Source organism: Astatotilapia calliptera, chromosome 10 (genome assembly GCF_964374335.1).
Source record: "Astatotilapia calliptera chromosome 10, fAstCal68.1, whole genome shotgun sequence".
Classification (NCBI taxonomy): domain Eukaryota; kingdom Metazoa; phylum Chordata; class Actinopteri; order Cichliformes; family Cichlidae; genus Astatotilapia; species Astatotilapia calliptera.
In genome coordinates, this window is record NC_137431.1 from 1,609,646 (window position 1) to 1,898,003 (window position 288,358).

Genomic DNA, 288,358 nt, shown 5'->3' on the forward strand with positions numbered 1-288,358 from the left:
CCTCCTGCCTGCCTATGGCTCACCACCCCCTCGCTGTCTCTAGCTCTCCAGTTTGTGCCCCTCCTTTCAGCACGCTGAACACCCAGGGATGCTGAAATATCACTGACTTCATCCAACACCCGCCCACCCGCAAGCCCACTCTGCATTTGGTTATCCACTTAGTTCCTTTCACATTCTGTCTCATTACATTATGCTGACAATGTGGATTTCTTTTCATTCTTTCTTTCTTTTTCTAATTCAGACTCACATTAAGGTCCTTCGTTTTTGTCAGCAGCGGTCACGGGATCGTGTCAGACCACAGTGGAGTGAGCAGGCGGACCAAATGGTACAAAGATGCCTTGCAAAGAAAAGTCACCCCGTTAAAACATGGAAAAGCCGAACGAGCTCCAAACCCTATCGTCAGATCGCAAGAGAAGGATTTAGTGACATAATGCCCTGTTTAGGACGACAGCTGTGCTACAATATGCCGTTTATAGACAGAATGTGATGTCAAACTTAAACCTGGAGAAGATGTGTCCTTCCTGCCAGGAAGTAGGAGACATCCTGTGTTCGATAGTTAACTGTTTTAATTTAATACTTTTAATAATTGAGATGATTTTTCTTTTTTTTGGACATAAATTATTATTCAGTGCAGAGTATTTTACATCTCACAGATAAGCATGTTGATGATGTTTGGCAATATTAGATTACAAAAATATAAATGTTACTATGCGGAGCGTAAATAATACGCAGGTTCGGTGTTGGATATATGAAGTTTTAAACTAGATAAATATTAGCATACATATTAATACAGCTACATTTAAGCAAAATGCAACTGGACTCATTTGCAGACCTTGTGCCTGCTTACACACACACATAAAGGCAAATGTAGAAACAAAAGACACACAGCAACCACCCAAACTTTTTCATTTTCCAACTTGTTGCATTCAGAAGCCTCGGTGGTCTGACTGCACCAGCATATTCATTTCGAGGACTGACCAGTTCAACACCGTCTCCTTAACCCTGCCGTACACGTTTCTAAAGGCCTTTGTTGTGCTTTGGTATGCCAGGATCAAACGGGCTTATCAGCAGCTTCAGACTCCTCATAATTCACTCAGAGGAGAGATATGGGCCTCGACTGGTCGAGGCGGAGCGTCTAGCTGAAGTATCAACACTTGCTCGGCTGGCCCCTGGTGTTAATGATTTACAATTACCTAAATAAAATGGCTCAAACAATTACCACGTGATGATGTATTGTTTCTCAGATGGAACAAAACACATCTCCGTGCCCCGAGCGGAACCTAAATCATGTGTGGGTATTTTAACAGAGCATAATTTGGCAGAAGCGTCTGCTTTTCCTGCCCACACAGTGCCAACGGAGCAGACAGCCTAATGGCTGACGCCAGGTGGCCACCGTGACGAAACACACATCCTCTGCTCTTCCGCCTGCCTTTTCCTCAAGCCTTTCAAACCTCAGGACGGACTTCAAGTCAGTGCAACGTTTTAAAAGGATCTGAACTTTTATATTGATCGGTGAATTTCATTGCGCGCTCTCTACTTATATGCAAGTAAAAAGTAAACTTTGTTTTTATTACACTGTTAAAGGATCTTCAGAGCAATTTGGCACTGATCGGTCTTTTGTGTACCACTGTGCCAAGGCTGCTCTCGCAAATGTGCCTACTGTGGTAAGAGGGCAGAGAGGACTCGTAGTAAACCTGCATGAATGGCTCGTCACGTTTTTCACAGTTTGTCCTACCTTCATGTCCCAGGAATTCTGCCAAGGAAACTGCGTCATTCAGGTGTGGCATACGTACAAAGCGGACGTGAGCGCCGTGTTAAGATTAGGAAACACAATAAGGCAGAGCATGCCTGAGAGTAGAATGGGCGTAAAATCGCCGAAATGTACCACACAGCCCAGCACACACTGTTCGAAACTGCACACCCCCTTTGATGCGAGTATCACTGAGTCAACCTTTGGAATGCCGGAAATCTGACGGCACGGACTCTCCTCCGCACGGGGTCTGATCCGAGGGCTGCTTAAGCTCAGCTTTACGCGTACGTGCAGGTGTCTGTCATGACATGATGCCATCTAAGGAATATTACAGGAATGCCTCACAGTGCCTTCCGAGCATACCATTCATGCTGTCCTTTTTCATTTCAAATTAGGCAACGCTGGAAAAGAACCAGAAAAACCGCCAGTAGCTGATTTTGAAGAAAGTGCTGTAGGGTGAGGCGACACGTTCACTTACTGGGACGGTAACGGAGACAGGTAACGATCCTGGATGGGTTTATCAGAACCACCTTTACTGGTGGCGCTACAGAGGAGGTCAACAGTCCTGGATGTTAGCAGGATTACCTCCTCACTATGGCACTGCTGTCAGGGCCTGTGTGCAGGCTGCTGTGTGCATTACAGGCAGAAAGCCCGCCTGCTGTGAAAGACTGTTCTGTCAGAGGCTTTTGTTCAAATCTAAAGATCGGTTTAACATGTTACACACTAGCTACTGCTGGCAATTTAAAAAGGAGCTTCTGTTGATGTGTCAGGAGCCAAAAACATGTGACACCACAGCCCCGGTGCCTAGATTTTGACATTAAAATCACGATATTACTCTCTAAAACCTAAACTCTCATCTTTTGTGCCATTCTGCTCAGAGCTAATTTTAGTCTTGCCCTCATTCTCTGTATGTGGCCTCTTTACGCATGCGATGTGGTTATATGAATCGTGCCCGTTCTGCAATCAACCACACACAGCAAACTAAACCGGACACACACATGCCAGACTCCACCACTCCAATGTGCTGTGTGCCCACATTCATGTAGATCTCTCAGCGATATTCCACTAAAATAGCTTTCCGTGGCCTGTCTGCCAGTCTCACCTCCAGATGCTTTCCTCTTGGGTTCCTTCGTAGTTTCAACACTGAGCCCCGCAGTATTTATCACTATAACTCCCCTTTATCTCTGAACAAGGACCATGGAGCTTAACTTTAGGCGGTCTAGTTAATAAATTTGACAGGAAGTTCTCAATTATTTGCTTATGCCAGTGTTTGACTGTAGTCTATCTTGTAATACAATCAGTATCTTGGGGGAAATTACATTTCTTCAAGGAAATTAAACATTTATCGTCTGACTACTTTTTGCATGTTCCACCAAATATTTGGTCTGTGGGAGCCCATTGTTAGGAAAAACACTTCTGATTACAAAATCCCAAATTTTTGGTTGGATTTTATTTTTTTGGGAGGGTACAAATAATCTTGCATAAAGCCTCCACATTTGCAATAAAAACCTATTTGTTTATAATAAAAATGCTAATATTTCAAATTAGCCATCTCTAAATTGCTTTTTTGTTTGTTTTCATCCTGATGAATCACAAAGTCAGAATAACATTTAAATATAGTTTATCTTGATTTTAATTTCAAAGAAGGAACAAAAAAGCCCCATTTTGATTGCAGTTATCAGCAGGTACTATACAGTTATAGGGGAATGCCTGCCATTATAATAAGAAGTCTTTAAAGGGCAACTGTTAGTTAAATTAGTATTGCACTGGTGTTTTTGGCTTCTATGACTCTGACTTTCATCAGCGACGGCGCTAACCTGACGCAAACACTGTGCTTGAACCCACACTAGTGACTGGTGGCCCTTTGCTTTGCTGCAGGTGCGCAGATGCATAGATAGCTGACTTTTCAACGTTCACTTTGCAGTCTGTACTTTCTTTTGGAAAACAAACTTCCCCACCCTCTTTTGTGCGTCAGTGTGTCGGTTTTGCTGTCACCTTTTCACACAGCTTAGTCACAATATGAAAAATTGGCGTCAATGACAGGGCTACTGCCTGGTTATAGGGGAACACCTGCCATTTAAACGAGAATCAGAAAAACGACACAGTTTTCTCGTGTTGCAGCCGTTTATTGTTCACATAAAACACATTCAGACTGGAGTAGAGCCCCCGCCCCCCTCGAGCTTCTCAGTAAACCACAGGTGTATGCATTCAGCAAAAAAAGAAAAATGAAGACGCTGACAGCTTTAACCTTCAGTTTTTAAATTAATGGCCTTCCATATTGACAAAGTCCAAACACGAGAGCACAACCCAGTCAGTTGATATGCTAAGTGATTTTGAACAAACACAATCCCGACCTCAAGTCACCACGCAGACCCACAACAGAGCGCCGTGACTTTCTACCAGTGTCTCTTCTGTTCTTTTGTAAACATAAACAAAGCTAAACAATAGAGAGAACACACACACAGAAATCCTATTTTGTTACCCGGTGCAGCTGGTTTTGATCACTGGGTAAAGCAAAACAAACTATCAGATGGATTTGAGGCAGCGCTCAGAGTAACGCTACCCTGCGAGGGGCATTTCCTCAACCCCGCAAACCGCTCCGGCAAATAAAAGAAGGCTGACCTTGTGGCTCCTAAAGTGAAAGACATGCTGGGAATTTCGTCTGTAATCATTGTCACTTTTCCTGTACTATGCAGGAGGTCACGCATAGTTGAAGCGTTCAAAGACGCACTGTCTTGCAAGAGGGAGCACATTTATGCTAACTGCTTTCACTTTGTCTGAGCAAAAGTGACCGACTGATATAAAGTGTATATTTTTAGCCCTTTATCAGAGAAATAGGTTGAAAATCCACTTTTACCATCCACTGTTTAATTTGCGATATGTGATCCTAATAGTTTTGCTGTCACAGCAGATGCATGTGGGTGGATTAACTTTCAGTCTTCCCTTTCTTGCTGTAAGTGCACCGTTTGACACTGGAGCGACTTTTTCCTGTCTTCACCTCATATTTAACACTGGGAAAGTAATTATGAGCCAATACAGGATACAGAACATACATTAAAGAGGCAGATGTTTTCCTCTACCCTGTAGTGCTAATTATTCTATTAGACTGTTGTGGTGTGGGTTTCCCAGTTGTACAGCTACTGGTTGTAGAACTTCTCTTGACTAAACTAAAAGCAAATGGCGCTTTCCTTACGCTGTTCAAATCACCCAAAACTCAGCAGCAGTGTCTCTTTCTGCTAATAAAAATGAACTTTTCCTGAGCCCTTTAGGCAGGAACTGTTTTTTTTAAACCAAACTACACCTGTCAACCACATTACCACAAAGGAGGAAGTGTGCATCTACCTGTGACGGTGTGACAGAGTGCAAACTCTGGTATTGTTCCTCTCAGCTGGCTGAAGGCACCTGTTGGTTGGCCAGTGTAAAAAGGAGAAAGAAAATAGTTCCCACATAATACTTCTCACAAAGTTTGGGTTTTTCTTTACCTATTCATGTGGTTCTGTCATATCCCAGAAAAGGAAGACGTCTCTACAGCTGATATCTCCCAAACCAGGTTGTTCACACCAAAGTATTTTTCATAGATAGCCAGGGTGAAAACACAACAGATGAACTGTCTCTTTAAGAGTGAATCTGTGCGGTCCTCAGTAAATCTGATCATTATGGATTTATTGAGCTTTAGTTTTGATACCTGGCTGACACTGAAACAGGTGAAGATAAACACACCATATATTCATGCATTTTACTGTATATTTACTGTGACAGATCAGACAGGGCTGAATAAACCGCTACGTACTGTTAGCCTTTGCTTCCAAAAATGTTGTCGACATTAAATTTATTTTTTTTAACCGCTTCCCCGACACACACACACACACACACACACACACACACACACACACACACACACACACACACACACACACACACACAAAATCCTTTCAAGGACAACATGATGATGACTCACGATGAAGACATGGAACAGTGTGACACTTCTCACCAAAAGGACAAAAGCAGAAGTGTAGTAGGCTTCTAAATACAATGTGAGGAAATAGCAACAAGTTCTCATTCCGCTTCTTTCTACAGGTACCGCAGACATCACAGGGTAGCATGCAAGCTTCTCTCAATATAGCGTCGACAGCATGGCCATAAACGGCCTCAGGCACAGATGCTCGTGTGCTACCTCTGTGTGAGCTAAAACACCACAGGGTTTCCTGTCTGTGTACTCACAACAGGAAGGTACACTTACCTGTACTGCTTTGATATCTCTGTATCAGTGTAGACAAATTCTAGAAGACATCCTGAAGCTCTAAGCCAAAGGCGGCACAACATGTTTCCTCATCAGTACGATACCAAGAAATTCAAATATATATTAGCATTTGGTGCATTTTGTAATGGTTTTGGATTGGATGAAAGCGCGGCAATACAGCATGAATAAACAGGCATTTTTCAGGATGAATGAATGAGGAGAGAAGAAAAAAAGGTTGCCTTTTTCTTGCTGCCACCTACTGGTAAGAAAAAAGGGGGATTGTATACAAACCCTGATGTGAAATACCTGAAGAAGTCGCAAAGAGCAGAACATGAGCGTCTTATACTTGGGAGCCTTTACAACAGCAGATATTTTGACTCAGACGAGCAATGATGACTCATGTAAAAAACAAGTGTGTCAGTCCGACAGAATGATACTGAATCGTCTGGATGGAAGTCATCATCATCATCATCATCATCATCATTATTATTATTATTCACACCCCTGCCCAAAAACCTGTGCAGGCTAAATACGCGGTGCTGAGCAAGTTTATTAAACCACAGCCCAATGGATGCTTCATGCCCCAGCTGTCCTCAATTAGGAATAATTAATAAAATGACTTTTAAAAAATATTTCTGTATTGGTTAATCCAGGAGTTTGTGCAAACTCATTAATCTAAATGATATTTTTATCTGTTAGCTGTGAACGTTCAAATTTACTGTTATACACAAAAGCTGGTTTTAAATTGGAAAGCATTATTATATATATATATATATATATATATATATATATATATATATATATATATATATATATTTCCTGTGTCAGTCTATTTAAGTGCTTTCTGTGTAACATTCACATGCATCTCCGTACTCTGATGGATGCATTGGAGGGCAGCTTGGGGTCAGTTGGCAGAGTGGAGCTGGGAGCACACAGGGATCGACCCATAGACCGTCGGTGACCTGCTCTACCCCCTGAGCTATGTCACCAGCTGAGCTACACCACCTGGTGGTCAACCACCACTAGTTTTAGTGGTTGAATTTTATGTTTGGTCAATTTCTGATTTCTCAGAGAAGTCCAGTGTCACTGGACTGCATGACTCGTTTACATGATCAGATTATGATGAATATGACTGTCTGTACTGCAAGTTTGGAAAGCAGCAAAAGGAAGATCTGTTAAGTCGAGGACTGCAAATTCTTACAATCTGCTGTTGTGAGTAGGCTAAAATAAAAGAGGAGCTTACATTATACATCTGACCTTTGTTTGATGAATATATAAAGTTAGTGTTAGATTATGACTTGGGTTCGGCATGGAGCACTACTGTGTCACATGACACAATTTCTGATTTTTGTTCTGACCCAAGTCTAAAACTATCATCTATATTTTTGGAAAAAACACAGGAAATGAAATACATTCTCTCATAAACATGTACTATAAATACGTTTTTATGCAAATCTTTAAATACAATTCAAATGTAATTTGCACAGACTGGGAAATAAATCATCCACCTATATTTATTCGTTCATTTATTTATTTTTCTTATTAGTGTGTGTTTGTTTGTTTATGTTGGCACATCTGACCACTTTCCCTCTTTCAGTTACTGGATTTATTTTCCTGATCTGCCGTTACTGGAACTCTTTCCTGATGTTTTCGTCCAGCCTGAGCAGAGTAGTGCCGCCGGCCGACGCTAGAGGCTCTTTTTGTTGCTGCTGTTCGATTCCTGTGTTGTTTTGGTTGGTGAGCCCATGCTTTCTGCTGTAGCCGGTTGTAACGGTGATGGCTCTCACATGAGGTGACGGATCGGGCCTGTGTTTTGTCATTTAACGCCAAGTAAGGTGTCGCGGCCATGGCCGCGGTTTTTGACATCGATTTGGATCAACCGGATGAGAATGTCTCTGACGAAGAATTTGAGGATGGGGTGAGTTGATGCTAACGCTAAGGCTAATGTCCCTGCTGTTAGCCAGTTAGCTAGAACTAAGCAGCTCCGAGGCCTAAGTTGCTAACACCGGTGCCCATGTATCCATTATCGGACACGTCATCTTTCACTCTTTTCCCGCGTATTAATGTGCTTTCACATACAACGTTAGCTACAATGAAATTAAACATTACAGTTACATTTTCTGGATTTTACTTAAAGTTTTGGACGATGGGTGGCTTAAGTTAAGGTGGCCAGCCCTCAAGTACAAGTAAGGTTATTCTTCAGTTGAAAGTGTACAAGCAGAGAAGATATCAACGCCAGAGGGTAAAGAAATCAAAAATAAGGTAAAATGTCAGGTTAGAAATAAAGCATAACGAAAGCTAAACAATAGCAATTGACGGTGTAGTAGCTAGGGCGTAAGGGGTTGTCCGATTATGGAGCTATGAGCGGCAACGCTATTAATCGGTATTTTCGGAGGGATGCTCTTATTGCCGTGTAACTAGCTACATTAGCTGCACATGAATGCTATATCTGCGGTTTGTTAGCTACTTTAATTTAATCAGTAGTGTATCCCTTTCTGACCGTTTTTTAGAAAATAATAATAATACAAATAAATTATACTCCAGCCGACCAACAACAGGCTGAAATGCTACCGGTGCTAGCATCACTGCAGGTAAGAGGATCACACTTTTGCTAGCCTTCCCACCGCGGCGTAACGTTAACGCGAGGCTACGAGTCTGCTGTCGTCGCTGCGTTCCTGGTTATCAGTTTCGTTTAAAACTGATAGTGTTAGACATACAGCACGTCCCTGCTTAACTATATTGGTTAGCCGTGAGGCTGTCCTAACTTTGAGTGAACTAGGCTAATAAAAATATATCGCTAGAAAATGAAAAGGTCTGTAATGTACCTCCGATTGATTCAGACTCCCTAGTAAAGAACAGTTCTCCCTCGCATTCCTGTGTGCCTAAATGTTGTGTCCCGGTGTCCCCTTTTGTTTCCAGGGGCAGCTCAGTGAGTACATGGAGCAGTGCAGTAGCTTTGATTTGTGAGTATAAGCGATGTTGTGATTCACTGTGTTTCGAAAAAGGGAACAAACCATTTTTCTTAATTGGATGCGTGGGAGTCAACATTTCAGGATCTGGGAAAAACCTAAATCCCGTCATAGCTGTTTTTAAATTGGTAAAAGAACTAACCAATTTTAAGCGAACTTGATTGTACTTCTGAGCCATAAGAAATTTGCAACTAAACTTAATGGAAAACTAACATACGTTATGTAGTGCCAGACCATAACAACCCTCTGTAGCAGGGTTGTTTTGTTTTCTAATGCTGGGTTGCCCATTAAAGTGAACTGAAACCTGGTAGCTTTGAGAGCCGTTCATGCATCCAGGTGGAGACCTGTGGTGCTGTGTGAAGCACCATTTAGCAGGTAAAACAATCATTGTAATCTGTGATAATCCTGTTTGGCTTCTTTGTTCTCACTTGGAAATATCTGAGGGATCTTTGTGTGGAAGTGCTTTAGCAGTGGGCACTGATCTCACTCAGCCAGTCCCCCCACCCCAAACAAAATACATAAAAATAAATAAATAAAATAAAACTAGCATCAGAAAAAGTCCAGCCATTACCCAATGTTGTCACGGTGCTCAAGTGTTTGTGGCACTCATCCTAAAATGCTAACAGTGTTGTGCAAAATATTCTGAACCTGTGTTTCATCTTTACTTTCTTATCTTCTTTATTTATTTTTTTGCTTTGTTTTGCCAGTAACATGGATGACTGTGAGAAGTTTGAAATTTCAGAGAACAGCGTGAACAAAGGAACAGAGCAGATCAGGCCCGAATGCTTTGAGCTGCTGAAAGTTTTGGGAAAAGGTGGCTATGGGAAGGTGAGGACTCAAGACTCTCAAATCGACATTTCTCTCTGACACGTTTTCCCTCCTCCTTTTATTGACCCCTCTTGACTTGAAAGTTAGGGTTTGAAAAGGCTTAACTTACATCTTCATATTCATATGCATTTGATGCAGCGTTAATTTAAAAACAAAAAAACCCCTTTGTTTTTAAAATCGTGTAAAATGCAACTTATATTTCTTAGCCTGGGACCTGGTGTCAGTATGTGTGGGAGGCATTGCAGATGTCTTGAAATTCCAGTGGGTGGAATGGGAAATTTGGCAATAGTTTACAGTGTCATTGTTGTTTATCAACAGCCCTCCAATTCCCACAAATATCTAGCAATATTTTTCCTGTGGTAGGAAGAAAGAAATCCTGTTTCACCTTTACCGTAAGCTCTTGAAGCAAAGAAGTAGAAGCCTTTCTTTGCATAGACATAAAGCATCAAAGTAATCCGTCTGCAGCTGCTTGTATCAAATCTTAGGACAAATGGAGATTTTAAAGATGAGTGCACATTGTAGGTTCTGCCTTATTTTTGTGGATGTAGAGCTCTGGAACTTCCCTGATGTTTCGTTGCTAAACTTGACAATGACAGAGCACATTAGTTATTTTGGAAACATTTTTCACTTAGCAAGCAGATGCATGACTTGCTCTGTCTGAAGTGGTTTTGACGGAGATGACAACAAAGTCATTTTCCGTAACTTGGGACTTACTTAGAATTATGAGATAACACAATCGTATTAAGAAAAAAGAAGAAGAAAAATGTAGCACATTGGCAGCTGTTTTGATATCGTCGTCATGTTGCATAATTTGGCAAAAGTTTCTCTGTATTTTTAACTGAGGGTCAGAACTCAAGCCTTTCCTTATACGAAGTAAGAACAGATGATTTTAGTCTTATTTTTTAAGAGTAAAGACAATGATTTTCAAATTCATACCTGAGCGATTGAATTTGTGTCTCGAATGTATAATTTTTCCAATTCAAAATATCTGGACCCCACAGCCAAAGGATAGGTGACGGTACATTCATCGTAGTTTTTGAAAAGGTGGTATTAAAAAGTCTTAAATAAGCTACAAAAGTCACATGCTTAAGCAATAATGTTAGCTATAAAATCATCTTATATCTCTCTGGAAGCTGTCAGCCGAAGTTCAAGATATTCAAACTAACATATAGATACAGTCAGTAAGACCCAGAGGCAAGCATTGGCATTACGTTCACCTGCTCTCACTGCGCAGAGTGAGAGCAGCGTTTCATTATGGGCGTTATGACCTTAGCTCCATGCCAGAGTGCGAGGGAGTGCTGCACATATTTGATGTTACATTAAAAAAATCTGTGTTGTATCACTGCTGCTTGTCTTTCAGGAAATGCATTTCTTTCTTTGTGCGCTTTAGTCTTAGATAAAATTTGATGAACCTTGTAGCACTCCTCCTTAAATGTCTTTATACAAATGTAAATTATTTTTGCAGGTGTTCCAGGTTCGGAAGGTATCGGGTGCCACCTCTGGGAAGATATTTGCTATGAAGGTTTTAAAGAAGGTGAGTAAATCTGCTTGCATGTACTCGAGTCGGGTTCATTCGTAGAAACTGGCCCGTGTCTGAATACACAATCAGTCTGGTGTTGCAGAGTTGATGTCCGAGTTCTCCGTATCAATAGCTACGAGCCGGAGCAGGTGATCTGAATATGATATCCTCTTACGCTGAGCTACGAAGCCAGAAGGACAAACCGACCTAAAATAATGGCACCAGGCGTTTTTCTCATGACACCTCAGAGCTGCTGCTTCTGTTCAGCTTGCCTCCTCTCTGCTGTCGACACAGAGCTCATGTCTGGCTCTCCTTGAAAAACCAGCTCATATTCCCCAAAGCCTGAGGTTTCGCTTAATGACTGTTTATTAGCTTAATGAGACTTAGCTGTAGCTACCATCTTGGCGTCCCGGTTCCCGCTCTGCCTCTGCAGCTGATGTTTTAAAGGTTTCGTGCCAGCTAATGGGGTAAGATTTATTGCCCAAATAGTTTCACACCCCTGCACTGTGCTTTTCTGTCCAGGCCATGATTGTGCGTAACGCAAAGGACACCGCCCACACCAAAGCCGAGAGGAACATATTGGAGGAGGTTAAACATCCGTTCATTGTTGACCTGATCTATGCCTTCCAGACGGGGGGAAAGTTGTACCTCATCCTTGAGTATCTGAGCGGTGAGAAGGAATTCCCAGTCATTCTATCAGTGCAGCTCCTCATTCCCAGTGTGAATACATTTGAACGATGAGTTTTCGTATGTGGTAACTAGGCGGGGAGCTGTTCATGCAGCTGGAAAGAGAGGGAATCTTCATGGAGGACACAGCATGGTGAGTTGGTCTGTTGCTGGTAAAACCTCGATCGTCTTCTTTTTTTGGTTGAGTTCAGTTTACTGCGCTCACAGTAAGCGCAGCTGCAAGCTTTCATTATCACGAACAAAGCCAGTGTCCAATGAAAACAGGGACAAATGTAAATATCATCCCTAAGAATCCTTACGTACCACGTGTGACAAACAAATACATCTGACATGTTGTGCACACACCGTACGCAAACATGAGTAGGTGGAAGTTGGCACTTATTAATATCCACTTTCACCAAAAACAGAGATGACCGTCTGAGTGACACCACTGAGAGGAACGTTATCTACATTCATACAATTTGTTGTTTTTGACCAGACGTGTGAAGTTGTGTGTTTTGTTTGTTGCACACACTAACTCCTGTGACTGTGATGTTTCACATTAGTCCTTCCTACCAGCTTGCTGAACAGATTGATTTGCTGCTTTATACAGTAGTTGCATCTTTACATTAACTTGCATGTTTGCATATTACATGATCAGCACCATGCATTTAGGATGTTAACCCACAGAAGAGGCATCTTAACACCCAGTGATGTGACTTTGATTCACATTCAGTCAAAAACAGGTTCTCCAAAATATTTCTAGGAATACAACAAAGAGACAAACAGTAGCTGCTTGTGTTCTGATTGGAGCAGACGGACATATTTAAACTGGAGCCCCAAAAAGCATCACGAGGAAAAACAATCACATCGAGGAAATTGGCACACGGGGGAGTTTAAAGTTTGAGGAACTGACTTACGTGAAGGGAGGCACGTAGGTGACTCTGTCTCTCAGACACTGAGCTGGAACAGTAGGACTGTTCAGCTGGAGCAGGGACTGAATGCTTGCAGTATGAGTCCTTTTGTCTTATAAACACAGTCTGTAGATGGAGACTCCATGAACCAAAGTGCTGAACAAATAAGGGTTAGTAGTGTTCCTAGAATAATGAGAGACACTGAGTGCAGAAAGGCACAGGAGTGTAAACATTACATCATAACGTGGGCAAGAAATGTGCGTAAACATAGAAGAGTAATGAGGAAAAATGGATAGAAATGTCAATGCATTCGACTAAATATGGGACCTGCGTTGTGTTTTTCTGTTGACAGTTTCTACCTGGCCGAGATCTCAATGGCGCTGGGTCACCTGCACCAAAAAGGCATCATCTACAGGGACTTAAAACCTGAGAACATCATGCTCAATAACAACGGTACTGAAACACTAGGAGCTGCTTACTAAACGTCCGACCTAGATACATGTCCTTCACCAACTGAGATTTTCTTGCAAATATCTTCTGCTTGTTTTGCATTCAACTATTAAAACACAACCTTGAACCTTCTAACGTGTCCTCTGTACGCATCCACCTTCTAGGACACGTGAAGCTGACGGATTTCGGCCTATGCAAAGAGTCCATCCATGATGGAACAGTCACCCACACCTTCTGCGGCACTATCGAGTACATGTATGGCAAACAGTCTGATGATTTGCATACACATCAGCACATTCATGCCTCTGGTTTGACACGCCTTCTCCTCTGCCTCTTCTTCTTCAGGGCTCCAGAGATCCTGATGAGGAGTGGACATAATCGTGCTGTGGACTGGTGGAGTCTGGGAGCGCTCATGTACGACATGCTGACAGGAGCAGTAAGTACAAACCAGTCAACATCTTAATAACTAACTAATACAAGTAACCGGAACCGTTACTCACAGCGTCCTTATCGTGCTGCTCAGCTAATGTTTCCAATCTGCTGCTGTCCCTCAGCCTCCGTTCACCGGTGAAAACCGAAAGAAGACCATAGACAAAATCTTAAAATGTAAACTCAGCCTTCCACCTTACCTCACGCAAGAAGCCAGGGACCTTCTGAAAAAGGTGAGCTGTTAAAGCCTTGCTCCTCCCCACGCGCTTCACACGCCTGTCTCGTTAAAAAGCACTGATCTGCTGTCAAAAATACGAATATTTATGTTTTTTCTAGTTGCTGAAGAGAAATGCCTCGTTGCGACTCGGGGGCGGTCCAGGAGATGCAGCTGAAGTCCAGGTAGGCATCGCTTTTCAGATGGAGCTTGAAAAATATGTTTTTAAAAAACCACGCAGACACAAAACGGCTGTCATGTTTCCTAGGCCCATACGTTCTTCCGCCTTATAAATTGGGACGAACTCCTTGCTCGCAAAGTAGAGCCTCCATTTAAACCATTTCTGGTGAGTTTGTCTTCCACACAGAGATGTCCTGTGTAATGTGGCCATGAAGGTCATTAACTAACCTGATTACTATTGTATTTTTACAGCAATCAGCTGATGATGTCAGCCAGTTTGATTCCAAGTTCACCAGTCAGACTCCAGTGGACAGCCCCGATGACTCCATGCTCAGTGAAAGTGCCAATCAAGTCTTCCTGGTGTGTAACTGGTGCCTCACTCACCGGCCACTTCATTAGTTACACCTTGCAAGTGTTAGTGAACCTTCTGAACTGACTGGTAACTCAACAAGGTGCCGGCCCACATTGACAGGATAGCATCACACAGCTGCTGCGTCCGTGATGCGACTCTCGTTTCGACACGTCCCAAAGTGCTCTGTTGGGTCGAGTCTGGCCAGCCTTCTCCGGCATTAGCAGAGAATGGCTGCTTACTGGATTATTTTCTGTTTTGGACCACTCTCTGTAAACTCTGGAGATGATGGTGTGGGAAAATCCCAGCAGATCAGCAGTTTCTCAGATATACTCGGACCAGCCCATCTGGCACCGGCAACCACATTCAGAGTCGCTTAAATCACCTTTCTGCCCCATTCTGAACCTCACACGTCATCTTGACCATGTGTATGAGTTTAGCGTGAATGAGCGAGTTGCTGCTCTGCCATTGGCTGATTAGTTATGTGCACTAATTAGCAGTTGGGACAGGTATATCTGACAGAGTGGTGGGTGAGCGTATAATAATGTTGCAGGGTAAGATCTATGAAAGACGACTCATAACCTGCGTGTCAGTGTTTTGTAGAGTTTCGTTCGGTCATCGTTTGTGGTCAGATGATGTGAGGTAGGAAAACGCTAAATATCTGGTGCAAAGCTGATGTTGCTAAACTTACGCAGAGTTTTTAATAGAAAACGGTGCACTGACTGTTTGTGTTGTCTGAAAACATGCAAACAGCAGCTAGTTCTGGACATACTGGGTTTTTTTCGTGTTTTGTTTTTGTTCCCTTTTCGACAAGTGGGTCTTACGAGAACCAGTTAATGCGTCCCATCTGGTTTAATCCTGTTGGTTTTCCTGGAAGCTTCACTCACTTTTCCACCGCATTGCATGATATGGTTTACTCAGCATTTCATTGCTCATCATCAGCTGTGGGTTGTTTTTGGAAAGATGGTCTTTGAAGTGGGCTGAGATCTTTCTGTTTTTGTCCTCCACCCCTTCCCCAGGGTTTCACATATGTAGCCCCATCTGTGCTTGAAAACGTCAAAGAGAAGTTCTCCTTTGAGCCAAAGGTCCGCTCGCCGCGAAAGTTCCCGGGAAGCCCGAGAACACCTGTGAGGTAACGGCATGTTGTTTTTCTCTGCAGATCTGTCCGATTTCACTGGTCATTTAAAAAATTTCCCAAAACAAGTCTTCATCCTGATGACTCACTCGCTGACCTTGTGAATAGCTTAAATTTTCTTGGCTAACAGTAAGGCATATAAAGTCATTAAAGCTTAAATGAATTGAATAAAAACATGGATAGGGAAGGTGAGGGGTGTTTTGGGGGTAATCCCCTGGAGGGTCTTAAGGACATTTATTGTCTTTTGAATTTTTAGTTTTAAACCATTTTCACTGTGTTGAGTGGATTAAAGCCAAATTTGTCAAAGAATCTTTTTTTAACTTTTTTTTTTAAATTGTGGTGTAAATTCATTAAATTAGCCTAAAATGGCTAAGCTACAGCGATGCATCCACCTTTATGCCTTTGGACAAAAATTGTCCCATTGAAACCCATTATAAACGCTATTTTTCACGCCAGAAAAATTAAGGTTTAAGGGATCGTCAGGTTTCCACCTTAGGTTTCGTTTTTAACTAGAGACCTTAGAGTTGTAATTTTTTTATTTGTCCACCGAGTGGCGCCCTTGCTTCACATTTGACCTCTGCTCGAAAACAGCGGGCTGCAGAACTGAACTGCGGGAAAGGAAGTCTGATTTCCGGCTTGCATCACCGGCTATGCCCGCTGATCGGGCGAGACCAATCCACCCTCTCACCGACGTGAGAGGGTGGATTTTTTTTTTCAATCAACAGGAAATGACGTATTTGTTGTCACGTGGTATGAATGTGTCTGCTGGAGAAAGGAGTCCCACGCAACATGCCCCGGTTCTTCGTCGCAACTTACCCCGGGAAGAGGCACTAATTTCGGCCTAGAGGACCAGCATTGACCGCCTGGAGACTATTTTCGGTTCCGGAAATTTTTTTTTAAAGTAGATCGAAATTAATTTTGGTGCCGATCTTTGGACCATCTAAAGGCCTAATTATATTAACTATCAAATATTACTTCAAATGTTTTTTTTGGAAAATATTTAGTTTTTTAGGTTTTTTTTTAGTTTTTTTGTAATACAACTGGGATTTAAAGGGTTAAAACAACGAAAATATAATTAAAACTTTATATGAATATTTCAGGGAGAAGTAGTTTTAAAAGACTGACCAATTTAAAGTGAAAAAAAAAATTTAATATTTAATATTTTTATTGCACTTTTGGGGAATTTGCATTTTTCATGGATTTTTTAATGTGCTCCTGCAAAAAAAATAATGGCAGGTCAAAATTCATTTTGGTGCCAATCTTTTGTCCATCTGAAGGCCTAATTATAATAACAATCAAATATTACTTCAAATGGTTTTTTTGAAAATATTTAGTTTTTTTGTTTTTTGGGGCTAAAAAAACAGGGTGCTCATGTAATGAAACTGGTATTTAAAGGGTTAAAACAACGAAAATATAATTAAAACTTTATATAAATATTTCAGGGAGAAATAGTTTTAAAAGACTGACCAATTTAAAGTGAAAAAAAATATGAATATATAAAGTTTTTATAGCACTTTTTGGGGAATGGACATTTATTGTCGTTAAGCACAAAGGTGGATGCATTTTTAAGACGCCTCCAGGTGTTAAATAAAAAAACAACCTCAGATGAACAACAACACAAAATAATTTGAAGCCAGAATGCAGAATCAGTGGATCACAAGACCATTTCCAAATAATTTCAAGTGAATCGTTCTACTGTGGGAACGATTATTCCCAAGCAGGAAATGTTCAGCACAACTGTCATTGTACCCAGGAAAGCCACGTCAGTCCGTGCACTCCCTAAGAGCCACATCTCAGACTCGACAGGGAAAGTTCATAATAGTACAATTAGAAAAAGGCAAAGGTTGCAAGGACAAGGCTCTTTTCTCTAAAGAAGAACACGGCAGCACGGCTTAGATTGCAAAGTCGTATCTGTACACGCCACAAAACCTCTGGAACAATGTTCCAAAATGAAGATGTCTGGCAATAACGCCATAAACCACCGGCCGAGCGTGGTGGTAGAGGGATAATGATCTGGGCTCGTTTTGCAGCAAATGTGGAACTCCTGTGTACCAAAGTATCCTTGAGCCAAATATGCAGCTTTCTATCTGACAGCTAAAGCTTGGCCTAAATGGATCCTTTCATAGGACACATCAGGGAACCTACATCCAAGTGTCTCAAAAAGAAAACACTAAATGTGGTTTAATGACCCGGTCAAAGTCCAGACCTCTGACTGAAGAGAGCTGGAAGTCTTACTGAACCGAAGCAACGTTGTTGTTGTGTTGTTTATTCTCAGGTTGTATTTAAATAAACAAGTTTTCTTCGTAAGTCCTGGTGTGTGATGGTGTGCTTTGGTGTACTTTTTCACGACTGTAGCCGTGTGGTGCACATAACAGCCTTTGAGCCTAATCAAAGTATGTCATATCTTCTTCCTCAGTCCGGTGAAGTTTGCAGGGGGGGGCAACTGGCACCGGGGACCTTTGATGACTGGCAGCCCATCTCTGCTTTCACCCAGCAGCTCGATGGACCAGCCCATGGAGGTTTCAGCAGTGGAGCAAATGGACACGAGCGGCAGCGGCTTCACCGAGGCTTCTGCGCCGCTTCCCATCAGGCACCCTTCAGGCATCAGTGTAGGGCCCTACAAGAAGCAGGCGTACCCCATGAACTCCAAGCGGCCCGAACACCTACGAATGAACCTATGACGCTCGGCTCGCCTATGAACGCCGGCCCTCTTTGAGTGTCCCTTCCTTTTCCTTTTGTCCTTTCAAAGAGACTTGTAGGATTTCTTTTTTACTTTGACTGACGCTGTCAACGCCGATCACCAGCTCTTCCAGCAGCGCCTTCCCCTCCTTAACCGCCTGAAACCTCCTGACTTAGCCTGGGCCTTTTTTTTTTTTTGTAACTCGCCACAGCTAATCAGCAGTTTATAAATTAGCAGAGCGGTGTGAGAGGTGCTCTTTGACAAACTCTGTTCGAACGTGTGCTGAAAAACGCCAGCTGACGAGTGGGCTCAGGTGATTGAGATGTACTCAACTGGCATTACTGTAGGATTTACTGGTGCTCTTTTATCTTCGAGTCTAGGGTAACGTTACTTGTAGTGTTTACGGCGAGTCTACTCCATCACAGTGAGAAAAGGATCTCTAATAAGGAGCGTTTGTTTCTTCCTCATCGTGACATTTTATCTGAACAGTCACTCTGTGAAATTTCGGATCGCGCTGTCAGTCAGTGGATTTATTGGATCATAGTTTCACAGGGTTAGGTCCTTTATATTTAAAGGACAGAGTCAGATCGCCTTCGTCACTAGAGCTGAGAGCAGGTGAAGAGCGCGCCTGAAGGAAAGCAGCTATAAAAAGACAAGTGAAATTTCAGCCAAGTGCATCACTTCCACCACAGTCGATACCAAATGCTGGCACTGCTTTGTGTGACTGGAAGGCTTCCTGCGGGACGCCGATCCAGAAACACTGATCGTTTTCTTTGTGTTGAATGTAAACAGACTCCAAAAGCCTTTGTGTGTCACTTAAATCTCCTGCTCTTATTTTTTAACTCATGCAGTCTCATTGCCACTGGCATGGTTGGAAACCAACAAGCATGTTGACCCAAAATACTCTGAGCCAGATTGGTATCACTGCCTTTTTTACTGACATGGGCTGCATTCATGTCTAAGGTACTGTGAGTGTGCTTTTTGTGCATTGTAACATGGCTTTAAGCGTAAGGGCGTATTAACACACACCTGTGTGAATAGACCATCTATTAAGAGTGCGATGTTTGGGATGTTTGTGCGACGTAAAGCTGCTAGATGAGCCTTTGGAGTCAAGCCATTGAACCCTGTCATCCTAAAAATGACCAAAGGTCGGATTCAGATTCCCATAATGCTAATGAAAGCTAAACGAGTGACTTCTGTTGTTGTTTTTGAAATTGTTCCCTGCAATCCACAAATGCTGACTGTAACGTTTGGCCAAAACGAGCTGAAGCTTTGGGGATTTTTCTGGTAATCATAAAAATGAAAACACAGGAAGTTTGCGCCTTTTTCTACAAATGAACTGTGTAGGAACTTCTTTTGGTTCATGTTTTAGGTTTTACTGACTGAGCCGATGTATTTGGATCATTCCTGTAAAGCAGCTGTGTTTAACAGCCGTCACTCCACTCGCTTACTTTGTTTATATTTATTTCAAGTGCCATTGTGGTTCCACTTCGTTGTCTACACTATGCAAACTATGTATTTATTATGTAGTATTATTCACATAGGGCAGCAGAATGTGTAAAAAGTTGATTTGACTTCTGTTGCAATTATAATCGTGTACAGTGTAATTTTATTTCCATAGAAAGTCTTACAAGAACCTCAGATGCAGCTTTTTTTAATGTTTCAAAGGCCCGACGTCTTACAGTATTTATTTCGAGGCATAGTTTCACTTTGAAACCTTTTTTTTCTTCATTTTAGACTTTCCTTGCCAAAAACTTGAAGTGTAGTTTTTCTTTTGCAGTGGAAAGATAGATGATGTTATGATGCAAAAACCAATGGGAATGGCACTGTGCCTTTGCTGACAGAGTACATCATGTATGTACAGTTTGCTGTATATTGTAGTTGTGTGAGTGCGTGTGCGCGTGTAAGGCTGGGATTGATTACCACCGCTGACGTCATGCCTTTCTAGGATGTGTACATCTTTGATCGTGGTCTGAGTGGGAGGTTTGGTGTGACTGTCGTGTCTGAGACACGGTGATGTAAAAGTGGTGCATTTTGCTTCTGTTCAGGTATGTTTAAGGAGCATTTTACACACAGATGTTTGAACCATACTTTATCAAGCTTACTTGATAACATGTCTCGAGTTGAAAAGGATATTTTAGTCACTGGTGACATGTGTTGTGTCGATCCTTCACCTGAACTGTATCATGTACATAATGAAGTTGAAATAAAACATAAATGAACAGAGCCTGTCTGAGTCCTGCTGGTGCAACAGAACATTTCAGCGTATCTCAGTGATAACGTCCAAGTTTTTTCCCATAAACTGGAAGCTGTTCACCAGGGAACTGGTCCCAGTTTGCTCCACAAATCAAGCCAAGAACTCTTAACTTAAATGTAGATCTTTAATCAGAGTTCATGGGTCAGAGCGGATAAAAATAACAGTGAAATGATTTTTGTACATAAAATAGATGTTTCTCCCAGTCTTTGGTTTTTACAAAAACGGGGCAACGTCAGCCCTGTAAAAAAATAATTTGTGTAAATCAGTATCACAATCTGCAGTCCCCCAAAAAAGCTGAAAGCAAGAAGTTTACTGTGTGCACATTAATGAGCAATTATACCTATGAGTTGTTCCAGAAGGTCAGTTCTGCAGCCTGATTTCAAACTGAACGATACAACTGAAGCAGATGCTTTTATTTGGCGCATTCGTTTGGATGAATCGGAATAGTTGCGATCAGAAATTAGGTAACACTAGACAAGACGGGGGATCAGGTGCTGTGTGTAATTCTCTTATGCTCCTATATTCACAAAACATTAAAAAAAAAACGTGGAAGTAATGAAATTTTCATTCTCGAGGAAAGTTTCAAAGACTAAAGGTGAGGAAAAGCAACACAAAGCAAAACTACTTAAATCAAAAAAATACTCGAGGGTGAGAAAATAATTTCTGTGAGAAGAAGAAATTCTTTGCTGGAGATTTAACAAGAGAAGCCAGAAACGTGCCTATGGTTGTGTACCTTCACTGGCCCCGGCCAGCAAGGAGCCCAGCCTTTAACTGACTAATGAAACAGTGTGTACGACGTTATCTGTCAGTGGGCTTGACAGCCATGAAAAGTCACATATTACATACAAAATAATACCAATATCCCACACCTGAACCATTAATAAATCTGCAGGTGTGGAGACGTGGCTCCATCTCTCCACTTGTAGACCTTCTCTGTGATGACTGTGCGGCAGAGGGGGCAGCTCTTCTCCCGGTTGAACCACATAGCGATGCATTCGTCACAGAATATGTGCTGCACAGCGGAGAAGTGAAAGCACATCAACACATTTTACACTCAAAAGTGCCTGAAAAGGGCTACTGAACTTCTTCAAGTTTGTTTTAGCTCCTTCGTCACTCTTTACACCAGCTTTGTCCTGATTGGCCGCCCCTTGCAGACATTTTTCAACAGCAGGTGGGGCGCACTTCTATGCTCAAGACTCCATAAATAGGCGGTTGTAGCTTTTGTAAAGTAAATAAAGCCGATATAAAGGTACCCTAAATTTGCATTCCTCTAACGCAGGGGTGGGCAACTCCAGGCCTCGAGGGCCGGTGTCCTGCAGGTTTTAGACGTGTCCTTGATCCAGCACAGCTGATTTAAATGGCTAAACGACCTCCTCAACATGTCCTGAAGTTCTCCAGAGGCCTGGTAATGAACTAATCATGTGATTCAGGTGTGTTGACCCAGGGTGAGATCTAAACCCTGCAGGACACAGAGTTCCCCACCCCTGGTTTATATACAGTCTATGTCACAGAGCTGTGTGCCTGATATAAAATCTGACAGGGAACATTTGTACACACTCTGACCTCACCATTTAAAAGTGTTTTACAGAAGCATCGAACACTGAGGCAGCAAATACAGGACTGTACTCAAGTCCTGAGCCACCCCTCATTACTTGATTTTCTATGAACAAGTAAACTTTTTATAGATTCAGCTAAAGAAATGGGAACAAATGTTTTGAGACAGGCTGGCAGCAACAAAGTCCCAACAGAAACCATTTCAGCTGGTTCACTGTCGGGGTGTCTGTCATGTGAAGACTTAACACTGATTCACTGGGCCTTGAGTTGGGTGCCTTCTTATGCTTGAATGACTTAGAGTTCAGCCTTAAATTGCTTAATAAACAAAAGAAATTTAAAAAAAGCATTCCTCTGAAAATGATCAGGTACAAGAACAGGACTGAAGATGAGTAAAAAGCAGCCAGTGTTCAAAGAAAAGTCTGGCTCCTTTGGAGCAAATCATAAAGAAATGAGGGGGGACTCAACACTTTTGTGGCAGCGTACAGCAGGCCCTGGAAGTGTGCACGTGTCGTTTTACCTGACAGAGAAGTGCACGTGGCTCCCTGTACTCTCCCTGACAGATGGGGCAGACATCTCCAGCCTCGTTACACTGACTCCTCGTGGCTGCTGTGCCTGTGCACTGAGAAATAACATGGAAACACACTTCAATACGGACACTTCAGCACAATCTGCATTTACCTTTAATTCACAATTTAAAGATAAAGCTGTTTAACACTGACCTCGACTCGTAGGAACAGCCTCCCAGTTTTCATTAAAGACGTCCACTGACCATACAATCCTAAAAGCTAAAAGGGAGAGAAAACAACAGTTTTCGATGTAATTGTCAACAGGAAACAGAACCCTTTTAGCATTTATACTACAAAAATATATAAGCTGTAGGATCACACCTTTAGTATGAGGTAGAGCAAAGCCAACAGGACCCCGAGTGTAAGTCCAGGGGTGCCTTCTGTCTCCTGGTAGGTGACTAGGTAGCGGAACCACAGTGGAACAGGCGCTATAGTCTGGTGGACTTGACCCAGCTCCTCAGTCAACATGAGCCACCGGCCCTGGAGAAATAAACTTAAGCTACTGAACCAGCCCTGCCAACAGGGCTTTGGTTTTCTTCATTAAGTCAACAATGTCGAGAATAAATCCACAAATCAAACCTGAGTTCGATAGGACACCAGTGAAGAGGGCAGCAGCAGAATAAGGCACTTGATTCCCATGCAGAGGAACTTTATTACAAAGTTGGTGACGCCGACTGCCCAGAGTGTCTCCCAGAAACCCAGCCGCTCAATGGTTGGACTGAGCAGGATGAGGCTACGAGGAAGGGTGACAGTCGGGTTAAACGGCATAATGCTCTTCAACAAATCTGATCACACTCCACTTTTAGGTCGGACACTATATTTCTAGTGATAAGTGAGGTGACACAATGGATCGTGCCTTACCAATGATAAAGTGTCTCTGTGAGAAAGGTGTAGTAAAGCAGTAAGGTGCAGGAGATCAGGAAGAGCAGCAGCCATATGCACTGCAGCTTTGAGTGACGATCCTGCACACAGACAACGTGTCGTATCAGGGACTTAATTAATATTCATAAACGCATCACAAATCAACAGTTTTTCAGCTGCTGACTCACCTGAAGAAAGACTTGAGTTTGAATGTTTTTATTCACATACAGAAAGGTCGTGAAGAGGCCGATCCCAACTGCTAAACCTGGTAAAGGAAGAGAGACACGATGACATGCGTTCTTGTGCTCACAGCTGTGGTGACACTGTTTTCTTCACTCCTGCTTACCCAGAGCATGTTGGATCACCAGCTTAGCGCACAGTATGACCAGGAAAGGAAGACTCTTTTGGAGCCAGCGGAAGAGACAGCGTAGCTCAGAAAGAGAGGCGCTGGGTTCTCCAGAGTCCAGATCAGGGTCGGGCGGGTCAAGCTCGGGCTCTGAACTGGAAGGGGGCGCCCGATTATGTGCGTGTGAATGCGTGTGGCTGTGGGAGTTGATCCTGCATCTCCTGGATGACGCACCTCCACTGGACTCTCCGGGACCACCGGTCATGGGTACTCGTACCTCACTGCTCTCAGGGCTGGAGGCAGCAGCACCACTGACAGGTGCCCTGGTGAAAAGCTCTGGCTGCAGAGTTAGGGATAAACCATTTCCCGCGTGACCTCCCCGCTCAGTTGAATTAGGCTGCATTACAGTAGGAGACTCCCTCAGTTTCAGTACTCTTCTGGAATCAGTCCTAAGACACAAGAGCCTCGGTCAGAGTGTGTCCCGCTGCAGCTACGATCACGGCCATGTTTACGTGTCAACTGACAGAGAGAACCGACGTAAAGACGTTAATAAAGTGTTAAGAAGTAATGAAGGGTTTAGCACTGTTTATGCTAAAACAGCCGAGACTCCTCTCTGACAGTACTGTGGTACTTTGGGGCACGAATGCGACTGGAGATCTGCTTTTTTAGGTTGGCTAAAGTTCACAAAAGTGAATTACTCTGACATTATTTCCATATAACTCATTTCATTATACCAACGTAACTACCTTTAGGTAACCCCCCCAGACATTTTCAAGTAATAGTAATAAAAAAAGGTCCAAAGCAGCTTAGTGACCGCTAACAGGTAAACTGAGCGTTTCCTACACACAGCTAGCCGTTAGCATTAGCAGCTAGCATGTTTCTTCTTAGGCCCCGTTTAAGCTTCAGCTCACCTGTCATTCTGGACCCGGAGTTTCATGGTAGGCTCTGGGTCTCCATCTAGAACAAAAGCCGACCCGCCAAACGAAACAAAAACAAAAAAAAACAAAAATAAGATGTTAGCTTTTAGGCTAAGCCATAAGCTGCTTGTACAGACATGACGTTGTTTTACGACTGCACACGTCACGACGTTTTTTTCTAGTTCAGGCGGTTTTTTTTGTTTTTGTTTTGGTAAAATGACGCAACACCTCCACCTACTGGGATGTCCCAGAACTGCAGTCACATGACAGGCATAAACCCTTTAGAGAAAACACACATGTGTCGTTATGTAGGCGGCTCAGTTTCCAGAGCAGGTTTTAGTTGCTCACAGAAATTGAGATGGTGAATAAAACGTTTGCAGCTGAACCAGAGGATTTAGCCCCTGATGTGTCTTTGAGACTGCAGCTCCAGTGTTGCTGCTGATTCTGCTGCTGTAGCCTTGGTATCTCTTCATAATCGGATGTCTTTAAAGCACTTTGCATTTTGTTGTTAGAGCCTGAGTGGTTGCAGTACTCTTTTCCTGATCTCAGCTGCATCACTGATCTGATCACGGATTTTTATCACAGTCACAAGTAAAAAGTCGACCAATATAGAGGTTTATCATTTCATCTTGGCTCATGATCTGGATTTCAGATCACAACGTGGAAGAGTGGATCCAGCAGATTCCAAGCACAGCATCCGAGGTCTCTCTCCGGAAGAATTCAATCCTAGGAACAGCTAAGATACAAAGATACAAACGTACACCTATCTGGAATAACCCTGACATATTACAAAACAATAATATGATTAGTTTCCCTGAATGGAGTTGTAAAGGAATTAAATACTTAGAACATATATTAGAGGGAACAGAATTTATTCCATTTGACAGACTAGTTACACAATATGGGATCAACAAGAAAAGATTTTTAGAATATCAACAAATTAAATCCATAGTAAAAAAGAAATTTAACCTCAGTCAAGTTGAATTACAAACACCACTAAGTGCGGCACATTTTCTTACTCTTAAATCCCCCAAATTATTATCTAAAATATACAGAACACTTTCTAAATTAGATGAATCAATATCCCTTCCTATTGCAAAATGGGAAGCGGATTTATCAGTTAACTTAGACCAAAACTTCTGGTCTCAGATTTGCTTAAAAACCTTTCATCTAATTAGAAATCCCAGTCTGCAATTAATACAATACAAAATACTACATAGAGTGCACTATACAGGTCATCGGATGTTCAAGATGGGCTTTACGTCTACCAACAACTGCTCACACTGTCAAGGCAATTCACCGGACAATTATATCCACGCTCTTTGGTTCTGTCCACCAGTTCAGAAGTTTTGGCGTGAGATATGTGAAGACTTATCAAAGTGTCTGAAATGTAACATTCCAACTTCCCCCTTAGTGTGTTTGTTGGGCAGCTTAGATAATGTCACTTCAGAAAAGAATATCGCCCATATGGTTTTCACTGCCCTATGCATAGCCAAGAAAACAGTCCTCATGAACTGGAAAAATAAAAATAATCTTAATTCTAACCAATATAGAAATTATCTATTAGATTACATTAGTCTTGATACAGCCTCTGCCACCACATCAGATCAATTGCTCTGGGCTCCTTTGATCAGCTGCATCACCTAGTGGGGGTGGGGGGTTGTGTGTTGCCGGGGTTGTGGGCGGGTGGGTGCATGGGGGCCCATTCCTGGCGCAGGGTGCCGCCGGTGCATCGAGCCACCTGGGGGGCTCTTCAACTGGTGGGGGAGATTGTCACACCTTGCAGGAGCTTTCCTCTCTTCAGGAACTCTCTGCAGGAGGGGGAGATACAGGAGAGGTGGAGGAAGATCTCAGCCTGGGCGTCTATTGTCTTGTGTAGTCTGGAAGATGAGTGGATGGTGGGGTGGGTGCAGTTTTCTCTGTGGTGGGGTTGGGTGGACTGTCCCGGGCTCTGTTGGGCCGGGGGGGGCGCTGCTGCACTGGGCCCCGGTCTGGATGGGCCTGGGCCCCCTTTCCCTGGCGGGTCGCGGAGTATGGGGGTGCCTACTGGGGTCAGCGGGGGAGCTGGCCCCAGGGAGGGGTCACTTGCCCCTCCCTTACTTCCCTCCCCATCTCCAGCTGCCTCCCTCTTCCCGCTCCACCACAACCACCCACACATGCAGGGCCTTGGAGTAGGGGTATGTCACCAGGGTGCAGAGGAGGCTACCCCCCCCCCCCCCCCCTCCGTCCCCTTCTGGCTGCCTCTGCCTCAATTTTATCCCACAACTTAGACATTCACATTACTCACACTCTCATTACACATACATATAGGATCTTGGGGGTGGGCACGATACACGGAATCCAAAGTACCATCAGGGTGTACACCTCACCCCTGGCGTCGTTGCCCACCTCTCAATTTTAAATACACGTAGACATTGAGGGCTAGCAGGAGGGACCATGCGCTTACCTGCTGCTCTCTGGTAGGTAGCTCCATGCCCTCCTGGGTTTTAAATGCACCTTAGAACACACATGCATCAACACTACAATGAGCGGGTGGAGGGAGGTTTGGAGTCTTCTCTCACCCCCATTCTCTGCGGCCTGCTGGAGCGGGGGGGCTAGGAGGAGGAGTTGGCCGTCCGACTGCGGTCTGGGGTGTGGGGCCTCCCTGCTGCTGCGGAGTCGGGGCGGTCTGCCTCTCCCCACCGCAGGGAAAAGGGAAACACCACCTGGGTCTGGGTGCAGTTCCCCCTCCAGGGGCAAGGGTACCTAGACCCGGTTTGTAGAGTACGCTTGGGGAGTGTGATCGTGTGTACAGCGTCTCTTTATGTCTGTCTCCACGTTGGTTGAGTGTGGAGTGAGTGCATATGAGAGCATGAGGGTGGGAATGGATGTTTGTATCTGTGTGTGCCTGTATGTCTGTGTCTATATGTCAGGTTGGGTATCAGACGCCACCTCTCTGGGGACATCTCAGGCCCTCCAAGGTTTGGAGGCCTATCTCCACCCACCACCACTTCCCCTGCCAGTGGCGGACTCCCTCAGACATCGGTGCGTTGGTGGTTCTTTGTGTCCGGGGATGGGCGTCCAGGTACACACCGGCTCACTCCTTGGCGGCCGCTTATCGGGGCCTGGAGCCTGGGGCTCGCTCGGGCCACTTCGGAGGTGGGGTGCCCTCGGCCTCTCGGCCTGGGGCTCGGTCACTCAGGCACGGCTGGCTGCCGGCGGAGCTCACGGGCGCGTCATTGCAACTCCCCCTGGCTTCTGCTCCGCGGCTGCTGAGTGAGCCCTCATCTGGGACTCTCCTCAGCCCTTACTGGAACAGTGGCGCGGCTGCCCCTCTGTTGGTCTTCCTTGGTCTCTTGTGTTCTGGGGGCCTCTGGATGTCTGGAGTTTTGATCTCCTCCACACCTGCTTCATACCCTGGAGGACGGGGCTGTGGCCCCCCCACACTCCCTAGCAGATCGTTACATGGAGAAACCTTTGGAATGCAAGCATGCTGATCCACACAGGTGTGCACACAGGTATGCACAGACGCGGACTACAGCTTTCTTGGCTGCTGCCTCAAAGCACATTATGCGCTGTCTATCTTGCGTGCTGCACAATATCGTTTAATATTTAGTATCTACTGATATCTACTGCTAGCTAGTTTATTGTGATGGTGCCGTTTTTTTTATTATGTTGCTCTTTGTTGTTGGTGACCCAGGTGTTTTTTTTTTCTTTCTTCCCCCCCTTCTCACCGTCTCTTCTCCCCTTTGGTTTTCTTTCTCTCCCTCTCTTTCTTTCATTCTTTCTCCCTGTCCTATCCCCCAGTCATGTTTGTCCCGTTTGTAGCAACTGAAAATAAAATAAATTCATAATTATAATAAAGGTCAATCAAGTGGACCAATATGGCAAGGCCATGATGATCCACTTGGTAAAATAAATCCGCTTGGCATCTTTCTTGGCCTTAAGACAACAATTCTGATGCTAAAGATCCAAACGGGACACAAAAAAAAAAAAAAAAAAAAGGAACAGCTAAGATAATGTGCAGAACACTCCCAGAAAACTCCCAGGCATCTGGTAGTGTCCCCAAACTTGAAAAACACACATACCCCTCAGGGAGTGAGAGAGAGATTTTTATAGATATGCAGTAGAATGAAAAGCAATTTTCCAGGATTATGGAGCAAATGCAAAAATGTGAGATGAGTGCAACACAAAGAGATTACACCGAACAATAAATAGACTGAACATAAACTGTGAATTGTATTTTATTCCCCCAAGAATGTCCCATTCAGTTAGGTCCATATGTTTAGATACAATTTGTCTCTGTATGTCATTACAGTGGATTTTAAACAGTAAATATGTGACTAAAATGCAGGCATTAAACTTTAATTCAGTGAGTTTAACACTGAAACTGTTTCAGAACCACTGTCATTTTTATACAGTATTTCATTTTCAGGGGCTGAAAGGTAATGGAACTACTGACTGACGAGCCGTTTCATGAGAAGATAAAAAAATCTGGAGTCTGGAGTTGGACCTAGCTGTTCACTGCGGCTCTAAGTAAGAGAGATGACAAAACCAACAATCTGGTACATCCTTAAAAAGAATGAATGCACTGGCTATCTCAGGAACATCAAAACACCCGAAAGACCGTGTAGGAAAAAAGACACCTTCATGAAGTACAGAAGGTTTGTGATCCACAGTCAAGAACAGCAAGGCCTGAGATTAGACTGTCAGCAAACAGCAACGTTGTAGAACCAGTTCTACAGCTGCCAGTAAGACCAGGTCACTAGCGTTGAGTGATGATGGGATTGCTGATAGAAACAGCAGGATGAATTCTGAAGTGTACACTGCTCGGATAAATGCTGATTAGCCCTTTAAACCCTAACCCAGGGGTGTCAAACTCCAGGCCTCGAGGGCCGGTGTCCTGCAGGTTTTAGATCTCACCCTGGGTCAACACACCTGAATCAAATGATTAGTTCATTACCAGGCCTCTGGAGAACTTCAGGACATGTTGAGGTCATTTAGCCATTTAAATCAGCTGTGTTGGATCAAGGACACATCTAAAACCTGCAGGACTGGCTCTTAAATCTTAACTCACGCATCAGTGCAGCCACAACATCAGGCTTCCTTTGCCACCTCTACCTTCATCTAATAGTCAAAATAAAATCACTTTGATCTATTCTCCTGTCCTTCTGTCTGCACCTGTTTGTAGTTCCTGTAACATATGAAGATGAACCCAGGTGCAGTGTAGAACTCATAAAGACACAGGGGGAAAATGTGTGCATGTAAATCAGTTTAATGGAGGCCAGCCTCTTCGTCTCGTTCTGCCCAGAGGTTCTCATCAACAAAAACAAGGATCTGACATGTAACTGCTCACTTGCAGTTATACGATATCTGTATGTAGCATATCCTGATACATAAGGCAAAGACAGTGTCTTTCAGATATTGGAAAGTACATTAATGAAAAAGGGGGATTTAGAAAGGAAGCACGTGAACTCAACAGTCGCATGCATGAACCAATGCATGTCTGCATTTTTAACAGCTTTTCTGTAAGCTGGTTCATCAGAGCTCTACAGGGCCGTGCTGCGGCTGCACCAACAGCATGAAGACCTACAGCATGATAATACAGGATAGCTTCTGTATAGCTCAGTTTGTAGAGTGGTCGCCCCGTGATCGGAAGGTTGGGGGTTTGAATCCACCGAGCCGCTACCCTGAGGTACCCTTGAGCAAGGTACTGTCTCTACACACACACTGCTCCCTGGGTGCTGGATTGGTAGCTGCCCACTGCTTCACTGAGTGAATGGCTTAAATGCAGAGGACAAAATATGCCATATAAGGGCTTTGGAAATAAATAAATAATAAACATGAACATGTGCTGAAACAGATTTTGATACTGTTAATAATCGTGTGTGTTTTTTATTTTTGGCTTAAATAAGTGTAATAGAACAGACACAAAGTTTCAAACTTCATCCATCCATCCATTCGCTTCCGCTTCTCCTTTTCAGGGTCGCGGGGGGCGCTGGAGCCTATCCCAGCTGTCATAGGGCGAAAGGCGGGGTACACCCTGGACAGGTCGCCAGTCTGTCGCAGGGCCAACACACAGGGACAGACAACCATTCACACTCACATTCACACCTATGGGCAATTTGGATTATCCAATTAACCTATCCCCACAAGCTGCATGTCTTTGGACGGTGGGAGGAAGCTGGAGTACCCGGAGAGAACCCACGCAAACACGGGGAGAACATGCAAACTCCACACAGAAAGACCCCGGCCTGATGGTGGAATTGAACTCAGGACCTTCTTGCTGTGCGGCAACAGTGCTAACCACCGTGCCACCGTGCTGCCCAGTTTCAAGCTTTCAAAGTTTTATTTTCATATGGACAATACAGAAACACTTTCCCTGTACAATGAAATTCTGTATATGTACACAAAAGTCCACATTTTTCACTCCCGTTTCAAAATCCTCTGCATTTACACTTTGTGTAATCTGGGTTTTATTTTGCCAAGTTTTTGAACCTTTGGATCTCTAATTTGATATTCTAATGATGACTTTAATTCCTCGTGTCTCATCTGTTTGTCTGATGATATTCTTGTTTCTCTGTTACTTTGAAAGGTGGCTTTCTCTCATGTCCAGTGTCGGTTTTACTTCCTTCTCTGTGGTCACAGGTGATCGTCTTCACCTGTGTGGGGCTCAGAAGGACACAAAGAAAAAATGTGTATGTAAATGAGTTTAGGCACAATGACCAATGGTTCTCATTAAGCCCTCGGTGTATAAATTGTCCTGTCTCACGCTTTGTTATTGTCAGATTGTTTGTTATGATCCCCATTTGTATTTGTTACACTTCTGGACTTTGTTCCTGTTCAAAGGTTATCATCAACCTACATAAAGTGGCTCGCCTTTTTTATCCGGTTTTATCCCCATGCTCTGAGTTTGGAGAATAACTATCCAACACTCATAAACTGTGATGCTGAATACAAACACCAAAAAATTGCTTTCCAGTGCTTAGATAGTAATTTAGGCACAACATCTTGCACACACCTCGATTAACAGTCTTCCACCTTTAACATTGTTTAAAAAAAATAGATAAAATCACGTTTAAATATACAAATAAATGATGCTGTATACCTGTGCAAAAACTGCAAAACAATTGATATAGATGGAACTTTTGTAAGTGTCAGGGACCAAGCAGTAAGGCATAAAGGACACAGGTGTTTAATTCAAAAAAGGGGTTTGAATGACCCAAAAGTATGAAAAGATATTTAACAAACACAGAAAAACAGGCAGACCAATAAAAGAGGTCAACTCAATAAACTAAACTCAAGATAACAATTACCAAATCCTCAAACAAACACAAGACAAACTGACACAGGGGGGAACTTAAATACTGGTTTAGCTAAACCGAAGGATGCACCAGGGGGTGTGTCACATGACCAACTAATACAAAACAATTAAACAAACTTGAAACACCCCCCAGGCAATGAAGCATGTGGTATCATCCAATTAGGCTGTTAGTGGTACTTCAGCTCTCACAACCTTTTGCCAGACAGGAGGAGAAGCCACACCCTGTAACTCAAACAAAGATGTATGAATATATCATAAAACAGAACTTTGATCTTGCAGTGTTAAGATGTGTGCATAAACACTGGAAGGTGTGATGGAAAAATAAATAAATAAACAATATTCAAAGATTCAAGGAGCTTCATTCACATGTTAGCATGAGGTGGAACGAAATTAAGTACACACGAGTGAAAAGAAGATTTTTTTTGAAGTAATAAACAAATAGTTGTTTTTTTTGTTTTGTTTTGTTTTTTTTAACAAAAAGACAATTGGACAATAAGTAGGATATATTTAAAGTAAAGTGAATCCAATAATGATGAGGTGTGGAGCTTACCATGTGTGGCTTTGCCATCACAGCAAGCTAAGATAAAGATTTAGTTTTTCGAAATTTGGGAAATTCTTTTGCAACAGCAATTTATTTATTTATTTACAGTTTTTGTCTGAAGTGCTTTTTTTTAACAAAGCAAAGGATTTTCATTGCATTTCTAAACATACCAGTTTTCTTGAAAATAAAATATTCTAAATTAGCTCTCCAAACAACGAACCTTTTTATTGAGCCATAGCACGAACCACTGCTGTGCGATGATGTGCTTTAACTCTGGAAAGCTCAAAACTTGTAAAATAAAGTTAAACTAAAAGTTACCTTCCAATTTCCACACAGTAAAAACAAAAAAGCAAAACAAAAAACGTCACAGTTATCACAGCATTTCTAAATATGAAGAACTGGAGCGAGAAGTATCGTCAGGAAATTCAAAGAGAGCCACACAGGACAGAACAAGCCTGGCAGAGGTAGGAAGATTTCAAAGACTGGAAAAAAACTAGTGTCAAGATACTGATGACTTAGCCATGCTGGGACTTGTAGCCTCGAAGAAGACAGTCACTGGAACCAGGACAGGATTGGTCTGTGAGGTTGCAGAAAAGACAAACACTTATGTAGAAGAGACAACTTCAAGCTGAAGTATGCTAAAGGCAACCCGGAGAAAGAGTATGCATACTGGAAGTGTGCCCTTTGGCCTTAGAGGCGCTGTCTATATTATATAGTACAACCCACAGTGAAACTCAGTGGTGGGAGTATTATGCTGGGTGGGTGCTTCTGTGTCTCTGGAATTGGGAAACTCATCGAGGTGGAAAGAATCTGTGATTATGGAAGAAAAGCTCAAGCAGTCGGCAGCAAATCTTGGCCTGATTTGTCTTTCAACACGACAACAATCCAAAACTTACACACATGCAAACATCGATCTTGGTGAAGAGCTACCTCCAGAAGACTAATGGGAATGTTACTCACGTGCACACCTGACCTCCTAACCTGACCTGAATCCCACTGAAAGTCTGTGGGGAGAACCGGAGACCAACGTCCATGTCAGGAGACATTCTGTAAATGCTAAGGTGTTCAAGGCATTTGCATGAAAAATGTAATGGTGTAGACGCACAAAGCAGCATAATATAGAAATAGAGAGCTCTACTGAAAGCCACAGCTGAACAGTGACATGTGTCTGTACAGAGCATAGACAGTGGCGAACCTTTGTCTCTTTTCAGCATATGATTACATTAAACTAACTTATTTAGCAGCTAAAGCTGGAAAGAGCAATAACTTCTGACAACAAAAAATCAGCATTATTGTGATTTCATTAATCAATCCACTTCTGATTGTGTTTCATGGTAATTAATTTCAGCTAAATATAACCGTGGGCAGCAAAGTTCAATTCCACCATCAGGTCTTTCTGTGTGGAGTTTGCATGTTCTCCCCGTGTTTGCGTGGGTTCCCCCGGGTACTGCGGCTTCCTCCCACCGTCCAAAGACATGCAGCTTGTGGGGATAGGTTAATTGATTAATCCAAATTGCCCATAGGTGTGAATGTGAGTGTGAATGGTTGTCTGTCCCTGTGTGTTGGCCCTGTGACAGACTGGCGACCTGTCCAGGATGTACCCCGCCTCTCGCCCTATGACAGCTGGGATAGGCTCCAGTGACCTCCGCGACCCTGAAAAGGATAAGCGAATGGATGGATGATATAAAGGTGGTCTATAAGTTGCTTACCTGCAATTCAAATGTGTGATATTTGACATAATGTGTTTTAAACAGAGCAACCAAATGCATACATCTGAAACCTGAACACTGAAATATTCATCAGGAAAGACCTGTTGTGGCAACCAAGACATCCACACTCGATCCCGGGGAAATAAAGGCCTTGAAAAGAAATCATTTAACCAATTTTATTTGATTTTAAAGCACCGAAGCACAAAGTCAGTCATCTCGTGGTGCTTTGTGTTGTAAGATAAACCTGCCCTGCAATAACACAGAGAACACCCCAACAGTCAGGTGACCTGCATTGTGCAAGCACTTGGTGACAGTGGGAAGGAAAAACTCCTTTTCAGCAGGAAGAAATCTCCAGCAGAACCAGTCTCAGGGAGGGGCAGCAGCACCCGCGACCAGTTGGGGTGAGGGAAGGACGACACGACAAAAAACACACTGTGGAATTAAACACAGCGTGGTGTGTAGGCACAGAGGAAGTGTAAAAAAGGTGCTGTAGGATCTACCTTACAATATAAAGCACCGGGAGGCGACTGTTGTTGTGATTTGGCGCTTTATAAATCAAATTGAATTGAATCGAAAGTGACTGAAACCCGCCCACTGAATGAACAATGGCCTATGAGGTCAGTTGTCATGACCTTTGACCCTGCATCCAGATGAACAGAATTAACTTTTTGGGAAGATCTGGTGTTGTAACCTTCAGGTAGGCACATTCACATTTGGACAATAATAAAAACAATCTATACTAAATATTCAAGTTACACTTGTGTAGTGAATACTGACTAGTCTTGATTAGTGGCTTTAACTTGACCCTTCAAATAGCAAATGACAACTGAAACCAGGCCTGACAAACAGGAAAGGTAAGTAAGTACAATTTTATTTATACAGCACATTTCTAGATAAAAAGATCACAAAGTGCTTCAGAAAGTATAAAACAAAAACAGTCAAAAGTTAACAAAATGCAATTCTAAAAAGATGTGTTTTAGTTGTTTTTTCAAAGTGACCATTGAGTCCACAGTGAGTCCACAGTGAGTCCACAGTGAGTCCACAGTGGCAAAAGCTGCGTCTCCCTTGGTTTTCAGTCTTGTGTGCTGAATAACAAGTAGGCCCTGATCACATGACCTCAGGGACCTCCTACATAGGGCTGTAAAGGTTCAATGGTGTAGGCTGGTGCTTGTCCTTGAAGAGCTTTAAAGGTCAGAACCAGCATCTTAAAATGGACTCTGACTTCAACGGGGAGCCAGTGCAGCTGTATAAGCAACGGTGTTACATGAGAGTACTTAGACGTTTTAGTCAGAAGCCTTGCTGCAGCATTTTTAACAATCTGCAGGCGCTCCAGGGAGTTTTTGTTTAGACATGTAAACAGTGAATTACAGTAGTTCAATCGTGATGAAATGAATGCATGAATAACAAACTCCAGTTCAGTATGAGAAGCTGCAGGGCTCAATTTAGAGATGTTTCTTCAATGATAGAAGCAGGACCTTTGGTGATGTCCATGAGGTACCTACAAGTATTGACCTCAAAGGATTCTCAAGTATTAAAAAAGAAGTGTTTTATTTCTGATTTCATTTGTCTGCTTTGAGCTCAGTTGGGTTTGTTGCATGATTCAGGTTATATTTCGTCACCAAACTGTGTTTCAATTTCAGTCACATTCTGTCTTTTAGTAAAGTCACAATTAGTAAATGTGATACTGTTGTGGTAGCCAGCAGAATCCCTCCTTCAGCAAAATGTTGACAATTGTATCATTGTCCAAATATTTAGAGATTTCACCGTGCTAAAACAGATACTGTTAACCATGGTGTGTGTGTGTGTGTGTGTGTGTGTGTGTGTGTGTGTGCGTGCGTGTGTGTGTGTGTGTGTGTGTGTGTGTGTGTGTGTGTGTGTGTGTGTGTGTGTGTGTGTGTGTGCGTGTGCGTGCAGAAATGCTGGTTTGCAGTCAGCAGAGCCATCCTAAATATCATTACTTGTAGCCGTGCACGACTCATTTTGACTGTGCTGTTGCTAATAGTTTTGTTGTGTTGTGGCTTATGCAACAACTCTTTGTTGAAATTAAGGAATATGAGCTTAATCGCAAACAGTTGTGTAAAAATAATTTTGCCCTGGAAGGACATCAGAGACCTGATCTGAGCCCATTCTGCTGCGGGTTGAGTAACCACGGTGTGGTTGGGATAACTGTGTGCCAGGTTTTATCAGCCTAACATCAGTGGCTATTCTCTCTGGTGCTCTGATGCTGGCTTGGAGCTGATCTCAGCCATTAAATTATAAAGCCTAGTTAAAAGTACTCCCAGGAAAGAACAGGAAAGAGGCAGAATGAAAGCAGAGAGGCAGAGCTTTTAGTGTCTGAAATGACTCAATTCCAAAAACACTGTATAGTAACCTTCTTATCAGAGCAGCTTTTATCATCCCACATCTGTCAAACTCCCCAATGTACATCTGGCTTTTGAGGGGAAATAATAGGTTGCTAAAGCAATTCCCTTCCTACAGTGAGAGAACTTTAATATATATGCTGTTAATCTTGTTCTTCTGCCTGGTGCTTCGGGGCCACTGGGCAGCCATTAGTTTATTCACAGCTGTGGCTGCTTCTGTTCACCTGCAGCTTAAGGCAACAGATATGATCTACAGTTTGATGAATTAGGAAAACCAAAGCCAACGAGGAAAGTGCTGCTGAAGTTCTCATAGTGGATTTTACTGCACTTACATCCCTTCGGTTCCTTAGCCTGAGATTTCACTTCAGATATCAGGATTAAAGGCCAGGACCGTAAAAGTACAACACATGTACCTATTTCGATTGAGCAGTGATTCAAGGAGTGATCAGACACCTAAACAGCAGGAGGAACGCGTTCTGCTTTTACTAGCATCAGCAAAGTCCTTGCATAAAGATCTACCATTAAATTTAGCAGCTGTCCTCTTCAAGGTTGGCTCCTCGTGAAGTGTTTATGTGTGTTTAGTTATTTAGCTAGTTAGTATATTGTATATTGCAAAGCCGGGAGAAGCTTTGTTGTAATCCTTGTTTGCTGTGACACAGAGGGTCATTTTGCTTCTTTATGCCCTAAATAAATAAAAAAATATAGCAAATATTAAAATGGGTCAGAGAATAAAATTGCCTTTGGTGTAGCTGCTAGTAATTCAGAGTAATCTGAAAGGGGACATTAAGGACCAAGAAGATGCTGTGAGGGACTCCTGCTGGGTGAGGGCCTGATCGCTAATAATGTTTATAGATATTCGTGTTATGAAAATGCGTAAGGAATAGGACACCTCCAGGTTCTGTTTGTTGTCTGAGTGCTATTGGCCCATTAGCATTTTGTTAGCTTCTTAACATGCCCCTGCATTCAAACAGTGATTGATAGACAGAATAAACTATCTGTTCTTCCTATTTCCTTAGCCCGAGGAAGTCATGCGTCTTCAGTAATGCGTGGTAAGCTTTTATATTTCTGTGCTAATGTGACCATAAACCTGAAGAGGAAGTAGTCTATGTAAAGATGAAGGTTACACTTGCACTCTATGAATATTTGTTCAAATAACCTTGATTCACCTCTTTTTTAATGGGTATTGGATAGTAAGTCTTACATTATAAAGCTGTTTGTTAATAACAACACTACATACTGAGCTGACGGAGATTCCTGCACCTGAGCCCTGCACAGATAGCGCTGCTTTTCCTGTTAAAGAGCTTTTGTCTCCTCTAAAGTCTGCCTTGACGCTGTACAAGCATGAAGTCAGCCATTGTGGTAAAAGGAGGTTAATGTAGTGCGGCTGTGAGAGCTGTTCCCCAGCTCTGTCGTGCTCTCTGTAATTGTGTTATTGCACTATGAAATTGTCAGAGGACTTGTACTGCTCCAGTCAAGACATCTGAGCCAAGTCTATGGAGGGAGGTTAACTTGACATATAAATTGCTATCTGCCAAGATGAATGGGGCTCGCCAGAGAGCAGATGAGGAGAGCAGTGACCTGACATTGCTTCTGACAGACTCCGTATATCCCCAGTCATCTTTCTCCCCTCCTTTCTCTGTACACGGTGCTGCTGCTGCTTCCTCTGATGTCTTACTGCAGCTGCCAGAGATTCTGTGGTAGTGCAGTCCTCCCATGCATGCTATTTATGCATGTGTGCATGCACAGCAGCATACCTGCACGCCTTGAAGTGACTGTGACTTTTATATTACGAAATAAAAGGTTTTTCGCACAAGTCACATGCAAAACATTAAAATTAATGGAATGTGGTCAAACTAAATGTACTTTATTCAGTTTATACCAAGCATAATTTCCTTAATGATTAATTATTTTCAACAAATAAACCTTTAATTTGACATGTTTCTCTTTTTCATAATTATTGCTTCATTTTATGAGGGCAAAGGATCATTTTGTAGAGTGAAAAGCACCAAATATATTTACTGTGAGATATCTTGATGAGATCTGTTCCCTTTAGCAAAGATGAGCTTAGTTATGACTCTGGTCGAGTTGTGTTATACTTGTTGCCTGCATGCATCAATAATACTGAACATTACTCCACTGCAATACTGAAAACATCGTGGAGTAATGGGCTGATTAATGGCTTGATGGTTAAATGCTGAGGTTGAGACTCACACTCCTGAATTTGTGGCATTTGGGAAACAAAAATGTTGATTTTATTGTCTGTAAAGAAAAAAAGATCAATAAATAAATAACAGAGGTGTGGACTCGAGTCACATGACTTGGACTCGAGTCAGACTCGAGTCATTAATTTTATGACTTTAGACTTGACTTGAAAAAATGTTCTAAGACTTGTGACTTGACTTGGACTTTTACACCAATGACTTGGGACTTGAATTGGACTTGAACCGGTTTACTTGAAAAGACTTGATATTTTACCCCAAATATAAAATTTAACATGCATATTATATAGAGATTGAAAATGTGACGTCATTCACGGGTAGAACCGCAAAGGATTCTGGGAACTCGTGGCAATCGGTACTAGCGCACGCAGGCTTTCAATTAAAATCAGTTATACAGCGATAAAAAGAAACACAAAAATGTCAAGAAGCTGTTGTATTATTAACTGCAATAGCCGGTCGCATGACAGCCACGGGAAGCCGACGGGTAAAGAGATCGGTTGTTATCGGATTACGTCGTTGAAGAGAAATTGTTCGAGCCGTGTTTCCGAAGTAACAAAGAGGCGACGGGTGGCCTGGATTGCAGCCATTCAAAGATCAAATATAACGTCCTAGAACCCTCCAGCTCACAGGTTAGTCTGCTCCAAGCGAAGGTCAGTCTGCTGTTGTAGTTAATGCGTCATTTTCATAACATAATTGGTGATATAGGTTACAAGCAAGTCTGGCGCTGAACAGAAATTGTCGCGCTATGCTCCTTTATTTATTGTGCATAAATAGTGAATTGTCCTGACACAATATTGCGTTTCGCCTCTGTTATTATGGTACATTGACAAAAACATATACTTTTATTCACAGGATAAAACAGTTGTTTTGTATCACTAATTGCCCAGTACGATTACAGCATACAGTATTATTGTCACTGCTACATTTCTGTGATGCGTACCAGAAATTATTTCCACTACTAATTAATTACCGTTGAGCTCAAAGGTCCTATTAATAAACGGTTAAGGAATGTGTATTTATGACGACAATTTGTGAGACTGGTAAACTTATGATACGTACGATGGTCTTTCGTTCTACACGGTGCATTTCAAGGTCCTGCACCCATCCGTCGGTAAACTGTACCTGGGCTTGTTGCAGTGACCTGAAGTTACTAAACTTCATGAGTGTATGCACTCACTCCAAGAACCGTATGATTATAAATATGCATATAAATATGCTACGATGAGATAGCTGACTTCATCTAACTAGCAAATGTTGTCCAGGCTACGTTGGTGATACAGTTTTTTTTAATATGTATGATATTTTTGTCATGCGATTTTAAAGCTGGTCCTACAACCGCATCCAAGAATAACATGCAGCTTATCTCAGAACTGTCGGTGAAAATTATTCTTGGAGCTAGGTTTAATTGAGCTGCATTTTAAAGAGGTGCAATTTCACAATTTGTGTATATTTTCTAAGTTCACTATTTTGTCATGTGTTGAGAAAAACACAGATTTTAAAATTACATGGTCTAATATTTACATTTAGCATAACTGCAACATTATTTTTTCGTTTTGTTTTTTTTAAAGACTCGAAAGGACTTGAAATTCAAAGTTTCAGACTTGTGACTTGACTCGGACTTTTACACCAGTGACTTGAGACTCGACTCTGACTTGCCTGACATTACTTGAGACTTGACTTGAGACTTGAGGATAAAGACTTGAGGCTTACTTGAGACTTGCAAAACAATGACTTGGTCCCACCTCTGATAAATAATATATAAATAACAATTTGACAGTAAACATATGGCAACTTCCATCCAACTGGGATATTATTATCAGGTTTTTAAGACTAAATGACAGCGGGATGCTATTATTATTATTATTATTATTATTATTATTATTATTATCATTGAGAAAGCTCTGCTAAAATCCTGTCATGTTGTTGTGGCCACCCGTTTGTTTTTTGATGTCTTTATCCTGAACTCTTCCACAGCATTTTTAATTTCTCTTTGATATTTGGGCATATTGGGGCCCGATGATTGTAAAAACAAAGAATTACCTTTTTTTTTTTTACCTGATTTTTGTTTCTAAGAAAAATGAGAGCCATATATGAGGATATTTGTTTAAAATGTTGATAGAACAGTAGCAGCAGAACATCCTCGTAAGTGGATATCAGGCACTTGTAGACCAAAATTGAGTATTTTGGTCTAAATAACCCAAAATGTGACGTCCACATATGTGGACGCAGGTCCTAGGAGGTTAAACTATCCTAAAGATAAAAATGTGGAGCTTAGAGGTGAATAGAGTTTACCCTTACCTTTAGATGTCCTGCCAACAAGTTTTTTCAAAAAGGTCTCAAAGACTTTAGAGTCAGACCTGTTACAGATCGTCAACTTTTCTTTATTATCAGGTGTGTTTCCAGAATCACTAAAAACTGCTGTAATCAAACCTATACTGAAAAAGGACAATCTTGACAAGACACAAATGAACAACTACAGGCCGATCTCAAATCTCCCGTTTTTAAGTAAGATCATTGAAAAAGCAGTTTCTCAACAGCTCAGTTACTTCTTAAAACAGAATAATTGCTACGATGCCTTCCAGTCAGGTTTTAGACAGAACCACAGCACTGAAACCGCTCTGACCAAAGTGTTTAATGACATATGTCTGAATACAGACAGTGGAAAAATGTCAGTCCTAGTTTTACTGGATCTCAGTGCAGCATTTGATACAGTTGACCACAACATATTACTCAAACGACTGGAGAACTGGACAGGTCTTTCAGGAACTGTACTAAACTGGTTCAAAACATACGTAGAAAACAGGAAATACTTTGTATCAATAGGTAACTTCACATCTGAGCAGACAAGTATCACATGTGGAGTTCCCCAAGGTTCCATCTTGGGACCCCTTCTGTTTAACATCTACATGCTCCCACTGGCACAGATTATAAAGAACAACAAAATAAACTACCACAGCTATGCAGATGACACACAAATATATATCACAATGTCACCAGGAGACCGAGGCCCTGTACAGGCTCTTGGTAAATGCATTGAGGAAATCAATGACTGGTTGTGCCACAATTTTCTCCAGCTAAACAAAAACAAAACTGAGGTAATAGTCTTTGGCGCCAAAGAAAAACGATTACAGGTCACCAGAGAACTTCAATCTATACATCTAAAAACCACAAACCAGGCGAGAAATGTGGGTGTAGTGATGGATGCAGACCTAAACTTAGAAAAACACATTAAGACAATAACAAAGTCAGCTTACTATCACCTCAAGAATATATCAAGGATAAAAGATCTGATGTCTCAACAGGACCTGGAAAAACTAGTCCATGCATTCATCTTTAGTAGGCTTGATTACTGTAACAGCATCTTTACAGGTCTACCTAAAAAATCAGTCAGACAACTACAGCTCATTCAGAACTCTGCTGCTCGAGTCCTCACTAAGACCAAAAAAGTGGACCACATCAGTCCAGCTCTGAGGTCCTTACACTGGCTGCCTGTCCGTCAGAGGATAGACTTTAAAGTTCTGATGCTTGTCTATAAAGCTCTGAATGGTTTAGGACCAAAATACATCAGTGACCTCCTGACCCAGTATGAACCTTCCAGATCCCTCAGGTCATCTGGATCCGGTCTTTTATCAGTTCCCAGAGTCAGAACCAGACACGGAGAAGCTGCATTCAGCTTTTATGCTCCTTATATCTGGAACAAACTCCCAGAAAGCCTCAGATCAGCTGAAACACTCAGTTTATTTAAATCCAGGTTGAAGACTCACCTGTTCTCAGCTGCATTTGAATAAAGCACCAAATCCACACTTAAGCTTAAATTTCAAAACTTACATTTAACTACTGATTTTATCTATTTCTGATTTTATCTGTTTTGATTTTATATACTGTTGTTTGTTTGTTTGTTTGTTTGTTTGTTAATTAGTTAGTTAGTTTATTTGCTTGTTTTATTCAATTTTAAATCATGCTTTTTATTTGTTCTTGTTTCTAATGTCTCTGTAAAGCACTTTGAATCACCTTGTTGTTGAATTGTGCTATACAAATAAACTTGCCTTGCCTTGCCTTAAACTACTGATAATTTCTTTGTAGTTGCTACATGTATCCACACACCTTACATAAACTACATTTTAATAAAACGCGACTGACCAAATTGTATTTACTACTTATTCTAGTAGGAGCTTGGAAAGAAAGGCGTCTGGACTTCTTTAAGTTGCTTGACGACGATTCATCTCATCCGAGAAGTTTCTTCAGTTCGAGGGTCTGAGTACTGAGTGGTGCATTCCTTTACCCAGAGATCTCCTAAAGAGTTGTAATCATTTACATCCTTCCATGTGGACATAAAAGTGAATATTATATTAAATGCAGAGCATTCAAAGACACTGGAGGACAGACCTACCCTCCTACCTTACAACAGCTTCTGTTTCGTTACTGTTTTCTTTCATGTCCAGCAGGTGGCGCTGTATGATAAGTGATGAAAGGAAGCCTGGGCCCAGCGCTGATGTATGACTGTTTTTGCAACACAATGCAAGACGAGGCAAAGACACACAGTAGATACTAAGAGAGCATGTGTGTTTATGAATCCCATACGTGTCTAACTGCTTATTGAAGCTCAACATTAACTACAGTAATGCCGTTTGGTCAATATGAGCATGTGTCTGATGCGAGGACAGCAGATTCTTATTATGATGAGCTGTCCTGAACAAGCATCACAACACTTGGAGTGATTTACTGGTCTGCGGAGTACCTGGAGTGAGTCCTGTGCTCCCAGTACACCTCCAGCCCACGCTGGCAGCCACTAAGGTTAAAGAGTCATTCCACATTGACCTCTGCGTCACTGCTTCTTCAGAACATCCACCTGTCCTCCACCTCCTCCTCTTTAGGTCTGGTAGGCACTGGCACAGCTTTGTCCCTGTGCCCGTGGCACAGCTGCACACTTTCTGTTCTGTACCTCTTTCATCTTAATAGATGAGCTTCTGCCCAGCGACTACAGGAAAATAAATAAATAAATAAAACACCCTTATCGGCCGCGACACGGCTCCTCAATTGTCAATCTGATCGATGTGTGCAGCTCGGATCTAGGCCACTGCATTAGTTGCAGAGGCTCCTGGCCGCTCGCCGCGGATGCACATCACTGCTCACATCTTGTTGCTGTTGTGTTGTAATTGTTTTGTTATTGCGGCTCACACTGGCTATAGCACGCTGTCCATTTAAATGTTCGAATAGCACCAGACAGCCTAATGCTCACGACCTGGTACATTTCTTCAATGTCATCGTGGAACATCCACCTACAAAGTATTTATCTGTACTTACTGAAATGGTTTATTAAGCTTTCGTAAACACCCTGTCTAACATCTCTCTTCGGCCTAACATTTATCAGCTATTTATAAGCTGTCAGAGTTAAGAAAGTGACCTGAAGCAGGCATCACAATGAGCTCAACGCAGACTAAAGCTGCTGCAGTCCTTTAAGAGGCACCATGATGTTTTCTATCAATGGCATGTACAGTCTCAGCAGAGGTCCTCCTCCTCCTCCTTTCTCTGTTTTCTCGGGGGCAAAAGCCTGAGTCGCCACGCCAGTCCCAATAAATCCTCAGCTGAGAGTGGCAGCAGCAGCAGCAGCAGCAGCAGGCCTGCATTCTTCAGGAGCTAGCACTTCCCCTAATCTGCCCTGGAGTGTTGGAGCAACAGTTGGCCTGCCTGGCAGGGATAGAGGGAAAGGGATAGAAGAGGAGAGGAGGGGGCTCCCTGGTGACAAGAGCGTGATGTGTTTGTGAAAACACTGGGAATGTTGGAATTGGATATGTTCAGACTCTCCCCTAAGTGGGCCTGGAGAGATGCAGAGGCTTATTTTTGGCAGATGTGTTCATTTGCTGTCCTAAACTAAAGCACTAAAGCACTTCTGGATGGATGCAAACTGCATTTCGTTGCCCTGTACCTGTGCATGTGCAATGACAATAAAGTTGAATTCTATTCTATTCTATTCTAAACACAGAGACAAACAGAGCGCTTTAGCCTACCTGCCACACTTTCCTTTTTTTTCATGATGCGTGACACTTTGACCCCACTCTGGTGTGTGTTTGTGTTGGAGAAAGCAGAAGAAGGAAAGAGATGACGGGGAGAGGCATTGGACTACAAAATGCCTTGCAGATGTGTGCAGCAAGCCAGGAGACTTTGTTGGCAACGGGCAGATCGTAACTCTGTGCCGTGAACGAGTTTGAAAGGTTTCGTATAAAACACGCAATTCGTGAAACGTATTTGCACGTCTTTAAGCGCATCCTTGCTGAGAAGGCGATCAACAGACTGATTGTGCGACAGACCTGGTCGATGCAAGGTTTGGATAGCTGACACAGCCCGTGCAGCCTTTATAGAGGAGAACAGGCCCCCGTGAATGAATTCCTCTCTGCTGGTCTCTAGTTTCAATTGATTGCTTTAATTTGGCCTATAATGAGTGGGAGGCCTCCCGCCTGCAATTAATGCATGAGTATATGTGTGTGAGTGTGTGAGTGTGTATACTTGTAGGTTGTGTTTAATTACTGCAGTGGATGGATGCTGTGTGGCCCAGCAGGATCCTGCAGGAATGGAAAGATCCACAACTGTGTTGGCATCCACTGACACCTCAGCCCACATTGCATCGGTGCCAGGTCTTAATGCCTTCCAGTCTGACGGAGGAAGCCAGGTTTTTTCATTAGCGCCACGAATCCCTGTGTTTGACCTTGTCAACTGAGCTCTGAAAAATCCGGGGACAAAGATTTTTCAGAGGAACTCGGGGATAAGGTGTGTGGTCACGAAAATTCTACACGACCGACTGAAAACAAGCAATTTTGGTTTAGCAGGCGACGATCGATAGATAAAGAGCTTTTCCACAGGACTCGTTCACCCGTTCATTTATGGGTGAATGAAGTGCGTTAAATCTTGAAACTCAGGATTCAGTATCTTACCCGAAGATACTTTGGTGATTCGAGCAGCCAGGGATCAAACTATCAATACTTCGATTAGTAGACAACCTGCTGTGCCTCTCGAGTCACGGGCATCCCAAGATCTGTAGCATGTTTATCAAAGTAAAAGGAAAAGAGAAAAAGTACAGAGTATTTCGAGGTAGTACTCTACTACTTTAAGTGTTCGCTGTTCCCTTTGAACATTAATCCTGCAGCAAGCGTTTTAGGTATGTGAAAATATAGTGGAGTAAAGGTGTGCTTGCCTGTGTTTGTCGTAATGCAAGCTTTTCCTTCCTATGGTTTGGTGGAGTGCATGTGAGTGCATGTGAGTGCATGTGTTTCAGAAACTGTCGTCCGGGATCTAGAAAGAAACTAAGAGCGCCACCTCCTGCACTAAGTTGTAAAAACGGCGTGGGTCTGTTTATGTGGACTTTTATTTTATTCCAGCTGCAGAGTCTGTGCTCTACATTTGCTCGTCTCTGTTTTACACCCGAGCGTCTCGTTCAGAGACATGCGAACAGACGCGTGCAGAGCAGAGCAGAGGAATTTGAGGTGAAGACAAGTGTTCTTCAGAGTAAGACCTCTCAACGCCAAGTTTTATCATCCGTGTTTTTGAAATACAAACCAGGAGGAAGCAGCATGTGGATCAACCTCAGCGTGTCATAGCCAATCACTGCATTTCACAGCTCTAGCAAGGGCTAATATTTGTGGCTGGGTTTGTTCTGTTGGCTCTATACTATACACAGCTTCTAAATGAAAAGGAAGAGAAAGGACGATGAAATGGATCCCATACAACCCATTTAATACTTGCACTCTGCTACATTTGAACTGGAAATGTGCTGTAGGTCACAGTTTTTAATCTGAAAGCGCCGTTGAGTTTATTTTTATATTCGGATGGTTGTGTCATTGTCCCAATAATTAAGAACCTCTCTTTATGACACAACAGTGGGCACATGATAACATTATAGAGATTAAAGCAAAAACAAATAAACACCCTTGTCACCCTCCCTCTGCCTCTCATTTGTCTCCCCATCTCTGTGTTTATGTTTTAATACAATCATGCTTGCTCATCAGCAGTGGAGGCCAGACATCTCTTCTCTCTGGGCAACAGCAGTGGCGGCAGCTCCCCTGGGGCACAGCGGGGGCGGCGGTGGGCTTGGTTTGTTGTGTGCCGCCGCTGTCAGTCTGTAGTGAATGCAAATGAGACTGCTCCCTCTGATAAACTCTCTGTGTACTCCCAGACGCTAACTCGAACTCTCGCTATCGCCCTCTCCCTCTGCATTTCTTGTCCCGTCTATCTCAAGGTCCTCGGGCTGCGCACGGCGTCCTCCACCTTTGTTTAAATCACGATAACAAGATGCACTTAGCACTCAACTGTCACACACGCACATCCAGTTCACGGTGGCTTTGTTACACTGCAGGCATGCTGATTGCTAAAAGATCATTTTGAAAGTTTCTGGTTTTTGTTGCAGGTGACTCTTTAAAGCAGGGATCCCAGTATGCAGTGCACCTTTTGTTCTTATCACTATTGATTATAAGATACAAGGGGTGCTTCTGGTTCAAGGGCTGGAGGGTCCGCTTATAGATAACAGGAGTAAGACCATTACCACCACACCACGCCTCTTTACCTTCAAATGAGTCTTTGATTGGATCTGAATTTGAATTTAAATGCTCCGATTAGCTGAGAGAGAGAGTCTCAAGCACCAATATCCTGTGGTTGTATGTGGAAAATACATTCAGTTTATTTATGCTTCATTAATAACAGAGTGTAATTATTTGTCAAAATCTCCAGTAGGACTAACCTCAACCTCAGCTTAATTATGTTTGATTTGTTTCATGCTAATTTGAAGTATGAAGCGAACTTCTTAATGGTGTTTCGTGTTTGATTGTGCTCAAGCTCCTGATGGATGCCATTTGTTTTTTCCCCAAGTCATTAAGCAAATAATCTTCTGTTGATTGCCCCACGCTAATTACACTCGCCAATGCTGGAGGCTTCCGCGCAGTATTGAACAAAACAGCTGCACAGGTACGTCTGAAGAGGCTTTAGCTCAGCTGTCTGCCTCTCCATATTTTTGGCATTGTTCATAAAGGTGACTTATTGTTTCCAGCAAAAGCGGGAATCATACAGCATCTTTTATTCACGGCTCCTCAGCACTGGTGACACGACTGACCTTGCATCCTAATGTATAAGCTGATCCCAGCAGACCAGCGTGTCTGGAAAGACTTCAAAAAGAAACAGACGCAACAGTATTATCAACTATTTATGTGCCGCACAGACCCCCAAATACAACGTGAGACAAGAAAACAGCGGTGGAGATGAAAAAACGTTGTTTTCCCTCAGCTGCTGGTTATTGAAAGCATACATCATAAAATGTGAAAAAGTACAGAAGCAGCGTTTTCACTGAGGCTACGCACATTTCTCTGAATATGTTAAATGTGGATGAATTACATGTACAGTATGTCTGTGTGTCACTCTAAACGTCTGTCAGCTCTTAACTCTGAAAGCCGAGTGATTTGAACCCTTCAGTAAAGGAAAAGATCCGCTGTGCTTCCCAAGAAGTTGAGTCAGCTTTAAAATCTGATCCCATCCTTGTACCGAGTGTGTTCCTCCACACTGTTCTCACAGGCCTGCAAAATGCTAGTATTAAGAGTGACCTCCAGTCATACCTGCAGCTGCTTCTGGAGACCTTTCGCATTTGCAAAATGAAACGGAGACGGAATAAAAAGAACGGTTGTGAAGCAGCATTCAGGTCAGTGAAGTTGTAAACTCAGTGCTAGAAATAACTAGACTGCTGTAGAGCTGAGGACTGCATGATAACAGTGGTGTCAAAATACAGGTTTGTCAAAGCACACACAGCAGCTACTTTACTAGGTACACCTGCCCAGCTGCTTGTTAACACACATCGCACAGCATCGTCTCAGTACGTGGTCAAGACAACCTCCTGAAGATCAACCCGAGCATCAGAAGGGGGAACGGCGACTTAAAGGACTTTGAACGTGGCATGGTTGTCAGTGCCTGACAGGCTGATCTGAGTATTTCAGCAACTGCTGAATTTCCCCACACAACCATCTCTGGGGTTCACAGAGATCTGAGTGGGTAAAATGCCTCGTTGATGCCAGACAGCAGAGCAGCACGTCCTCAGTGCTTTGACTTGGTCCACGTTTTGCTGACCTGTATCCATCGTTTGATAGCTGCTCACTCACCGTGCTGTCGTCTCTCCATCGCTCCACTCATTTGCACAGATTGAATAGTTAATTTGTTATCACGCTAGGTTTCACGTGGTTTTCCAGTGTACTGAAAATAATGAGTTCTTTGTGCTCAAGTTACACACCTCAGAGTGAAATCCTTCAAAGAGAGAATCGGTGACATCGAGGGAAATAATTTGGCTCGCGGTGAAATCATTTTCAGTCAGAATCAGCTGTGACGTGTCTCCTGTGTCGTCATAGCGACATCACAGCGCCTTTACATCGGGTCTATGGGATTAGCCTGAAATATTCAAACACATTAACACCCAGTGTAAAACACTCAGCATCTTTTTGTAGGGATGGGTATCGTTTAGGTTTTATCCGATACCGGTGCCAAATCGGTACTTTTGAAACGGTGCCGGTGCTCAAACGGTGCTCAAACCGGTGCTTAAAGAATGGAGAACACAAAATTGGTCCTAAAACCTCTCATATTCAGCTGGTTTTTTGTAAAAATATAACAATGTTAGCCTTTTCTGCAGCTATGGGGCATATATGGTATCACTCTTGGCTGGAAGCAGTGCTTAAACAATGGAAAAAACACAAACTTTGTCCAAAAACCTCTCATGTTTAACTGTTTTCCACTTTTTCTTTGGTCATTTTAGCCTTTTTGTCCAGGGTGAAGGGAGTATCTGCCATCAAACAAGAAGACAGCCGCATGTAGCTAGAGATGGACCGATCCGATATTACGTATCGGTATCGGTCCGATACTGACCTAAATTACTGGATCGGATATCGGAGAAAAATAAAAAATGTAATCCGATCCATTAAATATCACGAAAGCACCTCACAAAACTTGCAACGCGCCGTAACTCACCTCAGAACGTTAGCACGTCGGAGCAGTATGCATCACGTGATAGAGCGGCTGTGGCATGGGGACCTGTCTGTGGTCTGGATAGCATGTGGAGCTTCGCTAGCAACCCGGCATTTCATCTCCGACAAAGTTATCCCCGAGAGAAGTAAAGCAAGTGTGTAAGTCCATCTCTGAATGTTTGTAAAGCATTCCTGCGTTAAGCTTAACAAGCGACTGCCTCTTCTTGCTGCTACTTCAATCATGAAACTGCTTAACGATCAGCTGATCGGCTTTTCTGTCGCGAGTCCGTGTCTCTAGTTTGCTTTTGGCCCACTTTGCACCAGAAAGAGGAAACCAGCGGCTGAACAACAGCAGCACGTTTAAGCTTGATAAGCTGTTGTTAGAATGTATTTAATATTACTTTCTACTCGAGGATCTTTTTCTACGTAGCTGACGCTGGTAACTGTGCAGGGGCGGATCTAGCAAAGTTTAGCCAGGGGGGCCGATAGGGCATGAACAGGGAAAAGGGGCACAAAGACATACTTTTCTTTCTTATTCTCATTTAAAATGTCGAACTTTTAATAAATAATTATCCAAATCTTACACCCAAAGTTTTAATCTGATGTAAAAGGAATAGAAGTCAATTACTGTATATAGTAACTATTAAGTCTAATATATATACCCTAGTAAGCTATAGTACTTTTTCCTTTGGGAAGGTACCATCTGTGCAGTCTGCAATTTTGTTGAAGAAAGATGTTGAATCTATTTAATATTTCTTGAAAAATAATTGATTTCTGTGCATTTTTTTTCCACACTGCATCAAATTAAGGTTGATTACGTCGATTAAGCATCATGAGGTGGCGCGTGAGGGGTGGTTCCCTATTTTGTATTTATTTATTTTTGTTGTTGCTGGGAGTTGGAACCCTATTAGTTAGGTTGCTTAATATTTACGCTAAGTACTCTTTAAAATACCAGAATAGGGAGGATGGTGTAGGTTTAAGTTTATTAGATTGATCAGTATTGCTGAACTATGAAAAAAAATTTTTTGCATACAGGTATAACAGAATAGCTTTAGTGTAGTTGTTGTTTTAAACTTGAGTATGAACTTATACAAAATGCAGCAAGATATTTAAAAAACAGTTTTGTTGATTAAAAAACACTATATCGGATTCATATCGGTATCGGCAGATATCCAAATTTATGATATCGGTATCGGTATCGGACATAAAAAAGTGGTATCGTGCCATCTCTACATGTAGCTATGATGATGTTTGCTAGTTCACCTTACATGCATTAATGTAATAACGTGGTTAGCCTACTCAACGTAAATTACACACGAACAACATTAAGCTACTCACGCAGAGAAGAACGGCTGCTGCTGCATCATCATCCTCATCATTTCTGCTACACTGGCAGGGCTAGGGGCCAGGACTCTCCTCTTCGGGGTTTTTGGGGGATATTGCTAACTCCGGGTCAGATAACAGGCAACCCACGCACAGTAGATGCGCTCGGTGTGAGGTCTCGCAGCAAGCTATCAAATACGGCGCATTTCTGGGCTTTTAAAAAAACGCTATGCGTCGCCAGGTGTTTCATCAGATTTGATGTGTTACCTCCTTTGACAGTATCACAGTATCAGCTTAAAGCACTTGTTGCTGCTGAGTTTGCATCTTTTGCTGTGAAGTACAGCCAGACTTTTGACCGCTTCGCCTTGGACATTTTTAATCTGTAGCTCTGCTCTAACAGAACGTACGTACCTGGCCCCGCCTACTATCCTGGGAAACGTAAAATTATTGGCTAGAATCTAAAGTGTATCACAGCTCAGGAAAAAAAGCACCGAAATAAAGCACCGAAATGTGCGCTGCTTTTCGGTCTGGTTACTACCGTTTATGTCAGAACCGGTGCCATCATGGCACCGGACACCGGTACCCATCCCTATCTTTTTGTGTGTCTGTGGTTATTTCAGCACACTTACTGGCAGCCAATTATCTTCTTTCATACAGTTCACACTAAAGGCAGACATATCAAACATTATACATGCGCCACACTTCATACATATGTCCACTGCTCTGTGGCTATAGCGTTACTTCTGTAAGAATGCTTGTTATTGCCCTTGGCCTCAGCTGTGGCGGTAGATATCAGAGATAACAGCTTTCTCTCTCCTCCACAGTCCTCGGGGACAAACACAGACTGATGAGCCTGGCCCTGGAGAACAGTGGCTACCAGGATAGTTAACATTCCTGTTAGTGTAGCTTACCTCTGTTTCAGATAAGCACTACTTAGTGTATTTATATTGTAAGATGAATCACATGCACTGGAATGGATTTGGAATGCATCCCAAAGACTGAGGATAATGCCTCCATGCAGATTAACTTGTTGTGCAAAAGGATGCAGGCATCTACAGCACTCCTGCACTGCTTTATAAATAGTCCGAGGTTGTGCATATGTTTGCAAATGAGCCCGCACAGCAAAAATTGAGCAAATTAAGTGTGTGTGTGTGGTATGTGTGTGTTCCAGTGAACTTGTGCCTGCACGTTTGTCTGTGCACCTGTGTGTGTGTATATGTATGCATGTGTGTGGATGATTCTTCTTGCCCGGCTGGGTTTGTTTAACTGAATGTTGTTTCCTCTGAGACCTGGCCCATCCAGCGCCTCCAGCTATGGGCTTTAACCCAAGTTGCTGTGAGCTGTGTGACCCACCACATCAAATGCAGCACACACACACGTATCTCTGAACACACATCCTCAGCTTTAATTTATGCAATCAGCGCTCTCGATTTACATACATTACCATGGATCATACATGTTGAGGCTTCTTGCAAGGTCACTGCTGCAAAGCTCACCTGTGTGAACGGATGATACCATGTATGATAGCTGCAACAGTATATCACCAGTTTATCTCAGGAGCTGCAATGAGATTTGACACTGCACTGCGCTATATGCTACTATCCCTGCGCTGTCCCCGCTGCCTGCTGTAAACGCTGAAGACACGTGACATGCATAGACCTCATTATCATATAATTGCAGGGCACAGCAGCGAGGATGTCTCTTTTTGCACAAGAGCCCTTAATAGGCCTCAATAGGCCCTCTGTTTCCTCTGTGGACGTATGTAATGACATATGTGCTGGTGAGTGCTCGTGAGAGTGGGCTGGACCCAGTGATGTCTCTCTCATCTACCTCTCTCCTTTCCTTATCCCTCCCTCTCTCTGAAGTGGTTAATATGCATGTCCGTGGACATGTTCCTTTGGCTTCTGGCTTCCACTCTCAGCACGGCTCCCTGCAGGATTGGACATAGTGATAGCAGCAGGTCCAGCCCCACTTTCCTCTTTGTATCAGGCCACTGGAAAAGCTATGGATAATTCACCTCTCCTCACTCCCCTGTCTCTAACTGAGATGGATGCAGATGAGCCTTTCTGTACCTCTCGGTGTGTATGTGCATGCTCGTGCAGGAGGCGGTGCGCCTTAAGCAAGAAATGGATTGGTCTGTGTCTTTAGACTGGGCCCTGGTGAGGCAGGCGGAGAGTATAATCTGATTTAAAGCATGTCAAGGATTGTGAATAATTTCCTCATTACCCCCACCCCTCCCGTCATTTTCAGGGCATATTTAATTTAACAAGAAGAGGGCGGTTTGCACTCATGTGGTTTTGTGTGTGTGTGTGTGTGTATTTGTGCGTGTGCCACATCTGCTGAAGATTCTCTCATATCGTCCTGCTCAAGGAGGAAAGAATCACTCGCTCTTTCTCTCTCCGTCTCTCACTTTGCCTCCCTCTCCGACCCCCTGAGAGCTACAGCTGTCACAGTGTCACTTTTCCCATCCATAATTGAGGACTGTGCACTGCACAAAGCCCATGAAACCATGTCAACCACTTCCAGTTGCTCCTGTTAAATAATCAGGCAGAACCAAAAGTGCCAGGGGGAAATATGCACATGCAGCTGCCTGTATCGCTGACTTGTGTAATCAGTTCTCAACTTACTCCTCCTCCCCCCCCCCAAAACCAAGATTGTTCGCTCACCTCTGAGGCAAATCCTGTTCTAGACTCGTCCAATACAAGAGCCTGAACACCAGCATTCATTGGTTCTCAGGGTTGAAGGTGGGCGTGGCTTACTATGAGCACTGTTTTATGTAATGTGTTTCCTCGATTTACCCTCTACATGTCTACACTTTCTTTTCCTTTGCATCCAACTCACCCGTGCGTCACACCCAAGCAGCTCCCCTGCTTACATAACTGTCTGCTGCCTTACCTGCCTTTGTTGTCACCCTGCTGTGGTAAACTATTGTTTTTTCCAGCCATTTCCAACTATTTGTATCTGGTTAAACTCTGGATTTGGATCCTCCTCCTTCTGTTTTGTTCTACACCACATGACCATGACGGAGTCTAGGTTGAGCTTGACAACAGCCTAAGAGACACTAAGAGAAATGTTTTGTGTAAGAAACATGTGAAAAACTGAGGCTACATGCTGTTAGTTAAATGCGCTCAGCGACAGATCATCAGAATTCCTGTATCAAAGCAGAAATTCTCGCATTTTGTGTCTACACTGCCTTGTGTGTCTGCACCGTCTTGTGTCTGCACCGTCTTGTGTCTGCACTGCCTTGTGTGTCTGCGCTGCCTTGTGTGTCTGCACTGCCCTGTGTGTCTGCACTGCCTTGTGCTGCACTGCCTTGTGTGTCTGCGCTGCCTTGTGTGTCTGCGCTGCCTTGTGTGTCTGCGCTGCCTTGGGCTGCACCGCCTTGTGTGTCTGCACTGCCGTGTGTCTGCACCGCCTTGTGTGTCTGCACCGCCTTGTGTGTCTGCACTGCCTTGTGCTGCACTGCATTGTGTTTCTGCACTGCCTTGTGTGTCTGCACCGCCTTGTGTGTCTGCGCTGCCTTGTGTGTCTGCGCTGCCTTGGGCTGCACCGCCTTGTGTGTCTGCACTGCCTTGTGCTGCACTGCCTTGTGCTGCACTGCCTTGTGTGTCTGCACCGCCTTGTGTGTCTGCACTGCCTTGTGCTGCACTGCATTGTGTGTCTGCACTGCCTTGTGCTGCACTGCCTTGTGCTGCACTGCATTGTGTGTCTGCACTGCCTTGTGCTGCACTGCCTTGTGCTGCACTGCCTTGTGTGTCTGCACTGCCTTGTGTGTCTGCACTGCATTGTGTGTCTGCACTGCCTTGTGTGTCTGCACCGCCTTGTGTGTCTGTACTGCCTTGTGCTGCACTACATTGTGTGTCTGCACTGTCTTGTGTGTCTGCACCGCCTTGTGTGTCTGCACTGCCTTGTGTGTCTGCACTGCCTTGTGCTGCACTGCCTTGTGTGTCTGCACTGCCTTGTGTGTCTGCACCGCCTTGTGTGTCTGCACTGCCTTGTGCTGCACTGCATTGTGTGTCTGCACTGCCTTGTGCTGCACCGCTTTGTGTGTCTGCGCTGCCTTGTGTGTCTGCACCGCCTTGTGTGTCTGCACTGCATTGCGTGTCTGGGTTGCCTTGTGTGTCTGCACCGCCTTGTGTGTCTGCACTGCATTGTGTGTCTGGGTTGCCTTGTGTGTCTGCACTGCCTTGTGTGTCTGTACTGCCTTGTGCTGCACTACATTGTGTGTCTGCACTGTCTTGTGTGTCTGCACCGCCTTGTGTGTCTGCACTGCATTGTGTGTCTCCACTGCCTTGTGCTGCACCGCTTTGTGTGTCTGCGCTGCCTTGTGTGTCTGCACCGCCTTGTGTGTCTGGGTTGCCTTGTGCTGCACTGCCTTGTGTGTCTGCACCATCTTGTGTCTGCACCGCCTTGTGCTGCACTGTCTTGTGTGTCTGCACTGCCTTGTGTGTCTGCACCGCCTTGTGCTGTACTGCCTTGTGCTGCACTGTCTTGTATGTCTGCACCGCCTTGTGTGTCTGCACTGCCTTGTGTCTGCACTGCCTTGTGTGTCTGCACTGCATTGTGTGTCTGCACCATCTTGTGTCTGCGCTGCCTTGTGTCTGCACTGCCTTGTATGTCTGCACCGCCTTGTGTGTCTGCACTGCCTTGTGTCTGCACTGCCTTGTGTCTGCACTGTCTTGTGTGTCTGCACTGCATTGTTCAATTCAATTCAATTCAATTTTATCTATATAGCGCCAAATCACAACATAAGTCGCCTCAAGGCGCTTCATAGATACAGAGAAAAACCCAACAATCATATGACCCCCTGTGAGCAAGCACTTTAGCGACAGTGGGAAGGAAAAACTCCCTTTTAACAGGAAGAAACCTCAGACAGAACCAGGCTCAGGGAGGGGCGGGGCCATCTGCTGCGACCGGTTGGGGTGAGAGAAGGAAGACAGGATAAATACATGCTGTGGAAGAGAGACAGAGGTTAATAACAGATATGATTCAATGCAGAGAGGTCTGTTAATACATAGTGAGTGAGAAAGGTGACTGGAAAGGAAAAACTCAATGCATCATGGGAGTCCCCCGGCAGCCTACGTCTATTGCAGCATAACTAAGGGAGGATTCAGGGTCACATGGTCCAGCCCTAACTATATGCTTTAGCAAAAAGGAAAGTTTGAAGCCTAATCTTGAAAGTAGAGATAGTGTCTGTCTCCTGAATCCAAACTGGAAGCTGGTTCCACAGAAGAGGGGCCTGAAAACTGAAGGCTGTGCCTCCCATTCTACTTTTAAATACTCTAGGAACAACAAGTAGGCCTGCAGAGCGAGAGCGAAGTGCTCTAATAGGGTGATATGGTACTACAAGGTCATTAAGATAAGATGGGGCCTGATTATTTAAGACCTTGTATGTGAGGAGCAGGATTTTGAATTCAATTCTGGATTTAACAGGAAGCCAAAACAGGAGAAATATGCTCTCTCTTTCTAGTCCCTGTCAGGACTCTTGCTGCAGCATTTTGGATTAGCTGAAGGCTTTTCAGTGAGTTTTTTGGACTTCCTGATAATAATGAATTACAGTCGTCCAGCCTGGAAGTAATAAATGCATGAACTAGTTTTTCAGCGTCACTCTGAGACAGGATATTTCTAATATTAGAGATGCTGCGCAAATGGAAGAACGCAGTCTTACATATTTGTTTAATATGTGCATTGAAGGACATGTCCTGGTCAAAAATGACTCCAAGGTTCCTCACAGCATTACTGGAGGCCAAGGTAATGCCATCCAGAGGAAGAATCTGGTTAGAGACCATATTTCTAAGCTTTTCAGGGCCGAGTACAATAACCTCAGTTTGATCTGAATTAAGAAGCAGAAAGTTAGCGGCCATCCAGGTCTTTATGTCTTTAAGACATTCCTGCAGTTTAACTAATTGGTGTGTGTTATCTGGCTTCATGGACAGATAGAGCTGGGTGTCATCAGCATAGCAGTGTAAATGTATGCTATGTCTTCTAATGATACTGCCTAAGGGAAGCATGTACAGTGGGGCAAAAAAGTATTTAGTCAGCCACCGATTGTGCAAGTTCCCCCACCTAAAATGATGACAGAGGTCAGTAATTTGCACCAGAGGTACACTTCAACTGTGAGAGACAGAATGTGAAAAAAAAATCCATGAATCCACATGGTAGGATTTGTAAAGAATTTATTCGTAAATCAGGGTGGAAAATAAGTATTTGGTCAATAACAAAAATACAACTCAATACTTTGTAACATAACCTTTGTTGGCAATAACAGAGGTCAAACGTTTACTATAGGTCTTTACCAGGTTTGCACACACAGTAGCTGGTATTTTGGCCCATTCCTCCATGCAGATCTTCTCGAGAGCAGTGATGTTTTGGGGCTGTCGCCGAGCAACACGGACTTTCAACTCCCGCCACAGATTTTCTATGGGGTTGAGGTCTGGAGACTGGCTAGGCCACTCCAGGACTTTCAAATGCTTCTTACGGAGCCACTCCTTTGTTGCCCGGGCGGTGTGTTTTGGATCATTGTCATGTTGGAAGACCCAGCCTCGTTTCATCTTCAAAGTTCTCACTGATGGAAGGAGGTTTTGGCTCAAAATCTCACGATACATGGCCCCATTCATTCTGTCCTTAACACGGCTCAGTCGTCCTGTCCCCTTGGCAGAAAAACAGCCCCGTAGTATGATGTTTCCACCCCCATGCTTCACAGTAGGTATGGTGTTCTTGGGATGCAACTCAGTATTCTTCTTCCTCCAAACACGACGAGTTGAGTTTATACCAAAAAGTTCTACTTTGGTTTCATCTGACCACATGACATTCTCCCAATCCTCTGCTGTATCATCCATGTGCTCTCTGGCAAACTTCAGACGGGCCTGGACATGCACTGGCTTCAGCAGCGGAACACGTCTGGCACTGCGGGATTTGATTCCCTGCCGTTGTAGTGTGTTACTGATGGTGACCTTTGTTACTTTTGACCCCACGGGATGAGATCTTGCGTGGAGCCCCAGATCGAGGGAGATTATCAGTGGTCTTGTATGTCTTCCATTTTCTGATGATTGCTCCCACAGTTGATTTTTTCACACCAAGCTGCTTGCCTATTGTAGATTCACTCTTCCCAGTCTGGTGCAGGTCTACAATACTTTTCCTGGTGTCCTTCCAAAGCTCTTTGGTCTTGGCCATGGCGGAGTTTGGAGTCTGACTGTTTGAGGCTGTGGACAGGTGTCTTTTATACAGATGATGAGTTCAAACAGGTGCCATTCATACAGGTAACGAGTGGGGGACAGAAAAGCTTCTTACAGAAGACGTTACAGGTCTGTGAGAGCCAGAGATTTTCCTTGTTTGAGGTGACCAAATACTTATTTTCCACCCTGATTTACGAATAAATTCTTTACAAATCCTACCATGTGGATTCATGGATTTTTTTTTCACATTCTGTCTCTCACAGTTGAAGTGTACCTCTGGTGCAAATTACTGACCTCTGTCATCATTTTAAGTGGGGGAACTTGCACAATCGGTGGCTGACTAAATACTTTTTTGCCCCACTGTATAATGTAAACAGAATTGGTCCTAGCACTGAACCCTGTGGAACTCCATAATTAACCTCAGTGTGTAAAGAGGACTCTCCATTTACATGCACAAACTGGAGTCTATTAGATAGATATGATACAAACCACTGCAGTGCAGTACCTGTAATACCTACAGCATGTTCTAATCGCTCTAATAGGATATTATGGTCGACAGTATCGAATGCTGCACTGAGGTCTAGCAGGACAAGCACAGAGATGAGTCCACTGTCAGAGGCCATAAGAAGATCATTTGTAACCTTCACTAAAGCTGTTTCTGTGCTGTGATGAGCTCTGAAACCTGACTGAAACTCTTCAAATAAGCCATTCCTCTGCAGATGATCTGTTAGCTGTTTGACAACTACTCTTTCAAGGATTTTTGATATGAAAGGAAGGTTGGAGATTGGCCTATAATTAGCTAAGACTGCTGGGTCTAGAGATGCTTTTTGAGTAAAGGTTTAACTACAGCCAGCTTGAAGGCCTGTGGTACATAGCTGATTATTAGAGATAGTTGATCATATTTAAGATCAAAGAATTAATTAATGGCAGGACTTCTTTGAGCAGTTTTGTAGGAATGGGGTCTAAAAGACACGTTGATGGTTTGGAGGAAGTAATTATTGAAGTTAACTCAGAAAGATCAATTAGAGAAAAAGAGTCTAACTTAACATCAATGGTACTAAGAGTAGCTGTAGATAATATTACATCTGTGGGATGATTACTGGTAATTTTTCCTCTAATGATAAAAATGTTATTTGTGAAGAAGTTCATGAAGTCATTACTAGTTAACGTTAAAGGGATTGTTGGCTCAACAGAGCTCTGACTTTTTGTCAGCCTGGCTACAGAGCTGAAGAGAAACCTGGGGTTGTTCTTATTTACTTCAATCAGTGATGAATAGTAAGATGTTCTGGCTTTGCGGAGGGCTTTCTTATAAAGCAGCAAACTATTTCTCCAGGCTAAATGATGATCCTCTAAATTTGTGACACGCCATTTCCTCTCCAGATTACGAGTCATCTGCTTTAGGCTACGTGTTTGAGAATTATACCACGGAGTCAGGTACTTCTGATTTGAGACCTTAGTTTTCACTGGAGCTACAGTATCCAGAGTCGTACGTAGTGAGGAGGTGAAATTATTAACAAGATAATCGACCTCTGTTGGGGTAGCGTTCAGATAGCTGCTCTGCTCTGTGTTGGTACAGGGCATTGAAGATGATAACAGTGGGTGGATTATATTCTTAAACTTAGTTACAGCGCTTTCAGAAAGACATCTACTTTGATAAAGTCTACTCTCCACCGCTGTGTAATCAATTATTGTAAATGTAAATGTTATCAGGAAATGATCAGACAGGAGAGGGTTTTCAGGAAACACTGTTAAATGTTCAGTTTCTATGCCATATGTTAACACAAGATCTAGAGTGTGATTAAAGTGGTGGGTGGGTTCTTTTACATTTTGAGAGAAGCCAATTGAGTCTAATAACAGACTAAATGCCATGTTGAGGCTGTCATTTTTAGCATCTACATGGATGTTAAAATCACCCACAATAATTATTTTATCTGAGCTCAGAACTAAATTAGATATAAAGTCTGAGAAATCAGACAGAAACTCTGTGTAAGGCCCAGGTGGACGATAGATGATAACAAGTAAGACTGGTTTCTGAGTTTCACAGCTGGGGTGGACGAGGCTAAGCATCAGGCTTTCAAATGAATTAAAAGTCTGTCTTGGTCTTTCATTAATTAATAGGCTGGTGTGAAAAATTGCTGCCACACCTCCCCCTCGGCCTGTGCTTCGAGGTTTCTGGTAGTTAGAATGACTCGGGGGTGTTGATTAATTTAAACTAACACAATCATCCTGCTGCAACCAGGTTTCTGTAAGGCAGAGTAAATCGATTTGTTGATCAATTATTAAGTCATGTACTAACAGAGACTTGGAGGAGAGAGACCTAATATTTAATAATCCACATTTCACTGTTTTACTCTTTGGTTCAGATGTGGATACTGTATTGTTCTTTCTTTGTAATTGTTTATGTTTAAGTTGTTTGTTGCTGGTTTTTAGTTTGTTTTTTGTCTTTTTGGAAGCTGACACAGTCTCTATGGAGATGGGTTTTTGGGGGGGTAGCAGGAGGAGAGAAGCTGCAGAGAGGCGTGTAAGACTGCAGCTCTGCTTCCTGGTCCCAACTCTGGATAGTCATATTTTGGGGGGGTTTAATAAATTTGTCCATATTTCTAGAAATGAGAGCTGCTCCATCCAAAGTGGGATGGATGCCGTCTCTCCTAACAAGACCAGGTTTCCTCCAGAAGGTTTGCCAATTATCTATGAAGCCCACATCGTTTCTGGGACACCACTCAGACAGCCAGCAATTTAAGGAGAACATGCGGCTAAACATGTCGCTCCTGGTCTGATTGGGGAGGGGACCAGAGAAAACTACAGAGTCCGACATTGTTTTGGCAAAGTTGCACACCGATTCAATATTGATTTTAGTGACCTCCGATTGGCGTAACCGGGTGTCATTACTGCCGACGTGAATTATGATTTTACTGAATTTACATTTACCCTTAGCCAGCAGTCTTAAATTTCCTTCAATGTCGCCTGCTCTGGCCCCTGGAAGACAATTGACTATGGTTGCTGGTGTCTCTAGCTTCACATGTCTGAGAACAGAATCACCAATTACCAGAGTTTGACCCCCGGCGGGTGTGTCGCCGAGTGGGGAAAAACGGTTAGACACATGAACGGGTTGGTGGTGTACCTGGGGCTTCTGTTTAGGACTATGCTTCCTCCTCACCGTGACCCAGCCGCCCTCTTTCCCCAGCTTCTTGGGATCTGCCGGTGAACAGCTAGCAGGGCCTACGCTATCTTCGGCTGCACCAGTTACAGGGGCTTGGCTAGCTACGGGTGAATGAAGGGTGCGAAGCTGAGTCTCCAATTCAGTAATCCTGGCCTCCAGAGCTGCAAATATGCTACATTTGTTACAGATATCATTACTGCTAAAGGAGGCCGAGGAGTAACTAAACATCTGACACAATGAGCAAGAAAGTGCAGGAGGGAGAGGTGAAGTAGCCATGGTGCTAACGAGTCGGCTACGAGCTAAGCTAAGCTAGCGAAACAGTACAGAGACAGTGAGTGAATACTTTGGCTATAAATTAGGTAGTGAGTACACAGAAAGTGTGCTTCGGATGAAGCACGTGAAGATTATACTATGAAAGAAGAATGTATTTAAAAGTTGTTAATTTAAATTGCTAAGCAAATAAGCTACTCAGAAGCACCACTGTGTTTGAGCAGGAACAGGAAGTGATACTCTACCACAGAGCGAGCGAACACCAAGTGACAGCGCCACCAAGAGCAGTGTGTCTGCACTGCCTTGTGCTGCAGTGTCTTTTGTGTCTGCACTGCCTTGTGTGTCTGCACTGCATTGTGTGTCTGCACTGCCTTGTGTCTGCACTGCCTTGTGTGTCTGCACTGCCTTTTTGTTTTTTGCTCTTTGTCTTGGATGGTCTTGGAGGAACGCTGTGCTCTACCACTGCACGTGGCTGACATGAAAACAAAGCCACCTGGATGGCCCTTAAAAATGCATCCCTTTAGAGCCCTGGGGACCAAAAATGGTCTCGCCCCAAAAGTGCAATAAAAAGATTATATATTCATATTTTTTTCCACTTTAAATTGGTCAGTCTTTTAAAACTACTTCTCCCTGAAATATTCATATAAAGTTTTAATTATATTTTCGTTGTTTTAACCCTTTAAATCCCAGTTTTATTACATGAGCGCTCTGTTTTTTAGCCCCAAAAAACAAAAAACTAAATATTTTCCAAAAAAAACATTTGAAGTAATATTTGTTTGTTATTATAATTAGGCCTTTAGATGGACTAAAGATTGGCACCAACAGTCATTTCGATCGCCTTTTTTTTTTTTTTTCAGGACCAGAAAATGGTCTCCAGGCGGCAAATGCTCCTCCTCTAGGCCGAAATAAGTGCATGTTGCCGGGGTAAGTCGCGACGATCACCGGGGCACGATCACCGGGGACTGCTTTTTCCAGCCCACACGTCCGATACCACGTGACAACAAATACGTCATTTCCTGTTGACTAAAAAAAAAATGCACCCTCTCATGGTCCTAGGGACCAAAAAATGGTCCCGCCCGATCAGCGGGCGAAGCCGCTGCTGCACGCCGGAAATGAGGCTTCATTTCCCGCAGGTCTGTCCAAGCAGCCCGCTGTTTTCCAGCAGGGATCAAATGTGGAGCAAAGGCGCCACCCGGTGGACAAATAAAAAAATTACAACTCTAAGGCTCATAGACCAAAACGAAACGGAAACATAAGTAATCACCAAGACATTAACGGTAATAATTCTGCAGTGAAAAATAGCGTTTATAATGGAAGTCAATGGGGACCAAAAATGGTCCCCAGGGCTCGGAGAGGATGTGTATTGTTAGCTTAGCCACTGAAGCTAATTTAAGGAAGTCAGACTTGAATTTTGAAATGAAATTATGCCAAGTTTTTTTTTTAGAGGATTTGGCTATATTCCATTCAACACAGTGCAAATGGCTTGTACCTGAAAACCTAAAGGGACCATTTATGGTCCCAGGGCCACACAGGGGTTTTAACTTGAAAATGTCTAAAAAAAAAATGCTGCTGGTTAAGTCAGTTTATTGCAAACTATTTAAGACTTTCTTGGGCCAAACAACCAATACTGTCCTCCATTAAGCCATATAACCAGCACTGCTAAATATGAGCAAGGGATGGAATCTGTGTTCAACATCAAATGTCTTCACTGTGACAGCACGAACAGAAATGAAAGTGGGAGTAGATTAGATAGAATTTTCCTTCAGACTAGAGCACCAACACAGGCGTTTGTCATGTTTCAAATGAACCCTGTGATAATTAGATCACTTTCATTAGTGGCACACATGGACAAGGCCTTTTTCCATTTCTTTTTTGTCTCTGTGTCTTCTCTCCCTGTCTGCATCCCTTTTGATTTCTGTGTTCCTATTTTCTCCACCGCCCCTCTTCTCTCACCTGACCCCTCCTCTCTTTCTGTTCTCTGATGGCAGGTTTTTCACCAGCATCTCCCCGTGTCAGGAATCAAAGCAGGCGCGAAGATCTCAGGAAGGTATACGGCATGCTGTGAAACAGGCGCCAAGCTTCCACTTCCCTAACCACCACCCATTCCTGGATTCTAGTTTAATTGAGCATCACCACCTTTACTGTGGAACTCCAGTGACTCACACAGCTCATAGGATACAGCATCCATTAACACCCACCCCGATGATTATTAGACACACACTTTACTCTCATAGTGAGGTATGTTATTAAAGTGCATGTGGAGACAGGAGTGTGTGTGTGTGTGTGTGGTAGTGATGGGAGGGGGTTGGCTAAGATACAGTGCAGTGTAGTTTGACATGAAAGCAAAATCCCCAACCACTTCAAAACTACAGAGAACAGCTTACATTTAGAAAATAGGCAGTGCTACAGGACAGGAATTAAAACGATACCATAGCCCGCATGCAGAAATTACCCTGTGTGTCTGCATTGTGTGATCAAAAGAGTCATCTGGAACTGTACACCTTCTACAGCAATATAGTAAGCCTTTGTAATGAAAGAGCTGTAATTACGGTGTAGTGAAGAGTCGTGGTAACCTCCCACTCTCCAGGCTTTGACAGCTGGGCAACACGGATTTCTTTATATAACATAGCGCTCTGATTCAAGCTCCTTATAGGCTGTGAGATATAGTGTGCACGGCCCAATCAAGAATTACAATCGGTGGGCTGAACACTGGAAAAGCATGGCGTGGGAATGCCATTCATTGTGCCTGAGAAAACCAGTAGTCAGCCACAGGAATATTGACTATAATTGATATAATTTTCAAAAAAGTCTAAAAAAAAAAAAAGATTAGCATGCATGACCGGTGTCTTTGGCTGCTGCTTTACCCCTGCTGAAGTATTTGTCTTTTTCAAACAGGTTTAATTTAAACCATAAACTCTATATAAAACTTAAAGGAAGCCACCATGATGCCTGTGACTGGTTAGTGAAGTCCTGCTATGAAGCACCAAGCTGAGTTTTTCCACATTTTTTTGATATCTTAGTGTTTTGAAATTAGATATAACAAGGAAGCAGTGGCTCTAACTGGGAAACCAAGAAACACTGTAGGGACACATAGTGAGGCCACTCGACATTATACCCTGCTTTAGCCTTTTTTGATCAGTGAAGACTATAATTTACAAAATGATCCTCATGTTGAATACAAGAGACTTCAAACAGGAGCTTGAGACTTGAGGTCTTAGATCAAGAGAGCCAAAGGCTGTTTTCCTGTAGACTTCCATGTTCTGATTTACCTTATTTTTATTCTGTAGTTTGCAAACATTTATTATCCCGGATTTGTTTGTTTTGCACTTTTACAGATTACGTAATATAACATCTTAGTTTAAATCAACGCTGACAAGTTTAAGTTAACCTTTTATTTATTCCAACTGTTTACTTGGTTTAAACACACCTGATTTACCTTTGTTCCAGGAACAAAAAGAAGAAGGACCAGGTCAGTGTAGCTGAGTGCTCTTGACATTCATTTTTGTTGGTTTATGTTCAGTTATGTTTATTTGTACCAAGTTAGCTTTGGAGTTATTGAGGGGTTTTTGTTTTTACATTTTGTAAATATGTTTGGTCACAATGATGGCAAATAAATCACTTGCTACACTGGACAGCATCTGTCTCCTGCCTTTCTTCAGCCACTTTGGTCAAGCTATCTCACAACCAGAATAACTTGCAACCCCAATGACCTCTCTGCACTGAATCATATCTGTTATTAACCTCTGTCTCTCTTCCACAGCTTGTCTTTATCCTGTCTTCCTTCTCTCCCCCCAACCAATCACAGCAGATGGCCCCGCCCCTCCCTGAGCTCATTTTGAGATGAGATGAGATATTCAACATCTTTCCACTGAGAAACATTATTCTGACATTATTCCTCAACGTGTAGACACAGTTTTTGGCAGATTGGTGAATCTGAGAAAGATGCTCTTTTTATGCCCATACATGTTACTGACCTGTTCCCAGTTAGCTGTTTCTTTTTAATATCACTATACACCCATGCAGGCAAGATAGGCTCTTTCCAGTACAACAATAAAAAAAGAACAATAAATAGTATTTTAGTGACTTCACGTATAAGTTAGAAAATGCTCAATAAACTTAAAATGATTAATCATCAAATTAACGTTAGTATTTGTATGAACTAGGAAAAAAGAATGAATCTAAAGTGAAAATTAAACCTGCTTTGGGTCAGTGGCAGATTTTGTCTCACAAAATAAATCGAATACTACCTGTTATGCTTCACAAGCTCAGTATTTGTCAGTAACATGGCTGCCTTTGTTTATCAGACTCACCTGGAAGTTTCTGTCACAGCCCCACGAGGGGGGGACTTTTTCAGAGGAATTGAAGGCGGTGCTTTCATGCACCTTTTCTGTGAGTCATTATTCATGCACCACAGCAGCTCCTCAAAACTGAATCAGCAGACTGTTTGCTGTATGAAGCTTCTTCTCTCAACCACAGGCTGCAGTGCAGAACATCTATCTGAGCTTTCCTGATGCTTTAATAACAACTTTGACCTCACTGCTTCTTTTGACATTACTAAAAGGTGCTGCTGTCCTTGTGCAGTGAATTCCTCTATGATCTACTTCAGCATGTAACCTGAATGATGATGGGTTCCTGGGTCACACTGCCTCGCTGCCTCGCTAGTGCTTTTTCGTTGTTTGTGTTGACACATGCGGGACTGGAAAAGGTCAACGTCTTCTCCCGTAGAGAGAAACAAGCGAACCTCTGGATCATAACTCCTGCATATCTATGAGCTATAGAGAGCGGCAGCGAGTCGCTTCTGTGGATTTATTGACTAGCTTACGAGTCTAAATGGGGTGTCGTAATTGTGTGGAGATGAAGGAATCCAAGCCAGCTGTAATATGTTAATGCGGTGGGAGAGAGGCAGAAGAAAAGACTGTTGAGTCGTATTTGTGTTTTCCTGCAGCACTGTATGAAAGCAGTGAGCTTCAGAGTTTTGACTCTGTGCGTGTACTAACGAGAACCTTCCACAGCTTTGATTGCCTCTGAGCACAGCTTTGTCTGTGTGACTGATTAGCAGACTCCACAAGCACTACGTCGTTGGACTGACTGCGTTTGAGGTTTTTTAAAGAATCTTAATTCTTTCATTTTTTGCATTTCTGGAGTCACGTTTGTTCGACTCTGCAGGACAGAGGGAGCTTTCTATTAAGCTGATGAATCTGTACAGAACAGGGCCCCTTTAAAGCAGCAGGCTCCACTGAGTCAGGCTCTCTTTGTGAATGCCGCCCTACCTTCCCCGCTCAGACCTCAGAATTTTTGTTCTTTCAGCAATGGCTCGAAAGCAGCAGCTGTCTTCAAGCCTGCCAGTCTTCATTACCGGCTGAAATGGAGTAAATTGATTGGAAAGATTTTGTTATTTTTCTCCGAGTGAAAGAGCTTACTCCCTTGGAACTGATCTCAGTCTGTTCATACGTGTTTGAATGAAGTATATATTGTGTAATTGTGCATGCACATGTGCAGAGAGTGGATAAAACAATAAGACCAATTGAGAATAAAGGCCAATGCAATAAAGCAGCTCTGAAATAAAACCAGTTGGTACACCGTTTAGCTTTAGGCATAGAGAAAGCAATAGTAAAAAAGCCACGTGTTTGTTGGTGAAAGAATATAAAAACCTCCATGGGGGTTCATATCAGCAGAAAATACGTGAATCTGGACTTTTTGTGCAGACACCAACCAGTATGGCCTTGTTTGAATAACCCTGGTAGCCCTGTGAGGACATATTTGTGGAGATGCTTGTGCTCCTCCAAAGACATTTTTTTAGCTTGATAAAGGAGGAACATATGCACACAGAGTCTGTGCAAACCTGCCAGTCCTCTTACAATACAAAACCTGTTGCTACAGTAAAAATCTGAAAAATGCATAAAGTCCACGAGAACACCATGCTTTGTTGGTCCTCTATAGACGCACATTACAGGTTAAAGCCCTGGAAATGTCAGCATCACATTGGCCCGTCTCTGTGTGGAGTCTGGTGTGCTCTGCACTGCAGGGTGGATTGAATGTAGCATTGATTAAGAGAAGCAGACTGCGTGGTGCGTCACATGCTGCGCTCGGAGACAAATATGTGCACAGAGCATGAACAAATATTCTCCTTCACCGAACATTGCTTCACAACCAAGCCATTGCCGTGTTCAGCGTGTGGGACTGCATGGAGCCGATGCTGTGGTGCTTCCGTCTGCGTCGTGTTGCAGATCGCTGTAGATCAGGAGGCTGCGGAGCTCATACGTAAGCGTTATTTAGAGGTCAAACTGCACATCAGGAGTGGTGCCGCGGGCCTTGCATGGCACGATTATAATCTGACTCAAGTGTTTATTCAGACCGTGGGGATAATATGTGAATATCACATAACAACGTCCAGCGCTTGCTTTTTTACAGCTTATTCTGTGCTCGTGCAGCACCCCTGGGTGAACATTTCTCATCCTAACAAGGCAGTTTATGGGGGATTATTTTGCCTCACACGGGGATGCTTTCTAGCCGCGATGTGTGTCAGGATTGTTCTTAATGACTTCCTTGTGTTTTCAATGGCCCGCCAGTCAGTGTGTCCTTGACTTTGTCAGCTGCTTAGTTGCCTGGAGCACATAAAGAGAATGGGATCGCTGGTGTGTGTGCCTGTGCGTGTGTGAGTCTGTCATGTGAGGTCTTAACAACAAATACAGAGGGCAGCCTATAGGAAGTGTGTATGCATGCATAGTGTACACACAGGTCTGTTTTTGTGTGCAGCAAGCCTGTCCTCCACCACAGCACGGGTCCCGGCTCTGTTCTTCAGACATCTTGTGCATCTCTGGTGAGTAATCAGGTAATTGATCATAGAGACAGGTAATTATTCCTGTGCCAAGCTCACTGGCAAATGAAAAGTCTGACAAAAAAAAGCATCCGTCTCTCCCAGCGCCGCCTGCAGGAAGAGGACAAGGGAAGAGTAAAAATGGGAGTCTGGGAGGATAGATGGCCAAACGAAAAGGCTTTAAATCACAAGGAAGGGCTTTTTCCCCTTTCTTTTTTAAGGCCTTTTAGTTTTGGTGTATTAGAGAGGTGTGTGTTCCAGATGTTCCTGACCCACAACCCAAGATACAGTGTCAAACATGGAGATTAAAGAGGTGAATTCCAATGTGACTCAGAAGGGATTCCTTTTAGGTCAGTTGAAAATACATTTTCTTTCCAACAAGTTCCCGTGGTCACGCTTTACAAGTTTGAATGGAAGCCTGAAATCGCAATGGCAGCAATCCATTCACCACTGCGATTGGAACATTTATGTATTGTAAGTTCCTCGGGCCGGCACGCTGTGGGTTATAAAAGGTGAGCTGCTGTTGGCATGACAAAGTGCTTAGAGGCAGAATTTGATGTCCTCGCTCCCTACATCTGTGATCTAGATCGCTTGCTTCATTGGTGTCATTTAGGTTTGTTCTGGAGCAGTGAGTAAACCAATCTTCTTACATACACCCCTGTCTGCAGTTTGTCTTGATTTATGAACAGGGAATAACCCAACCGAACTTGAGGCTCATTTGTCAGCTGTCATTAAGATGTACTGGTAAGGTGTTTTCCTGTTACAAATACCCCCTCCTCAGTCACTTTGCTGCTGCCGCTGCCCGTGGGCCGTGCTGTGGAGGAAGAAGAACAGAAGAGTCTTGCTGGCTCTCCAGCTGCGTGTTGCTCACAAAGAAGAGAAGGCTATTATGTCCAGTTTTTCTGCCTACACCAGAAGATCTTGCTCCCTGCACGGCAATCACTCATTCTTATTTTTCATCTCTGCGAGTGAGCATGCAGTGGGTTCCCTGCGCCAAATCCTTGCTTCACTCCTTGCTTCCACCCCTCTAGTGCTCACAGACGTGGTTGCGCTCTTGTGGGCTGAAACTCCCACCGGAGGCAGACACCGATTTGGCTCCAGGATGAATCTCGATGTATGCGGATTTAAAACGCCAAGTCTAGCATGAAACTCTAGGGCCATGGGAGACTAATCAGTTGTTGAAAAGTAAATCAATCAATCAATCAATAAAGGCACATGTCTGACGTCTGACCTGCTACTAAGAGCTTAGCTGCAAAACAGAAAAGTCCCTGAATTCTTTTGTTATGAATCTCTTTGGTTGAAGGTTGGAGAGAAGTGGAGGAAGAAACATTGCCACCAGTGAAGGGAAGGAAGCACGAATGAGGCTGACTGAGCCGGCGAGCCTGAGAGAGACACATTTGCTGGTCTGTCATTAAATATGCATTTCCTTTAGTGAAAGTCCATCTAAACACACTCCCTGAAGTGACATTTAGCTGCAATCCTCCAAGCTGCTAGACACTAGACACATGCAGACGGAGAAGAAGAGATGGGAGTGCAGGTTTCACAGGAATAAGCAGCAGAGGCTTTGAAAAAGCCGTCCAGAGGGGAAAACCGGAGCACACAATCCCAATAACGCAGCTTCAGTTCGATGTGTTAATGTTAAATATTCAAAAAGTAAAAAGTGACTGAAAACCCGAAATATGAATGAGAGCATTGTTAACCATACACAGTCGGCTTTTCCATGAAAGCAAAACTGAAAGTACTGTTTCAGTAAGTGAAGCACAGGTGACTGCTAAGACTGTGCACACCCACAAAGCTAGCTGTCATTAAAGCACGAGTCTAATTATAGTGTTCAAATTAAACCCGTGCTCAAACGTCAGTGTATCAGAGGCTCTTAGTGGGTTCATTTACCCTCTGAGGTCCAGTCAGAATATGTAATTTAGTTTTTTAATAAAGTGCTTTCCCACGTCTTGGCAAACAGCCGTTCTTTGATGTATTTTGACAGCAGTATTTCTGAGGCCATAGAAACTCAAACCTCTTTCAGGAGTCATCATTTTCAAGAGCCACGTACACGAAGCACACCATAGAAAATGCAGAGAGAGAAAAATCTCCTCCAGCATCACTCTCAGAAGCCTGAGGGAAGAAACTAGAAGAGATGCTGTTTTGAGAAACAAGCACGACTCTGTTATCCTTGTTCTGCTGCTCTCTATGCACGAAACAGCAACAGGTTGAAATCAGCTTTTTGGGGAATTACAAAATACAAATGTTTGTTTTCTTTTGTTCATAAAATAAATATATTTCATTTTGGGGAACATTGATTTGCCAGGAAGTGCTAGATTGGCCAGCTAGACCCAGAAGGGTTCATAAAGAAAAGACGATTAACCATACTACATACCACATGATTAACCCCGACCAGTCCTTACTGACTGCGCCCTGTTTGGCAAATAATCTTCACTTTCAGGTCCTCGTGAGGAGAGCGGTGGAAGAAGACTGTAAACCCTAAGAAGACTGAGGAATCAATCCCAGTCACTGACACATCTAATCTCTGTCTTATCTCATGTGAAGAGTGTCAGTGCTGCTGCTTAAGGCTAAAGCTAGCACAAAGAGAGCAGACGGGTTTTTGTCAGAGCAATGAGACTCAGCATTAAGTAGTGGAAAAGCACCGGGTGCCATTCAGTGCCAATAACAACAAATTACTAACACAGCAGTTAGAGGACTTTGCTGGATTTCACACTGGAGAACAGCACAGATGATTCACTATTCATTTCTTAAACTCATAGTAGCAAAAGGGAATGTCCTCCTAATATTTCAACCGAGTCTCTTCTTATTTCAGCATTAATGAGAAGTGCACAACTATGAAAACCAGGTTTGGACACATTGCTTCATCGAACCAGTAAACGTAAAATGTTGCTTTTCTTTAACTAACTTTAATAAACAGCTGCAGGGTATCTTCACAGGTTTCAGTGAGATCATACATAGGCTCCCTCTCTCAGCTGATTGGTGGAGGTTTGCGCCCTTCTTGTTTTTAATCATTGACGCGTGCTCAAAGTGAACCCACGGAGTTTTTCTCTTACCAGAATCATCATATTTTTTTTCTTAACTGCTTATACAGTTTAAACTGTGGGGCAACTGGAGGCTTTCCCAGCTGTCACAGGGCAAGAGGCGGGGTTCACCCGGCAGCTAGCCTATCAGAGGGCTAACAGAAAGAGAGAAGGACACAGTGATTAACATTACATCTACAGCCAATTTAACCCACGCAGACACAGGGAGACAAACTGCCAAGCTTTCCTCATCACAGCAATGCCAGCGTCTACTGAACTATGAATTAAATGCAAAAATAATGAGATTATTATTATTAGGAATCATTTGAAATAAAAGAATCTTTCCCACTGCACTATATTTGGGTACAGGTTTGTCTGTTTTGGGTGATATATTACAGCTGTTTGTATGTTGTTTCTGTTGTACAGAAATCGTACATAGATAATAAAACAATAATAGATTTTTCTGCTTTTCTGGCTGTTTGACTTCAATTGAACTGACAAAATCTTACTTTAATACTTTCATATCTGTGCAGAGCGTTACAAGCTGTGTAGCTGGCCAACCTGGTGAAACTTTGACCGACTAAATGTTTGTTATTAACGGTTTAGTGTCATTTCCAAATGATTGTTCTTAACCTACAAAACTGCAAGTGCAAGTTGATTTTGTGCTGCATTGATTTTGAGTGTAACCCATTTAAAAGTGATTACATGCAAAATAATTGAATAATGTCCACTTGACCTAAAAAAGAAAGAAAGAAAGAAAGAAAGAAAGAAAGAAAGAAAGAAAGAAAGAAAGAAAGAAAGAAAGAAAGAAAGAAAGAAAGAAAGAAAGAAAGAAAGAAAGAAAAGCCTTCGTAGAGCTCCAGGAACACATGTTGTAAAATATTTAAAGCTCTCGGCTCCCACTTCTGATTCTGCTTACAGCCACACACTCCTGCAGTGTTCCTCACTTTTCCCTGTCTTAATTTAATGCCTGGATATATGGGAATGGTCTGTGCACTTGTCTGCTCTGTTTAGTGCATGATGTGTTGTATATGTTTGATCTAATTATCTTTTTTCTGAAGAATTTGGCGAAATACAGCAACTTATAATAAATCTGCCAGTATCTCAAAAAGGGGTCACAGAGGTTTTTAAATGTGGTCTCATGGTCGGGTCCTGTCTGACTCTCAGAGGGAGCTCAGGCAGTGGCCGTCCACTGAGCTGCTTGCTTCCCTTCTGTGACTGACGGCTGAGAGAAACTCTTTTCTTTTACAAATGCACAGAGCACCCATCTTTTGTCTGATCCCACAAGCTTTTCAAATATATGTAATAACAGTGTAATTAGATGATACTTAAAGCAGGTCTTTGGTGCTTTAATGTGGCACATTGTCTCCCAAAACATATCTACCTGTAATTGTGCAGTTACAACAATATTTAGATGTGTTTGTTTACTATGTACCAGCGTGAAGGATCCTGAAATTTCAGATTAGCTGAACTGACTGTAACTTACTACAAGAACAAATTACAAACATGAATCAAAACTAAAAGCAAGAACCGTGCACAGAAATCAGCTCTGAAAGAAAATGAAACCAAGGCAGAAAACAAAACTCAAAGATTAATACACAAAGCCCCAACAACCGCACAACCATGACACAATGCAACCATGTTTTCTTTGTTTAATTTGTTTTGTTTTCTGCGCTGGCTGACATTAAAACTAATTTCAGCAGAGGACACTCTTGTCTTTCGAGCCAAATAAATACCTAACAGGGGATGGTCTGAGTGACACGCTGCATGGATGCTCTTTTATCTAAAACATAAGATGAAGAAGCTCTTTTGTTTCTTGCAGTGCTTTGATAAAAACATACAGGATATGACTTACAATCAAAGTTCCTGGGGAAACCCTTCTGTGCATCGTCCTCTTTTCTGTCATTCCACAAAGGAAGGTAAAGGTCCTGTGATGTATTTGAACTCACACCTCCTATTCATGTGTCACTGGAGCCAGCTCACCAGGTCACACGGCACCTTGGATCCAAGAAAAAAGGCCAAAGTGAAGGTGTGTACCTTGTGCACATGCGCAGTGGTTATTAGCTGTCTTTAGAACATCAATACAGAGTCCCTGCGGCTGTTTCTAATTAATAAGGACACAAAGTGAATACAGCAACCTTATCATCTGCCATCTATTACATGGAAACTGCAGTAAATATGCTGCTGTTGACTGCTCCACCTTTGAGGGAAGTTAACTTGCAAAGTTGGAGCAACAGAGCAGTTTTGCGTGGCAGTGGTTCAGTCAAAGCTGCAGTCATGATAATGAATTGAACTCAACCAGCTGCGCCCTTCCCAAGTTTTGTAAGTGGTATCATGAAAGCATTCAAACATGTAAGGGCAAATCTGATTTGCAAAGCAAATACCCTTAGTCAAACAGCCACTGTCAGTTGTTCGTAAGTAGAGTGTATTAAAAAGCATTTATGTCACTTACAATTATGTATACAGACTTTTTTTTTTTACAGCTACACGCTGCAGATAAACTGACAGAAAGCTAAGTTATGCATGCATGATTTGACATGCAAACCCTTAGAGAGTGTCCTTACTGTAAACATGATGGAATTTTCACAACTGACGTATCCGTGCATTGAAACAATACGTTAAACTATGTTGCCAGTAAAACAGAAACATGAAAAAATGATTCCAAGCTGAGATTCAGAGCTTCTGCTGAGAAACTTCCTCTGAGTGCAGGACGTGGTGCAAGCTGATCACACACATTATGCCGAGCATGTTGCCCCTCAGAACAAGACAGTCTACACAGTAAATGTAAGACGCAGATGCAAACATGCATAATGTATGAGCGCGCAAGTGTTCACTTGCAATGTGAGTGCACCATGTTGAAAGTATTTATGACATATTGCGACGTGAATAATGTTCCTAGACACACATATGTGTGCACATATTTGCATCCACATACACATACATCTTCGCACACACACACACAAACGCACGTGCGCGCGCACACACACACACATAGCTGTCTCTTGGCAGCTAACTACTCACTTAGGTTTCACTGAGCAAGCAAAAACACATATAGTATTATTAGCGTATTAAAAGGGGGCTCACAATAAGCTGTTGGTTTTTTGTTACTATTGTTATGCTGTTGTTAACAACTACAACAGGTTTAGTGTTCTCCATCTATCGATTACTGAACAGCAGAGACTGTTTACAGAGACCATGGGTTCTGCTTTTGGTAAACTCATTGATCAGTAACTAGTATGTTCAAATAAACCAGGCTCCCGAACATCTATGAAATGTTGCCGACTGTATCATGCTGGATAGGTTGTGTACTGTTGCATGTTACACAGGAGATGCACGCATGAGTGGAATTGTTTGAAACGTACTTGTGTGAATGCCACAGTTGTCTGTAAAAAGTCCTAAATATTTGTTTTTAAAAATAACAGTAATTGTAGCTATAATTTTGTGCATGACAAAACCTTGGTTGTGTCATTTCCTGTCAAATCTGGAGTGGAACTTTCAGAATTATTGTATTGATAATTTTTTCCTTTATTTATGACCATATGGATTCCAAAGCTTCTCAGCTGTTTTTAAACATCATGTTTGCTGATATATTGTTGCCTTTCTTAAACGTCCTTTCAGTGAAACTGCTGGTGGAAGGTTTCTTTGTATCCCAATTTTTAATTGTTAAGTCTGTAAATCTGTTACATTATAACAAATTAGACATCAAAAATGACAACTTTGAAAGTATTCATAAATTTGTTACTAGTGTAAATGACAAGCGTTCTTACATGTTTATACTGGATTTGATCCCGTTTGTTTTATAATCTACTTGTGAGGTGACTTGATCATGTCAGACGTTGACGTTTATGAGCTGGAAAATGAATTGAGACTTGGAACGTGCACATCAAGTGATTCGAACAAGTACAGGTTGCTTTTTTTTTTTTTTTTGTAGAAATGGAGGACGGTGATACTCATCGATCACAGCACCACTTTAATTTAACCATTTCTGCCAGTGTTGCATTTTTCCAGCACAATCAACTAACGTAATGAGCTCAGTGCGGGAAGGTGAGGGGTGGTGAGGGTGGGGGTGTCGATGTGCTTTTGGTGTTGGGGCTGATAGGGTGATCGGATCCTATCACGAGGACTCAAAGCCTGCTGGGTGGTAAACGGGCCTCTATATCAACCAGCTGACTAGAAGGGGGAAACACACGGGCTCTGGAGCCTCCTCCATCCCACACACAGCCTCCAATTAAACAATTATGGAATGAGGCTGCTCTAATTGGAAACATGGCCGGTCCTGCCGCACAAGAGCCTCCACTGCGTCAACGGTCCTTCAGACACCCTACTCCACGCCTCTCGGCATGCCCTTGAGTTGAACTCTCCGCTCTGTCTTGCTGTCACCCTCGTGTTCCTGTTCTCTCTTTCTGTCTGCTTCTGTTTTCAGTTTTAATTGCAGTAGTCCATATGGACGCTGGGAAAACTGCAGTGTCTGCAAGCCTGTATGGACTGCATTTCCTGTGGCTGCTGTGTCCTTTATTTAACACATAACCTTCCATAATCTGAGACTAGGAGTTCAGGATTGCACTGCAGCCGGATCTGGGTGCAATCATTTGCATGTGTCCTTCTGAAGGTTTTTGTTGCTTGTTTATAGGAGTGGCTTTTGTAAACTGGAATAATCACGACACGTAGCGTGAATGCTTCTTCCCTGGATGCGGCCCGTCCCTCAGTGTCACTGTGGAGAAGAATGACAAAGTGCTGTGTCACAGAAGAATGCTGGGCATGTTGTAGCCAGTCGCACAGGTCAGCCTCCTGACAGCGGGCCAGTTTTATGGCTTTGCTGACTGCTGCTTTTAATGGTGTAATTGTGACAATGATCTCATTCTCTCCCTCTCTCCGCCTGATCTCGAGGAGCTCTGTGTTTCCCAGTGGCTGGCAGTCAGGGGGGAGAGGTGGGGGTTCACATTTCATTAGCTTTCAATTCATATTGAATTTATTAATCCCATGCTGGTTCTGCAGGCTCGAAGGCTGCTTAAAGGGGGGGTATCTTCGATATAGACACCTTTTCCTCCATCTGCTTGCAATGTGTGCACAAAACTGTATGAAAGGGGGGGGGGGGGGGGGGGGGTAAAGGAGCCAAGGAAGGCGGGAATGGAGAGGCAGAATAACAACGACAGCCTCACAACAAGGACTCGTGAAAAGACTGCAGCGGCAAAAAGTGTGTCAGATCATTTACCAGCAGGGATGCACGACTTCGCCTTTTTAAAGGCAGCGGCCCTGCAGAAAGGCTCTTGTCTAGTCAGCACTGCAACAAAGGCACAGCCACGGCTTTATTTGTGTGCCTGGAATGTTCCTGTGTGCTCAGGGGCAGCACCCGAACAACTAACCCTCGGCTCCATCAAGGGAGGGAGCGCGGCGCTAACCTCAGCTAGACCTCACCCCAGATAGAGAAGCCAAGCATTGTTGCAGCAACCGAGCTGACAAGCACTTCACACTATTTAGCTCCAGAAGTGACTCAACAAAGGGCAGCTCTCTGCCTAACTGTCTCTGAGTAACGCTGTTTGACGTCGCGCTGTTTCTGAAGAGACTCTGTGTTGTATCACACGGTCCTGTTACAAAGCACAGTATAGAGCTGGAAGTGAGCAGGTGTCAGCTGACAAAAAACAAGTTTATCCATCTCTTGTGCAAACAGTCTAAAAGCATACATTCTCAGCTAAAACACTTGTAGTTCACGATCAGCTATTCATGATCCCCTCACTCAGCGAGCCTTTACACACTACTGCCCGGATAGAGGCTTTGAGGGCACGGAGCCAACTGCTCTGCGTCCTCAGCACTCTGCAGCCCTTTCAAGCTAATAACAAGAAGGCTGTCTCGTGTTATCATTAAAAAAGCAAAAAACCCTTTTAAATTGGCTTTGCTTTATGTTCTTCTGTTAGTGGGAGGGGCTGCTGGGAAGTTCCCATTCAAGCTCAGGCCAAGTTTAAGTCGAGCTGTGTAGCAGCAGGATAGTGGAGTAAAGCAGTTTGATAGCATGAAACGCAATTTGTTTGTCTGTCATTCCAGAGCTTGTTGATTTGGGTGAAAATCTTCCTTGAACACCTCTCAGTCAGCTGGTGCGCTACATGCTGTACTTTCTCGTTCCACACGTACCTGATCTGCAGGCCTCGAGCTCTCTCCGCCAACCCTTAGTCTCACGTATTTCGTTTCATTCTTTCACTTTCCTTATGGGATCTTTCACCCCACTGAAAAGGTGCACGCTTATTCCGCATCATGACTGCATCTTTGCAAAGATCTAAAAGAGCAAACGCACAGTGAACCCCTTTATAAAGACTGCACACTGCACACTCTGTTCACCATTGACAGAAACTTGTTCAACAAAACTGATTTTAATAATGAATTCTAAATACGTCTGGACACAAACCAAACAAGGGCCAATTAAATGCTGCAGTGCATGATGAGTCCTCCACCTCACAGGTCAGGTTTTGCGTCTTTATTTTCATTGCCTGCATCATTATGTTTTATGTTGCGGTTCGTGTTAGATTTATCCCCCTCTGTCTGTGATTCAGCCTCATCAGCACACAGTTGTAGTGTTTTAGTTTACATGCATTTACTTGTCTGTTTCCTCCTTATATGGCTAATTCTTTCAGATGAATGAAGTAACACATGCAAATGTTTTAAGCCACTTCGATTTTATGTTCTCCCTCAGTGTGGATTATGAAGAGGGTGATTACCGTCTCAGAATATTACATTTCACACACAACCTCGGCACGCCTGACGTTTTTCTTCTTCTGTGTCAATAACTTTGCAGTCGATGCCATATGTCATCATTTGAGTGAATGAACAGAGTAAGCGGCTATTCTCACTATTTTCGAAAGTGTTTCTCAATCTAGTGGCTAATTATGAGCACTCGGGGAAGGAGCCAAGGAAGGAAGGAAGCAGGGGGAGCAAAGACAACATATATCTCCATGTGCATTAACATGGCGGCTGGGAGGGGGGTGGCTTTATTTGAACGTGGCACAGTTGTTGACCCTCTTCATAACTAACCTCTGCAGAGGCTAAGAGTGGGATATTACCACTTAGCCTCCGTAAACACAAGTTACACTGTTGAACTCTGGAGCTCGGAGTCGTGCTCTTAACTGCCGGGTGCCTCGGCCGTGTCTGCTCGTGAAGGGGAAAACCTCTTCCTGCCTGGGTGGTCACTTTCATTGATTTACAGAAAGCTTTTCAAATATTTCACATGACTGTTATGATCTTTCAGTAGCAGCATTGTTTGTCTTGTTTCTTGTCTCACGCCTAAGGCCACAGGACATACTCGAGAACAAGAGCAAACACACACACACACAAAGCAGAAAGCATACCAAAGGCTTGTGTTACATTTCTGCACTCAGTTTTCTCATCTTCAGTGTTTCATGATTTATCGTTTCAGCATGTTTAATGATAATCAAGGCTATTTTTCCATCCAGTACTGTAATGTTTTTGCTGTCTTATCTGACCGCAGGCCCTCATTAAATCCAGCCAATGTTTTTCTTCTGGCTAAATTTAACAGATTTTATGTTCACTTTTTCACGCAGGATTTAGAGACACATGGGAACTTTGACAAATGCTCCTACAGCAGACTGGCAGGGACCACAGAGCATGTCAAATCAAATGTCAAAGAAGCAGTCGGCCAAATTCAAACTATCCTAAACTCTCCTTTCCCCAATATGCTTTTGCGCTGCTGGGATAGAATATATGTGACAGAAAGTCTCTGTGGGGCTCAGATAAGAGGGAGCTGGAGATAAGTGAGAGAAAACTATCGGCAGATATGATCGCAATCTGTTACCCACATTACTTTCTCTGGTATGACAACTGTGCTCATCGACTTCACTATTAGATGTTTTTTTTCATTTCTGTTAAACAGTCTTATACAGATGGTATCATGCCACAATTGTTTTTCGTATCAAGGACTGATGATAAAGCGTGGGAAGCTCTGGAAGTGAGATTAACATCCATTCCTATGGGGAGATTTAAGGTTTAAAAAGCTACGCAGTCCTTTAGGATCAGATGAAAGACAAAGCTGATTTTGCAGAGCTTTGGGGAGTGCACAGAGCGAGCTAAAACTCTTGTTATATATATTGCATCTGTAATGCATTTAAGGGCTTGAACAATTAACATAGCTTTGTTAAATGCTGGATTTTTAAAAATGACAAACAGCTCTCTGTCTAAACAGTGAACAAGTATAATTTTGGTTCAGGCACAAATCAAACAGACGTGAGCAAAGTGTGAAAGATGGAAACAGAAGAAATGATCAAAGAGAATGTCACTTGCTTCGAGTGTGTACAGTTTTCATGTTCTGCAGGTGATCTTAGTGAAAATTTCTCCTCATAAGGTCTTGGAACAAATCGATTTCCTCACATGTTCTCTTCAGGCTACCGCACTGTGACTCCATCAGTGTTTCAGCAGCAGCCAGCTGCTTCTGGTCTCAGGATCATCACCGCCTTTCTGTTTCCCTGTTCTCACTGTAAGTCTTGTGAACAGCAGATGTCACTTATACTTATCCTGGGCACACAGGAAATGAACTGCTGCAGGCAGTTTTCAGGTCTGAATTATGTAAGCGCATTATTGCAGGCTTATACAAAAGTCCACAAATGCTGTAATAATGTCATAAACATAGGAATTTTGGAAAAACAGAGACATGTTCTTATGTTGGGATCAAAGGAAACAATACGTGGTATGATGAGATATATGATTATTCCAAAATGTGCAAATAGGAACTGAAATTCCTTGTGGATGAATCCCTGTATAACAGAAACAAAAGGGGCTGGCTACCCAACCATCGGCCATTCATTTCTTTAAAGAAATTATGACTAAAGACAGCTTACACTGTAATCTAATTAGGAACAGCCAACTGCAAAAAACGCAGTATTAGTATTCCATGAACCTACACTGCTCAGCAGGAGTAGACGACTTAAGGGTTAAAAAGGAAACAAACATTACTCTGGCTGAGTTTCATTTTTTAAGGTGACCAGTAATATGGGTTTGAATACATTTATTAAAAATTGATTGTTTAAAAAAATTATGTAGAGATGCAGATGACAACTACCATATACATAGTGATGCAGAAACAAAGGCTCTCTAAAAACAGATAACCTTAAGCTTGATGCACACTACAATACACAGAAGACAGGGACAAATGAGTTAACTGGGTTTATTTTGCATACTGTTTGCAGCACTAATAGAAATCCTTTTAATTTGGCCCAGCACCAACTTGGATCCTGGCTGGATGAGATCAGAGGTGCAGGATTTAGAAGTCTATATCTAGATGTCAATCTATTACTCTGTACTTCAGACAATTTAAAGTGGAAGTTCTTTAAAGCTTTTCTTACAGAGAAGAATTTGAAAAGAACATACAGTAATTACCCTGCTCTGTGTACTGTAGTTGGTGGTACTCAAATGCAACTCTTACTCTTATTTGGAAGGTAAATATTTAACAGCCACACTGCGGTTCAGTATTTTGGCACTGGTGCGTATCTCAGATATCACCCCCTGAACCCTACCAGGGCTCCCTGTCAGATGGTGTGATGAGTAGAGATGTGGCCTTTTTATAGTGAGCGATGTATTTGCTTGGATCTTACGGGTTCTCTTATTTCAAATCTGATGAAACACCCTACAGTGTAACTTTACTCTCTCTTTGATTGGGAATTTGTATAAACAAACAGCATCCTTAACGACACACTTTAGGGAGACTGTGTGGAACATCCTCTGCTATATTGCAACGGCATCAACAACGATTTCTATTTCATTTATTCATGAATTGAACTTTTGCTTCTTACATCTCTTTCACGTGTTGCATTCCTGCAGTGCAGCGCCTTATAAATATGAGATTTGACTGCTTTCATTTCGTCGCTTGAGCTACACAATTTTTAACTACTGCTTTGAATAAAGTAAAAAAAAGAATTCGCATCAATTCTTTTTGGTCGTGCATTTCAATTGCAAGTGCAACATCACATGCGCTAGGTGGTGCACTGTGTAAGTGAGCAAGTTTATAGGGTTTGATCATTAGTAACAAAATCTGTTGCTCAGTAGCGCCACTTGCGCTGGCCCAGCGGCAATACCTATCAGTCTTGTGTTATTACAGCCCTCATGACCACGACAGTGTCAAATCCACGGCACTAAAAGCGAAAGTCGTTGTCGGGACTTTCAAAGTAAGACGTCCATGAGCGGTAAAAAAATTTTTGCAGGCTCTCTTTTGACATGTTGCATGTAAAAAACAAACAAATGCATTATTTTAGTGAATAAATAGAAATCCCACATGCAATAATTATAGTGTTCAATATCTTTTTCATAACCACGTGTTTATGATATTACTGCAATTGTGAAGAGGAATAATTGCATGCTTTTATTTTTCCGGAAGTGCACCTTACTGTCTGACGCGTGTCTGCACGTGGACGGCTAACTTGCCAAAGATTTGACCACGAATGAGCCAATAGGCTGTGGAAGGCAGAGTTGTCCCTGTGGCCGCCATTAAAGAAAGGAATCCATGAATTCAAATGGAAACCAACAGGAACCGAGGCTGAAATAATGATCGAAATAATCGTTAAAATATAGGCCGGTGCCAGAATTCGAGAGGCTGCTACAGGATGTGTTTCGATTTTAGGCTAAATTTTGCGATGGAGGAGTGAGACAGGACGTTTTTATTTTTTTAAGCGGAGACCGTTTTAGGGCTAAGGGGGAGGGGGAGAGTTGCTTCTTTGCTCTCCTTTTCTTTTTGTTTTATGAACATTTTTCGCTTCCTTGAACGCGGTTTTACTGTGTGCTTTTGACATGTCGACTTAAAGACCACGCTGTCCTTTTTATCCGCTTTTATCCCCGGTGGGAGGAAACTGTAATCGGAAGGTTGTTGAATTAACTATCCTCCAGCCAAATGTTAGAAAAAATATTTCTCGCTGATTAAGCCTGTACATCTTAGAAAACACCGATCCGCAAATTCTTTTTATTTAATTTCCCGGGAAGTGAAATGATGGAGAGTTGGATTTCGCAGTGAAGAAGGATGAGTTCTTGTTTTGTACCAAACGGGGCCAGCTTGGAGGATTGCCATTCCAATCTATTCTGTCTGGTAAGAGATTTAAAACTAAAGGAAAGCAGCCATTTTTAACTAGCTGAACGGGGGCTAAGCTAACGCTAGCCACAGAGGCATCAGTTGATAGCAGCTTAGCTAGGCTTACGGCCCTGTCGAAGCTGACATCGTTTTAGGACAACAAGGTGTCCCACTTTGCTAATATTACCGCGTACGCTTGTTATTTTAGTAAGTTTGGCCCCAGGTGTGACCGCTTGCCTATTATAATCTTCTTTCCATTACATTTCCGTTTCCCAGTTCACAAACAACACACTTGAGGTTAACGCCAGTGGCTTGCAAAGCTTCATTTACTTTATGTCATAAGACCCATACACACATACAGAGCAGCATATAGTCTTGTTAGCACGGAAATAAATGTTGTGCATTTTACTGCCAGAGGCAGGACCGTGCTGCCCTGAGTGGAGTTGTAGCACTTTCTCTCCTTTCGCCTCAGCACCTTGTTTATTATTAACTTGCTGCCTCGTTCTCATTGCATTTCCACTGTGTTTTATCGAGTGTTGACCCGTAAACCAAACATTTCATGGACTTCAGTTTGTGGCGTTTAGTCAGAGTCTGACGCTGTGGTGCCTTTGAATACTATTTTCTTTCCCGTGTGTGTGTTTGTGTGGCACTGACAACTCCTGGATGAAAGAATGTCGCTGCCCAACTTGCAGAGCCTGTCGATAGAAACACGCCCCTTAATAAGTCTTGTCTCGAAAGCTCTTTCCTTTTAACAGGCATGTTACTGATATTACCGCCGCAGTTGTCTGTTTGCAACCACTTATCTATTATGTCATCATCTTGTTTATTGGTGGGTTTAATCTCCTTGGACCTCATTTTCTAGTATTCACACCAACTAGGGCACAGGCCCCAGGCTGATTATATAATCTGTGGCATTCATCCCTGGGCACTACATCACACGGGGAAGCTACACACCTCAGCTACACCTAACGTTCTACACCTACCACCACCATCAGCATCTTGCCAGTTGTGGCTAGTTGGCATCACCCTAAATAGTTGTGGTTATGCTTCTAGCAGCTCAAAGCTCCCCAGTATTCTTTTAAATCCCGTGCACTAAGAGCCAGTCGTGTGGTCTACAGTCTTAGCCACAGCAGCAAATGTAAAGGTGCTGCTTGAGCAGAGCGTCTCTGGGATAATCAGGAACACGGTCTGAATGTGTTTGTTGTTGCAGTTAATTGGCTTGTCAGCAGGCTTAACTCCAGTTTCACTTGTAGGTTAGCCGAGGAGCACAATGTGCTCGTCTCCAACCGCAGGAAATTGTTAATGTGATTGTCAAGTGCTGAAATGCACCCTTTAGAAAAAGGAGACTTCTTTTATAGATTAAATGACATAGAAACCACTCTGTGGTGCAGTGGCAAGGCTGCAAAGTGCATAGATTGTGACTCAGTTTGTTAATGTTATTATTAGTTATTATATTATTATTATTATTACATGAAAACCTCAAACAAGAAGTGAGACTACAAGTGCATCACAAGTAATTCTGACACAGAATCTAGCATAATAACAGTTGAGTGAAATATTACACTGTTCTTACCACAAATTGACACAGCTGTCCGCCCCCTAAAGGTAACGTTTTGCTGCAGAAAATCCCCACTCTCTCAGTACTGCTCTGTTGGGTCGATTGTGTGTGCTGAACTCATAATTACAATGTTTACGACAGCACTTGAAGGCAGCGTTGGCTACAGTATACAGGCGAGATAGAGGCTGGTAGTTGTGGTGCTGTGCCTGTCTGGCTGACATTTTCCTGCACACTGAGACTAAGCATAACACCACTGCTGTTATGACTCACTTACTGAACAGACTCCACTTTGTGGTTTTATGGTGAAAGAATGCGAAGACTTTGTGGTAGTCTCTCCCCCCCGTTCATTTTTCCGTGGATACTCTCCTCTGGAGTATGATACTACTTGTTGCATGCTTTTTCTTTCTTTTTTCTTCTTGGCATTTTTAAAGTGGGCTTACTTGGAATAACTCGGAGTGTAAGGTAAATTTATCTGTTCCTCCACTATGAAACACAATTGCAGCTGCCTTGTTGTGAAATTTATAGTTGGACCTGCGATACATTTATGAGCTGGAGAAGGCTGTAAACTCTAAAGAACCACTTGGCAGAGATCTTCCTTTCAGCGATGTGCATCAGTTGAAACTGATTGAATTTTTGCATTCTCCTGAACTCGAAATGCAAACTCACACTTGGTAGTTTCAGGTTTGTTTCCTGACAGTTAACGGTGGGAGAGGGGCAACAGGCAGGAAGAGGGACTTGCTATAAAAGGAGCATATGTGGTATGATTAGTGAAGCTTCACCTGGTGCTTGTCTCTTATCTTGAAAGGCATCTGCTTGAACACAGTGTTCCCATACCAAGAACCAGAACTCTTAAGTTGCTGGAGGGAAGGTGAGCAGCTGGCAAAAGCAGGGGTCATAACCTCCCCTGAGCAGGCATCACCTCAGGCAAACTTCCTGCCTGTATCCACTGGCTTTTTGGCCTTAGCTTCCCTCGTAATGCAGCAGTGTGATTTTTCTGGTTTGGCATATGAAAGACAAAACTTCTCGTGACCCACATCGCTTACGCTGCCGGGACATCTGTATAAGCTGCTGCTCACATACCTGAGCATTTACTAAGACACAGACGGGTGCCTGAAATGTTCAAGGCACACTCGTGCACACAGCCGGGACAGCATGAATGTTGGAAGGAAATACAGATATCCTTGGCATCCCCTGTTCTTTTTTTTGCGCACACACACAAGCTGCAACTAATTTATTTTGAAAGCACAGACAGAACAATTGCAGAAGGCACATTTATCCTTGATAGAGCAGTCTGCCTGTTGGATATTGTTGATGGGAGGCAAAGTACTGATGTGTCCGGCCTTCAGTCTCTTGCCTCTTAAAGCTCAGGACAATCTAAGGACAAAGGGAAATATGTGGTTTGATTTAGTACACTGTCACGTGTTTTGTGTCAGGTTAAAGACTGTTATGACAGCTAAAACAAAGCAGGGAAACAAACTGTAAGCAGGCTGACTGAAGGTGTCTACATTTGAACTACATGAGTTGCAAATGTAATTTAACACCAGTGTAATTCCTAACTGATGTAGCCAACTGTGCGTCTGTGCACCCTGAGAGATTACTTGTTTAAGAAACAGGTTGTATAAAAGCCTTTCACATGTTGTTTAAAGGTTGCGCGCAACTCAAACGACAGAACGTCGCTGGCAGGCAGTGCTGCCGAGAACTTTATCACATGCACACAGAGACGATTTGATCATCTATAAATGCAAAGATGGACTTTTAGCATTTGATGTTGTGGTGTTTGAAGAATTATAATTTACATCAACACATTTTCATTCGTCTTCATTGAGTCCATCCGTTATGAATCAGCAGTAGAAATATTTGGCTTACTTCCCGTCTAAACAAAGCAGATTCTGCTTGACATCTTGCAGGAGGAGACGGGTTTTTATTACTAAGTGGCTTGAGACATTTTCTCATCCAATTCTTCCCAGTAAGCTTAGCGGGTACAGATGTGTCGATAAAATAGAGCTGCTTTTTGTGGTCTTTGCTTGGCAATCCTATTGTCAGTGGAATAGACCAGAGGAACTCGTCGGTACAGTATTTACCCGAGTAGCTCGGTCGATGTTACGTTAGGGTTCAAGTCAAAATTTTTCGTTGATTTCTTTTGTGTAAGAAAATGTGTCCACGGACAGATATGAAGCCATAGCAGAAATGTTAACCATTTGCTAAGGGTTCACTTAACGCGTTGCATAAGTTGTCCTACACTGTGCACAAGCTTCATAAAACTCAGTCTCCTGTATTCAAGCAGCCACCGTAGTTTTTGACTGACAGCATTTCACTGTTGAACCAATTCACCATATTTTCACCTTCTAGATAAGGATGAGGCTGTGATAACATTGACAGCCCTGTTAAGTTGTTGCATTGTGTAACAGGGATCATTTATTGCAAAGTAAATAAAAGAATAGAGGAGGCTGTAGCAGTTTGATAAAGTTTCCGTTAATCATAAAGTCACATATCAAGGTTTGGAAGTGTCAGATTTAAAAAACAAAAACATGCACAAAGGCAGGCAGTTACTTTTTCACTGAAACGATTTGTGTGTGTGGTGTTTTTAAGTTTTATTATTCTAAGTTGTAATTTGATTGCATACTGCACATTAACTGCAGTACAAGAAAGTGTGTAACAAACAGCTGATGGCTGCAACTGCAGAGTAAGATGAAAATGTTCTGTTTCATTCATTCAAGCAGAAGCGTTACTCAGTGTTTTAGCAGTAAATCTCAGAGCCACACTGGATGTGGAGAGTTAACCAACTGTTTAATCTTCTCAGCTGATCAGTTTTTATGCATTTAAGTGCAACACGGTATAGTTAAGCCTCTTTTTTTAAGGAACTTGTCAGAAATACATTTTCACTTAATTGACTAAATATTAATGATCTTTATTGTTTTATTATAGATTACAACCGCTTAATTGCCTGTGAATGTAATACTTATGTGAAAGAACAGAGTAGGAAGTGATCAGATAGAAGAGCCCTGTAGCCACTATGTAAATTCAGGGAAGGCTTTTTATTGCTTGCTTGCTTAAGATAACTCAGCAATAGCAAAATGTCAAGGTAATGCTTATTCCAGTTGTATTTTCAGTGTTTCTCCATAGACGGCTCGACAGTTATTTAAAAAAATATCACAGGAAATATTTCAGATGGTGCAAGTATCTGGAAAAGATAATTATACAAACTGTATTGGCATTAATTCAGTATAGAAACTTGTCTGAGTAACGGCTGATGTACTGCGACCGACTTGCAGACTGTGTGCAGCACATAATCACTTCTAAATGTGTGAAACCAATATGGATGAGTGTGAGAGGCCTGTAATAAAATCTGTAGTGCACTCAAGACCAAAACCTTTTATATGGTGAAATGCACAATGCCATGGGGGACAGGCCATGGTCAGTAAGCTGATGAGGGCTGTTCACTTGCTAATTGCCTATCTGTACTGCCTATGATCTGGTTTCACAGTTAACCGTTGTCTTCGCCCTCCCTTTGCATTGTGTGCACAGATGTTTCCGAGCGAGGTGCAGGTGTAAAGAAGCGCTTCTCGCACTCCAGCAGGAAGGAGCAGCCTAACTGCTGCAGCTCTGTTACACACAGTTGTACACAGACTCATTTCTGCTGCTTAAATCTTGGAGTTTGTCCTCAGCATGTGCAGCTGCTTTGAATTCCCCAGGAGTCTGGTTGTGCATCAGAGACCATGGTGTTTTGATCATACACATGACTATAAAGCAACCTTGGGCTTTTTTGTGTTTGACTCTCGGTTTAGTGGTCGAGCTTGTCTGTATTTGAACAAGCAGCCAGGCTGTTTGTTGCATGTTGTATCATATAGCGAGCCTTTACAGGATTCATGCTTAAACTGATGTTTTTTTTTCTGCTTGTGGGTGGAAATATTCATGGTGTCTTGATCTCCTAACTTCTTGTTGTGATCCAACTCGGCTCCAGCTGACACAACACAATGCCTCCCTGTCCCAGCTAACACCATAACGCTAACGCCACTGCTTGACCACAACCGCTGGTAATCACTTGCTCTGGCTCAGCGCCTTTGCACTTGAATTAGGACGTCCCTTGAACTGTAATGGCTTAATTGGTTGAATATACAGACAGACAGCTTGCCAACTCGGCCAGAACGAAATGAAACTAAATGGTGGGAAGATGAACAGTCTGTGTTGTCGAAGATTACTTAAAATGATGTGCCCCTAAGGCATTGTGTGTATGTGTATTTTTTTATGGTAGTTAGCACGTGTGCATGTGTTTAGGTAGACATGGGTAGTCAGTCAGCGCTTGGGTGATAAGCTGCAGTGCCAGCCAGCAGCAGAGCGTAATGTTCCTGTTTTAACACTTAATAACCCCACCAGTGATTTACTGCCTATGAGGCTTTTTCCTGTGTGTTTTGTTCTCTTTATAAAAGCCAGACAGTGTTTATAGAAACCCCCCCCCCCCCACACACACACACACACAGTACTCTCCAATAATGAGGATTAAGCTGGTGAGACCACATTTACCAGCATTAGTTTTTTCCTGTGAGTGTTTCCAACATGTCTTTCATGATCGCAGCTGAAACATTAAGTACAAGATCTTTTACAGAAACAGTCGAATGTCCCACTTTGTTTGCGGCTGTTTCTCGTTTGCGTCTGTAGCGAAATGTTTTCTCCCTCACAGTCTCGACAGCATGGGGTGTTGTCAGGATAGTTAGGGGGTGAAAACCCCCATAAAAGAGGATTAATACTTACTCTTAACACTCTGCTCACCACATGTTTCCTCAGAGGTGCTGAGTGGGTCCCAAAGCAGCGACTCTGCACACTAACAGTTTCTCCCCCCCCCCCCTCTCTCTCTCTCTCCTGTCTTGCAGGCTGACTTGACAGGGATCAAATGGAAGAGGTTTGTGTGGCAGGGTCCCACCTCTGCACCAATCCTCTTCCCGGTGACGGAGGAGGACCCCATCCTATGCAGCTTCAGTCGCTGCCTGAAGGCTGATATACTAAGCGTGTGGAGGAGATGCCAGCAGCAGGGTCGGAGGGAGCTTTGGCTCTTCTGGTGGGGTGACGACCCAAACTTTGCTGATCTCATCCACAATGAGCTTGCAGGTGGGAACTCTTTTGCATACACAGAAGTGCCATTAATTAGAATAAATAAGCAATGCATGTTACATTTACTGTTTAGGTGCATTGCATTTCTGCAGCTTCCTCTCTCTATGAAGGTCGGAGTCAGTTATAGGATAATAGCCAGATTAGTACCAGAGTTCAGAGGAGCAGGGCTGTTTGATAAAGAGATGCCCCTCACAGTTTAAGAGCAGTTCATTTACACTACTGCAGAAAGATGAACAGATAGTGTGGCAAGTTGTTTGGTTTTTTTCTTTTAGATGATGATTGAGTACAAGTGGAATGTTCTTTTATTTTGTCAGAGAAATGACTCAAGTCAAAAAGCCATTGTAGGAATATGAAATTCTACTTCTGCTGCCTCTGTCAGACTGAACCAAGGTTGCATAGCTAAATGAGTAATGGCTGTAAAAGATAGCAGAAAGTGTCGAGGACTCGCAGCTTGTGTAACAGAAGCACTTGAACATGCATCCCCCTATCAAGAAACGTTATTGGTTGTACAATGAAAAATGATACAGATGTCACCGCATGATTGTCAGGTAGGCACAGGGGAGGTACGCTGAAAGTGCGAGCCTCAAGCAAGTGTCGCTATCTGTGTAATCCAACACCTCCGTAGTGCCCCCACCCTTTGCCCTTCTCTGACTGATAACCCAGCCAGCCAGCCAGACTGGTAGTGCCAACATCTGCAGGGCTAACTCCCTCTCCCTGGAGACACTGGGCATCATGCTGTGTTATTATTACTTGTGTGTTTAAAACAGGGTTAACATGTCTGAGTGGTCCTAGGCTGCGGCTAAGGAATCAGCAGCTTGCCTTTTGGCTCGAACAAGCAAGTTGGAAGTCACATGTCACCGTTTTGCACAGGGTTAACAAAAAAGGAAGAAGGTATAAGAAGCAGAGCAGGGGCAGCCATGCAGAAATGAGGCACATGCACCCCCACCCCTGACCCTGCTCTGCTTCTTATTTAACTTTTTTTTAGTAATAGTACAATTACTGGTGGAAGATGGGAAAAGGCCATCTTTATGCATGCTCTCTGCCATGTAGATTGCAGTTTGGAGTCTGAGCTAAATACAGCCTGCCTGTGACCCCCCCCCCCCCCCCTCCTTATTATGGGACATTGTGCCTGAAGTAGCCTCAAAATGGGAGCTGAAGGCTGCAATGGGCAGCACATTTAACTCTTAACAGGTCCTGGTAGTAACCCAAAGTGTTTGGCTCAGGTCTTCTGATGTAGGCTGCTGGGGTCACTGCTGTGTTCTGGCTTTGGGCAGATTAAACATATTTAGTGTTTCAGGAGATGGATATTAGGTAATCAGATATTGTCTAGAAAACCTGGACTGGTATTTTTCCTTCCAGGTATTTTAACACCAAAAGGATGAATCATGTTTTTGCAGTAGTCTCGGCAGCTCGTCTTTGAGGTGTGGTGTTATTTGAATTTTTAATTAACCTCCATTGTGCCTTTTCCTCTTGGGACTAATCTTGACACGGACAGTCAGAGGCTTTTTGCACCGTCCTTGTCTTTGGGTCTTTTCGTGGGGCTGTGACAGCTCTGTACCATTAATGCCAGTGCTGAGCGTGTGAGCGCTCGCAGCAGTATTCTCCTGAACAACAACTGTTGCCACTCAGACAAAAGCACCTCATTGCCACTGGTATAAGTGGAAACCAGAGGCTAATTCCGTTTGAAGTCGGAAATCGGAATCTCCGAGTTTTCGGTCAGAATTTACAACAGGAACACCCGATCAAGTCGTACTTCCTAACGGGAAAGTCAGAGAAGCCGCATGAACCCTGACTTAAGAGTCCAAGATGGCAGCAGTGCATGTAAACATTAGTGAAATTGTAAAATCTGTAGCATTACTGCCGTTTATGTCTGACTGGTTAATTAAGACACACAGAGCACTAACCAGCCTCTCTCCATCAACGTGCTGCAGGAGTGTTGTACTGCCAGCATGAATGGCTTCACCCTTCTGAGGAGCAATGTCAGTTTTCCTCGCTTTCCCGACTTTTACTATGGGAATGCACTTAAACTGAGAATGATGTCACTTCGAGGCAAATGGATTGCTTCAAATGAAACACTTTGTCAGAAGTTTTCTTTGGGGTTGCAAATTCAACAAGTCAACCCCAAATTTCTAAAGCCACATCTTTCCAAACTGTTGCAGCATCTTGTTGCAGCGTTTTATAACCCACCTGTATATCTCTGCGTTCCTGTACTGACGTATCATAAAGAACCGACGGGATTGTACGCTCCCGTCTTCAGCCCAGCGCACGGTTACATAAATTGCTGCGCAGGAAAACTTCTCAGTTCCCAGATTAGAGGTTTTATTCATTTCAGCTCGCAACAGAAAGTCAATTGAATGTTAATAAAGTAGAAAGTGATCATCCTGAACACCAGGACACCAGCTCGAGCTGAGTGTGGGTCTCTGGGCGGGTGTCCCAGAGGAAGCAGGGTGCTGAATGAACACTTGCTTGTGTTTATGGACTCTTCGGGGTACCCTCCCTGTTGAGGTGTGAATTGACAGATAACTCCAACCTGTGCATCCAACCGGAATGTCACAACTGTTGTCGCCTTTTAAGCGCCTCAAACTCTCTGTTGTCGTTCTCTTTTCTTTGGTTCCTGGCATCTTGGGAATTTGAAAAAGCTTTATTTTCTTTTTGTTTTTTTTCCCAGCCTCTATTTTTTTTTTGTCTTTAGTGCAATGTTGGCGGTAAACATGAAAATCCGCTCTTGTCCTTTCATTTCAGCAGCTGAAATGGCGCTTGCTCATTCCCCCACACCCTCCTTTCCACCCTCATTAGATTAGCAGCCTGTGAAAGTCTTTTAATTTTGAGCAAGTGCCATTTCTGTATACCAGTGTGCCAGTAATCCCTTCTCTCCAGGGAGATGAGGGGAGAAGGAGCGAGCCAGAGAGATGGGAGTAGTGAAGGGCGGAAAACTTAAGGGATCTTTTAACGTCAGACTCTTAATCACCATTGAAGGAATGTAAGGGGAACAAACCACCAAGCCCCTTTTCCACACTGTTGGACAACCCGCGTTGCTTGCACTTACACAACGAGAAAACTAATTCTAATCTTCCCCTGGCCATGCACAGAAATTATTCCCAACAAGTGAATGCCATTGCTGAATTAAACCCCCCCCCCCCCGCCCCAACTGGGTTAGTATAGGCATGTATTCTTATGCAAATGCAGTGCTCTCTTCATCGTCGTCTCCCCCTCAAAAGCTGGTGGAGTCTCCTGACCAGGGGCAACCAGAGCGAAAGATAAATGCCTGCCTTTTCCTCCTCTCAAAGACCCACTGATCTTTCTTCTTTTTCCTGTTTTGCATAGAAATTAGGGAGTGGATGTCTGTCTGTGAGGGTAATTGCTCCATTGCACATTTGTCCTCAGTCTCCACTAGCTCGCTCAGGTCCTTTTTCTCTGCAAACTAAGTCCCGCCGAGGCTTCTGCTGCCAGCAGCCTGACACCACGTTTCTCTGGGGTGATTCCAAGTTCAGTGTTCCCCCAGCTGAACGTGACCGTAGAGTTGGTGGAGCTGCACTCACATATCAGATTTTTACATTTTTACATTTCCATGTTACGTTTAAGCTGAAAAAAATAGACAAAAATTCTGAAGATTTTTTTTTTAAAGAATAACTGAATAGTTCAGTTTAACTTCAGTGTTGCTGTATTATAATAGCTAATGTCTGCCTCTGAGTCGACAGATTTCAAATTGAAATGATCTGTTTCTGCTGTCCAGAACGGATTATCAGCGGCCCCTCTCTGCTTCGGTCATTGGTGGCCCCACATCTATTCATTACTGGGTGCTGGGTTAGATCCTTGAAGAGAGGAGAGACGATGGGGGCGGGGAGGTTGCGTTTACAATGCCCACCTCCTCCGTCAGTTTGATGATGAACACACTGAGACGTGTTCAGCGATGGAGGGAAGAAAAGTGCAATTTAGCAGCACTCTGTGGGCTTGTTTTTGCACTGATCATCTAACAGTTGTTTAGCTTTTTTTGCTGTTACGCTGTAATGTGTTTGTAGCTTTGCCAAACTTTTGGAGAATTTTCTTTTGTTGTTGTCGTCTGATGACTTTTGTCTGTGTTTGAATCAAGGATGAAATCAAAACAAGCCTGCTTTGCACCTCAGGGCAGAATCTCCAGTTCCAAAGGGCATATTTCAGTAGTCAGTGAGGGTCTGTTAGCTGAAAGTTTCACTTTCTCACAGGTCGGCCTAACCCCCCCCCCCCCCTGTGAAGATCTCTCGACTGCGTATTTATTGAACTGCCCTCAGATCTGTGACAGGTGCTCTGTTTGAAGCACGTCCTGCAGAATACAGATGCATGTTGACAATATTCACAAAATTCAAATATTAAGTGTTTGAATTACTGTATTTCCCAGACTACAAAGCGCACCTGAATATTAGCCGCACAAGCTAAAATCAGGGGAAAATCCTGTTTTGTACATACATTAGCCGCACCTGACCAAAAGCCGCAGGTGGTTCAATGTTGACTTATCATATGTAAGAGTAGAGCTGGGCGATATGAGATTTTTTCATATCACGATATGTTTTTTTCATTTCAGGCGATAACGATATCTATCACGATATCAGCCAAATAACTATATTTGTAAGATTTAAATGTGCCGTTGCTCACAAGTAAAATGTGAAATAATCAGCAGCTTGTTTTTATTTAAATATTTATTTCCCATAATAAGTTCAACAGGGTAGATGTACTTAAGGAACATGAGACTTTTTCAGATAAATAAAGGCAAATATTGCAAACTACACAAAAGGCAGCCGCTAAAGCGTTTAAGTTTCAAAATAGAACAAACGAAACAGACTAAATTGTCAATTCCACTTAGAAACAAAATATTAATTCTAAAAATAAATCTTAGTTTGTTTTACAGAAGAACAGACAAAACTGACTAACTTTTGTCAATATCAAATAAACTGAGAACTAAAAGGAAATTCTCAATCTCTCCTTGTTGTATAGCTGAGCTTTTAAAACAGTTTTAACAGTTACTTTAGTCTGACAAAAGCCGAATGACGAATCAGCGCTTCCAGTCAGAGACTGAGGCTACGTCCACACGTACACGGGTATTTTTGAAAACGGAGATTTTCCGTTTCCGTTTTAAAAAATAATCCCGTCCACACATAAAGGCAGAAATGAAGGAAAACGCTGCTATGAACATGCCAAAGCAGCAGGTGGCGCTAGATTCCTAACCGTGCAGAAATGTTGGCCAATCAGAAGTCTAGAAGCCTCGGTGGGAAAAAGTAAACAAAGCTGGGGCATAGAAGCAGAACCGAGTCGTATGTGTGGAGGGACAGTAACTGTGTGTATATGTAAGCATTTAAACACTGCAGAGAGTAGAATTAACAGTATTGTAGAAATTCATTTCACCGAAACAATAACGTGGCGCACAGTGTGACGCATGCACCAGTTTATTGTATTTCCAGACTTGCTTTCGGCACAATTTACAGTGCAGCTACTCTGTTTTTTGTCAGACTTGAAATAGCCGAAATACCTTCACACTACGGACCTTCTTTGGCTCTTCCGTTCGACAATCTCTCCGGCGTTGGAACCATCATCTGTTTTCTCTTCGGTCACGCTCGGTTGATTTTTCTAGTCGGCACACTCATTTCCTCCATTACCCGCTGGCTGCTTCCCAAACAAACACACGTGCGGCTTGGCACTTGTGCTGTATGTAACAAGTCACGCGACGTGACGCTGCGGCTGTGATTGGTTCGGCTCTGCGCTGCTTAATTTGGATTGGCTGACCTTTTTTTTTTTATTTTATTTTAAGAGGACAAGAGCGGCGAGGTCTATCGCGATAGCTTAATTTCTCTATCGAGTAAAAGTTATATCGCGATACATATCGTTATCGTTCTATCGCCCAGCTCTATGTAAGAGAATATGCACAAAGCGAATTGTCAGGAAAGAGATGGCTGTTTGGAGACACACCCCTTTTATTAATATTTTGAAAAACAAGTTATGGGTACATATTTGCATAACTTTTTAGGTATATGTACAAGTAGCGGTAATTACAAGTACGAAACATGTGCTGTGCTTCATAAATGAGTAACAAATGTAGTACATAACAATAACCTACAGCACACCAGAAAAATAGATTCAGACTACCTTTCAGGCTCAGGTGCAGTGACACAGCTTTAACAAGAAGAAAAGTCAGTCATTCACCATCTTTCTCTTCTTCCTGCGCACTGAAACCACCAAAGTCCTCTTCTCCAGTGTCAGATATGAACAGGCTCAGGATGGCTTCGTCATCCACTCTCAGCTTCTCTTCTTCGTCACTTTCAAAACCAAACAAATCCTCGTTGTCAGAGTCGAACACCCTCAGAAGGGCCGTGGCGGTGTCCTCCTCTCCATCATGCAACAGTCCAGCCCTTCAAAATCCGTTGGTGATCGTGGATGTTTTCACACTTTTCCACGCTGTCAGAATCCACCGGTGGAGTTGAGCATAACTTGCTTTTCACAAGTTTATCGCCGCTCGTCATCCACGCCTCCCGCTGAACGCTACTTTGAAGTTTGTTTTTCGAGCTGCTTGTACGGCACTATGTTGCCTGGCGGATGGACATGTGACCAACATACCACTCTTGAACCCTGATACTGTGTGTCTGATCACATGCCCTTCCGCCAGGCAACGTAGTGCCGTACAACAGCGGCACAAACAAAACAAATCGTCTTACGATATGACAAAAATCACGGACAATCCAGAGAAAAGCCGCACCTGACTAAAAGCCGCAGGGTTCAAAGCTCGTGCACAACGTAGCGGCTTATAGCCCGACAATTACGGTACACTCCCTCATTATTTAAGTACCATTGATTCTTTAAACTCCCCATTGCGAGTTTAAAGGTTGCCTCTGCTGTTAATTTTTTGTAAGCCATTAATTAGGGTCATTTTTTTTTTACATTTTTTACAAAGGTAAATGTGGGATGTTTCATACATGACATATCACCATAAGACTTTGTAATCTAAAGTGATTTTCTTTGAGATTAAATTACAAATGAGTCCAAACAGATGCTGTTGGTTACTGACTTGTGATTGGTTTAAAGCAGGGCTTACCCTTTTGAAATTGCTCTGTGAGCTGATTTATTCTGTGTGTAGCATGCTGATGCGTTGCATGTGGTAGCCTATAAGTGACTTTTTGCAATCTGAATTAGACAGATGTGTCTATAAAAGCAACGCTTTTATTAGATTGAGTAAATTTCCGTTACATTAAGCTCAGTCCCTCATAATTTTTTCCTTGCGGTTGCCTGGTTTGAAAGACGTGGTTGAGACTTGCGTCGGTCTAGGATCATATGCGTACATAGCAGTCATAGTCCTGGCACAAAAATGACGAGCCATCCGTTATGTGAACGTCTGACTCTGTGGACTAAGATTCTCACTTGGATAGTGACAGAGGTGATGACACGCAACACGACTTGTGATGCAGATTCAGTCCCACGATGATGTAAGGCCAATTGTAAATGCTGTAGCCCAGTGGATGCCCCAGGCAAGGATTCAGAAAGGAGAAACGCCACTCACTCTTTTAGAATTTCCAAAAATTATTGAGGCGGACAGCCCGTGAAAGTCAGACTGAATTTTGAAATCTCCAAGCTTTAGCTGTAAACATGAACAAAGAGTCCACGAAGCTTTGAAGTGGAGCGTGGTTCTACAATTTAGAAAGGAAACATTGTTTCTTTTTCCTTTTTTTGGGTTGTGTGATTGAAAGTTAATGTCCTACAGATACTTTAAAAGTTGCATTTTGTATCTAATGATGCTATAAAGGATGTTTAATGGAAATACTTCTTGATTGCTACCAAACACTTCTGCCCACACATGCGGTAGATTTGTTGAGCTATACGCTGGGGATGTATAGTGGAGATTATTAGTTACACTTGGTTAACCCTAATTTGGGCTTTTTGGTCCCCTCTTCCTTTAAAGGTGGTTCTACACTCGAGTGTGTAATGCAGAGATTGATGAATAGATAAACCCAGAGCAGGTCTTATGGAGAAAAAAGTGGAAGAGGCCGACGGCTTTTTGTGCTTGGGGATCAATTTTCCAGGGCTAATCTCCTGCCTGTGAACCACCCTCCGCTTTCCTCTTTTCCTCCTGCTCCATCTCCCTCGGCCGCTCTCTCTGATGGATCTCCTTTGGCTGGCACGGCACAGGGACTCGGCCATGCATGCAGCTCTGGCCCATGGGTGCACTCTTCCCTCTCTTCTCTCTCAATCCCTCTTTTCCCTCTCTGTTCAAGAAATATTCATTAATTAGTAATGGAGACTTTACAGAGCACTGCTGGTTCTCTCTTTCCTTGCAGATAAGGATGAATAGAGGGAGAAAGTGGAAAGAGAGGAGAGAACCTTTTGGCCAGACTTGGTTAGAATACCCCTGAGCACAGTTGATCACAAGCCATTAATCTTGCTGTTTAATGACTGATTGCTGCCCTAATTGCTTATATACACAGTTGAACATATGTGTGGGTGGGAGAGGGGCCTGTAACATATATAAATACCTTTGAGATTGTCTAATGTGCAGCACATTTTGGTGCTTTTTGGTTTACCGCTACTTCACCGGTTACTCTCGTTGCATCATAGTAAGGAGAAAAATGGGCCAGGCCTCACTCTTTTTAAAAAAATTTTTTCACCCTGCAGTTATAATTGGTAGGTTAAATAGAAGCGCGCTCTCTGTAGGGACAGAGGATGAACTTAAAACTTTTCACTATGTTTAAATTGTATCAGTCACATGAGACTGATCTCAGTCAAGTCAGGTGCAGTTTAACAGCAAAGAATGTGAAATGTTCATATTTAACCTTTAAAGCTGGCCGAACGTTTGCTTCAACTCACAATGCCCTTCTCTGTTTTTGTAAACACAGAGGACACGCCTCATCATCTGTGATGGCCGAGTTTCTGCTTGTCATTAATTTATGTTTCCTCTGCAACAGTTAAAGCTCTTTCCAAAAGCCTTGACAGTCTCTGGCAGGTTACACTGAGCTGAACTAACATTTTTAGTGCTTTTTATATCTGAGCGACTCGATATAAATGGATTGCTAGCATAGCAACATTAAGACAAAAAAACAAAACAGACTTGTAATCTCCTACGTCAGCCTAAGAGCGATGGAGAATCTTCAAGTGTGTAGATGTTAATGGGCCTCGGACAGTTTGGCTCGTGGGGCAGAAAACTTTGCACCGAGCGGTTCGGCCCTTGTGTTCCAGCTTTTTTCAGTCAGCTTGTGTTTCTTTTCTATAGAAGTAGATGTGAGTTTGCCTGATACTGATGAGCTGCTGTGCTTCTGCCTAAGAGCTTTTATAAAGGTCAACTCATCTGGGTCTGCTGCACAGGAGGCAGAGACATGAAAGTGTCCTAACCATCAGCTGAGCCCATAAATCTTTGTTTAAATGAGGCCACTCATCTTTCACCCCCATGTGCTGACCACCGCCCACCACGCACCACATGTGCGCTCGTTGATCTGCCAGAAAGCTGGAATTTTGGACAAGTGCACATTTATCATGGTTTGGGAAATATTTCGAATATTTTTATTTATTTTCAGAGTCATTTCCAGTCAAAGATGCCAAACATTTTTCAGATGGGAGGATTTGATACTTTGTGTCCTCTAAAGTGAAGCTGATGTGTTTGAGACTATTGGGCTGACGTGAAAACGAGCAAATCGGTTAAATAAATGTAAAGGAATATTTTTATAAATAGTGATTTGTCAGTTAAGTGAGAAAATATTATTGCTTGTTCCATCTGGTGTTTGCTGGAACAGTTCAGTGTGTTCTGCAGCTCGTCACCTTGACTGTGACCTTTGCACGCTGTGAAGTGGATGGATGTTAAGTTACTTCAAGTGTTGGAAGTTTAGTTTCCTTCCTTCCTTTTTTTGTTTTTAAATGTGATTGTGTCTTTTGGTTTAGAGAGGCGGACTGGTAGATTTTGAGCAGAAAGTTATTGTGTCTGTCTGTCTGAAGTGTATTGCAGCGGGCATTGCATGATGAGCACGAGGTCGTTAAAAACACTTGAAGCAAACCAGATGTCTGTTTAAGAGCTACTTGGCGCTGGAGGGAAGGGACAGGCGACGGGGAGGAGGACGAACGGGGCAAATGTGGGTCTTGGCAGAGAAAAGCAAATGGGATAACCATGGCGGTCTTTACAGAGGAGGCCTGAAATGGGACTGGAGGTTTAAGCACTTACTTTGATGTTTTCACGATTTTTCGTCTTTTGAACATTATCGGTCTCAATGATCTGTCTCTCGAATCCTTGATTTCGGCCTAAATCCTATTTTGTTTTTCCCCCTCAAGTCCTTTCTTTTAATCTGCCATCAGTGCCTCAGTTAGTCGGCTTTCTTTTCTTGCTGACTTTTTGCCCTCTCGCCTGTAATACCTCTTTAGGATGGCCTAAAGACCAGATGCTAAATCGCTGAAAGCAGGCTTGTGTTAAGAAAAGGTCCTTCTTGTCTGTTTATGTCCACATTTTCTAGAAAGTTAATGGCTTTATGTTGTTGTTAAAATATTTTTAATCCACTGTTAGCGTTAATTTTTAATGGGGAAATTGTTTTCCTGCCCATTTCCTGCCTTTGCCGTACTTTTCAGTGTTCCTGATCTTATCCCCGAAGATATGTGTGCACCTGATGAATTAGTTTGTTTCTCTGAAAATCGTTGGGAACATAACCCCTTTACTTGGCAGCTAGCCTGAGGGTGTTTTTCTTTTGCTCGGCTGTAATGATTTAAAGGCTAGCCGGAGCTGAAGTTGACTGGATTTGATAGTGTTGGTAATATTTTCCTTCTGAATTGGGCGTCTTTTACATGGCAGGCAGATGTTGCATCCTTGCTTTTCTGGAGTTGAGTAAGCTACAAGCTCTCAGCATCTTAAACCTGCCAAGATGGCATAGAGCCTGTCTCATTCAAAAAAGGAAGCCAGTGTAATTTCCCATGTGAATAACCTTGCAATCATTTTAATTTAAAATGTCGTTACCTGAACTCGCATTAGAACAGCAAGCCAAGAGTTGGCTTAATAATTCAATAAAATTTTGATTAACTTGCTTCTGGGCTGACTCGTACCGCTCTGGCACACGGCGAGCTGACGTGAAGGTGGGTAGGTCACACTCGGTGTTTGTTTCGACTGCGCTCACGCAGAGACGGCACACTCGGGGAGATGTTTGCTGCAGACTTGACTGAAAGGAGCTTAAGTGCTATAAGATGTGAGCAGTGGCTGTTAATGAGATTAGGTCGGCATTCAGGCCAACACTGAATGTGAATCACAAAGCAGCTCTGATATGGGCCCGATCGTGCATTTCTTCATCCAGCGCGGCTAGATGGAGTGTAATGGGTGTCTTGTTTTATTTCAGTTGGACATGCAGACCAATTAAATACAGTCCTGTGCTTTTACGAGTAGTACAGCATCAGGTGGACACTGTAGCTAGGACATTAGGGCATTGTACTTTCCCAATACAGTGGGCAAAAATGATGTCTCACCACTGGACAACGAAGCTCTCTGATTCTCTTATCAGATTTCATTTGTAGCAGCTGTGTAAGTTCCTTCATAGAGAATAACAAGGGCAGCGCTTTTCAAATTCTTTTGCTGCCTCCAGGTCTCCACAAAGCTCTAATAGGTGAAAAAACCCCACACCTGACTTTTTGTACCCGAAGCTGTGGCATTACGCTGACACGTTGCTGTTGTATCGTAATCAGCCTACGGTGATGTCATTATCTCTTAAGGAATTTCCTCTCGTTTGTTTTCATTCCTGAGACGTCTCTTTCTTAAAAAGCTTTCTGCGATAAACATTACGCCCCATCAGCAGAGTGTTTACAGCTGCGCACGTGTATCGCGTGGAATCGGCGATTACTTTTCAGGAAGAGTTTGTGAGGAGGAGACTTATTGGCAGGTGAAAGCAGCGCAGGCATCATCTTATTATTATAGGTGGTTTGAAGTAATAATTCATGTCACTGAGATGTGTAGTAAATTTGTCAGGTCTGAAAGCAAATGGTGCTCGAAGTAAAAAGTGGAAGGGAAAGAATCAGTGCATGAAAGGACGAGGAGTCGAGAGGAGGAGGGGGATTCAGGTGCCAAATCATCATAAGGCTGATTCAGCGTTTGCATGCAGGAGCGTTTCTGCCATGCAAAGGAATGTTTTAATTTTAATAACAGTAAGAAAGTAGATGGGCGTATAAATATACTGGACCGATAGTGTTCACGTGTGCAACATTCTGAGCAAGACGATATTTAGTAAAGTCACTTTGCAGCATGCGTGTAACATTTAAGTTTTACTCTTTGCCTGAGACCAACTTGGGTTCCTACCTGCTGCTGTTTATGGGCGCACTGAGCGAGTGAAAAGGGAGTTGTTGGAGTCTGGAGATCCCTGCTCACCAAGAAACGGCATCACACACAAACTGTTTTATTTAAGGGGGAACTGGTGGACGTAATGGTCACAGACAGTGAATAGCAACGTGAATACAGCAAACATCTGCAGTGAAGTCTCGGTTTTTCCCCAGTGACCTGAAAGCAAAACCGGAGTACTGTTGAACTGTGAATTGTGCTCTTCCACTCCTGAACCCTGGTACGAAACACAAAACATCTGAAACCTCCACCACCTGAAAGCAGGCAGCGGCAGCAGGTTTCCACTTAACCGCTCCCTCTCTCAGTGATCGCACTCTTGTTTGCATGTACACGGCCTGTTTGCCATCTTTCTGACTGTTTTGCATTCCAGGAAATGTTTAATTTCTGTAGCAGAAGTGTCTCTGCGTCCAGACTGTGACAAATATCATGTTACAAGACTGTAACCCGGTCTCCTCTAGTGGTTAAATGTGAATTCACACCGCTGGTGTGATTGGTTGCCACACGTCAGTTTATTTGACAGTTTGTGATGCTGCAGGGTGTTTCATAATGACATCTATAGAATGAAAGGGCCATTTAGTCAGCGTGGATTTTGTTGTGAAGTCGTGGACGCGGCGTGCTCGTGCTCAGTTTGTCAGAAGTTTATACATATTCAGCAGTGATGCGTTATTAAAAAATAAACACTTTCACAGCATTTATGTGTCGCCCACTGTGAAGTCAGATGAGGTCATTCTGGGTGATGAAACGTTTTTAGTGTAAACCTCGGTGTTGGGTGTGATGTGACGATATGTTTAGTTATGACAGTTGGCGTTGCCATATGTAATGTTGTAAACACTGATAAATATCCTTATTAGTGACAGAGCCATCTGATCAAGTGTGAGGCTGCTTCTCCTCAGCACAGCAGCGACACGCTCTGTGCTCTCGTGATTGACATGATTGATTATTTGCCCTGCAGAGTTCTTACTGTTTTCTCTATAAAAATGGTACAAAAGCACTCAAATCTTCACCTTTCTGATAGCTCTTTTCTGTTTTCTTTACCAGCCGAGGACAATGGGCTTTGGGAGAATGGCCCTTCCTACGAGTGTCGCACTCTGCTATTCAAAGCCATCCACAACTTGTTGGAGCGCTGCCTCATGAATCGCAGCTTTGTTCGCATCGGCAAGTGGTTTGTCAAACCCTACGAGAAAGATGAGAAGCCCATCAACAAGAGGTAAGCTGGCACTGCTTGTTCTTGGCCTTATCCTCCTCTTTTTATTTTATAACATTGCTGTTTTGAGTGAGGCTGTGTGTTTGGGTGCAGCTGAGTGGGATGAGCCCTGACGTTAGTGGTTGTGTTCCCACTGTTCACTTGGCATGAATACATGCATTCGTGTGCTGGCTGTGGGGAGGAGCAGGTATCGGATAGTATGGATCGTACCAGGGATTTCCTGTTGTGTTTTTGCTGCAGATCCTCTCAGTAAACATTGTGTTTGGGCTGTCTTTCATGTTTGGCCCTTTTGCTGGAGCCCGAGCAAACAAAGGATCTGGCTTCATATGTGTTTGTTGATGTTTTGAAGCCTGGACTGACCTCAGTCCTGATGGGTGCATTTTTGCTGGGGAGGGGAGGAGGTACCCTTGTGCCAGCACCGTCTGTTTCCTTTCTCTCCTCTCACTCTGTGTGTGTGTGTGTGTGTGTGTGTGTGTGTGTGTGTGTAGCTGAGGTGTCCTCCACCTCCTCGTTGCTATCTACTGAGCTGGGTTTCTTGCCGTCTGTGTCAGAGTTCATTGATAACAGACAGAGACACGGCTAGTGAGGACAAAATGACCATAGCAGTTCTTCCCCACCAGCTACCCTCCTCACTTTGTCTTCACACTGAACACACAGCCACTGGCTGAAAGCTCCATTGGAGGTCTTTGTAGATAATGCTTTTAAAAACTGCATTTGTAATGTTAGGTGCTGACTAAGATTAAACCATTTGGAGTTGGCATGGTGCTTTTGGTCAGATTTTCCAGACAGCTGATCACGGGGCAGTCCAGCTATTTGATCTTGTGTAGGCACAGCCACGTTTGTTTGTGTTTGCGAGACATTTGCAGCGTCCAGGTTAGAAATTGTGTAAACTGTATCTGCTGCCAGCTTGTTGTTATCACTGCCTCACTGTCGCGTACGAATACGTCTACTGTTTCACTCTCCTACATCTGTAGACAGTTACTCTTGTGTGGTAGCTTCATTTAAACACTGTTATAATAATAGACAAGATGGTACTGAAGATCAAGTAGCTTCTCTCTTGAGCTGTACACATGCCCTGTTTTTAGCTCTATCGCCTCTTTACCCAGTACGCTGATTGCAGAGGGCCCCGGTCAAGGGGAAAAAAACACAATGGTCTTTTCCTCTGCTCTGGAATTCACAGGCCACCCTGTCTGTGCGTCTGGCTTTGCCTCCCTCTCTTTCTCTCCCCTTCCCTCCATCCCCCTCTGCTGTCACGGAGCAGACTGGGCAGGTTATAAATAGTGGTGCAACTACCCTGAATCTCAGTTGTCGTCAAAGATTTTCTTTTCCTCCTCTCCTTTGGTGTGATTTGCAGTGCCCCAGCCGTGCTGGGATTTCAAAAAACACAGCGCCACAAAAGGGTGACAGCAAAGTAACCGGGCTAGTGTCACTGCCGTGTCCCGAACCGCTTTTAATGTAATGCTGTACTGTTAGTTATTCATAAATGGCTCTAGTAATGTTGAACACAGAGCAGAGTCTGACTGTCTTATCCTTCTTTGCCTCTTGTCTCCATGGCAATATTGAAGCTTGCCCTATCAGTACTGTGATAGAGAACTGAGTGTTTACCCCTCGGGAGACCTGATCGTGGTGTGCAGCATGACTCGTTATGACTTATGTCAGTGCGCATATCCAACATCCTTGTCGATGACTGGTTGAGTCCACTGGGAGTGAGTGGAGTCGGAGGGAATTCCCACTCTCATTGTCTTGTGAAAACTCTACTTAACTGTACAATGTTTAACTCCCGGATGCCCCCCACCCCAACTATTGTAACACCATGTAGTTGGATTACTTGACACAGTCGATGTTTGCCAACATAAGCACCTTGCTCTCCTTTCAGTGATTTAATTTAGTGTGACTTTTTCTTCTAAAAGACTAATCGACAAGCAAAAGCTAAAATATGAGAATCAGGACGTGGTAAGAAAACTGCAGGTGTGCATGGTCTTTGTAGCTGATTACTATAATCAGAGACGCTGTGTCCAGGAGATACTCATTGTCTTATCTTTCATTTGGAGAGATGAATTAGGAGAACAGTAGTTTTAGAGATCTCCTCATTGAAGCGGTGTAACATAAAGTAGATTTGAGGTTTCTAGACTGAGTCCACGACATCAGTGTCCTGCAGTTATAGTGCCAGGTTTGTTCTTACTGTATCAGTCATAAAACCTTCACAGTGGCCTGCTTGTGTCGTCGTAGCATGCTGGCACCCCCAGTTTAGTGAGTGACTCTGTGATCAACATGTAGACTGAGCGCTTCTTGAATGGCTGTTGGTCTTTTTTAAAAAAGAAAAATCACTCCAGGTTGATTATGGGGGCTGTCCTATCCTGTTTGCCCCTCCTCACAATTCAAACTGACTTTAGTGAGATTGGAAGGTGAGAATTTGAATTCCATCACAACATGACAAAACCAAGTGTTTAGACTATTACTACATATATCGTTATTATATTACCTCAGTCAATGAGGTTATATGATCACCTCGCTCGCTTATGTCTTTCCTGATCTGTCACCTATGCAGAAGCATGCAAGAGCACATTTTTATATTCATTATTCCAGGAATAATGAATATAAAAACTGACTTAAACAGTCATGGAATTAAAAGAAAATCAATGAGAATATATTGTAAATTCTCACTGTGTGCATTTCTACATTTACTCGTAACTGTTTTCAGATGTGATCTGACTGCAGTTGAATCCTCGCTTAAATCCAAACAGGCTTGATTGATTTTGCCCCTTCGTGAGTGCTGATGCGTTATTCCAGCAGTATGTTGTTCTGGATACAAGTGTCTGCTGCAGAGAGCCCAGTCTGGTATAGCTGGACCACAGAGCAGTGCAAAGGTTTACATATACTATTGCTGGATGTTCACCTGTTAACTTCTCACTGCTTTTTGTTTGCTTTGTTGTTCCCTGGTTGGCACTGAGCCACGGTGTATTTACACACTGTATTAATCTGTGTTCAACAGGGCCAAAGTACTTCCATGGAATTGTTATCATGTTGCCTCTTTTCAGTATTTTTTCCCAGTTTTGGAGGAAAATGCACGTGTGTGCTTTGTATCACTTTTATGCCTCTCATTAGTTTTGCTTCTGTGTTTTATGCACCTGTAGTTCAAACAATGCTTTATAGCAGAAAATGTTTGTTTACTTTGACGTTAAATCCATAAGATGCAGACCGACTGGTTGTTTATTGCTGTTGTATGATGGGCTGGTAGATCAGTTGTGTGTAGGCTCTTTGAGAAGTGGTTCTCATCTGGGGAAATATGAAATTGTGATAGGCACATTATTTTCTGTACATACATAGGACGATAAGTATAAGTCACAGTGGATATTTAATGCAATATACAGTGTAGTGTACATGAGTGTACTGCTGGGGCATACTTTTGAATTGGTCAGCAGTCCAAACTTCCAACATTGGAAAAAGATGTTCAAAAGCTGGAACTAATAAATACTGAAACAGCTTGCTGGGTGTATAGCTAAAAATCAGATCTGCAGATGGGAAACGCCGGTCATCCCTCTGATCAGCAGGCGGCTCCTGTGCAGCATCCAAAGTCTCCAGTTGGTGGAGGCTGGGGCCAGCTGACACTGTTCATAACCTCAACCCCAGACCTCAGCACGCCCGTGTTGAAAAGCTTACATCATCCCTGCCCCTCCTCCTCCTCTTCGCTTCTCATTATAGCATGATGTATGTGGCAAACAGTTTTTCTCAATCTAAAAATAATAATAATTAAAATAAAAAACTGCAAAAAGTTGCTCCTCTAGTTATCTTTTATTAGATGACAGACTCGTTTCCATTTGATAAATAAATGGCTGCACGCTGATCAGTTAAATCCCTTTTGTTTAAAACGTGAGCTGCAGCAGCATGAGTCGATCCAGCTGACGGTAATTCTCTTTGTTTGGTGAAAAGGCGGCTCCAAGTTGTGTAGCTTCTGTGAACCTTCTACTGCGAGGTACACTGGCTCCAAGAAAGACAGAGAGGGGGGGAGGGAGGCGGGGAGCGAAGGAACAAGCAAGGGAGAGCTCCTCTTGGTTGTCATGGCAGCAGGGAAATGCACCCTGGGATCGAGTGTTTCCAAGGTGAAGCGGGATGCTCGTGCTCCATTGGTCAGCTTAAGGCAGACTAACTCGTCGACTTGCTCCTAATTGGCTGTGCCACTGAAATTCAGAGCAACATTAAATCCAGCCTGCTTTGAGGTTTCAATTTGATCAGGACAAAAGGGATATTATTTCTTTATCTGCATGGCGTGTGCCGTGTACCTGAAGCGGCATTTACAGCATCGACAATGTACTCCAGCTGCGCTGCAATCAGTGTTAGATTACCACTCCACTGTATTTAAAATGTGTGTATTTTTGTTGTGCATGCAGTTGTTGTTATTGTTGAAAGCATCGTTAACAAGTCAAGCTGTTATGAAATGAGGCCAGTCTGCAGCAGCTCGTATTACAAGAGACACACACACTAACAAACATGTCTCCCACACATGCAACTGTCTGCACTTTTCTGCATGACTGTGGCTTATGTGGATGAGCACATTCTTCCGCTATTGTTTTGGCCCGATGTTGGGAGGTGAATGCGCGAGTCCTGGTTCGCTGTGGCAGGCGGAAGCAGAGAGCAGCACTCTGTTAAGTAGGACAGTGCAGGATAAAGGGCCACTGCCTCCAGTCTGGGGCTAAAGTGCTAAATTTATCCCCTCCCTGCTCCCAGCACAACACAAACACACAAACATGTTCGTCAACAATCAGTATGCGAGCCAGTCCACATCGAGGGCAGTCTCGGTGTTGGCACGCAAGTGGCTGGACATAGAACCCGCAGTCAGCGAGGAAAACGCACGTAGTGCAGTCGCACAGATATAGACATGCAGGAGAGTTCAGCACCTCTGCTCGGTACCCTGCCCCCAGCACTCGACTGCCTACCCCCTGATCTTGCCCACACTTCATCAGTCTCTCTCTGCAGCAACAGGAACTCCAGGGAGACTGGGCTGAGGGACCATGTGACCCGGTGCTCTGGATATATCATGTTGCTGGAGAGATCCTGTCCAGAAGATAAATATGGCTCTTAAAGGAAAATACCGATAGCTTTCATTGGTATGGTTTGTTTGCTTAATTGCTGCCCAGTGATACAATATTAATGATTCATTTCCCTTGGCGTTACATTAGTGTTACATTTTTAAAGTCCTTGCACCCTCATCTTAGTAAGACTCTATAATCCGTAGCTGTCACCTAAGCTTAACTACATACCGACATCAAACCTGTCAGCTGTGTTGCAGAACTCGTTACCTCATTACTGTAAATTGGTTACAATTTTGAATATCGGAGCAGTTTCCGCTGTTTAGTGCCAACCAGAACTGATCAGTCTCTGTTTGTACTGTACCACTGAGAAAACACATTTTAGAAGTCAGCAGTGGAATTCAAGTGCAGCAGCATGACCAGAGTTCCTTGGTCATAGTGAACGATGCGTTCTTAGGTTTCCCCCCACTACCTCGAAGTCACCCTCTCATTTCCTCAGCAGCCGGTGACCCGCATTCCTTCCATTCCTCTCATCTTCCTATGTGACCAGGGGCTATGGTGCAGTACAAGCAAAGGTCTCAAAGAAGTCGTCATAGTTAATCCGTCAGGCGTCACGTCCCCTCATCTGCTCTGCTCTTTTCTGTGATTTGTGTGCTACTGTCTTTAATCCCAACGTTCTGGCAGATGGTCACATTTAAAGATAATATCTTATGGTCGGGGGCATTTCACCTCATCACTGCAGACTCCTGTGCGGCTGCGTCACAGCCTGACCTAACCCTAAAATGTCCAGAAAAGATGGAGGCAGATTTATGGATTGCCAGATGTGTAATCCCTTCCATAGATTACATTGCCAATTACACACACATGTTGTCAAAATAATGACAAACCAGATGTTTGGTTTTAGGTAAATGCCATCTTATCTGGGCTATTATGATAAAAAAAAAAAAGAAGTAATCTGTAGCAGTACTCGCCAAGCACGCTGCTCCAAGCATCACGGAGTTGCCACAGCTCTTGTGTGGGTTTATTTTACCCCCAGTATCTTTTTATTTCTTTATGTAATCCCGAGCTGACTCCGTGATTTTGAAACTGGGGCTCTTTCAGGGCCATAGCGTCTGTTGCAAGAGTCCTTGTTCTTCCTTTTGCTTGAAGGTTTTAATTAATGGCTAAAACCTTTTCACCACATGTGCAGCTTGAGCTTTTAACCTGCTAGTAAAGTCTTGGGCCTCATACTTGCAGGCTTCTGATATTTGTTCTGTTAATGAAAGAGATTCTGCCTTTCTGTTAACCTTTCTTTGTTTCATGAAACCTGTAAATTTGGTCATGGCATTCATTTACATTTGCATATAGTGTCTTATAGATGGTAAAAGTGTTACATGCTTTTCAAAAAGCATATCAGCTTATTAGAAAGAAAAGGGACAAAGCGGGCCTTGTCATTGTGGGTTCACTGCAGAAGCCCAGCTTTAATCCGGGATAATGCTGACTAATTGCCCTTAGCTCCGAGTAATGAATCTTTATTATTACAACTGCACAACTCGCTTACTTGTGTCATAATGATCTAATGACCCAGCACACTTTTAAACAGGCTTAAAATTATTTTGTCATTACATACTAGCATAGTAAATGTCCCCCCCCCCCCCCCCCCCCCGACAGGTATACGCTGTTTTATCCTTTTGTCTCATCCTTTAGTTTATGAGTGTAGCATGCTTTGAACAGACAGAATATTTCAACAGATTGGTATCACACAGCAGTGACACGAGCTCCTCTTTGACATGAACATGTGCACCGTCACAGTTGTGCTACAGTTGCAAAGGGGATGATGTAAATGTGGTAATGTGCGTAATGTCTGGCTCACATTGAGAAAATGGCTTTTAGCTGATTGTGTGTGTGTGCGCGCGTTTGTGTGTGTGTGTTACATGCTAAATGGGGAGGCAGCTAGAACCCGACTTGCTGTCAGGGTTATGTCAGTATTATCTTTAGTCAGCTGCGGCAGTATCCGTGTGCGGTTGTGATACACTTGCAGAGGATCGGATTTCTCCTCTTTTTATGGACTTGTCGTTCTATCTCCATCCATTTTTCCTTCCCTTCCAAGTTTAATCTGACGCGTATAAAGAGACTCAGCCCCCGTCTCCGTTCGTGGCAGAGGGAAATCAATTCAGCGTAATAGAGCTCTGCATGTGTGAAAGTGCTGGCCTTAAGATTTTTAGTTTGGTGTTTTCCCCAGCTCTGAGCCTCCTGTGTACACCAGCTAGAGCTGGTGTGTGTCTCTGGGCCTTGTGTGTTTTTGTGTTTATGTTACTTGGCAGTAGACAGCAGTGTTGTTTTTCCCAGTGGTCAGGTGGCTAGACAGTAGGGAAGATTATATCACCCTGGAAATGTCCTCAAATTCACTGCTGTTTACCGCTTTAATCCTTTTTCTTCTTGGCCTTGCCCTGCTGAGCAAAATGACACAAATGAAAATCTTCTGTTTCATTTCTCAAGCCAAAGGCAACCGTGGCATTTTACATTAAAGTCAGATTTGCACCGCCTTTCTGTGTATGTCCTAGTAACAGGCATGCAAACTAAACAGTAACACTGTTAAGGAAAACAGACTGTTTTGTTCTTTGTAAGAGAAACGCCTTTCACAACTAACCACACTTTCTTAGCATGAACATGGATAAACAGTTGTGACTGAGCGGTGACATAAAAGACTCCGTGTGTGATTGCTGCCAGCTCCAGAATCATTGTTTATTAATGTTGTGCCAGAATCTGTGCCTATGCCAGCATGTCTTGTCACTGCTGCAGCACATGACCAGTCAAAACATGTTTACATGCCCCAGATTGTAATAACAAGCCGCTACAATGGCAGATAACCATGTATTGGACAGCCCAGAGGTGACTGATGTTTACAGTAAAGCAAAATGACCAGAAGTGAAAGGGCCTTTGTTTTCCCCTGAGGAAGGCGCACTGGTTGTTGTGCTGAGGAAGTGTACAGCAGCTAAACGGAAGCCCACGTCTTAGAGCGGAGCAGCCGGACGAGCTCGACAAACATCTGTGGAATGTCACAGCTCGACTGTAACCTTCCTTTTTCTCTCTTCTGTCTTTTCACAACTTCCTCCCCTCAAACTCTTCTTGTCACTTCATGCTCCGTGGCTTACAATCGACTTCTGATTCTGCACAGGTCAAGTTTCATATTACCTTTCTAACTCTGTGCGTCGGTGTGTCATTCCTATGCTCAAACAATACAACAGTTCCCAGAAGACTTTTTGGCATTCTCTAAACCTTGTTTTACACTCTCCCAATTAAAACTGGATTAATAACAATAATAAAATGCTTTATTACCGTAATTGTCGGGCTATAAGCCGCTACTTTTTGCACAAGCTTTGAACCCTGCGGCTTTTAGTCAGGTGCGGCTTTTCTATGGATTGTCCATGATTTTTGTGATATCGTAAGACGATTTGTTTTGTTTGTTCCGCTGTTGTACGGCACTACGTTGCCTGGCGGAAGGATCGGGGTTCAAGAGTGGTATGTTAGTCACATGTCCGTCCGCCAGGCAACGTAGTGCCGTACGAAGTAGCGCGAAAAACAAACTTCAAAGTAGCGCTACGCATTCAGCGGGAGGCGTGGATGATGAGCGGCGATAAACTTGCGAAAAGCAAGTTATGCTCAACTCCACCGGTGGATTCTGACAGCGTGGAAAAGTGTGAAAACATCCACGATCACCAACGGATTTTGAAGGGCTGGACTGCTGCATGATGAAGAGGAGGACACCGCCACGGCCCTTCTGAGGGTGTTCGACTCTGACACTGACAACGAGGATTTCTTTGGTTTTGAAAGTGACAACGAAGGAGAGAAGCGGAGAGTGGATGACGAAGCCATCCTGATCCTGTTCGTTTCCGACATTGGAGAAGAGGACTTTGGTGGTTTCAGTGCGCAGGAAGAAGAGAAAGATGGTGAATGACTGACTTTTCTTCTTGTTAAAGCCGTGTCACTACACCTGAGCCTAAAAGGTAGTCCGAATCTATTTTTCTGGTGTGCTGTAGGTTACTGTTATGTACTACATGTGCAAATATGTACCCATAACTTGTTTTTCAAAATATTAATAAAAGGGGTGTGTCTCCAAACAGCCATCTCTTTCCTGACAATTCGCTTTGTGCATATTCTCTTACATATGATAAGTCAACATTGAAACACCTGCGGCTTTTAGTCAGGTGCGGCTAATGTATGTACAAAACAGGATTTTCCCCTGATTTTAGCTTGTGCGGCTAATATTCAGGTGCGCTTTGTAGTCCGGGAAATACGGTATATGGTTTTATCCAACAAAAGGATGTCTTATAAACAGAAACAAATGTGAAAAGCAAGAAAGAAAGTTATAACAGTGATACCACCAAAGTGCAGTTCACATGAACTTAATGTAGCTCAGGCAGTGAATGGTTTCATTGATTTCTGGGAACCTTGGATAAAGATGATGGCAATGACAAAGGTAAACAGGTGTACTTGGACTCTGGGTGTTGTGCAAATAGAAAAGTGGCAAAAGGCAAGGCTAATTGTGTTGTATGTGAGACACTAAGGAAGGAACAAAGGACTTGTATCAATTACCCAGGCAGAGAGATCGAGCTGGAAAGGATGTGCAGCAGGCTGGGGTGATTAAGGATGTGCTAACGAGGGAAGGGAATGTGCTCAGATGGTGGAAGGAGCTTTTTGAAGAGTTGATGAATGTAGAAAATGAAAGGAGCACAGTGAATCAGGAAGTGCAGATAATTGGTAAGGAGAAGAGGGGGTAGCTGGGAAGAGGAGAAAGGTAGCTGACCCAGACGAAAGTAGCAAGGTTTATGTGCAGAGCTGTAGTAAAAACAGGGGATTAAGCTGTTGATCCACACCAGGAAATTATGCTGAGACGAGAGGTGATGATCATTGAGCAGCAGTATGGCTTCATGCTGAGAGAGAGCACTACAGATGTGATGTTTGCTTTGAGAGGTCAGAACGAGTTTCACTCTGTTTTTGTGGATGTACAGTGCCAAGAGAGCAACCGTGGGACTGCCTGAGGAAGTGAGACGTGGTAGAGACGTATGCCAGGCTGGTGCAGAATATATACGAGGACAGTGGTGAGGTGTGTGGTAGGAGTGACAGATGGGTTCAAGGTGGGGGTGGGATTCCACCGGGGATCAACTCTGAGCCCCTTCTTGTTTGCACTTGTAGTGGTGGACAGGCTGACAGATGAGGTCAGGCAGAGTGAGCGTAGGGAGCACTCACTACCGGAGAGGCGGAGGTATGTTCTCCAGAGAAGGAGCAAGACAAAATAACATGGAGTCGAGGTAGTGAAGGTTGATAGGTTTAATTACCTGGGGTCAACCATCCGAAGCAACAGGCAGTAGACACGAGAGGGGAAGAAGAGTGTGGAGGCCGGGTGGAGTCAGGGGTGACAACAAGACGGTAGTGAGACCTGCTTTGGAGACTGTGGCACTAACAAGAAAACCAGAGGCTGGACTTGAGGTGGCAGAATTGAAAATGCTTCAGCCTGTGTGTGTTGATGCATGTGAAGGCGACAGAGGAATACAAGAAACTGAGTTGTTTGTTAGTGAGACGGTCATTATCATATCATCTGTTTGTGCTACTTATCAAACTATCCCTGCTGAAGGTGCTCTCCGTGCTCCGGTCCACCTGTGCCGCCGCACAGGTCGCTGGTCTTCAGCACCTCATTTTCATGCCAGTCCAGCCGAAGGCAAGTGTGCCCACCTGCCGCCTTTGGTATGTGGCCACGCTTCAAACCCTCACCGGATTGTCTTATTGTTTCCTTACCAAGCTGAGGGCCATTTGCATTTGAGAGGTGAAGCAGGCCTTGCCTCTGTGGACAATCAGAATGGCATGTGAGCAAGCGTCTGCTGTGTGTGACAGTGAAGAGAGTAAAAGGAGGAGAGCAGATCAGAGAGCAGCCTAAGCCATTTGCCAGTTAATAGATGAAGAGCAGAAGAGAGGGAAGTGGGAGGAAAGGTGGAGACGGATAGAAAAGATGATTAAAAGATCTCGAGGTTGCTTTTTCAGGCTACGTCAGCCTGTTTTCTTTTATAGTCGTTCTAAACATGACAGACATAAAAATGTGAAGCGGGATCCCACAAATCTAGTTAATGAACATAATACTCTGACAAGCATCACGCTGTTTTAAAGGCTGTTTAACTCAGCACTTTAGATGCACTGCAACCTGTTTCATCACATCATTCTTGAAATGATGCTTGAATTCCTTTAATAATTTGACAGACCAGAGGAGATACTTAGTTCTTTCTGTGTCCATTAGCTCGAGCTTTGTCTGCTGTTGACAGCTGGTGGTTTAATTGCAGCCACGCAGTCTTTTGTGGTACTCAACGCTGGCCTTGACTTTTGGCCTCTTTTTCCTCTCCAAGTGCAAGCAGTGTCTCGCTGCGGTGGAGATGACATTCTGAAATCCCAGAGAAGCTGAGTCTTGAGGCAGGTTCAGCACAAAGTAACAGACACAATGCGTGCCCCAAGGGATCCCTCTGGGGATTCCTGGTGAACCTTAGGCAAAGTATAAAGCTTCTGAATGAAGTCATAATTTCATTTGGAATCGAGTTGGGATGGGACTTCTACAGGGATGTCAGTGTTGCTTTTAAAGGAGCATCGTTTGCACATGATTTTTACATTTTTGTGATTTATTTTTTCGTGTGTATTCCGTACAGACTTGAGAGCATTACGTTTCAGCATGAAGGTCAGTAATGATTAGAGATGGGGGTGACTTGACAGAGCATTCTATCAATGCAAATATTCAGAATACTATAAACAAGAGGGTTCATCTCACGCACGACCATCCTGGGATAAGGTCAGCCGAGCAAACTTGCATCAAATTGGTTCAACTGAGAAATCATCCAACCCTGGACACACTTAGGTTAACAAAGTTGCCTCCTAATTCAAAGCAAGCTAATGGCCTGCCATGTCTGGCAGGTTGGTTGCCCAGAGCTTGTTGCACGTTAACAGCAATTTCTAATTGAAAGGCAATAGGAAGCAACCTTTGTGCAAACAGTTGCAGTCTGAGTTGGACCAAGTGCGAGTTTGTCAAAGTTGTGTAAATAATTGCTCCCTGATATATAAATGCAGACAGAATGCCAACATGTTGCCATCAGTCTGAATTCATCTTTGTCACATGTTGTGTGGGCTCAACTAGGGCTGTGCGATATGACCAGAATCTCATGTCCCGATATAAGACAGCTGCGCGTCATGTAGCTGGAGTCGAGTGTTTTAACCGATGCATGAAACGATAAATTTTAGACATAAGTTGTAACGGCGCCGTTTTCTTTGTATTTATTACACGGCGTGCTGCGGGGAAAAGCCTGTTCTAACGTTTGAGTCTAAGCTTTATTTTTTAGCACCTGGCGGCTCTTTTTTACTTCTCATCTGTAAATGATCTGCTCTTTCACGTGATTCAGTTTATTTTGAAAAGTCTCAACAGGATCTTGAGCTTTATTGTGAAAGGTTTATGTGGAAAATAAATGCTGTTACCGTCGTTGTTGCTAACGACAACGCATAAAAACAGGCGCTTGTCTGTCAGCAGTGTGGGTATATTAAATATAAGAGAAAGAGAACTTTAATAAATGAATATAACCACTACAGTGACCATCAGAACGATTAAAAAATATTGCTGTAAACAGTTTATTTTGCGACACCACGAAACAAACGACAGCGTAAAATGAAACGATTTTTATATCGTCATCCGATATATAGGGCTGCTTTGGGTATTTGGGTTGCTGCCCCAAACGTAATAATTAAACGCAACAGATGAGACTTTCAGTGATTTATCGGAGTTTATTGCCGTCTTATCAGAAACAGATTGCATGTAATTGCAAACTTGACCACATTTAATTTCAGACTGATAGCAGCGTTTATAGCAGGTTTTAGGGACGCTGTCATTTTGCAGCCACAAAACAACATAATTTCCTGTTTTTAAAAAAGGTTTTAAATAGCAATGCAAAATGCCATAATATAATCTATCTTATTGTGATGATATCATACCATGGGGTGTCTGCTCTGGTGATTCCCACCTATAGTAGCCATGTACCAAACTCATTTACTCAGAAGTCCCAGTACTGCTCGACTCATCTTAGCTAGCGGAACAACCCGCCACTCTTACCAGCAGCTGTTGGCCGCTGTATGTGTCTGTCTTGCACACTGTGTGCGCACATGGTTTTACATCCTCCAGCTTGCTGTGGGTGTTTGGAGAAGGATTAAAGTTGGATCAATGCAGTGTGTTTGCGAATGTCACGCGTGGGGACAGGATGGTGAACACTAGCAGAGAGACTTGACAGTTTGTGCTACATTTAGTCACAGTGCAAGTTTTACCAAATCCTGCTCCTCGTGTGTGTGTGTGTGTGTGTGTGTGTGTGTGTCAGCAGTGAGGAAATGTATCTCATGCTGTTGATGTTGCGGTGCTTTTTAGGCCAAGTGCTGATCAAGCACCTGTTGACATTTAAAAGCATCTCTGTGCAAATTGCTGTGCAACTTGTAAAAATCACATTTAATTTGCCGGCCTACAGGATTCTGAAACACTGAAGTTACAGAAGGCAACAAAAAAAAAAAAGATTTTAAGCTGCAACTACATATTTAAACAGTTTAAAACAAGACGACAGAAGGATAACGTGACATTTGGGTGTTTAAAGCGAGATTCTCACACTGGGAAGTAATATGATAATTTAGTATGACTGTTTAAATGTCAGCAGCTGGCATGTCGAGTAATCTTTTTAACCTGTCAGCTGACACACTGACACACCAATCTGTACAATCACATTTGTAAAGAAATTGATTTGTGTGTGTGTGTGAGAGAGTATTTGGTTGTACTTCTGCCTGCTGAGCCACAGATGGCAGCCCTTTACCTCAAGCTTACAAGTGCCCCACAAACACAGATGTGTGTGAATGTGTGGTGTCAGGTTTTCTTTGCATGTGAGAAGAGAATGGCGTGCTGTATTTCTGTCGATGTCTGCAGAATGTGCCGGCACATTTTTACCTCACTCCCTCCCTTCCTCTTTTTTTCTCTCTCCTTGTCACTCTCGAAGCTGTTCACCTCTTTCCTTCCATGTACATAAATACACTACTGTATTAGTAAGTTGGCCTGGTTGGCCAGCAACAAAGACACTGCATTCAGTGCACGACAAGAGCAGTCTATCCAATTCTTAGAAAGCCAAGAATAGATCCTGAGGGGGGGCGGGGACACCACTACCCCTGCAAGCCCGTACTAGTCAAAATTTGCCGCCACCTTAACAATTTGGCTCCACGCCGTGAAAGCGGGAGGGGTGCTGGTGGTTTGGCGACCCCTCTTGGCTCCATAACTGGAGGGTGTTTTTCACAGCGCACACACCCCGTAAGATACGCACTGCAGTCAAAGAATCCTGTTGTATATGGCTGCCTGGTTACCTGAGCTGCTGCGACACACCTCCCAGACAAAGGTGTCTTTGCTGTCTCCTATCATGTGGCCTAATTGCCCAGATGTCTCCTTGCATCAGTTAGTTAAGAAATGTCTCCTTGCCAACTTAATGGCAATAAATGTGATTTGTTATTATTTACATGTAGGTACAGACACGATCTGCGGTGGTTCTTCAGCTTTAGTCATTCAGAGTTTTACTGTAAAATAATTGTAAAACACACGTGAATCAACAGTGCACGAGAACCACGTTTAGATACGATTAGAAAAACGTGGAGTTGTTTAAGCCGTCATGTTGTGATTGCACAGAGGGTGCTGGTTCAGGCTGTTCCATTGCAAATGAATGCCACAGGTACAGCACAGCTGCACTATGATGTGTGACTGTTGCACATGTGACTTTGTTGTTTGGGGGTTAAAATAAAGGGGGGGGGGGGGGTACCCAAAAGCAACACTGAGAGGAAGTGTCAAAAGTCATAAGATAAGATAAGATAACCTTTATTAGTCCCACACGTGGGAAATTTGTTTTGTCACAGCAGGAAGTGGACAGTGCAAAAGTTATGAGGCAAAAATTAGAATACAATAAGAATAAATACAGTACACAGCTGTACAGAATAGAATAAAATACTATATACAGTAGAATAAAATAAAATAAATATACAATAAGATAAAAATAGAATACGAATGCTATATACAACTGAGTAAAAATACAACGATGACAGAAAGGATTATTGCACTTAGTATTATTGCATATGTATGGATGTGTGTGCTTGATCAGTTAAAGTCTTTATTATGGAGTCTGACAGCAGTGGGGAGGAAAGACCTGCGAAATCTCTCCGTCCCACACCGTGGGTGCCGCAGTCTCCCACTGAAGGAGCTGCTCAGTGCTGTCACAGTCTGCTGCATGGGGTGGGAGACGTTGTTGTCCATCAGGGATGACAGCTTAGCCGCCGTTCTCCTGTCACTCACCACCTCCACTGGGTCCAGAGGGCATCCTAGAACAGAGCTGGCCCTTCGGATCAGCCTGTTCAGTCTCTTCCTGTCCCCAGCAGAGATGCTGCCGCCCCAGCAGACCACACCATAAAAGATAGCAGAAGCCACAACAGAGTCATAGAAGGTCTTCAGGAGTGGGCCCTCCACTCCAAACGACCTGAGTCTCCACAGCAGGTACAGCCTGCTCTGCCCTTTCCTGTAGAGGGCGTCTGAGTTATGAGTCCAGTCCAGTCTGTTGTTCAGATGAACACCAAGGTACCTGTAGCTGTCCACAGCCTCAATGTCCATACCTTGGATGTTCAGTGGTTGCAGTGGAGAATGCTTGTGCCTGCGGAAGTCTACCACCAGCTCCTTGGTTTTACTGGCGTTGATCTGGAGGTAGTTCAGCTGGCACCAGTCCACAAAGTCTTGAGTCAGTCCTCTGTACTCCTTGTCGTCCCCATCAGTGATGAGGCCGACTATTGCAGAGTCATCAGAGAACTTCTGCAGGAAGCACTGGGTGGAATTGTGGGAGAAGTCTGCAGTGTAGATGGTGAAGAGGAACGGAGCCAGAACCGTTCCCTGTGGGGCCCCCGTACTGCAGACGACCCTGTCCGACACACAGCCCTGAGCCCTCACATACTGTGGTCGGTCGGTGAGGTAGTCCAGGATCCAGGTAGTGAGGTGATGGTCCACTCCAGAGTTCTCCAGCTTGTCCTTTAGAACCGAGGGAAGAATGGTGTTGAAGGCACTGGAGAAATCAAAGAACATGATTCTCACAGTGCTTCCAGCGGTCTCCAGGTGAGCGAGGGAACGATGTAGGAGGTGAATGACGGCATCATCCGCTCCAATGCCAGGCTGGTAGGCAAACTGAAGTGGGTCCAGTGATGAGCTTATTAGGTGCCGAAGCTGAGCCAGGACCAACCGCTCCAGGGTCTTCATCAGGTGGGATGTCAGAGCCACCGGCCTGTAGCTGTTGAGGTCCTTGGGGCGTGAAGTCTTTGGCACTGGTACAACACAGGAGGTTTTCCAGAGCTGTGGGACTCTTCCCAACCTCAGGCTCAGGTTGAAGAGGTGCTCCATATTTCCTGGATTACAGTTGCTTATTGATTTAATGATAATAACGACTGATATGATCTCTCATGTCTGTCGTTGTAACCACAGGAGCGATCTCTTGCAGTTGACTTGAAACAGTTTGTCTTCTTGCTTTTTTTTTTTTTTTTTTTTTAATCACTCAGTAAAGCTGGGCTTACACTCTGCGATTTTTGTCCCATTTTAGCCGTGCGACCATTTTGGTGACCGGCCCGATTCTGGCCTTCATCGTGCGTCGTGTAGTATACGCCGGGTAACGAGAAGCGATTAACACCTCACGACCAGCTCCCGATCATCAATCGCTTGGTCGTGAGGATTTCAAACCGTTGTGAGGGTGTCACCGCAGCTGCTCACACTGAGCACGTGCAAAGACATAAACGTCGGTGAAAAAGACGGAGCAGCAGTGCAGCGTGTGATCTGGACACAAGCGATGGAGGCACACCTTGTAGAACTTTGGCTCATCCGAGCCTTTTCGATGTGGCCTCACAAAATTATCACGACCACAACAACCGTGAAAATAGTTGGATTTACTCAAGCTGCTCAATCACAGCTGCCTGATCATGTTTTTCATTAGCAATTTAGCAAAGTTGATGTGGTGGTGTGTCTGTGTGAGTGAAAGACAGAGGGAGAGCCACAGATTTTCTGTTATAACCTCATATATCCATTTTTATGGGCGCACAGTGTGAGCACTCGGGTCGCATCAGAGCATCGGGCCGTATAGTGTGAGACCTGCATCGTGACCTATGAACTTCTAACCCTGCGAGTCAATCATGCAGTTTGAGCAGGAGCTGGATAACGCGACTGAAAAAATCGCACAGTGTCTGCCCAGCTTAAGTGAGCTGCATATGCAGGTCAGATCTGCAGTGTAGAATCGAGGCTGAGGTTACAGATTGCATTAGTGACAAGAAAGAAATTGGACTTTGATTAACTTTATTCTAGCCAAACCTGATCCATCAGACGTGCCAAGTTCGGCCCAGGCACTGACCTTTGCAAGTACGACACCTCTTAGTACAAACAATTATGTGTGGCTCATTAAAGGCAAAGAAGCAATCGTGCTCTAAAAACCTCATAACAATGGAGAATGCCCGCTTGATGTGTGGAATTTGATTGCCATCTGCAATAACGCTCACTTGCTCAGGCTGCTCACACCTTAGGAGAACTTTATCAAGGCAATTTGTTTTTCTTTCACAAGACTGGAAGGTCTTTTCTCCCCATGTCGATCTGCCTCGCTCTGCTCCTTTCCTTTAATCCTCTGCACAGGAGGTGTGTCAGTGCCGGAGAGACGGGTAGAGAAGACTGATATTAGCTTAACCAAATCCTCAGAGGAGGCAACCCTCTCTGATCCACTTCCAAATTCACTTCGTCCTTACCCATTTGGTCATTTGCCACACACGCTGCCTCTTGCGCTAACTGTGTGTGTGCGTGCATGTACACGTCAGAGAGAGGAAAGCCTGCCGACAATGCTGTGCATCCCCCCCAGTCCCTTCTCCCTCAGTCTGCCCCGTCCTTGCTTTACTTCTTTAAGTTGTTGCTGCTGAGGTCAGACTGGCACAGGCAGGCTTTGTTGTGAGCACAAGAGCGTGTGTGAGGGAGGGAGGGAGGGAGGGAAAAGGTACTGTTTTGCTGTTAAGCATTTTGGCCACAATGCCAGAAGTAGTCGTGGCTCGCCTTTCTGTTTTACTCTGGATGAGATGTACAGACGCACACTTGAACTCCAAACCACCTGTAAGCATTGCTGTGCAGACTGACTTGCATCCCGGTCTCTGCACATGCTATTGAAGTCTTTAAATACCCACTCGTGTGTCATCGATTGAAAGGATTAGGATTGAACTCTGGAAACCTTTATCATCCACTCTGTTATCGGAATAAAAAAAAAGTGGCGCAGGCTATCGGAGCAATTTAATAGAGGCATAGGAGGCATCTTTGAATCAGATAAGTAGCTTTTACTCCCTCGGGTCTCTCTGGAATCGTTTTTTTTCTTTCTATCCAAAGTCTCTGTCATGTTGAAGCAGGATGTAGGTGAGACGTGAGATTCCATTATATCTGACACACACGAAAGGGAAAAACCACACACAGGTTTCTATAATCATTTTTTCTCTCTCTACCTTTCCTCTCCCTGCCATCTCCTCTGTTTCTGTCTTTGTGAATACGAACTTGAACTAGACTATGTGATCTGCTCATCCTTTTTTCTTTACTTTTTCTTTATTCTACTCCAAAGTCTGCTGGAGTTATTCACTGGAAGTCTTTTCAAAGGTGCATTTGAAAGTAGTGTAATCCCAAATGACTCATCTCACTCTCTTTCTCACAGTGAGCACTTGTCCTGCGCCTTCACCTTCTTCTTACATGGCGAGAGCAACGTGTGCACCAGCGTGGAGATCAACCAGCACCAGCCTGTCTACCATCTCACAGAGGAGCACCTTACTCTGGCTCAGCAGGCATCCAGCCCCTTCCAAGGTGGGTCACTGCTGTGTGTTACCCAGCCTTCAGTGACGTGCAAACATGTGACATAACATCAAGTCACGTCGTCATGTTGTTGAATTTGGTTTATAATGGTTTCAGCTGCGTGGTGATGGGCATGTCGCTCCTACTTGTTATCATAGTGCAGGCATAGATATGTGAATTAGTTCAGCAGTCTTTTTACATTTTTCCTGAGCAGATTAAACTAGTGCAATATGAACAATTTATATCTTCACAACTATTGAAATGAATATTTAAACTGTCTTCTCGTTAAATTAGATAAAGACTTAGTTAACTGTCCAAGCATTTGTCCAGAGGTATTACTAAAGTGTCTGTAGAGTAACAAGACTTTGGTGTCACCTCATAATTTCAACCTGACCTTATGAATGAAGATCTGCTGCACACGAAGATTCCCCAAAGTCTGGTGACTGGCAAAAAATCAACACAAACAGGAAGTTCCTAATAATGTGTCAGGTTGATTTGATCTGCCAGACCTCACCCTCACATATTGTATTTTTTCAAATGGCAGTAAAATAATTTTTATGAGGGTTGTTGCTTGTTGTTTGCACAGAGATGCTTTTTTTGTATCTTTAATTTTGTGCATAAAACTACGTTGTAATCCAATAAAAATCTACCAAATAGTACAGAATGATCCCAAACAAATGAAGCACAATAAATATCACGGTTGCCCTGTATCGGCTGCAGGACTTTATTACTTAAGACTTAAAAAACAAAACTGGATTCTCTGGATTTTGCTCTTCAAACAAAAGGCTTATTTTTACACTGAATCAACACATTATTGCAAATTTTCTGCTGCTTGTCATTGTAAGTTTTTCTGAAATAGATTACACAAGTCATTACAACAACGTGTCTGCTGCTGAGGACACAAACCACAAAGTTTAGAATTAAAGTTGATGAATTATTCAGTGTGAGAAAAATGTCAGAGCTGTAAATAAAATCACAAGTTTCTGCCTGTTTAAAAGTCCAGAGCCGTTCAACCCCACAGCCTCTTGAACCGTTGTTACGGTCAAATTTATTTTCTTCTTTGGATTCAAAGTAACAGGTCACTCATGCAGAGTGGCAACTTTTATCTTACAGTTACTTTAGACTGTTGAACACGCATAAATGGATTTTAATAAAATACTAATACTGCTTGTTTACATTATTGTATTTTGCACAACTTTGTTGCTTGTGAAGCTCGCACACAAGAATTTCACTCACATGTGCTGTACCAATGTACCTGCACATGTGATGTGACAATAAAAGTGATTTGATTTGATGGTTAACAAAAGTGTAGAGATATATTTTTTCTGAATGAAATGGATCAGCAGTCTGTGTGTTCGGTGCTGTTTGTAAGATAAATCGTATGTGATCTTCTGTCGCGCTGTCTTTCGCTGCTCTTTGGCTCGCAGACAGCTCAATGAAAAGTCACACCCCATCCAAATGTTCGTGTAGCGACTTTAATATGCATAGTTTCATACTCGTGTAGGAAGAAAACAGATTGCTTTATGAATACGGTCATTAGATGTAAAACTGCTATCACACACCCATCCTGTTGATTCTTCTATTAGTAGAGAGGTATGAGTGTCGTGTCATTATCTAGTACTCGGCTCTTTCATTTGCATACTTTGCTGACTTGCCTCGAGTGTTCTCTCAGCAGCGTTGGACCGCACGAATGCGCTCGGCTGTGATGTAACGTGTCCCCCTGCACAGAGATGATGCAGAAATTAAAATCATGCATAGCTAAAATGAATGTTTTGTGGAAATTTGACAAACCAGCCCTCACGAGGCTTATCTTTATTTAATCTTTGTGCACCAATAAAAAATAAAAAAAATAAACCCAGTTGGATGAGACGTTTTCCCAGAGGAAAAGTTTGCCGCCTTTACCTTTCTCATTTATGGCTGGATAGATGTGATGCAGCTGTCCTCTTTTTCTCTGTACGCCCCCTCCAGAGTAATAATAGTGATCACTTCCTCCATTCGCCACAGTAATTCCTGTACAGACGGCCCCTTTAGTGTCTCTAGAGACCTCATGAAGGGAGGTGATAATACCTCTCAGTTAAAGACGAGTACTTTAGATAAAAATAAAAAGACTATCAGAATTTAGCATGCAGATACGTATGGTGATGTTTATGGGGTTTTCCAGTTATTTAGAAGGATTATATTGCTCACCAGCTAAGAGTAACTTGCGACTGTTTTGTTAGTCTTTAAATACTTAAATGGCAATATCTCGCCGAGTTTCCATCCTGGTCAGGTAATTGAGGGCTCAAGGTTTTCAGAGATGCACACTGACACCTCTTCTCTTTTCACTGAGTGATAATGCTGCTGAGTACGCTCATACAAGTGATCCACAGGAGCAGTTTATTAGAATGATGCATTCGTTTTTGTAGCATTGGAAACACCCTCATGCAGCCCAGCTATGTGAAACTGATGCGTACACCTGTCTCTACTGTGAGAGCGTGTGTGTCTGTGTGCAGGTGTGCGTTTTCACCGCCGCAGTGTGTATCCTCCTGGCTAACCAAGCATAGCACCGAGAAAGGCCTGACTTCCATCCCCCTTTATCCATCTATCCGCCCCCCCCCCCCCCCCCGCCCCCCCACTCACCTCTGCCAGCTTGGTTTACTGCGCGGCAGAGCGCTCTGGCGGGCAGACCTCTCCAGGATGTGACCTCATAAAAGGGCGCAGAGTGAATGTAATGAACTCTCAGCCCATTACACTGATCTGAGCACATTTGACATGTCTTCAGGGAACCAGAGATGGACTCACAGCCAGAGAGAGGGGCAGGAGGGGTAGCTCGAGAGAGGGGAGGATGAGGTGCGGTGGCGATCAGGGGGAGGGGGGTAAACCATTTCCATAATTGTGCTGAATTTGATCTCTCCTCCACAATTGGCCCGAGGTCTTACGAGCGCGTGTGCGCACAGCAAGAAGTGCAGAAAAGGAGCAGGGCTGAATTTAATCAAGGTTAATGTGATCGTCCATAGCTGGATGTTGTCGTGCATCTCAACGTAAATAACCTTTTGTTCTTCTCTCTGTTGGGTTGTTTTCGCTGAGGTAGTGCGTTCTGTAGGCTGAAGCGAAACAGTACGCCGAGGGGCGTTCGGGGCTCGCGTCTAGATGACGTGTTTTTATAGCTTCTTTCTTTTTTTTAAATGCTCTGAGGTTCATTTGACAGTAAAAAACCAAAATAACATTATTCCTCCAAGTCACCTGACTTTGTCTGGTGAAGCTCAACATTGCTTCCAATCTGCTGCAGTGCTACTTATCTCCCACTGCCACCTGCCAGCGCCGTCCTTGAAATATCCCGAAGTGTCGGATCTGTTTGTCACTTTTTTCCCTTTGTGTCCAAACAGTGTCGTTTAAAGTTGTAATCCTTAAGATTTCAGCCCTGGTCAGTTTGATAACGGGCATGGTTGGCTTGTAAAAGCAAGTGCGGTTAAATGCTGCAGAATTCTTTGAGCCCCGACTTTGTCAGAAGCACAACAGAAGAGCAGCAAGTGAATCTGTTTAAAGTTGTACCAAAAACAAACTTGGATTGCCAGTCAAAAGTGAGGATAATCAGGGTGTGACTTCAAGTTTCACTGAAACAGGAAGCAGCTGTTCATCTTGTCCAGAAGTTAGGTGTACAGCCTGCTGCCCTCTGTGGTTGCTCCTGAGCCTTTTCCGTTTCTCCACGCGGTATTTAAAAGGATCCGCTTGCAACCAAACCTGCCACAGCATGTGATTGTTCTTGTTTCCTGTTGCTCCTTCATGATAAGTCCACAGTTGGAAGCTTTTGATGCAAAGAGCTGAAGTTAATGATTCATTGTAACTGCTTTTTAACCTCCTCGATCATTTTTTGCCCCTCGTGTGTTTACTCAGGTGGGTCACTTCGATCCTGCTATTAAAAGCTAACATATAGGTTTTTAAAAATTGCTTAATAGAAATGTGTTAAATGGCTGCTTCCAATAACCTACTGAACATAAATGGGACTTTATCTGCACATGCTCAAAGCTCCAGGCTCTTTCCTGGAAAGACTATTTGTGCACACAGGCTTTCTTTTTCTACCCTCTCCTTTTTTTCCATTGTCTCCTGCCATTTTCCTATCATGAAAGCTGTTCTGCAGTCCAGCCGCTCAATCAATACCTGGGGACAGAGGCCATCGAGTCTAGTAATGACATACTAGGAAGGCAGAGCAGAGAGGGACATTAACAAATGCTCACTCACACACCCACCAAGCCAGTCTGTTCGTAGAACCATTATACCCCCCTTTCCACATTTCAATGCATAATAGACAAAGAGAAAGGAGAATGGATGCATAGCAAGATGGTGTGTGTGTGTGTGTGTGTGCATGTTTCCAGTTGGTTTCTGTGCTCATACGTATGCATTATGCATGTTAGTTTATGGTGCTATCTGCATTTGGCTGATGGATGTTGGTCTGTTCTGTAAGCTGACTGATGGGCTCTCTCTGCCACTCTCATATGTCTGTGAGGTCAAGTGTGTTTGCCAAGGACTGGCCCCTTTTATAAGCCTCTGTTTATGGGCTCTGAGAGGCTGCTGCTTCTCAATAATTGGCGTCTGGAAAGGTCAGAGCGCTCCTGATTCGTCCAGAGATGGCAGAATGACAATGAAAGGAAAACACATGTACAAAGAAAGACGAGATGAATGATGTGAAGAATTTAGCGACAATAAGAACAGACAGGAAAGGAATCGCAAGTGGTATGGATTTAGAGAAAAAAGGGACCAGGATGTAATGGGAAAACACGAACTAGTTTTTAAGTGTAGTTGTGGAAGATGTGATGCAGAATGGAAGATTCCCAAAGTTATGCTGACTCTTTCCTTCTTGCTGCTTTTCCTTCCTCCCCCTTTTTAGTGATCCTGAGTCCATTTGGTCTAAATGGAACACTGACTGGCCAGTCCTTTAAGATGTCAGACCCACCTACCCAGAAGCTGATTGAGGAGTGGAACCAGTTCTATCCCATCAGTCCCAGTGCCAAGGAGAACGTGTCAGAGGACAAAGTAGAGGACATGGACTGGGAGGATGAATCTCTGGCCTCTGTTGAGGTCCTCGTTGGTCAGTATTTATTTTGAATCCACAATCTTAAGAATACCTTTTTCACGTGTAGAGTTTCTAGTTTAGTTTGACTGATTTGTGATCCTGAACTTTTTGCATGTTTTGGTTCAGGTGGTGTGCGTATGGTGTACCCAGCCTGCCTGGTGCTGGTACCCCAGTCAGACATCCCTGTTGTGACCCCTGTGGGGTCCTCCCACTGCACTGCCGTCTACTCGGGTGGCCACCAAGTGCCTGCTTCCCAGCGAGAGCCCGCCATGTCTTTGGTGACACTCACCCCTCCCACATCACCCGAAGAGGCGCAGACAGGTAAAGACATAAGACTCCTGCTGAGTCCTAAGTTGAGGATTTCTCTTAACATGACTGGAAGAATTTGTCATCTTTTGTCAAATGGTCTGTTAACCTTCCTCTTTCCTTCCCCAGTGGACTCTCACTCGGCTCAGAAGTGGGTTAAGATGCCTTCATCATCTGATGCGTTTAGCGTGGACAGAACAAGTCACCACGGAGGAAAGATTCCACGCCGGCTAGCCAGTCAGATGGTGGAGCGTGTCTGGCAAGAGTGCAATATCAACAGAGCCCAGAACAAGTACGTGTGACATTGTGCAGAGTGCTTAAACATGAAAACTGCCACTAGGTATGCCGTAATGGATGCATCACCTATCGGTTACATTGGCTTTGCTCTCAATCAGACTTGTTTGTCTTCACCGTATGATTATGGGAAAATATTTGACAGTAAATTCAATTTAATTTTATTTACACAGCACCAAAGGCACTTTATAATGTAAGGTAGAGCCTACAATAATACATACAGAGAAAAACCCAACAATCATATGACCCCCTATAAGCAGCACTTGGCGACAGTGGGAAGGAAAAACTCCCTTTTAACAGGAAGAAACCTCCGGCAGAACCAGGCTCAGGGAGGGGCGGGGTCATCTGCTGTGATTGGTTGGGGTGAGAGAAGGAAGACAGGATAAAGACATGCTGTGGAAGAGAGACAGAGATTAATAACAAGTGTGATTCAGTGCAGAGAGGTCTGTTAACACAGTGAGTGAAGAAGAAACACCCAGTGCATCATGGGAATCCCTCAGCAGCCTACACCTATTGCAGCATAACTAAGGATTCAGGGTCACCTGATCCAACTATATGCTTTAGCAAAATCAATCTAGACCCGTGCATTAACTGGTACAAACATGGTCACTGATCATTCCTGGTTAAAAACATATTATTTCAATATATGTGATGAACAGGAAGAAACCTCTGGCAGGATAAGAGGAGCAGTTACCTCTGTACAGAAATACTGAGTGTGTATTACAGCGAGTTGTGTTTATATACGTATATAAAATGTAGATAAAACTGAAGATCTGATTATTGCTTATTTGATATTAATTAGAAATATCATAAATAACCACATTACTTGCACAGACATAGATGAATTATTCTGCTACATTTCTGTCTGCTTTTTATTATTGATTAAACTCTGAGTTCTGAAGAAAACCGGACAGATATAAATGTCGGTAGTCAAGTAATAGCTTAAAGTTTTAGGCCTTGGGTTGTTTTTATTATTCTACAGCAGTGACTCTGACACGTTGGGTGCACCTTGGGATCTGTTGCCTCTTGACCAAGCACAAAACGTTGCCTATCGTTAGCTGTCAGCCAAACCATTACCGCTCCAAGGAGGGTGATAAAATCAGCCGTGGCTCAAAGCTTTTACCAATCGCTGCTGTATGTGAAAGAAAAATGGCATCAAAAGTGGATGGGGCTGTTCACATAAATGCTGCTTGAAAGAATTGGGGAAATTGAAAAGTCTCAATAGAATTTCATTTCGACTTTTTATTTATTTATTTGAACTCCCTAGGCGAAAGTTTCCAGCTGCAACCAACGGTACCTGCGAGGAGGAGCCAAGTGAGAAAGTGGGAACCTGGGATTTTGTGGAGTCTTCACAGAGGTCGTACTGCAGCTGTTCGAGGTCAGTCGATGTGCAGTTCACACAGGTATTGCTCATATGTGTGCGCTCAAAGACATTTCAAAGAGGTTACATGGAGTCCACAGGGCTTTGAACACCGGCGCAGAGGGCCGTACTCAGCAAAATATCTGCAAGTTACATCTGCGTCTGGACTTTGACAAGCATATTATTCTTCACATTTTTCAATTTATCACTATTTTGTGTAAGCGACAGCCGTGGCGGGGCTGAAACCTCTGCTGGCTTGTGTGTTTCTGTAAGTCGGACGTTTTTATTCCCGCACTGACTGGAGTGATTTCAGGCGGAAAGAATAGTTTGACCTCTGATGTAGCTGTTGAGGGTGGTAAATGGAATGTGTGTTGTTAATGTGAACAAATAAGCTCAGATCATGTGTTTGCCCTGGTGTTTTATCAGTCTGAATCAGCCCAGCTGTCCTTATAAAGTCCTCACTGAACAACCTCCTCTGTATTTATTTAGGATAAAATAACACACCCATCATATGCATTAATATCATTTTGCATGCAGTAGTCTAACACCTTGTAAATGCTATTCTTTGTTTGCTTATGCCTGCAGACGGTTAATATTTGTCCTCTCTGGTTAATATATAGACATTCTTGTCTATCACATTTTATTTAATGACAGTTTTTAGATCATCGTAAACAGCATGCTGCTATGTCTGCGTCCCATGATCATCATCTTCTCTGCCTCCTGATAAACTGCAGATACAGGCAGCTGTTTAATCCGCTGAAACGCAAGCCTGACCACTCCAGTCTGCACATCTAACCAGTATACTCTATGCCTGGATGCTTGACTGGTTTTGTCAGAAGTCCAAACCAACTGAAAGAAAGTCCTGCTTTGTGGTTGATAATGAAGCGCTATCTAAAGTGGATCTGTGTGCGTGTTTGGGGAATCCTCTGCACCGGGCTCGTGCACCTTGGACTGCAGATGAGCAGAGTGAATTGGGCCAGTCAGCTGGAGCATGTTAATTTGTTGGAAAGCACCCAACTCTTTGGCAGCACATAAATGGGAAGCTGTGCGTTGCCAGTTTTACTGTCCATTAGCTTTGTTTTGTAGATGGAAGCCATACGTGTCTGTTTATGTTGACAGCTGAATGCGAGGTCACACACAAAGCCTGCTTATTAAAGAGGGACACTGATGTGTAAGTGTTGCTTGCAGCGTGAGTGCTGAGCCGTCAAAACGGAGGGTAAAAGATGACCTCAGACTATTTTTCTTTGAAACGTGTCTGATGGGATGTAGGAGCCAGGTGATACCAAGGTGAGGTACGGGAGAGGGGCTTTGGTGAGGTGGGTGTTCTAGCAGGTCATGGCCCTGGTGAATCCTGCATATATTTTGTGTCTTTTCTTCTGACAGCACTCTGTGAATGTGCTTCATTAATTTCTGTTTGGCTGTCTGAGGAAAATACAATATTGATGTTTTAGAAGATGATTTTTTTTCATGCCATCAGTTTGACTGTGAATAATTAAAAAATGTATGACTATGCATTAGCCTTTGTGGTTTAGCTGTTACAGCTTTACTCTGGAGCTGATCCGTGAAGTGTTCTCTGCTAATTGTGTTGGGATAAATTTGGGGGGCGGTGCTGCCTTGTTGCTCGTGAGCATAATTGGGCTAATTGATGTTTTATAAGAGCAACGGATGCGATGGCTTAAAAGGAAGTTTCACACGAGCTGCACAACTTCTCGTAAAAGACTCTCTGTATGTGCGAGTGTTTTGCTCCTTGTCATCAGTACGTCACGGTCTCACTGCATTTCCCTGTTTTTGCTCTCCTGCAGATACAAATTAGTTAAGCAGCGAACAGCCAATAACACGGGCCAGCCTCAGTCAGCTGGCCAGCCATCCCAACCTCCGACCAAGCACAAAACTGGAGGAGAGAAGCCAGAGAAGGGTGACAAGCAGCAGAAAAGACCCCAGACACCCTTCCATCATCGCAGCCTGGCCAGCGACGAAGCCTCCATAGACACAGAAGCAACAGCTGGACAAAGGTTGGCCCTGAGGAGTCAGGATGGAGCAAGATTTCCTAGTATTCGCTCTGCAGATGTATCTGCCATCCAAAAAGCCCCCCAGCTCCACAGTGGGGGCGTTAGCACTGGGCCATCAGAACAGGCCAACTCCCCTCAGCCCCCACCACTTAGTCCCCACCCCTGTGAACGCAGTGAGGAGTCAGGGGAGGGCATGAAGAACCCTTCGACCCCCAATAGCCAACACTTTTACCAGCCGCAGCCGGAAGCTTGCCTGGTCGGGGTGAAGGGTAGCAGCGAGGAGCAAGGAGGGCCAGAGGCTCTGAATCAGCACTTCCAATCCCATCAACCCAACCCCCACCCCGGAACCTCAGCCTACTCCGAGCCTCCTGAGCCTACCGTGTATGTGGGTGCAGCGATCAACCTGGAGGACGACAGCTCCCACGCACCATGGAGGTTATTCAACTTACCCCGAAGGAAAGAAGCCGAGCTGCCCACGCCGCTGCTGCCTGGAGACAAGTTGAGAGAGGAGGCAGCCGCATCACAAGACAACCTGGTGTCGGTCACAGAGTGAGTGGCAATTACACTTCAGTCCCCGTTCAGTGGCCTCTGTTTGGGAAAGCCAGCTATCCCAGCTTTCCTACTTTGTATACGGTGCCAGTGAGCCGCTTTGAAGCACTTTCAACAGCCCAGAAAAAAATAGTTTAAAAAAATAATAACACATCTGCCTCCTCTTTCCTCACCCTTGCTGCCCCTCCTATTCCTCCTGTTCAGTGTAACACTTAGCTACACACAGCTTTGTGACCTTTTGACTTCATACATCACCAATATGCAGGGCTAGCACTACTCAGTGATTCCTTCACACAAGCACAAGAGAGCAATGAGGGAGAGAGTAATGATGGAGTTGGATAAAGAGAAAACACTGCTATTGTAATAGAGGTGGAGCTGATAAAAGTACTATCTGCTGGTTATCAGTTTAGCAGGTTCTAGAGAGCATTTGACTGAGCTGCAGCTGCTAGTGAGGTATCACAGATAGTGGCAGCATGAAGGGTCCAGGGTGAAGACCAGGGTGGCCAGAGAGGGAATTATCAGGGAAGTTATGCAGTCCTGAGTGGGGCCGGCCACTTGGATGGCCTATCCTAGCTGTAATCCCCCCAGCTACAGCTCTGAATATTGGCTAAGCTGTGACCCAGGTCACTGCACACCCATCACCTTGCATCAAAGCTGGACAGGCGTGATAGGAGGACAGAAAAACACAGTTGTTGCTGGCAGGGAAGGCCAAGGATAACGCCTTCTTCTCCGTGTCGTCCCGGGCTGTTACATATGATGAACACGTAGGCCAGAGTCCGAGCTACAGAAGAGTTTTTGATGAGTGATGCAACAGGTGATAGTTCTGTGTGTCAGAGCCACCGTGTTCTCATAAAGCCAGCAGAAATGTAATTGTCTGACAGCAAACAGGAGGCTTCTTCTGCATGACGGCTGTCGGAACCAGTTGCAGTCACTGCCATTTCTGTAACTCCAGTAAAAAACACTGGTACATGATGTCACACCAAAACAGAGCAGATGGGGCAGTGTTCTTCTCTCACCCTGTTCACACACAATCGCAATCATCAGTTAGACTGCTACTTTATGAAGATCTTTACATTAAACACTAGGAGTCACTGCGTTTTTTATCCCCTATCCAGGGTGATGTCTACGTCTAAATGGCCACTCAAGGTTTCCGAAGAACGCGTGCAGATGTATCGAGCCAGGAGGAACCAGCATCTTGCTGCTGCTGTAACAGATGGAGATCACGAGCCTGAGGTCGACCCCTACGCCTTTGAGGAAGGAGATGTCAAGTTCACATTTTCCAACAAGAAGGATAAGTCAGGCGGGGAGCGGGAGCCAGGAAAGAAACACAAGGTAAGGCCAGCCAAGTGGAGGAGCGAGGAATGCTCCTCAGCTGTTAGCAGGATATTCATACGGCTTTACTGCGCGCTGTAATGGATGCATTATGCCGACCTTGCTGTAAAAATGGCCCCTTTTGCTTATTGTTCTTCTGACAAGAACATCAGACAGTAAGCTGTAAGCTCTGCCTGCTCTCTATTACATTTTCTCCTATATGTCCATTACTTTATTTAGATGCATTCAGAATAGATTTTGCAACATTTTCAGAACTGAAAAAGTGTCACTTTCTGTGAATGCAAAATTACCTTTTGCACAAGTCACCCACAAGGTACGCTGCAAACCAGCTCTGCCATGTGCCATTTATTGGATGGTCTTCATTCTCTGATTTAGATCAAATTGCTTATTTGTGTAACAGTAATCTTTACAGTTATAATTGTAACTGTTGCAATCTAGATCTAAAATAGAACCGCTAACTGTGACCAGCACAGTATCCACAACATCCTGTTATTATCATTTACTCACTTTCTTGTCTCCATATTTGTGTCTTGAGCTCTGTTTGCACAGGACAGGGACACTGACAGCACGTTGTACTAATAGTTTGTAAGGTGAAAATGCAGAGGGGAATGATCATGTCCTGAACATCGTTATGATTTTGGTGTTTTTCTTTTTTTGTCGTTGTTGTCTTCACTACATTTCCCATCAGTCTCTTTTCCTTTGTGAGATTTATGGCTGCTGTGCTGGTGAAAAAATGAAAGTTTACACTTACAAAGTCAGGTGGGCACAGACTGGAGATCTATTCACAGATAAAGCGTAAATGATTATGGGAGATGAGATGGGTAGTAGGGCTGCACGATTTAGCATAAAATGAGAATCACGATTTTTTGGCTTAGAATTGAGATCACGATTCTCTCACGATTCTCTTTTCCAGTATAAATATTTATTGCACTTATTAACTGCACATCAACTTCATAACAGTTGAGACTGAACATAAAAACAATAAATAAACATAAAAATAACAAATGTCTCACGTTTTGTTGTTGTCCTGCTTGAAATTCCGTCTCCACCGTTGCTCGACGCTGCGTGTATAGAGCAGGTAGTGCAACAATAGAAAAATAGTTGCGGGACGGCACTGTGTAGCGTTTGTCTAGGGTGTTGATCATTTTCCTAAATCCCTCGTTTTGCACAGTGTTGATGGAGCCATATCTTTGGTCAGGTGATAAGTGATAGCCTCCGTAATTTCTTTGTGCCTGCGGGAGGTCGACGGGTATAGGGAAGCGCTGTATAAGGTTCCCGTTATTGATGTTTGGGTGGTTGACCGGGACGGATTTTCTCCTGTCACTTTCTCGTCATCCCTGACGTGCTCTCCGTTGTTGTTTCCCTGCTAATTTTAGCATCACACGGCACAGCTTCTGTATCACGTGGTATAAGGCTCCGCCCTTGTCATTTGTTGAGCAGGAAGAGTGAGCGCTTGTTTTCATGCAGAGTACGTCCCGGATCAAAATGCGGTACAGTCGTCGTCGTCTTTTTTTTTTTTTTTTTTAATCGTTGTCATTTAGAAATGAGATCGCACATAAGTATGAATCGAGATCGCGATTTTCTAACGATTAATCGTGCAGCCCTAATGGGTAGCGTGCACTCTTTTCACAGGCCCAGCTTATTTAGCACAATATTATGTCTGCAGCTTGTAGTTGTTTAGCGCCAAATTTCAGACTTTGCTTATCTCCGTGAAAGTGTCGCAAAACACACAAATGTTGCTGGTAGTTTGTAAATCCCATGAAGTCTCCCAGTCGCACTGATCCCATGTAAAAAGGACTTGTTCCAAAAAAGAAAATTCCTTGTTGGTTTTAATATAAATTCATTTTATTCTAAACAACTTGTAACTGCAGCTTTAATATAAATGAGGAGTAAAAACTGCATGAAGTGACATTAAATATAAATAGTCGAGGCATGTTTGAGGATTAAATGTGCTTAGCTGCTTTCCTCTGATCATCATAATGATTATAAACCTGAGTCAGCAGATATTCCTGTCAAAGGCAGATTATCACGTGAGACTTTTATCGTGATTTATCTGTGGATTTGTCACCTTGAAGTCCAGCTAGTTTTAATGCTGGTTTACCTGCTTAGAAAACAGCTGTGCGAGGCGGTTTGGCTGCTTTTAGTTGCTCTTGTAGCCGCAGTCCATCGGCTATATTACAGAAAGCTGCAGTAACAGTTTGAAGAAGGCGTGTTGGTGCGAAGCCTTTTTGAGCATCACCGCTTTATTCCAAGCCGTCTTTCACTTAGTTGCCTGGGGTGAAAAAGGGACAAGAGGGCTGATTTTAAGATCCGGGAGCAGGCGAGTTAGAAAATAGGCCATCCGCATCCTCAGCAACGCTGCACTAAAAATAACAGGGCAACCACTTTCTGCATGCATCCGCTTTCACTGCCAAAGTCTAAATGAGCAGGAAACCATTCCTGAATCACTATTGTTGTTTGCGCCCAAAGGAACACCAAATAGTTAGCCTCTCCAATTTCCTTTGAGTTGTTGTGTTTTTCCTATTTGATCTGCCCTCTTCCTCCTTCCCCTCCTCGCTGTGTTCTCCTGCTCTGCTTCCGCCTCTGCGGCTTTTAGCTTCGGTTCCAGAGAAGGGCCACCTGTTGGCTGGTACGATTTTGAAAGGGAGATTCGATGTTTGTGTCCCCGTCCCCAGCGGGACGTCACAGTGCCACAAACCCGACTCACTGAAGCGTTGAGCCTTAAAAAGCGCACTCAACTATTTTCCTTCTCTTCTGTCTGGTTACGACCCCGCTGCACGCCCCCGATGTGTGCAGAAATGTGAGGGTGAAGGCAGCTCTCGGTGGAGTGAAGTCTCTTAAGAGCACTGTGTGCAGTGGAGCTCTCCCTCTGTCTGTCTGCTTTACTTTGTGTGTGCACATCCACCACATGCTCTGCGTGTGAGCGTGCACTGGTTATTTCTTAAACTAATAATTTTGTTGTCTTTCGGTTTGTTTTTGTTGTTGTTTTTTCCCCTTGAGTCATTCATCGTTGTAGCTGCAATGAATTTCACCTCCTACCTCAAATCAAATCACTTTTATTGTCACATCACATGTGCAGGTACATTGGTACAGCACATGTTAGTGAAATTCTTGTGTGCGAGCTTCACAAGCAACAGAGTTGTGCAAAATACAATAATGTAAACAAGCAAAATACAAGAATGGCTACATCTGAAACTAATAAATATATGTACAATATATAATAGTATATGCATTTCTGGATGTGTATACTAAATATTTTTCTGTGTGTGTGTGTGTGTGTGTGTGTACACATATTTTACAAATTAAATAGAGTAAACAATAAATAAAATACATAAAAATATAAAGAGTTGAGACATGTGCAAAACAGTGGCATTACTGTACAGTATGGAGTGCCACATATTTAATCTAAACCTTCAGAATCTGCCTGTGAAGGTTAACTTTACTGTGTCAAATTAAATCTTAATGTGAGATTAAGTCATTATTTTAATAACGCTTATTTGTCGAGTCAGACATATTTACTGCTCATCAGACTATTAAATCACTTACTGGCGACTCGTCTTGTGAGACGGAGAAGAAAGCTGGGCTGCTTTCGAGTCTTTTGCCAGATGCTAACACACCTTCCCACCCAAGGCTACGCTATTGATAAGGGGTTAAGGTGTCTTTGCCGCCTATAGATTGCAGCCTTGGTGGGGATGTTGTGCGCTGCCCTGGATTGGGCCTCTAAGGGAGACAGATTAAAGCCTGCGTTACTCAGAGAAAACCCTGGAGCGTAATGAAATCAATGGCCGGGACATAACATTGCTGTTCCCCTCTCAAACTGCTCAGCACACAGTGTACACACAACACGCCACAAGAGCACGCTGGCACAGAAGGCCAGGCCTCCCAGATATCGATGTCTGTGTAGGAGCCTAACAGGCCATTCCTTGGATCGTGATTTCACTCTGGGCTGCACTGGAAATCTTATTTGCCTCAGCAGACACGAGAATCTACTGCTCCCCGTTTGTCTGCCTCTCTCACTGTACTTTTGTTATTGATAGGTTGAATTATTTTGCACATTGATTGGATAAGGTAGCATGTGGCTTTTGAAATGGTTCTCTTTGTGTTTTTGTAGTTCATCAACTTTATTTGTACATTTTCTGAATCACAGTTTTGGGCTTAAAAGATTTGACACGCCTATAACCATGCAGTTGTGTGAGAATTTCATTGATATCGGTGCAATTTAATTTGAGAATATTGTTTAATGAAGCTATGAAACAGCGTGTCAGTAACAGTTCAGTGTTTGTGTTGTTCTAAGCAGCCAATCTCTTTTCTCTCTCACAGGGTGAGGATGGAGGGACCGGCCCATCAGATGGTAAGCAGCCTGTTTCCAGCATCACCCCAACACACTCAGTTGTACTGTTGCTCTCAGAAGACCGACATAGTAACTCCAGCGTTTTTCATTTTAGTATTCAGATGGATTTTGGCGAGCCACCACAGTGACTGAAACCTGTTAGCTACATTTCCAATATGTCAATAGAAATTAATTTACCAAATAAGTAACATTCATTCTCAATTACTTTTAATTTAAATCTCATATAACAGATTTGTCATGCTGAAAGCATTTCACTAATTGAATTTTTGGAGAATTCTAACGAAACGATCACAGCTCAGAGCAACGTTGCTGCCTTCAGTGGATTCTCAAACAGCCGCCGTCTACTTGTGGAAAGAGAGAAGTATTTACAGCAGTGTTTGTGTGCGCAGACCCTCAGCGTGCAGCGCCTCACAACCGCGTGACTTCCACCAGCCTCATCCACGAGACGGACCTGGTGGTGTCCATCAACGACCTGGACAACCTCTTCAACTCAGATGAGGATGAGCTGGCGGTCAGTAGAGATCTTGAGTGTGGTTTTGTGTGTGTTTCACTTTTGTGCCAGAGCAGTGGTACCTCTGGTATTTACAAGCCATTTGTGTGTGACTAATACCAGGAATGAATTAATAGCTATATTTACTGACTCAAAAATACCGACTTAATCAGGTGTTTTATTCTTTTTCGTCCCTCTCCCTCCTACAGCCGGGTTCCAGGCGACCGGTGAATGGAACGGACGGGATATTTGGCAACAAGGAAAACAAATCATCCATCTTGGATCCTGTACCCTGTATGTATCGCTCAGTCTCCCACCACTGTCTCTCTTGTGCCATGCCTCCCTAGGCTCCAAACACAGATGTAGAATCAGATTGGTCGCACCTGTGAGGCCCCTGAAAATTAAGAATTATACACTGAGGTTTTGCCAGAAGCCACCTGAGACATAAACACAGTATTCCCCACGCCTGGTATTCAGCTGAGGTTAAAGGTTTCATATCCTTTAATCCACTAAATGAAGTTCATGTTTTACAGCTCAAACACAGTTGTTGCTCAGACTGGATTTGGCCACCTAGTGGTGAAAAGTGTGACTGTTCGCTACCAGACAGCTTAGAAACCTGCTGCTGCTGGAAGTTATTGGTTTGTTAGTCTGAGGTCAGCTGCAGCTGAGATTTTCTAAGCAACAAAAACAAAATATGTTTCTGTTGCTTAGTGTTGGTTGGAGCACTGGGACACTAGAGCCTTTTAAAGATGCTGTATATTTCACTGTGAGGAAAATTGGTCTCAGATCAACCGTTGTCTTTAGTTTTATGTACAGCCCAGGGCCGTGGCCTTTACTTTAAATTGTGTGTGGTCTCCCAGATGCATCTCACAATAGCAAAAGTAGTTAGTTGTTGGATATTCCCTCAGCATACTGTGGCCATCTATTTATTTAACCAGGATTCTGCTGCAGACTTATCTTTATGTAAATGCGAGACATGTAAAAAGGAGCTGCTGGTTTCACTATCATCTACCTTTGCAACAGCTGAGTTTCAACAGCCCAGCTGAATTCTGAAAATAGTCTTGCATTGAATACCTAATGCAAATGCAAACTTTTCCTCACATGAGGGTGATAGTCCTGTTAGAGGAATGTAAGGAATTAGACATTCATTGGTTTGGTAGTCACATAGCTATAGCTGCCTGTAGCACCACCATGGCTGTCATATTTGATTACAGAAACATAAAACATGCATCAGCAGGCAGAACGCTTAGTAACACTTAAAGCTAAAATTGAAACATTTTTTGTGAAGCTATTTCCGTAGTTACTATCTTACTAAATGGTTTGTGAAGTGCGGTTTAAACATAGGATACAGACCTATAATTACTTGTATCCCCAGTGTAAGCTGTGTGATAACAGCAGTAGTCTTGCAATAGACGTTTGCCTTAAACCTCCTGCATTTGTTCCTCTTCAGACACGTTATAGCCTCAGTCTGACCTTCATCGTTACCCTCTGGTTCTTCTATTCTAGGTTCAGATCATCTAATCCAGATGTTTCCCACGCCTCCCTCCCTGGAGCAGCACATCATGGGATACTCACCTATGAACATGTGCAGCAAGGAGTACTGCACCATGGATCCCAGCACGGGCATGACAACAGTGGAAGGCCCTTCAACTCTAGGAGGGCACTTCAAGATTGAGGTGGAGGAGAGCTTCTGTAGCCCTAAGCCATCTGAGATCAAGGTGGGTGTGAGACTTACAGCTGACTGACTCTGTAGGGAGGATTTACTGCCAGAAACTGTAGATGTCAAAGCTGGTGATTATTGGTGGATTTGGTTTTTAAAACAGATTCGGAATCAAGGGCCCATACCACAATGCAATCTGCTGGATACCAAGAGCAAGAACAGCAATCTTTTGTTGTGATGCACAGAATTTAGAATTTCTTGTCTGTCGTGCTTCAGAGGTCTCTTCTTGTAGGGTGATCTAAACGTGCAAAAACATCTACTAGAAAATAAGGAAAAATGATCTTTTTTAACAAAAATGTAACTGGCCCAGTATCAAAGTAATCTAGTGATGCAAATATTGCCAACGGGATCTGGCCAGCACCAGTATGTCCTGCCTGTGCATGCATCTGATTTCATTTTCTGCAGCACGTCCAAACAGAACATGCAAACTGTCAATACAATAACTGTGTATCAGGTAATATCTGAATGTGAAAAGAAGCTGCCGCAGGATTTGTTTGGGATGCTTGTCATTCATCTTTTGGGTGTTTGTTTGTGGCTACCCCGCCCCCAAAGGACCAGACACAGTGATGCCTTATTTTCTGTCCATTTTGCAGGACTATTCTTTTGTGTACAAGCCAGAGCTGTGTCAGCTATTTGTAGGCTGCTCCATGTTTGCCCCGCTGAAGACATTGCCCAGTCAGTGTCTCCCACCTATCAAAGTACCAGAGGACTGCATCTACCGACCCAGCTGGACCATGGGCAGGGACATGCTCAACCCCGTGCCTGTGATGACCTACCTTAACAAGGACAGGTATGCTGCTCTGTTTCTGTGATATTATTTGGATGTTTACCTTCAGGTGTGACTCTGTAGGTCTTTTTTTCTCTCTGTCTTTTGACAGTCAGTTGAACTAATTCAGATATGTCAGCCTGTTTGAAAGAATTGTTCTGATTCAGGGCTCTAGTTGAGTGTGGTGTGCGAGGAAGTGTGTACCCTGCTCTCTGTCTGTCCACACAGCCTCTGGTCTATCCCTGGACACCACCTTAGCAGTCAGCTCAATTTCCCATGCATGGCTGCCTCAGGCGGAGCAGGGATCCGAGTGTAAAATGCCTTCTTGGTTGAAGGCGAGGATTATAACCGCAGTGGTGAGATGGGCCCCCACAGCGGCTCCATGCCACCTAGCTGCTCATAGCAGCGTGCCGGCTATAGTAGATCTGTCAGTGCTGCTGTTGGCTACACACATGCAGCTCTGCTATTTTCCACACAAACATGGAAACTTATTTCTGACCGTTTGGTTTTTCTGCCTTTCTTCGGTCGACCCTCACATTAGCTTTGTGTTTGCTGATTGCTATCTAGGCTCTGTTGCTCCTCTTGTACAATGATGCACTTCTTATTTCAGTATTAACCAGTGTTACTTTACTTTGTGTGTTTGACTAATACATGCATATTGATAAACTGCATAACAAACCATGTAATTTTCTATAAATAATAAAAACCCTTTAAAGCAAATGACTGAACTGGACCAAACGCTAGTTGTTAAAGATACGAGACGCGTTGCTTTTTACTTACAGGAAGTGCTCTTTCTCAGCTGGAAAGGTTGACTGATTTTTTTTTTAAATTGTTTTTTCCACAAGAAGTCATTTTTTTAAAAGCAGAACTAATTGCATCTGCGGGGTTATACTGTCGCCTGATGATGCAGATCATTTAAGAACATTTCTCTCTCGAGTACACTGGAGCATGACTGCAGATGTAGAGCATAACAAGCAAAGAAGGTGGTCAGTGTTTTTGGTTTAAATATTTGAATAACTGTAACATTAGTAAGGTTTTGGTTTAAGTTATTGGAACGCTAAGTTGAGCCTGAGTGGGTAGACAGAGGTGTCTATAAGCACTTTGTATATTGTTGCTATGGTGCTGCCTTGCCATCTGCATCCCATGGCGACTGTGTCCCGGCTGGAGAGTGTTGTGCTGGGACTTCCTTCTAATGGGTCTGCGCCAGGAGCTGTTCCCCCGACATGCAGCTAGGGACACGATGTGCTCACCCACCCCCACCCTTCTCTGGCTCTCTCACACACTCTGTCTCCCTCTGCTTCCTCACAGTTGCTTGCAAACCCAAAAATGTCCTCACCTCAGAGGGACGCTTGCTGAAATGTTTATTGAATGTCTTCTCCCTCTGCTGCCTTTTTTTGTTTCGCAGTCTCTCCCTTCTGCATTCGTGTTCCCTCATGTGTAAACATGTGTCTGAACCCACTCTGCGTTCCTTATTGTACTGCCTTATTACTCAAATTGTCTTCGCAAATTCAGCAAGACAGGTGGATGGCAGTATGCTGTTATCTCAAGCGGTGTACTGAATGTTACTGATCTGGCACCCAAGAAGAACCATGTTTTGCATACAACTGTGTGGTGTCTCCCATATCTTTGCACCGCAGTTAGACCCTCTGTCCAGGGGACTCGTGTACGTGAGACGGATCTAATTTGTGTTCTTTAATTTCTCTGCGTTTCTCAGTAACATCCCCAGTGTGGGCAGCACCATGGACCAAGAGTACACCCCTCAAACCCAGACGCCTTTCATGATCAACAGCGCTCCACCAAGTAACAGTGGTGGCACCGGCATCCTGCCCTCACCCGCCACCCCCCGCTTCTCCGCCCCTACCCCACGTACGCCTCGCACCCCCCGCACGCCACGTGGCCCCTCCAGCGTCCAGGGTTCAATCAAGTACGAGAATTCTGACCTCTGCTCCCCAGCGGCGTCAACCCCCTCCACCTGCCGACCGCTGAATTCGGTGGAGCCGGCCACGGTACCCTCCATCCCCGAGGCCCACAGCCTCTACGTCACCCTCATCCTCTCCGAGACGGTCATGAACCTCTTCAAGGACTGCAACTTTGACAGCTGCTGCATCTGCGAGTGCAACATGAACATCAAAGGAGCGGATGCGGGCGTGTACCTGAGCGACCCGGTCAGCGAGGCCCAGAAACTTTGCAACTGTGGCTTCAGCGCCGTGGTCAACAGGCGCTATGGGAACGGCTCGGGCCTCTTCCTGGAGGACGAGCTGGACATCATCGGCCGCGGCACGGACATCAGCAGAGAGGCAGAGAAGCGCTTCGAGGAGCTGCGGCTTTCCTCGCTGGAGAGAAATGGAGCCGGGAGAAGCGACCATATCTCGGACGAGCTGATTCTGCTCCTGCAGGATCAGTGCACAAACCCCTTTTCACCCATTTCAGTTCTGGAGCATGACGCAGTGACTCGGGGGCCAGGCGGGGCTCCTATACCCCCATGTGTACGGGTAGAGGAGAGGGACTACCGCAGCGACTGCTACATGGCCATGGAGCACGGCAGGCAGTTCATGGACAACATGTCGGGTGGCAAGGTGGACGAGGCGCTGGTCAAGAGCACCTGTCTGCACAACTGGGCCAAACAAAATGGTGAGGACGTAACGCCTTCAAGAACCTGCTTTTTTAATAGTTTTTGTTTTGAGAAACAAAATAATTGTTCTTTAAACACCATGTTTAAAGTCCATGGTTTGTTTCCCCCCCCGTAATGTTGGTGTTGTGATGAATCTCTGTCTCCTGTGTTCACCTGTCCTCCAGCAGTGGACGTGAGTGCGCTGTGCTCTCAGGATGTGCTGCGGGTGCTGATGTCCCTGCAGCCCGTACTCCAGGATGCAATCCAGAAGAAAAGGACGGTGCGATCATGGGGCGTTCAGGGTCCCCTCACCTGGCAGCAGTTCCACAAGATGGCTGGACGGGGCTCTTACGGTAAATCCCGTGTTAAACTCTGAGACCTCGCTGCTATTCACGCGACGCTATTAGCGATTGACTGTTTTCGTTTCCTGATACAGAAGATGAAGAGGTGTCAGACTGAGTAAAATCCCTGAATCTTGCTTGTCTGAGTGCAAAAGTGCTAACTGAAAAGAATTGCCGGTCAGATCCTTAGTTTGTAGCATAAGGATGATTAAGAAACGTTGTGGATGACGTTTGAATCTCGAGGGAGCAAAGCTCTGGAGACTGTCACATCAGTAGTGGGTGAAGCCCCTCTGCTGTGGTTCTGCTGGGAGGAGCTGTCACGTTGCTGGGTGACCTCACAGTGAAAGTTTGAATGTGACAGCTTACCAGTTAACTATTTTCACTCTTTGGTTTATTTCTTGTTGCTTTCGGCTTCTTTCCACCCACGCTTGGTTTTACCTTCACTCTTCTCCTGTTTCCCATCACCTCCACAGGCACAGACGAGTCCCCGGAGCCTCTACCCATCCCCACCTTCTTAGTGGGTTATGAGTATGACTTTGTGGTACTGTCTCCATTTGGTCTGCCCTACTGGGAGAAGCTGTTGCTGGATCCCTTCGGCTCCCAGCGGGACATCGGCTATCTGGTTGTTTGTCCTGACAACGAGGCTCTGCTCAGTGGTGCCAAGACCTTCTTCAGAGACCTCACCGCTGTTTATGAGGTAAGGATTAAATGTCCATACGATGCCCCTTTAGTTTGTCACCACACAACAACTACTCTCAGCACTTTCTTTAGCTAAATCAAACTAATGAAAGTAAATCTATGTATCATACTCTGTTTTTCACACGCCGCCATTATCCATTTTCCTCCAGTCATGTCGTCTGGGACAGCACCGGCCCATTTCCAAAGGCTACGCTGATGGCATCGTCCTTGTTGGTGGCAACGGAGCCAAGACCCCCGTGGATCAGCCAGTCAGTGATTGGTTCCTCAAGGCTGCCAGCAGCAACAGTGACACCTTCGCTAAGCTCAAACTCTATGCACAAGTGTGCCGCCACAACCTCGGTACGTTACGCTGACATTTCCTACCACGTGCTTGATTCTGTGTGGCTGCTGGTTGTTCTGGTGGATAATATGGTTCATTCAGCTCTTTGGTGCTGAATTTCCACCTTTTAACACCTCTTGATGTAGTTATTAATATATTGCTATGTGATAAAAAGGCTGGCTGGAGAACCTTGACTGCTTGAAAGCGAGCAGAGCTTCCAAAGAAGCGTGATCAGAGTAGGAGGATGTTGAAAAGTAGTAAATGGAGTATCATTTTTTATTTTCAGTCTGCTTTATCTTATTGATAAAAGTCCAACGATGTGCGCTCTTCTTTCCTGTGTTGTTTCTCGATGCAGCTCCATACCTCGCATCACAGGCATTAGACAGCTCTCTCCTTACGCAGCCCAGCCCCACACCCTCATCCAACCAGTCATCATCCACACAACTATCTAACTCCACCTCCAGCACAGCCAGCCAGCAGGCTTCAGTGAACGCCGCTGGCTCCACTGTTCCCAGCAGCAGCGGGCCCTCCAACAGCTCTGCGCCCTCCAACAACCTCGTGACATCGTCAGGCCAGACCGGCAGCACGATACCTGCCAAGCCCGGCTCCTTTCCCCCCTTTGGGAGCATGGGCGGCCAGGGCCAGGGAGGCGGCCCCCAGAGTGGACAGCTGGGACAGCAGGCTGGTACCCAGAATACCGGTGCCTCGGGGGACAACTCCAGCAGCCAAGCCCAGGGGCCCACAGAGCCCCCCGAGAGGTATTGTCAGAACACAAAAGCCCTCATACATCCAACAGAAAAGTATTAATACTAAACACTTTCATGCACAAAAATAAAGTTTAGCATTTATGATCTAAAGCGAATAAGTTGGCTGAGCGTAAAATGAGTCCTTGTATTTTCTGTAGCACTTTGGAGCGAGAGAAGGTGGGAGTGCCCACGGATGGGGAGTCCCACGCTGTCACGTACCCACCTGCCATCGTTGTTTACATTGTGGACCCCTTTAGCTACGAGGAGGCGGACAGGGGCGCGGGGCCAGTGCCCGCACAATCCAGCGTGTGGACGCTGGGTCTGCTACGCTGCTACCTTGAGATGCTTCAGTCGCTGCCTCCACACATCCGCAATTCTGTTTCTGTACAAGTAAGTAGATTTCAAAGGAGAGGTCCTGCATGTTGTTTTGATTTCATTCTCATCGTGGGAACTGCAGTGTTGTTCCACAACCATAACATGTGTGCTACTTCCCACTTTTCATGTTGCATGTAAAGAAGCATTGGTAAAGAGTTTAGAGTTTGGTTACCTGTCATTTTAAAAACTTTGTGTCCCTTTCGTTCTCTTCTGTTAAACCTCAGATTATCCCATGCCAGTACCTGCTTCAGCCAGTGCGAGGTGAAGACCGTCATATCTACGCCCAGCACCTCAAATCGCTCGCATTCTCAGTGTTCACTCAGTGCAGACGGCCACTGCCCGCCTCCACCAACGTCAAATCACTGACCGGCTTCGGCCCGGGCTTGGCCATAGACACTGCACTGAAGAGCCCGGAGGTAAATGCAGCAAAAGCCAGGTTGTAGGCGTTGTCAAACTCACAGTGCTCTCTTTTGGTCCTGTGAGTTAGTGTTATTGTCCGGGTATCCTCCTTTCTCTGATCGATCGAGAGCAAAGAGAGGGTGGCACTCCGACCCCAGCAGCAGTGTTTCAGGCCAAACATGAACCTGACCTGATGTGGTCCAGCCTCGAGCCCCAGCTGTGTTGAGTGTGCAACCAGAAAGAAATAGTTTTCAGACTTAACCATCCCCAGAGGGTTTTTTTTTTTGAAACTGGAACCGGACCAAAGGAACTTGTAACCCTCTGCTCCTCCAGAGTTTTCTTTCCATTATGTGCTTGGCTAGCTCCCTGAGACCTTCATAATGGGATCTTGACTCCCAGTTTAGACAAAGGGGTGCTTTAGATCAGGACCTAATTCAGCTGACTTCCTTCCTCACAGCAATGCTACCTTTTCCTTTTATACACTGGAAAGCCTTGAAGTACCTTGGAGAAACAACTGGGATATGGGTGGGACAATGGGACAGACACATTAGCATATTTATCCATAAATAATATGGGAAGTCAGCCAAGACAGAAGAGATCTAGTATTTATCCTTTGGTGCAGAAGAGGTGAAACATAAATCCTGAATCTTTTTTTCCATCTGCAGAGGCCAGAGTGTCTGCGTCTGTACACGCCGCCGTTCATCCTCGCACCTGTGAAGGACAAGCAGACAGAGCTGGGGGAGACGTTTGGAGAGGCCTCGCAGAAGTACAACGTGCTATTTGTAGGTTACTGTTTGTCCCACGACCAACGGTGGCTTCTGGCTACCTGCACTGACCTGTATGGGGAACTGCTGGAGACCTGCATCATCAACATAGATGTACCCCACAGGTAGGACTGCATCAGCGTTACAAACCTGCCATCTTCACAGTTTGGACCGTGGCATGTTTTTATGAAACAAAACCTGGCTGTTTAATATTACTCTACACAAGTGTTTAACCTCGATGTCACTCAGGGTGTCTGCTTCATATCTAATCTGCACGACGCTTAGCACTCAAATTTAGACAACAGGCAAGAGGTTCATCTTAGAGCTGGGCGATATATCGAGTTTTTAAAACATATCGATATATTTTTATACGAGATATAAGATGTGACAATATCCTTTATATCGATATAGTCTATGTTACGTTATAACTATAGTTGTGGAGCCGCAAGTTTGCCTCTCTTTCGTCCACTTTTGTCTCTACGCAACGTTACTCCGCCTCGCCTTCACTGAAGACAACTCCCCCTCCTCCCCCATTGCTTCACGTGCAGGCAGCGACAAGACGGACACGGCAAATCTCCGTTAACGAGTTACTGCACATCGACCCGTGCGTGGGGCTGGACGGCGTCAACGTGTTAACGAGCTAAACATGCTAACCCTAAAATCCTTGCATTTTCTCAAAAGTTGACAGCGCACCTTATGTATGAATTCTGGTTGTGTTTGATGGCCGTGAACCGATTTTATGTGGAACACGGCGCTCAGCAATCTGTCAAAAATGTTTTATTACGACTTTGGTAAGCTACGGAGCTGCACCGCTTGATGGATTGTCGGAGCATTACGGCTACCGAGGAGCCTTCGCGGAGTGATACGTACTGTGCTTCAACGTAATATTACCCTACTGTGTATAAGGACCATAAATGGCACCTGTTCAGAGACGTGGTTACGAAGAGGATTTCAAACTCAATGCTGTCAGTCACAGAGTAGAAGTTGGGAACAGAGCAGCTGTGAAATCTGTCTTTGTTACTATGCTCAGCGTCTTTTAGTTTACATTTTGACTGCACAATTGTGAGCTTTTTGTTATGCACAAAAACAACATTGTTTTCTTTTATTTATGGAGCATTATTATTTAATAAATGCTCATAATTTATTTTTGAGTAAATTTTATGTACATCTGCTCTATGTTAATAAAAGTGCCTGTGTGACATCTGGGACACAGCTTTGACTAAGAACTCTCTTTTTGTTCTTACTTTATGGCTTTTAAAAAAAAATATCGAGATATATATCTTATATCGCCGTCCAGGTAAAAAATATCGAGATATGAATTTTGGGTCATATCGCCCAGCCCTAGTTCAGCTTATCCTGCATTGAACCCCTGCTGAGTGGCTAACGCGAGGTTTTGACGTGTTTGTGCTGTGTGTGTTCTGCAGGGCACGGAGGAAAAAGGGGTCAGTTCGGCGTCTTGGCTTACAGAAACTGTGGGATTGGTGTTTGGGACTCGTGCAGATGACATCCCTTCCCTGGAGGGTGGTGATTGGCCGACTAGGCAGGATCGGGCACGGAGAGTTGAAAGGTAAGGAGGACAGTCGTGCTGATTCATTCATTCATTTATTTATTTATTTTTAAAGTTTGCCGAGGCCAAAAACCAGATTGTCGAGCACTGAAGTGTTTTCGTACCAGTGTACGATTCACTCAGTCTCCCCTTTGTCTCGCCTCTGTGTCCCAGACTGGAGCATTCTGTTGAACAGGAGAAACCTGCAGTCGCTGAGTCGACGTCTGAAGGACATGTGCCGAATGTGTGGCATCTCTGCCTCGGACACCCCCAGCATCCTCAGCGTGTGCTTGGTTGCCATGGAGCCACAGGGATCCTTTATCATCATGCCAGGTACAACGTGTGCGCTTGACAAAGATTCTAAATAAACGTACTGATTTAATGTACACGTCGTATCTGAGTGACAGTACTTCACCCAGAGAGGCAACGCTGGTGTGTGTGTGTGTGTGTGTGTGTGTGTGTGTGTGTGTGTGTGTGTGTGTGTGTGTGTGTGTGTGTGGCATGATGGATGGTAGGAGCGTATCACAATGCCCCCCCCTTCCCTTCCCCGTCCAGGGCGGATTGATGGCAGGGAAGATCGTGTACCTTTCGCTCATAAAGCACTACCTCTCAGATACTCATTGATCTCAATGCAGTGTGATGGAGAGCCAGATCAATGGGTTTATTTTGGGAAACGAGTAGGGGGGGATTGTCAGTGCATCATGCTGGGATTCTGTTGAGCTATGCCAAGCTGAGGACATCTCCTTTCTAAAAACCCCTTCAAGCTGAAAGAGATTAGCGAGGCTGTGTTAGCCTCAGATGACTATGACTAAGGGGGTTGGCACTAAATGTAACAGCTGTTCTGACATTCAGAATCTACTTTCCTCCGTGGTGTGTATATATGTGAGGACGCTTTAAAATACGCTTTGAAAACCTAATACTGTGATTTTTAGCTGCAAAAATTAACACACATGAATATTTAATCAGTTAATTCTTTCAATTTTGAATGCCGTAGCTGTGTTAATCAGTTAAAGCTCTAACTCGGCTTTTCTGTTAACATAGTCACGATGGTGCGGTGAAATTAAATCACTTTTAACGATTGGGATGGGATGAATTTGCTCAGCGAGCACCAGTTTAATCACTTTACTTGTACTAGACAAAAGGATTGTGAATGGATTCTTGTTCATATTGTGTGTCTTCACTGACCCTTTCTCTCTCCTCTGTGCGTCCTCTCAGACTCGGTGTCGACGGGCTCGGTGTTTGGCCGCAGCACCACCTTAAACATGCAGACATCGCAGCTTAGCACGCCGCAGGACACTTCCTGCACCCACATCCTGGTCTTCCCCACCTCTGCCATCGTCCAGGTCGCCTGCTGCAATTACACCAACATCGACACCAACATCGACATTCTCAATCCCACCACTGGTCAGTCGTTCTCCTTTATCTGTCTTTCACTCAGCAGCTGTTTCTTGTTTGTTTGTCTCACAGCAACCCCCCCGTTCAGTGCAGTTTGTTTCCAAATCCTCCCTGTTTACTTTTCTAGTCTGTTAAGAATGAATAGTAGTCATGGTTGCATACATGCTTTCTGCATCTATGGCACCCTCAGGGGTCTTCAGCTCATTTCTTTTGCGAAAAATACATTTGTTGGCAGAAAAAGAAGCTATATTTACAGTCACAATTTGCATTACAGTAAGTGGCACACTCACCCTCCAATCGCAGATCCTATTGAGCTGTTCTCTTCTCCACAGATGGCTCTGATGCTATCGGGATCTTGGCCCTGCTCGACCAGGAGAACGATTTAGTGGATCCAGACATCATCAACATCTCACCTACCACCTCCCCGGTGCACTCCCCTGGCTCTCATTACCACCACGGAGGTGATGGCAGCAAGGTACAACATGTACATAACGCACACACACGCTGTGCAACATGACGCTTAGAAAGCAAAAAGTTTATCTCGAGTTTCCACCTCGTTGCAGGGTCAGAGTACCGATCGTATGGAGTCCCACGAAGAAGTTCCTAACCTCCTGCAGCAGCCTCTGGCACTCGGCTACTTCGTCTCCACGGCCAAAGCCGGCCCACTACCCGACTGGTTCTGGTCAGCCTGTCCGCAGGCTCAGAACCAGTGCCCACTCTTTCTCAAGGTACTACTTAAGGATACTCCTGCATCTTTACTGGGGCTGTTCAATATGATGATATACATCTGATGACGATATGAAAACATTGTTTCATGTCACGCTATCGTTTGTTTCGTGGTGTCGCAAAATAAACTATTTATGGCAATATTGTATTTTTATTTATTTTATTTTGAAGCAGCCATATTAATTTTTTTAAGTTCTCTCTTTCTCTTATATTTAAAATAACCACACTACGGACGGACAAGTCACTGTTTTTATGTGTTGTCATTAGCAACAACGACGGTAAACCCAGCGTCTGCTTGTTTATTTTCCACATAAACCTTTCACAATAAAGCTCAAGATGCTGTTGAGATTTTTCAAAATAAACTAAAATGATGACAAACAGAAGGACCAGTCAAAACAAATCCAGCACCTTATTCCTAAAGGAGGGGCTGCCTCTGTAGCACGGACATGGGTTGGTTATGAAAAGTCTGACACGAACCAGAAAACTGTAATTATGCAGGAAGCCGGCCCCCACCTCAGACTCCACACGACAAACGTCTTCTACCACCTACGCAGCGATCACGTGAAAGAGTGTGGAGAGAGTTTACAGACGAGAAGCAAAAAAGAGCCGTCAGGTGCTCCAAATAAGCCTCAGACTCAAACGTTAGAGCACGCTTTTCCCTGCAGCACGCCACCTAATAAATACAAAGAATACAGCGACCTTACAACTTATGTCTAAAATTTATCGTTTCATGCATCTGTCAAAACACTCGACTCCAGGTGCACGACACTCAGCTGGAAACTCTTCACGCAAGTAGAGCTGCCCGAGATTCACAGAATTTTCAGAAAGTGTAACATTTTTGTGATTTGTATTGTTGTCGGGCTGATAGATGTCTTATATCGGGATATGAGATGTTGGTCATATCGCACAGCCCTACTAGTGAATTTAAGGAGCCGTCCTGAACATTATCACCCAAAGCCCGACACCAGTGTCCTGTGTGGGTTGCAACCCTGACCTTTTTTCTTACCTGTCGGGTGTTCTACTAAAATGCACTGACACTTTTTTACGACAGAGCTCTGCGTGGCCGTTATAAACAGTGCTGGTTGTTAATCCCGGGCTCAGCTGATAGCTCTGACCGCTCTGGCATAGACTTGGTTCACCACCCCAATAAACCACAGCTATGTCGGAAATGCAGTAAATTTGTAAGGCTGGTGAAGAATGTTGCTGCTTGAGCAAGTGTGATTGAAGCCTTGTGCGTAATTGCACACAATCAAAGTGTGTTGTACTTAGAATAAGGTCGTTTTGTTTTGTTTGCCTTTTTATCCATTGCTTCTGGAATTGGCTGCAGACTCACTGCTGCTACCCTTCTGCTGTGAAAAGAGCTGTCATTATTTAAATGACATGTAATGAAAGGTTGATAACTTCATTATAATGCCTCTGACGCCACCTCTTCCCCCCGTGCTTCCTCTCAGGCCTCTTTGCACCTCCATGTGGCTTCAGTGCAATCAGATGAACTGCTGCACAGCAAACACTCCCACCCCCTCGACTCCAATCAGACCTCAGATGTACTCAGGTAAACAACACCAGCACACACTCTGCATCAGGTCGAGTGCACAAATTACTATTACCACCCTGCTGACTGTTTCCAGGGTGAGTTTTCTATTTGTAGCCGATTTCAGACTGACGCTGGTTTGTGCACAATGCTGGTAAAAGTTGCCGCATGTTTTAATGTTCATCGATTGAACGTTGAAGCGTAACCGTTTTGTATGCCTGTGTTCCTCGGCAGATTTGTGCTGGAGCAGTACAACGCCCTCTCCTGGCTGACATGTGACCCGGCTACGCAAGACCGACGATCGTGTCTACCAATTCACTTTGTGGTGCTCAACCAGATGTACAACTTCATCATGAACATGTTGTAAACATCAGGCTGTTACAGGAAGAAGGCGGCGGGGGGTCATAATGAGTGAAAACCAGTGTACGGAGCTGGATCCTGCACCAAGATGGGATCAGATGGTTTTCCAAGCCTAGCCAGTCCTTCTCCACCACGCCGCCCCCCCCCCCCCCCCCCCTCCCCTCCCCCGTGAGACTGGATATTCTGTCCCTGTGATTTAAAGACATGCACGTAGAGACAAGGGAATAAAAAAGAGGGGAAACTAGAAGCTGAATTGCATTCAATGAACGTGAAAGAATGACAGATTGGTTGTCATGATATGTAGCATGGCAGCACAGTCACTGGCCAGTCTGTATCGATGAGACAAGTTTATCTGTAAAATTATTGGAAGAAAAGGGACATATTTGATCAAGGAAAAAACCCAAGAATGGATCTTTGGTTTTAAGACATGAAATTCCTTTTTATTCCTTTGGATGTAATTGTATCCAAACAAAATGCCTGCATTTATCTTATTTATTGTAAGTTTTTAAATGTATAATTTGTCTTATTTCTTAACCTCTTTTATATATAAAAAATGGAGAAGGTTTATATCACCTTCCTGCTTTAAAGCAATTGGTCTAAGATATATGTAATCGTCTTAATAAAAACACCAGAGGAAAAAATCCCATAAAAATGAAAGTCCCAGTAGGTTGCTTTTAGAGTATTATTTTTTGTAATGGAGACAGAATATTTGTATTGTCACAATGTACAGAAGAATTAGAGTGGAGAACTATGTTTCATGCCTTTGAGCGTGAAGACCTTACAGCAAAGCTGTAGCTACAGAGGACTTGTACAGCAATGAACTTCACTGTGTTCAAATAAAGAGGTACATTGTTGTATATAGTATTTTATACCACACATTTAGACACAAAAACCAAACGGCAATATATATAAAATAATTCTATATGAATGCCATGCCAGCAGTCGGTGGTGTGGCTTCTGTTTTAGGAATAAAGTGCGTCAACTTATTTTCCTGTGCTTGTGTTTATTGCCTGGGGGAGGGGGCTGTGATGTGCAATTGGACAAGGACACCAATAGTGCAGCGGAGTGACAACTATTGGCATCTCTTGGAAGTAGCTGACCTCAGGTTTAATCTTATTTCTTTTTTTAATCCGTTTATTTTTCTTCGAGAAGAAAATGAAAGCAAGACCGTGAGAGAGACATGCAGTGTCCTTTTCAGCACATCCCTTTATTGTAGCGCGCCTCTCCGTACTCCCATTGGCTGAGGTCTGCCTCCTGGCACCACTTCTGATTGGTTATGGACACATTTAGACCAGTCCCATTTCAGTGTGAAAGTAAATGTGTGGTGTAAATGAACCTGTTATGGATGGCTGCCCGTTGGACATGCAAAGACAAACATGTTCTGTCTGGATGTTTCCTCCATCTACTGATGTTGCTCTTTATCTTTCATATTAGCCAGCGTCTGTTGGCTTGGAAAATTTGACCATTAAAATGTATTTGGTCTTATTTTGAGTGTAGATAAATACATTCAATATTTAATAAACCTATGAAAGTTTATTTTTCCATGTTTTCTTTTTTGGAAAATCATGGTTGTTTGCAGTAACCATCTGCGTCTAATATACAATATCTCTGCAAGCTTGTTACCACACTATTCACATGTGGGAAAAGGCATTGGAATAACCACGCAGAGCCATTTGAGTGGGATATTTTGCTTGTAAATGGCTGAGTTGCCCCTGGGTGGCATGTAGTAGCAGCTGGCAGTTCATTCTTTTGATAATTTTCTGCATTTCTTCTCGCTGTCAGCGACAGGGGGATAAACGGGTCCTGCTCTCCGTTTTCCTTCCTCACCAACTGCTGTCTGTATATTCTTCAAAATGTGGAATTTATACTGACACCAGAAACTGTTTGGGTAAGTACAAATCAAGATTAAATGGAGTTAGAAATGGGCAGGAATCTAAAAGCCCTAATATCTCATCATAAGCGGTATTTGCAAAACATTAGTGTAATCAAAATACTACATATTATTATTTTTTAACATTTCCACCAGTCTGGCATAAGCTAGAATAAACAGTTTCCATTGTTGTCTGTCCGTTATAACATAGTCAAACTATAAAAAATCAAAGCGTGTGTAATCTAGCTGTAACTATGAAAGAATCCCCATCATATACACGCGCCTATGATCAGAGAGCTCGCAGCACGCGCAGGCTGGAGTAGTCTTTGTTCGGTCATTGCTGCTTCACGGCACCGACGACATTGGTGCTTTTGCTTTCACAGTACCCACGGTGTTCCCTGTGGGTAACGATGAGATTTAGGGTATCTATAATGGAGTGAAAGTGCCAAACAACGGCAAAGACGTTTCCATAAACGTGCCGGTGTTGTGCCAAAAAGTGATTTCCAATGTTTCCGTGTATTTTTTATGTGTAATATCTTTACGTATGTTGGTAAATAGACTTCGGTGAACAGCGTTTACAAAGGGGTTATATATAGAATTAAAAGATTATCTGTTTTTTCAAGTATCTTTATAACTGTGTTATTGTACTCACATTATAACCAATCCGGTCCTTTTCCCCCACTTACAATATTTTTACTGAACTATTGTAATATTTGCTGCCATTTCTGCTGTCTTACTCTTACAAAAGACATTTTTAATGTTAATGAGATTTTTTTTAACTGCATAAATAAAGGTTCTATAAAAGTCGCTGCCAAAAACTGATTGCGGCTTCTACCTTGTTACACGAATGTTGTTTGTGGCTCAATATGACTTTGTGTCATCCATGAGGGATGCATTTGACATATGTTTCACATATTATAGGCCATCAAGTTACTTATAGCAGTTTAAATACGAGCAATCAGTTTTTGGCAAATACCGGAAATCAGTTTTTGGCAGACAATCACTTTTTGGCACAACACCGGCACAATCCAGGACAAGTTCCTCTGGGGGCTCTCCCCGATCGTGCGACCGCGGGGGCTGACGGTACAGTCTGACGTCTGAAGGCCTCCGCGGCGATAACTGTTTGAAACAGTACGTGTCATCTTAATGAGCCAGGTAAGGGCGTTCTTGTGAATTCGTGTATTTATGTTACACTTACTTTATAGCTTAGACGGACCCGTCAACTCAAGGTTGTCTTGTGACAAACTAGCCTAGCTTTTAGCTTGCTAGCAGTATGCTAAAAGTCTTTCCAGAAGCGAACTGAATGAGTGTTAGCTACTGCTAGCTCATATGTAGCCGTAAAAAACCCAGCTAAGTAGCCGAATTGCTGGTGCTTTAAAAGGCATATATTAAAGATTTCTGAAGGTGAGTCCAGATGATATTTTCACAACAATCCAGTAAACACTAGTTCATGTATTACTCCCAGCAGTTGTTAGCATTTGCTTCAGTTAGTGGTTATAGACGGCTGTTATCTTGTTTCTTTAGTGGCGTGTAACAGCGTTTCTGTTTGTAGTGACTAAACCTATGAACAAGTTATCAAACAAAATCATTACCATCAGCGTACAAGTTACTCTCGCGTTAAAAATGTATATCGAGGAATGAATGGTCACATTATGACAACCGTTAGCTCTGCAACTTAAAGTGTATGTACTGTTGAAAGCAGACTAGCAGACTGTAGAAAAAAATGCATCCAGTTTTCCTCTTTAAACCGTCAGTTTTGTCTGTTTCCCCCAAGGTGTATGCACGGAGCGATGGGAGACAGTGCAGGGCTGCAGTTTGTCAGCTCCTATGCTTTTGAAGCCATGCAGAAGGTGGATGTAGTGCGCCTGGCTGCGTTAAGTGATCCGGAGCTGAGGCTGCTGCTGCCCTGCTTGGTGAGGATGGCGTTATGTGCCCCCGCTGATCAGAGCGAGTCCTGGGCACAGGACAAGAAGCTTATCCTCCGCCTGCTCTCTGGGGTTGAAGCCGTCAACTCCATTGTAGCACTTTTGTCTGTTGACTTTCATGCCTTGGAGCAGGACGCACGGAAGGAGCAGCAGCTTAGGTATGACTTATTTTCACATGGTAACACTATATACTGGCACAGTAGTGGGTTACAGAGTGGGAAAAGCTGCTTATCGGGTCATACATATACAGCTATATTTGTTACTGTGTTTTAAAAAACAAAAAAGCCTACTTGGAGTTCATTTTAGCAGTATACATAATGTACCGTCTCCTCTGCTAGGCACAAGGCAGGTGGCTCTAATGCAGAAAGCATCCTGGTGTCACAGCTGCAGCACGGCCTAACTCTGGAGTTTGAACACAGTGATCCCCTCAGGAGACTCCGTCTGACCCTCAGTGAGCTCCTGGCTATCATGAACAAGGTACAGTCAAAGCTCCCCTTATAATTCGGTAGATCTCTGGACACTGACGATGATAACTGAGCATCCACGTTGTAGAAATGTGGAACAAACATGTCACGTATACCTGGGACAGCTGTGTATATGTAAAGAAATGGAAGTATGAATCATTAATGAGTGTCACCTGTGGACTACAGAAACAAGATTGTGCTGCTTTCTTTAACTTTTCATTAAATTTGAAGTTTCTATCAGAATTACGACTAAATCTCTGCCAGCTGCTCTCGCTTGGAATGAAATTAACTGCGTGCTGCTGTTGTCCTTTAGTAGATCCATCTTCATCTAATAGGGTGAGTTGGGTGATGCGTCCCTGTGGCCTGTTTCACATTCCCGTGTTGTTTCTCAGGTGGCAGACTCAAATGGAGAGTTTTTCTTAAAGTCTTCTGAACTCTTTGAAAGTCCTGTGTACTTGGAAGAGGTTGCGGATGTCCTCTGCATTTTACAAGCAGGTAAAAAAGATTATACATTATAATAGCATTGCATTTAATGCAGCAACATTCAAAAACTAGAAAATGCATTTTCTGAAGAAACTGCAGTGTGAATGCTGATAGTTGAATGTTTTGAGCTGAAATGAAACAATTGCTGAATGTTAAGTTAAAAAAGTTGAATGAGCTGAATTAGGGATGGGTATCGTTTAGGTTTTATCCGATACCAGTACCAAACCGGTACTTTTGAAACTGTGCCGGTGCTCAACCGGTGCTTAAAGAATGGAGAACACAAAATCGGTCCAAAAACCTCTCATGTTCAGCTGTTTTTTTTGTAAAAAGATAACAATGTTAGCCTTTTCTGCAGCTATGGGGCATATATGGTATCACTCTTGGCTGGAAGCAGGGCTTAATCAATGGAAAAAACACAAACTTTGTCCAAAACCTCTCATGTTCAGCTGTTTTCCACTTTTTCTTTGGTCATTTTAGCCTTTTTGGCCAGGGTGAAGGGAGCATCTGCCATCAAACAAGAAGACAGCCGCATGTAGCTATGATGGTGTTTGCTAGTTCACCTTACCTGCATTAATGTAATAATGTGGTTAGCCTACTCAACGTAAATTACACACGAACAACATGAAGCTACTCACGCAGAGAAGAACGGCTGCTGCTGCATCATCATCCTCATCATTTCTGCTACACTGGCAGGGCTAGGGGCCAGGACTCTCCTCTTCGGGGTTTTGGGGGATGTTGCTAACTCCGGGTCTGATAACAGGCAACCCACCCGCAGTAGATGTGCTCGGTGTGAGGTCTCGCAGCAAGCTATCAAATACGGCGCATTTCTCGGCTTTAACAAACCGCTATGCGTCGCCAGGTGTTTCATCGGATTTGAGGTGTTACCTCCTTTGACAGTATCACAGTATCAGCTTAAAGCACTTGTTGCTGCTGAGTTTGCATCTTTTGCTGTGAAGTACAGCCAGACTTTGACCGCTTCGCCTTGGACATTTTAATCTGTAGCTCTGCTCTAAAAGAACGTACGTACCTGGACCCGCCTACTACGCTCACAAAGGTAAAATGATTGGCTAGAATCCAAAGTGTATGACACGTGCCATGATGGCACTGGATACTGGTACCCATCCCTACAGCTGAAACATATTGAATAATTCACCTGAAAGATAAAGTGGAGAACTGTTGAAAGCTGAAGTTCACACAGAAGAAGTTTCAAAGTTTGAAAGTAGATGATGTTAAAATGTACATTAGAAAAAGCTGAATTAATTTTTTTTAGAAAAACAAAACATCTGAATGAATATTGAAGGTTCATATTCTTTTAATCACTGAATGACTGAAATGTGGGAGATTCAGCTACAGACAGGTAAAGGGTGTCAGTTCTAATAACCCCTATCAGCTGGGGCTGGTAGGTGTGGAGCTTGCTACAGGGGTGCTACTCTACCCTGCGGAGAATGAATATGATTATCTGAAATTCATCATACAGACTCAGGGTCAGCCACCAGATCGTGTTCTAGACTCTGGCATTTACACTGATGACTATTTCATTGAAGACGACTACAAGCAACAGCGCTGGACAGATAAGACTGACCAACAATTTCAGTACGAGACAGGATATCCATCCCTGGAGACTCGATACATAAAACTTAAACGTCTTGATGACCTCGAACAAATAACGAAGGTTAGACGAGGACCAGAAGATGGCCAAAGCTTATTTGTCAGCTTAATTAAAGAGATGTTGGCCTTGGATGCACACCAGCGCATAACACCCTTGGAGGTTCTCCGGCATCCCTTTTTCAACCCTGGCCTCTCTAACAGGTTCCCATGTATTGACACTGAGAGACCACACAGAATCTCCAGAAGGGAGAAACAAAAGTGTGGATCATTGGGTCAAGCTACATCAGATGAGGCAAGAGTGACGCAAAAGAGAGGAGAACATTTCGGACTTAATGCCAACGTCCAGTGGTTTGGCAAAGGAGGGATGCGCTGGAGCGGAGTCCTTCCTCGTTTTTATGAGGAGCTATCCACACAGAGACCACCTGACATATTGGTAATCCATGCTTGGGGCAATGATTTGGGACTCATGTCTGCTTATTAACTTCTGTCATTGAGAAGGAATTGATGCAACTGCACACAGAGTTCCCTCAATGACAATTGTATATTCATCCATCAACGAGCGTCAGTTGGGAGATATGGAAATCCAGGCAAAATCAATAAGGACAGGCAGATCGTGAACGCCAGCATTAGAAAGGCTGCTGGAGTGATTATTGAGCATCCATGCTTGAGGTTTTTCAACAACTCCATTTTTTTACCCGACGGAGTTCATTTAAACAAGAAATGCACTGAAAAGCATCCGCTCGGCGTCTTCAGTCACCTCACAGAAAACCATATGTTGTTTATTTTAGGCAACGTGAGCCACACTCTCATTTTTCTTTTCTTTTGCCTCTCACCCCCCAACCAGCCATGACAGATGGCTGCCCCTCCCTGAGCCTGGTTCTGTCAGAGGTCTCTTCCTGTTTAAAGGAAGTTTTTCCTTTCCACCGTTGCCTGGTGCTTGCTCTCATAGGGGATCATTTGATTGTTGAGCTTGAATTGAATTGGATTGAACAACATTTTAAACATTCAGGTGAGAGGTTCACATTGTAGGGAGCACTACAAAATCTACAAATAAAAAAATTGTCACGAGCGGCAAATGAAAATAAAGAAAACAATTTTTGAAAAACATCTCTTGCTGCTCTGTTGGCATGGCAAAGTGTTGAAAACATGCCGAAGCTCAAACACTAATTGTTTACTGCACTTTGTCATGCAGCTGATTTCTGCTTGAAGAGCAGTCTGCAGCCAGCCACTCCCATCTCCTCACAGCCTTGTCTTTTTCTTGTAAAAGGCAGTGACTTGCTTTTTGATAAATACAAAATAACTGAAAAATCGAAATAATCCAAATAATAAATAATCCACTGCTCCTGAGAGTTCAGAAATAACGCAGCATATTTAAAATAACAAATATTTCTGTAAACATGTCTGAAAACAATCCGTTTCTTTGACCCTGCCGTCTGAAGTGTGTTTGGATTTTCTCCGTCTTAGAGCTGCCTTCGCTCCTGCCGATCGTGGATGTGGCCGAGGCTTTGCTTCATGTCCGCAATGGTGACTGGTTTCTGTGTCTGCTGGTTGCCAATGTTCCTGACAGCTTCAATGAAGGTAATTCATCTGTTGCACAACGCTGCACATTCTGTCAGCAGATAATGGAAAATAGAGTGGCTGATTAATTGACAGGAATAGTTGGATATAGTCAGTGTGGAGGAAACAGGACTTTATCTGAGATTACCTCCAAGGTTTCTCGCTTTATTAGAATTACACACTGATATCTACAACTATATGTGTTGTTCTTAATGCTGTTCACGGCAGTGGACCGAGAGTGCAGGCATTTGTCTTTGACTGATGATGAACATTATTATTATGTCATCCTGACTCCCCGAGAGCCCTTTGAGAGGCTCTCTGGAATAAAACACTCACTGTCTCCTTATCGCACAGAGTGTCAGATCCATGTCAGGCGCAGATTTGTGCTGCGTAGCGGTGATCATCACAGATTCCTTTTGGCTTTGCTGCTGCAGTTACTCTTTCATTGACATGAAAGTGCAATGGATTCATCCTTGGATGAAGTGTTTGTAAGGTTTGCCATGTTAAACACCAGCTGGCAGCCAGACTTCACCCTGCCGCCTCATCAATGGTGTATGAATGATCCAGGAGCAGCACAGATGGAAACTAATTCAATTTCAAAGCGTTGCCATAATGCCAGCTACCAAATTTACTTTTAAACAATATACAGTGGGAAAGTGAAGGACAAATATGCCAGAGAATTGATGTAATCATGGCTGTTGTGTATTGAAGGACATAACTGGGATCTGGAAGTATTCAGATTATACAGTGTTGAAAGTCTGCATACGTTTCTCCTCATTTGCTGTAAGGATATAGTAAGCAGAAGGTCCACAGTGTTTAAGCGTGCCTCTCTGTTGTTGCAGTGTGCAGAGGTCTGATTAAGAATGGAGAGCGTCAGGATGAGGAGAGCGTAGGTGGGCGGCGCAGGACTGAAGCGCTCCGGCAGCTATGTCAGATGAATCCCTCACAGGCTCTCAATATCCGGGCTATGGTGGTAGGTATACCGTTAGTATAATGGCGGGACTGAACTCACGCCAAACTCCCACTTTATTTACAGCATCCCAAAAGTCATTTATTTCAGATGAGAGATGAGTTCTCCCATCTAGTAGCTGCTCTTTTTCTACTCTGGATGCACATTTTCTGCAACATTCATTCTGCTGCCCTGTTTTATCCCATTAATTATGCATGTATTAAATCAAATTAATACTCGCACCAGCACATTTGGAGCATCTGCTCCTTTTTTATGAAGCACTCTCCTGATTAAATGTTTGGATAGCACGACGGTTGTGTTTGCAGAAACATAGCCGCATTAAATATTGATTGTGATCTCAATATAATTATTTGCCGTTAAAACATATCTTCCATAATTTTGCAGTTTCTCTTGGTAACAAATTTAACGCGGCACCCCAGCAAAGCTCATCTGTTTCTCTGCCTCGCTAAACGTAGCCTGCTGGTAATGTAACAGTCATGCACAGATTTCAAGAATGAAAATCAGTTTGACAGACAAATGTTGTGCTTACACCACTTTGTTAAATGATGAATAATTTGTAAGCTGTAGACGTTTGTTTGCTTTTAGCTCCTAAACGTCACTCTTTAGTTATTATAGACTTGACTAACGACTGGCTCTGCTGTGCAGGGAACTATTTTCTCTGCTTAAATCAACTCACCTGATAGAGGGCAGTAAAAGTGATAGGATTTTGCTCTTTAGTCATTTATGTTGTGGTACTCTTAGTGACGCTGTCCCCGAGGGGGAGAAATGAGTCTTATTTCTATCGCTCATAGAGGTTAGAATGTCGGCTATTGAACGAGGCAGAAGAAATTCATTGCCTTGCTGAATGATTCATTAGCAGAACTCGTACTTGGCTGGACTTTGTGGTCTCAAACAACAAGGTCTGGGAATTGATGGGATCCAGTGCTGAAAACAATGTCTGGTGAAGGGCAGTAGAGCTCGCAACCAGCAAGGTCAAGCAACGCGTGATGTTAGAAAATAATGTCGAGAAACATTAATAGTAGGATGACGAGGAACAGTGAATTTAAACAACAATGATATTTCGTTTGCACAGAAAAAGAAGACGACACTAATACAGCAATGCAGGCTTGTATTAGAACGACACCCATATTGCTAGTTCCCCTTTTTTAATTTCCTTTATTTTCAAACCTTGTTTTGGCTCATAATCACTCACTTAGCAAGACAGCTTCTTTGCTCATGTTTCCCCTCAGTAAGAAAAGGAGCTATACAGGGGTCTCGAACTCCAGTCCTCGAGGGCCGCTGTCCTGCAACTTCTCCATGTGTCTCTGCTGCAGCACACCTGAATACAACTAATAGGTCATTAGCAAGACTATAGAACTTGACTGCATGCTGAGGTGGCGACCCCTAACCCTGCTCAAGTAAATGTGTTTGGAACAATGTAATTCCAACAATGCTTTTATTGCACCGTGTTCATTCAGTCATGAGCTGCTGTAACATGAATCAAATGGCTGAATTGCCACCTCAGCATGCAGTCAAGTTCTATAGAGTCTTGCTAATGACCTGCTAGTTGTATTCAGGTGTGTTGCAGCAGGGACACATGGAAAAGTTGCAGGACAGCGGCCCTCGAGGTCTGGAGTTCGAGACCCCTGAGCTATACCTTGGAGACGCGTGTCTTTGCAAAGACCGGGAGCACATCAGCCCATAGTGATAATCAAACAAACATAGACGTAGTCATTATGAAAGAACATGATTAATATTTGATAGAACAGGTGACGCTCTGTAATTGACTGTGGGTGCTCTGTGTGTTCCAGGTGGAGGAGTGTCACCTGCCTGGTTTGGGTGTGGCTCTCACTCTGGATTATAAACCAGATGCAGCAGATGAGGCAGTCAGTCCTCTTGTGTCTTATGTCAGCGGACTGCTGCTTGGCACCAATAGCAAAGTCCGTACGTGGTTCAGTATGTTCATTCGCAATGGACAACAGGTAAGGCCCCGGTTGACTCTCGTATTTCCTGACAACACATAAACAGTCACTCCTTTAGGTGCAAGAGGTGGACCACCCACAATGTCCTCAACATGCTGGATTGTTCCTGTGATGTTTTTAAAGAACAGACAGTAATACAAACACTCGCTGACATTCAAAATGAGATCCTGGTGGGAGTATCTTTCTTGTATTACTCGGTGTTCAGCGCTCGAGTTGGATTGCCCCAAATTTAAGCTAACATTCAAAATATCACAGCAGATATAAAGGAGATCACGAGTCTGGCTATCTGCTGGCATTTCTTGCAGTTTATGGAGCGCAGACACGCTTTAGTCAGCTTTTCACTGTAAATGTCATCATTTGTTTAAATTTCCCTTTCATAAAATGTTGGGGGGTTTTTAGGCGATAAAGCTCTGAGGAGGAACGGAGCTTCTGCTCGCCATTGGAGAAATGTCCTAAAATGTTCCTCAAGTTGCTGCTCATGCAACGAGTCAGTTAATGATCATAATTATCAGATTTGTAAATGAACTTGGGCAAACTGTTACCAAGGCCCAGCGGTGGAAGCATGAAAGTTAAATGGTGTCCTCTCCTCACTCGATCCTGCCAGCGTAAGAGGGAAAGCAGCTCAGTGCTGTGGCAAATGCGCAGACAGCTGCTGCTCGAGCTCGTTGCCATCCTGCCGCGTTCACGGAGCACCCATGTGCCCAATAATGGCGGCATGGAGGAGGAAGGAGGCTCGGGGTACTCTGGCCTCAGAGAGGAGCACGTGGTGAAGGCCAGCGCCCTGCTCCGGCTGTACTGCGCCCTCATGGGTATTGCAGGTCTCAGGTGAGTCAAAGATCATGATAGCTTTTGTTACATTTGATTTTATAATCAATATTTTATGTACTAGTTGTAACAATGTAACAATGTATTTTAATGGCTGTGTTTCCTTCCAGACCTACAGATGAGGAAGCAGAGCAACTACTGCAGCTGATGACCAGCCGGCCTCCTGCCACTCCTGCTGGCGTTCGGTTCGTCTCCTTGTCTTTCTGCAAACTGCTGGCCTTTCCTACTCTAGTCAGGTACATAACGTTTATTGACTCTTACTTTTAGACGTCTTTGTTTTATTCTGCCAACACAAACAGGCCAGGGATCACAAGCTCTTTTTAGCTGCCGGTGGTCTTGAATTTTGATTTGCCCGCTGCTTACCAAAAAGCCCTGTCGGTGTTTTTTGGCATTAATAGTATTCTTTTCATATGTCGACTGAGCATTATCCTCTGTGTGCCTGTGCAGCACTCCAGAGCAAGAACAACTGATGGTCATGTGGCTCAGCTGGATGATCAAAGAGGAGGAATACTTTGAAAGGTAACAATAAAAAGGCTTCATGGAGAACGCAAAAGATTAGAGAGTAAAATCCATCACAGGAAGCTGTCACATGTCTGAGTTTATTGTGACACACACGTTATTGTACTGATTTTATATGTCGTAAGCTTTAAATGTTCATCACATCAGCTGTGATAGGATGATGTCTTTACAGAATTAGTCTATAATGCAACATAAACCCATGTGTGAAAGCATTTGTGGCACTTAGATCCTGATCCTGTCTCCTATACTGTGAAACATTATACACAGCTGCTGTTGGTGGTGACCTCCTTTCATATGAAGAATCAGCAGATTTGTTTTTAAAAAAATGTAATTTAATTTTTTAAAATTAATTTCAGGAAGTAGAGCCAGTACCATTCACCGAGTTTGGTGTCGGTATAAGACAAAGGTGCTGAGGTCAGCTTCCTCGCCAGTTTTGATTGGTTGTAACTGGTGCTGACATTGACTGGTATATATCTGACATGCATAGATAGCTGTATGGTGTCTTTTCTACTCCTGCCATCCATCTCAGGTATTATTTTTAAACAACCACAGCATACTTGTCCTAGAAATATGAATTGCTAACCAGCTACGGCTAAAACCAAAGCTGCTGTAGGCTTATCACAGATTTCTGTTTGGGCCCGTTCAGTGTCTTTTTCATAAGATCCAGGATAGTAGACATGGACATCAGAGGGGACTTTAAAGTCAAGAACCTCTTTTTGAATATTGGACATTATTAGTCAGTTACATTAGTTATGTGCATCTCCAAGTTTGGCCCGTTGTTGTTGCTCCAGTGCTGATGATGCAAGTGACAAGGATCAGTGGATTCACGCTAATCGGTGTGCCGGATTTGAACATTTCTTTACATTAGGCTCTGATAGATTTCAGTGTCAGATGAAGAGGGATGAATAAGGAAGGGCAGATAATCTAAGGATGCCTACACACACTCGGTTTCCTTGCCCCTTGACCAAGTGACCGAGGAAACAAAAAACGTTCCCACAATGAACAAGAAGTTGAAAGTATTAAATCGTCTTTATGTGTTGAACTCGTTCCTTGGAGATTTGTTTTTCCTGTATGAAGTCTCTGACCTGTTTCAGCACCTTCAGCATTGAATATGAATCCGTGTTTTTGTGACTCGAGTCCATAAACCATAAATCTGACAGGTTTGTCTGACTAACCTAAAGGCTGTGAGAGGAAGGTTCGGGTGTGTGTGGGTTGATGTAACGGTCATAATCACTTTTATTTAAATTCTGTCCTGCAACATGAAGGCTTAACGACAAACCTAAATGTCTTCTCTCACTTGCCTCTCCTGCATATGTGTTTGTCTTCCTCCTTACAGCGCCGCAGGCGTATCTGCTTCTTTTGGAGAGATGCTATTACTGGTTGCCATGTATTTCCATAGCAACCAGCTCAGCTCCATTATTGAGTTGGTGTGCTCTACTTTGGGGATGAAGGTAAGGTGGTAGGTGGGAGGGAGGCAGTGATCAATACATCAGTCTGGCTGACCAGCCACTGGCCCCTCTCGTCTGCTGCAGCAGTGGTGCATATAAAGACTATATCACTAATGAAACATTTGCAGCATACACGTATCTAGCTAGCTGCTCTACACCCTGCAGCCAGTTTTCAGTGTTATTACTTATTAAGTGCACTATTGTTTCTTGTCTGTGTGCTAAGTAGTTTCCCCGTCTCACTGTATTTCCCACTAAGATGTGTAATGTAATTGGATTTAGAGCCTGTTTGTTTCCACCCCTAGGGCAATCCTCTCAATTCAGTGTTGTGCTTGCCATGTAGAATTTTTCTTATGAAATATGAAAAGAGGGAATTACAAAATAGCAGCGCTGCTGCCTACAGGCTGTTTTCACTCACAGCGAGCCTGCCACTCTGGATGTTTTTCATAGTTTTTGTGTAATTCCTGCAGATTGCCATCAAGCCCAGCTCACTGAGCAAGATGAAGACCATCTTCACACAGGAGATCTTCACTGAACAGGTGTGTATGTATATTACAAGTCCATCATTGTGTATTGTTACTGGGCAACCACCGTTTTTGTCAGTGATTTGATTTAGATCTCTGACTCAACACCTCCATCCTTTCAGGTTTCACTGTTTACTATCAGACCAATTGGGGGGGGATTTGCTGCTGAAACCTTTTTCATAGGAAGCACAGAAAGTTTTGACTTTGATATCTTTAGGTTATTACTGCTTGACGTTGGCAAACTGTCACGGTGCATGACAGAGTTTTCACACCAGTATAGACTATTAGCATCACACACATCTGTCTGTGTCATGGGGTAAGCTTCTTAAACAGTGTTATAAGAGAGATCGGACACCTCATGAGTCTTGAACCAGTAAATCCCATAATGGCAACGATGGTTGGATAGTTTTAACCCTATTTTGTAGCAAACCTTTTAAACTGTTTTTTCAGATTCAATTTGATATTAAAGTTAGGAGCTACTTTTGGCTGCTCCCTTATTTCCCAAGGATCGGCATATTTGATTTGGCACACATTTGATGCCCTTTGCCCTTTCTGATGCTGCCCGCCCATTTATCTGGCATTGGGACTAGGAGTGCACTTGGCTGGGGTTTATCTCCTAACAGAATTAAATTTACCATCATTCACATATATGGTGAATGTGTTACCACTGCACCACGGAGCAACTATATTATTTCGATAATGATTCAAAACGTAAACACTTGGCCAGAGATGATGGTTGGGCCCATGCTGCTGGTATAGAAGTAAATTTTCCTGTCCAGGAGCTACAAAAGAAATGTGGCACAAATGTTTATAGTCTTTACATTTCTGAACTGTTAACAACAGTTGTGTGACTTTGGCTGTGCAGGTGGTTACAGCTCATGCAGTTAGGGTTGCAGTGACCAACAACCTAAGTGCCAACATCACAGGATTTCTTCCCATTCACTGCATCTACCAGCTGCTTCGGAGCCGAGCCTTCACCAAGCACAAAGTGTCTATTAAGGTAATGCACACGTTATGGCTGATTGTGACTATTGCGTAACTTTGTACTACTGCACAGCTGTTTGAAACTGTGTTGTTGCCCTTGTGTGCACCTTCTAGGACTGGATCTATCGCCAACTCTGTGAGACGACAACACCCATCCACACCCAACTTATTCCCCTAATTGATGCTTATATCAACTCCATCCTTACTCCAGCTTCCAAGGCAAACCCAGAGGCCACCAACCAGCCAATCACAGAGCAGGAAATCCTCATTGTCTTCCTGAGCTCTGCAGGAGTAAGTCGCTTCCGAAGCTAAATCCGCACCCTTACAAAACACCAGTGCAGTGCATTTGATGGGTTATTGTTAATTTAGTTTGAAACATAATTACACTTTCATAATGCATAATTTTGCTCACATATCCATGTCCACGTTTGCTGGTGATCTCTTTAGCAAGCGGATGGTAGTCGAGCAGGACGGCAGCGCTACTCTATCACCACCCAACTGCTTATCCTGTACTACATCCTGTCTTATGAGGAGAACCTGTTGGCTAGCACCAAACAGCTGGGTATGTATGAGGCTGTTTCCCAACAAAAACACTGCGATGTGTTTGGCTTCCCTTTGTGCTCTTGGCTCACCTCCCTCCTGCTTCTCATTTTCTCTTTCTGGGCCTGTCTGAATTGCATCCTTTGTCATTTTCCTCACTGAAGAATGCATTGTGTGGATGATGAAGGGAATTTGTCAGCAAGTGAGAAGAAAAAGGAACCTTTTGTCCTCTGTTAAGTTGTAGGAGATGCTCTGGATGTGCAGTCATTCATCCTTTTCTCTCTTGGCACTGAATGTTGGCTGCTTCATAGAGAATAAATGGTTGGCTGACAAAGAGCCAAGTACAATGGCTGCGGGAGCAAAGCTAACTAGGACAGCTGTAGGTTAGATTGAGCATTAGCAGTTAGCCTAGTCAGTGTTTATTCTCTCCCGTGACGAGCTCTCCTCTTGCCCTTCATTAGGCCAGATTTATGTGAGAGTTTATGCCCATCTCTTTAATTGCTGTGTTTACCCAAGTGCTCTCTCAGCCTTCAAGGAAGGAGTAATGAAGCCCATCAGCAGTGGTAATGAACCCACGTCAATGAAAAATCACCTCAGCTTCTCGAACGCATCGGCACAGCGGCTCTGGTGTCCTCACACAATCAAATGAAACATTTATCCTCCATCTCGTCCTTATTTTGCTTCACATTTTCACTCTGTTTAGTATTTAATTCAGTATAGTTTCTGTGATCCACTCACTTGTCCTGTTTTCCTCTTTTTCTGTTTTTTTTAAGCCCTGATGCAGAAGAAGCCAAAATCCTACTCTGCAGCCCTGATGGACCAGATCCCCATTAAGTACTTAGTTACCCAGGCCCAAGGGCTGCAGCAGGAACTCGGGGGTGAGAGTCACTTTTGGCTTTTTCTTACTAAACACATGGAGAAAAACCCCCAAAAGGTAAAAATTATTTGATTATTGTAGACTGAACGCAGTTTCTTCACTGATCCCAGGTCTGCATTCGGCCCTACTGAGACTGCTTGCAACCAACTACCCACATTTATGCCTTGTGGAGGACTGGGTGTGTGCGGAGGAGGTGACCGGTACCCTGCCCCTGTTGAGGAAGATGATGCTTCCCAGCAACACCTGTAGATACACCCAGAGACAGCTTCACCAGGGTGAGCACAGGAAATTTAAGATGTAGCTGCTGAATTTAAGTTAAAAATATTAAGAGAGAAACATTTTAAAGTAATAAAAACCCAGACAGATGATTGATGGCTTTACTAGCACCACTGACGCTAATCTAGACGCCACAGTTGGGCGAGTGAAATGCCAGATTATCTGTTTTAGGTTGGAATAAAATCATTTATCAATCTGTAATCTTTGTGGTTAATCTTTTATGCTGTGTTGATCCTACAACTGCTGAAGGATCAACAGTTTCAATAGATGTAGGTGATGTGTAGCTACATCCAGATGCTGTGTGCCGCTGCACGACAAACGCAGAGAGCTGGCGTCTCGTTTATTTGGCTCTGTCATGTGGTGTTCTTGTGTTTCTCTGATCTTCATTGTAGTAGTTTAAAAGAAAGTTGTTTGAACTGAGTGATGGTTACATACTTGTGTTGCGGAGCCTGTCTCTTAACCTGAACAGCTTACTCCATTTGTATGGCGTTATTTTTGTGCCACTATTCTGAGCGCACGTAAAAAAAGTTTGCATGTGCAAGTGTTGTATTTTGAGGAGAAATTTATTTTGAGCAAAGAAAAGCTGAACTTGAGTGAACAAAATTCACTGCTGCGTGCAAAAACTGTATTTCAGTGTTTGCTATTATCCACACACACAACAGCAGCCCCTCTTGCTCAGTTTTTGCATTTGCGCTCACTCGCAATGTGTTGCTCGCGCGCTCAACTCTTTCTCCACACCGTTATATTTGTGCCACAAAACCAGCCAATCACAGACTTGGATGCAAAAAAATCTGATTGGCTGTTTTGGTCTCCAATCAGCTCGAAATGACAAAATGCAATATCCCAGAATCCATTTCGTCCAAACTCAAACGAGGCAGTGGCGGAGGAACACAGAGTGGCGGAGTTCGGAGATGCCTGTTACCCACCAGCTGACCGCATAGCTGGACTGGCCATTGGGCATCCCGGACATTTGCCTGGTGGGCCGATGGTGATTTTTTATGTTTGTTTGTTTTTGGGCTGGACCAATTACAACACATCCGTATTGAAGGGAAAAGGAACGCGATTAGTCCCGGACTTCAGCTAGAATCAAAAAGGCAAAGCTGGAGTTATTCTGTCTTTACGCTGCACAGCTGCCTCTTCTCTCATCCTCCCTCTCCCGTTTCTACTTCAATCATGAAACTGATCAATGATCAGCTGATCGTCTCTCTTGTTTGTTTATCTCTCACTTTGCGCCAGAAACAGGAAACCAGCGGATGTTACGCTAAACAACAGCAGCACGTTTAAGCTGATCAGCTGTTGTTAGAATTTATTTAATATTAATTTCTAGTATCAGCTGATGTTTGCTGGAGCCACAGCTGTAAAGCTGCTGGTCATGATATGGTTTGGAAACATGAAGGTGATACAAATCATACATGTATACCAACAAGACAGTACATCACTGTCACAACAGCGTTTGTTTTAGTTCAAAGGATTTTTTTTTTCTTCGTTTTTCCTGTAACACCTGGTGGTGTAGTCGGTGATTTTCTGTCAGTTCAGCCTTTTATATTATGTTTAACCCGAGTGACCACCCGGTCAGCTGGTGGGTAACAGGCATCTCCGAAGACGTCAGAGCACTTATGCAAATATGTGATGTCCTGATGAATCGAGCAGGTATTTGAAGTTTACACAGAAACATTCTCGCATGAAAATATCTTTAAAGTTTATTTTGTGACCCAGAAAGAGTAATATTTCAAACTCCGCCCCTCTGTGGTCCTCCGCCACTGCCTCGTTTGAGTTTTGGATGAAATGCATTCTGGGATATTGCATTTCGTCATTTCGAGCTGATTGGAGACCAAAACAGCCAATCAGATTTCTTTGCATCCAAGTCTGTGATTGGCTGGTTTTGTGGCACAAATATAACGGTGTGGAGAAAGAGTTGAGCGCGCACGGGCAGAAATGTTGAGAGCACGAGCAACACATTGCGAGCGAGCGCAAATGCAAAAACTGAGTGAGAGGGGCTGCTGGGGTGTGTGTGTGTGTGTGTGTGTGTGTGTGTGTGTGTGTGTGTGTGTGTGTGTGTGTGGATAATAGCAAACACTGAAATACAGTTTTTGCAGGAATGAATTTTCTTCGCTCAAAACAAATTTCAAACACTTGCACCTGCAAACTTTTTTTACGCGCGCTCAGAATAGTGGCACAAAAATACCGCCATACATTTGTAGGATTTAATCTGTGATTTACATTTTTCCTCTCTGACTCTTGAAATGCATCCATGCTGCTAAAGGAATCTGTTGATTAACCTCAACGGACAATCACAAAATAATTCTCAAGTGTATTTATGATACTGTGCTGTGCACTTGTTGTACACTGATGGAGATGCAGCCAAAGCTTCTCTATGAATCAGAGATTAAAGCTTATGTTTTCCTCCCAGCCTTCCAGAAGTTGCCATCAGGTAGTCCCAGGCTGATGCGTATCCTGGAACATTTAACACTGCTTTCACCTGGAGACCTGATCCCTTACGCGGAGGCCCTCACAGCCAGCATGGCTCTGCTGCTGGAGCCTGCTGTGCCTCGTCGTATACTACAGACCGTCAACAAGCTCTGGATGGGTCTGAACACCGTGATGCCCCGCAGGTACGTGCTCCGGACATGCAATCAGGAATTTGTGCCTTAAGGCATTAATGGAATCACTTGAGTAACTAAAATTGGTCTAAAGAATTTTCTTGTCCTCACTAATTAGAATTTGACATCACTGAAGTCAATGAACTCCCCTGCTGCTGGTTAAATAATAATTATACATGTTTCCAGTAAAAGGCTTACAGGGGTGTTTGACTTGTTGCTTCCTCCTCTAGGCCTCACTCTGCTGCTCAAAGGAGCACAGCTACCAAAAGGAGCCTGTTACAAGACGAGCTCAGGCAGGAAGACTGAGGGGGAGATGTAAGGGGTTGTCGGGGGAGCATGCTAGTGGGCCGTCGTTATTACCGTGTTGTTTGGAAAATACGGCGCACTTAAAATCAATCCTTTGATTTTTCTGAAAGTCGACAGAGCCCCTTATAATCCCGTGTGCCTTATGTATGAACTCTGGTCGTGTTTACTGACCTCAAAACGATTTTATGTGCACGGCGCTCGAAAATCTGTCAAATGTTTTAGTACGACTTTGCTGAGCTACGAAGCCGCACCGCTTGATGGATTGTGGGAGCGTTACGGCTATCGTAGGCGGAGCCTCGCGCACTGTGCTTCAACATAATGTTTCCGTATTGTGTGTGTATAACCTCTTTTTAAGTTTTGTGGATATTATACATGGTTATGCTGAGGATACGTCGGCCAGTTTCCACTGGAAATGCCTTTTGGTTAAACTGTCAGTGAGGAGTTTGTATTTGCACTGTTACATTTTTCTATAACTTTAATGCACATAAAAAACAGCTGCTTGTTTAAGTGGAAATACATTGATGGTTTTTTTTTTTGCACTAATAAAGTTGAGGAGTTGTAAAGTATTTTGTCTCGTGTCAATTATATCGTCAGTTATATCGTTATCGCAAATTTTCAAATGATATCGTGATAAATATTTTTGGTCACATCACCCTGCTCTAGTCTGAATATTAATCTTGGGCGTAATACTGTCAGTTTTACTTTGAGCAGTTTTAATGTTGTCCCTTAACAAGGCAGTGTTTCTTAGTCTTAGTTAGGTCAGAGTTCTTTAAAAGCCGGGTACAGTCGGTGCTTCAGTTAACAAAACTGTGTGGTGGGAATGAAATTGTGTGTCTGTGTCACAGGCTGTGGGTGATGACGGTAAACGCCCTCCAACCTTCAGCGAAGCTGCTCAGGCAGCAGAGGTACACCCAGAATGACCTGATGGTCGATCCTCTCATCGTGCTGCGCTGTGATCAGAGAGTATACAGGTGACTACAAAAAGCCACGCATGGACTCAGACATACAGTCTCAGACGTGTTGCAGTAGGTGGGCTTTCATGTGGTCCACATTTTCACTGAACGTAACTAAAGAATTTCTTCTTATACAAAAGATGAACCCTTTATGACCAGGCAGCGCGGGCACGCTCCGTTTTCCGTAACTATTTTTAAAGCCCGGTAGCACTGGAACCACGTGAGCTAGCGCAATCATTTTTTTTTGCATATGAAACCGGAGGAGTTGTACTTACATCTTATGCCATCAGCTCGTCCTCAGTCACGGTTTCCTTCCACATACAGCTTTGCAACACCTGCATAAAAAGCACTTGCAGCAACAACAACATAATATTCCAGAAACAGGCTCGTCCGATCCGATCAGCTGTTCATAACACTTCCTACGTTGGAATAGACGTCAGCGTGAACTGTTGCATGCCCGCCATGACCTGCCCGGAACTGGAAGTGACGTCATTTTCACAGAAAATTTATTTTTTGTCCTGTAGGGCATTTACAAAGATATGCAGGTATTTTTAAAATAGATTTTGAGTTTATGCCTTTCTGTATCGTGTCTGGGAGGCTTAAACTCAAACTGCTGGAAACAATCTGTTTTGATGCTTTTTTTTTTTTGCAAATTTGCATCATAATATTTATTTTCATTTTTCCTGCAGTATATAAAAATTAGTGTATCTCAAAAATAAAACTATGAAGACACTCAAAATAATTTTCCTGTGGTTGGAAACTATTTTGTGCAACTGTTTTGTATTTACAGTTTTGAGGGGTGAACCTCTGAAATTACTCTAACTGGAAATATATGGAAAAAAACAAAAACGATTTTCAATTTTTTTTTGTCATTTATTGCACTTTTTTATGTAGTTACTAAGGACTTAATGCATACATGTTATTAAAATTGAGGCTATAATGGTTGTATTGATGTATAGAAACTGCATGTAAGAATATAAAGATGAGCTCTGGCAGACGTGTTATGATGCGTCTTAGTTGTCAGGTAACAATATTTGTTTTTGGCCAGGTGTCCTCCTTTGATGGACATTGTCCTTCACATGCTGAATGGCTACCTGCTGGCCTCGAAAGCCTACCTACAATGTCACCTGAAGGAGACGGCCGACTTTGATCGACAGAGCCAGACTGTGTCGAGCCTCGGTGTGCCGGGACAAGCAGATACGCCGGAGGTCACCAGGGAGGAGCTAAAGAACGCTCTTTTATCTGCGCAGGTCATTTGAGTTTTATAAGAGTGCTATGCATGTGACAGCATATTCATTCCTAACCCTGTTTCCTGTATCACGTTGTTTCTTCATCCCCCCCAAAATATTACACTGCAAAATTTTCAAATCTTATTTTTATGTGAGATTTCTATCTTACTGGTGTTTCAGTAAAACAAAAAATGCAAAAAGACACTAAAGTGTAACGGCGGGCCTTTTATGCAAAGTCATTATAAATCCTTGTTTTTGTCCAACTGCAGGACAGCGCAGCAGTGCAGATTCTTCTGGAGGTGTGCCTGCCAACCTCTGAAGAGCAGCAGCTGGGGGCCACCACAGACAGCCTGTTGAGGAGCATTCGGGGCCCCGTGCCAGGGAAATTGAAACAGGGAAGCCTGGGGCCTGCAGCCAAGGGGGGCGGGGAGGCTGCGGAGCCAGAGGGAGGTTTGCTCAGTGATTTGAGGGAGGTGCAGTGTCTCATCTGTTGTCTGCTGCATCAAATGTTCATCGCCGACCCCAACATTGCCAAGTTGGTCCACTTTCAGGTAATATAATGCTGGCAGGTTTATTGTGCCATTTTGTGCATCCTTCCACATTTTCCTATTGAAAGCATTACAGTCATTGATAATTGATTACACCGTAGAGCAGAAAATACCTTCAATGCATTTTTCAAGAAGATCCGAATCATATTGACCCCATTAGTCATCAGATTGTGCCGTGGCGTAAGTAATAAGTGAGTGCAGCTCCCAGAAGCAGCAGACAGCCATATGGTGGACTTCATCAAACCGCTTCCTGTCACAGTAATCCATCCACGCTGCTGAGCAGGAGCTGCTGAGCAGGAGCTGCTGAGCAGGAGCTGCTGCAGTGTGCATCGGCGCACACGCATGTTTACGCTGGCACTCATTTACATAGACGACTGTTTGAATAAATGAACTGCTTATTTGCGATTTCTTGCTTATGTTGCTAGATTAATTCCAAGTTTCCCGTTTCCTCTTGTCTCCCTGTCTGCCAGGGTTACCCTCAAGCTCTGCTGCCTCTAACTGTGGCAGGCATTCCCTCCATCCATATCTGTCTGGACTTCATCCCAGAGCTGCTGGCCCAGCCCCAGCTGGAAAAGCAGGTGAGGCCTCCCAACCTCCCCTCCCCTCTCTTTCCTGGCTTTCACTCCTAGACTTGCCCTGGGTTTGTGCCAGAGCCTCTCTTACACTGTTGTGCTTTTATTTATTTATTTTCTCCAACCAGCTCTGCTCGCTGCTCTGCTGAGTGTTTGCATATTTGCTACATAAATAAATGTATTAAATGTCTCACTGTTGTTATCGTGTGTCCCTGCAGATCTTTGCAATCCAGTTGCTATCATATCTGTGCACCCAGTACGCCCTACCCAAGTCCCTGAGTGTGGCCAGGTTGGCCATCAGTGTCATGGGTACACTTCTTACAGGTCGGTAAACACTCTTTACGTCTCACACGCTCATGCATGTGGTGATATACTTCCTCTTTTAGTGTGCGTCTTTTCTCTGTCAAACATTCAGTCTGCTGCCTGCACTGTGCAGTTCATCTTACATGAATCAGCTGTTGGCACACAGATGTTTTTATCCCTGTGTTTAGCTGCCATCCTCTGGTGTTTAGCTGTTAGTGCAACATTATTTCTCTACACTGTATTAACTGTTTATCAGCCTTGTGTTTTGTGTTAATTGTGTATTCGTGTGTGTGTTTTGCTTCCTAGTGCTGACTCGTGCCAAGCGGTTCCTCTTCTTCATGCCCACCCTGCCATGCCTGGTGGCTTTCTGCCAGGCGTTCCCTCCACTCTACGATGACGTGGCAGCTCTCTTAGTACAAGTGGGTCAGGTTTGTTCTTCGGACGTGGCCACCAAAGCCCGGGACATCGATCCTTTTATCGCGCGTAAGCATGATTACTCGTTTTCTTGGCAGAATAATGTTGACACAAAAATATTTTGACCCGAATGATTTTTGTTCATCTTTTTAAAAATCCACAATCCAGATGTTGTAATTAAAGCCATCTGATCATTTCTGTCCTAAATGTCTAAGAATTATGAGAAAGAGCCTTCATCATTTATTAGCTTTGATGTGTTTGAGTGAAGCCTGATGTTGCCTTACACATAAAGACCAAGTGCCAGCCTGCTCCTCAGACTGAGGGTTTGAAGCTCGGTGTTGATATCACTGCTGTGAGCTGTACTCACTGTGGATGCACAGCTCATGTATTTCACTGGATCTAGTAAATGTGTAGTAGGAGTATACCTACCATAGACATTTAAAGGTGTTGTCCATGTATGCTACTGCAGACAGGCTTGATCTACTTTGTTTATTCAGCATTTCTTGTTTTTTCACTCAGGCTTGCAGTATCTTAAGGAGAAACCACTGGAGGCTGTGGTCTCAGGAGGACACCCCTGCAAGCTGACTCTACCCCAGAAGACAGCAGAGGAGCTGGGTGGGGCTGACCCTGATGTCCAGCTCTGTTACTGCATAGAGGCCACCTTCATGGACATTATCAGCTGCACCCTTCACGGACTATAGAGCAAACACACACAGAGACTCTGGATGGTTCAAAGGGACTTGATTAAACCAACAACTCCAAACACTCGGTGTTCATGTGCTCTGTGATGATTTGTAGAAATCAAAATGTTTTGGGGTTTTTCTTCGACCTCTGTAAGCATATTTTTTTAACTTTAAGTGCTACGACCTTTTTTTCTCAGGCACTGAAAAAAATGTTGCCTTCAGATGTGAGAGTTTTGTAATGTATTTGTTTGTAATAAAACAAAGGAAATATCCGTCTGAGGTTTATTCTGCAGTGGGAAGTTTGGATAGATGTGGCATCTCCTCTCAGCAGAAATCTGGACTCCTGGTTTTCGGTTTTCTGCCCCTTGCATATAATTAAGATTTTATTTCTTGTTTTTACTGGAAATAGTTAACTTTTTTTTATGCAATCAAAAAAAGACCTTTAAATCCAGTTACAGTTAAGTCTTAGGAGTTGTTTACGTTTTTGACCTTTTAACATTTTAACACAAGTTCACAAACATCAAAGAAGAAAAAGGATGATTGGAGCAAACGAGTTGGTTCTGTTGGATATTTTTACAATAATCTTGATAAATACCTGAAATGTACAGAAGAACCAATTCTTGTCAGTTACAATGTTTCCAGTAACTAAAGTCATTAAAATGGTTTGTTTGGTTTATAATGAAATCTTTGTACCTCTGAGCACAAACATGGTTGGTTCCTTCTAAAACAAGCAGCTGGTTTCAAAGACAGATAAATAGCACTGAGGCATATTCAAACATTCACACGCTTCAGATAATAACTTTGGGTTATGATTCTTAGATGACCTGCTGCTAGTGCACGTGTATAAAAATACTGTCCAACTTAAAAAAACAACAAAACAAAACTTGTTCAGGCTTAAGCAAAAACAGCAGTGTTTATTTTCTAATTCTTGAATTCAGGCTGGGCTCGACCCCCCAACCAGCCCACGCCTATTTCTTAAAATGCTGTTGTGTGCACTGTAATGTGTAGCTGCTACCTCACATGTACCTCGGGATGCATCATCATCTGTAGGCCTCGTGGGCTGACATCAGCCTATCAGGGAATAAGATGGCATTTAGTGATGTCAGTGGCTGATCTGTATCTGTCGCGTCACGCCGCTGTTGCAGTAGGTAAATGTCCAAAGATGTCGAGATAAAGAGCTGGGAGGCTTTCAAACTATTTTTAAATGTGGAATTATTTTATTTTCCTGGCACAAAGGTGTTGATTTGAACTTATATTCTATTGGAGATTATGTATCGGAATTTCAGGAGCAGGACCTCCAAACACGCTCCAGAGGGTCCCCCAGTTCTGCAAGCTGTCGTTCTCGTTTACGTGCCCCTCCCTCCCTCCGTCCCTCCTTGTTCTCATTTCTTTAACTTCACTTCTATTTAGTACACGGGGATCTGCCAGGCCTGGGAGCCATCGCCAGTCTCCTTCGAGGCCTTCCCCAAACCGCAGCTCACTTCATGTCCAAGCATCACCTTTACCTACTAAAACACTGTCAAACCTAAAATGAGGACGTGGGCCCAGCGAGTGAATTCTATTCTACTTGCTTACTATTAGTTACTTCACATTTAGTGTAGGTTGTTGCTGCTGTGCTGTCCTGACAGGTGTATCCTGATAATTCACCAGAGGGCACTCTTGCCACACTAAAACCAACACGTCCACTCCATCAACAGCCATTAATTACAGAAACCGTGTTGATTCAGTGGTAAAGAGTCAGAGAGTAGTTTTCAAAGTTGATACACAAATATAAAACTGTTACTGTCAGAAGGTAAGAATGCAGCCGCCCTGTGATTTACAGTAATATGCAAAACGCTGCTGGAGGATTTTACATATTATGTGCCAGTACATAATGGCGCCACCGCTGTTTAAACGACCAGAACTACTGCACATAAAATACATACCGAGGGATTTTAGACCTAATTGCACCGGCAGTCACGTGTAAATGTAATATATGAAAACAAACTGGTAGATGATATGCATCATGTTTTGTAGCCTTTTAAGGGAGAGATGAGTTGCAGCCACAGTTTCTCTGTTTGTGAATCCATGAAGTGCTCTGCAGCAGTTTGTTGTGCCGCTGCAGTTTCCTGGTGCTGTGAGAGATGCCTGAAGCAAGTGAGGGTGAAATCACAGAGCAGTTTTGTTTTCACTGCTGTGCTTGTAACATCGAGCGCCCAAAAATACAACATCTTGCAAACTGCAAGGAGAAGGGTGCGGCGAGGGGAGAAGTAAGAGAGATGTAGTTGCTCAGTTCAGTTTGACAGAAGCTGAAGAAAATAAAGAGAATCTTCAGGTAACATTTATTATGTTTCGTGCTGATTTGGAAATACCAAACGATGGCATCTATGTTGTAATTAGAGTCTGTCAGCAGACCCAGAACAAAACTGCTCCAGTTCAGACACGAAGACGTTGTGTTCTGCAGGGATGTAGATGCCGTCGACATAATCAGACCTTCACGTCTTTTAAAGAATGTTATTTAATGAGGGAAGCACCAAAACCACACTTTAGTGCTGATACTGATACAATACTCACAAGTGATTTGTCTGTCACGGCATCTTTCAAACAGCACAAATTCAGTCACACGTGTTTAGATCGCACGTATAAGAGCCGCAGAGTTCACGCCGCGTCCCTCACGTACAAAGTTAACATTTACAGTAACGATGCGGCGGCTGCTGATTATCTGCTGTCTCTCATTCATGAGACACAACCAAATCTTCAGAGATCAAATGGTCATTTTTAAATAATCAGTTTTACATTCAGTACATCAGCATTCGACAGCAAACAGGCAGCAGCTGCTCAGTGAGCATGAAGACTGACCGTAGTTTCACAACAATGCTTTCATGTCTTTAGAAATCTCCGAGATCACTGAAGGCAAAGTGGCTTTCTTAATGTACTCGTCCGAGTATAATGTTGCCCACATTTTCACTTCAGGTTGCTTTTGTTCACGTTTGTTTCCTGTTTGCTTTTGTTTACTGGCAGTAATAAAAGGCGAGCCCTTAAGAGGCAGCACATCTCCCACTCCAGCTCGTTACAAGAGTCGCTGAGGGTAGCAGAGCATTCTTCCCTTGTTTGTCTCAGTGGCTCTTAGACAGAAAGGCACTTCAGGTAAAATGCAGTAAAACGCCCACGTACTGCTATAACTATGCCTGAGACATCCATGTGATGCACACTGCTTGGCTCTCGGTTGCTCTTCAGGTATTTGACTTTTCAATCTGTTTGAATTCTCTCATACAGAAACAGCATTTTTTACACTGGTGAAATCAAATCTGCAGTGACGTTTCCAAACACAACTCTTTAGCACTCCAGCATCTTTTTACATCGTTTCAAATTATACACAGCAAAACTGAACACATCCCTCTGCAACATCCAGTTATTCAGAAAGATTTTGTCTTACAGTAACTGTAATTTGAAATATTTAGTGGAAGCACTTAACTAAGCACCTCCACTTAGTTAAGTGCTGTTTTATTTTGGTGTGAGTTTCTAACACCGGGAGACGCTGGCATTGGTGGAATTACTGAACTCTGCAGGTGCTCACATAGAAAGCCCACGTGGATCTTTTGGATATTGCACCGTTTCTCCAGCATACTTTAACCTGTGTGGCGTGCTCAGTGTTGGACAAGTTACTTTGAAAAAGTAATTAATTATAGTTACTAGTTACTTCTTCAAAAAATTAACTGAGTTACAAGATTCTAAAAGTAATTAACTACTGCGTTACTTTAAAAAAAAAAGTTTAACCCTCTGGGGTCCAGTTCAACGTCCCCTCTAATGTTTCACGTGTCTGAGCGAACACACAAACTCCCTGAGCGGACACTTGGACCACTGTGAGCAACAGCAGACGTGTGCACTGTGGTCATGCCAGCATCCAATCCATCCAAGTTACATGTTTATTAAAGTAATCCAATTACAGCATTTATGTTAGACTACTTTTAATTACCTGCTTTAGCCCACTTACAATGAAAATTTAAATAAATCTTGTTCATGACCTGCAGCATGTTAACACCATTGGAAGGAAAAATAACCTGAACTCCAATTTTTAAAACACAACTTCTTCTTTTTTATTTTTTTATAAAGCTCTGACTGTATTATGAGTCTGTGGTCTGGGAGAGAGTCTGTAACTCTGTCTGCAAATATCAGTAAATAATGACCAATGTTGGGCAATTAATTATATAGTTACTTCTTCAAAAAAGTAACTGAGTTAAGCAAACAAAGTTTTGCAGCTTTTACCTAAAAATGCAGCCAAGGCGTTTTTTAAACAAACATTTCAAACTATTTACAGAACAATCAGCTGTTCTGCATCAAATCTGATGCCACACAAATTATTTGTGCCGCTCCAAAAATAATTTGTGTCCACTATGAGATGAAGGAGAACAACAGCCTGATACCTGCAGGCCTGACAGCAGCAGATGTGTCACTGCTGTAACACCTGTAACACTCAGCAGGCGCCTCATTGTTCTGACACACAACAACTACTGACCACACTACACACTCACTACAGAAGACAACACATTAACTACACACTCCAAACACGCTAAACGTCACAAATCTCTCACATCTCAAAACTCTCTCTCTCTTCCTAAACAACCAAATGTCATGTTGCCATATCATTTTTTGATTGGTCGACATGGTGCATTTTTCCACCAACACCAACAGGCTGTTTTTTGTTTATTTTTGTTTATTTTTTGCTCATAAGCAGAGCGTGCTCGCTGCGCTGTCCTTAGACAGCAAACGTGACGAAACTATTGAGGAAAAACAGGCGCATATCTTGTTTATCATGACTCTGGTTTTACTGGCCTATCAACACAATTTATAAACTGGTATATGTCACCTTGTTGCTTTGTCTTGAAGTGGTCATGTGATTGTCTTACCACGACTACTTTATTCTTCCTCAGTCAAACAGCAGCAGATTGTTTTGCCCCCTGAGCTCCAGGTGTTGTGCCTAGTGATGTGCGGATCGATATTGAAATATCGATTCTTCCGATCCCAGTAGTAGTTCTAGAATCGATTCTCATATTAAAATATTAATATTTTAGTACTTTGGGGTAAATTTGTAGTTTTTCATTAACAGGAGCACAGTGGAAAGAAACTACATCATTCGGATCGTCTAAATTGGAAGGAACTACTTCCTCTTACGCCTTTCATAGTCATGTGCGAAACACAGCTGTGTAAATGTGTCGCAGCCCCTGATCAGTGTTGCCAACTCCTCAGTAAGGAAAATCGCTATTGGCTGTGCTGAAAGTCTCTAGAAGTCGCTAAATGACGTCATCGCTTAATTAGCATAATTGGTCATGCTGATATCATTGTAACCCACGTTGTTGGAGAGAAAAAAGAAGAGACATAAAGTGAGTAAAAACGTCCTAAATGCATTTAGAATTTATTTAGAATTACAAATTATTTTTTTCTTTAGCGATTATTGTTTTGTTGTTTTTTAATGTCACAATTCCAACCCTGCTCCTTTATCCAGGCCTGGACCGGCAAAAGTGACCTGAAATAGGCGCTCTGGTGGAGTTACTGTGTGTGTGTTTATAAGTAGTTTTAAAGCTTGTGATCCACAAAACAGCATAAGACTAAAAGAAGACCTGACTGCGTTACAGTCAGTGCGGAGCAGCGGCTTCACTCATGCGCGATTCATTTGCCGTTTGGACGCACAGGTGTGAACGTCTCCTGCCCTGACAGCAGCTGAGGAGGACTGTCCTCCGCCCGTGAGCGCTTTGGCACGGGTGAGGTGCCCACAGCAGCACCGCTGCTTGTTGAGAAGAGCGATCCGCGCTTTCACGTCAAGAAGTCGTCATAAATAAGTCTCCAATAACACCAGAAAAAGTCACCAGATTTGTCGCTAGTCGCTTTTTAGAATAAAAGTTGCTAAGGGGTCTGAAAACTCGCTAAATATAGCGACAAAGTCACTAAGTGGGCAACACTGCACCTGGCGTGCGCACTCCCAACAATGGCTGAGCGTAAACAAAGTCACGTGTGGACATATTTTACCTCCACAAACAGCCAAGACGCGGTTTGCGATACATGTGGCAAGACAGTGAGGTGTTGTGGCAACACCTCTAACCTCGTGAAACACCTCAGAGTGAATCATATCACAGAATATGACGAGTGTATGTTGAGGTGAACTGAAGACGAGGACAGGTGCTGCTGGGCGAGGAGTCCTTTAGTGCTGCAGGCAGGCAACATGCGCAATAGCGCACACCTTCAAGTTTTTTATTTCTATATGATAATTCTGCATCATTAAGCAATAAGAACAAGTAGTCTGATGTCCTGTAATCATTGTGAAGCTATATCCTTATATTATTATTACAATGACATAATGCAATTCTATATTGTATTATGAAATACAATGAAACAGGAAGTTTTTGTACAGAGTATCGGATCAGTGTCGTCGATACCACCCTGGATTTTACTTGGTATCGGATCAGAAAGGAAATCAGTGGTATCGCACATCACTAGTTGTGCCAAAAAGTGATCGTCGGGCAGAAAGTGACTGCTGTCCGCGGGAGCGCGCAGCTGCTTAAAGCTGTAGCGTCCAGATTACTTACAGCTACTTCTGTGCAACTGATATAAGATGCGGTAACCTGAACACAGCTTCAACCGTCTGTTTGTTGAAAAATAGTAACGCGACTGCATTTTCTTGTTAGTAACGGTAACGGCGTTGTAACGATAGAAACAGTAATTAGTTAGATTACTCGTTACTGAAAAAAGTAACGCCGTTAGTAATGCCGTAACTGTTATTCCCATCACTGGGCGTGCTTCAGGGTGCCATGTCAAAGCGTTTTATCGAGCTGGTGGGTAGCAGACGTCTGCAAAAACATCGGAGCACTTTTGCAAATACGTGATGTCTTGATAAACCGAGCAGATATTTGATGTTTACACAGCTACTTTCTCGCCTGAAAATATGTTAAAAGTTTATGTTGTGACCCAGAAAGATTAATAAGAGTAATTTTAAAACTTAGTAGCAGCCGCCATTGCCGGAAACTGGAGTTTGGCTGAGTCGCGCTATGAATTCTGGGATATGGTGGGCCACGAAGGACACACCCGACCCATCCTTCAAATTTAGGGAAATGAAGGACGCATTTGTTGGCCGCATTCGGAGGAGTCTACGAATTTGGACAGGCTTCGGCGCGTCGCTGTGACGTAATCGGTCTACAAATGCGTCAACGATCACCCCCAGTGATTCGCTGGCGCTACGATTCCGCACAGGAGGGAGGGGTGAGTGAGGAGCTATTGCCTTGATGTGAGCTTCTACTCAGGCTTTTTCTTCCAGTTCAGAGCAGAAATGTTTCTGTTAAGAAACTGGCTGTTGTTTTTTCCCCCACAATTTTAATTATAAGCTAGATATATTTCACTATTGAAATGAGTTTGCTAACAGCAACAGGGATGAGTCAGTGAGTCCGTTGGGCTTGTGAATCATGATTCACGAGTCAGTAAAGTGATTCTCGAGTTCTGAACGATTCGTTCATGATTCGCACATCACTAACCTTCACTCAATACAGACGAGTGAGAGCTGCGTGTCCGTGCCATCCTCTCACCTCTCCTCACTGTTTCCCCTGTTTAAGGGCACAACATTACATTAGTTGTAACAGTAAAGTAAAAAGATAATTCTGTGTTTTTACATTCATCAGGTCCCAATCAGCCCAAATAGCAAAGAGAAAATAAAAATGCCAGGAAAGAGTTCCTAAGTTGGCTTAAACACCTTTTTTAATAGCGTGGAAAAAGACTCATCATCACGCCCTACTCAGCAATGACAGGAAAAGGTAACGGCGAGAAGAGGAAAACTACATGTAAATGCACATTAAGCTGTACTACACCATTAAAACCAGCAGACAGAAATAGCCTCCCTCCCCATGTGCGCTGACAGCGTGTCGGAGATACTGACACCATAATGACGCAGAATAAATCAAATATGAATACAACGATAATTAAACCACTGATATTATAAATAAATAGGATAAAAAATCATGTTGATTGACAAACTATCAGTCATGAGTGGAGATGATGGGCCTTTGCTGAGCCATACTGGATACTGAAGTCCATCCACATTAAAAGCAGCGTAATGTTATTGCAGGCACGAGAGCTTCAGAGCACTGAAAGCATTCACACGATTGCTGATCTGGTTGGAGGAGTAATCGACCTCGATGATTACCGGCCTTTTTAATCACCAGCTACAGCACCGAATGAAAGAAAATTTGTAGATTAGGTGATTTTCTCTTTATCCACATTTCTTCCATATGAAAAGAAGTTTGTTTTGCACGATCAAAGAACACGCAGAGACGATGCCCCCCCACCCACACCCACCCACCCTGTCGTCTTCTGCTGGTGGATGCTGAGGGAATTGATTACACGGAGCAGGAACACTTTGTCAGGCCTGAATGCGTTTTTCACAACGTGTTGCCGGGAACAAAGGGACACTATTAAAGCTTTCGTAAAACCCTCTAAAAACTTTTGATTTCCCTCTCGGTTGAGCAGAAAGCGTCAGGAAGACCGCGATTGAAAATTAATTGGCAGCGTGTCAGTGGTGTATTTACATTTTGTTCTTTTAAAGATGCAATTAATTACACGAGATGAAGAAATCTGCAGAGAGATGAGATGCGTAGCGTTGGTTGCTCTCCTCCCTGCAGACTGTCTCTGCTCTGAGGGAGTGTAGGCAGGCTTGCCAATTAGACACAGACTAAAAAACCCAACACTGCAATGTTTCAGCAGGTAAAAAAAGAGAAAGGCCTAAATTTAAATTGCCTGGAAAATCAATGTAATAGACAGACGGTAGCGTGTAGTTTTCACATTCTGATGCTTCAAGCTATACGAGGAAGATGTAAGAAGAATGTTCTCTTTCAAGAGTTTCCTAACTCCTGGAAACTGCTGCAAATTAGGTGCAGGGCTGGCACGGCAAGTGTTGTATGCAGTAAGTTAAGCTTTCTTATTTCTTCTCCTTTTTTTGTTCGCCAAATGAGGTGTACTTCAGAGCAGAGCTAACAGGACTGACTGCATGTAAATGTGTCTGTAGTCACCTTTACATCCAGTCAGTCTGACATTCATCATCATCATCATCATCAATGGAGCAGTTACTCCAACATTTCCCAGATTTTCCTGTCTCGACTGTGTTTCTCTAACAAAACTCAGCAGACATTAGTAACATTGCTGTATGCTCTATTTTATGAAACCAGTTCATTTTTTACTATTGCGTCCCTTAAATCTTCTTCCTTTCTTACACTCAGTCGCGCAGTTTCTGGCCTTTACAGACTCTTAACACGGAGGCTAAACTGTCTGACCCCCGTCAGGACAAATGGAGGGTTAGGCCTTTTCATTCTTTCAAAGCTAAAACACAAAGTGAAGCTAACAGAAAAAAGGAAGGTTGGATTTGTCCCACCTTACAAACACGCGGCAGCAGTTGCTGCTGAACGCTTCTTTAAAAGCAACATATGCTTTTTGTACTGGAAATACATTCGACATAACAGGAAGAAGGAGCGGGCGAGGCAATTGAAGTTTGGCAATAACATCTCAAATGTCCCACATTTCCACTCTGGCAGTAAGTACGGAAAAGTTTTAAAAGAAAGAGACAGTTTGATGTTAGGACATAAAAAGGAGTAATGCGAGATACCTCAGGAGCTTGCTTGCCTCGCGCTTTTCAGTGAAGACCAAAGAGGGCCTTTTAAAAAGCTTTTATAATTGATTCCACCCAGAGGTAACCCAAGGCAATCACCTACCTCACCAAAAGCGAACACTGAAGCCCTGTGTAAAGACTGCCTGTTCCCCCCTCTCTATTCCCTGCCATCTTTTTTATTGGAGCTTTCATCTGCGAGTGTGAATAACTGCGAAGTGAGCCAAAGCTGAGTAAACATTGTCTGAATAGGTGATTGATGGATCAATTTGGGTCCCTCGTTTCCCAGCGCTGGTGGCGGCATTCACATTGATTATGTTGCCTGTGGTCGTTGGCCAAAATACAGTCCTTGAAATGAGTATGTCTCTTGGAAAGCGTCCAGCGCTCCTTCAGCCAAACAGATGGCTCCCAGTGCTGCAGTCATATCCATATTAATGACATGATTACAATGCATTACAATCAAGAGATCTTGTCATTAACTTTGCGATTTAAAAAGCAATTATGGGTTTTGATTATCCTCTGCTGCAGATATGAGGTGTGCATGTCTTCCTTTGCCAGTGGGCCCTTAATAAAACAGCAGATTGATTCCTCAGCTTTACCCTGACTGACAGCTAATGAGTGGAATGGCTTCTGCATAATGATGGAATGCAGCAAGGCTGAAAGGAGGGAATGGAGAATATGAAGATGGGCGTCATCGTGTCAGAAGAGGTCCTCTGTGTTTGTGAGCGTCCCCACAGACTGCAGCGTCGGCCGCTTCGTCTGTAGAGCTGTTGGAAATGTTGGATACATGTGTGGAGGGTTCATGTCTCACTCCTGATGAGTTAAGATAACGTTTCTGATTCTCTTTGTCGTCATATGAAGTTTTTATTTATCCAGATACAGACTGTATACTAAAGATGGAGAAAGCCAACATCAATCCATGTGAAGCCTTCGTGTGGCTACCACCAAATTATTTCACTGGAACCAGAAAAGTGAACGAAGGTTGGCGAGCTCGATTCACCGCATCAAGGATGCTGCAGGATTCAGGATTCACCACGACTGAAGGGCCAGTGTTTTGGACACAATGAGCTTTATTATTCGTGACATAATTTAATAATAGTGCAGAAAGCACTACCAGCACAAACACGATGGCGGGACATTGATGATGAGTCTCCAAAGCTCACAAAAACCTGTGTGTCACATACGATGAACTAGAAGACTTTAGTGTAACGCGCTTCCTTTGATGTGATGAACTGTGGCTGTGTGGTTAAAGGAGCAGTACTTTATTTCAGTGTAAATTAGTGCTGTCAACAGATTTAAAAAACAAACTAATTAATTGCACACGTTTCTGTAATTAATTGCGATTAATCACATTAGTTGATCAATAGCCTGGCTGCAATTACACTTTATCAACTTTATATTTGAGCTTGTAACAGACATTTATGCAATATAATGAAATAAATGTAGAACAAACACAAAGAATGTTAAATGCTTAAATTCAAAGAGAATTTGTTCAGTCTTTTACAGGCTCTCTCCTGTGAAATGCAACGAAACTAATATATAATATATATGAGTGCTGTCAAACAATTAAAGTGTTTAATCAGATTCATCACAGGGTTACTGTGGATTACCCATATGGAAAAGATATATATAAATCTTATAAAGTTTGTATCTGTCTTGTGTGAAACTTGTATGAAAAGCATATAAGAGTGAAAACTGATATAAGATCCCTCGAAAAATTATATAATGAAACTTGTATGTTTTGGATACTTACTAAAACAATATATGAAAGTAATGAGAAAGTGGCCACTTTCATGAGTAAATCATATAAGTTTTTACTATTTCTTTTCCATATGGGTAATTTTGATTAATCATGATTAAATATCATGTTTATTCTATATTAATCAGATTTCATTTTGCATGAGCAAACAGACTCGAGAAAAAATGGAAAATATACGAACTTTATTGAACATTTGGAACATTCATGTTAACAGAAACCTCTGTAAACGTTCATCCTCTCTCTGTCACTCCTGGGGAGGCTTCAAGTCCTTGAAACGAGGACCCAAAGCTGTGTAAAGGTTCTCAGTGATGTTAACAGGTCTGCAGTTTGTTGCAATCCACTCGGCGTCAGTCGATGTGTCCGAGGGCGACTTACTGAGTCCCCGATGCTCCGTGATGGGTTTGTCCAAGCTGGGTGGCGCGTTAGCCAAAGTGCTAGCAGCATCCTGGCTAACGTATGCTTCGCGTCAATGTGATATTTTAAGCTGGAAGCGCTTCGGTGAAAATTCCTTCTTGCACAACGTCCATGAGACTTTATGTCGGTCGACTGTTCCGGCTTCTTGTTTTTTAATACTCAAATTTCCCATCGAGAGGCCGATGTGCGTTTATCATCTTCCATATTGAGTTGATTGGTTCAGTCACTGCCAGATCAACTGCCCATTTGCACATGTGCGAAGGTAACTCTGCTTGGACGAACTGCCCGAAATGCGCTGCTGAAACGTTTCAGGGATTTTGAGTCACTCTGCTCCCCAGATGCGTCAATTTTTTTTAACTGCGTTCATCGTGATGACGGCTTAATCTACACGTGAATTTTGACAGCACTAGTGTAAGTATTTCAAACACTGGGAGACACTAGTATCGGTCTATTGTTATTTGCAGTTGCACCTCTTGACACTATGCTAGGCAAGTTAATGTATTTTTCTCTAAAAGTTTCCTTTTTAAAACGTTGTAGTTCCCTTTAGTCTTAGCTAACTATGAAAACAGCACCGTGCTGAGCTCGGAGCCAGACTCTCACTTAACTTGATTCTTTAAAAGCTGTTGAAAAACTGCATCTGACTCGGTGGGCATGAGCTACTCTCTCCACAGAGATAGATGTGGAAGCTGTGTTAGCCTGCACTTGAACAGTGTTAGCACATTTTATCATCCAGATTTTAGCCAGGATCATGTGTGCCTAATCACAGTACTTCATCATCATATAACGTAAAAGCTTTATATGTGTTTAGAAGCTCTGAAAGCTTGACAGAAACCTTTAATTCACTTTAACCGTTACAATGAGTGACACGGAAATGCTGGTAAATCTGGCATCAGATGAATGGAGGCATAAGTTGGAAAAATGAGCACAAGTGAACTTAAGTGAATGTAAGACACTGTGCTGCTCTTTTAAAGCATGTGATAGTTTAAGACCTTGTAAAGGGTAACACCATCTTCCCTGATGAAGAGAAAAAGATGGGTAGCAGTGTAAAAATGTGATCCTATCTTCTGCCTCCGCTCTGTTATTACCTCAGGTGTGAAATCCTTTCCCGCTCACGCCGGAAAACCAAGCGGGCGTGCTCAGCTGTGAAATTGTATCTTTTCTGCTTTCTCTGCCCTCGCTGTAGCTCCTTTCCCCGTCCTTCAAAAAAAAGCCTTTTCCTTACCTTCAAAATATGTGCTGCGTTTTGTAAGGTGAAGCCGTCCTGCACCTCGGCTGAATAATCAGGCGCCTCCCTCTGCATGCCTTTTAATGAGTGACTGAGAAACCCCAGGAACACCTCGACACGGTCCTACGCTGGCTGAGACTGGGCTGCTGTCTGCTTGTAAGGATTTCATGCAGTGCTGAAAAGCGCGGGACATTTTATTGAAATGTAATGAAACCTTGACAAAAGGTCCCAACTGTTAAAATAACAGGTTAGTTTGAGCATATCTTTAAAAGCATTCTGTAATAGTGAGCTGTTGCTGCCAGGCAGCTTAGTAGGCCCAGTGCAGCCTATGCAGGTTGTTTTCCATGTCTTTCCAGCAATGGCCTGTTTTCTTTATGCCTTCCCCTGTGAGGACAGATTTCTCTGAAGCCTTTTAACGGAGAAATGAGAGCAGCAGTGCGCCTGGAGCTTTATGGCTCATAGGATTGACCTGACGCTTATAGTGTCAAAGAACTGGAATGCGTAACTCAGAGGGATCCTCATCACGCACAGACTTCAATTGCTTTTAGTCATTCGGAGTACAGTGTTTACATTTGAGGTGATGGCATCTGGAATTACAGAATCTGTCACAATGCTAGGTCACAGCACCTCTAAGAGTCTCTTGTATCTGTATACAGTACACACAAACACACTCAACGTATGTTAATAAAGAACTGAGTCTGTAACACTACAGGCACCCTGTGAAATCAGAATCGCATGGCACCGTGAAATAATTTGGATATCTACGCTTTAAGTGTGCAATTCCCAGCATACATACTCCAAAAAATGACAAACTCTTTAATCAGAGTCGGGGTCGTTAATCGGTTTCAGCTGCTTTGGTGTTAATGAAATTAACAACAGATGCACAGATGAGGCAGCCGAGATGGACAGGGCTGTAGAAGGTCCTTAACCCACCAGGAGGACCAGTATCTGCTCCTTTGTGCAAGAAGGAAGATCAGCAGCCCACTGATGTAATGTCCTCTAGTAGGCCCGCTGCTCACTGCCTGGCACCGTGGAGCCCAATGGCAGGTCCACCACCCGACCTGGCCTGTGTTACTCACAGTCTGGAGAAGCCGTGGAGAACATCATGCAGGACCAATGTTGTCAGACATGCAGAGAAGCACGTGGGGGGCAAACACACGACTGTGTTATGAGCTGGTTTAATGAAATCGACCTACAGAGGGCGTCTTTGAATGCAGCCCTCTGCAGGTCGATGAGTTTCACCTCCATCAAATGATGTGGCAGTGTCAGGACAGACAACCACTGAGTTCTGATGTATTTTCAAAGTGTTCCTTTAAGTATTTGAGCACTGTGTTCATGAGGTCAGCTTAACGCTACACAGAGCTGCTGGTACTGCTTGTTCTGATACGTTCGACAAAGGTGGAAACTGTCATCTATATTTGACGCTGAATTCAATAAAAGTGAATTGTGAATTAATACGGGTTGTCGTTACTGCTACTATTGCTCGTGTGATGAACTACCTGGGAGTGATTTCCAAACTCCGAGCTTGTCCCACTGGTGTGTCGACCTCCTGTGATTTCCTCCTGCTGCACCGCAAAACGTTGTAAAGCATATCGTCTGAAATAAATCCTTTTCCGCTGAAAACATTTTTAGGCTCTGCGCTGGAAGCATAAAAAATATTATGGCTTTTAAAAAGGCTATTACAGCCTCCATCAACACTGCAGTAACCACAATGACAAAAACAGTATTACATCAGTGAGTGAAAATGACCACAGAAAGATGAAATGTCAGCAGCCTTGGAATGCCTCTCACTAAGCCCATAGCATGGCTGAAAATAAGCACTGTGTGAATTCTCCTTTTCGAATATACCAGCACAATCTGGCAGCTACACATTTGGAAGCCTTTCAACAGGCAACACGAGCTCCATATCCTCTCTAACAGAATAGTGTTTCCCTGCCTGCAGTCCTCAGCGGAGTGAGGCTGACAGTGGGAACGCCTGCAGAATAATTTAACAGGACTGTGGGGAGAGCCAGAGAAAAGACAAAGCCCTCCAATATGATCTCCAAGGACCCCGTAGCAATCCACCGTTCGCCTTCTGCCATCGCCATCACTGACACTATTGATTATGGCCCTGGGAGTGATGATAGCATTCGGCTCTCCCCCTCTAGCGGAAGCCACAATCACGCCGTGTTGGCCAAATGATAGACTGTCTCGGAAATGAAAGAGGAGGAGAGGGCTGGGGAGAGAAAGATAAGGGTGATTGAGAGAGATAGGAGATTGAGGTGGTGGGAACGGAGGCATTAATATGGCTCGGTTAGTTTTTCATAGAGGCTGAGGAATGTAATGTTTCTGTCAGCGGTATTAACGCAGGGCTCCATGTCAGAATTGTGTCACAGGGGCATTGGTGAAACAACAAAACGCCGTAATTGCCTCTTTGCCCGTTTGAAGTGCTAACAAGAAATTTCGACATTTTTTACGGTTCAAACTGTGGAAACTGTAGGACATCCAAGCGGTTCAGGCTCTTATGTGGCTGCTTGCAAATGAGGGAAAGGGCCAGGCTGATGCTGCCGCTGAGAGTGTAGAAAATCTACTCGAGTATCATCTGGAATGTCTACACAAACAGGACACACACACACACACATGCGCACTGCTCTTCACATGCCAGGTGGCTCCTTGATTTAATTAGCACAGTGGAGCTCCAATTAGCTGCAGTTGTAAATCAGATGGTGCTTTTCATCAGAGCGTCGAGCTGATAGGCCCTGTAGGATCGTCTTCATGCCTCCCCCAGGGAAGGCTGCATCACAGTCGGCCTTGAGTGGGGGATTATACAGAGATTATAAGCAGACTTAAGCACTTCAAGCCACTTCTATATCTGGGTGACCTGCAGATGAGCCCATATTACAAACTGTATATTCTCTAATCTGATGGTCGATGGTCAATATGAAGAAAACGGCACAGCCCTGTTGCTGCTACGGCGTCTGACGGCGTCAGAATAAAATCTAAGCTTATTACTATTTTCCAAGACAAAATAAACGTGCACATTTTCACGGTATGAGCAGACATTACACAGTAATATAGGCTCATAGTTGGATGTGCTGGCACTTATCCTGGATAATTAAACATTTACACTCTACAGTAGACGGTGTACAGTCACTAAGCAGTAATGTTCTGGCTTTTTATCATTTCAAAAATGGGGAAAGAATAAAAGAACAAGATCCACATACACACCATGTAGCAGCACTTCCATACTGCTCCCATACCGTACGCATCGATTATGCTTTCAGTATAGTGAAAAGCATTGTGCTACTTTTGTGTTAGTACTTGTTGTTTATTTCCCTAATGTACAGTACTGTGCAAAAGTTTTGAGCCACCCTCTTCCTTTATATTTTGGCAGGAAAATCTGAAATGCGTGCAGCAGTTTATTAAACTAGGCAGACAGTGGAGGTATAGACTCGGGTCTTTGTTGGATTCTTTTTCCTGTTTCCTAAGGACGCGACGTTCAGATACTCTTCATCTGCTCCACTTGTCGAAGGACACACTGCACACCATGGCAAGAACTTGCCAAATTCAGCTTGTTGATGAGCTGGTTTTGTCACTGCCAGAGGCTACAAGCAGTAAAGATACAATTTAAAATAACTTGTCTGTTATTTGTGGACATAATACAGCTCAGGGACTCATAACCTCTGTCTTTCTCTAAGAATTCTTACAAAAGACGTTGGTGTGATGAAGAGTATAACTCACCTTATGGAGGGCACTTGTTGGTGTATCCTAATGAATGTTTTTGCATAGAAAGTTTGTGTGCTATCCACCTTTTAAGCCACAGCTGCAAAGATAGCAAGGCTCATCAAAGGACCAGATGAAAGGTGGACCTAATGATCTCAGCTCAGCTCTCCAGTCCAAACACAGACATATGCTGCTGCGTGTTCTGCTTGAAGCTCTGCTGAAGGCTGAGCAGATGGAGGATGACCTGGAAAGATCGGATCAACAGCCATGAGTGTGTGGCTCACACCTCGCTCCTGTTTTATATGCGCATTTTCATGCACACCTGCCACACTGAGCTGCTGTAGCTTTCCAGATGTTCTGCTCTCAGTGTGCAACGTTGTAACGAGATTGGTACAGTTTCCTCTGTAAGTCTACATCTCCAGCAGTGGCGCTGTTTCTTACCTCTACATTCATATATGAATGAAAAATGTGACTGTAAGTAAGCACCAAATGAAATGCACGGGAAGAAAAAGCACCAGAAATGTGGTATTTTTACACTTTACTAGTGAAAGAACCAGTATTGTTCTTATAAATATTTATTATCGCTGTCCACAGTGTGTGTTTTTGCCTCTCTCTGTCCCCTCACTCCCCACCAATCACAGCAGATGGCTCCGCCCCTCCTTGAGCCTGGTTCTGCCTCCAGGTTTCTTCCTGTTAAAAGGGAGTTTTTCCTTCCCACTGATGCCAAATACTTGCTCATAGAAGCTCATCTGATTGTTGAGGTTTTCTCTGTACTGTTGTAGGGTCTGTATTATTGGGGGGGGGGTAGGCCACAGACACACCGATGTCAGATTGTGGTTTACGTCGGCTGCACGAGCATCCGCAGATTTATTTTCTCCACACTGGTGCATTACTTCACATGAGTGGTTATACATCAGTATGCTCTGACAAAGTCAACATATACACTTGTATTCATCATCTGTCTTACCCTGGCTAGTGTTGGGAGTCATAACTCACAGGGGTTTGACTGATTGTTGGGTTTCCTCTCTATTAATATCGGTTCGTTACCCTTAAAGTGCCTCAAGGCAACTTTTGTTGTGATTTTGGGATACATAAATAAAACTGTTTGATTAAGGACAGGGGTCAGTATAGTTTGCTTTAGAGTGGATTCATTTTAAAATGAGAGAAAAACATGGCAGCTTGAGAGGACTAAGCTGGGAGTTGAACTGCTTACTTTAGAGTTGCAAAGCATAGTGTTTTCAGCCTAGAAAAACACCACCTATGTGCATGCTGTGGTTTCACAGCGTGCACACGAGCATGTGGAAACAAGCAGCAGTATTCAAGCTGTTGAGTTAGCAGTATAGTATAGCACACAACAGCCCACTTTGACTTTGGCTTCTTGTCCGACCAGCAGGGAAAAGAAACCCTGTTTGTGTAGGAAGAAGCCATGTAATCTTGGGACAATGCCTTGAAGTGGTGGGGCACTGGGACCTCACTCCAACATGGTCGTGTCCTCTGTCTCTCTCTGGCTCTGGCACCTTTGGTTGCAGTGTTTCTTGGGGTAGTGTTATGCAACCACACGTCCACCACACGTCAGGACAGGAAAGAATCTGATTTTACGTCAGCTTCTGGTACATTTCACTGAGTGGATTCATTTCTGTGCCTTTCAACGTCATTACAAATGAGCATGAGTCACGAGCCTTGAGTAACATCTACATAAACATGTTGGAGGCATTTCAATTAATGCTAATATTTAAAAGTCTGTCAACCCTGATTGTAGACTGTCAAAGTCTACAATCAAGATATGGATTCATGAATGAAAATGAAAAGTTTACAGCAGGCTGCAAACCTCTGATTTCACTCAGGACCAGTCTGGTGAGATTAGAGTCTGTAAAAACAACAAAAACAAAATCTTTGCACAGATGAAACCAAGACGGTTCAAAACACACCACATCATCTGCTTAACACTGTCGTGTACGGCTGCCAGTGGAACCAGGTCAGTAGTGTTTACTGCTGATGTAATTGCTGCACTTCACAGTACAAACTGGACAATGACCAAAGCATACTGAAAAGGCAAGCCAAAGGTTTTTCAATGTAAAAGAAACAGGATATTCCTAAATGGCCGAGTCAGTTGATCTCACACCAAAAGAGCGTTTGCATTAAATCCAATAAATACAAAACTGAATGCAGAAAGATCCACAAACAAGCAGCAACTGCAGCAAAGGTCCAAGGCACAAAACACAACGACGAACACGATTTCTACATTTCAGGCTGCACAGACTGCAGACATTTTTCATCCACGTATTAAACATTTTATATTAAAATCTGTTTGTGTCCCATTATTTCTGAACATTTGAAAATGGGTTAGTGTAAAAAAAAATGGCTGCAAACACTTTTTTTTGCAAAACGCCTTGAATTAAAACGGTAATTTAAAGCACATATTGATCGTTTGATGTCCCATCTACTGTGGTGGTGTCTTTGTCCCAAACATGATGGAGGACACTTTACATTGTGAGGACCGACCGCACTGCGGTGAGCACTGAACATGCCCCCCTTGTCCTTGCAAAGAGTTCTTGTGAAACTTTTACAAAACCTGCGTGAATTAAAAATCTTTATGACCTGATGTGATTTCACAGATAATACGCATTAATATGAATGATGGTTGGTCAGTGCCATTAGATGTCCATCTGACAGGAGAGGGTGGGAGGAAATGAAAGATGCGAGGAGATTAGATGGAGTGAAAAATGGGCCGTTATGAGAAATACTGTTACCATGTAAAGCAGCAGATTGACATAGATGGATTTCCCACAGTTCCCTCCTGTCCAATATATCACCCAGGGGCTGACTTTGTCCTTCGCTGCTAACCCTGGTGAGTGCAGGTGAGTTGCTAGAAAACAAGTTAAAAATGTGCCCCAAATGTGCTCACAAAGTTAGCGTAAAGTGGAAATGCTTGCCTCGATTTATTGTTTGGCCAATTCTGGTTTGAATTTAAAAACAACAACCAAAATGTTGCGTTTGATTCCCACAATTCCAGCTGAATCATGGAAAGTCTGTTTGACATTTACTTTCCAAACCTCATATTTAGACAGATCATTTCCAGGAAAAGCAATTTTTCTGTGAACAAAATATTTAAGTGGCTCACAGGCACAAGTAAATGCTGGATAAACTGTGTGCTTTTAATCTGTTTATTACCGATCCGTTGGCTTTCTGGGTTTCTCTGTATTTACTTTAAATGTAATTTCCTCTGTTGAGATTTTGTTTTCTCAGATAAGTGGTTTTGTTTCTTTATGGGGTTTTTTTGTCCTTAAATAAGGTCGTTATTAATTTCAACTTATCTTGATTTTAAAAAGTGGTCTGGAACATTTTTTCCTGGCGAGTTTTCTTTACATCGTTTCGTACACAGCAACTTCTTCACTAACGTGTTAAGAGTACGCTGTTAGCTTCCATGCAGCAAAGTCTGAGCGCGCTCCCGGCGTGTAAAGATATTGGATGCTAGACTGCAACAGCTGAACACACTGAGGCAAAAAAGGCAACAACTTTGAGATGAACAGACAATAATCACATCTGTGGCTACTTCTGTTTCCATAGCTAACCGCCTTTGATAGCAGAACTATGGCTTTGTTTTGACCAGAAGGAGTGGAAAAGCTTCTCTATCAAACAACAACAGTTGCTCTCTAAACACAACCAATTAGGATGACGAATGACTTGCGCCTTGGCAAACGTCCCACGAGAGACATGAACATACAGCTCAAATAACAAGACAAACAGAGAAAAACAAAGAGCGGCATCAGAGAGAAAAACAGGATATTTTTCATCCTGGGAATTTTTGCGCCTTGATTCCCTCCCCTCGGTCGATTGTTCTATATCAAGCCTGTCACTCTGTTCTATTTGAGGAGATTTGTAGTGCAGGTTTTGATGCATAATGGATGGGGTCTGACTCAGAGCAGTGCCTTGTGGGAAGATGGAGTTGAGCCAGAGAGGGTACGCCGCCATTGCTGATTGCTTCTTATTGAGCCCGAGCGCCCTTGGGAGCGTCGTTATGAGGTACTCGGCATGCAGGAGCACTGTACTGTGTCATGCCTCGTGCTATGACCTACACGAGTTACACAGAGTATACGAGCAGCCATTGAGTCCGCGAGAAAGCTGGTTTATAACTCATTAATGCGCCGTTATTGTCTTCACTTTCACACGCTGTGTGGGACGGCGAAAGTCTCCTTGAAGAAATAAACCAAGTTGTAAACAATGTCGAGATGAGCTCCAGGAAACCAAACCTTTTCTCGCCGAGAGCGTTCGGAAACCTCATTACCGAGAACTACAGAGAATTACTGGTGAGAAACCTCTTTAATGAGCACTCGTTACCCCGAGGACAGAACGGCAGGACGACAAGGGAATCTTTATTTAGTGGTTCTATATTTATCATTTAATATTCGGGGGAGGGGGTCACATGCTGATATTCGGGATGTATAGGCTCACAGATACTAAAATATATCTTTAATGTGCCTTTTTATTGTTTCTTTAAGATGATATCTACACTCACTCAGGATCCATGGTAAAACCTGACACCAGAATTAGGATTAAAGTGTTCCAGGGGCTTTTCCCATCAGCCGTATCCTCTCCTCATCCCTTTATCTTGCTCCTGTCCGGTTCCATTTGCCTACGCAGCGGTATCTTTGTAAGAGCTGCCAAAGCCTACACAACTATATTTGAGCCCTGGCTCTGCTAAAAAAAGGAGTTATGTTCAGTGATGACAAGAATTGATTTCCAATTTCCTCCACAATGACTGCATCATTTCCAGCGACTCAGGCAATTTGGCCTACATTACTGAGGCTGCCAGGGGCTGTAGATCAGGGTGACAGCTGTCTTCACCTGAGGCCCCTTTCACTGAGATCACAGAGAGAGAGATTGACTCTCAGGCTTTCCGTTGATGGCGCCTCTATTACGCTGGTGATTTCCTGTAGAGAGTCCAGGATTTGCACTTGTTTTCTCATGAACTGAAACAAATGTGCTTTTGCGTTTGTATGAGGCCTTACAGCATTTACTCGCCTAATACACAGCGCTGCATTTTGCTGCAGTATTTATATTATCTGTTTTTTAAATGTGCTTTTGGCACAAATCTTGTTGGTGTATATATTTACTTGGTATGTATATGATGTCTAACAGTGTCTGCCAGCAGTATTTATTTAAAAAGCTTACCGGGAAAAGGTCCACTGATGGAATAAACACTCCCAGACCACACTGTTGGGAAACATGGTCCAGCGTGCATCTGGGAATATTTCAGTCACACTTGATTCCAGAGAAAAGAGGGTTTTTTTGGATCATACAAAATCATTCAAATCCAAATGCAAAACTTTTTTTCTTTTAAAGATCATTATCATTTTCTGTATTATCAGTTCACATAATCACGATTATTCAGTTTCATAGTTTAATAATGCCACAGATAAGTGATTCAGTAATAGCACCTAAGGTCACACTATCTACAAAAGATAATTGTAGCTATGACCCATTGGTTTTTGTTTTTTGTTTTTCTGGGGGCAGGGATAGCTCAGTAGGTAAAGTGGTCGCCCCATGATCAGAAGGTCGGCGGTTCAAATCCACTTAACGGCTACCCTGAGGTACCCCTGAGCAAGGTACCGTCCCTACACACTGCTCCCCGGGCGCCTGCTTAGTGGGCTGCCCACTGCTTCACTGAGTGAATGGGTCAAATGCAGAGAAAAACAAGTAAGTTCCCCATGGGGATCAATAAAGTATCCATTATTATTATTATTTTTAATAAGAATAAGAATAACTTTATACATCCCAGGGAAACTCGCATGTCTGACATCGCTAATGTACTGTTTGCATGAGGAATGATTTTCTGCATGTCTCTGATATACGATGAACAGAGAGGAGTCTTTTACTACTGATGTTTGTTTTGTTCTACAAAGATGTTACAAAGTGGCTGTTCAGAGTCGTTCTGTAGTTTTGGGGGTTTGATGCTGTTTTGTTGGAGCCTGAGCAACATTCCCGTTTATCAGCTGATGCTACCGAAGCTGGTTAACAGTCAGACATGTTTGCTAATTAGGGCTAAGTATCTAATTAGCAGGCAAATAAAACAGTAGATTTTATGCACACGAATTATTTAGTCAGATAATCTCATTAAAATGCTTGAAAAGCCTCTGTCCTCACAAACACACAGGGTTTCAGTGAAAGTCCTGATTTGTGAGCCTGACTCCTGTGGTGTGGAAAGGAAACCATGAAACCTCCTTTATCTTTGAAAGACTTACTACTCGGGTCAAACACTATGTAGATGATATTTATGTCAGGATCACAGTAAATCCAGTGTCTTAAGAGTCCCTGAAAGCTGTCTAACAAATTGTTAAGCAGGATAATGTTGATTACTTGACAGTATAACAGAAAGTAGTCAGTGAGCAGGCCTTTGCATATTTAGCGTGGTTGAATAATGTTGATTGTAACTGTGCTTGGATCCAAATTTCACATTAAGAAGGTGCAGAGTGCCGAGGAGCACGTGACTCGATAACAGCAGAGCTCTCAGCAAAAACGTGCGCTGTCAGCTTCATGTGATGGCTGAGCAGCTGCTGTAGGTGTGACGTGTAGGTGGTCCAGTACCGTCCACCGGCTCTGTCGACTTTTCAGTTTCTCACAATGGTTCATTTGCTTTCTTTTTAAACCTGTCCATCCCCCAGAAGCAGCAAAAGTGCTTCAGTCTAATTTACAGTCACCTCCTCAGTGCCTCACAGAATTAGATCGACTAAAGTCAGGTCAAGGTTTTAAGCACATTGGTCCCAGAGTAGCAGTTGACTTGCTCTTATGTGGAGCCAAAGGTGAACTGCTTTTCACCGCTCTCCTCGCCGGTTTGTGCATTTCAAATAGAAAAAGGTTGAAGTTCTGAACCAGCATGTTTGTAGTTCCTGCTGTGTGTGATGGTGCTTCAAATGAGAGCAGAGACTTTGTTGTGTTTAGAGGATTTGATTGGTAATGAACCAGTGAGTGTCTAAGAGCACTTCATGCAGAGCTGTGACAGAGCGACGAGTCCTGTGGCTACACGGAGGTGTATGTGTTTAAACATCTCAAACTCGTGGCGATGGAGAAGTGGAGCAATCAAGCACTCGTCAACAATCAGCCTCCAGCTGTCAGCTTCTTCCACTTGTGCTGGCAATGCTGCAAATGCTGAGAGGGTCAGTCAGCAGAGAGAGTACACAAAAACAATAACGGGTCTTCTTTTTCTTTCTTGTAAGAGCGACACATGGATCCTCATCTGTGCCGACTTGCAGTTTGTCAATCCACAATCAAACAGATGCAGATCACTGTCGGATTCAAAAGCTGTCATCTTTCAATTTACACACTACCTTCGCAACCTTCGTCTATTCAGGGAAATTTGCTTTTATTTTATTTATTTGTTTGTTTCAAATCTTGAGTTCTCCTACAGGGATCCTTGCAACAGATCAGTGCGTTTTACTTTCGGTGTATCTGAAAGCTTCAGATGGAATTATAATGAGATGCGAGAGATTTAGTTCACCCCCCCGATGGTTCACAAAGACAATGAGATATAATTAAACTAATCCCAAGATAGCTTTCGCCATTTATGGCAGTAATTTCAGGAGCGATTGTGAAAGATTCTTTAAAAGCTCTAAATTGTCTTTGAGGAAGGTGTTTGTGTCTAAAGTAACAAGCATTATATAAAAACTCAAGGTCAGACGCACAATTGTGCGAGAGATTGCTTTACCGATGTTCAAAGACTGGACGGCTTGAAAGAGAAACAGAACGTAATCTAATGATCGATCAGACTGACTCAGTTTGTCACTGTGGTTATGGGGAGACTATGGGCTCTCCATTAGGTCCCCACTCATCCATGTAATATTAAAAATGGCTGAAAGTCTCTAAAATGTTGACTAATGAGTTGGCTAATCTGAAGCACGCAGCAAATCGATATATAAACCGGTGTCTGGATGAATGAGAACTGCCGCTCACGGTGTCAGGACGCTCAGCCTGTGATTGAAGTGAGAGAGGCAGGGGCAAAATCGATAGCTGAATTCATCTCCCAGATCACAGGAATGTATTAGTGTTGTTAAACACATTCCACTTAAGGCAGCAGATGAGAGCTTTTCAGACTCATAAAATGAGTCATCGTTTAAACTGTGTTTTAGTGGTGTGTCTCCACGAGCTATTAAATGCTGCCAGACCGTCATTAAGCTCCGTCTCATTTCTCGTCAAACGCTGGTGTCACAGGCTCTCAGCTGGTAGGAGAGCACCAAAAGCATCTCATCGATTTAAAGTTGTGCTGACCACTGACTTCAGACGAGAATACATCAGAAGTACGCACACTGACTGAAATTCTTATGACTGTAATTCACAGGGGGCACGTTATACTGCAGAGGAGTCGGTCTTTCCAGGAACACTTATCTGCCTTTCACTGAGTGGAATCTGTCCTTGGCCACAGGGTGGGGATGTTTGACTTTAAATAATCCTGCAATTACACCGGATCAATGCACGCTCGGCTGTAGCAATCATTTTATGGAGGTATTTTCAAACTTGACAGGCATTCCTGCTGCGCTATACAGTCTGCATTGTTTGCCACCAGCAGCCTTAAAACACCATCGCTTTTGTCTCAGGGCTACTCAGTTAATAAGGTTTAGACAAGTGGGTGTTTTTATGCTGGACGCCCATTTCATGGCATTTCTGTGACATTTCAAATTGTTAAACACATTTTCTGGAAGGTGCAATTCAGTGTGTGGCACTTTATTGTAGGGCTGAGCCTCTGCTCTACAGTCGTGGCAACTATCTCATTAAGGCTTCGAGGGCTGGTGTCCTGCAGGTTTTAGATCTCACCCTGGGTCAACACACCTGAATCGACTGATTAGTTCATTACCAGGCCTCTGGAGAACTTCAAGACATGTTGGGGAGGTCAAATCAGAGGTTAAATCAGCTGGGTTGGATCAAGGACACGTCTAAAACCTGCAGGACTCCGGCCCTTGAGGCCTGCAGTTGTGCAAGCCTACAACACTTTGTTGCAGGGAGACCAAAGGGTGATGTCCACTGGGTTTCACCAGGGTCTAGGTACCCAGTGTTGGGGACTAACAGAGTATATGTACCGCTGTTACGTACTTAAAATACAAAATATGAGTAACTGTATTCTGTTACAGTTACCGTTTAAAAAGGTGGTATTCAGAATACAGTTACATTGTTGAAATAAATGGATTACACGGCGGTCTTTTCCTGTTTCATATGTTAGGCCAGACCTTCCCAAAGTGTGGGGCCATTGCAGGGGGGGCACGGTACGAAAAGGGGAAAAAAACCCCAAAAAACAACGCTTGGACACTGCCAGCACAGAGCACCACACAAACGCAAAGCAGGAGATGAAGCTGAATATGTTTCCAAACCAACTTCATTCTAAGACAAAGACTAGAAAATATGGTGAAGCAAATCTGCCCTTTGGCTTCACCTGCACAAGTGCAGAGGTAGGTCTCCCTGCAGGGTTGGTTTTCCCTGCGTCGGGAGCAGCGCTGGGCTGTTTAAATCACAGAAAAACAGGATCCCACATTCTTGAGTGTTCACAAACACTTGTTGTAATGACTAACTACTCCTGACATGTTGGAGATGTTTGCTCTTTATACAGCAAAGTTACAGCGGGATACAAATAACATCAGGCTGATCCTGCCACAGTTTGTTCCCCCTGTCTAAATCACAGACAAACAGGATCCAACAGCTGTTTATGTGTTTAAACCCATTTTGCACAGAGAGGTGTTTTTTGAAAAATGTATTGATGCAATGTTGAACATTATTACACAGGAAAAACAACTACATGTAAAATAATGACACCGTGACGCCTCTGCCTTTGTAAATGGAGGGACAGTAACTGCGTGTAAAACCTGAAGATAGAGACAAAATACTGTTAATCAGACTATCTGCCATTCTGCAATTCATCTCATGTAAACAATAACGTGGCGCACAGCGTGACGTGAAAAAAGGCGCATACCTTTGACATTGTGTGACGAACTTTGTATTCCTCGTCCGCACGTAAACGCAAAAAAGGAGTTTTAAAAAATCTCAGTTTTCGGTGATTCGAAACACCGTTTACGTGGACGAGGAATACAGAGTTCGTATTTGTCTTGTAAAACAAAGGGGGGCTTAGCAAAAAAAGTTTGGGAACCACTGTGTTCGGCTACGCCCTCTCTATTTTTGGTAATTCCACGTCGGTGGAAACCCAAACAAAACACGCATTAAGAGGCTCTGATGCGTGGCCCATGTCACCCTTACTACACCTACACTACATAATGACGTGACAAAATATTTTTAAAAATTATTCAAAAATTGATTTAACATGAAGGCAACAGGCAGAGTGTTACTGGCACCGCCCTAAAGCATGCAGCCTGATGGGCAGTGTAGTCGGTGCTGCAGGGAGAATGAACTGCCATACCCGTGATGTGTCTGTGAGCAAGGAGGGAGAAAAAGGAAAAGTAGGAGCTGTCACCGAGCAGAAACAGGAGCTGGAAGCATGTAAATATAATAATAACCACTGCAGCCAAACAGAGAGCCTGACCAGTCCAGCTGTAAGTAAGCTGTTAAGACTCGACTGTACGCTGTGTTCGTGTTTTCCTCTGAAACAATAAGTCCCGTTGGAGCAGTCTTTCAACGCCTCTCTCTGTCTCTCGCTAGCAAAGTCGACCCAGACAACAAAGTTAAGCTAGTTTTCAGCTACGAGCCCGACACGAACCCGACGTATCAGCCAGAGGTCCCTTTACTACGGTTCGGAGCCGCGGACCTGTTTTATATACGCGAGGAATAGTTTCTATACGAGATCGCTGCAGAAAGTGCAGCCTTACCTAATGTCCACCTACTGTTACTCATTTATATTAAGATTTAAACATCTAGTTGGTGTTGGTGTGGAGAGTAACCTTCAGTAATAGTAATAAATCACACAGCAATAGGACATTCATGTAGCTGTAAAAAGCTTAATAATATATTAAGTGTTCAGAATATGTTACTCTCATTGAGTAACGTAACGGAATACGTTACAAAATACATTTTGGGGCATGTAATTTGTAATCTGTAATTTGTAATCTGTAGTGGAATACATTTTAAAAGTAACCTTCCCAACACTGTAGGTACCATTCATTTCACCCACTTCTCCCCATTCAGTCCCTTCTCAGTCACTGTTTCCCTCGACAGAGCACTGAGCCAAACATTCTGACCCTGCATCCTGTTGCTTCCAGTCTCATCTCTCTCAAATAGAGTATACGCTTAATTGGCTCTTTTATTTTGGTGCAACGAGTCACCCTCTGCTCACAAGCTTTAAGTGGCCTTACCCGGGCACTAGTTAAGCTGTGTTAAGATGACAAGTCACCACACTGAGTTTTTCAGGATAGTGGTTACACAGTGAAATTATTTAATATACACAGCATCATAAATGGATTCAGAACCAATATCATGCTTTCTTGCATTTTAATTGGACCAGTATTTTCTCTTCTTTTGGTTTTGCTCGGTGTGCTCCATGATGCAACTTAATATTTTACAGTCTGCATGTGTCCTGGAGCTGTAGGGATCTGTTGTAAATCTGGAATAAGTGCTTCATTGTCACTGGGGGTGGTGAGTGGAGTGCAAGATGTTTAGAAACTACACATACTTAACTTAAGCATGTGTAGATCTTAGGTTCTTTACATGTACATCATGAAACAGATGGTGCTGTAACAGCTCCCTGTGTGAGCCTCATTCTTGTACATTGTTCGTGTAGTGAAGCATGTACACCAATCAGATAAAACATTCTGACCGCCGACAGGGGAGGTGCCTAACACTGATGATCTCTTCATCATGACACCTATTAATATGTGGGAAATATTAGGGAGCATTATGTCCTCAAAGTCGAGGCGTTAGAAGCTGGAAAAATGTGCAAGCGTAAGGATTTGAGCAAGTTTAACAAGGAGCCAGATTGGGATGGCTACACACTGGGTCAGAGCATCTCCAAAATCACAGCTGTTTTGTGCTGTTCTCAGTCTGCAGTGGTCAGCGTCTATAAAAAGTGATCTGAAGAAGTGACAGTGATGATCCAGTGACATGTTCACGGGCAGGAGTGAAGGCTGGCCCGTGTAAACCTATCCAACAGACAAGCTACTGTAGCTCAAACTGCTGAAGAAGCTAATGCTGGTTCTGGTATGACCTGATCTGATTAAACACATTTTCTTCTGTATCATGTGGAAGCCCAGTCGCTTACCTGGGAAACATCTAACGCCCAGATACACTATAAGAAGAAGGCAAGCCAGCAGAGGCAGTGTGATGCTTTGGGCAATGTTCTGCTGGGACATCCATCCATGTGGATGCTACTTTCACACATACCACCCACTTAATCGTTGCTGCAGACCATTTACACCCGTTCCCTTAAGGGCGATTGCTACCACTTTACTTACTTTTACGGAAAATGTTTTTCCCGTTGGGCGTGGCCTCTGAGCAGGATAATGCCCTCTGCCATAAACAGGTTCAGGAATGGGTTGTGGAGAACAACAATGACTTTGGGTGTTAACTTGGCCTCCAGTTTCCTCAGATCTTAATCCCAGTGTCTGTGGGATGTGCTGGACAAACAAGCCCAATTCATGGAGGCCTCACAGATTACAGGACTTAAAGGACCTGTTGCTAATATCTTGATTGCGGGCACCACAGCACAGTTTCAGAGGTGTAGTGATACAATCCATTCATCCATCCAGCCAGCCATTCATCCATCCATCCATCCATCCATCCATCATTCATCCACTCATCCATTATCCATCCATCTATCGTCCATCCATCCATCAGCCATTCATCCACCCATCCATCCATCCATCATCCATCCACCCATCAGCCATTCATCCATCCATCCATTCATCAGTTGATCCATTCATCCATCCATTCATCTGTCCATCCATCATCCATCCATCCATCCATCCATCCATCCATCCATCAGCCATTCATCCATCCATCCATTCATCAGTTGATCCATTCATCCATCCATTCATCTGTCCATCCATCATCCATCCATTCATCCACTCATCCATCCATCGTCCATCCATCCATCCATCCATCCATCAGCCATTCATCCACCCATCCATCCATCCATCCATCCATCCATCCATCCATCAGCCATTCATCCATCCATCCATTCATCAGTTGATCCATTCATCCATCCATTCATCTGTCCATCCATCATCCATCCATTCATCCACTCATCCATCCATCGTCCATCCATCCATCCATCCATCCATCCATCAGCCATTCATCCATCCATCCATTCATCAGTCGATCCATCCATCCATCCATCGTCCATCCATCCATCCATCCATCCATCCATCCATCAGCCATTCATCCATCCATCCAGTATCCTTGTAGCTGCTCAGCGTTCTCTTCAGGGGGAACTCCAGAAAGAGAAAGCATCCAGCCACGTTCTAATTCTTTTCTTTCTAGTTTCAAACCCAATGCTGTGTTGTATTCAAAAAATTAGGTAAATGATTCATTTATAAACTTCAATTTTGGACTTTAGCATAGCAGACTGGCAGGAAGCAAGGCAGAGGAGAGAAACAAGTCGGTAATGGATACAACAATGTTTGGAGAGCTGTATTGGTTAAAGAGGTTTTAACATCCTAATTAAAATCTGCTGTAGGCCCTCTGTTCATTAATGCCATTAGCTTTAAGGGAAAATTCTGCTTCCTCTCTCTTGTGGACACTAATCTCATCCTCTCTGTGTCTGCTGAGCTGTGTCATATGCTGTAGCAACAGAGCGAGACATATAGCAAAGGGGAAGGATGTTGGCATCAGCTATCAAAGGAAGTCATGTTGAATAGGCAGGAAACACACCTCACCTTGTATTGGATTAGATTATTGTTTGTGCAGGTGAAGCCGCTCTGTAGGCAGCGCGGTCATATGTCACGTCATGTTTTTGTGTCAGGCAGGGTTTCACAGGCTTTGTTCAAAGCATTCAGTATTTCTATGCTTTACACACTTGTTAAGCTCAAAGGATGAAATTATATTTCAGTTTGTTTCAATGATGTGAAAGTTTGGCGTGAACACTTCATCACTGATGACAACAATTCAGTATTACTCTTTGTAGTAGTACTGAAGTGAAATACATTAGCAATAGAGTAGTTTAAATAGCTTTTTACTTAGTTTGCAGTTTAGTATACATTTAGTATACAGTCACAGTAATAATGCAAGACTCTGAGGATTCAGATTCAGAAAACTTTATTTATCCCCAAGGGGCAATTAAGAGACTGACCTTGCCGGACCGTACATACAATACACAAACATCACATTGGGGAGACAGGTTAGGCTAGGTAGCTGGCCGGTCAGCCACACGAGCAGCGACCCGAAACCGAACAATGGAAAAATGCACAACATCAGGAAGGACAAGGAGAAAAAAGAACTCCCCCCAAACTGAGCTCAAACAGGGAGATCAGTTTGAGAACAGAAAAAAACCACCTCAGCGCATAGCACATGAAAAACTCTTATACACCATAGAAACACATGACAAGCAACAGGGATGGGTAAAAGGTGAGAGACAGCCAGTGTAGACAGCACATCCGGGCCTGCAGCATATGCGCTGGTCCCCTTTGATCCACCGTCTGCATCGGGAGGAAATAAGCATCGAAAGCATTTGGAAGGGGAGGGGGGATGAGTGTATATCTGCATGTGTATATGTGTTTGTGTCCAGAGTTCAGCTGAGAGAGTGTCCTTTGTCCTGCCAGGCTAAGTAAACAGTCTTCCAGCCAATCGAGGTGACCTTGTAGGATAGGAAGGAACAGTCTAAACACCGTCTGTTATCAGGGAGAATTTGTTTTGTTCAGCTCCAGCCTTGAGACCTCAGCTGGCCCCGAAATGGTAGCCGCATGAAATGATGGTGGTTTATTCTTTTGTATGAACAGCTTATGTGAATTTCAAAGCCGTTCTAGCAGTCCAACACTGGTCTCTCAATCTCGCATTGGAGAGCCGTGAGCTTCTCTGAGATGTTATCCATGCTGCGTTCAATGAGCCCATTTTGAGAAGTCACAACTCGACCCATTGTTTCAATCACAGCGGCAGCTTTCTTTACAGGGAGTGCAGAATTATTAGGCAAATGAGTATTTTGTCCACATCATCCTCCACATGCATGTTGTCTTACTCCAAGCTGTATAGGCTCGAAAGCCTACTACCAATTAAGCATATTAGGTGATGTGCATCTCTGTAATGAGAAGGGGTGTGGTCTAATGGCTGGAAGGCTGAAAGACGACCACCACTGAACAAGACACACAAGCTGAAACGTCAAGACTGGGCCAAGAAATATCTCAAGACTGGTTTTTCTAAGGTTTTATGGACTGATGAAATGAGAGTGAGTCTTGATGGGCCAGATGGATGGGCCCGTGGCTGGATTGGTAAAGGGCAGAGAGCTCCAGTCCGACTCAGACGCCAGCAAGGTGGAGGTGGAGTACTGGTTTGGGCTGGTATCATCAAAGAGGAGCTTGTGGGGCCTTTTCGGGTTGAGGATGGAGTCAAGCTCAACTCCCAGTCCTACTGCCAGTTTCTGGAAGACACCTTCTTCAAGCAGTGGTACAGGAAGAAGTCTGCATCCTTCAAGAAAAGCATGATTTTCATGCAGGACAATGCTCCATCACACGCGTCCAAGTACTCCACAGCGTGGCTGGCAAGAAAGGGTATAAAAGAAGAAAAACTAATGACATGGCCTCCTTGTTCACCTGATCTGAACCCCATTGAGAACCTGTGGTCCATCATCAAATGTGAGATTTACAAGGAGGGAAAACAGTACACCTCTCTGAACAGTGTCTGGGAGGCTGTGGTTGCTGCTGCACGCAATGTTGATGGTGAACAGATCAAAACACTGACAGAATCCATGGATGGCAGGCTTTTGAGTGTCCTTGCAAAGAAAGGTGGCTATATTGGTCGCTGATTTGTTTTTGTTTTGTTTTTGAATGTCAGAAATGTATATTTGTGAATGTGGAGATGTTATATTGGTTTCACTGGTGAAAATAAATAATTGAAATGGGTATATATTTGTTTTTTGTTAAGTTGCCTAATAATTATGCACAGTAATAGTCACCTGCACACAGATATCCCCCTAAAATAGCTAAAACTAAAAACAAACTAAAAACTACTTCCAAAAACATTCAGCTTTGATATTAATGAGTTTTTTGGGTTCATTGAGAACATGCTTGTTGTTCAATAATAACATTATTCCTCAAAAATACAACTTGCCTAATAATTCTGCACTCCCTGTAATCTTTGATAAGCCAGGGCCAAACCAGCTCCGATCAGCAAGAACCCTGTTATCATGGTTCCGAAAAGGTAGATGTCTTCAATGTCCTCCATCGACAGCCCCGCCAGGCACACGACCCTCCAGTTATGCCACCCGTCCATCGTGTCTCCGGCAGGGAACGTCCCTCCAGGACACTCAGTCTCACCCGAGCCCAGGCTTCTAGTTGAGAAGAGGGTGTCAATTGCATTCAGGGACCAGTTGATCAAATCCATAATTCCTTGTTTAGGTTTTAGAGAACAGACTGTGAGAGAGTTCCAGGGCAAGAGTAAAGAATAGACGAGACTAGACAAGGACACAAGAAGCTAAGCAGGGAAGGTCAGTGTTGGGAAGGTTACTTTTAAAATGTATTCCACTACAGATTACAGATTACAGATTACATGCCCCAAAATGTATTTTGTAACGTATTCCGTTACGTTACTCAATGAGAGTAACATAATACTTTGGATTATTTAATATATTATCATGATTTTTACAGCTACATGAATGTCCTATTGCTGTGTGATTTATTACTATTACTGAAGGTTACTCTCCACACCAACACCAACTAGATGTTTAAATCTTAATATAAATGAGTAACAGTAGGTGGACATTAGGTAAGGCTGCACTTTTTGCAGCGATCTCGTATAGAAACTATTCCTCGCGTATATAAAACCGGTCCGCGGCTCCGAACCGTAGTAAAGGGACCTCTGGCTGATACGTCGGGTTCGTGTCGGGCTCGTAGCTGAAAACTAGCTTTACTTTGTTGTCTTTGCTAGCAAGAGACAGAGAGAGGCGTTGAAAGGCTGCTGCAACAGAACTTATTGTTTCAGAGGAAAACACGAACACAGCGTACAGTCGAGTCTTAACAGCTTACTTACAGCTGGGCTTGTCAGGCTCTCTGTTTGGCTGCAGTGGTTATTATTATATCTACATGCTTCCAGCTCCTGTTTCTGCTCGGTGACAGCTTCTACTTTTCCTTTTTCTCCCTCCTTGCTCACAGACACATCACGGGTATGGCAGTCCATTCTCCCTGCAGCACGGACTACACTGCCCATCAGGCTGCATGCTTTAGGGCGATGCCTGTAACACTCTGCCTGTTGCCTTCATGTTAAATCATTTTAAAAAATATTTCTTCACGTCATTGTCAGATGCGAGATTGAGACACGGGCATTTGAGCCTCTTAATGCATGTTTTCTTTGGGTTTCCACCGACGTGGAATTACCAAAAATAGAGAGGGCGTAGCCTAAAATATGAAACAGGAAAAGACCGCCGTGTAATCCCTTTACTTCAGCAAAGTAACTGTATTCTGAATACCACTTTTTTAAACAGTGACTGTGACGGAATACAGTTACTCATATTTTGTATTTTAAATACGTAACAGTGGTACATGTACTCTGTTAGTCCCCAACACTGGGGAAGATAAACGAAGGGGAGAGGAGAAAAGTGTGACCACCTTTGCCAAGAGATGATGGACTTTTGGAAAATGAATGATAGGTACTCAGTTAATGCTAGCTTACTTGGTTAGCAAGCTGCATTCATAAACATCATGGGTAAAACACAAAGACAGACATATTGGCTAATCGTTGTTATGTAACAGACTAAGAAAATACTGAAAAAGTAATTCATCAAAACACAAAAACCTCTGTGATGATCTGAAACCCACAGCAAGCCTATTAATCAGATAATCCATTAAAAATATTCCACAAAGCCTCCTAAAGCACACACACACACTGAAGAGCTGCAATCTAACTCAAAGTAGTGGATGAAGCCTAACAGACAAACCTTTCTGGAGTCCTCTGTTTGGATACCTGTCAGTCAAAGTGGCCACACCCCCAACAACAGTGGCCCACAGCTCATTGAAGTTGGAGACCTCTGCACTCGAGGAACTGCAGCGTGTGGCCCGTCCAGGTCGGCTTAATTTTTGAGCCGTGGAGGTCGTCACTTGGTTAACACGAGACCGATGGTGGTCGGTTTATTATTTGGTTCACTGGTTCAATACGTGTCAGCATGGTGTAGCTCATTCTACAGCTTGTTTAAAAGTATGTCTTTATGCCTCATACCCAGCCATAGCAAGCTTCTGCTTCACTGTGTTAAAGGCTGTTTTGACTCAAGCTACCACAAATCAGCATGAAATTACACAATGAAATTAACACAAGCTGTGAGTAATTAATGGAACAATAGAGTCATTTGCTGTTAGAGATTCAGCATGTAGCCGTTTCTTCATTCTTAATGAATCTTTTTACATAATTCATTGAAAAACAATGTTACATTTTACTGTAACGAGTACAGAGATGAATCATTTTGCAGATTTAGTTCTCCTCATGGCGTACCGATGATTTACGACAATTCCAACCTGGAAGCGCTTCGTGTGAGTCTGTTTCTTTTCAGACAGCATCAGAAAGCAGACAGATGGACACCGGCCGATAAAATAGAGCCAGACCAGCAAGTTTCTGAAAAACAGACAATCATGGGAGCGCACACATAGTTAACCTACTTTTCTGGTAGAATATACTACTATTGAACAGTACAGGGAGTGCAGAATTATTAGGCAAATAAGTATTTTGTCCACATCATCCTCTTCATGCATGTCGTCTTACTCCAAGCTGTATAGGCTCGAAAGCCTACTACCAATTAAGCATATTAGGTGATGTGCATCTCTGTAATGAGAAGGGGTGTGGTCTAATGACATCAACACCCTACATCAGGTGTGCATAATTATTAGGCAACTTCCTTTCCTTTGGCAAAATGGGTCAAAAGAAGGACTTGACAGGCTCAGAAAAGTCAAAAATAGTGAGATATCTTGCAGAGGGATGCAGCAGTCTCAAAATTGCAAAGCTTCTGAAGCGTGATCATCGAACAATCAAGCGTTTCATTCAAAATAGTCAACAGGGTCGCAAGAAGCGTGTGGAAAAACCAAGGCGCAAAATAACTGCCCATGAACTGAGAAAAGTCAAGCGTGCAGCTGCCAAGATGCCACTTGCATCCTTCAAGAAAAACATGATTTTCATGCAGGACAATGCTCCATCACACGCGTCCAAGTACTCCACAGCGTGGCTGCAAGAAAGGGTATAAAAGAAGAAAAACTAATGACATGGCCTCCTTGTTCACCTGATCTGAACCCCATTGAGAACCTGTGGTCCATCATCAAATGTGAGATTTACAAGGAGGGAAAACAGTACACCTCTCTGAACAGTGTCTGGGAGGCTGTGGTTGCTGCTGCACGCAATGTTGATGGTGAACAGATCAAAACACTGACAGAATCCATGGATGGCAGGCTTTTGAGTGTCCTTGCAAAGAAAGGTGGCTATATTGGTCGCTGATTTGTTTTGGTTTTGTTTTTGAATGTCAGAAATGTATATTTGTGAATGTGGAGATGTTATATTGGTTTCACTGGTAAAAATAAATAATTGAAATGGGTATATATTTGTTTTTTGTTAAGTTGCCTAATAATTATGCACAGTAATAGTCACCTGCACACACAGATATCCCCCTAAAATAGCTAAAACTAAAAACAAACTAAAAACTACTTCCAAAAACATTCAGCTTTGATATTAATGAGTTTTTTGGGTTCATTGAGAACATGGTTGTTGTTCAATAATAAAATTATTCCTCAGAAATACAACTTGCCTAATAATTCTGCACTCCCTGTATAGCTTTAATGCACATAAAAAATCAGCTGCTTGTTTAAGTGAAAATAAATGAATGGGGTTTTTTTTTTGCGCTAGTAATGTTGTGGAGTTGTATTTTGTCTCGCATCAATTATATCGTCAGTTATATCGTTATCGCAAATTTTCGAATATATATCGTGATAAATATTTTTGGCCATATCGCCCTGCTCTACTTTGCGGTTGTAAGCGGTGCTGTTGCCATACCAGGTGGTGATGCATCCAGTGAGGATGCTCTCAATGGCACAGCGATAGAAGGTCCTGAGGATGCGAGGGCTCATGCCGAATCTTTTCAGTCTACTGAGGAAGAAGAGGCGCTGTTGCTGGGATGCGGGGCCTCCCTGCTACTGCAGATATGGAGGCGGTCTGCCTTCCTCCACCTCAGAGAGAAGGGTTAAATCTCCTGGGTCTGGGTATGGTTTGCCCCTCTGGGTGCAGGGGTACCCGGACCTGGGATATAGAGTACGTTTGGGGAGTGTGAATGTGTGTGCAGTGTCTGTCTCCACGTCGGGTGAGTACCGAGTATTTGTTTGTGTATATGGGGGTGGGAATGCACGTTTGTTTCTGCGTGCGCCTGTTTGTCTGTGTCTATATGTCAGCGGGGTCTTAGACTCCACCTCTCTGGGAACATCTCAGGCTCTCCGAGTTATGGAGGCGTGTCTCCCCTCACCACACTCCCTGCCAGTGGCTGATGCCCTCAGACGTTGGTGTGTTGGTGGTTCTTGGTGTCTGGGCGCACATGTATGTACCGACTCATTCCTGGTGGCCGATTGGCGGGGCCTGGCGCCTGTGGCCCGGCTGGGCCCCTTCCGAGGGTGGGGTGCCCTCAGGCCTGTGGCCTCTGGGCCTGAGGTCCGGTCCTCTCTGGCACAGCTGGCGGCCCGCGGGCTCGCGGGCATGTCACTGCAACCCCCTCTGGCCTCTGCTCCGTGGTTGCTGAGTGACCTCTCGTTTGGGGCTCTCCTCAGCTCTTCCCAGGAGGGTGGCACGGTTCCCCCTTTGGTGGTCCTCCTTGGGTCCTCGTACTCTGGGGCCTGGATCTCCTCCATTCCTGCTTCATACCCTGGGGGACGGGGCTATGGCTCCCCACACTCCCTAGCAGATCGTTACATGGAGAAACCTTTGGAATACAAGCGTGCTGATCCACACAGGTGTGCACACAGGTATGCACACGGGTGTTCACTGACACAAACTACACCTTTCTTGGCTGCTGCCTCACAGCACATTGTGCGCTGTTGATCTTGCGTGCTGCACAATAACATGTAATATTTAGTATCTACTGTTATCTACTGTTAGCTAGTATATTGTGATGGTGTTGTATTTATTATGTTGCTCTTTCTTGTTTGTTTTCTCTTCTGTTTTTCTTATCTCCATACAGGTGATCCAGGTGTTTTGTTTGTTTTTCTTTCTTCTTCCCCCCCTTTCTCACCATCTCTTCTCCCCTCCTCTATTTTTCTTTCTCTCCCTCTCTTTCTTTCATTCTTTCTCCCTGTCCTATCCCCCAGTCCTGTCTGTCCTGTCTGTAACAACCGAAAATCAAATCAAATAAATACATAATTATAATAAAGGTCAATCAAATGGACCAATATGGCAAGGCCATGATGATCCACTTGGTAAAGTAAATCCGCTTGGCATCTTTCTTGGCCTTCAGACAACAATTCTGACGGCTAAAGATCCAAACGGGACAGGTAAAAAAAAAAAAAAAGACTGATCAGTCTGTCATTCACAGCTCAACTCAGTGCCTCTCATCATCGTTAGCCTAATCATCTTCCCTTGGCAGCTGATTGCTTTTACCACACTAATAATCCAGGAAGATAGACCCAACAGCACACACGCATACGCTATTATCAAAGAAGAACGTGTGCTGATGTGTGACAGCTGCGTTCAACTCAGGATCATCCGCCACGTTGAGTTGCTGCCAGAGGAAACAGAAAGAAAGTGCTTTAGTTTTGATTTCTCCAGCAGCGCGGTGAGGAAGGGAGAGTGGAGAACGGCAGTGAAATTCATTAATTCCACCCATTTGCCAGTCAAAGCTTCTGCTTTTTCTCAACCAGACTGAACATAAACAAACACAATCATGTGCAAATGAGTCCAAATGAGATGTGACAGTTCTATTGGGCTTAATTTATTAGCAGTGATTATGTAGGCCCGCTTTCCACTGGCAGCCAGCAGAGACGACTGAGCGTAAATAAAAGAAATCAGCAGCATTATGAAAAGTGGATATTATTAATAGTGATGGCTAAAGCTGCTGGCATGATGAGATTCATTTAAGCACTGATATGCTCAGCCTTTATGAGATAAATTGTGATGTTTTTTTCCTTTTGCTTGTGGAGCACTAAATTCAAGCCACAAACGAGCTTTTCGAGGCTGCCCTGGGCTCTATTGTCACAGCAGGGGTTAAAAGGACACTATGAATTTTTAATGCATTGTTTTGAGTTTCTACATAATATCACAGTGTGGAGCACTCTCGTGGCAAGTAATATAAATATATGTAAAAGACATGAATAACCTGAGCTGATTATCTGAAAACTTGCCCAGAGTTAGCACTTCAAAACTTGTACAAAACCGAAGTGTGTTAAAGTCTCATTCAGTGTCATTAAAGAAAGAAAATTAAATTCAGCTGAAATTGCAGAGGAGTTGGTGTTATGATTGTGCCGAACTTCAAATTAAACGTACGGAAAAGAAGCAGGTAGTGTATGGATGCGAGGTACCATCAAAAAGCGCAGGAAGTAAAAACCACCTGTGATTTAAACTGAACTGAGTTACCCTTAAAGCCATCATCCTGTGAATCCACAGATAGCCTTCTGGCTGCTTGTGCATAAATTTTAATCTGCAACCTAGCATTACATCTGCATTACTCATACTCTCATAACACATACTATAGGGCCTTGGGGGTGGGCATGTTATACAGCGTCCAGAGGATGTTCTGTGTATTCAAAACCACCTCTGGCGCTGGTGCCCTAAACTCAATTATAAATGCATGTAGACACTGAGGGTTTTCGGGAGGAGCCGTGCTGCTCTCTGGCAGTCGTTTTATTTGGATCGCTTTGTGGATGCCCGGCTCTCTCCCAATGTGATTTCACCTCAAACTTGCACAGGGTGCAAACAAGTCTTTCAAACTGGCCCAACTTTATTTTGAGTGCACACAGATGGAGCGCATACAGCTCAAAGGCTGCGTGTCAGATCACACACATGCTTGGTTTTTACCCATGTTAATGGGATTATGCTGAGACATTTAGAGAGAGTCCGTTCAGCAGGATGACCTGAGCTGTGTTGCATGCCCTGGTATGTAGGCACAAAGTGCAGCGATGATTTAGGTGTCCTTTTGCGTTTCCCAAATATTAAAATTAGTATAAGGGTCTTTATTTTGACATGCTGGAGGGTATCCAGCGCACATCGCAGAGGCATAAATGTGATCAACAGAACACAACTATGACCTTTAAAGGAAGGCAGGCCACATTTGAATCAGAAACAGTTTTTGATTTTTAGTTTTTGTTACATTTCTCATCTTGACTCTCCAGCAAAGCACCACAGGATCATTTTCCTGACATTACTACAGTACATATAACACTGTATGCACTTATAAAAAAGATTTAATCTACATTTTACCCATTTGTCCTAGTCCCTGCCTTCAGGCTATGAATGCTTTACTATTTACACAGATGGGCAAAGAGGAAAAGGGAGTGAGGAGCAGGCTATCCATTTTCCACACTTAGATGACAGTTTGCAGTTAATGATCTCAGTTGTTGCAGGGGAGGTACTGATATCACGAGGCATTTGCATTGCTCTCACCTGTCATCAAGAAAATCAAATTCAGCGACATCCTTCTGATTGATAATGTGATCAGACTGTTGGCTTTGACTCTCGTGGCCAGGGGGACCTGAATAATGAACCAACTCGAGCCGATGGGTCGGCTCAAGCTGCCGTGCTGGAGACCAGGCTGATTTCTCACAGGGGAAGCTCTGCAGTCCTAGGGTCACACGATATGAAGTCTCTGGGTGGGAGCTGCAGTCACATTATGTGACACAGAAAGATGACTGGCTCTAACAACACAAGCTGCTGAATTTGTTAGAGGAGGTTTCATTTCTCTTTTGTTAAGCTTTTTAACAATATTTCTTCACCATCATTTAAAGTGGATGGTAACAACGACTGAACCACAGAATTAAAAATGTTTCTTCACCACACAATCGATTTGAACTCTAAGAGTCAGAAAAAGTCTTTTATGTGTGCGTGTTTGTTTCAATGTTTAATTTGCCACATTAGTATCATTTGCATGCTAGAGAAGAAAACAGAAAGAACACACAGAAGAGCCTTAATTAGGTGTGTGAATATTCTCCATAACTGCTGTAGCTTTGGTCGTACTGTAAACATGAGTGTGTGTCTGTGTGCATGCAGCTGTTGACGTTTTTCTGCCAGGTCCTGGAATAGTTGAAGACATGTTATAAGCATGGATTAGGTCTTATTGTTGCTCGAGCTATATTCAACACCCAGAGTCCAGCGTCTATCTGCTGTCCTCTTATGTGAATGTCAGGTTATGAGTATTAGGGAATACCTTTGGCAGGTAATTTACTTGTAGTTTAAACATTATTCCAAAAAAGCTAACTGACTCCTGTCCCAATGACACACACATTCACTGTTTTCTATGCCCAGGCCCAGCACTGACCAAAGCTGGTATTCAGCATCAGTCCCAAAGATGCTTTAACATTCAGACTGCAGCAGCTGGGGAATCGAACCACCAACCCGTCAAATGGTAGCCTACTCACACTGAGGCACAGCCACTCTACTAGTGTAGGTAACATCTGCAGTGCTAGCAGATGTTAGCTACACAATGCGGTTATGCATTCCTTCAGTCAAGCAGGTGTCTGTTTGTTACTCTAATAAAGCAAACATATAACCACTTATATTCTGCATCAAAGTGCCACGGCGACGTCTGTCTTTGAGCATGCTATGCTAGTATGCTAGTTACTGGTTAGCAAGGCAGCTAGCAGCTAGTCATTAACATTCCTAAATTAAATGTCAGTTTACTGTATTCAGTATATCTTCCAAATGGACATCTGCAAAGTCAGAAACTGCTGCTAAGTTTGACTTAAAAACCTTCATAACCTTGTAATTCTACAACACAAACGTCAGTTAGCTCCACTTTACACACAACACTCACTGAACGTCACAAGAAACACTGCTTAAAACATTGACTGCTACGTAACAGATAGGGAACCTATACAGAAAAAGCTAACATTGCCATAAATACAAACTGTATGGTGGGTAAATTCTTTTTCAAACTAACCAGTTCAGACTAATAATAATATGGTTTATTGGGCAGTGCAGCTCATTACGACCTGTGCTCTAGGAGTTATTATTAGAGTTAGAGTTTCTATCTATTTGTTATAGAGTAGTATTAAATTTGAAGACAGAAGGCATGAGACTTTCACAAATAATGTGACATACACTAAAAACACAGTAGTAAAAGGTCAGGGATTATGTGCAAACATGTTAATCTTACACGATAACGTCCACATAACACCTAATTATTAGCTAATTAATGTTGTCTTTTTGCCAGGATAAGTTTAATGTCAGTTTTGTTGTCTTTTCAAATGGGAGAAAAAAATTCCTCTGCATGTTTCCTGACCAGCCAATGTACCAGTACGTCAGTCCTCCAGAGTGAACCTGACAAATCTGTCTAGACCGCACAGCGTACCTGCTGCTTGTAGGTGAACACAACACTGTGCACATAAAAGCAGCCGAACCTTCTCAGTCCAGCAAAGGGAGTCCAAAGGAATATCACATTTTAGCTCGCTTGTGATGATCTGTTTTGGAACCAGTCGCATTCACTGACTGACGAGCTCGTAGCCAAAGCCTTAAAGCCCATTACATGTTCTGATTGTCTCAATCTAATGCACTAATTGAATGCTATCCCTCAGCTACTTTTCATCATTGAAGGGCCCATGCTGGTGAACTGATTTGGATATAATTTGCACAGCGAGGGCTTCAATCACAAGAGACAAACATTTTCCCTCTCATTAAAGAGCACATTAAAGATTATCTTCTCTAGTTGCCACAGTGACTCTATCTAATATGATTTGCTGGAAATGTGCAGAGAACAATTTCCCCGTGTGATCCAGCGAGACTTGTATTTTCTCTTGCCTCGTCTCTTTTTTGCAGTAAGTGAGTCTAAAGAGACCTCTTTGATCTTGTCTCATTGCTCTCAATACTCCAGACTGAATTTAAATCACAAGCCCGACTATTTTAAGAACAAAGCTGCCGTTGTGCTGAACAAGGGAAAAGAGGAGCTCGCTTTTATTTCTCCCACTACCCTGTCAGAATGAAATTTGCTCAGTAGTACGGGAAGCTGTGCTCATTAGTGTGTGTCATCTGAATCCGCAGTGTAGCTGTGCTAAAAATGAGCTTCATGGGTGTGTGTGATGTCACTGTGTGACAAATCTTTAAGACAATTATGTCTTTGTGTTTGTTAATAACACAGAAACACATGTAGAGATGACTGAGGTGTGATCATTTAACACAGCGGTCCCCAGCCTTTTTTGCATCGGTTTATGTCCGACAATATTTTCACAGACCGGCCTTTAAAGTGTCGCGGATAAATACAACAAAATAAAACCAGTACTGGTTCCAAAAAAAGATGATTTGTTCATAACACACAGGAAAAGACCCAGGGAAACCGAGTTGATAATAAAAACGATAAAAACCCTGAAAACCATAAATTTCACATCCGAGCCTCAACTCGACCCGGTACCAAACCACTCACGGGCTGCTACCGGATCGTGGGGTTGGGGACCGCTGATTCAACAAACCACAGGACAGCATACTGCATGCTTACAGAAACTGCTTTGACTATGAGCGCTCCTTCTTGCTTTTAAAATACATGCATGGCCCTGTTTACATTTGTTATGGCCCATTTATGCTCTCTGTTGTCGTCCTCACGTTCACCACTCGATTTTTTTGCAAAAGCGTGAAGCGATGGAGGGCTTCCCTTCCATCTGTGAGCACACTCAGGTCTCAGAACAGGCCATGCTTCTCCTAGTAGACCGAGCTGTGAGCCTTTATTTGGCAGGTTCAGCCTCAGTTATGGACATCTTGTGGTAATTATCATCCTTTCTGTATATATTTGGGTCACATATCCTTGGTACTGATCGCTAAAATATTGCATCCCTTTGTGGTTTGCTCTTACTTTGACTCCCCAACCGGAGTGGTCAGTATCAGTGTTTAAAACAGTCTGCATACGTTGCAAACACTGTCAGCATTGCAGAGGTGTTTTCTCTTCTGCATTCAGCCTGTGTGAAAAGTCTTGCTCTTATTTTTTATGATTGCCCTTTTCAAAGAAGCCAGCAAACATGCCACCGGAAAGGTCAGGAGGATCTGAGTAACATTAACAGTCTTCACAGCCACTTTTCTGCCCGTCTCAGCCAAAAAAAACACCCACCTCATCCACAGGTAACTCTTAAGGTGGAAAAGCTGTTTGCAGACCTTGTATAATAATCTGTGAGTGTTGTCTGTCCTCTCCGACTCTTGCCCTCACACACTGCTGGTATTTCTACTGCTTTTATTTTGCTGACTGACAAGAAAATCACTGGCACAGTTTTTCTCGCCGTAAACAAGGAGGGGAAGTGTCAGAGGTTGGAGACATGGGGATTTAAGCTCGAAGAGGATCCAGGCTGAAAGCCACGTAAAACCATGCTCATAAAATTGCAGGACTCTCTGCAGGAGGTTTGAAAGATGCATGTAGCGGTGCTCTGACAAACTCAGCATTGCTTGGGAAAAATATGAGACAGGATGAGCTGCTGTACTGCCTCTGGCTTCTCTCACATGGGGGCAGTGTTGCACCATCTGTTGTGCACCTCCCCCACCTCGTCCTCTTGGTGTGTTCTTAATCATCTGGAGGCATGCAGCAGGCGGCATCTGCTCTGGGCCTCCTATTTCCTCCTCTGATGTTGTCTGTGATAAAAGACAACCACAACAGAGGCAGCCAAATCCCACAATTATCAACTTCATGCGGAGTAACTAAATTATCTAGACTTTTATTTTTATTTGGGGGGGGGGCTGGTTGACAATTCCTCATCCTTCACTGCTCCCCCCATAAACTAAACTGATGATTTTGGATGCAAATAAAGATTTAAATAATCATTTCTTGTTGATGTCATTCTCACAGTTTGCTTTTCAAAATTCATATTTGCACATATAACATGTGGTTGTACAGTAATGCCTTTACCTTACCCTATAAGGTCTGAGCCATTAAATAATTACCAAAAACAAACAAACTGGAGGGTTTATTGAATCTTCTGTCAATTAAATAAAATAAATAAATATCAGTGTGTAAAAGTCAAAGTAAACTTTATTGTCATCTCTGCTACAGTGTATCGAGAGACGAGACGACGAGGCAAAGTGTGCAAAACACAAACAATAAATATAAGAAGAGTAAGAAATAAATATACACTTTAAAATATATGAGTTTTCTTTTTTTATTATTTTTGCAACACCTGGAATTTTTGTGCAAATTATTATGGATCACACTGATGATGTAGAGCTCTCCCAAACGCCCTAACAGTACCGTAAATATGACATACGTGGGGTTACAAACTAAAAAGTCACAGACCTGCGGGAAGCACAGAGGGAAGCTCTCTGTTTAAATCGAGTTTAAAATAATTAAAAATAGAATATTTTTAATTTAAGGATTTAAATGTTTGTATTCTTTCAAAAGGCTGAAAGTAAAGAGGATTGTTGACAGCAGCATGCCAGCCTAATTAAGAAGAGGGACCTTTCAGAAAGTATCAAGTGACCCCAGTAATAAGTGGATGTGTCCCCTAATACGAGTGAGTGTCTGGTTTATTGGCTCACAGCAGGATAGTTTTCTTCAGGGTTCACAGTACCTATTGATTTGGCGAGCCGATGCTGGACTGTTCCCTTGGCACTCGGTGGCATCTCTCCTTTCTTTCTTTTGTTCTTTCTTTCCTCGCCCCAGTCTGGCACCAGTCATCTCAGGACAACTGCCGCCCAGGAAGATGGTATCTGTTGCGGGTGGGCATGTTGTTGTTTGATTCATTAAACATGACCCGAGTGCACAGTAGATGAGGCGCTTCACACGGACAGTGCATGCATTTATTTTGATGGTGCTGGGGGGAACGAGAGGAAAACAAATTAATTCTGAAAAAGCTTTAACAGCATCTGGATCCTAATAAGAAATGGGATGTTTGCTAAATGAGCTCAGCAGGAAATACTTCCTATTAAATATTCCGTGTGCCGATGTGATGAATTTCCTCTATATCACATAGACAAATTATATTTAACCCATGAACTGTTTCCAAAAAGGAAGACTGAGCTATAGTGTTTCTGCTCTATGCGATAATGAAAAGTGTGACCTCTGACCTCTTTCAGAGGTCACATTATGGTAAGGAAGAACAAAACAGCCAAAGAGAATATTGGAGCAGGCTCTCTCATATTACCAGAATCCTATATATTCACAATTGGACAGACTTTTGCTGAGCTGTGTATTTTCCACCTGCTGATTGAAAGAGTCTCCCCCTGCCTTTCTCTCTGGCTCAATAGGCTGGCTCAGCCTGCTGGATCTCCAGGATGGATGGAGGGATTTACAGATATACTGATACAAAAGGACACAATCTGTAAACCAGTGAGAGCGTGGTTGGCAGACAGTATATTCCTGCTGACAAAAAGTACGATACTGACAATACTGATACTCACTTGCTCATTTCTTCCTTCTTGCATCTCTGCCCACCAGCCATCAGTTTTTAATTCTTCTTTCTGGGAACGTCTACATTCCTGCAGTAAAAAGTCACTGCTGGATCTGATTTCAGACCACTCTGTGCTGAGAGCACATAGAAATAAAGACACATGGAGATTGTTCCTATTTCAAGGCATTTCTGTCAAGCTATGTTCTAAAAACTGCAGCTGATCAAAAACATTTAAGCTGTAAACAATCTGAATAAATGAGAGGATGAGAATATCACTCACATTATGACCTGTGAAAAAGCATTATTATTGACTTGTTCATTTCATTTGATCTTTAAATAAAGATTTATTTTCTTTCCTTTTCTTTTTCAACACTTGTCCAGGTTTGAGTTTCAGGACCAGCAGCCTAAGCAGACGCGTCCCGAGCTCCACAACCATGACTTCCAGCTCACCCTGGAGGCATCCAGCACATCACGTCTGAGTAGAAGGAACGAACACCTAAGAGTCAGTTCAGGGTCTGGCTGCTGGGCTGTGGTCGGCATGGCTTTGGTTAGCTTAGCATTAGCATGCTGGCTGTGCAGGTGCTTGCAAAGCCAAAGTTGTATTAACAGCATAATGCAACTCTTACTGTCCTAGATGCACTGTGCTGTGCGCTCTCATCCTTTTGTGCAATAAAAATCAAAGTATTTTCCATATCCACGTTTAGACTGCGCCGCTACTTTCCTCCTCAAATGCACGACCAACACTTCCCAGGAATTGGACAACTAGGTTCTTGATTCCCATCCCGATTTATTTATGAGGTTAGTCTGAATTCCTTTTTTTTTTTTCTGCCCAGATTTGAGCTGGCACAGTGGAGTTCACTGAGAAGTCAGAAATTCATCAAGAGTAAGATTCAACTGCTGAAACTGATTTTTCTGTTCGTAAATTCAAGTAAATAACTGAAATTTGTCATCTTAACCAAAAATATGTATATTTAAATAAATGCTGTGATATATTTTTTTGCCTGTTTTGTAAAATTGTAATTTTGAAAATTCATTGATGAGAACAATAATTCTATTTTGGCATTACAAATATAATTTTGATCAAAGAGCCTGCACATACGGCTGTAGCAGAAAAACTTACACTCCATGGTGATCTAATGATAACATATAAGCACACATATACTGTATAATGCTGTAGCAAGCTGAATAAATATCTGCAATTCCAATAAAAGCCGAGCATTTAGTGCTCATGTCTGATGTGTGCGACTATTATTACCCCGTTCAGTGTTTGATCACCTGCTCAGGTCACTTACTGCCCACTTAATCCTCTCTAATTAAAGTATTAAAAGGTGGAATGAAAACTAACAGACCTTTCACTCCTTCACGTCGGGTCGTCGGTCCATCTGCTCCATGAAAGTCACCCTGTGTAAAAAAACAACAAGCCTTTACTGCATCTGCAGCGATGCAGCACAAAACCCCATTATTACCTGTTCCTTTGCCCCTTGTAATATAAAAGAGATGTTATAAAAGCTCCTATTTGGATTTGGGTTTCATAATTAGACAAATAAAATCATGCTATGCTCAGCTGCAGTGAGCGTGCATGTGCTGAACGTCTGTCTGCTCGTAAAAAAGCTGGAGGCTGCGGAGGAAAGAGAAACTAAAGGGTCAGCTTTGCTTCACTGCTTTTGTCTCCAGTGTTGTCGGAACCATCGGCTCGTCTTCACGAACAAAACATCGTAAGGGACAAAATATTCACCCCTGCTTCATTTACTACATCTCCTAGTTTCTTTTTTCAAAAGCCAAATCTGCCAAACTGTCATTTAACCCAAGAACCTTTTGGAAAACAAATACTGACTTATTTGAAAATGTCTTGTTTTCTACAATGTAAGCACAAACATAACAGACTGTCTGGATGTTTCCTTTGCTCTTCAAGTGTTACTTTGTAACTCTCACTTCAGTGTTTTGTCCATCAAGTCGTTTTTTCCCCCAAATCTAATCCATCAACCCTTCAGGGACCCATCATTTCCATGTTGAAATACCTTAGTCTGATAAGCAGCCAGCAGGCTCTCGTCACATCTATGAAAGTCAACGCAACACAACCCTTTGCAGGTTGTAGCATGGATGGATGCTGGTGATATGCAAACACATGTAGAACAAATAAGTTGCACAGAAATCCTCACATGTAGAGGCAGAGCTGTGCATTTACAAAGTTAAAATGCTTGAACAGTAACATGATAACAAAGCCGTAAGTGTTGATAACGATCAGTGTGTTAACTTTTCTCACAGAGCCTGAAAGCTCGACATCAGAATGCAGCTTTTATTGCAGAAACCTCTTAGACTCTTACAGGAAGGATAGCACTATGTTGATTTTTACATTTTTCAATATTGCACTACTTTGTTATGCTATAAGTAGACTCCTGCACACATTAGAGGCTTTTGTTGTCAAAGATAGTAAAAGCCTATAAGAATAAATTAAATTTGTTTTTATTTGAACACTTTCTCGTTTTCACAGACACATTCGCTCTAAACCTAATAAACCAAACATAATTTGGCAGCACTTAAGTTACAACTTCAGAGATATCTGAAGTTAATGTTTGCTACCCACTTCCTGGGGAATCCTTGCAATAATGACATGCAGTAAAATCATACTGCATGTTAACAGCGTGCCATGATTTTATTTAAGAGCTTTTTCTGGAATGTAATTTGTAGTTAATTTGAGAACAATAAAGCTTTTTTCCCACCACAGCGAGCGCTGGTTGCTGGAAACATACAAAAATTTGTGCACACAATTAGTGTGTTTTAATGCTGCTCTAAACACAACACGCATTTTCTTTGCAAAATGTAGTCGGCAGCCAGCGTTACACGAGTGCCATTTGAACAGTAGGCAGTAAATCATCAGGAGAATTTTCCATGGCAACCATGCTGGTTAATGGTTGTGCTTCAGCTTAATGATATGCCTGGTGATAGAAATGTGCGTGTGTGTGTGAGAGAGAGAGAGGCGATAACAGGAAAGTCTCATGAATAATCATTAGATTAATGTCATCTACATCAACTGCATGTCAATAAATGAGAAATTAAACTTGACGTTTCTTTCAGCAGCCATTAACAGTCGGTCCAATTAGCCAGTTGGACGGGGAAATGTTTCATTCTTTAATTTGTCTGATTCCAAATCAAACCAACTATAAATTAGTGGATGAAAAATGTCTCCATCAGCCAATAACTGCTGTCTTGTCATTGCTGCGGCTGTAATGATGTGGTACTGCAGTCAGTGCGTTCTGGTGTGTGTGTGCGCGCACACTGGGGGCTGCGTGTGCGCTGTATACCAACAACATCAGGTGTAGACTGCAGACAAATTAGGCTGTGTGTTCTGGAGATCTTGCTTCAACATCACAGACCTTTTGCTGTCATAATAACGATCTTGCACTCTTCACCACTCCCTCTCTCTGCACACATTTGGCTCTCGTAGCTACACTTTGGTTTTCCATTTCTGGTTTCTGCTTCACTGACATGTAGCAGAACAACCAGCACTCCAATCCTGTTTGACGAATGTCGTCTCTAATTATTCACTCTGCTCAGATAAATGTCATAAATTATACCCTGTATTTCATTATATGGTGATTTGTGAGTGTGTTACAGTCTTGCAACAGATTTGTGTTTGTTTTTTCAGTATTTACAGGCTGATCCACACTTAGCATGTTTTATGTGATGAGCAAACACATGATGGTCAGTAACTGAGTGGCAGGAGGGACCTCGTGTTGTGTTTGATTAATGGAGCGCTATGAAGCTAACTGTGGGGCACAAATACATTGAGTGCATAGATACAGGTAGCAGCTCTCCTACCTCTAGCATATGGACACAGGTTACAGCAGCTACACCAATGAGTCATGACTCACTGCATTCACCTACACAGTAAATGGCCTGCATTTGTATAGCGCTTTTCTAGCCCCTAAGGACCCCAAAGCGCTTTACACTACATTCAGTCATCCACCCATCCACACACACATTCACACACTGGTGATGGCAGCTACATTGTAGCCACAGCTGCCCTGGGGCGCACTGACAGAGGCGAGGCTGCCGGACACTGGCGCCACCGGGCCCTCTGACCACCACCAGTACACAGTGGCTGGCTCAGCTAAATCACGTTAGCTCATCTGCTGTTTCTTTCTTTTTTGTAACTTGGGATCTCAGACCCGTCACTTTCTTATGTGCCTGTCCAACCTGGAGTCTATTCTCGCTGCTGGAGCAGGTCGTCAGTCCATCACAGAGCTAATGCAGAGACACAGATAACTCTCACATCCACACATAAGCCAGTTTAGAACCATTAGTTATGCTAACAAGCATGTCATTGGACATAAACACGAAAAGGCCAACAAGAAAGTTTGAATCCCAACAGATCCAGGTGACAGTACTACTGATGAGTCACGTTTTATTTGGCGCCCTTAGCTGACACAGCTCTCCCCAGGAAAGGACCAGCAGTGGGACCCCGGGGCTGCATTTAGAAGATGACAAATTAAGTGTTAACTACTGTGCAAAGAAAACGATGCAGAAACAACATGTACAAATGGCCTGGCTCAGTTACGGTGGAAAGTTAACACTAACCTGTGATTGGTCCAACCAGTCAAAATCATGAACAAATAAGGAGGCGAGAGAGACTAGCTTAATGAACATTTAAAAGAAGGGGTGAAGCAAAACAAATGCCCTGTCTGGACTTTCATACAGGTTTTCTTTTTATACATACAGTAACAGAGCTTTATTTCTCAGCTGGGTTTTAAAAAAGAAAAACTATTCGTCAGTTTAAACGTGATACTTTTGAAACATTAAAAAAATATAGACTTTAACTGAAATCATACTTTATGATTTTTGTTTACATTTGGAATGTATTGTGTTCACGACTAAGGATAAAGCGACGCCTCGCGGTGCTCTGATTCATCTGTTTTTACATCCTGAAGAACAGAAAGTTGCCGACTGCCTTATCAGACAAACCGCGTGCGCCGTCTCCAAGCACAAAGATAGATGTTTGTTTTCTTTACATAGTAAATCTGAGTTCGTTTAGTCTGTTCAATATTTGATGGCACTGCTCAGAGCTGTTATATAGTTTTTTTAATCCCCAAAAGTTGATTCTGTTCATCTGGACGTTTTCAGTGGGAGAAATGTTTCGTCGCTCATCCAGGTGACTTCTTCAGGCTCGGCTGACTGCAGGTTTCCAACCTTATAAACAGGACATTTGCATAATGAGTGAAACCAGGTCACTGAAGGAACAATGTGTATCCGTCATAGCAATAAGTCTGAATCTGGCTGAGAGCATTTATGAAGTAGAAGTAAACAGATATCAATGCCGAGTGTCCCAAAACATCCAGCTGCATGCTGGACAGCTGCTTAGCTGATCATCAACACAAAGCTCGTCAACAACTATTAAAAAATTCTCTAAAATATGATGATTTGCCGATTTTTCCCTTATTATTGAAAATAATGTCAGACAGAGGGGAGCTCGGGAAGTTCCCTTCATTCCCTGTTTGTTGGGTAGCTCATTAAAATTGTAACAAATAAAATACACACATCTATCTTATCTGGTAAGCTCAGCTCATTATAGAAATGAACCGGCTCCTGAGTGCCGAGATACTCCCAGGAGGATTACCTCTGGGCATGTTTTGTTTGTCTGATACTTATTTTCTATGCTAGTATGTATAAAAGCTACAAGTCAATAATAAACTCTCTAAAACATTACTTTTCTGTAGAATACATTACTGCAGAGTTCATCGCTCTTTATTCCATTGATTTGTATTCTGAGTGCAATTTTGCACGTTAGGACCACCACATGTTTCTGCTTCTGCACCACACAGCACAGGGATCATCATTAATTAACCTGAGTGGAACTGTGTGGGTTTCTTATGTCTGCTGATATAGTATTTATTCAGTTTTTGCATATGTTGAGTTTATCCGACTATGCGACTCTCTTCTGAAACGTGTGCTTCCATTCGGTCAAGCTTAAGTGTTTCTAGAAGAGAGGACGCCACTGATGATAAGCGACCTTCATTTGCACTCCTCTCACTTGCAGAGTGGGGTCAAATGCCAGACAACTTATATGCTAAGTCAACAAGTGCTGCCATCTGCCTGTTCATTAAATGCTGACCTTTCACTAGTTAAGTGGGGTCACTGAGGAGCAGAATAAAAGCAGCATCCGTTCAAAGTACATAAACACATAATAGCTTGCCCTCAGTTGTGTGGGTTGGCTGAGCTTATAAAAGAGCTAATATGTTAGCATTCTGTCACTCTGTTTAACTCTCCAGCTCACAGCACTTAAAATGTGTGGAAAAAAACAAATTTGCAATTAATCTGGTGTCTGCACTTCCAGTGACAGCAAAACGAAGACCAAATCAGGCAAAAGCAAACGTTTCTTTCCAAAGCTGGGTTTAAAAATAATAACGATTTGCATGTTTTGCATTCATGCTGTCTAAAGATCTGAGAGCTTGCATGTGCATTAGACTCTGAGAGGACTTTTATACCTTCCTGTTTCAGATGTCTGGCCTTCACTGCGTGGCAGTGTGGGACGAACACATTCAGTCTTGCATGTACAAGGATGAACAAGCTTCTTTTGTAATAATAGTCCAGGCAGTACAAACATATTAGACTACACGCCTTTTGTGTCTTAGTGAGGACATCCAATTGGCATAAAGCTTTCCCTAACCTCTTACCCTAACCATCATAAACGAATGCCTAACCATCACCTAACTGTAACCCTGACACTAAAACCACATTTTGAGCCTCAAAGATGTCTGCAAACTTGTGAATTTGGGACCCACAAGTGTAGTAACAGTCGGATTCTTGGTGCTCACAAAGAGATTTAAGTGCGCGCACACACTTACCGTCAATACTAACACACACTGAATAATTGAAACCTGCTTAAATGAAGATTTGGTGGAGAACAATTCACTGCTGACACAGAGAAAGGCCGTGTCTGTGGAAGATGGGGAAGGTGGAGGCGGCTCGTGGTGGCAGCGGGGAGCTCCCCCTGGTGTAGTGGCCTTCACCCAACCACCTGGTCTTATTTTACAGAGGCGTGTGGAGGTGAGAGACACAGCCAGGGAGAGAGCGAGAGAGAGCAAGTGATATTTCCCGGCCTGGGCAGACATGAGTGATAGGAAATGAAGATAGCACTGATGGAGGGTAATGATTGTGATCTCACTTTCTCTCAGTCTCAGTAAGCCTGGGTTAATGGAAGCCAGGTCAGAGATGGTCTGGGGCCTCAGTGCGATGGTCATCTGGTTATCTGGGCTGACTTATTGTGGAACGAATAGATGCTATTCGTTCTATTCATGACCCTACGCTGTGTTCACTGCATCATTCTATGTTTGGCACTGATCACCACCTGCACTCATGCATATATCTTTCTACATAGCACTTTTAATTCTTATTCTTACTTTTATTTTTTCATGTCTATTTAAGCGCAGTTTATGACAGTATGTTTGCACTGAAGCACCGCAGCAATTTCCTAATGTTGTAAACCTGCTCAACATTTGGCAATAAAACCCTTTCTGATTCTGATGCTGATAGTCTGGCTGCTCACATCACTCTCTGAGGTTTGTGTCTGGCTGGGTGGATCTCGCTTGCCATAAACTAAAGGATGTGCCTTGATCGGTACTTCATAGGATACAATTTAACTTCTTTACATCATAACCAAGCTGAAATATAAAGAAGTGGTGCCGTATAAAGATGATGACATACAGAAGTGTGGTTAGGAAAATGATCTGAGTGACTGTAGAGCATATAATGTGCTATAATATCATATCCTGTGATAGAAATAGTAAATACCTCTCTGTTGTAGCTAGTATTGTCACAAAGTGGAATATCTTTATATGCCGAGGGAGCGCAGCTGCAAATGTAGTTTGCTTCTGGTTACGCTGGCACCCAACCAGAAAATCAACTCTGATTCTTACTGTGCACCACCTAAGCTCAGAGGCTGTGGTCCGTCTACGTTTTCTCCTCAACAGCATGTTGAACATTCCTTTCCTGTCTTACGGCATTATGGAAACAATTACTCTGCCTCCCGTACTTCATCTGAGCCCACTGGCAGCAGTCATAGGCACCATATGACATCACTGAATCCTCTACATCAGCAGCACATTCTGTTAGCCCGCAGTATTATTATTCCCTTTCAATAATACGTTTCATGCTCCATGTCGTAGTCATCATAAACCAGACGTGTGACTGTATTACACATGGCTGAAGGCAGTGGAAAATGCTTCGTATGTTCCTCTATACATGTTATGTAATGTGAGGGTTCATTTTATTATTAGTACTTTATTTATCCAGGTAAAAAAAAATCGCATGCTGATTAAAAATCTCATTTCCAAGAGAGACCTGGCATCATGGCAACAAAAGTCAAAATACACACAAGTACATAACATTTAAAACAAATACAACCTCTCGTACGAACATGTGAAAAATATACAGTAACAGTAGGGCTGGGCTATATCATACCGTTCACGGTAATACCGGTGTAACGTTGGGCAACGATAGGAAAATGAAATATTGCAATAGAATATGGGTAAAACGCACATGCGCAGTTAGGGATGGGTATCGAAACCCGGTTCTTGTTGAGAACCGGTTCCCACCGTTTCAATTCCTTGGAATTGTTTGCCATTTTTGCAAACGATTCCCTTATCAATTCCAGTCGCCCCGAATGACATCACCACGTTGCGGAGCGTCATTTACCTCGGCAGGAAACACGACGCCTAAGCGGCTCAAACGCTCAAAAGCTTGGTTATACTTACGAGAACGGATGACAACAGGGCAACTTGCAATACTTGCAAAGTAGATACTTCATTTAAGGGAGGAAACACTACGAATATGCAAAAGCGTTTGCTCACAAAACACGCGATGACCTTAAATGAATGTCATGTTTTTAATTCGCTCCGGACTCGTGAATCTCAACCCAGCAGCAGCGGTAACGTTTGCACGTCCTCTCCCGTTAACGCGGCAGGTAAACAATCAACTAACAGTGCATATTATGTTAGCGCGATCTGCCTTATTACAAAACCTGCCATTACTGTGCATTTAGGTGACCGTGATGAGACAGACAGAGTCTGGCTGGCTCAGATGCTGCCAGTTCTCACTGCAGTCTACTGGTAGCGTCTCCTTTCAGGCCAGGATAGACGAACGTCACCGAGCAGTGACTAAGTTTGTGGTCAAAGACTTGCACCCATTTGCCACAGCAGATGCCCCCGATTTCACTTTGGTAAGTGAATGTGTTTAATTGTAGGCAGGGACATTACTGGATATTCTTGTGTAATTGCTACAGAATAATTTATGTTACACTTTGTTATTGCTACAGGAGAATATTTATTTTATTATTTTACATATACATTTTTTTTCCTGGGGACCCTGTGACACCCCATTGAAGAGCCGTAGGCTGTGGATCTCTTAAGATCTCACTGTTGGGTTTGTAAGGCCATGTTACTCCTAAATTTCTATCTTGTTCAAAGAGAAGATATAAAACACAGTTCTAAGCTAATCGACCTTAGTGTTCTCCTTTTTAAAAAAAAAAGAATCGATAAGAGAATCGATAAAGAATCGAATCGTTAAACAGAATCGAAAATGGAATCGGAATCGTTAAAATCTTATCAATACCCATCCCTATGCGCAGTGCCTTTGTTTACATACGCACATGGCGGCGACGCAGAATGAGAAGAGCGAAAGTGGATCATTGAATAAAACGGATGAACCCGAACTGGTTTGTAAAAATGCTGCAGCTTCACTGGTGGAACTGGTTTAGCTTTCGTCCGTCAGATACACAACAAAGCACTATTTTTGGTAGCGCATGCTAGCGGGCCGTCGCTATTACCGTGTTGTTTGGAAAATACGGCGCACTTAAAATCAATCCTTTGATTTTTCCGAAAGTCGACAGAGTACGACTTTGCTAAGCTACGAAGCCGCACCGCTTGATGGATTGTCGGAGCATTACGGCTATCGTAGGCGGAGCCTCGCGGAGTGATACGTACTGTGCTTCAACATAATGTTTCCGTATTGTGTGTGTATAACCTCTTTTTAAGTGTTGTGGATGTTATACATGGTTATGCTGAGGATGTGTCGGCCAGTTTCCACTGGAAATGCCTTTTGGTTAAACTGTCAGCGAGGAATTTGCATTTGCACTGTTACATTTGTATATAACTTTAATGCACAGAAAAAACAGCTGCTTGTTTAAGTGAAAATGCATTGTTTTGGTTTTTTTGCACTAATAAAGTTGTGGAGTTGTAAATGTATTTTGTCTAATGTCAGTTATATATCGTTATCGCAAATTTTCAAATGTATATCGTGATAAATATTTTTGGTCATATTGCCCTGCTCTAGGTCACAGTTCAATTAAGAGCAACATTAAAAACAATCACACTGAGTAAAAGAGTTATTCTCTCGTTCCTTTAAGATGGACTTAAACTCTCCTGAGGTAACCAGTTCTGATCGTTTCAGTTCCTTCTGCAGATTATTCAGGAAGCAGGGGCAGCGTATTTAAAAGCCTTTTTCCCCAATACTGTTCTGATTTTTGGGACAATCAATTGTATGATATTGTGTAAACGAGGCTGTATTGGTTGTGGTTTTTACACCTATAAACACATTAATAAGAGGGAACCAGCCCAAGCAGAGATTTATAGATGAAGACCAACCAAAGGGAAAGTCTGCAAATATGCAGAGATGGACATTTAGCAGCAGCAGACAAAGAACAATGATGTACACGATTTCCATAGCCAGTAATAAGAGTTAAAACACAATGGTGGACAGTATCCAACCTCTTTAGGTAGCGGGCAGGTGCATTCATAAAAAGCAGGTGACTGTAATCCAATAAAGGTCAAAAAGTTGCATGAATCAAGTGTTTTGTCACTTGGAGGGAGAAACAGGATCAATTTCTAAAAAAGTAACTTAGTTTTAACTTAGACACAAGTCTTTAAATGTGAGTTTTAAATGACAAAATTCTGATCTACAATGATCCTTAGATATTTGTAAGATGTGACCATCTCGTCCTATCAGGACTGAGCTGTTGCTCTAAGATCAAATACAAAAATGTACACGTTTGTCTTGTGCTGAAGCCTCCTCTGCAAACAGCGCTCAAGACTATTAAATGGCTTTGTTTTAAGCAGCTAACCATAAATAGTGTGATAGTAATATTGTAATGTAATCAGTTTATATTGTATAATCAGTCTTTCCCTCAATGACTGTTTACTCAGGCTTCCAGATGTTACAGTGTGGTGACTCGTTTAGCATTTGATTTTCCCCCACAGGTCTGAGAGAACAACACAACCTCAACAGGGATCAGACATAAGCCTAGTTATACGTTACACTTATATATAGTTATAATTATATGGAGGGAACCATCAACGAAGCAACAGCAGCTTCTTGGTCAAAACTCCTGCCTGCACCTGAGTGTAAACTGTGCTCACGCTGACAGGACTGAAACGCTCAGATGATGCGTTGGCTTCTCTCTCTTTCCTTTGCACACCTGATTGCTTTGACTTGTTATGTCAGAGAGACATTATCTGGAGCAGACAGCAGAAGGACGCTGGTTTGATTTGGCAATTCTGGGAAGCTTTTATTGCACCTAAGGTCACAGAAAGTGTTGTTGAATATTTCATTTCAGCTGTGTCTGTCAGCATGTGACTGTGACACACACTGAGCTGAAATGAACTAGTTCAAATAAAAAGATTGAATAAAAGCCCTGCTGTAGTTTATTATTTCACCACCAGTGTTGGGACTAACGCGTTACAGTAACTACGTTATTATTGTGGTAACGAGCACGGTAACTAGTTATTATGCCAAAATCAGGAACGCGTTAATCGTTGCTGGGATTTAGATAGGCTCGTTATTCGTTACTCCGTGTGGCGGAGCTTCCACAGATTCAGTAACATCAGCAAGTGGTGGAGGCCAGCAGGTGGATGAGGGAAAGGGGAGGCAGGAGGAGGAGAGACCCAAGGCGGCCGCCAGTCCGACTGTCAGGTGAACTGAACTTCAGGTAAGAAGTTATGACCTGCAGTCTGTCTCAGTCAGATATAAACCAAGTTTAGGTGGAGTTTATTTTCGTTATTGTCGGCGTGCTGATGCCACTCCCAGTCCTTTTTTTCTGACCTGGTGAAAAACCAAAACGAACGACTCGAGACAGACTTCAATTCAATCAACTTCTTTATTTCAACCCCTGCGCAGGAGGGAATCAGCTCAGCATGAAGCCTCTTGCAGATTCGAAGGGCAGTCCTTCGAACTGTTTATATTATTCCAAAGTTCCTTATTTACCTCCCACCTTTCCTGTTATTCTGATATCACGTTCGCCTACACAGTTTTGATCAAAACAACTTCTTCCTCATCCATCGTCTTCTACCTTTCCTTTTAAGGTCTTGCCCTATCTTTAACCCCTTTCTTAAATGCATATCTTAATTGTTTATGTGTGTGTGTACCACTGTAGGTGGGTGCGGGTCATGTCAGGTGTCGTGAGTGTGCACTCTGTATGTGTCAAGTGTGTTGCGCCGGGGGTTTACGCTCTCCTCCTTAGTTCTGCTTTTCTAGTCTATACTTATCCAATGTGTTAGACTCTTCTTAACGCTGCCCTTTTGCCCCCATTATCTACAGCAACTTCTGTACTATTTCTTAGTATCTCGCCTATGCATCTTTTTCCTGTGATCATAGCAACTATTCTTGCTCCTAAGATCACACAGGGGCCTGCTTAAAAGTATAATGTTTAAACAGTATAATGCTAAAAAGCTATATAATTCCACATTATGCTGACTTTTTACAGTCAGTTACAATAAGTCGTACTGCGTACTAGCATGACAGAGTTTCTATACAGCTGGGTGGGTGCTGTGATGTTACTGATGTTGAACTTTTATTTTATTCATAAGGTTAGTTAGTAGAGTTTCCAACCGTCGCCTAAAAAACGGAATCGTCTCGTATTCAGAGAAATTATTACGCGTTTCGTATTGAGGTGAAAAGGAACGCAGTTTGTCCCGGACTTCAGCTACAATGAAAAAAAGAGACAAAGCTGGATTTATTCTGTGTCTTTGCTGCACAGCTGCCTCTTCTCCTCTCATTCTCCCCCCTCCCTCTCCTGTTTCGACTTCAATCATGAAACCGATCAATGATCAGCTGATCGTCTCTCTTATTTGTTTATTGCTCACTTTGCGCCAGAAAGAGGAAACCAGCGGATGTCGCGCTAAACAGCAGCAGCACGTTTAAGCTTGATCAGCTGTTGTTAGAATTTATTTAATATTAATTTCTAGTATCAGCTGATGTTTGCTGGAGCCACAGCTGTAAAGCTGCTGGTCATGATGTTGGTTTGGATATGTGATGAGAGGGAAACATGAAGATGAAACCAGGAGATGTCCTTACTGAATCATCAGAGCTGTGATGGAGAAACAGGTTTACCTTTTAGGTGACATGAATGAGTTGAAGTTATGAACTGTTTCTGAGAGACAAATAACACCAGGATCCTTTTTTAGGTAGCTGACAGCTGGTAACTGTGCAGGGGCGGGTCTAGCAAAGTGTTGCCAGGGGGGCAGGTAGGGCATTAACAGGGAGAGGGGGGGCACAAAGAAATACTTTTCTTTCTTATTCTCATTTAAAATATCTCACCTTTAAAAAATAATTATCTGAATCTTACAACAAACGATTGATAGATTGATGCATATATACCATCAGAACAGTGTACATCACTGTCACAACAGCGTTTGTTTTCATTCAAAGGCTTTATGGTTTTTCCTATAATGGTGGGCCGGTCTCTAGTTAAAATGCCCGGGCCAATTTTCTGTCCCAGTCCAGCCCTGTAAGCAGCTCATCTGCAGTCTGGTGTTACCTGCATCTTCCTGTTTGGAAGGCAGAATTTCCGAGTTCTGAGTACAATCGAAAGCACCACGACTGCAGTTTTTGTGTTGGATGTAAAAAGCGCACATGACGCTGTGACGTAGGCTAGAATCATGGCAGCAGTCAATGATGGTCCAGGCGTGGGATTTCTCTCGTGGAAATATGCACATTATCTTTTCCTTTCTATTGGTCGGTGGCACAGTGCACTGTGGCAAGTAAGCAAGCTAGAAGACTGGCAAAGTTATGGAAGCAACACATTAACAAGAGAATTCTGAGTAAAACCAAAGTTACTTTCCCTAGTAACTAGTTACTTTGAAAGTAACGAGTAACTTTAAGTAACTGAGTTACTTTTGATAGAAGTAACTAGTAATGTAACTAAGTTACTAATTTAAAGTAACTTAGCCAACACTGTTCACCACTAAATACCTTTTGTGTTTGGTGGTTCTTTGCATGAAAGAATGATTCTCTTTCTGACAGTAACAGCTTGTTATCACTGGTATTGGTAAAGTACTCATCCACTAGCTGGGCCCACGTGCTCATTTTAAGTTTGAGTTAAGTAGATAAACATGAATTGAGCTGCAGTTTGGGGAAGGCATCGGAGGGGACTGGCATCGGCTGCTGGGTCTGGCAGATCCCCGTGTAGTAATGAGAAGTGAAAGAATTAAAAAATGGGGTGAGGGTGGGGCACGAAAATGAGAACTGGGGGATCATAAATAGATAAGAAGTGAAGGAGAGAGTTTGGAGCTGTGGTCCTTGTTAGGTATTTTAGTACCATGGGAGCATTTACTGGATATTGTTTTATAGTGACATCATGCAGGAAAACTCTGTCATTCAATAAGGCCCCTTTGTTTCAGTGTTTTTCTCTTTGACCCAAGAATTGATGTGTGAGAATCACAGGCTGGTACAAGGTTGAAATACCACAGAGATCACTCCCTCAGCTATATTAGTTTCTTAATCTTTTAGACGCCTGTTGAAGGCCAAATGGTTTGTTTCAGATTTCACTAATGTAAGAACTCTTCGTTTTGTGCCTTGAAAATATGTCGCTGAGATAATCACAATTGTAGCTGAACTAATAAACTACACAAAGGATGCTTCTTCACCCAAGGGCAGGAAGACGCTGCCTTATCTTGGTCTGTACTGGTTTAAACTGATAATCTGCTGTCTCATGAATTTGTCCCTCTATATAAACTGTTGTACTTGTGAATAAAGTTGAGTCAATTTGGGAAGACAATCTGAAGCAGTCTCTGTTTTCTTGTTCTCCCAAGCTGCTCCCGAGCTCGTACTAACACGCTGAATGGCATGCTTGAATATTACTTGAGAATATATTTGACTGTGTTACAGACTAAGGGACATTCTCTGCTGATAGGTGAAGGTACATTCTCTGCTGATAGACGTCCACGCCTCGGAGGAAGCCGATCCACGGAGTAGGCCCTGGAAACAGTTTCCTTCAATTTTGGTGTCAGAAGTGGGATCCTGACGAAGGTAGGCACTTGTCTTTTTATTTTAATAAGACTGTGTTATGCCTTTCTCAGTGATCCACATAGAAACGGGATACGCTGACGAGGCCTTCTTCAGTGGCCCACATAGTAACAAGTGGGATACACTGAGGAGCCTTATTTAGTGGCCCACATAGAAACACAGGAAGTTGCCTGTTGTTTTGTAAAATAAAAGCAGAAAGGACACAGGAAGTTGCCTGCTGTCATAAACTAAGAAGTTGCTCACCAGCAGAAAGGACACAGGAAGTTGCCTGGGGTCATAAAACGAGAAGTTGCTCGTTAAAAAGTGAGAAGTTGCTCACTAAAAACATAAAATTGCTAGCAAAAAAAATCAAGTAACCTCAGGTGTGCCACAGCAAAAATAGATACAAACTTAAATCCTTCAAAGCGTCTAAACCCCTCTGGAAATCACTGACCATGGGTCAGAATAATTCAAAGACCTTAGACGGGTCCGATAAAAACTCAAAATTAACTGTAAAACCGAAAAAAATAAAATATAAAATCACAAATAGCGGCTCAGTACGACTCCCACTTCCGGTTACGTTTAACCCACGCTCGCGAATCAATGAAGACTTCCATGATTACGTATCCAGAACATGCGGAAGTGCTTACGTGACTGATTTCGTCTCGAACTTAAGAACTATAACTTTAATGCATCCTAATGTATTTCCGGAGCCCTATCCCGAACGATTATCGCCAGAAAACAGGTCAGTAGAAATGTTAAATACTATTTGTGATAAGAAAAGTAGTCTGCTTAAAAAGTCCTGTAGAAAATATATGATAGAATGCCGCGACGTGATGCATCAAATGTTACCGCTATGGACAAAAGGAGGGTAAATAATGACAAAGTCGCCGATTTCTTTAAGAATCTAAAGAAATTCCTGCTAACAATGTCCAGAGACAAAAGTGACTTAAATGCAGTAACTATGTGTAAACAGAAGCCTGATGAATCTATCCTAGTATTCATAAAACGCTTTATGCACTGTTGGACAAGCTAGAGGTGCAAATTCAGCTCAGTTTTCCAGCAGCCGCAGACACCCAAAGCAAAAATGAATTTGTGTATTTAATTTAACATAAAGGGTGAAATGTTTGCTGACACTGATAACAGCTTATGTTTTCTCTGCCCTATGTACCGACATGATGGAGAAGGAACATCCTCTGTGTCAGCTGGACCCTCAGCAGAGAATGAACTCAACTTCCTTTTTGTCCGGTACTCTATGTCACACACTGTGCCAAAAAAAAAAACGTGTACAGACGCCACTAACAGGTAATCCCATGACTGGGAGCCACACTTTTGTTTCTCTAAGGTCAAACAGTGATTTTGTCACATAACTCAGACATAGTTTATGACATAACTACACCATGTCGTCACATAGATCTAACCTACCCTATACACTGTACTATCTCTGCTGTCACATTGCCAGCTGAATATCAAAACATGACATTATGGTCAAGAGGTGAGAATGATGTAGGATTTATTGACTGTACACCTTATCATGCTCAGCTGAAAAACAACAAGCCGGTATATGTCAAGCAATATCCCATTTCCGCTGAAAAAGCCGCAGCCTTAGACATCATCATAGGAGATTTATTGACAGCTGGAGTAATAAAGCCCACAGTATCTCCATATAACACTCCTGTCAATCCTGTGCCAAAGCCTAACAAACCTGGCGTATGGCGTTTCACACAAGACTTAAGGCAAGTTAATGCAGTCATCATGCCTCTGCCACCTATTGTTCCAGATGTTCCCAGCATACTGACATCTATTCCAGCAACAGCTACACATTTTACTGTGGTGGATTTGTGCTCCGCCTTTTTCTCAGTGCCTGTGCATAAAGACACACAGCCGATATTTGCTTTTACACATAGAGATAAGCAGTACACATGGACTCGCTTACCCCAAGGCATGGTAGACAGCCCTGCGGCTTTCTCAATGGTAGTACGTGCTACCCTGGACGGCTTCACTCCTCCAGAGGGCTGTACTCTGATCCAGTATGTAGATGATCTCCTCCTCTGTGCTGAAAGTGAAAAACTATGTCAAACTGCTACACACATGCTTCTCCAGCACCTCCAAAAGACTGGCCACAAAGCATATGCAAAGAAAATGCAGTACTGTCAGACTTCTGTTCAATATTTGGGATTTACACTGTCTCACGGACAACGTTCTATGACTACAGACAGGGTCAAAGCTGTGACCTCTGTCCCTAAGCCCACTACACAGAAAGAAATGCTGTCTTTCCTAGGCATGGTGAACTATTGCAGACAGTGGATACCAGACTGTTCTTTTCATGACCACATTCTGCGTGAATGCTGCAAAAAAAGACAAGCCTCCTCGAATACTGTGGTCCACAGAAATGACTGCCTCTTTCAATGCATTACAGGGAGCGCTGACCTCCGCCCCTTGTTTGGGTCTGCCTGACTACCACTTACCGTTCCACCTGTACGTCACAGAGAACGGCACGACCTGTGCAGGTGTATTGGCCCAAGAGCATGGCTGTGGCTACCGTCCAGTAGCCTTCTACTCAAAGGTGCTGCCAGCAGTAGTTCAGGGGATGCCGGCCTGCCTGAGAGCAGTAGCAGCTTGCTCTATCATGATAAGGGACTGCGAGAAGCTCACACTCTCACATGACACTATTCTACACACCAATCACCAGGTCACGACCATTCTAGCAAACATAACTACACAACACATGACCGCACAACGTCACTCAGGTTATGAAGCTACACTGACTTCAACAGCAAATCTCACTATAAAAGCAAGCAGCACACCCAATTCGCCAGCACACTTACTTATTCGTATGCTGTGTTCCTCTGACCGACAGGATGGTTCAGACGACCCTGACGATCATGATTGTATGACACGTATACAGGAATCCACAGCACCACGCCCAGACTTAGAGCAGACACCAATCCCAGACTCAGTCATTGTTTATGTGGACGGGTCCTGTTCAAAACCAAATGACAACTTATTTCTTTGTGGCTATTCGGTGGTGACATTGCCTGACATCATACTAGAGGCTCACTCATTACCATTTCACTCAGCACAAAAAGCAGAACTCATGGCTTTAATACGCGCCTGTGAGTTACATGTGGATAAGCGGGTAACAATTTACACTGATAGCCGTTATGCATTCGGTGTGGTGCATGACTTTGGCACATTGTGGAGACAAAGAGGATTTAGATCTGCTGATGGAAAATCGATCGCTAATTCTGATCTTGTTCAAAGACTTTTGCAGGCTATACAGCTGCCATCGGCAATTGCAGTTGTTAAAACGAAGGGGCACAGCACGGCTGACACAGACGAAGCAGTGGGAAATGCTCTTGCAGACGTAACCGCGAAAGCAGCTGCTGCCTCACAGCAACCACCCAGAAGGGAAGTATTATCTTTGCCTTTACAGCTGCCACTTCTCACACTCCCAGACTATTTAGAAGCAAATGTTGACCTAAAATTCATACAAGAGCAAGCCTCTGCATGTGATTACACCTATTGGGAAAGTAATGATTGTACCTTAGATAACAGAGACGGCTTATACAAAAACCTTGAGGGTTTGATTGCCCTCCCATCTTCACTACTGCCAATCCTTGTCCGACATTTTCACGGTGTGAGTCATGTCGGACAAAGAGGGGTAATAGGGGCAATAAAATCAAGATTTGTAATCAAGAAAACATCACACGCAGTAAAACGCATATTAGCAACCTGTCTAACATGTGCACGAACTAATGTAGGAAAACCAAAAGCAAAACATCAGCATTCACCACAACCAGATTTCCCATTTCATACATTACAAATTGATTTTACACACATGCCAGCACAAGGAAGCATCAAGTACTTACTGGTAATAGTGGACCAATTTAGTAAATGGGTAGAAGCTTACCCAACATCAAAAGAAACTGCAGAAGTAGTCTGTCAAAAGTTGTGCAATGAAATAATACCCAGATTTGGAATACCTCACCAAATTAACAGTGATAGAGGACCTTCATTCACATCAGAAGTAATTCAAAAGTGTGCTAAAACTCTAGCAATAGACTGGAAATATCATGTGCCATACCATCCTCAGAGTTCAGGAGTTGTAGAAAGAATGAATAGGACCATAAAAAACCGCCTGACTAAAGCAATGATAGAAACAGGAATGACCTGGATCAAACTACTTCCTCAAATCCTCTGCGAGATTAGAATGACTCCATCCGCAGCAACCAAATTATCTCCATTTGAAATAATCATGGGAAGACCGTTTCCAACACCATGGTCAGCCTCCAGAGGGGCACCGCTATTGGAAGGGGACATAGACACTGCATTGTCTGACTATGTTCATAACCTGGTAGAAACACTGAATAATAACTATCAGAAAGTTTGTCTCTCTCAGCCTCTCCCTTCCATAGATCCAACCCATCCGTGGAAACCAGGAGATGCGGTGTTGGTACAGTCGCTAAAACCAAGGGCACTCGGGGAGGCCGCGTGTTCCAGCCCCCAGACTGTACTTGCAGTGACGAGAACCAGCATCCTAACAGACGGACAACCTCAGTGGATTCATGCCAGCAGGGTTAAGACCAGCCCCACCAAACCACCTAAGGCGTCGGATCAAGTAGATGACGACTCAGGCGAGCCAGCGCCCGGATTCAATACACCTATAGATGACGACTCAGGCGAGCCAGCGCCCGGATCCAATACACCTACACACACACAATCACTGATTAACACACAACGCCTGAAAGAGCCAAGACTCAGAAAGCCCTTTGATCCCCCGCCTGAACAACAACAAGGTACTCGAACATCCAGCAGGAACAGAAAGCCTAGAGTACCACACAATGTCTAACCTGATAAAGATAGACTCATTCCATCCTGATAATGGAGAAAATGAAATGCCCATTGTCATCACACGACGCTTACACGGTGTCTCTCGAACTTGGGACCAGGCCAGGAGACGACTAAAGAACTGTCTTTTTTATATATTTAGGTTATTAATCATATCTACTGCATTAATCTTAGGATTTTTATTTACTATTTCGTATTGTAAAGTGCAACCCTGTTCACATTTCTGCAAGCCACATTTTCAATGATAACCCATATAGCTACTAGTACAGCTACTTCAATGTATTTGCAATTAGCACAAATTGATCCTGAGGATGTGCCAGATGTTACCAATGATGTTCCTGATGTGTATATTGAACATTAGGTTGTGAACTATTACATTTTATGATTTGCTTTTTATATTATGTTATTACATTTGTGATTTTTCCTTTCTATTTGAGTTATTATTTTTTTTAAAAATAATAATAAAAAAAGAGTGGAACTGTTAGGTATTTTAGTACCATGGGAGCATTTACTGGATATTGTTTTATAGTGACATCATGCAGGAAAACTCTGTCATTCAATAAGGCCCCTTTGTTTCAGTGTTTTTCTCTTTGACCCAAGAATTGATGTGTGAGAATCACAGGCTGGTACAAGGTTGAAATACCACAGAGATCACTCCCTCAGCTATATTAGTTTCTTAATCTTTTAGACGCCTGTTGAAGGCCAAATGGTTTGTTTCAGATTTCACTAATGTAAGAACTCTTCGTTTTGTGCCTTGAAAATATGTCGCTGAGATAATCACAATTGTAGCTGAACTAATAAACTACACAAAGGATGCTTCTTCACCCAAGGGCAGGAAGACGCTGCCTTATCTTGGTCTGTACTGGTTTAAACTGATAATCTGCTGTCTCATGAATTTGTCCCTCTATATAAACTGTTGTACTTGTGAATAAAGTTGAGTCAATTTGGGAAGACAATCTGAAGCAGTCTCTGTTTTCTTGTTCTCCCAAGCTGCTCCCGAGCTCGTACTAACACGCTGAATGGCATGCTTGAATATTACTTGAGAATATATTTGACTGTGTTACAGACTAAGGGACATTCTCTGCTGATAGACGTCCACGCCTCGGAGGAAGCCGATCCACGGAGTAGGCCCTGGAAACAGTTTCCTTCAGTCCTTCTTCTGCAATTCAGATCATTTATCTCCAAGTATCAGCAGATATCTGAAGGTGTTGGATTGTCACATCCCCTGGTAGACAAAAACTAAAGTTCAGACCCTGCTAACTAGAAGCCTCTGGCCTTCCTTTATCATACTTCTTCCGTGCTATCAGGTGATCAGATCAGTCTATTGGATCCCCGTGTTTGGTGTCAGGGATTACAGCTCTACCATCTTGGAGGAGAGAATATATTCTAACCTGAGCTTGCAGAAGACCGCCAGAAGAGACAGAGATCATCGAAAAGCCAGATTGTATTCTTCTGTGAAGTACTTGTCACGTAGTGCACTGCAATCTGGGAGGAAAGCTTTTAATTCTTACCTGTGAGTTCATGCATTAGTTTGTCTGCTCCCACTGTTAAGCATCAGTCACTAACTATGCTGTGGAGTTTTAAACACACTTTAATCTGAATGAAAGCTTTCAAACTTGACTTCTTATGAATTTTAGGCTCTGAAATTAGGATTAATTCCTTGAGTCCAAGCCATCTTCTAAGAAATGTTTTCAAAAACTGGATTTATATCGAAGGTTAAAAGCAAGACAGTCGACAGACGACTGTTGTTAGGCGAGTACAACAAATCCCTTAATCTGCAAGTTTTCCTTTCTATAGTTCCAGCAATTACAGCTTCCACCAAGGTAGGATATTCACACCCAGCCATAAGCTGCCAGCAGCCACCCTACATGGAGACTAAAAATTAGGTACGGTTTAATAGATTTTGCTTGTCAGTTGTACATCATTCATTATCATCAGCAGTCGTGCAATATTTGCAATCCACTGACAACATTGAATAATTGCTTCAGATACGCTACAGATTAAGACCTCGCTGGGTAATTAGTCGTAACCTATCGCTGCTGAGCACAGGAGTGCTATGATCCTACATAAAGAGACTGATGAAAGAACAACATGAATCCAAAATAATGAAAGCTCTCCATGAAAAGATATTATTATATTAATCACCAAATTAGAGTGACTAATTAAGGCTCTGTGTGTTGTATATCAGCTCAGTAGAGGAGCCAAATAAACAGAGTTTCCAAGAACATGTTGAAAAATTACAAGAAAAAGAAAAAATATTTTGGCGTTTTTCAAAGTTAATTTCATGCCAGGTGATTTCTACAAGGCCACTTGTTACCAAATGCAGCTCTCTGTCAGGGGTTGCTTTGGACTGCGCGGGTGCAGGGGATAGTCACATGACTTATTCAGCAACAAGCTCTGTTAGGAACGGCAACAAAAGCTGCCTCAGTGTCACAATCTGATGCAAATCTGTGAATCTTTTTACCAGCTTGATTCCAAATGTCATGGGATATGCCATAGTTTCAATAGCAAAACTCCATCAGTTTAATGTCTGAGTTATAAAGGAACTTAAACCAGCATTGGTGCCCTGGATGTTTCATCTGTTTTATCAAAGTCAAATCAGAAATCTTTAAAAAGCACTTGGATAAACATAAATGATCATTTCATCAGGTGGAGCAGCTTTGTCCTGAATCACTTCAGCAGAAATTAAATAAAAAAGTCAAAATCATCGTGCAAGGTCTGTTCTGTCAGCTGCTGGGAGGTAATGTTTCCTTTCGTTGACTGCAAAGTCCACATTATGGATGGGTGGTGACAGGTTTGTCACTCTTGTTAGCCCCCTGCACTGCAACTTTTTCTATTAATCAGACAAGTCAAATAAAATGAAAACATTTTTTATGCCATATTGGTAATATGCAACCTGCTAAAAACCCACGTTGCTGTTTAATGTTAGAATGTATCGTAAGCACACCACGTCTCCTGCTAGTCTTTGTAACACTGTAATGATGTCATTGTGACATAATGTATTTTAATGTTAAAAGGAAAAAGTTCTGACTCGTAGCAACCTGTGGGCAACAGACATTTTCTACAAAACCCATGAACAGCACATTCTAACACTCGAACACCATTATAATATATCCTTACATACTTCAGATCTTCTGAAGTCCCAGCTGTCAAAAGGCAGGCATCGCTGCTCTGTGGCCCTGAGCTGGATCAGCACATAAGAAACTGGATGGATGGACTTAAGCTATGATTCAGTCATATTAAGAGCTGCATTTTGACTTTCATTTCAACATGTAGCAGATGTGAAATAGGAAAGATTAGACTGGTTTCTATGTAGCTTCGTTCATCCAAGGTCTTCTTTTCCACACCTATGTACTTTCTAATGATCACACTCCAACAGATGCATCAGAGACCACCTGGGGCCCAGTATCAAGCCCAAGGATACACTGGCATGGAGACTGGAGCAGCCAGAGACTGATTAGTACTTGACCTGCTCTACCTGGTGAGCAGCAGCCACCAAAAGCAATAAACACGATGCAAAGTATTTTAAAGTGACATTACAAGTATCACAACACAACACAGTGGACTGATGCAATAGGGGTCCACATACACACAGAGATTTCATTAATATATTCATTATTATACACCAGAAGTCATAAATTGGTTGGACCAGGCAGAATTAATAGACTGTCTCATTTGAAAAGTGTGCAGCTGTTTCTGTGCCAGTATGCAATCAAACATTCAGAACTCACATAAACCAGGCTGCATTCATCCCTGTAGCTTCTCTCCTGTTGCTGGGGACACATCGTCTCGGTCATCATTTCAAAATGAAGTAATTAATCCACATCGCCACAGGGCGATCGTGGCTCAAGAGTTGGGAGTTCGCCTTGTAATCGGACGGTTGCCGGTTCGAGCCCCGGCTTGGACAGTCTCGGTCGTTGTGTCCTTGGGCGAAACACTTCACCCGTTGCCTACTGGTGGTGGTCAGAGGGCCCGGTGGCGCCAGTGTCCGGCAGCCTCGCCTCTGCCAGGGTGGCTGTGGCTACAATGTAGCTTGCCATCACCAGTGCGTGAATGGGTGGATGACTGGATGTGTAAAGCGCTTTGGGGTTCTTAGGGACGAGTAAAGCGCTATACAACTACAGGCCATTTGCATATTTCTCCAGATTCATTCACTCTTCCTAATGAGTATCAATTAGAAAATACTGCTGTGCTGATGCTTTTTCTTTTAATTGATTACTGGCAAATAAAGCCCTAGACTAGGAGACTAGGAGATGGTATCATTGAGTTTTATTCCTCCTTTGAGTGAAACCCCCAGGGACCATTGGTAGGAATCCATCCACTGAAAGGCAGGGGATCAGAGAGCTCCAGCTGGGCTAAGCAGCGCACTAGCTCCCCTGTGACAGGAGCTGTAATAGCAAAGCCAGTTAGCCGCCGTCCCCGGCTGGATCCTCCAGTCCCACCGGGTTTGCTCCAGTGGGATATAAAATGGGAGGGAAAGCCAATGTGAGCAAGGGAATGAAGAATAAAGAGTGGAGCTTTGAGAGTCACTGTAGAGCAGACCTCCTCTCATCTTGGGGTTTGGAGAAATGTTTCTGATTAGCACCGAAGTCTCAGTCTCTCTGAGTTGCAGGCAATGCTGTCAGCCCACTGAGCTCATGCTTACAGATGGCTGGCCCTGAGCTCACTGCCAGGTCCAGGAACTCCCTTTAACTGTGGTAGTTAATGAGCGGTCCTGTTGCCCCTAGTAATGCTCTGACCCAGGAATAAAGTCGATGGTAATTGGCTCACTCCAGAGTGCTTACATGCAAAATAGGATTTGATTCATAAATTAGCCTTTTTAAAATTGACTTTACTTGAAGTTTGTTTACAGAATTGCGCAAATTAAGCCTAATGAGGGTTTTCTTGTTTTCAGTACAAGTATATTTGTGAAATAGGACCAGATGAAGGGTAAGCATGAAGCAAGTATCATTAGCTATAATAAAAATATCCCATTCCCACTTAGCTTTTGCTGTGCTCTGAAGAATCCAATTCCCACAGCACAAATGAAATATTCAATAAAGCTTTCAACTCAATTATGGGCAGTGTGCAACTACATCCCACAAGGGTTTGGGAGCACGGTTTAAGCCCTGCCATCAGCGCCCGTGAAGACAGCCATCCCACCTTGTTCTTACCTCATTTTGACAGTAATGGCTGTCAGCAGCCAGCGCGTCTGTCATACAGGGTCGATTGTGACCACCGAGCCGAGAGGATGTCTCCTCCTTCCGAGTTTTGTGCAAAGAGAGTTATTCTCCAAAGACTCATCAGATAAAAACTGGGTAAAGGCACCAGAGAGCCTGGCCCAGAGGGAAGGGATTTCCATTTCTTTGTGCTTTGTCTCCTTCTTTCACTTTCATATTTGCTCTCTCCTTCCCTCTCTATGTCTCTCTCCGCTTGGCTGAGGGAGAATTCGATCCTCCCGGGGGGCCATGATGGAAGGAAATCGCAGTAGTTCAAAGTATAAACAGCAGTTGTTAACATTCGAGACTGTGGGGACTGAGTCTATACTCCTTTGCTATATACTTTTGAAATAATCACAACACTCAGTGTCCAGCGATCAAGGTTCATTGATGGTAACGTAATGAAAAATAACTTCCCTGCTGGAGTAGTTTCCATTAGCGCTGAATGCCTGTGGGATTTGTTGAGCATGTGTTGGAGCACTGGTGTGTTTTACAGTAGACATTACAGATCTACGCTCCTGTGCGAGCTTCTACGCTGCACTGCTTCCACCATTCGGTACACCGACAGCCCCGCTGATCACTCAGCAGCACCGTGCTAGAATGTCATGTTCCACTTTTTCCATTTGTTTTATGTTCTCGGTACCTTATGCAACTGCTCAGCAGAGAGTTGCATCAGATTATCAGCTCTACTGGTGAATGTCTCATCCTTATTTGTCTGGTGATGTATTTTAAAGTTCAGCTGACAACTAAGGCAGAGAGACCATCTGATAGCTCGGAAAAACAGCAAACGGGGGAAATTGACCCCACTGGGATGTAACAGGCTGACAACTCGTGGCACTGAATATGAAGCAGATTTGCTGCACCCTCACTGATACAAATACACACGGAGAAAGAATAGCCCCCGAGTTTGCAACAGCAGTGGTGAAAGATGACTCACAGCAAGAACACACTGAACCAGACAACAGCACGGTTCAGTGTGGGATGAATATAGACTGGAGAGCTTGCAGATAGTGAACGAAAGAAGCTTCTGGTCCTCTTCATGGGAGAAAGCTCCCATCCTGAACCTGATAAAGAGATGCTTCATCATTGTTGTTCAGCTAATGCATATGTATAAAAGGTTACGGTTAAACAGGAATTTGTATTTTACTAAGAAAGATACAAATGAACAATTTATAAAGCTAGATGGTTGCATCCAATCATTTTCCTTTGCATATCAAATACAGGGCAGCTGGAGGCTATTCCAGCAGGGAAGCAGGGTACAGACACTCTGGGCTAACACAGAGACAGAAAACCATTTGCACTTATGGGCAATTTAGAATCAACAGTTAACCTAACCCCACTAATTGTGGGTCATTAGACTCTGGAGAAAGCTGGAGTATCCAGAGAGAATCCATGCAAACATGGGGCCTGGGCCAGATGGTGGATTTAAAGCCAAGACCTTGCTGTGAGGCAACAGTGGCAACAGTGCTAACCACCGCGACACTGTGCTAGATAATGCTAGGTGGTTATTGAGGAAAAGTGAGAAGTGTGATTGTACACTCAAACTGCAAATAATCAGTACAAGTACAGAGGAAGACATGATACAAACAGCAACAGCTTCTTTTCATGTTGTTGTCTTCACTCCACATGCTCCAAGAAATACTGCACTCGTCTCAGAACACTGAGTAAAATCTTCCAGCCATGCTGCCTCGTCACCACCTCCACACGTATCAGAGATTCTGCTGCCCAGGTCTAAGTTATTCTCATTAGAGCAGCAATGTTTGTTCCCCTCAGAGAAAGAAAAAAAGGCTGCAAAAGTACAGGGAGGAATGGGAAAAACACCTGGCTGGAAAAGTGCACGATAACACCTATAAAGCGCACTGCACTGTGTGCCGGCGCACTTTTTCCATAGGCATGCTTCTAGTGGTGGCACATGAAGAACATGAGGGGCCTGAAAGCTCGGGGAACCCTTAACCAATTTCTTGTCCACCAGGCCACGGCAGAAGCAGATATGCTATGTAAACACTGGTTTGTTGTTTAAACCCTCTGGTTAAGGTTAATATGGGCATGTGCGGTGAATATTAGCGCTATGTGGCCAGAAGTGTGATAATAGAATTTATTTTGTGTAATAAACAACTGCAAGGATAGATGATTACAACAAATAGATGACTAATACATAAAAGTAATACATAGATGAATAATGATGATGAGTTAAGATGCGTAATCATGGGAACAAGCGGGTTTACAAACAGGAGCTTTAGCTTTAGAAAAGCTGAAATAATACCTCAACTGAAGCCAATTGTACTAAATGCACTAAATGTGCACTGTTACAAGAATATTTTTGTTCTATTGTTTTCTATTAATTTATATAATTTTAAGTTAAGCAGGACAGGCTTCTGTTTAAGAAAGAGACCTGTTTTACTGTGTTAATGTTGTCATTTTGAGCTAAAAATAAATGGCTAAATGATCATTTGTTTCCCACATGGTCATATCACAAAGAATATGCATCTGCTTAAATCAAATTCAAGTCAAATGGTTAAAAAATAATTTCACACACAAAAAAAAAGAGCTACAAAATTCACCACACTGGGAAGGGTGAACTGGGTTGCCACGAGGTGTCCCTTATTTATTTTTCAGGGTGTTGGCAACCCTATACTCGACAGAGAAACTAACTCACACTAAAACATCGAACAGAACTGTGAGACAAAATGCACAAAGGGAACGAGCAGTGTTTGAATTGCTTTTAGTTACTTTGACTGTGTTTATTTGCTCTGTAACTGAGAACACTAGCGTACGCTCGCCTCTCCTCAGCGGGGCCTCTAGGCGACTGAGGAAAATAGCGCCACGCAGCTACAGGAAGTGACTTCGTGGGAAGTCAAAGGTCACACAAACAAAATAAAAGCCCCCAAAATATAAATACAGAAAATAAACATATATAAATAAACACATATACATAACCAATACTGACAAAGCAAAATAACACTGCAGGATGGATCTTTGGTGAAATATAAATTATTTTGTAATACACACGTTACACTAGCAATCCAAGATCAGTTTTAGAATGATAGATTTAGGAGTTTTGGAGTTTTTTATTTGATTCTTTGTGTTTTAATTGATTGTCCGTTTCCTTATTAGAATAAACATTAATGTCTTCTGTGTTTAGTCAGTTAGTTTCTGTTTCATTTTGTTAGTCCAGTGTTTCTTGGTGTTGGTTTAACTTTCTCAGGTATTGTCTGGATTAGTTTCAGCTGGGCCTTGCTACCTATATGTTTCCACTTTCTCTGATTATCTTCTGTGTCTACTTAAGCCTTTAGTTGCCTTTGGTTATTGTTGAGTCGTACTGTGTCAGCTGCCTGTACCCTGTGTGCTCCCAGCCTGCATTTCAGATCCTAATGATGTCATCCTCGTGGACTTTTTGTATATTTGGACTTTTGCGTTTGCCTCAGTTAAAGCCTCTTGTTTTTATTTAAATTAACTCTTTCTTTGTGCTCTATATTTGGGTCCATTTTCTTGTAATTGCACAACATACCAATCTAAATAAACAAAGTATTAGTTGTCAAAGAAAAATACAAATTGATGACCAAAGAGTCTTTATAAGCAAGGAAGAAACTACAAACAAACTGAGAACACCTGTATGGGTTTCAAATTTTTTAAAAAGTAAATACATTTTTGTGTGTGGGAGGGGGGGCTCCAAGTTGGACAGAGTCAAAATGACGAGTGGCCAGCTAAAGCAGTCTCGGGGACATGGTGTCAGAGCAACCAGGGAGTCTCTCCTCCATCTGTTTAGATTAGTCTCATTAAGTCGAACAAGCGGCCCAGTGCTCCTCTACTCAGCTCTCTCTCTATCTCTCATAGCTTGCTGCCATGCCGGGGCAATGATTACATGAAGCTAACCTTGTAGAAAATGACATTAGAGAATGCAAAACTATGGTAATGGTGCAGCCACATGGTCCACTGACTGGCCTATGTGAAAGCAAACGCTGACGTGTGGATTTCAGGGTGACTTGATAGTGCTTTGCTTTTTTTTGCATCTTTTATTTCCCCAGAGGGGACGTATGTGATGTCACATACTACTTAATAACTTATAAAACTCAATTGTTTTGCCAATTAAGTGTTTTAATAATTGCTGGCAGGAATGTGTTCAATTTTCAAATTTTTGTCATTATATTTTTATATAATTATATTTTTCATTTATATTTTTTAATTTAATTTAATTTATATTCTAAATGTTTTTTTTATTGCAATTCACAACAACAGCGACCTCAAGATGTGTTATATTGTGCAGTAATAACCCTCCAACTCCAACAATGACATGACCTCATATGAATAAACATTTAAAATAATGTGAAGGAAAAACGCTCTTTAAACAGGAAGAAACCTCAAGACCTCAGAACCAGGATCAGCAAGGGGCACCATCAGTGGAGGGTCAGGGGAAGGAGAAGAGAGCAGAGAGAGGACAAAAGACACGCTATGAGATAAAAGAACTAATGAATAAATGCAGTAGCTTTGTATTTATCATATTTATATTGTTTCACATGGAGCACTTCACAAAGAAGGAAGGCAGTACATCTGTACTAACAGATGTTTAGTTTAAAGACAAAATCAGACATCACATCAGGTTGTCTGTCTATGATGAAAAGAGGTTTTGAGGAGGTCAGCTGCTGCCAGTAATGTAGATGATGAGACTCCTGCAGGAATCCATGGTGAATTCAGATCAGCTGTAGTACAGGTAGAAGAACAAATGCAGGACTGTTTTTTGTTCTTTCAAATGCCCTCTCAAGGATCTTCCAGCAGGGGGGAGCTTGCTGTCACAGAGGGGGGAACCCCCTCTCTAAGCATGATGTCTCTGCCCTGCTGCACATTTTGGAAAGGCTTTGTGTTTGGAGATGATTGAAACTGAGTGTAAAGTGTTGTAGGAATGACAATGAGAAACGTTCCCTTTCTTCACAGCAGAGTACAGAGCTAGAGGATCTATTCTGAGCTCAAGTGTCTTTTTCATTCAGTGTCTTGCTGGGTGCTGAGAGTGAAGGGTCGACTGTTGCACAATGCATACCATATTTTTCACACTATAAGGCGCACTTAAAATCCTTTAATTTTCTCAAAAATCGTCAGTGCACCTTATGTATGAATTCTGGTTGTGCTCACTGACCTCGAACCGATTTTATGTGCTACACGGCGCTCAAAACCTGTCAAAAATGTTTTAGTACGACTTTGCTAAGCTACGAAGCCGCACCGCTTGATGGGTTGTTGGAGCATTACGGCTACCGAGTCAGGAGCCTCGCAGAGGAATCTGGGTCCTAAACTCCGTCCGCTTCAGGTCCCAAAGTCAAGCGATCACTGCAGCATCACTGAGAGTTAAAAACTGTCTAAATTCTTTAATTTTTAATACAATGATCAGCGTTGCTGCTTTACCAGGTGTAACAATTAAGTTTAACATCCAGGCATCCAAGAAAACAGGATTTTGTTACATTTAACAAAGGTAGAAGTTAGCAGGAAGTTAGTTCGCTAGCTTCCACCTAAACATGATATAGCATGTTCTGACTGAGAGATTTCTGAAAGAATTCAAACGTACAGCTCTGCTGTCACTTCCAGCATAAATGAAGACAGAAAACTAAACAGCAGTGACGTTTGTAGGGTTACTGAAGTTGGGCTAGCTGGTATACAATGATGTGCAACGTGATTGCTAGCTACACAGCTATGTTAGCATAACATAAACACAGTGAAGCTGGAGGATGAATGCTAACTTTTTTCCACTCGATAAAAGTTAACATGAAGGTTCCCGATGGTTAGGGACAAATGCAATCGCATGGCAGAATGCTGTAAACGGACCAATCTTCACTCAGGAGAACAACTGAGATAATCCATCCACAATACCAGGTTAGTCATTAATATACTGCAACAACATGGGAATAGAGCCGCTGGAGACAGTGTTGCCAATTCCTCAGTAAGTAAAATCGCTATTGGCTGTCCTAAAAGTCGCTAGAAGTCGCCAAATGATGTCATTGCCTAATTTGCATAATTGGTCATTCTAATGTAATTGTAACCTACCTACGTAGCTGGAGAAAGAAATAACATCATGGAAGAGACATAAAGTGAGTAAAAATGTCCTAAATGCATTTAGAGTTTGTTTAGAACTACAAATTAAATTTCTTTTAGCAATTTAAAAAATAAATAAATTATGTAACAATTCCAACCCTGCTCCTTTATCCAGGCTTGGACCAGCAAAAGTGACCCGAAATAGGCGCTCTGGTGGAGTTACTTTCTGTGTGTGTGTGTTTATTAGTAGTGAGCGCCTGTGAGCGCTTTAGCATGGGTGAGGTGCTCACGGCAGCACCCGCTGCTTGTTGAGAGTAAGAGCGATACGCGCTTTCACGTCAAAAAGTCGTCATAAATAAGTCTCCAATAACACCAGAAAAAGTCACCAGATTTGTCGCTAGTCGCTTTTTAGAAAAAAGGCGCTAAGGGGGTCTGAAAACCCGCTAAATATAGCGACAAAGTCGCTAAGTTGGCAACACTGGCTGGAGAGAATTCAGCGTTAATGAATCAATGGTACGGAAGTGGAGGAAGCAAGAAGAATGAGTTGAGGAAAGTTTGACTTGTCTGACTGTTTTGTTTTGCTTAATGCAGCTCTTAATCCGGTGCACCTTATGGTCTGAAAAATACGGTACTTTTCTTTTTTTCTTTTTCTTTTTTTTACATCCATCTACTTTCTTAGTTTAATTCATGGTTCCAGTGGGTTGGGGTTAGAGGTGGGCGCTACCTCAGTTGTCACTGGGCAAAAAGTTGGGTACACGCTGGACAGGTCATTAGCTGATTTTAGGGATAAGCAGGGAAAGGAACAACAGCCCTTACAGCCAATTTAGAATCACCAGTTAACCTAACCTCACTAACGGCATGTCTTTAGTCAGTGACAAAGCTGGAGAGTGTACAGTATAAACCAAAGACTGTCTTGCTTTGAGGCAACAGTGCTAACCACTGCACCACTATGCTGTGCTACCTGAAATACATGCATATGTTATGCTTTCCACATTACTGCAGATATCCACCACAAGAAAACGTAAAAGTATTTTTCTTTTTCAGTCCTGAATGTAAAGGCTCTCCTGTGGATGTAACTCTTGTAAGCAGAGCTGTAGCTTACAGCTATAATAGATACAATAGATCATTTCTCCCCTTGACCCCACTAATCCAGAGTTTTCTTGCTACTCTGGAAACACTTTTACTGCACAGTTATCACCTGAAGTGAATCAAGATCTATGGCAGGGAGGTAAGTACACAGTTTACTGTCAAATGTTAACTCTGTGTCCAGGTACCGTCCTTCTTCATTTGTTGTTTTGAGCCAGATAACGTGAATGGAAAACATTGTGTCAAACTTCAAAGTCAATAAAACCAAAGAGTCAATGACATGCTTAACACATGTTATTTTTCTTTATCTGAATTATGTATCTATGTATTTATTTATTTCTACAATGAAGAGTTTGAGCTCAGCCCTGGTGACCTTTAACCCCACAAGATGTTTTTGCCAACAATCTTAGCAATCTGCAGCAGATGATTCCTTCTGTTACAGAGAAGCATGTCAATGTGCATTTGGTGTTTTCAGCAGCAGAACAACGCTGTGAGGACATTAATTCACAGTACATGCAAATGTTATTGCCTTAATTAACAAGGCGGACTTTTTTTTCCTTAATGAGACGGACACCAGTACCTGTACTAGTAATACTCATACTACCTGATGCACCAGATGGTTTGGTACACAGAGCCATCTGGGGAGTTGTCCTTTGAAAGTGTTTAGAAAAAAGGGCAGCCTTTTAAAAATGGCAGGTGATTAAATTGGATGAACCATCTGCCTACAACAAGCTAACTTCAACCAATCAGGTAAATGAAATCTAAGCAGGAGAGTGAGGAAGAAGAAGAAGTAGCTTTGGAATCTTGCAGCTAACTCACTTTGGAGCTAGCTGTGTAGTTTGCTATTGCATATGCTGCCATCATGCTATTAACTCACCTAAACAATGCCTTTAGCAATGACTGCATTGGCTAGTAGATCTTTACAACATGCTAAGTAATCTAAAGTGTGTGTGGTCCAGCATAGCTTGGGGCCTGGCAAGATGCATTGTCCCTTTCTTCTTATTTTATGACTCTTGCTATTACTGTGGGGTACTTCATTTAAACTGAGCCGCTGTGTTTTTATTGTCTGCGCCCATAATGGAAACACCACCTGCATACTACACAACTACATCAACCTTTCTGTCCCCTGTTTCGAGCCTACTCTGTCATCTCTGCAGTAGAGCACTTTTCTAATCAAGGTTTAATTAGAGGGGGGAAGCTCTGTGTCTCCCCTCTTAATGATCGACAAAGCAGCTAAATTGTCAAGCCTGCGGAGCCTCTAATGGGAAAAGCCAAGGGGCCCCGGGTAGCAATGCAGCCAGTGAACCGACAGCATTGAACAAGGGATCGTGAATCTTGACTCTGAAACAATTACGAAAGCTGCTGAAAGGACACTCGCAAACCATTCATCCTCGTAAAAGCAACACAAGCCACCTAATTGTTATTTAATTTGGCTCTGTGGTAGGCTGCTTTGGTTGGTGCCCAAACCTCATTGAGATGTGAAGTAGAGCACTCAGAGATGATAGGTTATAGATCGAAGGAAAGGACTCCGTGATCATTTTCTTTTCACTCGTGGAGCGAAATAATGCGACAGATGTGGATGGAGTGGGGCTGATACCCACTGAATGCCATTGCACTTTGGGTAATGCAAAGTAGCTTGACATTTAAGCAGTGTGTAATTGGAACTGTGGCCTTTTGGTGGCTCCTCTCCTCCCACTCCGTCAGGACAAAACCAACAGGGCATCTTTTGGTGAAAAATACTGAGCGCACTAAACGGACAACTGAGAGCCAACTTTGAGCAAATTGGTCACATCCACCGTCTCTTTTAATGAATGGATAAGCAGAGGAGCCGCTCAGCGGTGGAGAACAATTTACACTGACAGTTCTATTTTAAGTAAGGCATGCAATTGAAACATCTCTGTTATGGTGGCAGAGAATATGTTTAAAGAGTTAAAGAGTTATGGCCAGGGCAGACAAAGAGCGACACTTCATTCCAGATGGTTAACCTGCTAAAGCCTCCTGTCTGAGGACTTGACTTGGCTCTGTCCTTTTTAATATTTCACCCTCAAAGCTCGAAAAATGTAATTCCAATGGCATCATAAAAAGGCAATAAATGGACATTTAATGGCATATTCATATGTGATCCTCCTCGTAAAATTATGTCGATCAATTGGCCCTCTCCGAAATGAAAGGACAAGGAGCACGAGATGATTTACTGCCTTAATAACCACAGTGGCATAACGCTGTCTATAGACTGTCAGGGCTCGCATGTCATCTCTTAAAAGCTCCACCAAAGCCAAGTAAGCAAGTCAAGGCCGGTGATGATGAAAGCAGGAGTTTTACACCATCATGGGAGATTTCAGTGATCATCTAACTTCTTATGATGCTAATGAGAACTTCTGTTTGTTGTGCTTTGTGATGCTGATGACTTTTGGAGAATCTTGGAGTGTAAGTCAGTTAAAATTCAACAAGCATACCAGAATGCTGTCCAGGTAACCTGAAAACTAGTTTGTTGATTAGTATTATGGAGGTGCTTTCATTTTATGGCCAAATGACTTCTGATGATGTGGTGAAGACTTAATAAAACTTCAGCTCACTACCACCAAAGGACTGAAATACGCAAACACCTTACAGTACAGTACAAAAGACTCAAAAACAACACAAACTTACACAAATCCACTACTAACTGACCTGGGAACAATCTATTTGCACACTCAGTCACATAGTTACTGAACTCACATCTAAATTATACTATATTTGCACATTTTGCATATCGCACATGTCTTTGTCATGTCTCCTCTACAATCGTCTACAATATCCTGACAATAACTTGAACCTGGTATTTAATAACTGCTGCACAATCCACTTTGCATTGTCTCTGTCTCTGTACAGTTAGTATTGTATAGTTAGTAATTAGTACCTTTTTATCACTTAATTTAAGTGAAATTTAGCACATTATTTATTTGTAAAACCTATTTTTAGATCTCTTGGATCTTTTACACACTTATAAATGCACCATGGGGGGCTTGGGGTGAAACAGCATTATGGTATACTGTATACTGTTGCATTGACAATAAAGCTCTTGAATCTTGAAAACTTTACATTTTAAGGGGCAATGCCTGTCTCAGACATGTAGATGTACTGACGTAGACAAGGATTTGGAGACAAAAGCAGCAGGTGCATACTGCACAACACTACTGCCTGACTTATGACAGCTGTAAAATTGTGTTAAAAGTGTGCACAAATGTATTGTAAGCACTTTTGTCCTGTCATGCTTTTTTGGTGTCCTAAGTGAATTTCAGCTGTAGCTTGCATGGCTCTCTATCTGAAAGCTTCAGTTCCCTTGAATGCACAGGGACAGCTCTGCTCACTGATGCTGCATGAAACCGCTGTGTAAAATTCACAGTCATTTCCTCCAAGTGTCTGCGTCGAGGGTTGTTAAAGTCCATGACCCTGTAATTCCCCCTCTCGCTCATGGAGAGGCCCACCCAATTACACTTTTACAGACTGCTCCAGACTCCTGTTGCTTGCTTCAATTGTTCTCAATTTCCCCCATCTGTCAATATGAATTGAGATCTTGTGCACATGGCCCCATCGTGGCAGTCAAAATGATATATTATCTTCAACTAGTGTCATATCAAATTACCTGCAAGGAACAGTCCCAATAAAACACAGAGTGTGCCCAAAGGCTGCACGGCAGTGAGTCAGAAGGAAGCTGGTAGGAGGACAATAGACTTTGGAGGACCCTAATGATCCCACAATAATCTTATTTGTATAGACTATAGTGATCACTGCTCTGCGTAGTCCTTAAATTGCTACACCTCTTCACTATCAAATCAAATTGCTGGTAGCTAATAAATTAAAACAACAGGGGGTGTTACCTCCCCCCAGTACGTAACCAAATCAATAGCGCCCCGGTTGGCTGACAGCTTAATCGCCTGTACTGACTGACACAACAAAATAAAAGCCCATTGTGCTGGGCCAGCACTTTCTCGCCCTGCTCTCCCACTCTGACCTTGCTAAAGCCATTAAACTCTATTTCTCTTCCCCAGTGGTATCTCATTCAGAGGAAACAGAGCAGATAACGCATGTAATAAGTGCGCACATCCTTTCTATTGATAGGGAGCCAAAGCACATATTAATACAGAATGGGTTGACTGAGTCAGAGCAATGATTTAGCCTGATACAGATATTGATAAGAGATTCAATCGAGCCCACTGTCAGTAAAACTCAGGCTCACTATTGGTCCATTGTCCTTAGATCCTGTGGCATGTTTCGGCCGATAGCAAGGCACAGTGACCTCAGCGCTTTGCTGTTCATCAACTAAAATCAACTGTTAACAGAGTGCAACCTGTAATGCTAAATGTGTTAAATTATTAATTTAATGTATTTATTTAAAGGCTGCCATCTACACTGTGTGCACAATTATTAGGCAAGTGAGTATTTTGGCCATATCATAATTTTTATGCATATTGTCAAGCTGTATAAACTTGAGTGCTTATTGGATTTAAGCATATCGGGTGATGTGTATTTGCATAATGAGTGAGGGTGTGGCCTGAGGAGATCAACACTCTATATAAAGGTGTGCAGTTTCTCTTCCTTGGGCAGAATGGGCCAAAAAAGAGATTTAAAGGACTCTGAAAAGTAAAAAAAGGTCTTTCAGAGAGATGCAGCACTATTGAAACCGCTAAGATATCGGGGTGTGACCACACAACCATCAAAGGTTTTGTTGCACGTGAAATGTCAAGACTGGGCCAAGAAATATCTGAAGACAGATTTTTTGGACTGATGAGATGAGAGTGACTCCTGATGGACCAGATACCCATATGGAAAAGATGTGTATATAAATCTTATAAAGTTTGTATCGCCTTGTGTGAAAAAAGCATACAAGAGTGAAAACAGATATAAGATCCCTTGAAAAATGATATAAATGAAACTTGTGTTTTGGATACTTCATAAAACAATATATGAAAGTGGCCACTTTCATGAGTAAATCATATCAGCCTTATGATTCACTATATGAAGTAGGCCACATCTGATGCAAGTCTTTTATAAGTTTTTTCTATTTCTTTTCCATACGGGGGGGCCTGTGGCTGGATCAGTAATGGACACAGGGCCCCACTTTGACTCAGACGCCAGCAACGTGGACGTGGGTACTGGTATGGGTTGGTATTACTAAAGATGAGCTGGTTGGACCTTTTCGGGTTGAAGATGGCCTAAAAAAATCAACTCTGAAACCTACTGCCAGTTTTTAAAAGGACACTTTCTTCAAGCAGTGGTTCAGGCAAAAGTCTGCATCTCTCAAGAAGATCATGATTTTTATGCAGGGCAATGCTCCATGGCATCCAGCAAAGTACTCCACTGCATGGCTAACCAGTAAAGGCCTTAAGGATGAAAAAATAACGACACTGCCTTCCTGACCTCAACCCTGCTGAGAACCTTTGGGCCAGGCTTAAACGACAGATTCACAGTGTAGGGAAACTTGTCTGAACAGTGTCTGGGAGGCTGCTGCTGCACGAAAGTTGATCATCAACAGAAGAAACTGACAGACTCCATGAACGGTGACAGTTATTGAAAAGAAGGGTGGCTATGTTGCTCACTGATTTATTTATTTGACATGTCAGAAATGTTTATTTGTTTACTTTCTTAAACATTCAGGTTTATAAACATTTTGGATTAACGGAGAGCGCTGTGGTTATAATAATGAAAGTAATCCTGAAAAATACAACTTGCCTAATAACTGTGCTCACAGTGTAGAGTGACAGCGTCCAGCTTAGCCCTCGTCCTTGTTGGCCTGGCTGTGACTGAATAGCAACAATACATTTTTAAAAAGGACAAACCTGTTTTTGTTTTTGGCCACATTTGGAGAAGCGTTTGGTTTAAGCCAGCTTTTAACCCATTATGAATTATTCAACACTGAAATGCACTTGTACAAGTAGGCATTGCCTGAAATGAGGCGCTCCTAGCAGTTCCCATTTCACTGTGTTTGTTTATCCATCCCGTGAGGGACTTTGAAGTGTGATGGATTAACATGCCCTGTGAATGTAGCTGGCACTCCTGAGTCCACAGATAAAAGTGTAGTGTGATAAAAGATGTTTACTCTCTCACGTACGTGCCTGCCTGCCTCGTATTCTTTGGCTTGTTCTGCACCAATTAATACTCTGCTAATTCTAAAAATACAACAACAGCTTTAATTAGGCTTGCCTGTAATCTCAGCACCGTGAAACAGATTGCCACAGGTAAAGAAACACTCCAATACAAATTACGCTACATCCTGCCGGGGGGGGCGAAGGTAGGAAATGAAATGGAGCGATGAAATTGAAAGATGATCCCGATGGAAATTAGTATGCTAAAAATATTTATGATCCCATCACAGCTGTTTGTTTGTTCGTCTTCTTTAGCTGTTTTTAATTACTGCCTATAATACTTCATTCACTGTATCACAGATCTGTATGTCTGTAAGTTATTATGTATGTGTAGCTAATAATTACATTATATGCTAACATATAATAGAATTAACCATTTACATTTAAGGACCCAACATTTGGTCCTCTTAGACTTAAATCCAATGAAATGCTGGACAGGAATGTGAGCTAGTAAATAATGGTGCTCCAAATAACATTATCATGCTACGAAATTGTCTAGTAATCAAAGATGAGGCATCACAGGGACCTCGAAACTGAGGAAAATAAAGGAACTCGGCTCTGATTCACTATAATACAAGTTTGTTCACAAAGTACATAAAAGAAAAAGAAAGAAAGAAAAATAAAAAAAGTGCAGGTGTTGCGTTTTGAGGAGAAATTTATTTTGAGCGAAGAAAAGCTGAATTTGAGTGAACAAAATTCATTGCTGCGTGCAAACCTGTATTTCAGTGTTTGCTAGTATCCACACACACAACAGCAGCCCCTATCGCTCAGTTTTTGCATTTGCGCTCGCTCGCAGTGTGTCGCTCGCACTCTCAACATTTCTGCCCGTGCGCACTCAGCTCTTTCTCTACACCGTTATATTTACGCCACAAAACCAGCCAATCACAGACTTGGATGACATTTTCATTCAGGTAAGATCTAAATAAGTTCATATCACTCTTTATAGCCTATTAGTTTTATTTTCAATGCGCTCTGAAGTCACAGCAAATTCGAACAAACATCCTAATGACTGATTTTGTAGATATATGTTCTATTTATAGAGTTGCTAATTGTTTTTCATTAATGCAGACAAACCAGCCAATGAAATTAATGAAATAAAAGAGTTTCAAAAGAGACAGTAAATTACAGAATGCTAGTAGTGGGTGATATTATTTAAATGCTGTCATGATTTTATGTGAACATTTTGTCATTTGTGAACTATACATGACATTGATTCTACAGTGTTACTGATGTGATGTTCTAGAAAGTGGTTTTAATTTGTTTCTTTATTCAACGTTTGAACAGTGGTACTCAGTCAGTACATATTCAGTAAATGCAAATTATTTACATGTCAGTGCACTACAGGCATAAATCTAGACCCCCTAAATAAAACATTATTCAGAACAGAACTATGCTTGGAGAAATATTTTCCCATCAGTTGATCCAACTGCTCCACAGTAGCAGGTGGAATTTTTCTTTTTTGAGGACGGCTTCTTTTCCCCGTCACTACAGATGGTCTGTTTATGTTTTGATCGAGAGCCTTTTTTTGGGCAGCTGAAGAGGAGAAGTCTATCTTATGGCCAACCACTGACTGTATCTTGGTCACATTACCCAGCAAAACCCAGTATGCAGGTTCATCTGTAACAGTCCTTGTGCCACAACACAACACTGTTGCTTCTACTTTAAACAGAAGAGCAGTGACATGGCTGCAGGTCTCCGCGACTCCAGCCTTACAGCTGCAGTGGGCGGCTTCAACCTCCCCTGTGATGCTCACAGTGACCCATGGCTGCAATGCTGGTTCATTCAGTCTTTGAGAGTGTAGGACCTGAAACACACACAAAGTTCATTTAAAGACAAGGCAAGGCAAGTTTATTTGTATAACACAATTCAACAACAAGGTGATTCAAAGTGCTTTACAGAGACATTAGAAACAAAAACAAATAAAAAGCATGATTTAAAATTGATTAAAACAAGCAAACAAACAAACTAATTAACAAACAAACAAAACAGTATATAAAATCAAAACAGATAAAATCAGAACAATAGATCAAATCAAATCAAATCAAATCACTTTTATTGTCACATCACATGTGCAGGTACATTGGTACAGCACATGTGAGTGAAATTCTTGTGTGCGAGCTTCACAAGCAACAGAGTTGTGCAAAATACAAGAACGTAAACAAGCAAAATACAAGAATGGCTACATCTGAAACTAATAAATATATGTACAATATATAATAGTATATGCATTTCTGGATGTGTATACTAAATATTTTTCTACGTGTGTGTGTGTGTGTGTGTGTGTGTGTGTGTGTGTGTGTACACATATTTTACAAATTAAATAGAGTAAACAATAAATAAAATATATAAAATAAAATATACAGAGTTGAGACATGTGCAAAACAGTGGCATTACTGTACAGTATGGAGTGCATAATGTTAAAGTTCCAGTAGTGAAGCTGAGGTGTCTATGACGTGTTCAGCAGTCTGATGGCCTGGTGGAAGAAGCTGTCTCTCAGTCTGCTGGTACGGGACCGGATGCTGCAGAACCTCCTTCCTGATGGAAGCAGTCTGAACAGTTTATGGCTGGGGTGACTGGAGTCCTTGATGATCCTCCCCCCTTTCCTCAGGCACCGCTTCCTGTAGATGTCTTGGAGGGAGGGAAGCTCACCTCCAATTATCCGTTCAGAGCACCACACTACTCGCTGAAGAGCTTTGCAGTTGTAGGCGGTACTGTTGCCGTACCAGGTGGTGATGCATCCAGTGAGGATGCTCTCAATGGCACAGTGATAGAAGGTCCTGAGGATGCGGGGGCTCATGCCGAATCTTTTCAGTCTCCTGAGAAAGAAGAGGCGCTGCTGCGCCTTCTTCACTGTTTTGTTTGTGTGTACTGACCACGTAAGATCCTCAGCCAGATGTACACCAAGGAACCGGAAGCTGCTCACTCTCTCCACAGCAGCGCCGCTGATGGTGATGGGGGTGTGTACTTCTCTGCACCTCCGGAAGTCCACTATCAACTCCTTTGTCTTTGCGACGTTGAGGGTGAGATGGTTGTCTTGACACCAGTGGGTCAGGGCGCTGACCTCCTCCCTGTAAGCTGTCTCATCACTGTTGGTGATAAGACCCACCACTGTAGTGTCGTCCGCAAACTTCACAATGATGTTGGAGCTGTTAGTGGCTGTGCAGTCGTAGGTGTAGAGTGAGTACAGGAGAGGGCTCAGTACACACCCCTGTGGAGCACCAGTGTTCAGTGTGATGGGGGATGAGGTGATGCTGCCCAGTCTGACCACCTGGCGTCTGTCAGACAGGAAGCTAAGGATCCAGCTGCAGAGGGAGCTGCTCAGTCCTAGATCCTGCAGTTTCCTGTCCAGCTTCGAGGGAACGATGGTATTGAATGCTGAGCTGTAATCTACAAACAGCAGTTAATCAGTAGTTAAATGTAAGTTTTGAAATTTAAGCTTAAAGTGTGGATTTGGTGCTTTATTCAAATGCAGCTGAGAACAGGTGAGTCTTCAACCTGGATTTAAATAAACTGAGTGTTTCAGCTGATCTGAGGCTTTCTGGGAGTTTGTTCCAGATATAAGGAGCATAAAAGCTGAATGCAGCTTCTCCGTGTCTGGTTCTGACTCTGGGAACTGATAAAAGACCGGATCCAGATGACCTGAGGGATCTGGAAGGTTCATACTGGGTCAGGAGGTCATTGATGTATTTTGGTCCTAAACCATTCAGAGCTTTATAGGCCAGCATCAGAACTTTAAAGTCTATCCTCTGACGGACAGGCAGCCAGTGTAAAGACCTCAGAGCTGGACTGATGTGGTCCACTGTTTTGGTCTTAGTGAGGACTCGAGCAGCAGAGTTCTGAATGAGCTGTAGTTGTCTGACTGATTTTTTAGGTAGACCTGTAAAGATGCTGTTACAGTAATCAAGCCTACTAAAGATGAAAGCATGGACTAGTTTTTCCAGGTCCTGTTGAGACATCAGATCTTTTATCCTTGATATATTCTTGAGGTGATAGTAAGCTGACTTTGTTATTGTCTTAATGTGTTTTTCTAAGTTTAGGTCTGCATCCATCACTACACCCAAATTTCTCGCCTGGTTTGTGGTTTTTAGATGTATAGATTGAAGTTCTCTGGTGACCTGTAATCGTTTTTCTTTGGCGCCAAAGACTATTACCTCAGTTTTGTTTTTGTTTAGCTGGAGAAAATTGTGGCACAACCAGTCATTGATTTCCTCAATGCATTTACCAAGAGCCTGTACAGGGCCTCGGTCTCCTGGTGACATTGTGATATATATTTGTGTGTCATCTGCATAGCTGTGATAGTTTATTTTGTTGTTCTTTATAATCTGTGCCAGTGGGAGCATGTAGATGTTAAACAGAAGGGGTCCCAAGATGGAACCTTGGGGAACTCCACATGTGATACTTGTCTGCTCAGATGTGAAGTTACCTATTGATACAAAGTATTTCCTGTTTTCTACGTATGTTTTGAACCAGTTTAGTACAGTTCCTGAAAGACCTGTCCAGTTCTCCAGTTAAAGACAAGAACTAATGAGCCAAGGCCGACATAAATGTGTTTCATTTACATTTATCATAAATGTAACAAAGTGTTTAGAAAGTTAGCACATACATGTCATTTTTTATCTTTTTATGTATCCATCTATAGAACGCTGCAGGTTGTATTCTAAATCTGCCTGTTTTGTTTTGTTTTTTTAAATCTGCCAGCAAAAAATGAACCTAAAGAATGTAATGCAAGGATATCATCACTTCAAGAGGGAGAAAACATAAAGTTCGACTTTAAGTCACAATTATGAATCACTTAATATGATAAGGAGATTCTGCAGGTCATTAATCAATGTATAAAACTAAAATAGAATATATTTTAGTTACACAGCACACAAACACAGAGCAAGATGTATAATTAGGATTATTTATAATAAATATGAATTAATTAGTGCAATTTCTTTAACCACAGAGAATAACTAAATCCTTCAGGACAATGTCTCATCAATGCACTGAACTCACTATGTTATCCCTCTAACAGCCTCCACATGTTCTCACTGTAATTTCCCCTCATGAATGAATTTATGCTGCACTAATCTGAATGTTTGCAGGGAAATCAAACGCATTTCACTCGCAGTACTCGAGCTGACTTACCTTTGTTTGAATGACGACTTGTACGCGCTGACTCCACAGACAAGGTACGAAAATATGTCAGGCTAAGTCAATAGCGGTTGGTCTTCAGGGTTTCTACTCCACGGCCGTATTTCATACGGGTCCACATTTCCAATGCACGCTATTTTCTGCAGGTACCGCCGCTTCGCCTCTGGACGCAATTGGTCTCTATACCGTCCATTCTCGTTTGAGCTGCTTCTAAGCATCTTTCTTGTAGTCGTCGTTCCAACGCAGTGGCCCTTTCTCAATTCTCAAGTACGCATATTGAAAAAGGCCCAGTGTGTTTGTTTTGATTTGTAGACCCCGAAAATGGTGCCGCGCTCCCACAATGCATTGCGGCGTGACGTCAACTCCAAAGCAAAAGAGATTGAAAATGTGACGTTATTTCCGGGGTAAAACCGCAAAGGATTGTAGGTACAAGTGGCAAGCGGTACTAGCGCACGCAGGCTTTCACATGAAATCAGTCACACAGCGATAAAAAGAAACACAAAAAATGGCAAGAAGCTGTTGTATTATTAACTGCAATAGCCGGTCGCATGACAGCCACGGGAAGTCCGAGGGGCCCGTCCAGCAACCTGCTTCCGCTGCAGCGCCACCACCTGCGGCTTCCACGCCGTCGCCTGCAGCGCCTTCCTCGCCGGGTCCTGCCTCACCGCCGTCCGGAGCACAACCTGCGCCTCAACATCGCCTGCCTCCTTCCAGGCGTCTGATTGGACGTCCTCGCCCTGTCCGGCCTGCACGTCCTCGCCCTGTCCGGCCACCTTCCAGGTCGTTGGCTGGACATCATTGCTGTTGTGGCCGGCCTCCGGACCTGCTTCGTCGCCGCTGCTGCCTTCCGCGCGTCCTGCCTCTGGACCTGCTCCGCCACGGTCACTGGCTTCGCGGTCGGCCTCCGGACCTGTTTTTTGGACTTTTGTGTTGTCGACCTCCGGGCCGGCCCCCTGAACTGCCTGGTTCTGGACTCTTGGGCCGCCATCCTTCAGGCCGGCCTCCTGAACCTTTTCAAGACTGTTACCTGGGCCTCTGCGCTTTTCATGGGCTTTTTGTCTGTTTTCTTTTGGCCTCTGTGCTGTTGTTTTGGGCTTTTGTTCCCTGTATTTTGGTTTCTGGCTCCGTGTGTTTGGTTTGTTCTTAGTTTTGTTACCCTTTTGAGTTCAGCATTAAAGCTGTTTTGAGTTACTTTCTGTCTCCGGGGTCTGCACTTTGGGTCCTTCTCCTGCCTGCACGCAGCCGTCACATAACAGATTTGAATTGAATTCGTTGCTATGCTGCTTTGTTCACTGTGGCTTTGCAGGCTAATGTTTGCTGTGTTTTGTAGGAAAACCAGCCTACAAAATGCTGGAATGTGATCCAGACTGGGCCCCTCTATCAACCTGGGTCATACCGAGTTTAAAGCTGCTACCGCAGCCAGATCTGATCGGTGAAGAGGGAGAGCGAGATCAAAACCGCCACGAAAAGTCCCGCATATATGTGCCCAAGTGTTGTATTGAAGCAGTCAAGTGATGAATAACTGTTTTCCAGTATGTTGTTTTGCTGTGTGTTGTTGTTGTTTTTTTTTGCATTGTTGATTTGTTTTTCACCAACGCAGCTCTTTGCCTCTTTCTTGTAAGATTCTATAATAGAATGAAACAATAATGCCATAATAAATATAAATAAAGACAATAAATTGAATGACTTATGAAACACTTATTTTATTTCTATTAGATCTGAAAATATTGTGTAATATTTATACAACCTGAGAAGACAAATAGATGCGTTTGCCTGTACAAGAGATAAAGGAAGAACTCTCTTCAGGAGGGGGAGATACAGGAGAGGTGGAGGAAGATCTCAGCCTGGGCGTTTACCGTCTTATGTAGTCTGGAAGATGTGTGGATGGTGGGGTGGGTGCAGTTTTCTCTGTGGTGGGGTTGGGTGGACTGTCCAGGGCTCTGTGGAGCCGGGGGGCGCTACTGCACTGGACCCCGGTCTGATGGGCCTGGGCCCCCCTTCCCTGGCGGGTCGCGGAGGGTGGGAGTGCCTACTGGGGTCAGCGGGGGAGCTGGCCCCAGGGAGGGGTTACCTGCCCCTCCCTTACTTCCCTCCCCATCTCCAGCTGCCTCCCTCTTCCCGCTCCACCACAACCACCCACACATGCAGGGCCTTGGAGTAGGGGTATGTCACCAGGGTGCAGAGGAGGCTAACCCCCCCCCCCCCCCCCCCCCCCCCCCCTCTGTCCCCTTCTGGCTGCCTCTGCCTCAATTTTATCCCACAACTTAGACATTCACATTACTCACACTCTCATTACAGATACATATAGGATCTTAGGGGGTGGGCACAATCACGGAGTCCGAATTACCATCAGGGTGTACACCTCACCCCTGACGTCGTTGCCCACCTCTCAATTTTAAATACACTTAGTCATTAAGGGCTATCAGGAGGGACCATGCGCTTACCTGCTGCTCCTTGGCAGGTAGCTCCATGCCCTCCTGGGTTTTAAATGCACCTTAGAACACATATGCATCAACACTACAATGAGCGGGTGGAGGGAGGTTTGGAGTCTTCTCTCACCCCCATTCTCTGCGGCCTGCTGGAGCGGGAGGGCTAGTAGGAGGAGTTGGCCGTCCGACTGCGGTCTGGGGTGTGGGGCCTCCCTGCTGCTGCGGAGTCGGGGTGGTCTGCCTCTCCCCACCGCAGGGAAAAGGGTAACACCACCTGGGTCTGGGTGCAGTTCCCCCCTCCAGGGGCGGGGGCACCTAGACCCGGGGCTTAGAGTACGCTTGGGGAGTGTGATCGTGTGTACAGCGTCTCTTTATGTCTGTCTCCACGTTGGTTGAGTGTGGAGTAAGTGCATATGAGAGCATGAGGGTGGGAATGGATGTTTGTATCTGTGTGTGCCTGTATGTCTGTGTCTATATGTCAGGTTGGGTATCAGACGCCACCTCTCTGGGGACACCTCAGGCCCTCCAAGGTTTGGAGGCCTATCTCCACCCACCACCACTTCCCCTGCCGGTGGCGGACTCCCTCAGGTGTTGGTGTGTTGGTGGTTCTTTGTGTCTGGGGGTGGGCGTCCGGGTACACACCGGCTCACTCCTTGGCGGCCGCTTGTCGGGGCCTGGGGCCTGGGGCTCGCTCGGGCCCCTTTGGAGGTGGGGTGCCCCCGGCCTCTCGGCCTGGGGCTCGGTCACTCAGGCGCAGCTGGGGGCCGGCGGAGCTCACGGGCGCGTCACTGCAACTCCCCCTGACTTCTGCTCCGCGGCTGCTGAGTGAGCCCTCATCTGGGACTCTCCTCAGCTCTTACTGGGACAGTGGCGCGGCTGCCCCTCTGTTGGTCTTCCTTGGTCTCTTGTGTTCTGGGGGCCTCTGGATGTCTGGAGTTTTGATCTCCTCCATACCTGCTTCACACCCTGGAGGACGGGGCTGTGGCCCCCCCACACTCCCTAGCAGATCATTACATGGAGAAACCTTTGGAATACAAGCATGCTGATCCACACAGGTATGCACACATGGGTATTCACAGACGCGGACTAAAGCTTTCTTGGCTGCTGCCTCAAAGCACACTGTGCGCTGTCTATCTTGCGTGCTGCACAATATCGTTTATTATTTAGTAAATACTGATATCTATGACTAGCTAGTTTATTGTGATGGTGCTTTGTTTTCTCTATTATTATGTTGCTCTTTGTTGTTTGCTGTCTCCTCTGTTTGTTTTTTTTGTTTGTTTGTTTTTTTTCTCCATACAGGTGACCCAGGAGTTCTTTTTTTTTTTCTCTCTCTTCCCCCCCCTTCTCACCGTCTCTTCTCCCCTTTGGTTTTCTTTCTTTCTCTCCCCCTCTTTCTCTCATTCATTCCCCCTGTCCTATTTATTAAAAAAAAATAAAAAATAAAAAAAATAAAAAAAATGACAAAGGATGAACTGAAGCTCTGCCATCACGTAATGTCGCATACTGCTGTTTCTGATGTCATTTAGAAAAAAAAAGAAAAAAAAAAGAGATAAAGGAAGAAATGTAACAACAGCTGTGAAATGGAATAGTCCAAATCAGGACTGGAAATCACCTGGAAATGCTGGCGCTTGATGCAGTGTTTTGATTTTGCTGCCACTCGTACCCACAATGCAATGCGCGAAAGTCACGTGGTCTGTCAATCTCTTTTATGTTTAACCCGAGTAACCACCCGGTCAGATGGTGGGTAACAGGCCTCTCACAAAACATTAGAGCATTTATGCAAATATGTGATGTCTTGATAAATCAGCAGATATTTGAAGTTTACACAGCAACAGTCTCGCATGAAAATATCTGAAAAGTTTATTTTGTGACCCAGAAAGAGAAATATTTCAAACTCCTGCTGCTGTTGTGTGTGTGGATAATAACAAACACTGACATACAGTTTTTGCACGCAGCAATGAATTTTGTTCACTCAAATTTGGCTTTTCTTCGCTCAAAATAAATTTCTCCTCAAAACACAACACCTGCACCTGCACATTTTTTTACGTGCGCTCAGAATAGTGGCACAAAAATAGCGCCATACATGCTGAAGAACATCTGGCCTGAAACATCAGTGTGTCATCCAAACAGTGACCAACATCACATGTTGCTCTCAAACACTAGCTTAGCATTTTTGACACTATGACACTGTCATATATATGGATGAGCTTAAGCTTTTTGGAAGCAACAGGAAAAGACGCTAACAAAATATTGTAAATGAAACACACCAGTGGAGTCGGTGACGGCTCGTGACGCCACCATGACTGTAATAAAAGCTTCCTAAGAAATGTGAAATGAACAAGAGAGCGACACAGTGAATAATTCATAACTCATGTAAACTGTAAGCATGGTTATAAGAATGTATATGATATAATAATATGAAAAATAAAAGAGTGAAAGACACAAACACATAAACTTCAGTATTTCCTTAAAGCAGGTTTGTATACGAGGCAGTTTCAGCACCAGTCACAAAGCTTTCTCCAGCCCATGGCGGATTTTTATTTGACCTTTTTGTCACCAGTAAAAGACCAGATGGATGAGGCTGACAAGAAAGGCTAAATGAAAAGGAGATCAAATGACATATATAACATTTAAAATCCATTATTTTGATTCAGCTCATGAATCCAGTTTCTCTGTTTAAAATGACTCTAAATACATACATTAGCATTTACAAACAAACGCTCTTTAACTCATTTATTTATTGTAAAATTGCTTTTAATCAATAAAATATTTTACTGGCATTTTGGCAATAAGACATTGTTTCGTGTCTAAGGAGACGTCAGGCTCGACTTAGAGGCTGCTCTCCTTACTTTGGAAAGAACAGAAAATGAATTTATTTGCAATGGTCAGCTCAAAGTGGCGGGCATTAGGTCACTACTGTCTTTTACTCTTTCCTCCTCTTCCTCAGACAGATGATTCTGCAGCTAACGAGACGCAGCTGAAGTGAAATATTAATCAACTTGATTGCAAAACAGGGAGAGAGGGAGAAACCACAGCAGTGTCTCCTCTGAGCTCTTCACTCCTCTCAACTCGACACCAGTTAGCAGTTAAGTAGAAGATTTGCAAGCATGTAAAACAAAGCTGTTGATGTACCAAGTGTGAAACATCTTCAGACTCCTCCGTGCTACATTATCTGTCTGCTGCTGTCATGTAAGAAAGTAAACAGAACAACACAGCAGCGAAGTGAAGATCAGCTGATGGATCTCCGTGTTTTCACACGTATCCTGCACAGATATCTGATTCTTAGCTTGGTGCGTCCCCAGCTCCACTGCACATTGTTTATAATAATATACAAAACAATGACACTAAATATTCAAACATATATACATGTATATGTTGTCAATTTAATTCACAAATCCTGCAGAAAAGCTTTCGTGTTCAGTGACGTGGAGCATGTTGGCAGAGGTGACTCGAGTGAAGAACTGGTCGGAGAGTTTTCTGCCATTTTTATTAAAGTGCGAGGCATGAAATTCCCTCCTGACTTTGGCTTCTCGCCTTTCAGAGTCAACTTAATTGACTCCTGTTTCATAACAATTCATCACTCGGACATACAGAATGCACGGCTTGTCTGGCAGATTCTCCCAAGTATTTCTGACCAAAGATCTTTCCATAACTGCACACTGAATATTCATCAGATAGAGTTTGCCTTCATCTCTCAGGAATATTTTATGAATATAATATAGTCTCTCACCCTCTCCTTCCAGCCGGGCTGCTCAGTCTTGCATCGGCTGAAAACACAAGAAGGTTTTTCATGTGCATGGCGCAGTGCCCCCTGCTCTCCACATCTCAACTCAGCAAGGTCACCAGAAAGTCTGCAGCATGGGCTATTTTGATCTCTCAGTCCTCTAACAAAAAACAACAAAAATGTCTTTCCCTATTACAAAAGCAGAGCTCTGGCAATCACGCAGTGATTAATATTCATGAGCGAGGAGGGAAAGAGCCTCGACTGCCTACCAGCTATTTTACCTGATCCTACATGGGTTTTATGTAAATGCCTCTGCAGCTCTGTATACATTATTGAGCTCAGCTGGGAGAGTTAGAGGACATGTGCTTAACCCGCAGATGCTGTTAAGTATTAATGGGGATGGTGCTTAAGGTCTTTGCTGTCACATTAGTTTTGGCTGCATGTAGCAAGCGCTTTACATCTTTTAGTCTCCAGGTCAATAATCTTTAAGTGATATTTCACTCAAGGAGAAGCTTTTCTGCGACACGTATTTGTTCCTCAGCTGCCCTTCTTTGACTCACTGCTTCTGTCTCTGAGTATGCACAACAGCGCTGATGTCTGACTCATCCAAGTATTATTAGTTATTGTTAGACTTGATATTGAACACTGTTACAGGTGACGCTTTCAGAGCTGCGCTGGTTTGAAACATTGTGCAAAAAGAAAGAGCTTCATCTAGCGGGATTGCCCACGAGTGCTCACGGCTACTATTTTAACCTTAGCGACACACTTGTAAGGTTTTTTCACTCTTCTCGCCATAATGACGCACTCACACACCGACAAGGTCGAGAACAACAGTCAAGCTCTCCCAGATGGCAAATATTATTTTGACTCGAGGTTATTTGAGGTTTGCAGCAAATTGGCACAGGGCTATTCAGATGTTAACACATTATTTGAACAGTTATCTTAATTGCACAAAATGTCTCTCAGTTGCTCCTAATAAGACATTCATATCTCAAATGGTTGGTAATGACCTTGAGCCATCCCGTTAAAACCCTGAAACTTCTGCTGTCCTTTTATACCGAATATTTATGATATCCGACGTATGTTTGTCACATGTGTCGAGTTTTAGTATGTTTTCTTATTTGAGTTTGCAGCTTTTTAAACTTTGAAAGCACAAACTCTCTGAGCCATTCATAAACATTTCACAGATTGCAGAGCGTGCTGTGATATGATCCGAGCCTGAAGCAACGATTCTGTAATTTCAGCCTCGTCCGCCGCACACTTACAAGAAGCTCATTAAGATTAGCATTGTTGCCCTGGCAGCCCAGCATCATTGCAACATCTTGACACACACAGATATACACACAGTGAAATAGAGGAGTCGAGATGATTTTCCCCCCAAAATATTTAATCGTTTGTAGCTGCAGCAAAATATTAGCAAAACCTCTAGTCACACTAGCAATGTCTTTTTGTAGTTAAAGAGTTAAAATCAAGTTAAGTAAGTTGGAGTTTGACTGAAAACTCCATGCACACTCGGACTTCCAAAAGGTTTCTAGTCTTCAACCAGCAAACTGATTCACTGTGTTTTTGCTCTGTTGTTTTAAGAGGTCTGTATGGTTATTTATCAGTGGGGGTCCAAAAAGGTAGAAGCTGTCAAATATATTTAGAAGTTTTAGTTGATTTTATTTTAAAATCCATACCTTGGCTCTTTTCTGTACCCTATCAGCATGCCCTCAGATCTTCAGTGTGTATGATTTGTGCTTCTTAATTGTCGTCGGTCTCCAGAAGCTTGCAGATATTTGACCTTGTTGTCTATATTTGACATGTCTTTCCCCCTTCAGCTCCTGGAGAAAACCCCGAGGGGTTCCTGTCATATTTAAGTCCTGCTTACAGAACAAAATGACTGTGTGTGGATCAGACAGTAGTGACTGAGACTGACTGTTAAACTCTGTTATTAAGGGTACGGGGAGGTCGTCAAGCGTCCTCTTTGTGTGGCAAAGAGTTGGGATTTTGAATGGCCGCTGTATATGAACCATATTTGGTTGCTTTTGTTTGGTCCTCATCCTCTCACTTCACCTTAATGTCCCCCTGAATCTTCTCATTAAAATGCAGTAAAGGCCAAATGAAGACGCCTTTTGTATACTTTCTGTCAGAGAGAAATTCCATATGGCCCAGCTTTATAGTAAAAGAAATACAAAAGGACAGCATTTGGCTAACAACCTCCACTGCAAAGCATTTTTAGGTCATTGTTTTGTCTGCTACATGCAGGAATGCTGCACTAACTTTCATTCTTTTTTCTCTTAGCGAGTGTTGATACTCTGGGTTTTATTTTATTTTATTTATTTATCTATTGCCGATTCATCCAAGAAAAAAATCAACTTTATTTGTTTAAATTCTATGATCTGATTTGAAGAATACATGAGGAAAGGCTTTAAAGCAACAGCATTTACTGAGAATTGGGAAGAGCTGCACAACACAACTTATCCTCCTTCATTCCTCATGCAGGAATCGACAATCATCAAACCAGTAATTTTAATAAGAAATTACTCTTTTTTATGCATTTATTATATTTCCTCCCACAATGTTTTTAAGTGCTGGAAAAGAAGAGAGAGCAAATGGGAGAAAGACACGAGTGAGATGCAGAAAATGTTCCAGTCAGGGAGAAACATAGATTTACGCTCTCGTGGAATTTAACCGTTCTGCTCTCAGGTTTCTCTGCCGCTGTGATTTTTACTGTGGCACACTGACTTCCTCTAATGGTTCTTTATCCTGTTGTTATTCATCTGCACAATATCTGTTTCCTGTGATTTGTTACATGCTAATACATACTCGTGGCTCAGAGCTGTTTGACCTGTTTGTGTTGTTGGCTGTGACATGAAAATGATTCTTTGTAGGTGGGAAAGAATTGCTAGGTGGTTGCTAGGTAACACGATGACTTTATAATATATATCATATATATCATATATTTCAGCTTTTGTTCATATGAGTGAGACGTTATTGCTGTGACACTGAAACTATGCTGTTGCATAAAAGCAAAGATCAGGTCATTTTAGCACATTGCTGGGTGGCATCATAATATCTCATACATACAAGTGAAGTTTTGTGGATATAAACGAGATCTTACTGTGGTGGTGAAAAAAATGATGCAGTTCTTTTAATGGTGTTGTAAATGCATAACAGCTAAAAACAAGTCATTGTAGTGTTGCTAGTAGAGATGGCACGATACCACTTTTTTATGACCAATACCACAAATTTGGATATCTGCCGATACCGATATGAATCCGATATATATAGTGATATAGTGTTTTTTAATCAATAAAACTGTTTTTTTTAAATATCTTGCTGCTTTTTGTATAAGTTCATACTCAAGTTTAAATAAACAACAACACTAAAGCTATTCTGTTATACCTGTATGTAAAAAAAACACACTGCACCCAAAATATTTCATAGTTCAGCAACACTGATCAGTCTAATAAACTTAAACCTGCTCCATCCTCCCTGTTCTGGTATTTTAAAGTGCACTTAGCAGAAATATTAAGCAGCCAAACTAATAGGATTACAAACTCCCAGCAAAAAAAAAAAAAGGGAACCACCCCTCACCTCATGATGCTTAATCGTAATCAACTTTCATTTGATGCAGCGTGAAAAAAAAGAAGCACAGAAATCAGTTATTTTTCTACAATAATTAAATAGATTCAACATCTTTCTTCTACAGAGCTGCAGACTGCACAGATGGTTCCCAAAGGACAAAGTACTATAGCTTACTAGGGTATATTAGACTTAACAGTTACTATATACAGTAATGGACTTCTATATATTTTACATCAGATTAAAACTTTGGGTGTAAGATTCAGATAATTATTTATTAAAAGCTCAACATTTTAAATGAGAATAAGAAAGAAAAGTATGTCTTTGTGCCCCCTTTTCCCTGTTAATGCCCTATCGGCCCCCCTGGCTAAACTTTGCTAGCTCCGCCCCTGCACAGTTACGTCAGCTGCGTAGAAAAAGATCCTCGAGTAGAAAGTAATATTAAATACAGTCTAACAACAGCTTATCAAGCTTCAATGTGCTGCTGTTGTTCAGCTGCTGGTTTCCTCTTTCTGGTGCAAAGTGGGCCAAAAACAAACGAGAGACGGCCTCGCGACAGAAAAGCCGATCAGCTGATCATTGATCAGTTTCATGATTGAAGTAGCAGCAGGAGAGAGAGAGGCAGTCGCTCCATATATCGGGAATGCTTTACAAACATTCAGAGATGAACTTACACACTTGCTTTACTTCTCTCTGGGATACCTTCCTCCGAGATGAAATGCTGGTTTGGTAGCGAGGCTACAAATACACACAGCCGCTCTATCACATGAGCACACTGCTCCGACGTGCTACGGTTATGAGCCGAGTTACGCTGTGTCGCAAGTTTTGTGAGGTGCTTTTTTGATATTTAATGGATCGGATTACATTTTTTATTTCTCTCCGATATCCGATCCAGTAATTTAGGTCAGTATCGGAGCGATACGTAATATCGATCGGTCCATCTCTAGTTGCTAGGTTGTTGCCATGCATCCTGATGGTGTCATGATCTCTTTTTGCATAACTGAAGTTTTGAAGATATATATATGAGAAATAAAAATGATAGTATCATACCACCAATGCCAGAGGACTCAAATGCAGACAATGTCAACTCTATGAGCCTAATCCTGAAGATAAAAACTGGGTGGGTTTTACAATGCCTTAAAATAACACACACACACACACACACACACACACACACACACACACACACAGACACACAGCTATAGGCCTGTGTGAACAACTCTGCATCTGGTTACAGGAACACTTAACAGACCTGCACTCAATGATCTGAGAGGTCCTATTGGATTATAAGCGGCAAGTCAGAAATGGACTTTGTGAACTAACGATGACATTTTTACAGATTTTACAGTAAAATTTCGAACATTCTGGAGCAGGATCTTGTGAGATGGTAAGTTTCATGCAGGTAAAGCTTTTTGCTTCTATTTTTCTTTCACGAAACGTTGAGATTTTCTTTTCAAACTTGTTTCTGTCTTTCTTTTAGTTTGGCCATCAGGGAAAGGAAACAGAAAATCCAGACAGAGAGGGCGGTATAGACTCGGCGAAGTGGCTCTATTTACTTCCAGGAGGAGACTGGCTGTGGAGCAAGTGCTATAAATCTACCTGTTGAAGTTAAAGTGGCTCTGAATATTGTGGGTAGCAGATTCCATGACGATCCACCCACACTCCTGCCAAGGAGGATGAACGAAAGAAAGAGAAAGCGACGTCGAAAAACTGAAAGAATAAAATCAGAGCAAAACTGGGCGTGGTTACCACCACAAGGGCGACGACGGCAGAGAAGCTAGTCCTTAAATCCACAGAGGTGACGAGCAGATGAGAAAGAGGTGTGACGGATGAATTCAGGAACCACAGGAATATCTCCACTCATGTTCGTGGCCGAGGCGTCCTTCTCCGAGAGAGAGAGAGGGACAAAGAAGGAGGGAGAGAGAGAGGGCCTGCCAGGACAGATGCATTGCTTTTATAGGTGCAAAACTGCTAAAAAAAAAAACCCAAAAACAGGCCATTTTATCCTGTTGCAAGGTGGTTGCCGGGCAACATAAGGGCATCATAATATCTAATATGGGTACGAAACAGACCTGTGTGCCAAGTTTGATTGCTCAACACCTGATTGTCTGGGAGGAGAAAGCAGCTGAAGAAACAAACCAGCAGGGATTTCGTGTGTTTGGATTATTAGTCTTTTTGTCAAGAGCAGTTTTTCAGACTCCCTTTTTTTATCCCTTCATCAACACAACAACAAATCTTTAAGAGCGATAGAATAAGAAATCTGTGGAGTCCAACAGACAGAGACAGCCACAGTTCAGCAGTCAGGCTGACATGTTTGGTCCATATCAGGAAGTGTCTAGCGAGGCCTTTTGACTGTGCATCACTGGTTCCAAAGTCACAGCTCATTAGTTTGGATTATGGAGATCTGCCAGGAACCAACTCATTTTCACTGATGTAATATGCCTGCAAATACAATACTGAGAGAAATGCCAACACTTATTATGAAGGTTCTCCACCCAAGATGCCTTTTTATCATTCATAGAAGAAGGTTATGTTTGTGTAAGACTGATCAAGACTTTAGAGCAGCGGACCCAACCCCCGGGCCTCGGACCGGTACCGGTCCATGAGTCGTTTGGTACCGGGCCGCGAGAGTTGAGGCTCAGGTGTGAAATGTCTGGTTTTCAGGGTTTTTATCGGTTTTCAGGGTTATTTTGTTATCGTTTTTATCAATAACTCGGTTTTCCTGGGCCTTTTCACGTGTGTTATGAATAAATCTTCTGTTTTTTCGGTACCGGTACTAGTTTTATTTTGTTGTATTTATCCGCGACACCTTAAAGGCCGGTCCATGAAAATATTGTCGGGCATAAACCGGTCCGTGGCGCAAAAAAGGTTGGAGACCGCTGGTATAGAGCATAAAACAGCATCATTGTAGCAAATGTTTTTGCACTATGACTGTGAGAGTGGAGAGAAGGTTAATTAAAAAGTACTTTTAAAGAGCAACGTTAACAGATGTCTCACTAAAGAACAAAGATTTTTTATTTTATAGTTGAGTGAATAGTTATGGAGCGCACATTAAATCGATATGCAAAGACTGTGCTCACACTTAAGGGTCTTTGTTATGTGGGTTTGATGTTTAGCATTAAGGTACTTTCACCATTCAATCCAGTGCTTTATTAAACTGTTGAATATGGTAGTAGCTGTTATGATGGAAGAGGTTTCAGGCAGACTGTTTTATTATAACACAAACTCTGACCTGCAGTGTTTCAACAAGTGATGAGTGGAAGTACAAACAAAACGCTCACAGCGGAGGCAGCTGGTGTAACCCGATGGGTACTGTTGCTCCACCTGTAATTTCATCGGGGTTTCTCCTGCTGTTGCTGTATAGACCCCAGGCTGTCTCCTCATATTAAATAAGCTTAGTGCAAAATAATACATATCAGATAGACCAGACACTATACCATGTTCATAAGTTAAGAGAATCGTCATTTGCTCAAGAGTTTGTTTCATTTTGGGGTAAAATCTAAAGCGGACATATAGTACTGCATTCCAGTAGTACAGTAAAGAAAAGCAGAATTTGCTTCTTTGCTAGGTCGATCCATTTATCCATCACTTGCACCACAGCACAGGCACGCTGCATCATGCTGTGGTCCATTTAGGAATGCAGCATTATGCTTTTCCTGTTTTTCTATCAGAGCTTTATTTTATATTTTATGTTTTTTGTTTGATCTCAAAGAGAGTGAATGTCCTTTATTCGGTCATCTCAGGCACATATCTGTGGCTGTGAGCACTGAACTCACACCCAGACGATATTTAAAGGTAAAGTCAATCAAGTAAGTCAAGTTAAAGGGCGATAAGGGCTTTTTTTCAGGCAGTGGGTCTACTAATATACATAAAGGGCTGTTTAAGTGACCCATGACAAGTGATGCTGTGCAGAGAGCGGCTGTGGCTCAGGTGGTAGAGCAGATCAGCTACTGATTGGCAGTGATGGGAATAACGGCGTTACAAGTAACTGCGTTACTAACGGCGTTACTTTTTTCAGTAACGACTAATCTAACTAATTACTGTTGCTATCGTTACAACGCCGTTACCGTTACTAAGAAGAAAATGCGGTCGCATCACTATTTTTCAACAAACAGACGGTTGAAGCTGTGTTCAGGTTACCGCATCTTATATCAGTTGCACAGAAGTAGCTGTAAGTAATCTGGACGCTACAGCTTTAAGCAGCTGCGCGCTCCCGCGGACGGTGATCACTTTCTGCCTGACGATCACTTTTTGGCACAACACCTGGAGCTCAGGGGGCAAAACAATCGCACGAGTGCTGCTGTTTGACTGAGGAAGAATAAAGTAGTCGAGATGACAAAGCAACAAGGTGATATGTACCAGCTTATAAATTGTGTTGATAGGCCAGTAAAACCAGAGTCATGATAAACAATATACACGCCTGTTTTTCTTCAATAGTTTCGTCACGTTTGCTGTCTAAGGACAGCGCAGCGAGACCTGTCTGCTTATGAGCGTGTTGGTGGAAAAATGCACCATGTCGACCAATAAAAAAATGATATGGCAACATGACATTTGGTTGTTTAGGAAGAGAGAGAGAGAGAGACAGCAGAAAAAGAGGGAGAGCGAGTTTTGAGATGAGAGAGATTTGTGACGTTTAGCGTGTTTGGAGTGTGTAGTTAATGTGTAGTGTTGTGGATAGTTTTGTGTTGTGTGTCAGAACAGGTGACTGCTGTCTCCAGGTAAAATTCAGACACGTGAGGTTGTGCTGAAAAGAATGATACCAAACAAGTCAAAGTAAATAGTTTTTAAAGGTGAAATGTGGAGGAAACATCAAAAGTGGTTAAAAATGGCCGATTACACCCTGGACCCCAGAGGGTAGGGCTGTTCGATATAACGATATATATGGATGACGATATAAAAACGTCTGTCGTTTCATTTTACGCTGTCGTTTGTTTCGTGGTGTCGCAAAATAAACTGTTTACGGCAATATTTGTTCATGGTTCTGATGGTCACTGTAGTGGGTATATTAATTTCTTAAAGTTCTCTTTCTCTTATATGTAATATACCCACACTGCTGACGGACAAGCGCCTGTTTTTATGCGTTGTCGTTAGCAACGACGACGGTAACAGCATCGCGTGTCCGCTTGTTTATTTTCCACATAAACCTTTCACAATAAAGCTCAAGATCCTGTTGAGACTTTTCAAAATAAACTGAATCACGTGGAAAAAGTATTATTGACGGATGAGAAGTAAAAAAGAGCCGCCAGGTGCTAAAAAATAAAGCTTAGACTCAAACGTTAGAACAGGCTTTTCCCCGCAGCACGCCGTGTAATAAATACAAAGAAAACGGCGCCGTTACAACTTGTGTCTAAAATTTATCGTTTCATGCATCGGTTACAACACTCGACTCCAGCTACATGACGCCCAGCTGGAAACACTTCACGTCGAGCTGCCCGAGATTCACAGAAAATATTAAATTTTTTGTGATTTATATCATTATCGGACGATAGATGTTTTTTTATCGGGACATGAGATTCTGGTCGTATCGCACAGCCCTACCCGAGGGTTAAACTTTTTTTTTTTTTAAGTAACGCTATAGTTAATTACTTTTAGAATCTTGTAACTCAGTTACTAACTCAGTTAATTTTTTGAAGAAGTAACTAGTAACTATAATTAATTACTTTTTCAAAGTAACTTGCCCAACACTGTTGATTGGAAGGTTGCTGGTTCGATCCTTGGCTTCCCCAGTCTACAGGCCAAATATCCTTGGGTAAGATACTAACCCCAAGCTGCCCTCCGATGTGTTCATCGGTGTGTGAATGTTGGCTAGTTTGCACTTGTGTGTAGAAGTGCTTGTATGAGTGGGTGTGAATGAGGCATGTTGTTTGGAGTGCTTTGAGTACTGCGGGAGAGTAGAAAAGTGCTATACAAGAATCAGTCCATTTACTAGAGATGGACCGATCCGATATTAGGTATCGGTATCGGTCCGATACTGACCTAAATTACTGGATCGGATATCGGAGAAAAATAAAAAATGTAATCCGATCCATTAAATATCACGAAAGCACCTCACAAAACTTGCAACACGCCGTAACTCACCTCAGAACGTTAGCACGTCGGAGCAGTATGCGTCACGTGATAGAGCGGCTGTGGCATGCGGGACCTGTCGGTGGTCTGGATAGCATGTGGAGCTTCGCTAGCAACCTGGCATTTCATCTCCGACAAAGTTATCCCCGAGAGAAGTAAAGCAAGTGTGTAAGTCCATCTCTGAATGTTTGTAAAGCATTCCCACGTTAAGCTTAACAAGCGACTGCCTCTCGCTCTCCGGCTGCTACTTCAATCGTGAAACTGCTTAAATCAGCTGATCGGCTTTTCTGTCTCTGGTTTGTTTTTGGCCCACTTTGCACCAGAAAGAGGAAACCAGCGGCTGAACAACAGCAGCACGTTTAAGCTTGATAAGCTGTTGTTAGAATTTATTTAATATTAATTTCTACACCAGGATCTTTTTCTACGTAGCTGACGGCTGGTAACTGTGCAGGGGCGGATCTAGCAAAGTTTAGCCAGGGGGGCCGATAGGGCATTAACAGGGAAAAGGGGGCACAAAGACATACTTTTCTTTCTTATTCTCATTTAAAATGTCGAGCTTTTAATAAATAATTATCTGACACCCAAAGTTTTAATTTGATGTAAAATGAATAGAAGTCAATTACTGTATATAGTAACTATTAAGTCTAATATATATACCCTAGTAAGCTATAGTACTTTTTCCTTTGGGAAGGTACCATCTGTGCAGTCTGCAATTTTGTTGAAGAAAGATGTTGAATCTATTTAATATTTCTTGAAAAATAATTGATTTCTGTGCATTTTTTTTCACACTGCATCAAATTAAGGTTGATTACGTTGATTAAGCATCATGAGGTGGAGCGTGAGGGGTGGTTCCCTATTTTTTATTTATTTATTTTTGTTGTTGCTGGGAGTTGGAACCCTATTAGTTAGGTTGCTTAATATTTACGCTAAGTACTCTTTAAAATACCAGAATAGGGAGGATGGTGTAGGTCTAAGTTTATTAGATTGATCAGTATTGCTGAACTATGAAATTTTATTTTTGCATACAGGTATAACAGAATAGCTTTAGTGTAGTTGTTGTTTTAAACTTGAGTATGAACTTATACAAAATGCAGCAAGATATTTAAAAAACAGTTTTGTTGATTAAAAAACACTATATCGGATTCATATCGGTATCGGCAGATATCCAAATTTATGATATCGGTATCGGTATCGGACATAAAAAAGTGGTATCGTGCCATCTCTACCATTTAGGGAGCTGTGGTGGTTTCCAAAGATCAGCTTTGTTAATAACCCTTTCACTCATAGTGGTCTCTACAGTGGACAGCTATTCAAAGGCTGTGTTCTTGTATTTGTGTCAGTGTTGATGGTATACTTGCACATAAACCCACTGGACACTGATGTGTCACTGCATACCTGCCACCCACTGGTCATTTCATGTTACTATAGATGTCAAGCACCCAGGGTTCATGAGCACTCTATGGACTTGTTTATCTTTGATGGTGTGTGTGCATTGTGCTGCCGTCCCTGGTTTCCCTGCTTGCAGGTGTGTGTGTGCTGGTATATCCGGTAGGCTGGTTTACAGGCACCATCAGGCCTGGTGAGTGTGTCCTGCCAGGTGGCTGGACACACCCAAGGATGATGATACACACCTGCAGCTGATCAGCCTCGTCGGGGGAGCAGTGTGGTTGAGCTCTCCTCGACGCTGGATCTTTTCCCAGCTAGCAAGTTCAGTGAGAGTGGAAACGAGAGGGCAGCTAGCACGGGGTGCACGGACACTAGGGAGCAACACTTTTGTTGTTGTGTATGATTTACTTCACTGTAAATGAACGCACTACTTTCATTGCACGAAGTCCAGCGGTTGGGTTCCCCACATCCCCACGGTCTGCCATCGCACACGGTGACAATAGGTCTATGACATGTTTCATTGTAATTATTGTTATTTAACCCTGTTATGCATGACAGCACAACATTATTCATCTCTTCATCCCTAAAGATGAATAAAAATACTTAAGTCGTAATTCATGCATGACAGGGTTAATGTCACGTATGAAAACGATGGTTTATAACATGCACACATAACGTTCTGCAGTTTATGTTGTGCTGGTGTTCTAAGAACGGGTCTCAGGGACACTTTAGTCAATTTATTCTTTCGTAGGCCAAACATAAGGGGAACCGAATTTCAATATCGCTGCTGAGTGGTTGATTCCCTTGCTTGTGCAGGGGTACAGAACTCAGACAGGCAGGGCGAGATGCAAGACGGGGGAACAAAATTGTTCAGGTTCAGATTTTATAGAGCAGCTTTTGTTTTGGGCTTGCTTTAGTTGCTCAGTGACCACTGATTTTCTGCCAGAGCCCATCACATTCAATAGGCTCCAGCTCGCCCCTCCTCCCAGATAACGACAGAGAGCATTTCTCAGGGCTTTTAAACACTTCTTGGAGACTTATCTATCGCCCTGATGGCCTGTCCACACTAATCCATTTCAGCTCTGCACCTCCCTTACCTTCTTATTGATAAAGTGGTACTATTTTATTAGACTTGAAGCTGACAGAATAGCTCTTAAGGGAAATATCTTTTTTTAATGGGTTTGGAGGGCACAGAAAAGCTATTTGAATTATATGAGCTTTTATTTCATAAACTCAACATCCTCCCTGGTAGTTTCCAAATATCAGTCAAGGCATACAGCATTTTAATAGTCTCTAATAAAATTCTTGTTTAAGTTAATGTATCATTAAATTGAAATAGAATGGGTTATGCTGTGTAATTTTCTCTGTTGTGCTGAAGGAGCCCAGACTGCTATCAGATCCTGTGTGTGTGTGTGTGTGTGTGTGTGTGTGTGTGTGTGTGTGTGTGTGTGTGTGTGTGTGTGTGTGTGTGTGTGTGTGTGTGTGTGTGTGTGTGTGTCGAGTGGGTTTATTGACACTTAGCCAGAGACGAATAATTGGACTTCTGAAGAGAAACCAGAGAGAAGCAGAGAGAAAGACGGCGGAGGAAGAAAAGCGAGAGAGATAGAGGGTCTAATCTTTGGGGTGTCAACGTATGCCAGATGAAATCCACCACTGCTTTGATGAGGAAATGCCTCGAGGTGCAGATCTAATAGATGGGATTGGGAGAGGGATAGCTCCAATCTACAGGTCAGTCCTGTTCAGGGTTCTCCAACACTGAAAGTATGAGTGGATTATTAGAGCTGGAGGCTCGTGAGAGGTGTTTAGGCAAAGTTTGAGCCATTAAAACAAAGAAATCACACCAGATACACCTTCTGTATTTGGATGGCTTTGATTTGAACATTTGCCGCATTTTATGCGTTTATAGCCCTAACTATATTTTCTAAAGCATATAGTTAGGGCTGGACCAGGTGACCCTGAATCCTCCCTTTGTTATGCTGCAATAGATGTAGGCTGCCGGGGGATTCCCATGATGCATTGAGTTTTTCCTTTCCAGTCACCTTTCTCACTCACTATGTATTAATAGACCTCTCTGCATTGAATCATATCTGTTATTAACCTCTGTCTCTCTTCCACAGCATGTCTTTATCCTGTCTTCCTTCTCTCACCCCAACCGGTCGCAGCAGATGGCCCCGCCCCTCCCTGAGCCTGGTTCTGCCGGAGGTTTCTTCCTGTTAAAAGGGAGTTTTTCCTTCCCACTGTTGCCAAAGTGCTTGCTCATAGGGGGTCATATGATTGTTGGGTTTTTCTCTGTATCTATGAAGCGCCTTGAGGCGACTTTTGTTGTGATTTGGCGCTATATAGATAAAATTGAATTGAATTGAATATTAAAGGCTTGTCACATGACGGGTTGGGTCACAGCCAAGAAAGATGGAGGGTGGATGAGTACGGAGAGCACATCCAGGGCCGGCATTAGGCTCCGTCTTTAAGGAGTTAATGCTGTTATCTCAGGGAGTGTACCTGTCACTAATCTGATTGTGGCGCTTTCATTCTCTTCACGGAAGATTGATGTTGAATAATGAAAGGTGCTGGTGCCCAGACAAAGCACAGACCACGGGGATTAGTTGCCATCCATGAGGCATTGATTTGGTTTTAATGCCCACAAATATTGATGGACTGCAGAGTGGAGGAGCCAAAATACAAGGCTGGGTTTCCCAGAGCTGCGGCTGTTTTACCCCCTCAGGAATCCATGGTGTTGTTGCACCACAAAGGAAGAACCGTCATCCAGCCTTTGAATAAATAAGATGTTATTACAGTTCCACTCAGACAAGCGTCTACTGTGCGCCCCGCTATGTCAACTGCTTGCTGATTGTGGGTGGCCTTGTCTGGCTCCAGAGGACTTGGTGAGCTGCCATGTTTGCACACTTACTGGCAGCAAAGTAGGCACAGAGGGGCTAAGGGTCTTTGATGATCAGTGGGGTAAAACAGAGAGAGAAAGCCCTCTGGAGGAATGACTTTCATCCTTTCTCTCTGTATCTTTCTATCTCTATCAATTTCTCTTGTTATGATGATGCATAGCAGCCAGCAACACAGAACACACTGAATCATAGAGGAGAGCTCTGAACTCAATTGCATGCCATACAAAAGAGGTTTTGTATTCATTGAGTGTGAGCAAGCTGCACATCAAAAGTCCTCATTCAGATCATTCATTCGCACAATCTGCCCGCAGGCCATGCTTCGTTGTACTTGTTTATGCACTACCTGTGAGCGCTTATGCGTGTGAACTAGAATTTATGTGTTTCTGTATGTGTGTGTGTGATGCTGTTTCTCAGCTTCTATATCTTAGCATCTGTCTGTTGGCTTGAAGGTAGGAAAAACTGTCAGCCTGTCGGAGGAAAACGGGCAGACATCGAATAAGGGCGCAGTGCAGGTCGCTCTGCGAGGAAATCTGAAGCAGCAACGTCCTTGAATCCCGGCATTCCCCTCACGTCGTCCTGCTCTTCCCCAGAGCCAGTTCAACCTCGATATCGCATAATACGTCCGGGCAAACGGCTGCGACGGCAGGCCGCAGAGCAAAGGGCCGTTAAAGCTGTGAGGAAATTGCTCATTACCGTGGACTTGACTTTTTTTCCCATCCAAACAGGTATAATGTTAGCCTCAGACATTTCCTGTTTACCTCATGTGGCATCATTGCTGAGTGATGAGCTGATTGAGTTGCAGCTGTAATGGCAGACGCCCGTCAGTCTCACTGACTCTGATGGATGGGGATCAGGCCCTCCGCTGACATGTGAGGAGTTATAAAAGTGCCCCTATTTCATCCACCCACTAAACAAATGAGTCAGTTTAACTGAAAGTGATTGCCTAGAAACATCACTCACTCACAACGAAGAGTGGTACAGAGTGTGTGTGTGTGTGTGTGTGTGTGTGTGTGTGTGTGTGTGTGTGTGTGTGTGTGTGTGTGTGTGTGTGTGTGTGTGTGTGTGTTTGGGGGGTCGTGGTCAAAGGATTAAACAAAGAATTAGCACAAGTTTTTTTTCCAAGATTTTTCAGTAGTAAGTCTTTATTTTAAAGACTTACTACTGAAAATGATGGATGCTTGAATGTAGTCAGTAGGTTGTTTCATGATTTCCAGATTAAAGTGACAATCAGACAATTATTGGACCCACTGGATGAATCCAAATGGCTTTGTTCTCACCTCAGCTTCCCTTTACTCTACATTAACATCACGAGGTCAGTAAAGCACATCACTGAGTATGACAAACATTACAACGTTCTTTGTCCTACTCCGCTGCACATGATCTCACTTTCTATATTAGAGGCAGTGTTGGGGAGTAACGGAATACATGTACCGCCGTTACGTATTTAAAATACAAAATATGAGTAACTGTATTCTGTTACAGTTACCGTTTAAAAAGGTGGTATTCAGAATACAGTTACTTTGTTGAAATAAATGGATTACACTGCGGTACTTTCCTGTTTCATATCGTGGCGGGTCAGGCCTGTTTGGGTTTTGTTTGACAGCTACGCTCTGTTGTTCCAGGCGGCAGTGTTACGGTTGCCATGGTTACAGGGCGACGCTCTCTCTCTGCGTGTTTCCTGGATGAGAGAGCGCCTTTTTGTTGTTGTTGTTGTTGTGCTAAGCTAACAGGCAGAATGCTACAAGCATAGCTCTAAAGAATGTAGCATCATGGGCAGTGTAGTCCGTGCTGCAGGGAGAATGGACTGCCACACACGTTATGTGTCTGTGAGCGCGAGGAGGGAGAAAAAGGAAAAGTAGGAGCTGTCACCGAGCAGAAACGGGAGCTGGAAGCATGTAAATATAATAATAACTACTGCAGCCAAACAGAGAGCCTGACCAGCCCAGTTGTAAGTAAGCTGTTAAGACTCGACTGTAC

At 43.1% G+C, this 288,358-nt stretch overlaps 4 protein-coding genes and 2 long non-coding RNA genes across 13 annotated transcripts; 4 read left to right on the forward strand and 2 right to left on the reverse strand.

Annotated features, from left to right (window-relative positions):
- Positions 1-7,690: 7,690 nt before the first annotated feature.
- rps6kb1a (ribosomal protein S6 kinase b, polypeptide 1a) lies at positions 7,691-31,131 on the forward strand. 4 transcript variants are annotated; one of them, XM_080306956.1, is made up of 15 exons: positions 7,691-7,908; positions 8,910-8,953; positions 9,667-9,787; positions 11,253-11,321; positions 11,829-11,976; positions 12,069-12,126; positions 13,239-13,339; positions 13,501-13,591; positions 13,682-13,772; positions 13,891-13,998; positions 14,102-14,164; positions 14,248-14,325; positions 14,412-14,519; positions 15,528-15,640; positions 30,788-31,131. In XM_080306956.1, exons 1-15 carry the CDS (start codon positions 7,837-7,839, stop codon positions 31,059-31,061), a joined length of 1,539 nt encoding a protein of 512 aa, XP_080163082.1. In that variant the 5' UTR covers positions 7,691-7,836; the 3' UTR covers positions 31,062-31,131. The 4 variants fall into 4 exon arrangements, with proteins under 4 accessions (XP_080163082.1, XP_026037552.1, XP_080163083.1 ...); XM_026181767.2 differs by lacking the exon at positions 30,788-31,131 and adding an exon at positions 18,060-18,985; XM_080306957.1 differs by lacking the exon at positions 30,788-31,131 and adding an exon at positions 18,138-18,985.
- Positions 20,691-24,988, reverse strand: rnft1 (ring finger protein, transmembrane 1). Of its 4 annotated transcripts, none has more exons than XM_026181776.2 (10): positions 24,819-24,988; positions 23,908-24,356; positions 23,750-23,826; positions 23,562-23,662; positions 23,280-23,433; positions 23,022-23,180; positions 22,854-22,919; positions 22,652-22,753; positions 21,450-21,592; positions 20,691-20,818 (listed from the first exon to the last, which is right to left on the reverse strand). In XM_026181776.2, exons 1-9 carry the CDS (start codon positions 24,842-24,844, stop codon positions 21,458-21,460), a joined length of 1,269 nt encoding a protein of 422 aa, XP_026037561.1. In that variant the 5' UTR covers positions 24,845-24,988; the 3' UTR covers positions 20,691-20,818; positions 21,450-21,457. The 4 variants fall into 4 exon arrangements, with proteins under 4 accessions (XP_026037561.1, XP_080163085.1, XP_026037560.1 ...); XM_080306959.1 differs by having other exon boundaries at positions 23,908-24,426; positions 24,819-24,980; XM_026181775.2 differs by having other exon boundaries at positions 20,691-21,592; positions 24,819-24,983.
- A 51,029-nt stretch (positions 31,132-82,160) lies between the features above and the next one.
- Positions 82,161-152,880, forward strand: med13a (mediator complex subunit 13a). The gene is made up of 30 exons (XM_026183115.2): positions 82,161-82,774; positions 89,183-89,417; positions 102,763-102,931; positions 121,722-121,867; positions 126,720-126,920; positions 127,032-127,226; positions 127,341-127,503; positions 128,773-128,883; positions 130,668-131,423; positions 132,539-132,755; positions 137,076-137,106; positions 137,496-137,617; positions 137,806-137,890; positions 139,103-139,314; positions 139,910-140,106; positions 141,797-142,713; positions 142,879-143,046; positions 143,508-143,731; positions 143,883-144,072; positions 144,408-144,810; positions 144,957-145,188; positions 145,398-145,589; positions 146,238-146,461; positions 147,761-147,903; positions 148,057-148,215; positions 149,098-149,286; positions 149,610-149,752; positions 149,841-150,005; positions 151,455-151,555; positions 151,769-152,880. The coding sequence occupies exons 1-30, from the start codon at positions 82,709-82,711 to the stop codon at positions 151,899-151,901; spliced, it is 6,489 nt and encodes a 2,162-aa protein (XP_026038900.1). The 5' UTR covers positions 82,161-82,708; the 3' UTR covers positions 151,902-152,880.
- A 1,900-nt stretch (positions 152,881-154,780) lies between these two features.
- Positions 154,781-176,602, forward strand: ints2 (integrator complex subunit 2). Of its 2 annotated transcripts, none has more exons than XM_026181950.2 (25): positions 154,781-154,919; positions 155,539-155,847; positions 156,028-156,166; positions 156,546-156,648; positions 159,709-159,822; positions 160,644-160,774; positions 162,562-162,732; positions 163,337-163,557; positions 163,668-163,793; positions 164,005-164,076; positions 165,413-165,527; positions 165,992-166,060; positions 166,911-167,045; positions 167,144-167,320; positions 167,477-167,591; positions 168,343-168,447; positions 168,557-168,721; positions 171,133-171,334; positions 172,474-172,599; positions 173,630-173,831; positions 174,080-174,361; positions 174,829-174,936; positions 175,149-175,254; positions 175,540-175,716; positions 176,167-176,602. In XM_026181950.2, the coding sequence occupies exons 2-25, from the start codon at positions 155,543-155,545 to the stop codon at positions 176,346-176,348; spliced, it is 3,648 nt and encodes a 1,215-aa protein (XP_026037735.1). In that variant the 5' UTR covers positions 154,781-154,919; positions 155,539-155,542; the 3' UTR covers positions 176,349-176,602. The 2 variants fall into 2 exon arrangements, with proteins under 2 accessions (XP_026037735.1, XP_026037736.1); XM_026181951.2 differs by lacking the exon at positions 154,781-154,919 and adding an exon at positions 155,030-155,168.
- A 61,329-nt stretch (positions 176,603-237,931) lies between these two features.
- Positions 237,932-243,708, forward strand: LOC145431338 (uncharacterized). The gene is made up of 2 exons (XR_013911630.1): positions 237,932-238,646; positions 242,304-243,708. It is a non-coding gene; the product is annotated as an uncharacterized LOC145431338 (long non-coding RNA).
- On the reverse strand, positions 241,916-243,871 carry LOC145431339 (uncharacterized). Its single transcript, XR_013911631.1, has 2 exons — positions 242,611-243,871; positions 241,916-242,565 (listed from the first exon to the last, which is right to left on the reverse strand). It is a non-coding gene; the product is annotated as an uncharacterized LOC145431339 (long non-coding RNA).
- Between the last annotated feature and the right edge of the window lie 44,487 nt (positions 243,872-288,358).

Bases quoted from the DNA above. Each gene is read 5' to 3' on its own strand.
- rps6kb1a (XM_080306956.1), top strand. From the start codon at position 7,837: ATGGCCGCGGTTTTTGACATCGATTTGGATCAACCGGATGAGAATGTC. The intron at 11,977-12,068 runs GTGAGAAGGAAT...TGTGGTAACTAG, and splicing joins CATCCTTGAGTATCTGAGCG to GCGGGGAGCTGTTCATGCAG. The intron at 13,999-14,101 runs GTGAGCTGTTAA...TGTTTTTTCTAG, and splicing joins CCAGGGACCTTCTGAAAAAG to TTGCTGAAGAGAAATGCCTC.
- rnft1 (XM_026181776.2), bottom strand. From the start codon at position 24,844: ATGAAACTCCGGGTCCAGAATGACAG. The intron at 23,434-23,561 runs GTAAGGCACGAT...CCTTCCTCGTAG, and splicing joins ACAGAGACACTTTATCATTG to CCTCATCCTGCTCAGTCCAA. The intron at 22,920-23,021 runs GTGTGATCCTAC...TCTCCCTTTTAG, and splicing joins TGCTCTACCTCATACTAAAG to CTTTTAGGATTGTATGGTCA.
- med13a (XM_026183115.2), top strand. From the start codon at position 82,709: ATGAGTTCTTGTTTTGTACCAAACGGGGCCAGCTTGGAGGATTGCCAT. The intron at 149,753-149,840 runs GTACAACATGTA...ACCTCGTTGCAG, and splicing joins ACGGAGGTGATGGCAGCAAG to GGTCAGAGTACCGATCGTAT. The intron at 151,556-151,768 runs GTAAACAACACC...GTTCCTCGGCAG, and splicing joins CAGACCTCAGATGTACTCAG to ATTTGTGCTGGAGCAGTACA.
- ints2 (XM_026181950.2), top strand. From the start codon at position 155,543: ATGCACGGAGCGATGGGAGACAGTGCAGGGCTGCAGTTTGTCAGCTCC. The intron at 156,167-156,545 runs GTACAGTCAAAG...GTTGTTTCTCAG, and splicing joins TCCTGGCTATCATGAACAAG to GTGGCAGACTCAAATGGAGA. The intron at 167,592-168,342 runs GTATGTATGAGG...GTTTTTTTTAAG, and splicing joins GGCTAGCACCAAACAGCTGG to CCCTGATGCAGAAGAAGCCA.